This window comes from Mya arenaria, chromosome 5 (assembly GCF_026914265.1).
Source record: "Mya arenaria isolate MELC-2E11 chromosome 5, ASM2691426v1".
In the NCBI taxonomy this organism is placed as follows: domain Eukaryota; kingdom Metazoa; phylum Mollusca; class Bivalvia; order Myida; family Myidae; genus Mya; species Mya arenaria.
The window spans coordinates 20,233,445-20,460,782 of NC_069126.1; the positions used below are offsets into that span (position 1 = coordinate 20,233,445).

Genomic DNA, 227,338 nt, shown 5'->3' on the forward strand with positions numbered 1-227,338 from the left:
CGATAGTGTCTGAAAACACATGCATGTCTGTACAGCGTCGATGGTGTCTGAACTGGCCCACAAGCTTGTATGTACAGCGTCGATGGTGTCTGAACTGACCCACACGCATGTCTGGACAGCGTCGATTGTGTCTGAACTGACCCTCTAGCATGTATGTACAGCGTCGATAGTGTCTGAACTGACACAGACGGATTTCGCACCACAACTCTGCTGGTGTGTATTGTTTGAAAAAGCTACAAAAGCAAAAATAAGACTTTAGATAATCGAACACAATTAAAAACATGTACATTCAAGTATTGAGTTTCATTCAATACGTTTGCAGATTTGACTATCGCTAACCAAACGCTACAACTGGTACTCAGGCTGACCCGAAATGGAGACAAAATCACCAGCATCTTACTAAGAACCGCAACATCAACGGATCGAAATGGCAAGAAGCATAACTTTATGGCGGGAAAAAACACCAACACATAAACTTAACATCATACGTACAATTGACGCCTCCCATCGTTATTCTCGCCAGTGACCTGGCTGCACCCGACGGTATAGGTGTAGCAAAGTTAAACTCGGCGGTATTGCTGTAACCTATTTGCAATCGACAGTGCTGGTGACGTCAAACATTCTGGTGCTCTTACATTGGTAACCTGAACTAGAAAGACTTGAAAATGTGGGTGTTAAAAAATGATGGAATGTTTCTTATTTTAAATACTACTTTATGTAATGTTTTACAAATGAATTTGGACTGACAGTATCAGGTTTACAATATTTCATTGCAGTTGAATGGCTATTTTATGCTATCCAAGGCAAATCTGCTTGTATATTCCGCTTCAACTGATTAAAATCAATAACGGCTGACTGCTGATTTACTGAAATAAATGTATTGGAAATTTTGAGAAATACTTCCTTTTAATTGGACCATATATAGTGCTGACAGCTTGTATATGTTAATTATCATCTGTGGTGCCTTTGTGACTTGCCGTTTTACCCAAAACTTACGGAAGCATGTTTTAACTTAAAAATTAGGGTATTTAAACAGGTAACTGAAAATAATATGGATGTAAAGTACTATGCTAATATTTGTTGCTACTTGGTTTTTGCATTAATTCTTTACAAAATAGGCGTTGGCAACTTTCTATAAACGTAAATATAACACGCCATGGAGTAAGCCCACACTTGACCGTCTTAATAATTTAAGTAAGCGTTTGAAGCACCATTTTAATAAAATCCTTGATGTTTGCAGTTTAATGAACTGCTCTAATACTTGACATTGCAACCTGACACGATCAGAGAAAATAATCGGAAACAAGATCAAAAAGAATTTAAAAGAATAACTACATTGCTCATATCATTGGAACAAATTCTGATACAATGTGAAATCGTTAACTTCTGCCTGAGACTCTATTTGATTAATAACATAAGCTAATTGAAACGGTCCATTGGCTCGAATTCCTCGTTAGCTCGTACTCGCTTAACTCGAATTTCTCGTTGGCTCGAACTTGATATAGAGGACCAATTTTTTATACTGAAGGTTAACAATCCCGGTTGGCTCGAATCTCCGACGCTCGAAGTATTTTCGCCCGTCCGAGCCAACAGGTTTCGACTGTATATCGAAGTTGAATGTATCCTTAGACTAAGTGATAGATACTGAAATATATATATATATCGAGGTAATTGTATTCATATATCCATTGATTTGGCTAGCCCGATAAGAGAAATTTGAAGATCTTCCTTTTCCAAATATTAGTATTTAAGACTTCGATTACTTTATACGTTATTTGTGGGGGGGGGGGGGGGGGGGGGGTAAGGAAAACACGCTATATAATGTGTAAAATCCAGCTCTTGATACCACATAGACTTGAAAGTATGATACAGATCCCAACAGCTGCCATTGGCTTACTTTAAATAATTGCCTGGGTCCTCAGCTAGGTAAAATCAGGTCTTGATCCTGATAGTGAAATAGATAAAACATTTTATGGCCTGCTTATCACGTCATGGGACACAATACAACTATTAATCATGATTTGTCGACGATATTTCAATATTCTATGAAATCTGAAAATCCACTAGAATTATATAATTGACAACCCTATTATATAAGTATATATGTCATAGTATTTAACTTGATATTTGAACAGCGAGTAATACCTGAACAGTACTGGACCTCTTTAATTGTGGGGGCAAATTGAAATAATCAAACGCATATTTTTTTAATATATTCTTGCTTAATTTAGCTAGCCCTAGAGCTTTGTTATTGTTTAACGAGCTGCCAGATTTTTCATATTTCTTGTAGGCTAATGGAATACAGATTTTATCATCGATAAAAATATTTACACCCGGTTGATCAGACTGGTTATTTGCTAATTTTAAATCTTAATAATTTACGCTTAATATTAATTAAAGAAATTGAACAAGTTCTCAATGCTTGTAAAAATATTCAATATTTGAGAAAGTTATTGCTAACCGAGTTTGAACGTCCAATGTAAGCCACGCTCATTACTTATTAAACTAAACCCAGGTCACCGGGTCACCAGGTAATATTGTATGGCATGAGACAAATAACACTTCTGCCGATGGGTGAAGATGTTATCTGTATTCTATGTGCATCCTAATTTTAAAATAACAAGGGTTAAGATGTAATCTATAATGTGTATATCTACTAATTTAAAGTTAGAGAAAGGTGCAAGTAACTTTCAACCGATTGCAAACACTGATAACATTTTTAAGATACGTGCCGTGTCCGTGTCTATATCGATGGTATAATCCCTCTGCTTTCCCTTTGCGTATCGAATACTCCTATTCAGCTCTAAGTGATGCATGCGTACCTAAACTATCTAAACCGAAAAATGTACAGTTAAGTGTTTGCGTACCGCGTATTATCCTTTTAAGGCAAACTTTCCTAAAACCGCATTGATTAACGCGTACAAAACACAGAGGCTTGGTTCTAAGTTCGAAATAAAAACGTACTATTGAATTTTAAAAAATTGCAGTGAACAATGTTTACCTTTATAGCCAAAACTACTTCTAGCTCAGACGTGTTCAAGTTAAAGCCAAAACCGTAAGCTCAAAAGTGTTCAAGCTAAAGCCAAAACCGTAAGCTCAAAAGTGTTCAAGTTAAAGCCGAAAGCCCTAGGCCAGCGGCGTTCCACTTGAAACAAAAATCACAACATCAATGGCATTCAAATTAAAACCAAATCGTTAGTTTAGTGGTGTTCTAGTTATAGCCAAAATTCGCCAAAGGCTTAACTACTATCCCAGAGGAAATCAAGTGTAAGCCAAAACCGCTATCCCAGATGCGTTCAAGGAAAAACGAAAACCGCTACTGCAGATGCGTTCAAGGAAAAACGAAAACCGCTACTGCAGATGCGTTCAAGGTAAAACGAAAACCGCTACTGCAGATGCTTTCAAAGAAAAACGAAAACCGCTACTGCAGATGCTTTCAAGGAAAAACGAAAACCGCTACTGCAGATGCGTTCAAGGTAAAACGAAAACCGCTGCTGCAGATGCTTTCAAGGAAAAACGAAAACCGCTACTGCAGATGCGTTCAAGGTATGCTTTCAAGGAAAAACGAAAACCGCTACTGCAGATGCGTTCAAGGTAAAACGAAAACCGCTACTGCAGATGCGTTCAAGGTAAAACGAAAACCGCTACTGTAGATGCTTTCAAGGAAAAACGAAAACCGCTACTGCAGATGCGTTCAAGGTAAAACGAAAACCGCTACTGCAGATGCGTTCAAGGTAAAACGAAAACCGCTACTGCAGATGCTTTCAAGGAAAAACGAAAACCGCTACTGCAGATGCTTTCAGTGAAAAACGAAAACCGCTACTGCAGATGCTTTCAATCTAAAACCTAGACCGTTAGCTCAGAGGTGTTTAAGTTAAGGTAAAAATTAAAACAAAACCGCTAGATCAGAGGCGTTTAAGTTATAACCAAAACGCTAGCTTAAAAGTTATGGCACGTTCTGAAAGAAATAGCATTATTGTACAAATTCATTTCGTTTGGCAATTCATTACAACAGATAAATTTGTTTTGAAAAGACTAGAAACTTTCTGGTGGACACTAAAGCGCACGAAAAATTACTTAAGTCGCTCAGCGTCGCTACTGCTGACCTGATACCTCTCGTTACTGGTTGTCGCAACTCTGATACAAATAAGTTACGACCATGTCTGTGAATGGTCCTGTATCTTTTAAATTTACTTCGACCTTCAATTATTTCTTAAGCCTACTGGGCGTTTCTTATCACAGTTGATCTAACACTTGTTGTATAAGCATTGCCCATACAATGGAAATGCTCTTACAGGTATCAAAACAAATAAAACATTACTTTCAAAGGCCTCTTATTCACAACTGAATACCCATATTCAAGTTCAATGTATAGGATTATTGACGGTACGCTTAGACTACGGTCCAATTATTGCTTTAATTTCAACCTTCCCTGGAGAAGGCTTGGCCAAAACTGGCACTGGCCATGAGAAAATGTTCTCCTTATATAGGCAGCTAAATTTAGAACCAATCGGTCCAATGCCGATCCGAGAAGCTCAAATTGTAGACCAAATATTTGGACAATGGTGACCTATGTAACCGGCTTCTGTGGTCTGTCGGCGGGTATGGTGAATGAAGGGTGTAACAAGGATCAGCCATCTGGATGGAAGCGTGAACTTTAGGTGAGAATTGGCCACAATCCTACCGTCTATATCACGCTTGGTATAGATATTAAGATATAGTAAATTCAACCAGCCAAGATACTTCAACGAATTGTCTCTAGCCCAGTTTGCTGACAGCGTCCGATTCGGTGTCGTTTTCTCCCTTCATGTTTTCTCCTTTCTGTAATGATAGTTATGGTAATGTAATGGTAATATAATGGTAGTGTGTAATGGTAATGCAATTTTAATGTAATGGTAATGTAATGGTAGTGTGTAATGGTAATGTAATGGTAATGCAATTGTAATGTAATGGTAATATGATGGTAATATATTGGTAGTGTGTAATGGTAATGCAATTGTAATGTAATGGTAATATGATGGTAATGTAATGGTAGTCAGTTAAAAGAAAACAAACGCGAATCTTGTTTTGTTTCTTTGCTGTTATGATATAACGTGATATGTTGTTAGCTCTACAGTCCTCTGAGTTGATACGTGTGTTCGTTGTGCGTATAACTGTCCCACTTTTACTAGGGCAATACTAGATTAAAAAGATGAAAATGAAACAAAACTGATCTTTTTATTAAACTACTTAAAAGTGTTTAAACTTTACACATTAGTGTTATTTCTTTCTTAAGAATCATTGAATAACACTTCCGAGCTGTTGGTTGTAGGTTGATAATGAAATAATTAAGTTCATAACTTCATGTAACGTTCTCTTCTACCGACAGTTCAAGTTCTTTCAATTGAATGCCGAGCATCATTTGTTTTTCGTGTGGGAATATATAATCATATCGTGATTCATTACGCCATTCCTTGAAAATTGTATTTTAGAAAATAATGATTACGCTTTCAACTCACTCTTCGAGTATGCACATGTATGTACACAATTATCAAGATACCTATCAGCTTTGCTATTATGTGGATACTTACTTCAATTCTATCAATCGCTAAAATGACAATTCAGCCGCTTTACTACTCTTTACTATTACCTACCACAAGTATGTAATTATAATAGCAAACTTTAGGCCGATTAGCAAATATTAGCATTCCTACCTCGGTGAGCGGAATAAATGCTTGTCAAGGATTCGGCACACCAATGAAAGCAATCCAATTGCCCGAGTTCTTCACTCAAAAGAATGTTCCTTTCCCATTGAATACCATACGCAAGCCAAAGTGATTATTACGCATGGTTTTATTATGTCACAACAACGCCATGTTAAATAGCGGCAAGTGATAAAACGCAAATAATTCAAAAGTCAAATATATCTCTCTTTGCATGTCTTCATTTTGCGTGTTGTAACTACAGTTTAAGTTCATTCGATGGTATCAAAGCTGATTATATGGTGCAGCCTTTATTGGAGAATGGAAGCATTTATTTATACTTATCTTTTAATCAAAGAACATATTATAAAAACGACAAGAAACGTTTCTTATCGCAAATACATCGTTATATTTTTATATAAATTACCCAATGGCTCCGCCTGTTCGCCAGGCATTTTTCATTGATTTTTTCCATTTGATCATTATCATTTTTCATATTTTATGGTTTTGTTGATTGGCTTTTTTTGTAGCGAAATGTCCAGTTTTGACACTAGAGATTATTAAAAAAATATATAATCTGTATGAATAATATAGAGGATAATTCTTGTTTCAGTTTAAAGATGCACTCTTACTCCAAAAAATGGAATTACCACAATTAATTCAATTGTTTTAATATACCAAAAAGGATGAATAAATGTCAAAACAAAGGTTGTTATGAGGCATACCGAGTTTAATTTGAAAGGAAGGTGCAGAAAACACGATATTTCTACCATATGAAACGATAATAGAACAGAGTAAATCTTTAAGCATTCACCAATCATTTAATATTTTTGCGTTTTCAGCTAGTAAATACACGATCATAATCTTGTTTTAAGTAACTAATATTTTCCAAAAATGCATTGTTTAGTAAGTAGTTTAAGGTTTATCACTCAAAATTGAGGTTTGTTATATATGTGTTTGTATTGATTTTGAATAAGAATGTCACATTAAGATAGCAATATACTTTACCGAGCACCAAAAGGTTATAGTACACGAGTGGCGTAGCAACAAGTGATAGTTCACTTTGGGTGTTCAGAGTTGCAATATATGTTGCGATCTAATGCACTGAAACCAACAGTATTGTTTTAATATTTGCCTTAAACTGATATAAAATGACAATTTATCGTTGTTTTCTTTAGAAAAGCGCACCAAAGACAAAGTGCAGGAGAATGTAACGTCATTTCAGAAATGACGTAGTTGAAATTGTGTCCCAGTCATGTGCGCACCGACGTTTGATTTGGAATTAAAAGCGGTCTAAAAAAATTAAAACAGTACAAATTCGCAATGATATTTCACTGTTTGAAACAGTGAAATAAAAAAATGGTCACTGATATATATATATATATATATATATATATATATATATATATATATATATATATATATATAAATCACCGGAAACACTAGCGAATTCAGGTAAAATCATCCTAGTTTACATTTTATTTCAATATAGGAGAAGAAAAGAGCACCATTTCGGACTAGAAATTGTTAAATATTTCCCAATTTTTTCAACACTTTATACCAAAAAAAAAGGAGGGAGGAGCGCAAGTCAATAGGATACGCCCTTAAGTAACGCCCCCTCTAAAGTCGAATCCAGGAACCGCCCCTGGGAAAGCATATAATAAATGTTATTTTTTCTCTGATACTAAGTCATATTAATTATATTTTAGCTAAGGGAAATAAACCTAACAAACACCAGTTTTTTGAAAATCATGGGTAACTTATCCTGAATGATATCTTATTACAGCCAATCAAATACGTCGATAGTATCACGTGTTTGGAAATTACACTCTGAAACTCCTACTTTCCGTTTCTATTTGGTATTTCCATATTAAATGTTAACTTTCGAGTTAAAACTTACTCTACAGAAAATTAAAAATGATATGCTGCATTATTTGTGAAAAGATTTCTGCGTTATAAAGCGTGGTGAAGCGATTTGGGTAAGATATCTATTTTCTGAAATCAATAATAATTGAGAAATGATTTACTGTCTTTTTCAAAATGTATAACATTAATACTTAAGAAATAAAGCTGTGGTTGAAAAAAGTACATTAAAGTATTGATAATAATTTAAATAATACAACAATGGGTTTGTTTGTATGTAGGCATGTGTAATAGTTTTACTTCCTGGTTTAAAATAATTATGAGCCTATTCAACATTTTAATGAAAGTGTTGTATTTTATCTTGGTTTATTCAGTCGAAACCGAAAGTTGAACCGCCGGTGTAATGGAAAATAAATGACTACTTCATTAATGATTACTTCATTGAATAATTTGAATAAATCATTATATTTCCTTTAATATTAAACTTACAGCACGTTTAACATGATGAGATGGAGGGGGACGGTAGATTTGCACCATTTTCTCGCTTAGGCGGCGTAGGGAGCGGGGATAGGTTTGGGGGCGTCGGGGGTTTTGACGGGCTGCGTGAAATCCGGTCAGAGCCAGCGTTTAGTACGCAAAGCAGCGGTAATGTTCCACAAAGCAGCTTGCCATACTTAGGCGGAATAGATGCAATTTTGCAGCGCTACCAAAATGGTGGCACTGGTGGGGGCGGTGAGGGTACAGGCAGTAGTGGGGGTGGCGGAAGTACCAGTTTAGTCTCCTCCGGTTCAAGTTATGGAGGCGGATATGGTCAAGGCGACGAGTACGATGCAGAAAGTCAGGAAGACAGTTACTCCTATGTGGACGAGACAGGTGCTAACGTCGGTGCTTCCGTTTCTCGATCAGTTCGCACGCCGTTTGGCACCTCGCGTAGCAGCGCTTCGATGCATATGTCATTAGGTCCGACAGGAATGACGATGCAAACACGGGTGGAATCATCACATGGTGGGGGACGACGCAGTATGATGATGATGTCATCATCTTCGGGCGGCTTTCAGTCAGCTGGGTTAGGTTTTGTTGGTCAGTCTTCTCCATTTCATCGCTCTTTCAGTGGCAGTATGCTGTACAGAAGTATGCCAATATTCAGTCTCATGCAGGGTGGTTCCGGTTTTCTCGGATCGGGTTTTCCTGGCGGTTGCATATGTGGTCATGACCATTCAAACGATCCATTTGACGAGTTATATGGAGGTTATGATGACTTTGGTAATCAAGGTCAAACATCCAATGAAGGGCCCATTATTACCGAGCTACCTGATGACCATGAAGATGTCAAGTTTGGACTTCCCAGTATTGATTACAGTAGTTTTAATAGTCAGAGTGAGCTTCTTGAGAAGAGTGAAAAGACAGAGGCAAAGAACAAGAACTCAAGCATGAAACGGAGCAAAAATCCACCAAAGAATAAGAATGTTGTCACAAGGAGATCTAACAGCATGGAGTGTATGTCTTCAATAGATAACAGCTCTATACAACAAGTACATGAAGAACAAAGAGTAGAAATGGAGACAGAGTATGTAGAACAGACATGCAATTCTTCAACATTAAGTGAACCAGCAGATTTTGATTTCACACCACAAGAGGCGCTGGAAGATTTTCAAGAAGTGCAAAACAGAAGTTCATCACCAGAGGAGCAGACGCCGAATGTATGTGGCCATATTGGTACAGAAGGTACAGGGGCCATGGAAGATGGAATAACGGACAGAATCGAAGCTGATAGCAATGAAAGACACCCTGACGAATTAGACGGTCGTTTTAGTGATGAACTTGGGCTGCAGAGTTTACGGCTACTGTCTCCCAATGAATCGAGCATTGATGAAACACACTATGGCGAAGGAGAAGGTATCAAGCAGGAAACATGCATGGAGGAAGAAAACGAAGATAATACATCGGAGGTGCAGAGTGATTTGCAGAGAAGTACACAGAGTTCAGATTCTCGAGACGAGACAGCTCTTTCCACTGAGAAAACGAATGATAATGACACAGAAGCTTTGTTGAGAAAGTATGCAGATAGCAGAGCTTTAACTGTTGAAAATCCAATTGCAGAATCTTCTCTCCGCCCGGAAAACTACAGTGAGAAATTAGGCGTTGGGGTGTCAGTGAGAAAAAATGAAAACAATTTAGATACAAATTATTCTACGGGTAGTACACAAAACAACTCGGGAGTTGGGTCCGATGACAAAGACTACGTCAAGTTTAAAGAAGGCAGCACAAAAGACGGACAATGTATATCACCAGAATTACTACTTCAGGAAGATCCACTCATTGAAGTCGATGGTGACAGTGACGTTGCACAGGGAGGCGATTATAAAACTGACGATAAAACAAACGATCAGATTGAAAGGTGTGATGAACAGTTTGATCCACCTGAAGTCAGTTCGCAAATTACTGTTGGCGGTAATTCGCCTATCATGTCTACAATTAAGACACAACATGATGATGATGATGATGATGATGATGATGATGATGATGATGATGAAGATCAAACACCACCTGAAGTCAGTACACAAATTACATTGGTTGGTGATTCGTCAACACAGCCGACTATTGAGACGCACCTGATTCCCATTGGTAGCCAGGTTTTAACCGAAGATAGAGATACGACTGACACTGATTTAGAAATGTTTGAACAAATCGCAAGACCAAATAGTCAGGTCAATGGGCTCAGTAATTGTGGTGATAAGACTATTCAGCCTGCACTCGAAATGCAAAACGTGATAAAAGTTAGTAATGAGTTCAGTTGGAACTTTTTTGACTCGAATGAAAACAATGAAAACAGCATGAAACATGAGAATTGCACTGGAGGTTTAGACAATATCGTTATCCAGTCTTCTGTTACTGCAAACACACCTTTCGACTGTGGGAACATTGATAATAACGACAAATGTTTCAACGGAAAAGGCGAAGGTCAACCAGAAAACAAACATAATGACGTGAGGAAGTTTTCTGATCAGAACACCAAATTATTTGAAGCTGCTGGACACATTATTTCGGCAGTTACCGATCTTGTTCAATCAGCTGATAAAATGGAGGACAGTCATCCTGAAGTAGATCAAAAGAGCGCTTTACACGACGATGTTTTTGCAACTTCCGTTGAATACTCTTTAGATAATGGCATGGTCAACAAAAGAGAATTTAGTTCAAAACCGAAATCTACCATTGAAGATATCCACACTGGAGACCCTGAACGTGAACCTCCTCAAGTTTATGATAAGGAATTAGGTTTTGCAGACCAATGGACGAAAATGGGCAAAGGATCACCACACGATCACACCTGTGCTAAATGTTTACTTCGTGGGAGATGCAACCACAAACAGATTGAACATTTTTCCTACACATGTTCTACGCATGGTCAACACTGCTACTTCCAGTGTAATGACTGCCATGAAACATTTTCACAAGACGATGCCCGTAAAATCGAAGGTACGAATTTGCAACTTGTAAAAGTTAAAAGATGAACTACATTGGAAATTTTAAAATATAATATTGTTTAGGTATTTTATTTGTGTTTACATCAATAGTCTGATATACCTGATACTTGATTGTAAGTTTCGAAATTAAAAATAAATATATCTATCAACTATTATTTTGATTGCAGAGCGAAATCAACGACGGCGAATTAACAAAAACGCCTCTGTACGTTTAAAGCCTGCTTCGAGTTTACACCGAGGTATGTGCATGAAACGTTCATTGGTTTCTTTCGTTGGCAATGATCGAAGCGTCCAGCCTACATAATAATAAAGCTTACAGAATAAACAAGAGGTATCTTAAAAAAAGATGCTCGGCCGTGGTAAACTAGCGAGATGACTAGTGTCCGAACGGTTTGAATGTTCGATATGTAATTGAAGTTGTTTTTGGTTTAAATGTTGTTGGGAAATACCTGAGTCAATGCAGCGTTTTGAAAGGATTATCCTAACCATGCATACGAGTATTGCAATGTTTGACTAAACACGTGTACCATTTCAATACAGAAATGTTTTCACCTACACGCCATGTGAAGTTTTATTAGATTTTTTGTAGGGCGTTATTACATATGACCAACAGGAACTGAGTTCTTGATAACTTTTGTTTTGACCTTGGATGTAATAAGCCTGTTTGCTTGTGGCTTGCAACTAAACGCTCTTATAAAATATAAAAATATCAACTTTTATCAAGTATTATTATAAAATCAATATTTAACAAACTAATATTACATAATGAAACATAAAAAACCTCTTCAAACTACTTTCATTTCACTATCTTTTAAAAAGTTCCATCTTAATCAATATGGTCAGCAGTATCCCTTTATTTCTATATCGTCAGCTAATTGGTCAGCACTTTAGCATGACCCGAAATGACATTTTTGTAAAGTAGGCCCCAACGGAAGGAAGAAAAACAAAGCAGGACCGTTTAACACCCAAAACAGTGTGTATTCTATTCTTAGCCTTTAACTCGTCGTATTTATCGTGTCAAGATGATCTGTTCGTTCGCGGAAAAATGAAATCCTTCAACTTTTGAACAATCAGATCTAAAGAGCTCGTTTCCGATATATTTTTTTATTTTATTTGACTGATTTAATATTACACTTGAGATTTTTAGTATAAGTTTATACTGACAAATGGAAATCTTAATTTTATTCAGTTCATTTCTCTGAATTTTACAGCGAGTCAGGGTGATTTCAGAAAACAAAAACAAAAATCCAAATAATGATTGATTAACAACAAATTTAGCATACCATTAAGATACGATTTTCAGTAAATATACTAAAAATAATTATTAGTGTAATGCACCAGTCAATTGTAACCACGCCCCCCCCCCCCGGTCCGTGGGGGATAGCCGGGGAAATGGGCCGTGTTTTTACCTTTCAGGTGGCCCCGCAGTGCCGGGTGACCGCGGTGGTTTTGTCTTCGCGCAAAATATAGCGGGGAATGGGCCTTACCTTGGGTCCCTTGGGTGCGGGGGCATATGGCGGGGATTTTACCATCAGTTCGTCCCGGGGATGGCTGGACCGAAAGTCAAAGTCCCCGCTATACCCCGGACCTGGGGGGCCGTGGTTACAATTGTAACCACGCCCACCCCACCCCCCAGGTCCGGGGTATACCGGGGATAGCCGGGGAAAAGGGCCGTGTTTTTACTTTCCAGGTGCCCCCGCAGGGCCGGGTGACCGCGGTGGTTTTGTCATAGCGCCAAATTTAGCGGAGATTGGGCCTTATATACAGTCTCTGGAGTGCGGGGGCATTTGGCCGGGGTTTAACCATCAGTTTGTGCCCGCAGGGCGGGGATTTTACCCGGGGTTGGCTGGACCGAAAGTCTAAGTCCCGGCTATTCCCCGGACCTGGGGGCCGTGGTTACAATTGACTGGTGCATAAGGAGTTCGTATTTCTGTGTGAATTTTATATATTGTGAATGCCATCTTAAACTCGTTACTGTCGTTTACAGGTGTTTATCATGCGAATGCTCCAGTTCGTCTTGAAGACTTGGCGCCGTCGGCGGGATTGGTTGTTAAGGAGGTGAATCCCGACGGAAACTGCCTTTTCACCTCCGTTGTAGACCAGCTGCGTGTCCGAGGAATGTTCGGCCACACCCCGCGGTCTCTCCGCACCGCCGCGGTCGAATACCTGCGTCAAAACCCGACACAGGTCTGAATGATTCTGACTTTGAAAAATAATTAAATGATTAAACGTATTTAAAATTACGTTCGTTAATTAACGTTAAAACCGACGAGCTTGATGTTCAACATTTGTTTTATTGAATAACTTAACCAGAACTCGACCCAGGTCTGAATTGGAAAGATCACTAAATTGACGAAATGTGTTTAAAACCATTTTCGTAAATAGCAAAAAAAAATACCAACAGGCTTTTATATTATTTCAATTCGGGGATAAATGTGGCGGATCCAGAAATGAATTAGTTTGTGTGTGCAATGTCCCGGGCGTACATTCAGAAATACCTCTTTTTGCCCGCTAATGGAAATAGTATAGTGTTTGGATTATGTGGTTTCCGGTGGACATTTTTTTTTGAGAATATCACTCTCAAACACTCTCATGTACGCTCAGTCTGTACAAGACATGTACTTTACGAAACACTAGTAACTGGTCTTCTGTGAAAATGTAGGGATACGTTTACCCGCTAGTGGGTAGTACCATCTTCATATTTGAACGTTGACGTTACAATGTAACAATTCTACTTTTTTGCAGAAGGATGGGACGCACCTGCGAGAGTTTGTTGAACAACAGGACTGGGATCGGTACCTAAACAGCATGAGTTATGACGGTCACTGGGGAGATCATATTGTCATCATGTATGTCTGAGTTAGGTTTGGATATTGATTACAAACTCTTTAGTTCACCTGAGCACAGACTGAGCTTTTCCCATCGCCCACCTTCCCCGTCCGTCGTCTGTCAACAATTATTTCAAACGACATCTCCTAGACCACCTGACAAATTGATATCAAGTTACACTGAAATTGTCATAAGATAATCGAAATATGCCCTTTCAAAGTTGTGTAAAGAGATGAATTCCATGCAGAACTCTGGTTACCATCGTAACCGAAAGGAAAAAAAATATTTTCTTGAAAGAAACATGAGGCATAGAGCTAAGCTATTTGGTGTGTAACATTATATAGTGGTCCTCTACCAAGTCCATTCAAATTATGCCGCTTTGGTCACTAGTTTCCTATAGACTTATATAAGAAAAACTTTTAAAATCTTCTTGCCTGGTTCCGCTAGGCCCAGACCCTTTATAATTTGTATGCAGCCTCATGCAGTGGTCATTTACCATGTTTGTTCAAATTATGCCCCTGTTGACAAAACTGGCCACTCATCCGTATCCACAAGTTTTCTAAAGACATAAATAGGGAAATCCCGAAGTCTTTGAAAATGTTCTTGTGTGAAAACCGCTTGATATTGTATTTATCATCATCGCGTGGTCCTCTTTGACGTTTGTCTGAATCCGCTAGGCCGAGACTATGTAACATCATAGAGTTCTCCAACAAGTGCGTTCAGAATATGCCCCTGGGGACAAAACTGGCAACGCACTGGGGCTTACCAGTTTCCTATAGACTTATAGAGGAAAGTCTTTGAATATTTGAAACCACATGGTCAAGACCATTGTGTTATGTAGCATCATTTGATGGCCGTCTACCAAGTTTGTTCAAATTATGCCCCCTGGAGCCAAAGCTGGCCCCACCCCTTTTGGCCTACTGTCATTTTCTGACGCTACAGCAATAAAATTTGGACCATGTGCACCCTTTTGAAAACAAAAACCAATGTAGTACCTGGATGACATTGCCTGTGACCTTTTGAACTACTTTCTTATTTTTGAAGATACATCAAAGAAATTTAGACCATGTGTGCAATTTTGCAAACACATGTCAGTGTTGTCCTCGGATGACCTATACTGTGACCTCCTTACCTACGTTTTTAGTTTTCAAGCTACAGAAATAAAATTTGGACCAGGTGTACAGTTTAGAAATCAAATATTAATGTTGTGTTTGGATGACCTTAACCATTACAACATTTGATGATAAAGCAATAAACTATTTCATGCTCGCAGAAAAAGTGAAAAACTTTAAGTCAGGTGAGCGATTTAGGGCTTACATGAACCTCTTGTTTTGCACACTGTTACAACATATTTTATCGAATATGAGAAACTAAAAAAAAGACAATAATAGCCAATAGGATTGCCAAATGATCAACTGTCAAATAATAGAATTACGAAGCAAAGTCGTGATAAGCCTTTTACATGTCTGTAATGGTTTTTCATTAAAGTGACTCGCTCATGTGTTTGGACCAACAATTAGTTTTCCCGGTTATGCATCTGAAATCACTTATTTTATCATTATTTTACTCTATGATATCGAAATTGCAGAAAAGAAATACAGTTATAGCATAAAAAGTATTTTGGTTTAAGTGGGGTTCAACCCACGACGCTAAATCAAGAAAAACAAGAAAACAGCCAGCTAGTTCCTACGGCCACCGGGACTTTAACAAAACTGGTGGATATGTTGACCTGTTAAGGATACATTGATAACATCTCATGATAATGTCAATCATCCAATAACGCAACACCACCGCCGTAATTAATTTTCAATCGCTTTATAAACGCTAATGAAAATTGTTGTCTTCAAAAACGATATTTGAGCAAATATCAACATTTGCTGAAAAGTTCCAGCTTTTGGTATTTTTTGTTTTAACACTCCTTATGATTTTCCACACTTTATTTCGTAATTAAAAAAGTGCATATTACAAACCATGAGCGATTCACTTTAAAACTGAGTGACATAAACTTTTTAATGTCAATAAACTGGCTTCGCCATTGCCATTTACGATAAGTGAACGTCTACGAGTAACCAAGATCATACTACAAAGGGACATCAGAAGACGTTTGATATATTTCTTACAGGGCACTGTCAAACTTGCTCCAAATGCGAATCGTGATCTATAGAGTATCTAATCAGCAGCTGACGTCAACTGAAGTTTGTCCTTCAAACACAGCAAAGTCTTCCAAAAACAACGGGAGTCAGTCGGAGGATGATGATAACCCAGGCGAGTCACCGCCACAGGAGGATGTTGTGCCTGAAGTCGTGATAGGACATATCTCGGAGTCTCACTATGTTAGTCTACGACAGCTGGCCTGGAAAGACACTTTGATGAAAGGTTGGTAGTTTGTGTATGCTTTTATTTTTTGTTAAAATTGCATTTGTAAAAGTCGTGCAATTATCACAAAACTACCTAACTCGAAATTGACATGAGTTTCCAAAACTTATTATCGTTCATAACCTTTTTATCTGTGTTAGTTTTTCCCACGTGATTCTCAGATTATAATATTACTAGATTTTAGTAGAATTTTAATTTGAATATTTCAGCACTATCAACCAAAGGTGACACGTGTCTGTCGAGTCCAGGAAGGACACATCTAAGAGGTGAGATAAAAAAAAAACACCATTAAAGAACAATTCCATCATGCAACTAATGTTCATACATTTGAATGGAGTACCCTAATTGGAATCCGTAATTGCTTGGATAATATTCATAACATTGTATAAGTACAAAATCAAGTCAAATCGCTTTAACAAAAAATATTAACGATTAAATTTTACTAATTACAGATTCCAATTATGGTGCTAAAGCATTGCTTGGGGATTCAAGGAGTCACATGGAAGTTTTGTACTCGCCAAATGAGGTCAATTTCCTTCTGAATTTCATTCGCAAAGGTCAGTTTATTGACTATGAGAAGAATGAAGTATACAATGAACCTGCAAAAGGAGCACTTATAAACTTCATGGACGTGTGGAACATTGACACGCCGATGGATTGTTACTGGATACTTAGTAGCAGAAGTCAGCCAAGTGCAATAGTTGAAAGGCGCTTGACGCTTACATTTCCCCATGATACAATAGTAAGCCTTTCACCAAACGATCACAATCTATCTCCGAAAGACTTGATGGCAAAACCAGTACAAGATCTTCCTGGGTGTGTCCATCTTTGTCCGGTATCAGAAGACTTGTGGAAACCATTGCTGACTGTCAAAGAGAATGAGGTCGTTATCAAGCATACACCTTTGGTTTACGATGAAACGAGAAAAGAATCTGCATCCAATTTGACTGGTTTTATGTGCCATTGGCCGAATGATTCAGAAGAGTGGATACACCGTAAACGACCGAGCAGCTGGCCGAATGAAAATTTGATCAACATTGTTGTGAATAAAGGATGCCATATTCAACCAGTGCGCCATCAATATGACGACGAAACTGTCTGGGAGTATTCTTTTCAACTTGCCGATGATTTCTTATATGGGACGTGCTTAAAAAGGACGCAAAGATTCTTATACTTCGTTGTCAAAGAGTTGTTTCAGTTTGCATTTGAAGGTGGCAATTTACTTACTGGTGTACATTTCAAGACACTCATGTTTCGTCTCTTTGAACAAACGACCGACAAAATGTTGCGAAGAAGCCCTGCCCGTTGCGTGCTGACACTTATTGACATGCTCGAATCTTTCTTATCTAGGAAGCGATTCCCAGATTACTATCTGCCAGAAAGAAATCTTCTTAATAGTGCCGATGAAGATAGTATTAGATGGCATATTCAACGGCTGTATTTTGTCAAACGTCACTTGTTTCAATTCATGTATTTCATGATTGAAACTCAGAACCTCGAAGACGAAGAAACGTTCCTGTCAGCTGCCGATGATCTCACTTACATAGCCATTGAAAAACCTCACGAAATCACCACCGCATACGGCTACGCTGAATCGCTGATTCCAATCTGTGCAAAAGGTATTGAGAGACATATTCGAACTTGCAGTTTTCGGAAAGCATTTCTTCAGGTTCATGATTGGTGTGAGGAGTTTCGCGAAAACTTTGGTGACACACGTGTCAATGAGGATGAGCTCATAACACAGACTGTATACAGATGCACGAGTGACGATACCAGGTGGCTGTTTGTATTCTACATTGACTGTATGGAAGGAAATAATATGCGGTGGCTAACTTGGTTGGAAACACAAAATGAATCCATACCGTTGAATAACATATTAGGTGCTGACAAAGGTTTGTTTGATTCTCTGCGCGGTGTTCAATTACAAAAGGTAAAATGTCCAATCCGCTTGCTGACTGGGCATAAACTTGTGACATTTATCGATAAGTTAGCAGAACTTGTAGATAAGCATTTGGACAATCCTGAATTGGCCATAGATATACTATGGTGTTTCCTGGAGAAAAATGCTCACGACATACTGCTTCGGATTTCTGCTGAGTCTCAGAACTATGAATACCCTGCAATCGAAACTCGGAAGATTTACAGTATGTTGACATACGTGTACTCATTGTTACGGCAAACAAACCAGATGGGTGACTTTCGTGGTATGATGGGCCTTATGGAAGAAACATGTAACCACATGGCCATGCCTTATTCCTTCAACTTCCTAGCTAAAATCTGGGAGTCCTACGAAGAATATGACAAGGCCAATGATGCAAAAATGAAAGCGAACGTTATTCAGAAGGATTTTGCCCCAAGAACTACACGTTTGTAAAACGTGAGTTCAGTCTTACATCCATACAGTTTCAATATCCTTATTGGCCTATTTTTATTGCATTGTATTCATCATATTAATCATAAATTTTAATCCAATTTGCTTTTAATATTAGCCATATCAAAATGTTTTGAAACAACATTGTGTAGATGATTGTTGCAATGGTTCTTTTTTAAATTATATTTCTTTCCTTCTTTAGAATTTATACAGAAATCAATAAATGTCGCAACTTGCATGGTAAATAAGTATTTGAACACAAAATTATTTCAATTAAATCTGAATTCGTGTAGAATATTTATTTTTCATTAAATGAAAGAAAGTTCAAATATGCTTTTAACCTCAAAAAAGCTCATAGCGACGAAAACACGACTCCAAATTTTATGAACAGTATTCAGAATCGTTTTTAAAACTGAATAAAAGCATGTCAACATTTGATAATATGTATATATATAATATATATATATATATATATCCGAAACACCTTTTTTAAGCAAGAAAACCCTTTAATGAAACAGGTACATAAAGTCGTCATTGCTGCGATTTGAATGCCCGGGTACCAGTATTATTATTATTATTAGTAGTAGTAGTAGTAGTAGTAGTAGTAGTAGTAGTAGTAGTAGTAGTAACTTGCGTAAATCTTAATTGTTGTTGACACATTTTCAGATTGCTTATACCGTATTATATCATGTATAGGACGCTAGCATAGATAGGACGCAGGCAAGAAAATAGTTGAGAAAACGGGTAAAAACCCTTAATATTAAAGATAGGACGCAGCGGAAAAATGTCAAAATCGGAGCCGAAAAATTGAGGTTGGTAAAGAATTTATAACATATATTGAAGTAAAAGACAACCAAAAAATTGTATATAAAGCATATTTCGATAACTGTCTTGTGTATTTCGATAATTATCGTCGTAATTTAGCATACACAACAATGATATATGTCTTGATATTTTGAGAACATTCACGCATATTATAAGAATTATACAAATGCCGTAATAGTCCCGACTGACAGTCAACCGTTGCAACCGTTGCAACCGTTGCAATAGTCCCGACATGCCTTCTTAATGACAGTCAACCGTTGCAACCGTTGCAATCGCAACAAAACTGTGTATTGTCAAAACTATTGATTGTTTTGATAAGGCTTGTCGCTGCACGGATTAAAGCATGTTGGCATAATTAATGCATGTCGGTAATTAGCCTTGCCAGCGGAAGGCACATCGGGTTAAGTGCGAACAAACAACCATACGGAATTACCATCGCAATAGTTTGTTCTATTGATGTTTTTCTAATGACAGACAGCGGGTGTTTTTCACACATTCGCACATTTGAAAAGATTTGATAGTGACAATAATGCTACTTTGCATTATGCACATTCCTTTATTAATTTTTTAAAACAGTAACATACAACCCAAATGTTTTGTAAAATATCGAAACATTAAAATCATGAACACAATTAATTGATATTTACCTCGTTTCCCGATTTTCCGTTGCCGTTATAACTCAATCCAGTTAAAGTGCTGACTCACATCGAGTTTTTGTGAGTAGCGTCCCTTTTATAAAAAAGCAAACACTCATGTTTGTTTTCAATTTATTTCTCAATAAATCATTTTAAAGTAAACATTCAATATATTTCTGCGTGTGTTAACTTGCGTGATTTTACCTATGTCAGTTGTTCTCTTCGGTAACGCAGTACAGATACTTACTATTACCGCGTTCTTCCCCGGTCCGATATTTTCGACCTGAAATGGACTTGGAAAAAAACAGATGAAATTCTAATAGCATAGAAAGGACGCAGGCAATTTTTAAGACGAGGATTGGGGGTAAAAAAGTGCGTCCTATGCATGATATAATACGGTACTTACATTTTTTATATATTTCAGATTCAATGGGATCTATTGATGTGCCGTATTTACATTTGTCCTTTACGTCAAAGTTCTGTCTCAGAAGCCGGATGATTTACCAGTTGCCACCATCAGCAGTTGTGCCAAAAGAAAATCAAAATTTGTCTGATAATAAATATTCTATAGAGGGATATTTTATGGACGATTCTGTTGACGTATTGAATATAAACATCTTCGGAGATGGAAATAAACTGGTTTCTGAAAAAAGTAGGGATGTAATGGAGAAATCAAAATCGTTCGTTTTCTGTGTACCGAGCGATACTTGTGTGGCTGATGAAAATCGAACAGCTACGGCTACTAACTACAAGCATTTCCTTTATGCTAGCAATACACAAGTGACAGGCCGCGATATTTGTATGAAACTCCGAACAAATGGAACAAATGTTTGGAGGTCCGCGACAGATGACAAAGGTTATTTGAAACATTTGAACCTCGTGAATTTAGGAAATAACTCATTAGTTGCATTTTGTTGTGAATGGCCTTTGGCTGCCCGGGAATGGTTAGACAGAAAGAGAACATTCGGCTGGCCTAGCGATAGTGTCGTTAGAGAGATTGAGGTCTCTGGCGTCAGAGCAATACCTTATCAAACTGGAGGGGATAAAGACGAGCACACTGATTGGTCATATCTGTTCAAACCAGCAGAAGAAATAGTCTGTAAAAAGGCCTTAACGTCGGCACAAATTGAATGTTTTAAGATCACCAAACTGCTGCTTGATGGAATTGATTGTAGCCAGTGCGTGACTTTCGATGCACTAAAACACAACTTCCTGTATATGTGTGAAGAAACATCTATAGTTACGTGGAAAAGAAGTCCAGCAAATTGCATCATGGCCTTTATTGAACGAATTCTGAAATGTGTCAAACAACGTCATTTTCCTAACTACTTCGCAAGAGCTATTAATTTATTAGAAAAAGAGATGACCTCGGACATGGTTGTGTTTCTTACTAAACGACTAACATCTGCAAGAAAACATCCATTTGTATGCTTATATTTCTCTTTCCACCGGTCTCCGTTTAGCATACTGAATAGGCCATTGTTTAATGCCTTCGATAGAGTGATTGAAAACGCCACGATATTTGCGCACTCTCGAGATGAAAACGGTGCTCTTGAAAACTGCTTTATTCCATCTGCAGCCGAAGGGATATGTGACTTGATCCTGGGACATGACTATCGCCTGGCTTATCAGCAGTGCCTAGATGCAGCTCAAGCCCTTCTTGAAATTTGCAAACGCTCTGAAATATCAGTCGAATATTTCTTAGAACGGGTGATCGCATATTTACCTTCTGAACTATTTCAGTGGATGTTCGCAGTTTACGTCGACATGATGAGAAACTCACATTTCCTTGACATTGTCAATTCAGGCAAACGAACAGTCTTCATAGATGAAGTCTTTGGACAGAAACTTGAAGAAGAGCTTTGTGATATGTTCCACATTGAAGCAGACATCACAATTCCGGGGTCATTAGTAACTGGTGATAGAGTAACAACAGTTACTGTTGAATTCGAAAAGGTGTTAGAATGCGCAGAGGTGTCTTCTTTTGTAATAAGTGATGCTCTTTTTCATGTTGTGACTTTCTTAGATAGGATTACAAAAGAAGATATGAGAAAGCCCTACACACACCCAGAGGTCATTGCAATACGCGCCACTGAGTTCAAACTTTTAGGAAATATGTGTAAAATACAAATGCTGAGGGGTAAAGAGGGTGCGGCCGTAAAGGCCATTAAAGAACTTAGAATGAAAACACTAGAAGAATTCGATACTCTAGTTGCAACAGGACAATTTGATAAGGCAAAAGCATTGTTTCTGAATTTAAAATCGTTATAAACGTTTTAACAGATAAAGTTGCGCGGACACATATTCATGTACACGTATACATACATATATCAAGGAGAAAGCTTATTCCTGTGTAGATTTGTTCGTATCCGACATTATTATTCAAAACTATACATTTTTGATTATCACTGGTTAAATTATCAAGCATGGGTATGCATGAGCTTGATTTCTGTAGATTTTTGATGAGGTAAAAGTATTTCACTTTATTTTGAATTGAATAAATGTGTTTGAATTGATTGATCGTGGGACGACTCATGATGTTTGACTCGTGAGATGACTGCTAAAAATGTAAATATATATTAGTACACGTATTTTGTTAATCAGATTGTGTATGTATCATTGTGTCTATTTTGACACATTATTTGTGTATCTTGTCTTAAAGTCTTTTGTTTTTGAAATCAATTTTCATACGATTTTTTTTATACTTGTTGCAATAGTTGTGTTGCTTGTTTGCGTTCTGGCCTGATTTCATTTACATGCAAGTCTAATTATGTACGAGTATTTCGTCTGAAGAATAAAGAACACATTGATTTAAAATGAATAGAAACTTATTTTTGAATAAAAGGAAATGAGCGTTAGAATTGTTGATGTTGGTAAAATTTAAAAAAAAATACAATAGTATGAACTGATTCGTAGACAACCACGAGTATTTGATGTGTTTGTTTTTAAGTTGACTCTTACCCTTCTGATAAATGGATTACAGATCACACAGTCTGCTAGATGGTGCATGTGTGTTGTCCCTACAAAGGTCGTAATGTGAACGCAATGGTTATCGGTGGCGCTTGCATGGCGTTCGTATGGCCTTCTTTAAGATGACACTGCATGTGTGTTGTCCCTATAATACATGTGCAGTAATTGCGTTGTCGTTTAGTGGAAGTGCAAAAAAAGGATTGTACGCAAACGACTTATAAACACAACTACATCTTTCATGAGATCACAGGGGAAAACAGCTTTCACGGCATGCATCGAGTTGTCACGGCGCGCGCACTGTATGCATCGAGTTGTCACGGCGCGCGCCCTGCATTTGCACTGCGCTGACGGCGTGTTGTTTCGCACTTCCTTTAAAAACTATATCTCTAATTCTCCATTCCTTCTTGCTCATCCTTTAAAATATACCATTCTAACAAATTAATGGGTTTTTTCTACTCTAGATGTCATTCATCCCAGGTCTCGCGTTATTTTGGGTATAAAATTATTCCTTTGGCGAATACCTCACCCACCGGTGGGGGTAAAACTCCCCCTTGGATTCATTTTTTTTATTAAGTCACACTTGTGATCCTGATGTGCCGGGGCCAGGATATAATGCAGCCATTATAAGGCGCGGGCAGACCTTTATAAACTCACACTTGTGATCCTGATGTGCCGGGGTCAGGATATAATGCAGCCATTATAAGGCGCGGGCAGACCTTTATAAACTCACACTTGTGATCCTGATGTGCCGGGGCCAGGATATAATGCAGCCATTGTAAGGCGCGGGCAGACCTTTATAAACTCACACTTGTGATCCTGATGTGCCGGGGCCAGGATATAATGCAGCCATTGTAAGGCGCGGGCAGACCTTTATAAACTCACACTTGTGATCCTGATGTGCCGGGGTCAGGATATAATGCAGCCATTATAAGGCGCGGGCAGACCTTTATAAACTCACACTTGTGATCCTGATGTGCCGGGGTCAGGATATAATGCAGCCATTATAAGGCGCGGGCAGACCTTTATAAACTCACACTTGTGATCCTGATGTGCCGGGGCCAGGATATAATGCAGCCATTATAAGGCGCGGGCAGACCTTTATAAACTCACACTTGTGATCCTGATGTGCCGGGGTCAGGATATAATGCAGCCATTATAAGGCGCGGGCAGACCTTTATAAACTCACACTTGTGATCCTGATGTGCCGGGGCCAGGATATAATGCAGCCATTGTAAGGCGCGGGCAGACCTTTATAAACTCACACTTGTGATCCTGATGTGCCGGGGCCAGGATATAATGCAGCCATTGTAAGGCGCGGGCAGACCTTTATAAACTCACACTTGTGATCCTGATGTGCCGGGGTCAGGATATAATGCAGCCATTATAAGGCGCGGGCAGACCTTTATAAACTCACACTTGTGATCCTGATGTGCCGGGGTCAGGATATAATGCAGCCATTATAAGGCGCGGGCAGACCTTTATAAACTCACACTTGTGATCCTGATGTGCCGGGGCCAGGATATAATGCAGCCATTATAAGGCGCGGGCAGACCTTTATAAACTCACACTTGTGATCCTGATGTGCCGGGGCCAGGATATAATGCAGCCATTATAAGGCGCGGGCAGACCTTTATAAACTCACACTTGTGATCCTGATGTGCCGGGGCCAGGATATAATGCAGCCATTATAAGGCGCGGGCAGACCTTTATAAACTCACACTTGTGATCTTGATGTGCCGGGACCAGGATATAATGCAGCCATTGTAAGGCGCGGGCAGACCTTTATAAACTCACACTTGTGATCCTGATGTGCCGGGGCCAGGATATAATGCAGCCATTATAAGGCGCGGGCAGACCTTTATAAACTCACACTTGTGATCCTGATGTGCCGGGGCCAGGATATAATGCAGCCATTGTAAGGCGCGGGCAGACCTTTATAAACTCACACTTGTGATCCTGATGTGCCGGGGCCAGGATATAATGCAGCCATTGTAAGGCGCGGGCAGACCTTTATAAACTCACACTTGTGATCCTGATGTGCCGGGGCCAGGATATAATGCAGCCATTATAAGGCGCGGGCAGACCTTTATAAACTCACACTTGTGATCCTGATGTGCCGGGGTCAGGATATAATGCAGCCATTATAAGGCGCAGGCAGACCTTTATAAACTCACACTTGTGATCCTGATGTGCCGGGCCAGGATATAATGCAGCCATTATAAGGCGCGGGCAGACCTTTATAAACTCACACTTGTGATCCTGATGTGCCGGGGCCAGGATATAATGCAGCCATTGTAAGGCGCGGGCAGACCTTTATAAACTCACACTTGTGATCCTGATGTGCCGGGGCCAGGATATAATGCAGCCATTATAAGGCGCGGGCAGACCTTTATAAACTCACACTTGTGATCCTGATGTGCCGGGGCCAGGATATAATGCAGCCATTATAAAGCGCGGGCAGACCTTTACAAACTCACACTTGTGAACCTGATGTGCCGGGGTCAGGATATAATGCAGCCATTATAAGGCGCGGGCAGACCTTTACAAACTCACACTTGTGAACCTGATGTGCCGGGGTCAGGATATAATGCAGCCATTATAAGGCGCGGGCAGACCTTTACAAACTCACACTTGTGAACCTGATGTGCCGGGGTCAGGATATAATGCAGCCATTATAAGGCGCGGACAGACCTTTATAAACTCACACTTGTGAACCTGATGTGCCGGGGTCAGGATATAATGCAGACATTATAAGGCGCGGGCAGACCTTTATAAACTCACACTTGTGATCCTGATGTGCCGGGGTCAGGATATAATGCAGCCATTATAAGGCGCGGGCAGACCTTTATAAACTCACACTTGTGATCCTGATGTGCCGGGGTCAGGATATAATGCAGCCATTATAAGGCGCGGGCAGACCTTTATAAACTCACACTTGTGATCCTGATGTGCCGGGGTCAGGATATAATGCAGCCATTATAAGGCGCGGGCAGACCTTTATAAACTCACACTTGTGATCCTGATGTGCCGGGGTCAGGATATAATGCAGCCATTATAAGGCGCGGGCAGACCTTTATAAACTCAACAACAAAACAACGCAATTCTTCCATTTGCTCTCGAACAGTTGAGACCATGCCCGCCAAAAAAGTGGAAAGGTGAAGATGGCAAATTGAGATCCACAGCGTCTGCATCATCCGGGACCTGCTGGACCTGCATATAGGCTAGTAATAGCCCCGCTTTTGTTGGACATCAGTCATGATGAAATGAATGTTTATTTGCACATGTTATTCGTTGGGTTGATTCATTGTCATACAAACAGCGATTGATGCGGTATGAGCGCTTTGAGGCTCAATGACCGCCGTGACGGCTCCATCAATATTTGTAAGAGCGCAGTAAGAACAATAAAACTCGAAAGCTTCGTGGTTTACTTTACACATATGTTTCTCATAAATGAAAGATAGTTTAGACAATTAAGGAAATCAGAAATACTGACAATTTACTTTTATGCCGCTCAAATTATACATTTCATTGTACCTGTGTGATAACAAAATGTAGACTATTTCAACCCTCCATATGTATTAAGCGTTAATGTAAGCGTACATAATATATGTATATATTCCGTTAGTCTTAAAATAGGAAATATCATTACAAGTTATCAGTATCAGTGAATAATATTCACGATATTATGCGATTTTTTTTTATAAATTTGTCTCCTTTTTGTGCATTAATTTTTTAATTCGACGCATCTACATAATTATACCACGGGCCTATAAACCAATCAGTGGACACAATTTTACGGGGAAAAACCAACTCAGTTGATATGAGTGACATATTATTTTTTTTAATTTAGATACAAGATCTAATATCATAACGGACCTTTAGGTTTTTAGGTCCCTGATATCATATTACTAAAGGTCACAAATTATATATTATACGTATAGATAAAAAATATTCTTTCTAAATGACGCAAATCAAAGTATAAACTTGTGAAAATGACTATGATCATTTCTAACTCTTTTTTCCTTGTTAGAACAGTTTCACATTTCATTTAATCATGGACATTTGTGAAATTTGATGTTAATTTTGGCAAAAAGCATGAATTTGCTGGTATTGCCAAAATTACTACACTGAGGAAAACATTAACGTAGTTGCATCAATACTAATATTTCGTTAAACTTGTATAAAACAGGTGATTCTTAATGGAGAAAGGAAGAAAAACAGCAAATTCCGTGAAGTTTTGACATCTGATATAAAATTTGTTGACTTTCGTAAGGAAATGAATACACGTCTTTTTCCCATAAATTTGATTGCTGTAAAAAAATCCGATGTTATTTAGAATGTTTGTTTTTTTATTTAAGTTTCGACATTAAATTATTTTGTACTTGAATCAAACATTTCATTAAATTAAAAATAATGAGCTGTATTAATGTTATACTTGCTTTTTTATTGCCCTTACTAAGAAGTCCCGTGACACTGTATGCGCAGCCTTGTCTGTATCGGCGTGATGTCAATTGCATGCCTCCAGCTGGTATTACCCATTGCTCTCATCTTGGGCGATCATTTTCCTGCCTTGAGTGGCCATTGTTCCAACATGGGGTGGACGTTGCTCTCACCTGGGTTGGTCATTGCTCCTACCTTCGGTGGTTATTGCTCCCACATAGTGTTGACGTTGCTCTCATCCTTATTGGGGTGGTCATTGCTCCCAACTTGGGGTGGTCATTGTTCCAACCTGGGATGGTCATTGCTCCCAACTTGAAGTGGTCATTGCTCCCAACTTGAGGTGGTTATTTCTCCCAACTTGAGGTGGTCATTGCTCCCGTCTGGGGTGGTCATTGTTCCCACTTTTGGCCGTAATTGCCCCAACCTCGGGTGGCCATTGCTCCCAACTTGAGGTGGTCATTGCTCCCGTCTGGGGTGGCCATTGTACCCACTTTTGGCCGTAATTGCCCCAACCTCGGGTGGCCATTGCTCCCACCTCTGGTTTTCATTGCTCCCGTATGGTGTGGTCATTGCTCCAACATGGGGTGGCCTACCCTTACTACTACCGCTACCGCTGGTGATACTGCTTCTGCTTCTGCTTCTAATGCTGCTGCTAATGCTGTTTCTTCTGCTGCTGCTCTTGCTGTTGCTAATTACTTGTATAATTATATTTATAGATAACCAGTTATTATGTTACCTACTAAGTGGAATTTGCAAATCATAAATAGATAAGCAGTTCCTGCAATAGGCCAGAAATGCATCTAGTTCACTTATGATTTAAACATCTGAACGCGCTACAATGGTCTAGTTATTCTAAAAGGTAAGTCAAATGTTAAGTATTCATTTACAAAAACAAAACCATTGATCATGTGTAGCTCAACAGGACACATACGGTTTCACTGTTAAAGGAGCGATTAACTCTGTTCTTTCTGCCACTTATATCTTGGTTTGTTGATTTTGACATTTCAAGCTAAATTTCATAATGGAACTCGCACAGTGTTATAATTATATTTCTATTTGACTTTTAATTCAAACTTTAATTGATATGCATTGCATATTTTAGGCATACAGTGTTTACAAACACAATTAATTAAATGTATAAATAACATGATATGATAAACAAGCGAATATGCATACATGTATACATGTATCACTCGAGAACGGTAAGAAACAAAAACTTTCTACAGAAAAATTTTACACAACAACACATATGTTTACACAAAAGAATGAAGTGTAGACAGGTTTTAAGCAAAACTGCACTATTTTATTATACATTATTGGCCTAGGTGTCCAATGAAGTATTTGTTTTTGCTCGAACACGTCACGCTGTATCATGGGCAGATAAAACCTGACATTTCTGCTCACTAATGGTGTAATGTAGCCCTTTGGCCATTATCGCGAAAATAAATTTAATATTTTAGTTAAGTTATTTTTTATTTATTCCATAATACTTCTAACATAGATAAAATTGTGTTGTTCATAATTTGCTAAAATATAAGCGATTTTCAATTGCATAAAATACCCTGTAACTATTGGCAACTGTTAAACGTCGGCCATCTTGAATTTTAGTAAACATGGAGGAACTTAAACTATTTTGAAAAATAAATTCTTTTAAATTGCATCAAACGAAATAAAAATGGCAACGCAGACACAGACATTGCGCAAAGCTCCTGTTCAAATGTCCAGGACCCATGATTACCTGTATGGTGAGTAGTCGAACATCAAAATAAGGAAACAAATTACAAAATCATAAATGTCATAATGATGATAATAAGATCATGAGATTTTGTAATTCTTTTAGACTTAATAAGCAAAAACCAAATTAATTAAAGAAATCTTAACATTTATAAATATATAGTAAGCATGCGAAAAAATCTATGCAGGGCTGGAACAAACAATCACAATTACAGGGCTACATCATGTAGTTATGTACAGAACTTGAAAGATGTGGCCGCGTGTGGTAGCTGGCTATTACTATTGCACACCAACACTCATAGTTATCACTGCAGTTATGAATCTGTTAAATATTTAGCAATATATAACAACTATGACTTATACATTGAAAATTTTGTGTGTTATTTAGTTATCACCCAAAGAAAGATAAGCTCTGTTGCCAAATTTATTCACAATTCACAACAGCAGTGATTCATTATGAAATCTGCTTGAGTGCATATCCCTTGTGACTCACATATTTCAATACAATGGGACCTGACCAAAATATAAGAGTCTCAAGCATTACTTTGTGCACAGATTACTTAAAAAAGTATGCATCCACAAGATACACATATTTAGGATTAATGGGTCCTCTGGAAAAACAATTATCATACTAGGACTTGGCATGCGCAGCAAAATGAATCACTGTAACTTGTTAACCTTCAAATCAATACCATTATTAAATTCATTTATTTCTTTTTCAGATAATCACCATGTCCTTGCCAGTGAACGTGATCATGCCAGAGCTACGTTTAAGGCTCACACGGGGGCTGATCGTGTTGTATGTAGCATTATGTGTTGTAAAAACTAATTTTTTACACAATGTAACAAAGTATTGCAAATATTTTATATTTCTAAGATTCTTTCATCGAAACAAGTATCAAAATTACAAAAAAAGAAGTTATATTTAAACAAATTTACTTTAGTATGAAATTTAGAAAAGATTAACAAATGTGCTGGTTGATCTATCTATTACATGCAATTGATTTGAGACTGAAAAAAAATAAGCGTATATGTAATCTTAAAAATGTTCCTCTTTCAGAAACGTGTCCCTGTGTACAATACAATGTTCAGCGAGCTTCGACACCATCCAAGGTTTCAGATGAGGCTTGATGTCACTGATCCAGTCCCTAAGTTCATCTCAAGACAGTGGCGAGGATATGCAGACCAACACAGGGAGCAATTGATTAGATACACAACGTAAGTGATTAATTACAGAACACTAAATTATTTAGAAGTTGAATTACCTTATCAAGTACATGTAGTAACAATATGAAAACGGTAAAAAAGTAGTATAATTAGGTAGTTTCTGAACTTTCATGCTTTTTTGTGTTGGTATGTCATAGGTTAAATATTGAACAATCAGTTTTGATAATCCAACGCTGTGAGTACATAAAAATGAACTATTACTATTCAAAAAACAGTAATCATTCTCAATCAGTCATTGAAATTACCTGGTAGACTGTGGGTGAACAAGCCCGAATTCAGACACTACTGCTTGGAATCAACATTCTTAACAAGCCCTGCTATATAAAATCGAGAAGCCTGGAAATCATTTTACCAGTGCATGGCTTGCAGGCTTGTGCTAATTTCGACCACTGTTAGCAGAGGTGTGAGGTTAATTAAAGAGAAAATCTGATACGTTAATAAATTACTAAATAACAATTGAAATCCTCTCTCTAGGTTCAACTATGACCCCAGTGTACAAGTTCCAGCAAAAGAATATTCTACCGCCCATGTCAGGGGCTCAGACAGGTTCAAGTACTTCAGAAGGTAAGTGAACTGTTTGACATAACAAACCAGTAGAACTTGCATAATGTGTTATGACTTTTACATCATTCGCAAAGTGGCCATGAATGCTTTGGATGTGATTGGGAATTAGGGCTTAATAAATCTTAACAAAAACACATCTATGTGTATGTATTTCTCGCTTTGCTTTCTCTCTCATTACATTTAATGATATTCAATTTTGGTAGACAAAACCTTCGCAAAAGACAAAAAAATTCTAAATGTATGTAAATATTGAATGTGTTTTACCAACACTTTCAGGCCTATTATCCCTTTCCTGCAGCAGGTTCCACCAGAGGTGCTTCTCGCCACAGCAAGGTAAAATTAAAATACAGTACTGGGATGTATGCATATATATACTTTGTTGTAGAAGACAAGAAGTCAAAATAACGCAAATTAGGTCTTTCCCTTACGCAGAAATACCTGGAACTGCCATTTTGAACTTACTATGCATTCAAGAGACTCTCCAAAATGAGTCTTTGAGTGTTGACCATATAGTGGGACCCAGAGACACGGATTTTATAACCATGAGGGTCACTGGATGTAAATTTTGCTTTCAACAATGTTTAGTCATTTATACATTGTTGCAAATCAACCTTGAGTTATGTGAAATTTCTGTGTGACATACATGTAATTGATGACTCATTTATGTTGTACAGAATATTTTATGATGAACAGGACATACAGGTAATGTTTATTATTAATTTGGTCAGACTCAAATAATCTTCCCCTTCCTACAGACACGACCCTCTTGCGGGGCCTGATATGCAGGTTGAGCGACCCCCGACGCCCCTCACACGTACCATAGAGATCCAGACTGATTATCGTGACTCTGAGGCCCAGACAGATCCATATACTCCTGAGTATGTTGTCCGGCCTGGATCTGCCCCAGAGCTTCTCACTTTGGCTACGTTGTCACATGGTGAGTGAAATCTTGGCCTTGATAATATTATAAATCATAATGATAAGAAGTGTTTTAAGCTTGTTTGTTTGGCCAACTAAGAAATATGGAAAAGTATTGGTTTCCACTTGCAATGCAATTATTTACTGTTGTGAACGTTTCTTTTTTTAAATGGAGTATTGTTATGGTACTACAAGTATCCGTATAATTTCTTCTGTCTCTTAACACGTTCTTTTAAAGATTTTACAAATAAGCAGGTTTTAAACCAAAATCTATGAAAAAAAATCCAAAGCAGCTAAATCTTTTTTACCTAAACTTTAGGTAAAAAAGGTTTAGCTGCTTTGAATTTTTTTTTATAGATTTTGTTTTAATAAATCAGAAATATAATGAAACATTTGATGTGAGAGTTTTCCTCTGTGACAATTGTACTATTTTTATGATGCATTGTTCAAAACTAACAATTTTACCTTGCATGTTTATAGGTCGGGGTTTGCCGGCGGGACGTGCCGAGGTTGAGATGATAGAGAGGGCCCGAGCCAAGCGGGCGTGGGAGGCAACTTTACCTCCATTGAATGACGTCTCCCAGCTGGAGAAACGTAAACGCATGATGGATGAGATGGAGCGGAAGGAATGGGCTCTACGAGAACAGGAGATTGAAAAGTGAGTAAAGGTCAAGGATAGAGATACTTATTGAAATAAAACCAGTCATAATTATTTTGTGTGCATCATACAGGTATATGTGATTGTTAATATTACATTGTTGGACTTTACCTAATTTGCCATATAAACCAAAGTTTTAAACAATTGGTCATTCTCTTTTTTGATCTCCTATTTAATATGAAATCCTACTCACAAATCAATATATGTATATCTGCATTTCAGACTCCAGGAGACCCGACTTGAAGTCCTCAAGCAGTTATTAAAACAGCGTGAGGAGAACCACCAGGAACTCAATATTAAACGTCTTGATAAACTGTGGTAATTTGGTATTTTTTTGCCTACAACATATTCAATTTTCATCTCTTACTTAGTCATTCCTTTTCCAATCTTTACAAAACTTGGCAATAATGCTTATTGGCATTTTCCCTCAACTGAGATTAATTACCAGTCAGATTGCCATTGTCGCTCTAAAGTTATTGCCCTTAAATTGTTCAAATGATGGGTGCTCCCAACAGGTAACAAATGGGTCTAATCATTTATGAATGATAATTTTTTTTTTCAAACATCAATTTCAAAAAGAAAAGGAAAACCTTGAATTTAAATTTTAAAATTCACAATATAATGTTAGTAAACATCATCATCGAAGTTTTTGTAGCAGAAAACAATATTTAATCACGAACATATGATTGTGGGTTTTAGAGTAAACTTAAATTCATTATAAAATTTTAATAACCAAAATATGAACAGTTAAATTATTAATATGTGAGTGTAAGTATTGGATAAAATAGAATTAAATAATGTGTATGTTTTGCAGGTCTAAGAAACAGAAAGAAAAGGAATCAAGGATCAAGAAAATCAGGAATGAACATATTAAAAGTAAGTCCATACCTCAGCTAACGTAACTTCTTGTTTGTAATGCTGAATAGGTCTCAGATGTGTTTTCTAGTGTTTCATAATGCCGTGACATTTTAAACAATGAGATAGCAAATAAGGATTTTCTGAGACTTTATAAAAATACCATTGTTAGGATATTTCAACAGATTTGTTATAAAAAAGAAATTGTGACCTTTAATAAGTTGCTGTCAAAGCATAAATGCTGATTCCTTGGTAATTTAAAGAGTTTTTTTTCTTAATTGAAGTCCTTAATGTGTCATTCTCTGAATTCATTTTTAATATTAGAGTATACTCTGTCTGGCTTTATGTAAACTGTTCTTCTTTACTTCAGCTATTCGTAAGCTTACTGACAAACGCCGTAAAGTCGAGGGCAAACTTGAGCGACGTGAGGTTATCAATGACTATGCCACGTATGGCTCCCAGACATACGCTCCACTCACCCGCGTCGGCATCTTCATTGACCGAGGCTCAGAACAATACACTGTCAAGTCCCGACACTTAAACACTTACCAGGGTCTACTAGAACTAGAGGCATCACTTCCAGATTTTGTAACCCAGCCCCGTATCAAGGGACCCAAGCCCAAAACAGTTACCAAGTCGGGCTTCGTCAAGAGAAAATACAGGCAGGAGATTGAACTTATGGATATGCATGAGGTATGGGCTGTAGATGATCTTAACAAAAATATCATTTATTTCTTCCTTAGCCTACCCGCAGTTTATTTCCCTCAGTGGCTTGCCTGGTGGGTCTGTGTATTCCAAATGTTAATTGGCCATCCTTATAAGGACAATGAGCTAAAATAATTAGGTGACTAACATGTGTTTAACTGATATCAATGATATTGGTGTACTATTACGCATCTGGAATATCTTATGAAGTGCATTTTTATCTGGTTGAAGTAAACAGTCGGGCAAGAGTCAGTCAGGGTGGAAATAAAAAAATCATTGTTGTCAAAAGCAAAAAAAAATATCAGAAAATCAGCTGAAAACATTTCCTCAAAACCAGAATTATAAGCTCTGTCAGTTGCATGAAGACAGAAATATGTATAAATATATAACAATTAGCTATTGTCTATACTGACTAAAAGAAATGGTGTCAGTGTTTTTTAAATGGACTCTAACAATCATAATCTTTTGAATTACGGTGTGTGACCTTTCAGAGATAATGGTAAATTGTATCAATTTGAAATGCGATACAATAAAAACTGCCTATTTTTTTCTGAGAAATGATTATCCCTAGAGTATTGCAACACCTGCTCTGTATAATTCATATATGACTCATTATTTTTGACTTCATATAAATGACATGTCTTTGGAAGAAAATTATTCTTATTTTATATAATATGTGATCATAATAGTTACTAGTATGTGATCATAATAGTTACTAGTATGTGATCATAATAGTTACTAGAAGAAAAAGTTACTGATGGATCTTTGTATCAGAGTGGTTTTAAGTTTTTTTTATATATATAAAAAATACAGGTATTCTTTTTGTATAATTTTATTTTATATAATTATCAGATAATAAAGCCTGAATTCAAGTCGGGTGAATTGGATGTAACACATTTTTGTGAGGTGGATTTATTTTCATTCCTTGTTGGTTTCTTAAGAAAATAAGAAAATGAAAGGTTAAGTTTTACTACCTTTTTTGTTTGGGGATGTTTCTTTTTATCTTATATATTAATCTTTGCAATGAAAATGCCTAATAATACTGTTACACCAAAGCATAAAAAGAGTTGGACCAAAGCAGAATGATACTCTTACACTAAAGCTCAATACTGTTACAAATGGTTTACTTATTCTACTCATCCATTTGAATTAGACCATCAAGGAGGCTAAACTGAAGGGAGAGGAAGAGCCCAAGCCGCTGCGATTCCTCCAGAAGATCGAGAAACCCATTCCACGCCCGCCTACACCTACAGTTGAGGTGCCGTCGCAGGAGGAGGAGGATCGAGAGTTGGCCGTGATCTTCCTTCAGCAGGTCATCAGAGGAAGAGCCATACAGAACATGGTAAGTGCAGATAGGTCGGGCCCAGTGATTGTGATTTAATAGTTGGTAGGTATTTTCTGTCATATCATGATGTGCAGAATGGGGGATGTGCAGATTTTGGGTGTGCAGATCTGGTTTGTCCAGATCCAGGGTTAGCTGATTGGGGATGTGGGGATAGTGGGATGTGCAGTTCAGGGGTAGGTTGTCCAGATCCGGGTGTGCTGATTAGGGATGTGCAGATCGGGGGATGTGCAGATTTGGAATGTGCAGAATGAGGGATGTGCAGACAGGGGATGTGCAGATTGGGGTATTTGCAGATTGAGGGATGTGCATGATTGATAGATATTTGAGTAATTGGTACATTTATTAGATATTAGAAATGTTGTTGCTGTAGGCTCTGTGATTGAAGATTTATCATTGTAGAAGAAAATTGATTTGTATTTTGAAGAAAAACCTTAACTGTATATGTGTAGGCCTTCTTTCATGTTAATGATCTCTGATTGATGTGACAGTCTTGACCAAAGACTCTTGACATTCTCATGCACATTTTGGCATTCTTGTTTCAGATGTATGAGGGTAAAGAGAAGCGTATGGAGCTGATCCGGGAGTTGCGCAGCACCCACGCTCTACAGGACGCCGAACAGACCTACAAGAAACAGGAGAAACAAGCCACCCTTGCGTTACAGCGACAGAGACGACTTCATGAACACCAGGTACCCTCTACCTTGTCTTTTTCAAAGGCTTGTAGCCATGGGGTCATCGTTGTCATGGTAGTTAGAGTCATGTAAACACTATTATGTTGGCCATAACTTAAAAACCATTCAAGTTATCAATGTCAGCATTAAATTTGGTACATGTGTCCACCTGTCCTATCCCTATGGCTTCGGGCTTGATGGGGCACAGCCCAATAAGCATGGTAAGAGCCTTGGCGATATATTTTTAATTTGAAACAGTTATATCTTAAATATTTATCTCTATTGTACTTCTCCTCAGGAATCACTGGTTGATGAGGCCTTGGCTGGCGTGGAGGGTAAGAGTCTCGGAGATATGTTTGACTTCCTCAGCAAGGAGCTGGTACGTCTACAGGAGGAGCGCCGTATCCATGCATTTTCAATGCTTGCCGAGCGGCAGAGAAGGATACGGGAAGCAGAAGAGAGTGGTCGGAGACAGGTGGAGGAACGGAGACGGAGAGAGGAGGATGAGGTTTTCAAACAGGTAGGTGACAGGTCATAGATTTATAAATCTGAACAAAATTTGGTGTGTAATCAAAACAAAACCTTACAGTCTATTGAACACATCAGGCACAATATTTTTGTTAAAAAGGAAAATCTGAAAAAAAGTATAAACTGCATGAAGCAAGAGTTTATGTAAGAATAAATTATGTGTAATATCATTGATTAATTTTTACTAAAGGTAATATTTGCAGGGTATTTTTGCATTTTTTTTTTTTTCAAATTACTTTTTGATGTACTTGAGAAAATTGTAACTGAATGACTCCTTGTAGGTACTTTATGCATAGTAGTTTTAAGAGGGAAAAATAATAAACACCACAGTTACAAAATTTCAGATGAAAAAAGTCAAATGAAAATACAAGAAATGCAAACTTAGGTACTATTATCCAGATGTTAAATGTTGTGTACAAGGAACTCTTCACAGTGTGATAGGATTACTAGTATTTACTTTTTGTGAACACCATTTATAAATTGTTTCTGTCCTTATTTCATGAAATACATGTGAAGTGAATGTCGGTAAAAATTTTGGCATTTTCTTTATGCAGGTTATCCGAGTTCACCAGGACACTGTAGACTCGTATTTGACATCAATTGTTATCGGCTCGATAGACGACACAGCTGATGCCCAAGCTAGAATGGAGGTTTCCGAGTATGCAGAGAAAATCAATGATATCGCTTACGATCTGGAGGACAAGTAAGTGGTTATTAAGTTACTATTGGAAATAGCCAATGAGCACGCAGACAAAGTCTGATGGTTTAATAAGTACTTCATGATTATAAAACATGACTGAAGTAACTACTTGTACTTATAGAAAAACTACAGTCTTGCTGACAGTCATCAAATTTTTAAATGTTTTAGGAAAATACATGTCTAAAGGTTTTATACATGTAGATACCAGTCCAGAATAAAAGTATTATTGCCAAATTGAAGATATAAGCCTTTGTTATTTGAAATGAACATAAGCTATAACAGAATAGGATAGGATATATCCAACCAACACTGATTTATTCTGTTAACTATACCATCTTACTATATACAAATCAACGTTTTATCTTGCAACACCTGTGTACTATAATGTTGTTTGTTGTTTTCAAGACGAACCCAACTACAGTCAGAGGAGATTGTTGCTGACCTCGTCCACTGTTTCCTTATTCCTGAAGTCCAGAAACAGACCGTCAGAGAAAAAAGTATGTGCTCATTGTTGACTTAATCTACACCATTTATACTAATTAATGTTAACTTGATTGTTAAGACAGCCAGAAGCCGGTATGAAACCTTGCCCCAATTTCCCGAAACATCTCAAGTCCCTTAAAACAGGACTAAGCTATGCTTACTATTTTTGGTTTGGTATAATTTGTGTAAAATTTACTTTCTTAAGAGTTTTTGGACCAAAAATGGAAATTATGTTTATGGTAATCACGATGAATTAACTTTTGCTTTGTAAAATCAAGAGTAAAGAAAAACTTCGGGTAAATGAAAAAAGCCACTTAAACAAAAAACGCTTAAGAACTCACGATTTATTACGGCCTGCTTGAGTCCATTTCTTTGGTAGAAACCTTACATATTGTTATAGCCAGGCCCATGACTCTTGCTTGTTGAATCATATGCCTCATGATCAGCTCATCAAAAGCGTGAAACTTTTCATCTGTTCACAGTGTTCTTACTAAGTGCTTATCACTGTTTGATAGAAAAAACTTAAGTAAAGATATTAAATGAAAAAATGTAGACATTCGGTAGAGGATGCTACGTAGAAATTGTCTTCTCAATATCTCTTTGCCAAGTCCTAGGAAATAAGAGACTGACCCAGATATTAAAATCTTAACAGACACCTTCATACTCGATGACTTTTGTTTAAATGATTCTCTAATCTCAATGTTTGTTTTACAGTTCGTCAGGACCAGAGGAGGTACCTTGTGGCTGCGCATAATGAAATTCATAAAGACAGTGAGCAGGTCATATCCATGTACCCCCGCCAACCCAAAACTGTGACCCCACCCTCCAGTTCCACCCCCACACCGCCCAAGTGAAGAACTCAAAGTGGAATATAAACTATATTTTGTGATAAATGGATATTAAGTGTCTTGAGAGGGAAAACATCTTTTATATTGGAATAAAAATAGGAATACATGTATATATTCATATCCTGTTTTAGTGTATGTCTGTGATTTCTAAATGCCTCACTGAAGTGGACAAGAGTTGGTTGAACTAATTTGAGCTACATCTGCCCTTATTTGTACATGTTGTACAATCTTTACAAAGTTTACAAAATGCCAGACCAGTGATAGGAATATTTTCCTTGTTATTGAACAATCTGGTATGATTTATTGGCTGTGTGATTGTGTTTGTTTGAATGGGTTAACTTGTTTGTATGGATGTGCTTATTGGGTATTTATAGAAATGCATAAATTTTGTACAACATCAGGCATTAAAATGACCAAATTATTCTTAATTCAGGTCTCCTGCGTAACTCATTCAAATTATTTGTTTCATAGAAAACCCGTTAAGGATAAAATATTGACACTTTGACATGTTCTACCAACTGTGATATTCAGAATAGTTGTTTTATTATTGATGTACATGTGCATTTCCATTTACTTTTTCCAATTCTTAGAATGCGAACTAAGTTTCTCTGCAAAACTAGTATTTAAGTGTATACACTTCAAAACTGCAATAGTTTATCAGTTTATGACTTATGTGACTAAAGCTTTCTTAATTCTCTGAGAAAGATTTTTAAGTATTGGTTCAATTTGGTTTCATTGAAGCTTCCTAAATCTATTGTAACACTTTAAGATTCATTTATAAAACATATGTGATAATCATGGTAATTTATTCACTATTTGCTTTGTGTTAGATTCTATACTATTGTTTTCAAATACCATTATGAAAAATAAAAAATGAATTTATTACAATCTGTGTGTCATTATACTTTTTCTAGAACAAATAAGTCAGTGATTCACAAGTCAAAACAATTTTCCCCAACTGTGTGGAAAATGTATCTTGAACCTTAATTTGGACATACTAAAAGGTTTTTTTTTTATATTATTTACGTAAACTCCACTTGTTTTTGAGTGACAAAATGGAAGATACTGCTACAAGTTTAATGGAACTGACATCACCTGTTGAAGGTGTAAAAACCTTAACATTCATGACATTTGGTGAATAATATGTTTTGTGATCAAGTTGTAAAACTTTCAAATGCTGGCATGTACAGAATTGAAGCTGATATTGGATTGTGATCACCTTTGATAAATATCTACGTGTCAAACATAATATTAAATATTCAATCCAATTTCATTTTATCATCCTTCCAGCTCTTTGTAGAGTAATGGAGCATACATAAGACCTAAGTGACTATCTGACCTGTGATCACTTTGTTTGACCTTGACCTTGATGGAACATAGTCATAGATGTAGGTGATAATTATATACACTTTGCCTGGCAGCTGGATGTGTAGAACACTGGTGCCAAGTAATGAGGATCCTTCCATGCAGCCCAGACTTATAGGCAGATTAAACCGAAGCTTTAGCACACATTCTGTGACAGTTGGATGAGGCTAATGTTTGTTCATAGTGGTGGTCAAAGAATGGAGGAGAAACTGGCAGAGCGTCTACAGCATAATAATATACTCTCCTTCCATGGAAAATACTTATTACTTAGCTTGCTATGCAAAATATTGCATTGCGGTCTAGAAAAATAAATTACATAGCAATTCATTTGAAGAATGAAAATGATCAATTTTCAAGGATTGTTTGAACTAGACTTTTTTAAATTGTTGGATCATAACTTGACCTCGTAATTCAAATGTTTATCCTATTAATTGACCATGATCTTGACCTACTTAAAAGAAAATTTAGTTGTATTTTCTTTTAAGTGGCCATGACTGACTCACTTACTTCAAATATAAACCCAAGCAGTAAGATTCAACGAACCTTGTAGCACAACCAATGCTTTGATATCACCAGTATAACTCATATACACAGACGTTGCTGCAGCATGCCATCCACAAGCTTGACAAATCAATGATGATGTATTTTTCATATCACTACATTAGTGTACAAGAATTTAAACACAGGAGACTGCATATTTGTAAGTTTATTCAAGACTGGGTATGATAATGCAAAGACAGAAATCCTATTGCATAGAATTCCACATCTACAAATCAGTACAATTATTAAAGCATGTACCAATTTTCCAATTATTGCATTTATAACAACAGCATGCAAGTCAGTAAACAATTTCAAAATAGCTTAACCACTAAAGAAATGAGCGCAACAAATTTAAAAACAAACTATACAGTAGAAATAAATCTGTACTCGATTTTTACGTCCCACAAGCTATTTAAGAATAACGCTATAAAAATGTATGTATAAAAGTTAAAGCATGTTGACCATTTCTTTCAAAATTATGTTGCCTGTTTTTCTTTCAGAAATAGTTCTTTCTATTTTACTCCTGGTATACAACTTTATAAAATGTAAGTCAAGAGCAAAATAACTTTGTTATACAACATTGTGTTTCATTTGAACACAAAGAAGCTCAAATAAGTCTCTTCAGCACATGCATATTCACTTGTAAATTTATGCACTACACATTATACATGATTATTGTCAACCTCCACTCTTTAATACAAGACAGAAACTGTTGGTTATAAAATAAAACATTTACAACAAAAACAGATGTAGAATAGGGTAAGTTACTTGTCTTGACTTTTACCGTACCTTACAATCCTTGATAAACATACCTAATTATTTTATATACATGTAGTATATATGCACTGTGCTGTTTGTGGAGTTTTATTCTGTTGTTCCATGTTTCTTGTTTGTGATTTTATGTTTTTGTGTTCTATGTCTTTGGCATTTACCCAGTGCCATTAAGACAGGGTTTATGTTTAAAGTTTTGGCTATTGAGCTTGTTTCTGTAGTTTTACACATAAATATTGAATTGGATATTAACGACTGGTTGTTGCAGATATCAATGTAACTGACATATATTTTTTTTGTCAATCACCCGAGAAAATATAATGAAGTTAAAGAGCACATTATTTATTCAATATTAAGCAGTAATATGCAAACACAACACCAAAAACGTTATCATAATTAAAATCCCACATAACATATCAACTTTATCTTTTATAACAGTCAAAATGTATGTCAGAGATCATGACATGATAGATCTAACTGCAAGTATTATTTATAGTATAAATAAGGCACCAATTGGCAGTTATATTCTATATATTTAAATGCTGCTGAAAACATTTCTTTGGTTGCATTGAAATATCTTTCTTCAGAACAATATTGAGATTTTCTCACATTGTTAATTTCATAACTGTATGCAATCTTGTAGTCAAATATTTAATATGTATACATAAGTCAATATTTCAGTCAAATAGTTCATTTGTATACATATGTCAATATTTCAGTCAAATAGTTCATTTGTGTACATATGTCAATATTTCAGTCAAATAGTTCATTTGTATACATAAGTTAATATTTCAGTCAAATAGTTCATTTGTATAATACATAAGTCAATATTTCAGTCAAATAGTTCATTTGTATACATATGTTAATATTTCAGTCAAATAGTTCATTTGTGTACATATGTTAATATTTCAGTCAAATAGTTCATTTGTGTACATATGTCAATATTTCAGTCAAATAGTTCATTTGTATACGTAAGTTAATATTTCAGTTAAATAGTTCATTTGTGTACATAAGTTAATATTTCAGTCAAATAGTTCATTTGTATACATATGTTAATATTTCAGTTAAATAGTTCATTTGTATACACAAGTTAATATTTCAGTCAAATAGTTCATTTGTATAATACATAAGTTAATATTTCAGTCAAATAGTTCATTTGTGTACATAAGTTAATATTTCAGTCAAATAGTTCATTTGTGTACATATGTTAATATTTCAGTCAAATAGTTCATCCGTGTACATATGTTAATATTTCAGTCAAATAGTTCATCCGTGTACATATGTTAATATTTCAGTCAAATAGTTCATTTGTGTACATATGTCAATATTTCAGTCAAATAGTTCATTTGTATACATATGTCAATATTTCAGTCAAATAGTTCATTTGTGTACATAAGTCAATATTTCAGTCAAATAGTTCATTTGTGTACATAAGTTAATATTTCAGTCAAATAGTTCATTTGTATAATACATAAGTCAATATTTCAGTCAAATAGTTCATTTGTATACATATGTCAATATTTCAGTCAAATAGTTCATTTGTGTACATAAGTTAATTTCAGTCAAATAGTTCATTTGTATAATACATAAGTTAATATTTCAGTCAAATAGTTCATTTGTATACATAAGTTAATATTTCAGTCAAATAGTTCATTTGTATACATATGTCAATATTTCAGTCAAATAGTTCATTTGTGTACATAAGTCAATATTTCAGTCAAATAGTTCATTTGTGTACATAAGTCAATATTTCAGTCAAATAGTTCATTTGTATACATATGTCAATATTTCAGTCAAATAGTTCATTTGTGTACATATGTTAATATTTCAGTCAAAAAGTTCATTTGTATACATATGTTAATATTTCAGTCAAAAAGTTCATTTGTATACATAAGTTAATATTTCAGTCAAATTGTTCATTTGTATAATACATAAATTAATATTTCAGTTTAATAGTTCATTTGTATACATAAGTTAATTTTTCAGTCAAATAGTTCATTTGTATAATACATAAGTCAATATTTCAGTCAAATAGTTCATTTGTATACACAAGTCAATATTTCAGTCAAATAGTTCATTTGTGTACATATGTCAATATTTCAGTCAAATAGTTCATTTGTATACATAAGTTAATATTTCAGTCAAATAGTTCATTTGTATAATACATAAGTCAATATTTCAGTCAAATAGTTCATTTGTGTACATAAGTCAATATTTCAGTCAAATAGTTAATTTGTATACATATGTTAATATTTCAGTCAAATAGTTCATTTGTATAAGACATAAGTCAATATTTCAGTCAAATAGTTCATTTGTGTACATAAGTTAATATTTCAGTCAAATAGTTCATTTGTATAATACATAAGTCAATATTCCGGCCAATAGTTCATTTTTGTACATAAGTCAATATTTCAGTCAAATAGTTCATTTGTGTACATAAGTCAATATTTCAGTCAAATAGTTCATTTGTATACATAAGTCAATATTTCAGTCAAATAGTTCATTTGTATACATAAGTCAATATTTCAGTCAAATAGTTCATTTGTATACATATGTCAATATTTCAGTCAAATAGTTCATTTGTGTACATATGTCAATATTTCAGTCAAATAGTTCATTTGTATACATATGTTAATACTTCAGTCAAATAGTTCATCTGTGTACATATGTCAATATTTCACTAACATTGAAGATGTTTTTAGTGCGCACCACTTTATTATCTAGTTTGGTAAATAAAATTATCTTCGCTGGGTTTTCTTGTCAATTCAAATGTTCATTTTCATAATTATTTTTTGAGGTCAGATAGCAATTCTATCAAGTGTGTATCAAAAAGGCATATTTCCATGAGTGGCGCACCAACTAGTGAATACAGTATATCAACATTCAATGTTCATGAGATGTAATATAATCAATATCTCAATGAAACAAACAATTATTCCATTTATAGAATGATAGAACTCATTTGAAATTACCAGAAATAGTATTTAATTGGAAAACAGCGCTATTGTTAATATCCGACCATTTCAGAAATCATGTCCATACACAATGAATTTTGTCCGCACTGCTGCTGATTTGCATAGCTATCAAATTTTCAAAACAGAGACTGATTTCTAAATGTTATTTTGCTGTTTTAAGACAGTGGGATAACAATTTTATCACATTGATTAAGTGCAATATACCATCAGAAAGCATATGGTAAAGTGTTTTAAAGTAGCACATTTATGTTGGTCCTAAGCTAGACCTACAAAACCATCATTAGTATATTGTTCGGCTTTCTGTGAAATACCACAACCTTTATTAAACAGGAAAATACCTCCCATAAATTACCCAATGTTTATCACACATAGACCTCACAACCCCTCGTGAACAATATTTTCCAACCTTTTCATCTCCATCCCCTCCAACCCTGCCCGCACACCAACTACTTTAACCCCCATCCCATTCCCAGAGAACTGGGTCATGTTAGACCATCGTTTTCATTTGAGTCATTGTCTGTGTTGTGGCTGTTATTGTTTGTATCACTTGGTTCCTTCATATCAGGTGACAAGGGGTCATCATCACTAATGTTCAGTTTTATCGACCCCTTCATGTCATGCATATTCATCCCTGGTATTGAGACTAGCTGGCCATCTGCAGTGAATACTGAAATAAAGAATAAATAAGATGAAATCATTTCTTGAATGCTTTTCAACAAATTTTTATCAAAGAACCATGCAACCATGATATCTTAAGTTCATAATTGCAGTTACCTGGTTCTTTGATATTTTCTTAATTTATTATCAATGATATGAAAAAAAGCAAGGAAAATAAACGAAAATTTTGGTTTCAAAATCAAAAATTTCTTCAGGGAGATCCCCCTCCCCCTGGCAGAATGCCGCTACCCCCTCCCCCTCCATCCCAAGTTGCAACTTATAGGCTCAAATGCATTAAATGCGAGGATACAACCCTGCTTTTTCAAATCCTGGCTACAGCACTTACTTAAGAGTGCAACAAAGCGACATAAATAAACAGATAATGGCTACAGACTTTGTTTACCATCGGCTTCATATGTTCAGACAGAATTAATTGGAACCCATGACTTTGTTCTCTCTAAGCAACCAAGAACATTAAAACTATCATTGAAAATGATGATCAATTTGCGCGAATCATACGAAAGTGAAAGAAGGCCTCACAGGGAAGAGCTTATGTGACATTAACATCTGTATAATATCTGCATATATAGGAGTATGTGTATGTTCTGGTATTTACAAAACCAACAGGCCAGTTGATTGATAAGTCGACATTTGTATTAGTTATAAGTCTTACAACATGTAAAGTTTACTTAGCAGACACCCAAAACAGCTTTTGTTTCCAATTCAGAATTTTGTTATGCTCTCCAACGAAAAAGCATAGAGTATAACAATGTCCAGGTAAATTGAAGCCAGTGTCAAGTCACCTTGACTAACTTTCAAAACAGAACTTACAAGGCCCAGAAGGAATGACAAGCGTCTGTATAGAAGACCCTGCTCCAGCCAAGCTTGGCGAGGTCACAGTACTGGGGGGAGGGGTCATGGTCGAGGTCGCAGCCCCTGATGACCCCTGGTTTGATCCGAATGGCCAGAACCGCTGTGGTGGTTTTGTCTGAGGTTTAGGCTTTTTCGTTTTGGACTGTTCAGGGTTTCCAGCATCTAACATGGGCTGAAGTATTCGCCGACGAGCATTGATAAACCTGTTACAAGAACAATAGATGGATTTCTATGGTTATTTGTTCAGAAATAGATAAACAATAAATTTTAATGGTTCATACAAATCGACATAATCCTGAATTGTAATTCACAATGCTACATTGGCAGGGTTGCAATGCTGAGAGTTATATATTTTGCATTTTATGAAAACATAGAAGCAAAAGACAATAGCATTGCAGCAAGATAGTACTACTTTTGGTTCATTGAAAATCTTGAACATATTTCTTGTTTCCTAACAGCTTGCTCAGACATATGCTTTCAAGCAAAAAGGTGACTTACCAGTTATTGACCTGTAGCAGGGTGAGGTTTGTTTGTGTGGCAATCTGCCTCTTCTCATCCTCAGTTGGGTATGGGTGCTGAAAAGGACATGTACATATTAAACAAGATGGCCCAAGTTCAACCCCAACATGTATGTTCTAAGTCAAACAAGGGTCATAACTCATTAATAAAGACAGAGTCATGAACCTTGGTGTACATGGGCGTATTAGAGTCATAAACCTTGCTGTACATGGGCGTATTAGTCATGAAACTTGCTGTACATTGGCGTATTAGAGTCATGAAACTTGCTGTACATGGGCGTATTAGAGTCATGAAACTTGCTGTACATAGGCATATTAGTCATGAAACTTGCTGTACATGGGCGTATTAGAGTCATGAAACTTGCTGTACATGGGCGTATTAGAGTCATGAAACTTGCTGTACATGGGCGTATTAGAGTCATGAAACTTGCTGTACATTGGCGTATTAGTCATGAAACTTGCTGTACATGGGCGTATTAGTCATGAAACTTGCTGTACATGGGCGTATTAGAGTCATGAACCTTGCTATACATGGGCGTATTAGAGTCATGAACCTTGCTGTACATGGGCGTATTAGAGTCATGAACCTTGCTGTACATGGGTGTATTAGAGTCATGAAACTTGCTGTACATGGGCATATTAGAGTCATGAACCTTGCTGTACATGGGCATATTAGAGTCATGAACCTTGCTGTACATGGGTGTATTAGAGTCATGAAACTTGCTGTACATGGGCGTATTAGAGTCATGAACCTTGCTGTTCATGAGAGTATTATCCAATGACAATGCCATTGACAGTGCATGGTTAGTGAAGTTAGGACTTCATGAGTATCTGCACATTAACCAAAAGTTTCCACCCAGAGATATTCCCAATTGAAAAAATATTCTATGTTACCACTTATTATTTGTAACATTTATCTGGTCTGATAATTAATGTAACTGATTAATTCTTGATGGGTTTGCCAACATCCGTGACCAACAGTTGTGATCAGCCATATTCGGTCTGCATGGAAATGAATGATTTCACTTAAAAAATCATACAATATGCATGTATGATATCATTATTGAGGCAGAACATCAGGGAAAAGCACCTCTGATTATTTCCGAGCAGATAATTCAATTATGGTAATTCATTTTGATTTAATTATTGATAATGATAATGTAGTTGGACCAATCACAAGCATCATCATTTTTATCAAAGATATTCTGAAGATGTTGGTTTTATCTGAAGTAAATGCAACTGGATGATATAGTTCATCTAAGCACGCCCAACAGGAACAATTTACATTACAGGATACCGTAATCATCATAACAGTAAGTTCTGTTTTGGTTTCTATATAATAACATAACCTTTTTTTTTGGAGTACCAGTTAGTGTTTGCAAAGCAGCACTTTCAAGTATAATTAGAAAGGAGTTTCCTGTATATAAGGAAGAACTCGGTGCTTGTTTTACCGACCTGTTAAAATTAGCTTACATTTTTGTATCAATTACATAAATGTCCTTACCACCCATGCTAAATATAATAGTATCCAAATCAACTTACAACAATATGTTGGAAGAGCCATGACTTCATGACCTGTGTGGCTGATTTAGGCAGTACTCCCCGCTTTGACTTCTTACTTTTACTTGTATCCTCATCATCAGAGTCAAAACTGCCTGCCATTGAGTTCAAAGGCATGTTGAGAGGTCCTGATCCTGTTATAGTAAAAAGCATGCATTTAACAAATTAAAATATATTATAATGTGTCCTATTTGGAAGGCCATGAGAAGGTACCCCTGGTGGGGATCAAACCCACAACCTGTTGGGTGAGAGGCGGGTACCTATACCACTTAACCACTCTCACCTCTTTACAGTTATTTGTAGGTGTTTTATCAAGATATGTAATCATATAGTAATGTAAATTACACAACATGAAATTTACTATAAACATGACTAAAAACGTAACTAGAATTGTTGTTTATGAAGCACTGAATTCAAGAACTGATGTCTGCTCTCCAGGAAAAAAATTCTGGAGAGTAAAACAGGATATGCCCCCCAAAAAGTTGGTTTAAGAAATTAAAGAAGTACCTGTATAATAACAATAATGATAAAGCAGCATGACTCAGTATCCATTCATCAAAAAAGGGACAGTTCAAGACTGAATCAATCCTTTTGGGAAAGAGGTAACTTGCAGGATGAGCCAGATGTTTACAGATTTGATCTTGGGCAGTGGTACTTAAAAGTATGTAATCTACAATGTACTTGAAATGTAGGCGTCTATAATCTAACAAGGAAACAAATTCAAAACTAGTTAAAATGTCCATCAATGCTTGCCTTCTTTCAGACACTTCTGCTCATTTCTAAAAATTAATAATAAGCATATATCATAAAAAAAATTATGAAGTTTTTATGACAACTTACTAACCTGCAGAGCTGGGTACAGAAACTGAAGATAAAGTTGATGTCGGGACTCCTATTTGTGAGAGAGGCGTACTGCCGTGGATCAGCTGTGGACTAAGTGTAGACATGGTCTGTTGAATCTGGAATAAAAAATCCTGCCATGAAACTGCTATTAAACTATGATACTTGTGTAACAGACTGCACAAATTGCTATGTGCTCCTGTCGGGGTTCGAACCCACGACCTCTCGCTCTGTAGGCGGACACTCTACCGCGTCGCTATAAAAGCTAGCTCTATAGCGAGACAGTATAAGTGCCACTATATACATATCGTATACCCGGTTACACATTCCCCCTCCATTTTGAAATTCGTCCTCGAATTTCGGAGACAAAGGTCAATTCGCAATGACCTTGAGGCACATCGTATAACACGGGTCCCTCGTTGGGCGCCAAATGTAACCGGGGGTATAATATATGCCTCAAGGTCATTGCGAATTGACCTTTGTCCCCTTGTTGGGCGCCAAATGTAACAGACTGCACAAATTGCTATGTGCTCCTGTCGGGGTTCGAACCCACGACCTCTCACTCTGTAGGCGGACACTCTACCGCGCCCTATAAAAGCTAGCTCTATAGCGAGACAGTATAAGTGCCGCTATATACATATCGTATACCCGGTTACACTTGATCAGTGCAGTATGTGATTAAGTTGACAAGAGGCACATCAGTGCCTGTGCTCCACTGGCCAAAAGGTTCAAGCTAAGACCACCTAACGAACATTTTCGTCAAGTTTCATAGAAATACAATCATCAATTTTTGAGGAGAAGTTATTTAAAAAAAATTTTTACTTTAATAGCTCTGGCTGCCATGTTGTGCAGTGGACCGAAATGATTTGGGCAATTTGAGTAAAGGAGCACCAAACAAACATTTCTGTCAAGTTTTATCGAAAAAAGGTCATCGGTTTCGACGACAAGTCGTATAAAGTTTTTTTTATTTTTTAGCTCTGGCAGCCATGGTGTGCAGTAGACTGGAACCATTTAACAAATTTTGGTTAATGACCATCCAAGGAACATTTCTGTCAAGTTTCATCAAAATCTGATCATCGGTTTCTGAGGAGAAGTGGTGTAAAGGTTTTTCCTATTTTTAGCTCTGGCTGCCATGTTGTGCAGCGGAACGGAACCATTTGGGCCATTTTGTCAAAGATTTTGTTGAGATGACCCTTGTTATTAAGTCTCATAAAGATTATGTCAAAATTGTGACACAGGCAATTTGTGGACTGACGATTGACTAACATGTAATCTTGTCTTGTCTTGCTAAGTTTTTCCTTTAAACTATAAATATCGACCCAAAATAATGCTTAAAAGTTAAACAATTAATAAACATTTAATCTGAATAGATTATGAAGCAAATATCTAACCTGAACAAGAACTGACGAGATAGAATCGACTTGGTGTTTCACTTACACTTTTCGGCCATTTAAGTTACTAAAAATAGCTGTTTCATAAACTTTCAGAATGTCACTTAAATGAAAATTAATGTTCAGTCTATATATACTTTCCTATGTATAAATGTAAGGTTTTTAAATTGATCTTTTTGTGAGAACTTTATGCTTATATGTTTACTCATAAATTATTATTGTTTAAAAATTATTTAAAGATGCTATACGTGAAAAATTAAGACATTATTTTTTTTTTCTATTAAAGGGAGGTAATTCAGTAGTAAAATGTAATCAAAGCTATTAAAGCATGGCATTTCTTTTCTAACCATGTTGATATTATTACAGTCTATTCAAGCAAGATGCCTTTTGTTTTTACATAGTACCCATAGGTTCTGAAAAACAAGGAGCACTATTCCCAACAGAAGGATGTCACTCCCTATCACTGCATGAGCATCATAATAAAGAAATGTTTACTCAAACTGCAAGCTGCTCAATTGAAATAGGTATTTACCTCAAGCATACAGTTTTATAATGTGGCAAAATAGTCGGACTACTAGATTGTCATTCGGACTAGTAAAATATGCCATTATGCTAGTCCAACTGGCTAGTAGGTTAAAATGTTTTTCGTGAAGACTGCGGACGAGAAGTCCTTAAAGGTTTTTCTATTTTTAACTCTCGCAGCCATGTTGTGCAGCGGACCGGAACCATTTGGGCAATTTTGGTTAAAGGGCATCCCGATGAACATTTATGTAAAGTTTCATCAAAATCTGATAATCGGTTTCTGAGAAGATGTAGTTTAACGTTTTTTTCTATTCTTAGCTCTGGTGCCCATGTTGTGCAGCAGACCAGAACTGTTTGGGCTATTTTGGTTAAGGACTACTCAAGTAACATTTCTGTCAAGTTTCATTGCAATACGATCATCGGTTTCTGAGGAGAAGTCGTTTAAAGGTTTTTCTATTTTTACCTCTGGGGGCCATCTTGTGCAGTGGACCGAAACCATTGAAGCAAATTTGATAAAGGACCATCCAAGGAACATTTCTGTTAAGTTTCATCAAAATCTGATAATCGGTTTCTGAGAAGATGTTCTTTAAAGGTTTTTCTATTTTTTTGCCCTGGCAGCCATGTTGTGTAGCGGACCGGAACCATTTGAGCAATTTTGGTTAAGGACCACCCAAGGAACAATTCTGTCAAGTTTCATCAAAATCTGCCTATCCGTTTCAGAGGAGATGTCGTTTAAAGATTTTGCTATTTTTAGCTGTGGCGGCCATATTGTGCAATGGACCAGAACCATTTGAGCAATTTTAATAAAGGACCACCCAAGGAACATTACTGTCAAGTTTCATCAAAATCTGCCGAACCGTTTCAGAGGAGATGTCGTTTAAAGATTTTGCTATTTTTAGCTCTGGCGGCCATATTGTGCAATGGACCGGAACCCTTTGAGCAATTTTGGTAAAGGACCACCAAAGGAACATTCCTGTGAAGCTTTGTCAAAATCCGCTTATCAGTTTCAGAGGAGATGTCGTTTAAAGTAAAAGTTTACGCACGCACGCACGCACGCACTCACGACGGACAATCTGTGACGACATAAGCTCCATGGCCTTCGGCCAGTGGAGCTAACAAAAAACACAAATGGCAAATTCATTTAGCTATAGAAGACTGTCTAGACAGTTTCTTGTTTTTATTATTTTGCAGTATATTCGTTTGAATTGCAACTGAGTCAGTTTTAAAAACTGACAAAAGTTGAGGAATTAAAACCATATCCACTTGTTACCATTTGAAACCAAACTACAGATTCAAGATTTTTGAAGTCACTGAGAAGATCCTTCGCTGAACAGCCCCCAGAACTGTTCAATTTTAATAATTTTGCATCTGGAAATGTCACTGAATTAACTATTTTTCTTAAAATATAACAACTACATCAAGTTCCCACCTGTACTGGCTGAGCCACTAGCCCTTGCGGTGTCTGAACCATCTGATATATCGTTCCTCCCGACATTATCTGTCCAGGCCCCAGGGTGGGCATGGTAGCTACTGTTGGCTGCTGAAGTATAAGCCCACTCCCTGTGGGAGTCGACACGAGGGTCTGAACAGTCCCTAGTCCTTCTTCTGTCGGGGGTTCGTCAAACATTGATTGGTCATAATCAGACTCAGTTCTTAAAAGGTTTTCGCTTTGAAGCTTGCCCTTGAGACAATTGGTATACCTCTGACAGAAGTCTTTACAGAGTTCATTCACTTTTTCTAACTCTAGCAGGTGAATTCGTAATACTTGGATAGCCTTGATTATCTGAAATGGACAAAATGAATAGCTTTAAGTTGACTAAATTTATACCATTAAGCTTATAAGCTCACAAATAAAACACTTTCACTCAAATTCCTGACCTGATCAAATATGTAATATACCCAATGCATGGCATTATTAATTACAAAAATACTCCATTGTTGCCCTACAGTAATGCAAGAACATTGACTTATTGCTTGAAATTCTATTTTTTAACTAAAATATATGGAGCTATACCAGGTTATCCAGCTCCCCATTTTCTTCAAGCAGTGGGGTGTTTTCCTTCTCTTGGTGCATGAGGAAGACCTGCATGTCCTCGGAAATAGACTGTGGGCTCGCAACATCGCAAGAAGCTGAGGCCTGCTCACACTTCTCAAACAACATTGCCATCAGTGGGAATAGTGGGTGCCTGGCAAAAGTGGTGTTAATTAAGTATTTAATTTAACATTTGTGTGCATTCAATTTAACTCAAAATATCAATTAACTTAAATTAATTAATTATTTGAATATTTCTTGTAACACGCATATATATTATTCTTAATTTTACATAGAGACATTTGTATAAAGCAGAATTCAAAAAGTCTATGTTCTCTTTACCATTGCCTTTGTTTAAGAATATTTTTACCCAATTCAAAAGATATGACAATTAGCAATCCAAAATGAAAACATTTTAACCCAAGTGATTCATTAACTTCAAGGCAACCAGCTTACTTATAGATGGCCTGTTTTTCCCTGTCCATGTTGGCGTCTGTACTTGGAGACTGAATGGCCTGGAGGCCGGAAGGTGTGTACAGCGGCTGAACCAAGACTGACGCATCACTGAAATTATAGTTGCTTACTGTTAGGGTAACACTTATTTTTATGTAAATTACTTCCATATATGTTTCTTTTTGTCTTGTCATAGAAGAAGGAAGTAGCATTAGATCTCAGCATTGGTGAAGTATTCCACCTTGATAATATCCCACAGTCATAACCATTGGAATATTGGTTCTGTACTAGGGATGGGCGAGACTTCCCCTTTTAATTATTAATCTAAATTGGAACAATATTTTCCTTGTATGGTTGGAGTTAAACTTGGTAATTCTTAACATTTTTCGGCTGATTAGACACTGTTTTGAACTTCTTTAATCTTTATGATTAAATAATCGAAGACCGATTAATGTACAACAATAGCTTTTTAGGTATCGGGACACCATCCTGGGTATGCTTACCTTAACTTATAAACTGTTAGTCACTTAGTGTTATTCATGTTTGTAAAGTAGCAATTCATAACATGATGTACATAATAACTTAAATACAACTAAATTGATAATCCGGACAAAAAAATACCTGAAAACCATGGTTCCATCTTGGTTTGGTGTTGCCAAGGCAACAGAAGAAGCGACCAGATTGATCACTTGTTGACCATCTGCGGAAAAAGCCTGACCAGTAGGTATCACATGAGTGACCGTGGACATCTCGTTTCTCACATTATCTGCCCTACATAAAGCATGTCACCAACATCCACCATGGAAATGTTTTCTCTGTCTGAAATTTATGAAGTAAATGTAATTTTAGAACAGAACAGGACAGACCATTAATTTACCAGAAGATTATAGACCTATGCGACCAAATATCATAAAAAAATGGTGACAAGTACAAAACATGCAGTGAGTTTTTTCTGCTCCTTTTTCCATTCCTATCCTAAAACCGGATGTTTTTCCCATACCAAGCAAATAAAAAAATCCCTTTAAACTGACTTTTAAACATTAACCAAATGCAGCAATATAGTGCCATTCATGAATATGTTGATAGGTTTGTTGAATAAAATTGAAAACAGTATATAAATAATGAATGATGAAAGTATTTTCCCCTTTTGCCAAAACAATTCTATAATAAAATGTTTTAAATGTTCAAAAAGGTATTCTATTTATATATTTTTAATTCAGACTATCAATATTATTTTTATAATTTGCAAATACGACAAGTACCTGCTACCCAGTATTCATACAGGCTTAAAACGCGCATTATTTTAAGTTCTAGATGCAAATGTTTATACTTAATAACCAGACTCAATCTGCGATTTCAATTAGATTATTCTTTCTTTAAAACAGTACTGGTACACTCGACAACGAGTACTGTAAGATATTTCTTATTGAAAACACTTTCAACAATTCATGCTGGCAGTACAGTAGAATCAAAGCCATAAAATGATGTTTGGCGTTCTTTACTTTCTCTTTCGGTTACGCCGGATGGACAGTGTCTCGGCACGCGCCGATCGAAGCGAATCATTTAACACTTTATATCTAGGTCAATTAATCGAAAACCCTACTAAAGAACACCAATCAGTGCCGAAAACTAACGGCTAATCAAAAATTATATCAATGAAATTGATAACCATCAATCAGTTTCACTGACAATATGATCAGATATCAATTTATTACCGTACAATAAAGCCAAGCTTGTAATTGGTAGCTTACCTCGTTCGACGACACTGTCACTCTTCGTCAAAATGGCGGGCGTCAGATCATCGATACTGCCCACATACCATGTGATCAATGACGTCAAGGGCGCACAAGGGGGGGGGACTATTTGATAATTAAACAAGGAAGGCCTATGGTGTTAAAAAACCTATATTTCTTGAATTATTAAAATGATTATATTTGAATCGAAATATGTATACTTTATAAAAGATAAGATGCATTTTTCGTTCAACAATTAAATGCAATACCCCTCTGTATACCTCTTCTCCGTTAGTAACAAGTGTCATGTGACCTAGCAATCAACATACCGACAACAAAGCGGCCGTATGTCAAAACGCTTCCAAGACTCATTATCGATCATATCCCCCGCCCTAAAGTGCAACTGACACACGATATGACAGTGAGTTATAGGTGGTCATTACCAAATAAACAAAGGTGGAATATGATCGAAATATTCGCTAGGGAACATGTGCGCGGGTATATTTCTACACACAATGATTGTACATGCACATCCCTGGTATCGACTATACATTATGTCTGCGCAACATTAAAAAAACTCGAATAATTTAACATTCCGACAGGGAGACTCACAGATACGGAGTTATTGATGAAAATTATACACGATCATACATGTATAAATACAAATTTAATACATGCATATCCATTCGTACTGTTAAATGCTTAAATTCCCAATAAAAACACCTCTATAGCACAGAATAAAATATAATAGCTATACTGCACCTGTTTTGTGGGCTGGGGTGGGAGGCGTGTTGTATATTTTTTAATGCAAACATTTAAAAAATCTTCTGTAACTTTAAGATGCTAATTAATATGATCAAAAGTCTTTCTGTAGTTTCACAGCAATGAAGTTCTACCAAAATAACGTGGAATGGGAATTAAATTGACGCTGAGTCAACGTTGACGAAATGACGTTGGCCCGAGTTTAATTTCCGACGTTGGACCATTATGTTATTTTCCGATGTTGGCCGATTGTTTTACAGCCAACACCAACACAGCTCCAACAAAGGTGGATCCAATAAGTTTTTATTGGTCCCTGATCCAACGATATAACCGACATCTATGCACGCTACAGTATCTGGGAATGTCAATTTGATGCACTTAAGAATTGTCAAAGGTGAAACCTTAAAAAATTGCTAGAATCACATGTATGCGTTTTTGCTTCGATCATTTAAGTCAATTGTGTTATTTAAATATAAAAATACATGAAAATACGTACGTACGTTTCTTTTTTCATCTATCTAGACGTTATGCGTTCAAGTTTTAAATATATTTGCGCTCTCACCGAACTATCAGAGGCGGACAAAGGGTCGTTGGACATATTATACCGGCCCAAAACCGACCACCCCGAAACGGATGAAAATTGGTTCTAATTGTGAAATTATGGGGCAGGGGGGCCTCACTGATTTTGTTTCATGCGTAGTGGAAAAAAATAATAAAGTGTCGCACTTAATCGTATCTTAATGAAAGGACCAATGTGTGAGTTTTATAAGTCGAGAGCGGTGGTGCTAAGCATACCATCAAAACCTCTGATTAATAAGAATGGGTGTGGTGCATGGCTAAGGACCCTGGTAAGCGGAGGGGTTCTAAGCGGTGGACACGATAAAATTGTTGACTGCTACCTTGTTGTTTTTTTGCACGAAAGTGAATCCCGACGTGACGTCTGAGGTAAGCAAGGTTTCTGATTGGCTGAAGGAGTAGCAGGTGACCGACATATTTTTGGGTGAGAAAACAGAAACCTCCGACAACTTTTGGGTAAATACGAGTTCATTTCATACTTTCGACATAATTAAATGCCAAATTTTATGTATCCATGGGTTGTTTTCCCGAATTATCCATAAACTTCCACGATATATTGTCAAAATGTGTATCTACGAACTTATTTCTTAGCGTGACCCAGAAATGGCCGAGCTTGTTCATTTTTGTTCTCACTGAGTAATACAATGTCAATGATTTCGACATGATATGCGCCTTAAGTTTTCTTCTACAAATTATCATAACAGCTTTATTGGATAACAAGTTCTTTTAGTCGGTATGGACATGTATTTTCAGGTTTTTGGGGCACAGCAGAGGCGAGAAAGGTGATAGAACGGTTAAAAACAAAGGAATTTGAGAACGAGGCTGTTACAGCCAAATCAAAACAAGAAGCCTAAACTTGTCATGTTAATATTTCCATTGTGTATTGACACAAATAAAGACAGCAATGAGGGAAGAAATAGCTGCCGCCGTAGTTTTCGTAACTCGTCTTATAAAATTAAACGATAGCATTCCTAAAGAAAAGTTGGAGGAATTTTCAACAGAACTCTCCTCCACATTGGTTGAGAAGTTTAAGAATCACTGGTATGATGAGCAACCAAGTAAAGGCCAAGGATATAGATGCATTCGGATAAATCCTTTAGAGCCCACCGATCCAGCAATTCTTAAAGCTGCAAGCCAATGTGGATTGCAATACAATGATCTCAACCTACCACAAGAACTGAGTCTGACGCTCTGGGTGGACCCCAAAGAAGTTTGCTGCAGGTATAATGATCTACACAAATATTTGCCACAGTTTAGACCAGATCTGATGCTGGTGCTATATAGTATTGTTAGGTAAAGCAAGTTGTTCTCAAGATCGGCATATTTGTTTTACTGTATGGGGAATGGGGGTTCACCAAAAAGGGTGAGGTATTGTCATAGCTGTTGTGTCACTGTCTTTACCGTCTCCGTGGCCTAGTGGTTAAGCGTCCGCCTACGGAGCGGGAGGTCGTGGGTTCGATCCCTGGCCGCGTCATACCAAAAGACGTTAAAAATTGGTACAAGTAGCTCCCTTGCCTGGCGCTTGGCATTTAAAGGGTAGTGCTTGGAAAAGTGGTGTACTCAGTACTGGTTTAACCCAGGAAAGTTGTACCCCGTGTATCAGTGCTTTACACCGAGCACGTAAAAGAACCAAGGGGTCTCTTCGAAAAAGAGCTAGGGTATCGCACCCGGACTTCCTTGTATCCCACCACTGTCTCTTCAGCGTGCTGTCCCTTCAGCAAAAACAAAGGACCCCGTTGGAAATAAGTGCTTGCACTTTCACGGGTTATCCTTGACCGCAAGGTCTGAAGAAATACATACATACATACATGCACTGCTGTGTTAAAACTTGAATCTTGGCCAAAAGATTTAAGCTATCACTCTCTGGAAAAGTTTCCTTTTCAAAAATAATATTCTGTATCAAATCTCTATGTATAAGCAAAATGTATGCAAAGTCTTTTTCTATTTAAGGTTTGGGGAAAGTCATGGCTCATTTTGCCAGCTTGCTGTTCAGAAGGAGGACGGAAACATGGAGAATCAAGCACACACCATCAACATCGAAGATCTGGTCAAGCAACAACAGCAGCGATTCAACATGAATCTAAACATAACTACCACTCGTACAAGCGCTAATAAGCTGAAAGCTCTCGCCATGAAAAATGCCTTCAACCAGCAAGCTAACGGTTACCACTACTACAGCAAGTACCACCACAATGCGATGAATAACAACCAGCACCAAAATGGCCATACTCCTCGACCATTCCATAAAACTCACCATCATAATCATCAAAGTCATTATCACAAAAATGCTCCTCATCACAGCTCATCTGTAAATAGTCATGAGAGGAAGGGTTCTGGAGATTTTAATGGGGTTAGTGGCAATGTCAATGGGGCAGCACAGGGTAAGGATCGCTACCGCTGGGTGCGAAACAGCAAGCCCATGCCAGCTCAACAGACGGAGAGTATGAGGCTTAGCCCCAATTGACCAACTTTTGTATTATTTAATCAAAAGCCATTGGGTGATATTAGGGATCTTTGTCTAAATCTGCTATAAAGTATGTGCCTTTGTCAGATTGTGCTAGGTTTTGTATCTAACAAAGGCACTGATTGGGAAAGAACTACTTGTATTACTTTATAGCAATTTTGACATGGAAACCATTTTTAGTCCGACAATTGTTAACGACTTCTGCCATGTATTTCTGGACTTGAGATTTTATTTTTTTTCATAATATCATATTATCTTAAATAATGAAAACACATAGTCATTTGGATGGATTTTACGTGTTGAAATTGACTTATTATGCCAAATCATGATTTGGAAATCATAGTCTATATTTATTGTTTATATAAACTGAGGCATTATGATTAATCATGTTTAATTATTTATTAAATCATTGTACCATCAGTATGATACTCTTTACTGAAATTGAGAGTTTGTAATCATTTCTTTGGTTTGATCTCAGTCATAAACAGCCAGGCATATCAGACTTTATGATGTACTACCATGCAGTCTCGTTTTAGAATTTTCAAAATGTGGTTTCAGTGGATGTTCATTACAATATTTATACTAATTTTATTATTGTAAAATATTATTAAATAATCATTTACAAGAAATTTTTAACTCTTGCTTTCTTGAGAAGTTTCTGAACAAGATTTATTTCATCACAGACGTTTAAACAGTATTATCGTGTTATTAATTGTTGGCTTATACTAGAATATTCTATAAAAAAGACAAATGTGTAAGTAGCTTCACAGAATAAGGGTAAATGCTTAATCGAAGACGTTATTTTTATAAGGTTTCGATATAAAACAACTGACTTACAATGTGCAAAGTGTATATTATAATACATGGAGGTCCTGTGAAAATTTATGTGGCTGATTCAGTGTAGTTACATCGTTGTTACAATAATGAAATTTCCATCAGCAAAATGATTGTGATAAAGCATTTTATTTGCCTAGTTTTATACAAAATTGTACATATGTTATTACAATATTCACTCGTAAACATGTATAGATTGTGAACATGAATACCAGCAATGTGTTTTTCAGAGCTCTAGATAAGGTAGAACGCCATGGAATAGCTTAATCCCACAGTTTTGTTTTTAAAGAGTAATAGTATGCCACAACCTGGTATTTTTGTTTCAAGAGTTTGCATTGTTTTTGAAAGCCATTTATATTAGGGATGCAAACGAATGGCAAAAGTGATATTCGAATATTCGGTAATTCTTTCGATCGAATATTCGAATATTCGAACACCAAAATGAACCTTTAAGAATTGTAGTAAACTATTATTATTCACTAAAGTAATAGTGGGGACCCTGTTACCCTTCCTGGTCGTATTCGGTACACGCGGCGAAGTTTGAACATTTCAATCAATATCTTAAGATGCTATCTTTTGGTCCCACATATTCAGTACTCTGCATCTTGTTACTTTCTGTTTCTTGGTGCATTAAAGCTAAATTGGGTTTAGGGATTTGACACCTACGCAATGATTTTCCCTGACAAAAGATTGTTAGAGTTCTTTTAAGGCAAGTTAACACTGCCTTGTATATTGCTATGCTTTACTCCATCAGTTATTGCGTCAACATGCACTATGGTCTAGTGGAGATACTATTAAGTCCATGCTTTTAAATACACAAAGGTTTGAATTTAATGCGATGTTTTTTTAGTGTGTTTTTACCAGCTTCCACACTTTATCTAGAGCTTTGGTTGTATAAATGTCCAAATTGAACAATGTTGATAGTTGATCTCGAAACATCTTATGATAACATACATTACCATTGTTGTCTCCGAGTGGAACGATAAATTATATTCAGGTGATAATTAATGTGCAATTTTCAGAACAATTCATCACAGATAACAGCGTTCAGGTAAAATATATGAGTATGTACCATACTAAGTACTTGTTTTCCACGGTATTGGTCTTGTTTTAGGTGTGTACACCTTGGTGTATATATGCTTTCCAACTAACAGTGACTTGTAACATCAGTAAAAGGACTGTCCTTATTTGTTTAAGAACTAAAAAGTTGAAATCTTGAAGACTCATAATTAAGTTGGTAAACCTAAAAAATGTTGGTGCTTTTCCTTTCATTTTGATGTTATGTTATACTTGATGAATTGAGTTTCAAACAAGAATAATGTTTAGAGAATATTTATTTCATATTGTAAAATTTGGCTTATTATTTCCAATTAATTTATATTAAATTATCGTAGTTATTACCTAGGACTATTACATGTTGTGATTTTATATTTATTTGATATGTTGAACATCTGGAGAAGTCTTTATTGCATGTTATTACTGTGTGTTTTCATTGTTATTCATTATCTATACATTTGTTCCCTTTTAGCCTTGTCTTGTCATAGATATTAAGTAAAATTCATCTTAAGAACAACATCTTATAAAATAGGGCCTAAAATATATCTGAGTTTAGGGCAATGATCTTCTGAATGCTAGTACAGGTAGGGACAGAGTTATTAAGTCTAGTCAAAACAGCAAAGCAAGGTGTAAATACTTACCATGGAAATCTGGTATATTGTGTATTCAATAATTAATACTTCATGTTTTTTAATACGAAACAAAACAAATGGTCAACAACAGCTGAAAGTCCGATTATTTGTTTTATCTCGAGACGAAATAAAAATCTAGGGTTGAAGGGTTTTGCCAGGTCAGGTCCTTAACATGGGTTGAAGGGTTTTGCCAGGTCAGGTCCTTAACATGGGTTGAAGGGTTTTGCCAGGTCAGGTCCTTAACATGGGTTGGAGGTTTTGCCAGGCCCAGTGTTAGTTTTCATTGTCCTTAAGTACTTGACAATATGAAATTGTATGCCATCCTGTTCAATTGTATGAAATTAACATTTTTTAACAGCATTTTTTTAAAAATCTTTTCAACAGATGAAATGTTTTCAAAAGTTGTTTCTGCTTCTTACAAGACAGGCTTAGGGAAGTTTTGTCAGATCTGTGGTGCTGGAATAAGAATGGTCATGTTGTTTTGCTAATTCAAAAATATTGAAATTTAGAGAAATCTTTTTCTTAATTATTAAAATTTGTTTTGTTTTTTTATGAAGTACAAATTAAGCAACAAGCCATTAGTCAAGTTTTGAATCTTATGGTTGTCTGTGAACACTCTGTGAACTAGCTGGTGTCAGGCATGGTGAGGAATATGTTAACACATGCTTCAAGATACACTTTCCACTGAAATGACCCTATAGCCATGACTTTCAGGTAATCTCAATATATTTATCGCCAACCATTATACAGGTTAATTTATGATAGCAAATTCAATGCAGTTGTGCCAATTTTTATTTTGGTTTTGTATGTAAATCCTGCAGCTATATTGTACCATCGACAGCAAACTTAAGCATATAATTTCAGTTATAGTAATATTTTATTTTGTTTGATTTTAATGACATCTTTTTATTGGCATATTATGGTTATCATTTTTAAATCCAATGTTTTATTTCAATAGTTATATTTGTTTGCTCGGTATTAGTGTTTGAGGGTGCATTTTCATTTTTACTTTATTATGAAAATTGTATAACCATGATGCACTTGTTTCAACTTACAAACATTTTGTCAGTGCTAGACCCTCCCACCCCTGAAAGTTGTTCTTGTGATATGTATAGCTTACTGTTGACTTTTAATTGATGTGTTCTTTTACAACAACTATGTCATGTTCTATTTATCATGTGAAAGGACATACAATCTAACAATGTGTCCATGTCTGTACTCAGTTTAAATCACTTCTTAATTCAACAGCTGTATAATGTCGATCTTTGGAACAAAAAGATTATGTTGAACAGGTAACTTATGTAGGCCATGAGATAAAGAAAGAATGATTTAGAAAACTCCCGATTTTGGACAAGTGTGTGAAGTTGTTTGATGTATGTGAACATTTTTCACATTGTTATATTGTATGTCTGTATGATACTCAGCATTTCATCAAAGTTGTTATCAGGGCAAATGTTTGTGGCTCACACCAACAGATCTGAACAAATAAATATTTTATAGCATACTATGTCTTTGTCTTGATTTATTCATGTGGTGAAGCTACTAGGTACCTGGTACCACAAGTCTGTCCCAGGATACTGAGTCTTGAAGAAATAAGTTAAGAAGTTAATAAATTATAGAAAATATACTGTTGTGTAAATTGGACACTATAAGTATAAGATGTTGAAAATAAGTATAATGGTATGTTATTGCCTGAAAATATACTTTGTGTTGTAACTCATTAGATTTTCATTAAATTTTGACTGTTCCAGTAAAGCAGTGAATGTTAATTCAATAATCGTGTGGTAATGTGATACAAATAATACAAGACACAATATCATATTATTGGGACCAAAACTACATTGGCCAATTTGAGGTCTTCACTTCTGATCAGGTTCAAAAATTAATGATTTAATATAAAAGTTCACCATACCGGGCCCCCATTTCTCAAACTTCTTAAGGGTCATATCCCGAGCCAAATTACTAAATATTGATTATCATTAAGATTTTCGCAGTCTAGTCTTTGAATTCTAAAAAATGAGATTATTACACAATCACAAAAAGTGTGCTAGCCTAAGCTTGAAAGCTGTTACAAGGGGCTTAGGACAGGTTCTCATTAAATTGTGGCTATTCCCTAGTAACAGTAACCTTCTCCTGAACAGGATGAAATACTTTTTAATACTCACACATCAACATGCCAGATCAACATGCTTAGTGCACGTAGCCATGCAAAGGTTTTCACTCCGAAATTAAGGTCAGACAGATTGTGTTGTGTGATACCCAGCATGTTACCAGTCTTGCAGGTTATTCTGTTCATATATTTTAATAATTGTTATCCAGATGTCACTGTCTAGACTATTAACCTACTGCAGCCTGCCAGACATACCAGTTATCAGTTTCACGCTGCTATCAACCATTACCAGTTCAAATGCTTACTTTCATAAGAATTTAAAAATTACAGAAGGATTCAGGCAGAAATCCAACAGCTTGACCCTTACTAGTGAAAAGCAGTTATTTCCCTTTGACTGTCAAGTTTTATAACCTACACTGGCGATCAACTTATAATATAAGAAGTATTTGCCTGAACACAATGCACATTGAATGTAACACTTTGCCAAGAGCAAATGGTCTAAACCATAATAGATCTTGAGTCAGTGTTCTGGGTAGAAGAAATCCAGTGTTCTTTAGAAAAGGCACAAAAATAAGCCCCTAGTGGAACTAAAACCCACAAATTTTTATTGAGAAGCAACATTGTTGCCCCTTTGAACAACCAGCATTAAAAATACTATTTAATTACAATAATACCATGATTTATAAATTCTACAATTTGAGTTTCTGTTTCGCATAAACCACCCACACTCGATATCAAATTGACATCATATAATGACAAGTGGAATCTGATCAAAAAGGTATTCTTTTTGATTATACAACATGTATCGACATGTTGTGTGAATTTCTGTATTTCAAAAGCAGAACACAAGGGCTGCAATGAACACTGCATCACATAGCAATAATTATCAAACTATTGGGGAATAACAAGAACATCCATATATATTTTTCTTTAAGTTTATTTTTTATTCCAAGCAATTCTACAACTTTGCAAAACAAGATGTAACCACAAAGTATCTCAATCCAGATTTATCCATTTTTGCAATAAAAAAAGTAAAAACATTTTTACTTACTTAAAGTATATCTTACTTTTTATAATCCTATACATCATTTTCATTGGAAATCATTCATTACTATTTTTAATGAAACGCCTGCATTATAGAATATTTCAGGATTGCACAAACATTTTCTTTTGACAGATAATCCATCCATCTTCCATAAATTGCATTAGAAAGATAACTATGCATGATTAAGAGTTGAAGACGTACCAAAAAACCACTGACAATGCCCTTTGACAAAAGTGTCAAAATGGCTCATAAACTTTCATACAAGGAGTTAACTTCTGTCCAACTAGTATACAATTATAGGGTGTTCAAATGAGTTCAACAATAATATCACTAACAATATACAAGACACAGGATCTGAATTGTATTTTTTTTAAACCAGATATCAAGTTATCTGTAACAGAAAAGTTAAGATAAAACTAATCTTTAAAACGAGAAACACTCTAAAAATAATACAAAACAAACAACAGAAAATGATATAAGAATGTGACAGTTGAAATCTAAAGCAAGAAATAATACCAAAACTATACAAGCACAACAAATTAGCACAATAATGGAATAAACTTTGAGAAAAGTTCTTAAAACAATTCTCAACTAAATTTTAAAATAAACGAAACTCAACAATTAATTGGCAAGTAAAATCAAATACACAAACTGTATTGTACAGAAGCTGTCGCATTCAACTTTTTCTCAACTAGCACACGGATGATCACAATAGAAAAATACATGACAAATATAAAAATTATGAAGAATGTAAAAGCTAGATAAAAATGGACAAAAAACAAAACAAAAAATGAGTAACTGCCTGAACAGTTATACACATGTGATGACAAAATGCTGAAATGACCAACAATAAAACATGATAAAATGTAAGCATAATTATACAGCATTGTTAGTATTTATATCTAAGAATATATCAAACAACAGTTCAGTTAGACTGGCAATACTTCATGACCTAATCTTTCGAAACTGGCGTTTAACCTTACATTCATCGTAGCGAAATATAAAACCACAACAGAATAGGCATACATAGAATTAACTAACAATCTACATGAAGTTTTAAAGCTAGGACATTTCAACATATATAAGTCCCTGCTTAGACCACAAAAACAAAAAAGACAATATACAACGTATCTTTTATAGAAAATATTGCTGAATGATTGTTTAATCATACTTTGTTCCAAACATGATACAAAATTCAATATAGTGCGCAGTCAGAAATTTATTTACAGTAAAATGTTTCAGTATATTGTATCGCACAAATCCTCAATACTATGGATATTTGATTATATACATGTTGCCCTATATGTTTCTTCCCACTTAGGCCCCCGAAACAACCATTAACAAACGTTCTCTCCATAAAACACTATCATACTTCGTTTTTCAAATTCATAACTTGACTTCTAATTAAAACATCAGAAGAGTTAATATCATGAAATATATGTACAGTTATTTGGAGATCAATGTAATACCCAGAACTTCACTTGTGTGTTTATATGTTCAACAATTCAAGCAAAAAAAATCCTTAAAGATACAATAATCATCATATTTTCAAAAAATAAATTTAATATTGATCAATAGACATAAAATGTGCCTATTTACTTCTTGAAAGAAATTGCATGAATTTTGCAAAATCTTGGTAACTCCCTATTACTTGAGATTCTAGAAATGTAGCACTTTAGACACCACCATATTACAGTACTAAACTAACTATGCACATATGAATTCAAGCAATTTCTTTCACACAACTTTTTCCATTTAAAATTATGTATTTTTTAAAATGAAACATTATTAAACGTAACTGGCAAAAAAATTCATAAATAATTTTGAACCAACACCACAAGCCAGCAGTGTGTTTTCAGTCATAATTTTGTATTTACAATCCTTAAAATAAATGATTTCACATTTTGCATTGTCATCAGCATTACAGGAATTTTTCACTGAATTTCTATTAAACCTCTCACATCATTTACAGATAATGTACAGCACTTGTGCCTAGGTATCTTTACATGTATTTAAATGCATAGAACGCAAGATCATTGACACACGCATATGACTGATGTTATAGACATATGTTTGAAATAACAGATGATTCAATGCACTCATTGACTGTGAAAATCATTAACTAATTCATAAATTAATCCAATCATTAATTGTGAAAATCATTAACTAATTCATAAATTAATCCAATCATTGACTGTGAAAATCATTAACTAATTCATAAATTAATCCAATCATTAATTGTGAAAATCATTAACTAATTCATAAATTAATCCAATCATTGACTGTGAAAGTGAAAATCCTTAACTGTTTCCCAATACAATCATTGACTTTCTAAGACATAGTCATTGACTTTCACAGTACCTTGCAAATCATAAATGATCCATGTATATACAGGGAAACAGCTCTTACCATTTTCCTAAAGCACTTGATAACATATTTTAAACAAACCTCACTTTTAAATTGCTTCAAGTATTAAAAACAACAATAATTTATGTACAGCTCTTTTTAAAATGATAAGAGCTGTTTCGGTACCTTCAATTTCAATAAGTGTATATTACATTAACTATGCAAAAATGCAACAATGTACAAGTACGTTTAATAGAACTAACAAACAAAGTGAACATGTCATCTGTCATTCGTTTCTCTGTAAATACACAGTTGTTCAGCTCGCCTTGCTCCCCTGTAAGTTCTACCACTTGCAAATTTCTTCTGCAAACAATTCTTTCACTCTGAGTTTACAACTCTTCACATCTCTGTGAACAACAAGTTCTTTTGCAAGTTTTTGTGCACAAACTCAGCACATGTCCTAACCAGCTGAATCCTGATAGTTGGGTCTGATCTGCGACAGTTTGTTATAAAGTTTACCATACACCCCACTATGATGAGGAGTTTTGGTAGATTCCTTTCAAATCGTACTCTCGCAATGTTCGACAGTGTACTGATCTTCGTGGTCAACTTCTTCGATGTTGATCACTTCAAACTTATCGACTTCATGTTGTCGTTCCCACCTCCAGACTCGTGGGATAAAGAAGCCCAGAAGCCCGGCGGACAACATAACTCCACCCACCACCATGAATGCCTGTTGAGTGTTCAGCACACCTTGAAAAAACAAGGAGGGATAAGATGTAATCAAATTATTCAAAATAGCAATAACACAATGAAAACTAAAGGAACAACATGACATGAAACATTAGTGCATGACATGAAACATTAGTGCATGACATGAAACATTAGTGCATGACATGAAACATTAGTGCATGACATGATTTAAAGTGTCTATCATAATTTTACACAAGCTACAGCAAAGGCAAAGACGTCCATCCACATACTGATGATATCCACGCAAGGTCATTGCACAAGAATCAGAATGGATATAAATTTTGTTATATGTTCAGGAAAAATACCTCTATGTCCTATTTTTAAGATTGTTTTTGACAAGTAGAATATCAACTTTTACACTATTGTTATTAACAGTACATATACTGTGTTTCCTTTTTCTTCAGAAAAACATGTAAGTAAAATGTATTTAAGAAAATTTCAATGGCACTTACCAGCTAGACCATGTCCTGCCAACACTGCAAAGCCTTGGAAGAACAGAAGAAGACCAAATGCCGATGCCAGTTGTTGCTTGCCGTACAGTTCAACTGCGATTACCGACCTCAATGTGAAAAACCCAGCTGAAAATAGAGAACAAAAGCGTGTGAATTAACAGTATTCCACCACCACTGACATTTTAAAGATATTAAAGTAAGTCAGAAGTGAGTATATTTGGAAACTGGTGTGCAAATTGTGTCGTGTCAGGGCTATATATCGTCGGAAAGATGCACTAGCAATTCAGTGATCCAGGTGAAGGTGACCTAAATATCTTTTAAGATTTTTACAAACATTATAACAACCAAGCTTACAGCATCATTTACTAGTAAACCAAATCTCTGAATAATGCTTATCTCAAGGATAAGTCTTACCGAGACTTCACCCTGCCATGCTCATAGACAAGTTTTTCGCTATTTTTCCCCTATTTTCCATGATTTGTCCCTTATTATCCTATAAGGCTAAATATGACTACATACAATGCTCGAACTCATTTGTATCTGCATGTTGTAACTGATCTTTTTTTTGAAGATGTGCGTTCAAACCTTACTTTTTACGCTCATGTCTCAGTCAATGTGATTGCCGGACTGATTTTGAGGAAATCTTTTAAAAAGCTTACAATGAAAACAACCAACCAAATTTCCATTTCGTCATTAATTGCTTTCCTTAAGTGGACTATCAAGCAGTTTGTGCTATCGGTAGTATGAGACATTAACGCCAAATGCTAGGAAAAAATATTTTTAGTTTTGCTGAACTTGCATAAGCCGAATTGATGGTTTAAGAAAGCAAATATAAACATGATCTATCACTTACAAATGACCGACTTCACAAGAACTTCATCACAATCTGTCTGTAACAAAACTACATGAAAAATACTTCATAATTATGTGATAAAAAAAAATCTTACAAATCATTTATCAACCCAGATCTGGTTCAAGCATTAACCAAATTCCAAGTGAAGTTTACAAAAACCTAATAGTCTGATCTTGAATAATGTGTGTTGGCCACATGCTGAGGTTTTTGACAGAATTCTCACTTCACTTCCCGCTCACTTTAGATGATCTCATTCTACAGAAATATGACAGCTTATACAATAGTGATTGACATGGCAGAAAACCCTTAAAAACTTAGTTCACAGCCCAGCTCTGATTGGTTCAAACTATCGTTTAACATATCTATAATAAGCCCCTTAAAATAAAGATAACTAGTATTGTGTCAATAGGACACAGATGCTCTCATATGCCTTATTTGTCACAAAAGCAAGGGCCATTATTTTGTCATTCTCCATAAATGTGCATCAACATTGAGTTAATCAACTTCATACTATCAAATAACTTCATGAAAGATCTCATGAGTGTATGACTTATAACTTTGAAGTTACCCCCGTATAATCAACACAAGTTAAGCAAGTCCAAAAATGCCAATTTTTGCTAATTCAAGGACCAAATCTATGAACTTAACGAAACCTCAGCTGCACAACTTCGTCGAACAACATTCCCCAAGGATTATGACTCTAGGTGAAATAAATAGTACTTCTGAGCAAGTGCAAAAATGCCAATTATATATATAGCCATACCTATCAGATACTGACTGACCTATCAGCAATCAGTATCCACTACAATATTATAAGTTACAGGGTTAGTAGGTAACCAGATATTGGATATACGGGGCAAAGGACATATAGGGAGAGAGCAAAGCTCGAACTTGAATATGGTTTCCTGCGCCCTGCATATCCCATATTGAGTCACCTACAAACCCTCTATACCAGTATATAAATCACGTCGACATCCTGTTTACATGTTTAAATGTTTCATTTATTCATCAGGATCGGAAAATAGATGCCATATTGGTACGATATAAATTTGGTGACCTAATATGGAAAAATATGGGGTCACCGCGTCACCAGTCCTGGACCAATGGCGTTGCGTCATTTATGTTGGAGGCATGATATAGTTGTATACATATACATGCCTATTTTAACATCAATAAAATGATCATCCAACACTTGGCTTCAACATATAATTACACAACTTTTGGCAAGAATGAGAAATGTTTAACTCTGTTTTCACTGTAGGTGGTGTTTAACCTAAATAATATGATAGGGAATGGTCTTATATGCATGACGTCAGCAACATTGGCAGATGCAAAAAAAACAGCTTGCTTAGTATGATGATTATTTATGTCATACGTACAACAGTTGGTATTTTTAATAAAAGTCTGCTGATGCAAATCCAAAATTAGATCACAATTACAATTTTGCAGGCACAATTAAATTCAGACAATAAGTTATATAATAAAGGGTAAATTTAGAAACACATCCAGAACATCATAGGACACAATATTATTGTCATATCTGAATTAGTCAGAGAGATGTTTATTTTTGCTTCACTCAACACCATAAAATCTGGTGCAGCTCTTCGGCTGATTGAATTAGTACTGAACAAATTAAATAACAACTATCTTAGTGCATGTCGGGCATGTCTCTGTACTTGCCAGTGCACCACTACCGGTAAATAACCCATTTAATAGAAACAATTTTCGACTTAGTCTGTTGTTTCTGACTAAAACTTTCTAAATGATTAAATCAGAAGCCGTCTGGGGATATCATTTGTGGAGACATGAGCTTAAACACTATAGACTGTTAGAATACAGTATCACACAATAGGCTCTCAGTCATAGTAGAATTTATAGGATGAACCTTTAGGAAGAAAAAATCTGAACTCCAGAGGGAATTTCTTCAGATTTCCTTTAATTTAGTTAATATATCTACAGGATTATACTGTTTTCCTAAAGTGAAATATAGAATAATATAACCTTTACATACATACAATACAATCAGATGTGTCGCTTAAACAGTACAATACACACATTTGACATATCAATTAGTTATGGTGCTTAACTCCACAATGTACACAGGTAACACGCAGAATGCACTTGGCAGTAACTGTAGATGGCTGCAATTGTGCAGGGTAATAATACATTTTCACAAATTTGCAAATCATACATGTTGTAAAAAAAAAATCATTTTCGCAAAATAAATATATGAAAACTACACCGAGTATGCATTATTGGTATTAAGATTTTCATACCTCATCTAACAGTGTTACTAAAACTTAATGTTGATAAAATGGTCGAAACAAAAGAAAAGTATGCTTTTTTTCTCCTTTTTTTTTTAAATGACCCCTTAATCTCAAGAAAACTACAGTTACTTGCATGATATAATTGTTATCATACAGACAAAACCTGATCTCCGTCTGTTATGATTATGCAAGCTTAACCAGCTATGGGAAATATGATCTTTGTTTGCAATTAAAATAGACTTTCAAACTTGAGTTTATTGACCTAGGTGAAATCTGGGGCAGATCAAAATCATGCATGTTTGTCAGTACCGTTGTTATAAAGCAAAAAAGGGGCATAACTGAACACCTACTGATGATTCATATGGTCTCAGGCAACATGAACTGGTGTAACCAGTTTCATTTGAACATCTTCAAATTCATCTTATACATTTTAAGTAATGGGCAACATTACAAAAAGTTTTGCAGGCCAAAAAACAACAACACCAAGGCTATGATTTATTTTAGGAAAACACTGATATTAAAATATAAAGTTAAAAAGTTAATTTCATGATTATTTTTCTAAGCTGAAGTAAAATTACACTGTGTGTTCGTTTCTTCTCACATAAATCATAATTTGCAGTAACTGGACGCGACATCAATTAGTTGGTTCAGTATAATATCATTCTCCTGATGTTCTGCATTTTATATCACTATGAGCTTGTTGCACCAACAGACAGACAATGTACATTGATTCTACAAGATGACTAAACATAAAAGCTGAGGCACTGTCCTCCACAGAACAGGCATAGGCACCGTGTAAATAATATGCCCTGATTAACACGCTTGTAGCTTATTGTTATTTCAAAACCACGATTTATATAAATGCATTAAATAGGACTTAAATTATAAACTACATTTCCAGCAAATGAAATCACTTATTATTAGCCTTCAATAAGGACCACGCTTAAATTTTGAGAATTTGAATTTGAACACATATATATACTTTGTGAAAACTTAATGGCTCCACGCTTCTTTTAATATCATTTAGATGCCACATAAAATGTTCTTACTATTGTATAATAAAAGAAATTTATAATAACATTATATGTACTTATATATATATATATATATATATATATATATATATATATATATTTACAGGGTATTTATTATTAATTTAAATGAACATAAAACAGGTCTGTTATATATATATGCAGGAATTAAGATTGTTTTTATTGATTCATAAGCTATAACTCACAACTTTAAAATTATATAACTGACATAAATAATCTGAAATAATGTCAATATATTCTACAACATTACTGACAATCATACCTGTAAAGATGCCGAAAAATCCAGCATAGAATCCTAACCAGCTGTCGTTGTGGAAGTAGGGCGTGAAAAGGGACAGGATGCCTGCGCATGTGACCATCACATTGTTCATATGAACGCTGTTGATGACTGGCCGGTCTGCCAGCCAGCCAAGAATTGGTCGACTGATCATACTGGCAACCCACAATATTGAGATCAGGAATTTGGATTTCTCCGGCGTCATGTTTAGTTCCTGTCCGCGCTCTGGCAGGTGGTAGAGGGGAATGATATAACCTGAAAACAGTCAATAATGGTGTGAGAAGACATGAATATTAAATCTATTATCATCTGTAGTAGAGTCTGTAAAGCTAAGGTAATTAAAACAGGTCCGATATATTCAGTTCATGCAATCTGCATGATGATTTGAATTAGCAAGCCAATAACACCTTCAAAATTAGTGATTTTGTTTTTGTACATGTTTCTTAGCGTCACAGTATCAAATTTGTCTTGCAGTGAATGCACATTGCCACATTTATCAGACTGTTTTTCTGTTGAAAAACTATTCTACACAACAAAGTCACAAGTTAAGTATCAGTCAGCGTTATATGAAACTAAAACTTGATCCATATGAAATCCATGCTGATTATTGCACGAAGTTCTTAGTCATCAAAATCTACAAGCACTATTTCTAATATGCAAACAACCTAACCACTAACAACAAGCGGTTTCAAAAGTTCAATGCCATTGGAGGCTATAATAAATCTCCTTACTTCCCTCAAAGTTTCTATTTAATTTCAAGGATCTGACCAATATGTTCAAACAGTAACAGGGTCACTGGCCAAGTGATCACAATGTCAAAGACCTTCGAACATGTGACATAATAATGATACTCATTTTGTTCAGCTTATCCGACCAAATGGTGCCACCAAATGGTGCCAAATACTTGATAGAAATAAAATCACAGATCCATGATATAATGAACCATGCTTCTCTATATAGATTAGAATTTGGCCTTGACATCACTGATGTACATACAGTTTTAAAACTGTTTTCATTTCAGAAATGGTTTTAAAAGGCAGATCTAATTGTATATATATATTTCTTTTCCCCAAAAGCATAAATCCCAAATTAATATTGCTTACGGTAACTATCTATATACAACCAAAACGTTGAAATGCAAATTTAAAGTGATTATTGCAATTTAATCTGATTGTATAAGTCCCAAGGGAACAATTTGTGGTGAAAACATCAAGCGCAGCTTATTCAACGTTCTTTGGTTAGTAAGATAATTGCTATGAAGTAATACCATAAATATAAATTATTAATTATTTTCTGAAAATTGTCAACAAGAATAACAACATAACTATTGAATAAAAAGTGTTAGTGTAAGTTTACTTGATGTATTAAATACTTGTACTGTATAAAAGTCAACGACAGGTTGCACACAAGTCAATGGTCTGTGAACAGAATCATGTCACCTTTTTTTTTCAATACTTTTTCAACTTTTTCATAAGATAACAGAATCATGTCACCTTTTTTTTCAATACTTTTTCATAAGATCATATGAAGAATGGTTGAATTTATGTGAAATGAAATAGTCCATGATCAGGGATCAATATATCAAGTTAAATAGAAGTATTTATTCATCCTCAGGTTTATGGTGTAAGGACTTACAAAAACTTTGTTTATGTATTAGAAAAAACGAAGGGTTGCCTTAAGACATTGAAACACATTTGTTTTATCATCAAAGATCTGACCAAATGGCTGCCATTAGTATTTGAAACAAACATTGAACGTTTTCAGTGCTTTTGCCATAAAGTTAAAATCTATACAAAATACCACAATCTTGGTCAAATATAGCGTTGGAAAGTTTTGGTGGTGAAAAGCTCTCCATTCTGTAAGTGTTCATCAGAAACAACGAGTGTCAAGTAAAATAAATATCATCTCCACTTTAGCAGGAAGATTCTCCTAAAATCCAACCACAGTTACACCTTTTATAAATATTATAATATATCAGAGAACAATTCAGTCCAAACGATTAATCAGCAGTTGAAACTTTTATAGTCTGCATTCATTTCACAAAAATGCTTAAAATAATGATCAATCTGTTTTGCATGAAAAAGGAGCGGTTCAGTACCGGCATTCAGACCAAACATGTCGTTTAGGTATTGTTCAATCTTTCTCTGTGGTTTATAAACTGCGCCTATACAACACATTTGTCACTTAAGTATGGAACAGTATTTTTTTTCAATTTATAACCTGCCAAAAGACCAGGGCCAATGTAGACAGCAGATTCATGTCTGCGATTAGAACTGGGCCAGTCTAATGTCTGAGATTAGAACTGGACCAGTCTTATGTCTGAGATTAGAACTGGGCCAGTCTCATGTCTGAGATTAGAACTAGGCCAGTCTCATGTCTGAGATCAGATATGGGCCAGTCTCATGTCTGAGATCAGATCTTGGCCAGTCTCATATCTGAGATTGGATCTGGGCCAGTCTCATGTCTGAGATCAGATCTGGGCCGGTCTCATGTCTGAGATCAGATCTGGGCCAGTCTCATGTCCAAGATCAGATCTTGGCCAGTCTAATGTCTGAGATTGGATCTGGGCCAGTCTCATGTCTGAGATTAGAACTGGACCAGTCTTATGTCTGAGATTAGAACTGGGCCAGTCTCATGTCTGAGATTAGAACTAGGCCAGTCTCATGTCTGAGATCAGATATGGGCCAGTCTCATGTCTGAGATCAGATCTTGGCCAGTCTCATATCTGAGATTGGATCTGGGCCAGTCTCATGTCTGATATCAGATTTGGGCCAGTCTTATGTCTGAGATCAGATCTGGGCCAGTCTAATGTCCGAGATTGGATCTGGGCCAGTCTCATGTCTGAGATCAGATCTGGGCTAGTCTCATGTCTGAGATCAGATCTGGGCCAGTCTTATGTCTTTGAGATCAGATCTGGGCCAGCCTCATGCATGTCTGAGATCAGATCATCGAGGCCAGTCTCATACATGTCAGAGATCAGATCTGGGCCAGGTTCATGCTTGTCTGAGATCAGATCTGGGCCTGTCTCATACATGACTGAGATCAGATCTGGGCCAGTCTCATACATGTCTGAGATCAGATCTGTGCCAGTCTCATGTCTGAGATTAGATTCTAGACTCAAAATTGCAAATACTCATTGTCTTGTAACTTTCCTTCTAGCAAACTGTTCAGCAAAGTTTGCTAGCAGGAAAGTTACAAGACAATGAGTATTACTATTCTGAACATGTTTCTTATATATATATTTCTTTTATTGTGTAAAAGAAATGAGATAAATGAGATGATAAAGGTGACTTTCTGTCAGTTAACAAAATTGCTTTTGTGAGACTGAGTCTAGACTCAGATTTGAGACTTTTCATAATCCTGGGCTCCCGAGTTGGTCTTGGATGTCATGGAACCAGAAATAGGACAGTGTCCTAGTCTTAATTGGTTGGTATGGATTGCAGCCAATATAATTAGCCAAGTTCTGCACAAGTGTGAAGAAACAAATGCATTTGCATTACATTTGGAATGTCAACAGCAGCATTCAAGTTACAATGAGTTGAAAAGCTTGGTCTGTTTTTCTCCCAAATCCATTAATAATGGCTGGTAGGCTTGTGAAAACCACAATCTGGCAAACTGTTATCATGGTTATTGGAATGTCATAATATAATGGCCTTGATAAAACCCAAGTATTACATCACTATTGGTTACTGATGTTTCTGTGCAAACATCAAACATATGTAAGTTTCATCATGATGAAAACAAGTAGCCATCAACCATAACATTCAAGTGATCCTTCAGAAAATCATGATATAACCAAAGTATGAAAAAAATATTTTGGTTTGAGATTGTTCTAGAAAATAACGACAAGTGCACAACTGTCAATGCCCTAAGTGCACCTCTGTCAATGCCCTAAGCTGCAATATACTGGTAAGCAGTGCAGGCCTTTTAAGTTTTAACCATTCTTTGCCGTAACCAGTACACAGCTACATTGTACTTCCCCAAGGGACAGACCCTGTTTCCCCCCCCCCCCCAAAAAAATAGCCTAATAAATTCTCTATTTTCAAAAAAAAATATTATATTATGAGAATTTCATGATTCATTAAACAATGTTTCTGAGTGACTTTTTTTACTGCTTTATTGATATTTACTCCATTTTTCCCCAAACATTTTAAAAAGGGCTAGGGTGTATTATCCATAACTGGTATAAAGGCACTAGTTAGCTAGTATAGTTTAGTTAACTACATTTGTATTTCAAGAACTCCCATCAAGTCCCATAATCCCTGACAAATAAGGAATTACACCTAATGTGAAGTGTATGAAATAATGGTAGACTTCCAAACATAACATTTGACTTAATATATGACTTACCAAACATTGTTAGAAAGCTGGACAGCAGAAGAAGCCAAAACGAGTGAGACCTTAAAAGCTGCAGATCCAGGTGCTTGCACAAACAGCGTAAGAGCTTGCAGTTTGTAACTTCTTCCTCGTAAATTGTACTCATTTCCAATGAGTGAACACTTGTCTGCGGAATCGTCATTACACTCCCACCTTGCATTGGGATGTAGATACTGTTCTTACCAGATGAGTTTGACACAGTCCTGACACGCCTGTTATTATACATGAGATTTCGCACGCTGCCCATGGGGGAGGCTGTGTTACTTAAAGGCACACTCTCTACACTAGGTTTCCTTGAGGCTGAAGTTCCTGGAGTATCCAACGTGTGTAGCGGACTGTTAGTATTGGCAGCACTATTTTCCTCTGGCGGCGGTAGTTTCACAATTAATGGAGCATTTTTATCCCACGGATCATTTGGATCGTCAGACGGCACAACTTCAAAGTTTTGTTGAAGATTATTGTTTAATAATTTTGGTGAATTTTCAAGGCTTCCACATCCACTATCTCTTTTGGGGGTTGGAGGGGTGGAAGGGAGTTTTGGTGCTATTGATTTAGTGGAAGTCCTTGGGGACGATCGTTGCCGATAAATCGGATCCGTCACCACCACTTTCGGTACGACTAAAGAATTTTTCGATCTATTTAAACTCCTAGAGCTAAATCCGAAGGTCTCTTTCAATCTGTTGATATACGAATTACTTTTATTCCTAAGGTCTATTTTATCAATCTTAATTAACCTATTATCTCTAGTGATTATACAGTTGTCCAAAGACCCATTTGAGATCGTTCGCTGGCGTTCCTTCTCAGCGATAAGGGCCTTCATTATTGCACCCCGTTGGATAACCCCCCTTTTCATTCCTTTCTTTTTCGCGTGTGTAAGGTTGCGGAATAAAGCCCCACCCACACAACAGTGGAGGCTGATTGCGGAAACTATTACGAGAGCATTCCGCCAGTCATATTCAGCCAACAAATGCCCGACCATAGATTGGAACACAAAATATCCAACACCCGCTCCCATTAACGCCAGTCCAGTGGCAAATGCCCGCTTGTGCTCAAACCAGACCGCAACGTGGATAACGGCAGGAAGGTTCACAAGGCCAAGGCCGATACCTGAAAGTCAGATAATAATAATTTAAACAAAGTAATGATTAGATGGAGCAAAGATATGATTTAATAAAGAATGGTAATGAATGATGGTTTAAGACTGTGCAAATGCATAATGCGAATGGCCTAAATATTGTGCTTTCTTGTAAGAGGTGAAATTTTGCTCTCTAGCAGCTAAGTTCCTAGCAGTAGATCTAAAAACAGATTTTAAATACATCAGTGTTGTTTTTTTCTTCTTCAATTTTTCAAAGTCAAGATGAGATTCTGAACAGGTATTCTTGCAAACCAAATGAATGTCGGATACAATATCATCTTCATCTGAAGGCGTCAGTGTTTTGCAAGGTTTCAGGCTGCTACTAGTAATATGTCAGATGATTATCTCCAGTTGACAATCACTGGTGGTGGGAACAGATAATCATACAAAATAGAACTGGAGTCATCAAGTACAGTACATATATTCATACACTGCGTAAAATGCAAACTGCAAGATGCAAACCGGTTTTAGCTTCTGTCAAGAATAAATGTCACAGAACATTTAAGATAACATTTTTTTTATCCTATGAATTAGGCATTATCCCTGTTCACAAAGGGAGCAAAAATAATTTTAGCTTCCATCAGGAGTTAATGCCCTGGAACTTTCATGATGAACATTATGAAATATAAACCTATGATAGGACTTGGGTGTTACCCTCAACTACAGAGCTTTATGACTTGCAGTCTTGTTTGTCTTACATCGAGGACACAACTGTTGTAAATAATATTTTGAGGGAAGAAAGCAAACGATTCCAAGTGACATTTAGAGAAGGAGTGCTTGGTGTGTTTTCCCTTTGATTTATCAAATTGCAGACATTATGGCTCAGGGAGTGTGTGTGTGTTAGTGACAATTAAGCATGTGTGACTACCAACAGAGCAGAAAAAAAAACATAGCGATGAAACATGTGTGACTGAATTTGGCTTCCATGCCAATAGGGATTTGAATAGTTCTACATGGAATAAACAGCGCCTAAGCCTACATAAACATTATATTTCAGTCCAATCTTGAAAAAAGTCCTATTTTCAGCTCAGTAAAGAGCAGTTACAGTAATGTTACAACAAGTTAAGATCATTTTGTTTTTGTTAGAAAAAAAGGGGAATGTTAACCATAACATTTTTAATCATAATATAAAACAAAGAAAGGCTTTACAAAGCACAGGGGCAAGGTGCATTATTGCCTTTTTGTAATTGATATGGGTGATGGTGAGCTACAGGGTGTGGCATAATCACTGTAACTACACACCCTGCCCCTGTGTTATGAACCACAAGGTATTTACTTTTCAGCTAAGGTGTCATCAGTCAATATTTCAGGTTATACAATGATAGACTTATACCTGTCATCAATTATATATTTAACCAAGAGCACCTACTAAATAAACGAACCAGAACAAAGAAAAAAAACACGCTAAAAGTTCACAGTTGTGTTAAGTTAATGTGTACCTTGAACCTTGTGGTCTGCCTAAAACACATCTAAACAAATATTTGCAAAACAGCGTAAATATTTGCAAAACAAATTTGACGGGTAAATCTCTTCCAAGTGATTTCAGCTGATTGAATAACCATATCAGCTCAAAAACATTTTGCTGTTTGCAATCAGAAGTGATAGAAAAACAAAAGTAACGTTAACTTGTGCCAACACTTTATTTTTTGCTCTCAGTTAATCATTGTATAGTAATGGGAAATGCTACATACATAATTATATCATTTTGCAATTCGACTATTGGATGAGCAAGCTAAAATTAGTTCACTAGTGCTTAGCTTCAAATTGGTTAACAAGCCCTGCTTAATAAAATAGTTAGAATTTGAGCACGTCCGAAAATCATTTTACCAGAACAGGCCCCAATTTCTCGAAACTTCTTAAGTCCCTTATAACATGATTAAGCTAAACCCACTATTTTTGTTTTTCTATAATTTGCGTTATATTTACTTCTTTAAGATATTTTAGACTTTAAATAGGAATTATCTTTATGATAATTACAATTAACCATTTTTCATCCATCAAAATCAAATGTAAGTATTTTGGCTAATTGAAATAAGCTACTTAAGCCTGTTTATCTTAAGAAGTTTTGAGAAATTGGGGCCAGAGCTGGTGGGTAGTGCGCTAATTGCAACTACTGTGTGTACAGGACTATCATATTCATAAAACTAGAACTGTAAGCCATAGGCTAACGAATACCCCCCACCCCTCCATGTCTAGGTTGTTTGCCCTGGAGTTAGGCCGGACAAAGCTAATTTTGCCTACAAGGGGAGATAACTCCAGTCAGGGTCATGTGACCTGTACCAAATTCACAGAGGCGAAAGTTTACAACATGGCCATTAATTTCTGAAAGTTTGATAAAGATTTGTTGAATAATAACAAAGATGAATCCCGGACAGGGCTTATTTTGCCTACTTTAACACATCAAGGGGAGATAACTCCAGTCAGGGTCATGTGACCTGTACCAAATTCACAGAGGCGAAAGTTTACAACATGGCCATTAATTTCTGAAAGTTTGATAAAGATTTGTTGAATAATAACAAAGATGAATCCCGGACAGGGCTTATTTTGCCTACTTTAACACATCAAGGGGAGATAACTCTGGTCAGGGTCATGTGACCCGTACCAATTTCACAGAGGCGCAAGTTTACATCATGGCCATTAATATCTGAAAGTTTGAAAAAGATTTGTTCAATAACGACAAAGATGAATCCCGGACAAAAAAAAAAGGCCTACTTTAACACATCAAGGGGAGATAACTCTGGTCAGGGTCATGTGACCCGTACCAATTTCACAGAGGCGCAAGTTTACATCATGGCCATTAATATCTGAAAGTTTGAAAAAGATTTGTTCAATAACGACAAAGATGAATCCCGGACAAAAAAAAACGGACGGACAGATGGACAGACGGACAGACGGACAGACAGACAGACAGACGGACAGACGGACAACCCGATTCCAGTATACCCCCCCCAAACTTTGTTTTGGGGGGTATAAATATCTTGAATGGTTTACAGGAGGGACATTTTTTTTTTTAACAAACAAGGACAAGGACCAAGGTGTATGACAATAATGTATGAAATGAGGGGTACAAAAAGCTATTTAGATACCGTGTCATATTTTGGCCAGAGAAGCTAAAGAGACAAATTATTTCAAAAATAAAGCAACTAACCTGCAAGAACGCCATAAGTGAGAGGGAGTATGCCCACCTCAGGCATCTGAGTACTGACTAGGAGAGCTATAAATGTAATCACACTCCCGGTTATCGTCACCTTTTGACAGTCGAAACGGCGCACAAGCACACTTGCAAGGGGACCTGGAGAAAACATACAGAGCAATCAATAAGCATTTTAAATATAGTTTACTTTTATATATCTTTTACAATTTTTCTCTTCATTATATTGTTTATGTATTTATAAAAGGTCTTCAAGTCATCAAATGTCTCGCTTGCATCAGGTTAATAGGGACTTCTGATGAAGGCTTCTGTGTTAACCTGTACATAGAAAGAGAGCCTCAGGGACATGCAAAGCACATAGTCTTCCTCAGTTGGTGAAGGCTCATAACTCCACAGTTACTAACAGAGTGACAGGCCTTGAAACTCATATGCATACTTTTTGGTAACAAATTTAATGTCAGAGATTTCATGTAAGAATCTTGAATGATTTTTGCTGATGACTAGAGCTTAGCACAAACACATTATCAAGAATGCATTTCCTACCTGCGATTAATGAGAAGGCCTCCATTAGAACCTGTATATTTGAAAGACTGCTGGATGATGATGGCACATCATAATATTCCGCTACCCGGGGCTCCAGAACCCCAAAACTGGATTGTACCCCCACCACAAACAAGCTACAGATGATCGCCCCGACAACGACCATCCAACCCCATCCTCCGTCCGGGGCCTCCCCAGGCTTTCGAGGGGTTTTAATCTCTTCTTCTTCATAGTAGTCCTCTTTTTCATCAAAATCGAAGAATTTTGCTTGGGTCATTTTGAGTGGTATTCTCTGCATAGACTATGACATAATCCTGGAAATAAAATAAGTAGACAATCTTTAGTACAGACTCTTCTGGTATGAACATTTTACACACAAAATACTTAACACTTCAGATACTGTGCTTTTTGAACCATGCTCAATTTTGTTTTATTTTTTTGTTTATGACGAAGGTTTCTACATAATATGTTGAAACCTTTGCGTCATAAACAAATAAATAAAGCTATAGTAAACCTGCAGTTTAAACATAAATATAGTAAACGTGCAATTTGAACGTTAAGGTTATCAACACTTAATCAATATTTATGTCTTACTTATACAATATTAAACTATTTCAGAAAGTTGTAAACATTCCCTAGGATTCAACGCATAAAACAGCTCTAATACAGCTCTAATACTATTGTTGTTTTTTATTTGATAAAATGATAATTACAACATTTAAACAAGAATTGAAATTTAAAGGGCTATTTTTTTTAGATTTTTAGAGGCCATACTTAATACTTTCACTGGTTTATAAGTAAGTATTATTACCAAATACCAAACTAATTTGCATCAGTTTAAAGCATATGATGTAAGTTTGGTTTAAGCCTGTGACTGATGTAAACTTGGTTTAAGCCTATGACTGATGTACATGTAAGTTTGGTTTTATCCTATGACTGATGTAAGTTTGGTTTAATCCTATGACTGATGTAAGTTTGGTTTAAGCCTTTGACTGAAGTAAGTTTGGTTTTATCCTATGACTGATGTAAGTTTGGTTTAAGCATATGACTGAAGTAAGTTTGGTTTTATCCTGGGCCTAAAAAAAAAATACATTTGGTTCGGGTTACCCGACCCTACCTACGGAATAGGCGCCAACCCTACCGTTTTTATAGTCAATTTGAAAAAAAAAATGAAAAATGAAAAAAAAAAAAAAAAAAAAAAAAAAAAATCTCGTTTTTTTTTAAATTGCTTTTTAATATTAAGTTTAAACCTTAAATGCTTATACAGAAGATAGCTTTAACACCATTCTCCAATGATGAAAATTATTTTCTTATATAAAACCAAATAAAAAAAAATAAATAAAAAAAAATAAAAAGCCTACCTACCCTACCTATTTTTTTTAAGGATGTAACCCTAACCAAACAAATTTTTTTTTAGACCCTATGACTGGTGTGTTTGGTTTAAGCCTATGACTGATGTAAGTTTGGTTTAATCCTATGACTGATGTAAGTTTGGTTTAAGCCTTTGACTGAAGTAAGTTTGGTTTAATCCTATGACTGATGTAAGTTTGGTTTTATCCTATGACTGATGTAAGTTTGGTTTAATCCTATGACTGATGTAAGTTTGGTTTAAGCCTTTGACTGAAGTAAGTTTGGTTTAATCCTATGACTGATGTAAGTTTGGTTTAAGCATTTGACTGAAGTAAGTTTGGTTTTATCCTATGACTGATGTAAGTTTGGTTTTATCCTATGACTGATGTAAGTTTGGTTTAATCCTATGACTGATGTAAGTTTGGTTTAAGCCTTTGACTGAAGTAAGTTTGGTTTTATCCTATGACTGATGTAAGTTTGGTTTTATCCTATGACTGATGTAAGTTTGGTTTTATCCTATGACTGATGTAAGTTAGGTTTAATCCTATGACTGATGTAAGTTTGGTTTAATCCTATGACTGATGTAAGTTAGGTTTAATCCTATGACTGATGTAAGTTAGGTTTAATCCTATGACTGATGTAAGTTTGGTTTAATCCTATGACTGATGTAAGTTTGGTTTTATCCTATGACTGATGTAAGTTTGGTTTTATCCTATGACTGATGTAAGTTAGGTTTTATCCTATGACTGATGTAAGTTAGGTTTAATCCTATGACTGATGTAAGTTTGGTTTTATCCTATGACTGATGTAAGTTTGGTTTTATCCTATGACTGGTGTGTTTGGTTTAAGCCTATGACTGAAGTAAGTTTGGTTTAATCCTATGACTGATGTAAGTTTGGTTTTATCCTATGACTGAAGTAAGTTTGGTTTAAGCCTTTGACTGAGGTAAGTTTGGTTTAAGCCTATGACTGAAGTAAGTTTGGTTTAAGCCTATGACTGAAGTAAGTTTGGTTTAAGCCTATGACTGAAGCAAGTTTGGTTTTATCCTATGACTGATGTAAGTTTGGTTTAAGCCTTTGACTGAGGTAAGTTTGGTTTAAGCCTATGACTGAAGTAAGTTTGGTTTAAGCCTATGACTGAAGTAAGTTTGGTTTAAGCCTATGACTGAAGCAAGTTTGGTTTTATCCTATGACTGATGTAAGTTTGGTTTAAGCCTATGACTGAAGCAAGTTTGGTTTAAGCCTATGACTGAAGCAAGTTTGGTTTAAGCCTATGACTGAAGCAAGTTTGGTTTAATCCTATGACTGAAGTAAGTTTGGTTTAATCCTATGACTGATGTAAGTTTGGTTTTATCCTATGACTGATGTAAGTTTGGTTTAAGCCTTTGACTGAGGTAAGTTTGGTTTAAGCCTATGACTGAAGTAAGTTTGGTTTAAGCCTATGACTGAAGTAAGTTTGGTTTAAGCCTATGACTGAAGTAAGTTTGGTTTAAGCCTATGACTGAAGTAAGTTTGGTTTAAGCCTATGACTGAAGCAAGTTTGGTTTTATCCTATGACTGATGTAAGTTTGGTTTAAGCCTTTGACTGAGGTAAGTTTGGTTTAAGCCTATGACTGAAGTAAGTTTGGTTTAAGCCTATGACTGAAGTAAGTTTGGTTTAAGCCTATGACTGAAGCAAGTTTGGTTTTATCCTATGACTGATGTAAGTTTGGTTTAAGCCTATGACTGAAGCAAGTTTGGTTTAAGCCTATGACTGAAGTAAGTTTGGTTTAAGCCTATGACTGAAGCAAGTTTGGTTTAATCCTATGACTGAAGTAAGTTTGGTTTAATCCTATGACTGATGTAAGTTTGGTTTTATCCTATGACTGATGTAAGTTTGGTTTAAGCCTTTGACTGAGGTAAGTTTGGTTTAAGCCTATGACTGAAGTAAGTTTGGTTTAAGCCTATGACTGAAGTAAGTTTGGTTTAAGCCTATGACTGAAGTAAGTTTGGTTTAAGCCTATGACTGAAGCAAGTTTGGTTTTATCCTATGACTGATGTAAGTTTGGTTTTATCCTATGACTGATGTAAGTTTGGTTTAAGCCTTTGACTGAGGTAAGTTTGGTTTAAGCCTATGACTGAAGTAAGTTTGGTTTAAGCCTATGACTGAAGTAAGTTAGGTTTAATCCTATGACTGATGTAAGTTAGGTTTAATCCTATGACTGATGTAAGTTTGGTTTAATCCTATGACTGATGTAAGTTTGGTTTTATCCTATGATTGATGTAAGTTTGGTTTTATCCTATGACTGATGTAAGTTAGGTTTTATCCTATGACTGATGTAAGTTAGGTTTAATCCTATGACTGATGTAAGTTTGGTTTTATCCTATGACTGATGTAAGTTTGGTTTAATCCTATGACTGATGTAAGTTAGGTTTAATCCTATGACTGATGTAAGTTTGGTTCAAGCCTTTGACTGAAGTAAGTTTGGTTTTATCCTAGTATGACTGAAGTAAGTTTGGTTTAAGCCTTTGACTGAGGTAAGTTTGGTTTAAGCCTATGACTGAAGTAAGTTTGGTTTAAGCCTATGACTGATGTAAGTTTGGTTTTATCCTATGACTGAAGTAAGTTTGGTTTAAGCCTATTACTGATGTTAGTTTGGTTTAATCCTATTACTGATGTAAGTTTGGTTAAAGCCTTTGACTGAAGTAAGTTTGGTTTTAGCCTAAGACTGATGTAAGTTTGGTTTAAGCCTTTGACTGAAATAAGTTTGGTTTTATCCTATGAATGAAGTAAGTTTGGTTTTATCCTATGACTGATGCAAGTTTGGTTTAAGCCTTTGACTGAAGTAAGTTTGGTTTTATCCTATGACTGATGTAAGTTTGGTTTTAGCCTTTGATTGAAGTAAGTTTGGTTTTATCCTATGACTGAAGTAAGTTTGGTTTAAGCCTATGACTGAGGTAAGTTTGGTTTAAGCCTATGACTGATGTAAGTTTGGTTTTATCCTTTGACTGATGTAAGTTTGGTTTTATCCTATGACTGGTGTGTTTGGTTTAACCCTATGACTGATGTAAGTTTGGTTTAAGCCTATGCTGAAGCCTTTGCTGAAGTTAGTTTGGTTTAAGCCTATACTGGTTTAAGTTAGGTTTAAGCCTAAGAGTGATGTAAGTTTGGTTTAAGCCTATGACTGATGTTAAAAGTGTGGTTTAAGCCTATGACTGATGTAAGTTAGGTTTTAGCCTAAGAGTGATGTAAGTTTGGTTTAATCCTATGACTAATATTTAAAGTTTGGTTTAAGCCTATGACTGATGTGAGTTTGGTTTAAGCCCATGACCGATATAAGTTTGGTTTTATCCTATGACTGATGCTAAAAGGTTGGTTTAAGTCTATGACTGATGCAAGTTTAGTTTAAAGTCTATGGTGTTGCAAACAAATGAAGCAAAAATATCATAAATGAAAAGACTTTCATGCATTTTTGTCTAAAATAGAACACAAAAAAGAAACTGTGAACTGGATTCAACTTCTTCTAACATAAGGCCTAAAAGGTCAAAATGTTGTGTCGGTTATCTATGTCATTTACCTTGTCTTTTTACCTGTACTTGTTCATTTTCAAAATCCTCAAATTATGTGATGTAAAGTTTTTTTGATAATTGAACTCGGAAATCATTGATTTTCATCACATTCAGAGATCAGTATGAAATATTATCTGTCATGATTTATTGCAATAGATATTTTCACCCCAAGGATTAATATTTTTGGGGTCGTTCAAAGGGAAAATAAACTGATATTAAATCATTTCCTAATTCGCAGGAGACTAGACAGCTTTTTCTTTAACTGTAAAATTTCCCAATTTCAGCATTTTCACGGCGCAAAATTTCCCAAAATGTCTAGGGTCTTTTTCCCAAAAATGGGCAGAAAAAGCCCTGCAAGCGAGGTAATGAAATCTTTTAAGATATAATGAATTTAAACCATGATTAAAGGACTGAGAGTCTGTACATCACGTAATGTATTTAGAAAGGAAGGAAGACAAGAGAAAATTAAGAAAATTACAAGAAAATTTAGAAAAATAACATGAGCTGTTCAGAATGGTCAATCCTCGAATCACTTTAGTTGCTGTTAACCGTTTTGTTTATTTTCAGATGCTTTTATATGTCCTTATTTCTAGCAGTTATAAAAACCAAATGTTTAAGTATTTTATGAAAGTTTTCATACACAAAGGTCAAAGTCGCCATTACTTAATTTATTTCAAGCTTTACCCTAAAGTGAACAGGATGAGATCCCAACTAAAAACAATGGCTATATTATATAAAGGCTGTGCTGACTGGCTATATTATATAAAGGCTGTGCTGACTGGCTATATTATATAAAGGCTGTGCTGACTGGCTATATTATATAAAGGCTGTGCTGACTGGCTATATTATATAAAGGCTATGCTGAGTGGTTATATTATATAAAGGCTATGCTGAGTGGCTATATTATATAAAGGCTCCGCTGAGTGGCTATATTATATAAAGGCTGTGCGGACTGGCTATATTATATAACGGCTGTGCTGACTGGCTTATTAGTTGACTAGTTTAGAAAGAAGTTCTTAATTAATCTCTAAATAGAAATTATTTCAAAATCGCCAGAACGTTTCAGGATTCGAAAATGTGTGTAAATGTAATTACCGGTACTAATTGATAAGTCGGGTGAAAACTTGCATCAGGAATAGCCTCCCAGTTGTAATATATAATATATATTGAAATAATGTATTCAGTACCAGTCAAATTGCGCGCAATTGTATGTGCACAACCTGGCGAGTAAAACAATACAGCTTTACAGTTTGTGAACCTGCAATATATTTCTTAAACCTTTAATACAGCACAGCGTTATTCACTGCTGTCTAAGCTAAATATACTTCACCGACATAAATAATTAACTTATATTCCAAAGTATGTGATGGAAAAACCTTCCTAAATGAAAGAATGAGGTGGATGAGCAAAAACTGGCGGTATAAAATTGCATAATATCCCAGATTGACAAGTTTGATAATATTTACAATTCAAGAGATCCATCAATGTATTCATCTTGAGGCATGTGACCTCATTTTCACCATTCTTGAATGTGAGAGTATGAAACTTTGTTGTAAAATATCATATTTAACATCACAGCACACTACTAAAAAAGTAACCCATTGGCAAAAAAATTGTAGAAGACATACCCATCACAATTGGTTTGGAGGGGCTGGACAGCGGATGTCTCATAATATACTGAATATGTCATATCCACAAAACAAGCCAAGAGTGTCAATATGAGCTAGTATGAGGCCAAAAATAATAATAAAAAATAATAAAAATAAAAAATACAATTTTCACCGTCTCAGCTGAGTTTACCCATTTATAAATAGCACATAATGTTCCCAGTTTATAGTGTGTATATTTAGCATGTTAAAGTCAAGTGATTACTACAGAAATGTATACCAACGCTATTTTTAAATTAACAGGATTATCGTGGTAGAAAAACCAAGTAAATTTTCAATTGGAAAAATCCGCAAAAACGGCGAAAAATACATGTGTCATAAGCTATGTGATTCATCACAGTAATCAGGTGTCTAATCACTTCAATTAAAACAGTGTATATATACATAGTTTTCACTGTTATATGCACAAGTGCCATTATCATAAATTCATAATAATGGTACACTTCTTGAAATGACATTATTTCATTAAACTTATTTTAAAATCAAAGTACTGAATCCATTTATTCATCAACAAATAAAAGAAATATGGACAAAAAAAATAAATCTAAGGGTCTCAAATAAGTCAGTGAATGTGAAATTGCAACGCCCATGACAACGTCCTAGTTCCAACACTGCTTTTTATGACTGTACCAGTTAACCACCAGAGCTCACTATTTCGCCGCTTGATATTTCCTACCACACTATCTTGTAGTAAACAGGCAATGCTGTCAACAATAATAATGTTTATCATACTTGGTACTAACGTAAAAGTACATTAAATGTGCCAAAAATACAGGTTATGACACACACACACCCCACCTCCCCAAATGACTCTGATCTCTAAAGTTCAAATCCTTATGCTTGGTGCAAGATAAGGGTTGTAGCATTGTGAAGGCCAGTCCTGAGGGGGTGGGCAGTCCGGGGCCCATTCTTAATTAGAAAATGCAGTTTAGTTTGTTTTCTCTCAATTATATAGGACTAAAAAATTACATGTTTCGGAGAAAAATGGGTGTAGGTCTGGAAACATTTATATAAGTGCTTTACTAAGTGAAGCTACATGAGTTGTATGATGTCAGATAATGGGAGTAGTCTCAAAAAGATGCTAGGAAATGATATCTTCATGAACAGATGTAAAACAATAACAATACCAAATGCGCGATACATCAAAAGGATAACTGTACTCGTTGTCAAGTATGAGTGACACTTAAGATGCTAACATCAAAGCAAACTTAAACAACTTAACACTTGCTGCACTTTTAGGACCCATTTCGTTCACATTCCAGTAAATCAAGCTGACTTAGTCTGACTTTGTTATTAAATAACTGTTGACACATGAAACTTCATGGTATATGAGTTGTTGTGCCTGTGTCAAGGTACACATATCGCAGTGCAAATGTCACAGTGCACATATAACGAAAAATGTGTCACTGTGCACGTGTCGTGGCATATGTGTTGGAGTGCCTGAGTCACCCACATGTGTCACAGAACACATATATGTACACATATATGTATACATAGGTATACATGTCGCGGTGCATGTGTCAGGGTACACATCATCATGTTGTGTGTATAAAAATGACCAAAATAGTATATTAAAAATGTTGGGAGTGAAGTGAATACTTACATTTCATAGAAAAATATCCAGTTACAACAGAAAGTGAAAGTATCCTTTAAATTTTTCCTGAGACTGTGAAATTATCCTTTCTAAATTTTATCACTCATTACAATGATATAATGATACACCTCTTTACACTGCTAATCACCTAAAAGACATTGTGACTGGCTTAAATACCACATTGAAAAGCCAACAAGAGCCAAAAGAATGGACAAAAATAAAATACGAAACAGCTTTAGCATTATTAAACAGTTTTATGTAATATTAACCTTAAACAATACCAAACTTCAAAAACTGTTTAAATATAGCATGTTCCTTATAAAAGGGCATTATTTGACTTCTTCAACAGTGAGACAACAACAAAGCTTGAAATATCTCGGAAGTTCTAAAAGAGAAGTGAACTTTCCAAACAAAAATGAAAAGTTAAGATAAGGATTCAAAATGAATATATTTCTCAATTCAAATCTTTCAAAAGTGAATACGGTAACACAAGCTGTGTATAATATATGCCTAAGCCAAACATTAAAGAAAATTATTCCAAATTAGATTTGACTTAGGTACAACTTATAATGTAATCAGAGCTCATGAATAATTTGAGTTGATTACAACCAAATACTAACATGCTTTTGGGCCACAAAAAATTAAGGCAGAGTACTTATATGATAAGCTTGAATTTCATTAAGCTGAAACAGAATTAATTATCATGTAAATTGAGGCCTAATATTAATTTAATCAGTATACATTTATAAACTATATTATTTATGAACCATTTTAATTGTTATCTTTATATCTTCTTATATGAATGCTTGACCTTTAATATCTTTAGTTCAACCCTACACCTAATATTGATATTGACCTTAGCTCTGCTCAACCATCTTCCTTGACCCATAAGGTACATACAATATCTGAAAACTAAGTCAATATATGCCACGGGCAACACATGTACAATGATTATACATGTACTTTGATATTGTAACAAATACAACTTTATCTTAAGCTTCAGAATATCAGAAAAAGAAAGAGCTTATTAAGATTCATGGAAAATATTTACTTACTGTCTCCTTAGCTCTCATTTTCAGCCCAAATTTCACATGTTTATTGCACAAGTGTTCAACATTTACTGCTAAGCTGGCAAATATGTACATGAGGTATGTTGATAGCAGTAGCTTCCCTTGCTTGACCTAATATTCTATTAATAGAAAGCACCTGTCCTATTTACCACATGCTGTAAACATGATGACCTTGTTCTGGATGTGTTTCGGAGCATACATTACATTTCAGCTAATCCAGATACAGTACAACATTGTTAGATGTTTCTTTTAAGAAGTTAAAGAAAGAGTAATATGCATTCAATTAAAAGCAAAAACATCCATATTTTGACCGTGATTTTGATTAGAATTTTCCTACCCCCAGAATAAGTTGCCAAATAAAAACAAAAAATAAACAAAGGTAAATTTCCAGTGGGGATAGTAAGTTTACAGGCATTTACCAGTATTATTGCAAAATAGACATTGTTGTAATTGTACAAACATCATGTATATAAAAAGTGTTCATTGGTCACTCACCAACATGACTAGCAGAAGAAATCATATCAAACTATGGTATTGAACTTACAAAACCATATTGGGGCAAAAATGAAGACTTATTAATCAAATGATAATATTTTTCATGGAATGTTAAACCATTCCTGGTAGTCTGTGAGATATAGTATTATGTACTGACTTTGATAATTAAATATGTTGTCAAAACGGTAAAAAACCCTCTTATTGTTGTAAAAATTAGATAATACTAATCACCCACAAGCCATCAATAAGTACCAAGCTTATTCATTAAGAATTACAGATCAACAACTAAAATACAAAATGACATAAAAGTTGGTTTTCTGCTGAACATATTGTTAGAGTCGGGTGGAAAATATTTTGTAACCTGGTAATGATTAAAAAGGGCTTGCTTGTAACCTCTCTAGCTCTATCAGCCTTTCTTAAAAATTAGGATTTTATATCTTATATAAACATGTTCTAACTATTACTGTTTTGTTGATATTTTCATTCTCTTTTTTTTCTTTCTAAATTTTCCAAACTTCTGATTGGGAACTTAAATTGGAAAATTTGACATAAAAACAACAACAACAATTTGCCATTGGAAACATGACCGAATTCTGGGTATAAAAATCGCCAAAAACTAAAAACCTATTCCGTGCACTTGTTCTTTAGCATATTGTCTTGGGCTTTGAAACATAAAATACTAATTATCATATTGTTGACAGAAACATCACTTTCTGCATATTGAGGTTTTGGAACAAACACATACTTTGGGTGCTAGGATGATACACTGCACTTGTAGTCTCCTAAAAATGAGTTACGAAAGGGTGCTGCACCCTGTCATTTTTTTAAAAGCACCCTTTTGCCATTCAAGACCAAAATGTGTACCCTTCTAGCTTTATGATATTATGCTTAAGATAATCAAATATTTCTTTTCTTTGTTTCAACTTCTATAACACATACAAACTTTACATAATTGGCAGTTGGAAACCTTATATTACTTCAAATAAAGATAATTTGTAACATTGTCTGTCAAATTCATAATGTTGAAGTTTTTCACAGCCCAGATACAATGTGCCACTTTCTCACTTAGGCCTCCAAAATATACCTGTGTTTCCAGTAACCCGGCCAACTCTTTTTTCTCGTCGAACCTTATCTTTTTTTAAGGCATAATGGTAAAATTTCAAAAAATAAATACATTGTTGTTTATTGTTTCTGTGTCTCTAGTCCCTGGACCTTTGCAATGCCGAAAATAAACAGTCATTCTTGGTCTGTATTACAAAGGCCCTTTGTTAACAGGAAGAACAAAAGGCCTGAGATCTGTTCTCAAAAGCACTGAACTTCATATCCGAGTATGGCGAACATTCCACCTAGTCCCTTCCCCTGCTCTGCGAAAATATGTGAGGTTCATGTCCTCTTAGAGGCTATGATGTCAATGATTTCAGACATTCAACAATCTTGTTTTTGCAGTCCTTTCTTGTGAATTATGAAATGCTTAGATATAAGATAGTTGATTCGATGCAACAGGGTGTGTGTGTGTGGGGGAGGGGGGGGGGGGGGGGGGGGGGGGTAGGCCTTAAAACCATCAACCTCTTCCGCAGTATGTAAAAACCTAGCTAAAACCATAGTTGTATTACTTCTTTACTTCATTCACATTGAGATATTACTTGCTTGCAAACGGAAAATTGGAAATAAGCCATCATCATTTTTGACCATCAACCTTTGCAAAACTAGGCTATCTGACAAAGAAGTTAAATATACAACAAAGAACAAATAATCCCCATATATGGGTCTAAGGAATTCAATATGATTTCCATGATCAGCAAATGCTTGCGTGCTTTGAAATGACGTGAGATGGAATGTACCTTAAAAACCGATACAATTTCTGACCTCCAACTTAGTGCTAATAAGTTCATCATTAAAAAGCACATATTAAATTCTGCAAGCAATTCTTGAGAATGTTGTAAGACTTCAGACACGTCTTTTTGCCAGAACAAGTGCTATACCTTCCAAGCACTTCTGACATACAGCTACATTTGTTACATTGTTATGCAACTGAGGGCATTTTTCCATTCTTAAGGGATGGGTGCCACCAAGGGACAATTTTTGCAGATTTTTTTTCATTTAACCTAATAATTCCAGAATATATAATTTTTATTATGACTTTCATTCATTTTTGAAATGGGAGCTCAACATGATTAAAAGCACAACTGAACCAAAACTGAGAAGGGAATCTTTAGCTTTTTGGAGAGGTGAGGGAGGGAATTTAATTTTGAGGAGGAGAAAGACAGCCTTACTTCGGCCACAAATATCTTATAAAAAAGTAATGAAAATTAGACATGACTATTGATACTTCATAGTGAACAAGATGAAATTACATAATGCTCAAAAATAACTGAATTGTCCTTTTTAATGCAAAAACAAAGTGAAATGTTCTGTGGTAACTATGCTAAATATCATATTACAATGCATGCACACATGTATTTCCTGCAACACTACAATTATTAACCTGGCACGTCAGGAAGATGCATTGCAGCTTTGCAAGTTCTTGAGAGAAATAGGTTAATGACAGATACTTTATAATAACAGCAGTAATGAGGGTAATTGATTGACTCTGACAGACAAGGTGAAGCACATACACTGAACAAAGTACATGGTTTTAAAGGAAGGGCTTACTGCAACATATAATGCAAATAATAGGAGTCAGTGTTTTCTTTTCTTTCTAATACTTTGATATAAACGTTTCTTTTGGAGATGCTAGTTGTTTCCCAAATCACATTTTTTTATGATTCAATATGACTACAGTATTATTAAGCTGTTAATATTATAAAGAACTGACAACTTCCTATGTCTCCATATTTTAACATTTTAATGGTTACAATGATTTTGCTGCCTTAACATATTAAGCAATTGTACATTGTCATACTGCATTTTTTTTTAACAAGTTTAACTTACAAAATGTCATGAGCTTGCTTTCCAAATCACAAATTTTCTATGTTTCAATATGTTTATTTCTTATTAAGCTATTAATATTATAAAGAATGGACAATTTCCAATATCTGAATAATTTGACATTTTAATGATGACAATGATTTTCCGGTTTTAAACATGTTAACAAATTGAATATTGTCATACTGCTTTTTTTGAATAAGTTTAACATACAAAATTTCATTAGCCAAGAAGATTTATTTAAACATTTTCGACAATTTTGAAACGAAGTCATAAATCAATATCCTTATGTTTGTTTGTACATTTGTACAATGTTCTACCAGAATTTGTCCTGTTGGGGGGGGGACAAATAATAGGCAGGAATCTAACTTCATGACTTTAAATGTAATTTTAAAACTGACATGCACCCAAGCCAGGGATAAAATGCGAAATGACATTAAGCGATTGCTTCACAAGATTTCTAGAAACCCACTGATTAAAACGACAAACATTAGTTTTTGTACTTAATACAATTTTCTTAACTAACTCATCTTTTCTTTTACTTATAAGACAATATTGGTTCATATGTCATCAAAATAATTCAGCCCTTGATAATACAGTATTCAATAAATTACTATTAAAGTATCCTTTTCATTCAGTGAGTGCTCTCATCCCTCTACTTAGTCCAAATAATTGTACGTAGACGGATTTTTTTTAGATTTTTGATATGGCAAATCCTTCATGTACAAATTGTTTAGTATCAAAAGTGGGTAGTTGTTCCAATCAGGATTCCGGGTTAAAGCATATAGCGTCTATAAAATATCATAAAAACAAGAAATATTACGCGATAATGTTATTTTATATTAGTTCCATACGCAAAAAATAAATATCCAACTTCTTATTATGAGTTTGACGGCTTTTCTTCATTTCATTCTGTCAAAACATAACGATATATACATGAAGGGCACCTGCAAGGCTTCAGGGCACAGTTTTAAATCGCTCGGAACATTTCGGCCATGGCCGAATTGTTACGATTGTATAACGAGGTCTATCTCGAAGCTTTGTCGGAGGAGGCTGAGTTATTACGATTGTATCGAGTTGTTCCCCTTCGCATAATTGTTGTTTGTGTCAGTCAACTTTCGTTTTATTGGAAAGGTAACCAACTTGTTTTTATGGATTAAATGCTTGTTTAGTGCAAAATAACATTTCACTTACATGGTAAAATATGAATATTACTCTTTATGATCAATTTCAACAATAAAATACTTCACTTAAAACAATTTCAATATTTTTAAAACACCCCCGTTTTTTGCACATTCCCGTTTAGACGTTATGGATTGGAAGAATCCCGTATAACACCTCTATTATTTTAGACTACCCACTCCTCTGATGTAATTAAAATAAGGTTATGGAGCGAGTTACATGAACAAAATGTTCAAATATGATATTGTTTAAGGAATGAATCGCGGCGTTCTTTGACCAACCCAATTGCGTTCATATCCCTGATAATGACATCAACCCCGCGATTCATTCCTTATATTTACACCCATAGTTCATTATTTCATTCAAGAATTGTTAAAAAATAATTTATTTCATTTAAGAAAACCTTTCAGTAATCCGTTCTTACCCATTCGGTAAATAGAACGACCCGACTATAACCGGAAACATTTTTTTCAAATGACGTCACAATAACACGGGAAAAGATCAACCACTTGAAATCACTTTAAAACGTAAAATTGAAACACTTCTGGTACCAATTTATTAAAATATAATAAACTAACGCTTTTAAAAATGTTGATCTATATTTTACGGGACCTGCAGACACAATACAACCAATAACAAGATCAATAGCTTTCATGTATATTGTTATGCAATGAATTGCCAAAAGGCAGTTCATTTAAGAAATGGAAGTTGAGGTGTAAATATATAGTCATGAAACATTAGTAAGTTGAATAACTTAATGTCATTAGGTCAAACATGTCAATATCCTAGGATGACATCAGCTGTCACCATAGTGTCTAGTGTCAGCAGTCTGATGTCACGATTTTTTTATTTTTAATGCACCATCAAATTGCTATTCGTTTAACGTGACAGATTAAAAACAATAAACTTTTAGTACGAAAATAAATAAACCATAGCTACGACCATTTTATATAGGCATTGTAAAGCCTTACTCAACCGTTGTTTGAACTAGAAAACGGACAGAAATCAGAAGCGTTCTTTGTCAAACTATTTTCGAAAGTATCCAATTTTTACGTTCATAATGATCCAAAAATATCATTGAATATCCCATGGCATAGGAATACAACATTACCTTTTTTATTCCGAGAATTTCAAGCATAAAGTCCTAAAATTAAAACGTTTTCTTGTCTAACATTCGACCGACGATCATTTTCAACGTTCCTAGCCGCAAACAGCTGATTCAACGTCCTTGACATTCTTGATTATTGAGGGAGTGAGCTGTACCTAGCCTTTTGATTGGTGAAAAGTAGATGATGTCACCGGAAAATTCATACATTACCCTAGGTTTGTGTTGCCGTGCCGCTTCTGTAACAAAGGCGTCCCAAAGATATTTGCCTTTTTCTGCAAAAGTAGCATTTGTCAACAAAACTTTCTCAGTGAAGTATATGCTAAATCATTTAAAGAGTCTATTGCAATGAATATTACAACGAACAAATCAATAAATATGGAGAAAATGAGCTGAAAACGTGCTAAGTAGGTCGCTTGTTGATACTAAAAATAGAACTTCCAAACGAAGGGAGCGCACTCTATTGAAAATTGATTTGTCGTATATTCCGTTTTTAACTATTTCCCGTACCACACCGTACGCGTAAAATCAAAACAAATCAAACCATAGTTTAGTTATAGGTCCGTGACAATGTTGATTTTTTTTGCCCGGAAATATAATTGAAATATAAAATGGCAAAGTAAATAAATGAAAAATACGGAACCATTTTCTTGGCAACAGGATACAAAAGGTTTTAAAGATAAGATAAGACAGATAAGTTTTATTTTGAGTCGGCAAGATACAAACAATACAACATAAGCTCATGTACTTTGTAAGTAAAAATATAAAACACATTTGAGTATATCAAAATTAAACCTTAAAGATACAATAAAGAAGATCAAGTAACATGAAATATGGAATTGGGCGTCCAGTTTACAACATTCAAAATGGTTTAAGGTGAACATCTTCTGATGTAACAACATGTATGCCAAGTTTCACATTCTCTTGCGTTTCTTGTGACGTTTTGACTGGATGATTAGTTGAAGTTACATGGACCTGGTATCCTTAGCCATGCTACTAGTTGTCGTTTCTATGAAATATACCCGAGCGTAAATGGGGACGACTTTTGCAGACAATTTTGTGTGTTTCACGATGCATGGTGTTCATTGCATTAGCATCAGTTAAAAAACATTGTAAGAACAAAAACAACAACATCAAAATTAAGACACAAAACTCAACAACACAATATCTTACAACATGGTTATGGTCCTTTATCATTCACTGCTATTGTTAGTCGGATTTGCATGTGTCACGCTTATGTTATCAAGTTGAACTTTCTAAGATGTGGATCACGTAAGGAGAACTAAATCATTGCAAGCATGACTGAAACGTGACACAATTTGTAAATTTAATACGTAAAATGAATATCGCTGAATGTTATCGTGCTTACAAATCGGAATAAAAGAAAAAGTGGGAACCATCACTTATATTTCTCGCTTACAGGTGCTATGTTTATTTTTTGTTTGCGTTTTCTTTGATTTTTGCGCAAATTCCGTAAGAAGTCAATAAGTACTTGATTGTCTCCAGTCTGAGCCCATGGGCACACTTGGTTGTTCTGTCATTGATGTCAGTAGCCAAATTTACGAAAAACAAGAGATAGAAACATATTTACTCGCTTTAAGTCATATCTTAATGGAAATTAGTGGCAATCCAAGCAGGTGGCCAAGATTTATAAGCTTAATGAATAATTTGTAACGCGACTTATATTCATTTCTTTGTAAAGAGGCTCAGCTCAATTCAGTGTAAAACATCGTGAAATGAAACGATGATACTTAAATATCTGAACTCCAGCTAATAAAGATCTAAACTAAAATCGTTCGTCGCCTAGCTAAGACCTTGCATGAGAGCCATACACAACTTTTTCGAGTTTTGCCCCTTACAAGTTCACCGCACTGAACTCTCAGGAGTAGTTACCCTTATTGAGGTTTATTTGGTGCTTACACTTATTGCTGAAGTTCGTGTTCCAAACTTTCTTCAGATTATTTGTGACCTTTTGCAAGAGAAAACTTCTGGTGAGAATTCAGAGCAAAGTATAATACTGAGTTGGTTGACTAGATGTATACATGCGTATATAAAATACTAATAGTACGACGGTCCTACATATGTTTACAAGTCTGAGTTATTTAAAACAAACGTCGATGCCGCTGAAGATGCCGACGAATTTTTATGAACGAGAAACAGTTCTATGAACAAGAAAAGAACCAACTGGGTTCGAGATTCCGTGAAGAAAAAAAACGCCACAATATTGTTTAAACTGGTAAGAACTAGTTTAGAGGTCATGAATGAGCTTTAAGCGCTGGTTTCCGAATTTGCAATCAATTAGATTAATTTCCTTTATGAAGCAAAATAATTCATTTTTCAAACACTAAACACGTTCACGAAAGGTATTTCTATCTATGCAAACATACCTAAATGTTCCTTATGTTTGGAACGCATCAGTATTAAAGAAAATCGGATATGACATTCGACTCCATTCGATGTGACGTAGTGCTGCAGCTGCCCTGCGTCTAATTATAGACCAAAACAGCTGATCGAGCTGATCGCATGTGATATATTTTGGCTTCCATTGTATCAAACTACAGAAAGGAATTGGTCTTAATATTGCATGATCACAGGTGAGAATCCTTTATATGTTGATAAACAGCTGTACTTTTACATCTATTCGTTAGATTTTGAAATGTTTAAATGTTTTAAAAATGTTTTATGATTATATTTTCTCCTTAACATGACCTACTTTTATAAAAATGCTTAAGCTGTCGAGTACTTCACGCGCACGTGGTTTCTTGTACTTGAAGAAAATGCATCAATACAAAACGTATTTGAAAAGGCAAATCTTGATTTGTGGGGATAATTCACATGCATGATTTAATTGTCAAAATAGATATTGAGTACTTGATTTGCAAAGATTCTTAGATAGTGCAGATCTATATTGATTTGTATAGAAATAGTAGCACAAACTCAATTGCGCTTGTCAGAATCCTTTATGGTATTGTACAAGTATCACCTTTGCATTGCATTGTCATTTATATGCACTAAACCGTTTCCGATAAAGCCAATATCGATCTATATTGCCTAGCATCTAGGAGTGGGACTGATGCCTTTCAGTGTTATTGGACCCAGCTGCAATATATTGCCCAGTAGTGAATTTAAAAGAGACCTAGCTAGTTTTGTCTGGATCGCAAGTCCTGACAAGACTACTAATAAGCCATCATTTTCAATTAAGATATCTACTGGCTGGGCATATCTGATGTACCCAAGATAACACTGCCTCCAAACTTGAAGGTGTATCTTTTGGTCAAAGGTTAATTGAACATCTGTTTTATCTCGAAATATGGAGTGTTTGGTACTTACGAGTCCTCTGTTTTAGGGGGTATGACCTTATAGCGTCTCGCGACTCGAGTACGGGCAAAGTCCTCTTACATGACTCTGCACTGAATGAGTATAACAAGTGGTTGGGTTCAGACTCTTACAATACATTTGAACAAAACAATCGTCCACTAGAAATGTTCGATGGTGAAGATAGGAATGTATAAAGTTCAACTACGGTGATGACATTTCAATACCGGAAACAACCACTGGATACTATATTATGGTAATTGTGTCGTGGTTTTATATTGTTATTAATTGCCTTCAAGGGCTTTACTATATACACGCGACGCTGAATCAATTAGGTGGGAGTCATACTCATGATCAAGTAATATCGATATTTGTGAACGCCTAAGGAAGTGAATAATTAGAAGAAATTGATAACAAGCTTGAATAATTTGTAACTGATATATTTTCCTTGATCCCTCACTATTCATTGTATTTTATTTATGTTATTAAAATATGTAGTATGTCTTTCATAGCTTTCGAATTCGTACTTCTCATGATAACGAAGAACTAGACGTTTCATCGTTGACGTCATTTCTGTTACGGCATTTGTGTATTGCACCTTTGACGCTACGTCTAGAACAAAACACTTACATTCACCAGATGGTGGAATTACCAATATGTTTAATTCGTAATAATTATATACCGTCAGTAGTTCCTTTACATAAAGTTTGAAAACTTGTGACCATTCAATTGACTCTTTGAATATTGAAGTGATATGTATTCACTATTATGTGAACTTAAGCAGGGGGTGATATAGTAGAGAGTTTATCTTGGACCGGCTACAGATACCGGACATTAACCTTGCTCTCCGGCCAACAAAGTCCAACTCGGACGCACTTAGATAATAGTATGCCAATGCAGTAATGACAGCAAACAGCAAAGTCAATGGTTGTATTTTTTTAATGTTTTGACGATATTACTAAGCCGTCTTTAATGGAATTTGATAGAGCTTTTATATGACTTCACAAACCGTGAAATGACCTATCGGTGTTATACACTGATGAACTCCAGTTCTGAAACAGACAATGCTTAAATTGACCTTACTATTAACATTTTCCTGGTAAGATATGAAAACAACATGTATATGTTCTTATTGAAATACATTTCATAACGGACTCTAATGGAAAATTGGGTCGTTCGAAACATCGGATCGCTCGAGGTTTTAGCTCTGGCCCGGCGTCCTCGAGCGATCGCACTTTTACTGTAGTTTATTTAGTTCAATATATGATTCACAGAATACGAATTAAAAACCTTGAACTCTTTGGCCGGGTCAGGCATTCGAGTGATTCTCTGCTCATGTAAACATGGTTACATCTAGGTTACGATCAACTCCTCACCCCCATTCATACTTCTACAATTTGTAAAACAGATCATAACATTATTTGAGTGACCGATATATTCATCAGCTATGATAATAACATGTTGTTTTTCCTCATGAGTACATTCTCTTTACCGACATTCAAAGAGAATATCACATATGTGACCCCGTAAAGCAGGTCAAATGCAACACGAGTTATTTACGTTTTTCACCATTAACCGTATTTCTGGGACGCGTTACGAAGCATCACAACAGTTTACGTAACATGATATACCATTATGAAAGAGCAAAAGTAATATGACAGTATCATATCAGAAGATTATAATTTTCATAGAAATAATACGTTCAAGAATACTCCCGTCAATATATCAGCTACACATGCTACAGTTGATATAAGGTATAGTATACAGTAATACAGGATTTGATTGAGTACTTTCGAATTGTGGTGAAGATGATTGTTCGCTTGCTTGTTGATTCATGTTTAGAACAGCTGGTTAAATCGGTTATCTCAAGGTCATGTGACCGTAATACCCCGACATGGCACCGATACCGTTTATACGGCGGTAATATATCATCAAGAAGACGATTAGTGTTCACAGTAGAAGATAGTTACTGCATGATGGCCGAGAGAACGCCTCGAGTTTGGTTCGAACAATGCAGCTATCTCAAGTCGTTTTATGTTGATTAACTAGTCTTTCTGGTCGTATTGACTACAAACTCATCACTTTATTTTGGATGCGTATGCGTCTATTAACGCACTGATACATATAAATAAATACACGATGACACGATATCACCATGGTCTTGTGTATATTGTTTAAATATTTAAAAACAAAAACTTATATGGCTAATAATGTGTAGGTGGCAAAAATAATTAAAAAAATAATAATTGCTTAACGCCTAGATGGATGCAAGTTTCATTTCCACCGTCGCTGTTACATGTGGAACAGTTATGATGTAGTTACTAACTATGTCTTAAAGATGTTAATACGATTAAACACTGATTCATTAGAGCAACTTCTGATGCGCAGAATCTCGACATAAATGCAATCATACAGCATTTTCTTACACTGGGTGAATGAATTCCTCGCCTATGAGAAAAACCTACAAGTAAATCAAGATCATTGCACCTACAAAATAGCTCTGTAGAGACAACAGTTTCTTATACAAGCTGGGTTCAAGGTCATTTTTCGAACAGGATTGGCTCTTGTGTTTTTTAAACCTGGGAAGTTCGTAGTAAATTGGGTCGGTTTTCTTTCCACCATATCGGATTAAAATCGTTTTTAGTCAGTTGTATGATATATACAGCAAATCGGTATATTTCATGTCAATGAGCTTTTGGCATGCCTTCATTGCAATGCGTTCACAATGTGTCATTTATTTTTATTTATTTTTTTTTAAATTGGCAGACACCTCGAAACATGCTTTATTTTCCAATTATGGTAGAATGCAGGGCGGGATAGGACGCTTATAACTTATTGTTCCTTTGTTTTGTCACGCACCTCTTTAGGCAATGCCGGCATGGTATCAAGTCGCACGTAAGCTAAATCTAAAGTTCAAGTTGTGTATTAAAGCTGCCCTATCAAAGATGGACCGTTTTGGCAAAGTTTTATTTTTTGTCTTTGAATTAGCCAAATTTTGCGTTAATGTCGGAACACTAGTGATATAAAACTGCTTATAAAAGATCAGTTCTGCAGTTTTAATATTTCGCTCTAAAATTGATGTTTTATGACTAAAAGCGTTACTAACGCTTTAAGCAAAATGAAAATTTTGGCAGTTCTCCAAACAATTGAGATCTGTTATATTGTGTGTTATTCTTTCAGATTTGAAAACACTGATGCCCAAATCAACTGAATCAGGGACAAAAAAAATGAAAAAGTTGTCAAATCGGTCAATCTGTGAGAGTGCAGCTTTAAACCAAATATCTGAATCTGTGAGCATGCAACGAGCCGTACACGTTTAGAATCCAGGATCTATAGATCTCTGTTTACAACACAACAACCTAAAATGATTCATAAATTGTTTCCATCTATGCCAATGTCATTTCGATATCAATTTTCTTTTATATTTAATTTGAGCCAACTTGACCATATACCAACCAACAGGTCACACCGACAATTAATACATAATTATGTCGCAATAAAAACATGTACTTATTTGTCGGTCGGTGGCATGCTATTACACTATTACGCAGAAAATCATAATTATTTATGCATAACAAAATGACATATGGTCACTCCAGCGCAAAATCTATACATTTCACAGACTTGTCTTTAGAGAACTACTGTAATATATCAAAGCTTTAATAATTATTACTGTTTAGCTTAATTGGACATTGCAGGGCATGTATAATGCAGTGATAGACTTGAGTTGCGGTGAATGTTAATTGAAATTAAAATCTTACCATGCATTGTATATTCTCCTTTCAGTGCGTCCAACGACTATATGTAATAAATGTAGATGGACTCGACCGTAATTTATCACCGTATCATTTCAGGGCAACAAGCTAGTGGTCAAGGTCAGCGCATTATGGTGAGCTAGGAATTTCACGAAGGTGAGTGCTCGAGTCTCCCCGCCTCTCGTCGCAACTTGGAGGCACCCTCCCGTTCGACCGCGGATTTTCACGCTTCCGGTGACACAGACATAGCGGCGACAACAGCTTCCAGTGCAGGGGATTATGACGTGGTAGTCGTTGTGGGGACTATATTTTGTCGTACTAATTTTTAACTTTCTGAGGAGTTATTTTGTGTGGGGTCCATTGTGATGGTTAAAAATTAATGACGATTCCATTCACTTTTCAAAGTAATTACAATTGGATCTGAATTGGATTTTCTTCTGACTTAAGATAAGTTTTTATCGAACAACTTCTACAAACAAATATGGTTGAGGGCTCTTTGGACGTAAAGGAAGTTACGATTTCAGAAATGAGGGACGAAATTAACGCGAAGGTCATGAATGGCAATGGGCGGAGGAAAGAGTCCATTGCTAGCAACGATTCATTAGAGAGCGTCGGCAACTATATCCCGACCCCGCCGGACGGTGGGTGGGGTTGGGTTGTGGTTTTCGCCTCCCTGTGCTGCAACATTATCGTGGACGGTATCGCCTATTCGTTTGGTATCTTCCTGCCGGAGTTTGTGGAGTACTTCGGCGAATCACGGAGCAAAGTGTCCCTGATAGGATCGCTGCTTTGTGGCACCTATCTGTGTGCAGGTGAGTTGACCAGAATCCCTACATTAGTTATCTATAGATGGCCCTATATTTGTTAGGACCTATCCTCGTACACCATAAGCCTACATGTTTCTATCTGCCCTGTGGCACCTACCTGCTGCCATCTGTCCTGTGACATATACCTGTTGTCCCCTGCTCTGTGCACTCCTACGCACAGGGTACAGACGGTTGAAAATTCAGCTGTCTATGAGCTTATCAAATAATGCTCACACTGAGCCAATTTCTGACCAATGTGCGCAAGAGTGAGTGTAGCTTTTTTGATGGCATGATGTGTTTTTAATTGTACCAGCGTTTGAAATGTAATTAACGAAGTCCTGTCTGATACAAAATGCTCCTACAGGGATTTACAGGGACAGACAAATACAGGCACCATTGATATATGGGTGTTCCAAATCAATATAGTTCAAAGGCTTTTAATTGTTTACATTAACCTAAAATAGGTTCGGTAAAGAGAACTGACACGAAAACGAGGATGTTAAATAAGAAGTGTAAATGTATCTGAATTGAAAGCGAAACTGTAAGTGATAATGAAACCATTCAAATGGCATCCCAATTCATGGAAGAACGCAGAGGACGAACCATCCCATTGCTATACATTTAGTCGATAGACGATTGTTTTCGTTTATCTCCGAAATAGACCTACATTATACCATACTAAAAACTTTATTGTCTAATGGGCTTTGTTCTTGAATTAGAAACATAATTCTCATACTAAATGCAGTGTCCGCCAGTTTGTTTAAGCCTAGGTACAATTTTCCTGTGCACAATGTTTCAGAATATCGTTGTATTAAAAAAAGTTTACAACATTAAGACAACATTATCTTTGATCTTAGGTTCAAAAGTGCCCCCTGGACTTATTAACATATTTTTGCGTACCGTTATACGGGAGTATTTTTTTAATATATAATATGTAGTGTATTAATATAACAAAGGTTTTTTCAGGGGTTATGAAATAACATGCACCAATCACCACGTGAAGACTACTATTTCGGATACTTGTTTGCATATTGAACGACGATTATTCAAGTTAAAGGTTACTCTTTCGCTCATGGCTTTATAATTATTTAACCTTCTAACTGTTTAAAATGTTGTGACTAATATATATATCACGTTGAGACGAATCAAACCGCATGATTTATCTGAGTTGGTTCAAGGGGAATGGTGCATCAAACATCATTTTGCCATTTCTTCAGTCAGCCCCACTCTAATTTGCCATGTCAACCATCAGTCAGCCTCACTCTAATTTGCCATGGCAACCATCAGTCAGCCCCACTCTAATTTGCCATGCCAACCATCAGTCAGCCCCACTCTAATTTGCCATGACAACCATCAGTCAGCCCCACTCTAATTTGCCATGACAACCATCAGTCAGCCTCACTCTAATTTGCTATGTCAACCATCAGTCAGCCCCACTCTAATTTCCTATGATAGCCATCAGTCAGCCTCACTCTAATTTGCCATGACAACCAACAGTCAGCCCCACTCTAATTTGCCATGACAACCATCAGTCAGCCCCACTCTAATTTGCCATGACAACCATCAGTCAGCCCTACTCTAATTTGCCATGACAACCATCAGTTAGTCTCACTCTGATTTGCCACGACATCCATCAGTCAGCCTTACTTTACTTCGCCATGACAACCACCAGTCAACCCCCACTCTAATCTGCCATGACAACCATCTGTCAGCCGAACTCTAATTTTCCATATAAACCATCAGTCAGCCCACTCTAATTTGCAATGACAACCATCAGTCAGCCCCACTCTAATTTCCCATGACATCCATCAGTCAGCCAAACTCTAATTTGCCATGACAACAATCAGTCAGCCTCACTCTGATTTACCATGACAACCATCACTCAGCCTCACTTGAATTTGCCATTACAACCATCAGTCAGCCAAATTCTATTTTTCCAAGACAACCCTCAGTCAGTCGATCTCTAGTTTGCCATGACAACCATCAGTAAGCCGAACTTTAATTTGCCATGACAGACATCAGTCAGCAGTCAGTCTTAACCTAATTTACGGCGACAGCCATGCGTTAGCCCCATTTTAATCTGCCATGACAATCATCAGTCAGTCCGTTCCAATATGCCACGCCAACCGTCAGTCAGCGCCACTCTAATATGAAATCAGTCAGTCCCATTCTTATTCAACACGACAACCATGCGTTAGTCCCAATTGAATATGCCATGACAACCATGCGTTAATTCGCTATGACAACCACGGTCAGTTATCACAACCACGGTCAATTATCACCGCTTTAAACCGCTATGACAACCACGGTCAGTTATCACCACTATAATTTGCCATGACAACCACGGTCAGTTATCACCACTCCAATTCGCAATGACAACTACGGTCAGTTATCACCACTCTAATTCGTCATGACAACTACGGTCAGTTATCACCTCTCTAATTCGCCATGACAACTACGGTCAGTTATCACCACTCTAATTCGCCATGACAACTACGGTCAGTTATCACCACTCTAATTCGCCATGACAACTACGGTCAGTTATCACCACTCTAATTTGCAATGACAACTACGGTCATTTATCACCACTCTAATTCGCAATGTCATCCACTGTCAGTTATTACCAATCTAAATCGCCATGGCAATCACGGTCAGTTATCACCGCTCTAATTCGCCATGACAACCACGGTCAGTTATCACCGCTTTAATTCGCCATGACAACCACGGTCAGTTATCACCGCTTTAATACACCATGACAACCACGGTCAGTTATCACCTCTCTAATTCGCCATGACAACCACGGTCAGTTATCACCGCTCTAATTCGCCATGATAACCACGGTCAGTTATCACCGCTCTATTTCGCCATGACAACCACGGTCAGTTATCATCAATTTAATTCGCCATGACAACTACGGCCAGTTATCACCGATCTTATTCGCCATGACAACCAACTGTCAGTCAGTCCAACTCTAATTCGTATTAATTGCAACCACAAGTCACTTTGTGCTGCTGTGTTAAAATTGAATGTTTTCTACAGTGTAGTGCTACATTTGCATTTTCTTTTTGAAAGAGTTTAATTCGTTCAATCTATGATTCACAGACCGGGGATTGTTTGCTATTGTAAACATCATGTTGCAAACTAGGATACGATCAGCTCCTCCCATTGTTCAAGCCATTTGTATAACTGATCAATGCATTATATGAGTGCCGGAAATATTTATATGGTATGATAATAACATGTTTTTTGTTCCTCATGAAAGTACCTACTCTTGAATGTCACACACGTGACTTCGCAAAGCAGGCCAAATGCCTTTTCAGTTATTTACGTTTATAACCATTGATCGTTTTTTTGAGATGGCTTACGAAAAAGCAGAACAGTTAATGCAACATCATATACCATAATGAAAGAACACAATATTAAAGTACCAGTTAAGAAGTTTATAATTTTCGTAGAAAAATAGCTTAAGTTTGAAAATTATAAAAAAAGTACTATCAATATATAAGCTACGTTGATACTAGCTTTTCAATAAGACAGATTCGATTGAGAACTCTCGAATTGTCATGTAGATGACAGCAATCACGGTCATCCCCAATCTCATTCGCCATAACAACCACTACCCATACCCACTTTAATTCAACAAGACAACCACTAGTCAATGCCACTCTAATTTGCCATGTCAGTGATTAGTCAGTCCCACTCAAATTCGCCACGACAACCATCAGTCAGCTACACTGTCTAATTTGTAATTCCAACCATCAGTCAGCCCCACTCCAATTTGCCATGTCAGTCATTAGTCAGTTCCACTCCAATTTGCCATGCCACCAATCAGTGAGCCCCACTCTAATTTACCATGACAACAATTAGTCAGCCCCACTCTAATTTGCCATGACAAACATCAGCCAGCCCCACTCTTATTTGCCATGTCAGCCATCAGTCAGCCTCACTCTAATTTGCCATGATAACCAGCAGTCAGCCCAACTCTAATATACCATGACAAGCAGCAGTCAGCCCCACTCTAATTTACCATGACAGCCATCAGTCAGACCCACTCTAATTTGCAATGACAACCATCAGTCAGCCCCACTCTAATTTGCCATGACAACCATCAGTCAGCCCCACTCTAATTTGCCATGACAACCATCAGTCAGCCCCACTCTAATTTGCAATGACAACCATCAGTCAGCCCCACTCTAATTTGCCATATAAACCATAAGTCAGCCCCACTCTAATTTGCCATGACAACCATCAGTCAGCCCCACTCTAATTTGCCATGACAACCATCAGTCAGCCCCAGTCTAATTTGCCATTACAACCAGCAGTCAGCCACACTCTAATTTGCCATGACAATCAGCAGTCAGTCCCACTCTAATTTGCAATGACAACCCTCGGTCAGCCCCACTCTAATATGCCATGACAACCATTAGTCAACCCCACTCTAATTTGCCATGACAACCAGCAGTCAGCCCCACTCTAATTTGCCATGACAACCAGCAGTCAGCCCCACTCTAATTTGCCATGACAACCAGCAGTCAGCCCCACTCTAATTTGCCATGACAACCAGCAGTCAGCCCCAGTCTAATTTGCCATAACAACCAGCAGTCAGCCACACTCTAATTTGCCATGACAACCAGCAGTCAGCCCCACTCTAATTTGCCATGGGAACCAACAGTCAGCCCCACCCTAATTTGCCACGGGAACCATCAGTCAGCCCCACCCTAATTTGCCATGGGAACCATCAGTCAGCCCCACTCTAATTTGCCATGGGAACCATCAGCCAGCCCCACCCTAATTTGCCATGGGAACCATCAGTCAGCCCTACCCTAATTTGCCATGGGAACCATCAGTCAGCCACACTCTAATTTGCGATGACAACCATCAGTCAGCCCCACCCTAATTTGCCATGACAACCATCAGTCAGCCTTACTCTAATTTGCCATAACAACCATCGGTCAACCTCACTCTAATTTGCGATGACAACCATCAATCAGTCAGCCCCACCCTAATTTGCCATGGCAACCATCAGTCAGCCCAACTCCAATTGGCGATGACAACCATCAATCAGTCAGCCCCACCCTAATTTGCCATGGGAACCATCAGCCAGCCCCACTCTAATTTGCGATGACAACCATCAGTCAGTCAGCCCCACCCTAATTTGCCATGGGAACCATCAGTCAACCCCACTCTTATTTGCCATGACAACCATCAGTCAGTCCCACTCTAATTTGCCATGGCAACCATCAATCAGCCCCAGTCTAATTTGCTCTCGCAAAAATCTGTCAGTCTCACTCTAAAAAACAACATGAAAACCATTCTTATGAGCAATGACATACATCGGCCACCCAGCCCCACTCTTATAAGCAATGAAAAGCATCGCGCAATCAGCCCCACTCTAATAAGCAATGACAAGCATCGCGCAGTCAGCCCCACTCTAATAAGCAATGACAAGCATTGCGCAATCAGCCCCACTCTAATAAGCAATGACAATCATCGCGCAACCAGCCCCACTCTTATAAGCAATGACAAGCATCGCGCAATCAGCCCCACTCTAATAAGCAATGACAAGCATCGCGCAGTCAGCCCCACTCTAATTAGCAATGACAAGCATTGCGCAATCAGCCCCACTCTAATAAGCAATGACAAGCATCGCGCAGTCAGCCCCACTCTAATAAGCAATGACAAGCATCGCGCAATCAGCCCCACTCTAATAAGCAATGACAAGCATCGCGCAGTCAGCCCCACTCTAATAAGCAATGACAATCATCGCGCAATCAGCCCCACTCTAATAACTTAATAAGCAATGACAATCATCGCGCAACCAGCTCCACTCTAATAAGCAATGACAAGCATCGCGCAATCAGCCCCACTCTAATAAGCAATGACAAGCATCGCGCAGTCAGCCCCACTCTAATAAGCAATGAAAAGCATCGCGCAGTCAGCCCCACTCTAATAAGCATTGAAAAGCATCGCGCAATCAGCCCCACTCTAATAAGCAATAACAAGCATCGCGCAGTCAGTCCCACTCTAATAAGCAATGAAAAGCATCGCGCAGTCAGCCCCACTCTAATAAGCAATGAAAAGCATCGCTTAATCAGCCCCACTCTAATAAGCAATGAAAACCACCGGCCACCCAGCCCCACTCTAATAAGCAATGACAACCACCGGCCACCCAGCCCCACTCTAATAAGCAATGACAACCACCGGCCACCCAGCCCCACTCTAATAAGCAATGAAAAGCATCGCGCAGTCAGCCCCACTCTAATAAGCAATGAAAAGCATCGCGTAATCAGCCTCACTCTAATAAGCAATGACAAGCATCGCGTAATCAGCCCCACTCTAATAAGCAATGAAAACCATCGCTCAGTCAGCCCCACTCTAATAAGCAATGACAACCACCGGCCACCCAGCCCCACTCTAATAAGCAATGACAAGCATCGCGTAATCAGCCCCACTCTAATAAACAATGACAAGCATCGCGTAATCAGCCCCACTCTAATAAGCAATGACAAGCATCGCGCAATCAGCCCCTTTCTAATAAGCAATGACAAGCATTGCGCAATCAGCCCCACTCTAATAAACAATGACAAGCATCGCGCAATCAGCCTAACTCTTATAACAATGACAACCATCGGCCAGTCAGTCCCACTCTAATAACAATGACAACCATCGGCCACCCAGCCCCACTCTTATAACAATGACAACCATCGGCCGTCCCACTCTGAATTGCAGAAAACTATCGCTCAGTCAGCCCCATTCTGAATTGCAGAAAACCATCGCTTTGTCAGCCCTACTCTGTATTGCAGAAAACCATCGCTTAGTCAGCCCCACTCTGAATTGCAGAAAACCATCGCTCAGTCAGCCCCACTTTAATAAGCAATGAAAACCATCGCTCAGTCAGCCCCACTTTAATAAGCAATGAAAACCATCGCTCAGTCAGCCCCACTTTAATAATTAATCACAACCATCGGCCAATCAGCCCCACTCTAATAATTAATGACAACCATCGGCTAGTCAGCCCCACTTTAATAACAAAGACAAACATCGGCTAGTCAGCCCAACTCTAGTAAGCAATGACAACCATCGGCCAGTCAGTCCCACTCTGAATCGCAGAAAACCATCGCTCAGTCAGCCCCACTCTAATAAGCAATGAAAACCATCGGCCGGTCAGCCCAACTCTAATAATTAATGACAACCATCGGCCGGTCAGCCCAACTCTAATAAGTAATAAGCAATGAAAACAATAGGTCATTTGGCACACTCTAATAACAATGACAACCATCGGCCAGTCAGCACCACTCTAATAAGCAATGAAAACCATCGCTCAGTCGGCACACTCTTATAAGCAATGACAACCACCGGCCATCCAGTCCTACTCTAATAAGCAATGACAACCATCGCTCAGTCGGCACACTCTTATAAGCAATGACAACCACCGGCCATCCAGTCCTACTCTAAAAAGCAATGACAACCATCGCTCAGTCGGCACACTCTAATAAGCGATGACAACCATCGCTCAGTCGGCACACTCTAATAAGCGATGACAACCATCGCTCAGTCGGCACACTCTAATAAGCGATGAAAACCATCGCTCAGTCGGCACACTCTTATAAGCAATGACAACCACCGGCCATCCAGTCCTACTCTAATAAGCAATGAAAACCATCGCTCAGTCGACCCCACTCTAATAGGCAATGACAACCATCGGCCACCCAGCCCCACTCTAATAAGCAATGACAACCATCGGCCAGTCGACCCCACTGTAATAAGCAATGAAAACCATCGCTCAGTCGACCCCACTCTAATAAGCAATAAAAACCACCGGCCACCCAGCCCCACTCTAATAAGCAATGACAACCATCGGCCAGTCGACCCCACTCTAATAAGCAATGAAAACCATCGCTCAGTCGACCCCACTCTAATGAGCAATGACAACCATCGGCCACCCAGCCCCACTCTAATAAGCAATGACAACCATCGGCCAGTCGACCCCACTCTAATAAGCAATGACAACCATCGCTCAGTCGACCCCACTCTAATAAGCAATAAAAACCACCGGCCACCCAGCCCCACTCTAATAAGCAATGACAACCATCGGCCAGTCGACCCCACTCTAATAAGCAATGAAAACCATCGCTCAGTCGACCCCACTCTAATAAGCAATGACAACCATCGGCCACCCAGCCCCACTCTAATAAGCAATGACAACCATCGGCCAGTCGACCCCACTCTAATAAGCAATGACAACCACCGGCCACCCAGCCCCACTCTAATAAGCAATGACAACCATCGGCAACCCAGCCCCACTCTAATAAGCAATGACAACCATCGGCCAGTCGACCCCGCTCTTAATAAGCAATAAAAACCACCGGCCACCCAACCCTACTCTAATAAGCAATGACAACCATCGGCCAATCGACCCCACTCTAATAAGCAATGACAACCACCGGCCACCCAGCCCCACTCTAATAAGCAATGACAACCATCGGCCAGTCGACCCCACTCTAATAAGCAATGACAACCATCGGCAACCCAGCCCCACTCTAATAAGCAATGACAACCATCGGCCAGTCGACCCCACTCTAATAAGCAATAAAAACCACCGGCCACCCAACCCCACTCTAATAAGCAATGACAACCATCGGCCAGTCGACCCCACTCTAATAAGCAATGACAACCACCGGCCACCCAGCCCCACTCTAATAAGCAATGACAACCATCGGCCAGTCGACCCCACTCTAATAAGCAATGACAACCATCGGCCAGTCGACCCCACTCTAATAAGCAATAAAAACCATCGGCCACCCAACCCCACTCTAATAAGCAACGACAACCATCGGCCAGTCGACCCCACTCTAATAAGCAATGACAACCATCGGCCAGTCGACCCGACTCTAATAAGCAATGAAAACCACCGGCCACCAGGTCCCACTCTAATAAACAATGTCAACCATCATTTTTTCTGCCAATACCGCCTAACGCAATTAAATTCTTTGTCCGTTGCAGGTCCGATCGTGTCTGGTCTGACGAACAAGTTCGGGTGTCGACCGGTTGCTATGACAGGCAGCCTCATAGCAACGATAGCGTTCGTGTGCGCGCGATTCTCGCCCAACCTCGATGTCCTCATTGTAACATACGGCGTCCTTGGAGGTAAGCCGAAATGCACGTTATTGTTCAACACAAAGGCACAGCATGGACAGGGTCAGAATGTTGTACCTAGTATACAAGATTGGCCTACACAAAAGTGAAGAAAACAATCATGAAAATTGTGTATCCTCCACTTTTGGTAGTTGAATAAATTAGAAGTTGTGTTTGCTTTAATGAAATAATTGAAGAGTTATGGCAAAGTAAGTTGTGCTGTCTAGTCAAATAGGTATCCATTTCATCGACTTGTCCTTATTTAGAGACAATATGTCATATCTGGTATCTTGTAATGTTATCTGTTTGTCAATTTAAGAAGTTGTAGTTTGATAAAAGAGTACTCCCTTTGGTAACACAAATCTTACAGGCGTATCATGTAGCTACAATAACAAACACAACTTGGATGTATTTATAGCATTACTGTGTCAGTGTGGCGCCGAAATACTAAGTCTTTTTCATAATTTAATATAACAATACAATATATGCAAGTAATATGTATTAGTTTCGCTGTTTGATATATAAGTTAAGGGGTATTGCGATGGTGGGCAAAGTCTTAAGTGTAATCAAGTAGACGTATACTTTGTCAAGTGTGAGAATTTGACCGCATTTGAGCTTTAATTGTTACGTCGTATTTTCTCGTAACAACGTGTTTTGATAATGAATATCCAAGATTCGACCGAATTTTGGTGGCATGATGATAATGATGATGATGATGATGGTGATGATGGTGGTGGTGGTGGTGGTTATGATGACGATGATCCCTTTCATGGCTTTCTTTTTTCGATTAATGAGAACATTATTTTTTAACAAAGTGTGGTGGTGGTGGTGATGGTTATGATGATGATGATGATGATATGATGATGATGATGATGATGATGATGATGATGATGATGATGATGATGATGATCCCTTTCATGGCTTTCTCTTTTCGATTCATGAGAACATAATTTATGAACCAAGTTTTGGTAATGAAATACCAAAGTTGGTAGGACGTCGCTACCAATATACGGCCTAACAGAAACTGTATATATTTACGCTACTTCAAATGTAGTAATTTTCACTTCGATTTATTCGATAAATATATGTTGTAAAAATCATTTATTGTGACTGAAACGTTCAAAACTAATTGATATATTCTAAGAAAAATTCACATGGAATATCAAAAGATGAACATTTAAGATATACCATCTATATATGGTTCCTTTTATTAGGTCCCTTGTATGTCCCTTTCATCGGCTTAGTTTATATCTCTTAAATCTCTACATTTAAATATAAAGGTTTGGTAAATACGTACATGTACACAAAAACAACCCGTGTCTCCAGACTGGAACCCGCTACATTGAGAACACATGCGCCTTTATTGATACACATCGTTAAATGCAATAGAACTGTCTGTTCTTTTGTTGTTGTTGTTTTGTGTGTGTCTTTTACTTTAAAGTTTTATGACCTCTTTGTTTCAGGTTTCGGGTTTGGCATGATTTACTTACCGTCGATAGTAAGCGTTGGTTATTACTTCGAAAAAAAGCGGGCAATTGCTACGGGGATTGCAGTGTGTGGGTCCGGAGTGGGCACATTTATATTCGCGCCATTGACGCGATATCTCCTGGACAACTATGACTGGAAAAACGCTATTTTGATAATCGCTGGTATTGTATTCAATGGCTGTGTGTTTGGGGCCCTAATGAGGCCCCTTGAGCCCGTAAAGAAAATTAAGGACCCTGAAATTCCACGAAAAAAGAATATGCTTGATAGGTTAAAAGAGGAAGCTAAGAAAAAGCGGAAACGAGGCTTTACTTCCGAGTCTTCCGGAATAGGACAGACTGATACAACTGAATTTTTAGACAAATTAAATCAAACTAAACTTAGGAGAGAACAAATTTTACAAGAAAATGAGTCTGACATTGCTTCTTTGCCAAGTACGTACTTTGAAAAAGATGGTAGGCATTTTCAACGACAAGACAGCCGCACTAGTAGTGCGACTCGTCCTCATATTCAAAAGTTATCATTCTCAGAAAGAGGCGACATATCTAGTCACGCTGGATCTCCAACTAGGACTCCGCGGATCACAATTGATCAGGCGGAGTTTGGATCGGGATCTTTCCGGGTGGGCTCCGAGTCTGCTTCTCCGTCAAATCCGTCATCTCCGGTTCGCTCATCAAAATCTCCAACCTTCGAAAATGCTGGCAGAAAGAGAATATCAACCGCTAGCAACGACAGTGCTAAAGGACATGAAACCATCGGCTTTCCAAACGGCGTGCACGCTCATGAAGTGCAGCCTCTAATTAAACTCGGAGGTGGCGGCGGCGGCCACAAGCCAAATGTTGCTAAGGAGCTCATGGCTCGCTCGGGACATATCATCCATGGCGGTCATCCGGCCGGAAGTCATACTCTTCTGAGTAACTCAATGCGCAGTATCACGACTAAGGACTACGCGCGCCCGATGTACAAGAAGGATATCTTTTACAGCGGTAGCATCGCCAACATCAACGAGTTCCGGTCGCAGCCAACCATGGCGAGCTACATCACGAGTATCACGAGCATCCCAGGGGATCTGGGAGAGGTGGACCAACGTGGGGAGACGGCGTGCCACCGCGCATGCGCGTGCCTCCCTAAACCCCTCGTAGACGTCATGTCCGAGATGCTAGATATGTCCCTTCTGAAGAACGCAGGCTTTATGTTCATCTGTCTTGGAAACATCTTTGCTATGATCGGGTTCTACGTGCCTTATGTGTTCATCGTGGAGCGGGCCATGCTGCTGGGAGTCGACAAGACACGTGCTTCATTCCTGCTCTCAGCAATAGGTTCGTCACTAGTCCAAATCATTAAATACGTCTGGGCCCTAGTCCAAATAATGGTACGTTGACGGATATTTTTTTACGATTTTTGATACGGCAAATCCTTTATAAATCCTTTAGAGATTAGAAGAATACCGTATAACACGTCTATTATTTTAGACTAGTCTGGGCCCCAGTAAAGACCATCTTAGATTTCCAGGTGTTACCCCGTTATGGGCGTAAGCTACGTTCCTATAAAAATGTCGTTAAATTACTTATTGCATAAAGTCTGCCCGTATCACAACACTCTTTAGCAGTGTAAGGTTTACATCTACGATGTCTCACAATAAAAATTGACGCAGGGTTTCTTTTAAGATTGTTTTTATCCTTCTGTGGGATTCAAATAATTGTACATCAGGAGTTTTAATTTCGATTTTAGATTGGGAAGAATCTTTCCCAGCCCCTAAAGTAGACTCTGTTTATTTAGGCTAGTATGCTGAATGTTCTGAATTGCCAAGTGTCTTAGCAATAATGTATAGTTGTGCAATTCTCTGTCGTACAGTGCACGTAACTTTATCATACATGAAATGATTTTTAAAAAAGAATTACGTCAAATTAAGGATAAAACAGAATAATTTACCTTTCAATGGTATTAACTTATAAATCAAGTACAGACCATTTTCTATAGAACAAAATACTAATAATTACGATGGTTACAAATATATATGTACATTAGCATGTCCATATTTTGATTGAGTCATCGCGCATTTATTGCCAAATATAGAACTCGATATATCCGATAGTAATTTCCATGGCTGATATCAGATATGAGTCATATTGCATGTTTAATGGTTGCACCGAACAAACAATATCACATTGGGGAAATACCTCGTAGTTTACCAAACCAGGAAGAATAATCAAATCATAAATTTTGACTAACTGTAACAAGAAAACCCCACACCAAAAAAAAACACACAATAGGCCACCAACGTGCAATCTTGATAAGATCTTTATTACGTATTGTTAATATCTATTACAAGCATCGCTCTCGGTCTATGATATTTAAACAAGGAGTAATAGCAATTTAACCAAGACTTAATACCTCCCCATGCTCACATTCGGTCAATATGTTTTTATCAAACCTAAACATTGAACCGGGCTTAGTGTAAGATTATTCTTGCACATGTTTTTGGAATCCGGCTATATCTGGAATTCTATGAATAATTAAAACTCTGCTGTGACTAAGCCTGCGCCACACTCAGTGACACTCAATGTGGTTTTACGTCTGTATTCTTTGTCTTTTTAAGTCAGGCTTAAAACTTAAAGTTGTATCCTATATAGCAAGGATATCTCAGAATTAACTTCACATATTCAACAAGTGTAGCTTCAGATAACTCAGATGTTGAAGTATTGAACAACGTGTCTTACGGACATACATGTACTGTCAGTTCTCAAGGGATTTCAACAATAAGTTTCTTCGGGCATACATTCCCTCCTTGCCGCACGTACATTGAAGCAAGTTAAGATCTCTACATAATGGACAAACTCGCCCTTTAACGCGAATACTTTATATAACATTCTCTTCTCCAAGTAGGGAGCAGAGTGGGCCGTACCATTCAGATGATTTACAGGTGACTGATCCTTCAAGACTACTAGGGGCCGTTTGTACTTAAACAAGATTGTCAACAGTGCAGTACTGTACAGGATTCTTTATGAAAAGGTCACACGTACTGGAGGCTGTTTCTTCAAGAAACCTATGAACGATTTCCTTCTAAAGGGGAGACTTTCAATAGTGCAATACTACTGCTGAAACTCTCCTAGGAACGATATCGCTCTTAGGACTCTTGATGGATCGGTCCCCAGCTACTGAAACTCTCCTAGGAACGATATCGCTCTTAGGACTCTTGATGGATCGGTCCCCAGCTGCTGAAACTCTCCTAGGAACGATATCGCTCTTAGGACTCTTGATGGATCGGTCCCCAGCTGTTGAAACTCTCTCCTAGGAACGATATCGCTCCTAGGACTCTTGATGGATCGGTCCCCAGCTGTTGAAACTCTCTCCTAGGAACGATATCGCTCCTAGGACTCTTGATGGATCGGTCCCCAGCTGTTGAAACTCTCTCCTAGGAACGATATCGCTCCTAGAACTCTTGATGGATCGGCCCCCAGCTGTTGAAACTCTCTCCTAGCTTAGGATCGTGTTTATGAAACGAGCCCAGTGTATGTTCCAAGGTCTAATGCAGTTGCCCGATTGCCACTTTAATATTTACGATCCGTTTTTATTTTTTAAGGTATTACGCCATTACCCGATTGCCACTTTAAAGTGCTTATCTTTATTACCCTTTGTTTTTAAGGTATAACGAACACGGTGGGGCGGATCATCTCGGGAAGCCTGGCGGATCTCCCCTCTGTGAACAGTCTCTTGTTAAACAACGTCTCCATGCTGGTAGCGGGGGTCACCATCATGCTGACGCCATTCTGCAATTCCTTCGCATCTCTCATGGTTGCGGCTCTGATGTTCGGTCTCATGACGTGTATGTATTTTACTTATACTTTTTACCAGTATAACTTAACTTGACTGTAAAGAGTGTCAGGTGATCTGAGCCACGCGCTAGTCCGCCTTCTGTGCAGAAACCTGACTACTAGTATCCAATATGGGGAACAATAAGAAGGGTTCCCTGGTCGGGCTCGAACCCACGACCTCTAGGTGGCCGTCTATACCACTAGACCACCTCACCTTTAGCAGAACGTGTACTCAGTGCATTTAGTACGTATACTCGATGTATTTGATACGTACAGTCAGCCTTTTTGGTTGACGTCTGTTTATTTACCCTCTAGCCGGTATGACGTCGGAACATCAACTGTTTATTCTGGCGGGTTTGATGCATTGCATATCACAAGAGACGGCTTGTACTGAACCGTCTACTTTTTCTCGTAACTGATACGTGTACAACACCATGTACATACCTTTGATAAACTGTAAAGAGTCTCCATCAGTCTTAATGTCATAAATGCGTGGCAATGTTTCCTGTACAAACAGTATGATTGCCGTACACTGGGTGCATCAATACGAATGCCAACTGCGATGATTTACTGTTTGATAAGTAGATCAGAAAATACACTGTAGTAAACAAAATCCAGGATGTACTTTTGATCTTAAGGTATGAGAAAGTTATAATGTACGCCATGACCTGGGTGTGTATACGTGTATGTGCAGCCGGAAAAGAGCATCTTAGGCCATATAGTGTATCGCCAATGTAAACCATTGCCCTGCTGTCGATGCTGTGTATAGAAGTGTATGGTATGATGCTCAAATCAGTAGTGCAAAATGGCTTGCACAGAATTTATCTAAGTGGTGTGAAAAGGAAAACAATTTTAGGTGGAGTCCTTTTGTATAATTGGTCTTTGCTGTTGATGGATCGGCGGAACAAAACATTCGATCAAGGTTGCCCTAACAAGCAGGTGCACTGTTCAGCCCCACCGGTCGTGATTAAAACATAAATTTACAAGTACTGTGTGGACTTATTTCAAGGTCTGGAGGGATGAACGTGTTCAAAGTCTCTTAGGAGAAAGGCGTTGTCTGGAAACAGATGCATTTCTGTTTTCTAGGCCTTGTTGTTGAAAACTAATCTGTTGTTAGTTCATTCATTAATGTTTATTGCAAAGATATAGCTTTCCTCGTGTGTTCGTGATTCTAGTCATCGGGAATTAATTGGCATTATATGTTGTTGTACTTATTGTAACTGTGACTGATCACTTGCACGTGGTTATGTAAGCAGTGCAATCCTACAAAGCTCTTAAACCGCCACAACCTTGCAGTTTTTCAACCGCTAAGCCGGCGTCTCTATTTCCATTCCTTCATTTTGCTCAAGGCAGGAGACGTTGTTATTCACTTGATTACAATAAACTACTTTTAACTGACCCTAGAACATAACCCGTTCTAATTGTTTTAAAAACTTTTATCATTTGTAATGCTATACATGTATATCAAATAATGCTTCGGTGTATGTAATGATTGTTATAAATTTTCAATAGTTTCAGAACAAGTAAATACTTGTACCTTTATTTCAAACTCAGAAGACATATATGGTATATAAGGTAAGCAGAAACGGAAGCAAAATACACCAAGATGATATTGGAAAACGCAGATGACATGTACTGTGTATAAGTCTCAAGTCAGCACTTTATGAATGTTATTTTAATATTAATTGAAGACCTCTTCATTGATACACATTCACTGTTTCCCGGCGACATTGATGCCATGCACCAAGTTTCTTTTGTATTTTTTTTACTTTATTTCAAGTTTTATGTTGTTGATTCAATTTCAGCTGCTTATATATCTCTGACTTCCATTATCATATGTGATCTGCTGGGACTCGAAAAACTGACGAACGCCTTTGGCCTTCTCACGCTCGCCAGGGGCGTGTCCTCGGCACTGGGACCGCCCATTGCAGGTAAGCTATTCCCCACGAGGAATTCTTGTCGCGCCCAGTGGGCGTGGTCTGCTTTGTCACGTGACGCTGTGGTACGCCCACGTAGAATGCTAGTTTTCATTATAATCTGCTTGACATGTTATGAGAAATCTGTTTTGGGTATAGCACAAATTAGGGACTTTTGAAAATATATTCTAAGAATTCAAAAGAGGAACTGAATATTGTAAACGGTAGTATTTCTTCCATTTTCATTACCGAAACAGGTTTATCAGCATGTCACTTTTCTTCTTATCTTCAGAGGTCAAGGGTCATGGACACGGAACTCACACATCAACTAACTTATATCTAGCTTATGGGCACACTGACAACCTGCAGTATACTTTGATGCTTTTTCATGAATTTCAGCGGCGTTTATATCACTTACTTCGATTATTCTCTGCGAGCTCTTAGGACTGGGTAAACTGACCAATGCTTTCGGCCTGCTTTCGATGGGGCGTGGCATTGCAGGCATTATCGGCCCGCCCATGGCAGGTAATTGGTCCCTTAGTGTCAAATCAAGAACTGGGGTTCAGCGTAAACAAGACACATATAATACAACATATACAAGATATACTTATACGCTTAATCATTAAGTTATATGATCGCATTCACCAATTTGCTTTTTAAGAAAATCATTTCAAGACGCTAGAAAGTCATTAAAAAAAGTCTACATATTGTAGCCTAATTACGGTCGATTTTGTGGATTCATTTTAACCCGTTCATACATACTGGTTTAAGATATGTCCTCGTATGCAGAAATTAACAAAAATACATATACTCTTCATAGTGTAGACGATGAAAGAGAGTTGCTCATTCACATACATGTATATCCACTCATGCATTATATTCTGGAGTATCGCTTTATAGTTGAATGCGATTTAATGAGCCATGAACATACTTAACAATACCATAGTTATACGCTTCTTAAACGGATAAGCATGTGCACTCATACATATCATTATTTATATGCTATTCCTTAACAGTTTTTATAAACACAAACATTACATAAACATGAAAATTCTGCTTTCAAAAATGGAAAAAAACAACAGCTCAACATAAAAGAAAATAATCACATAGCCTTGCACATGGCGTTCAATGCACAGGTGATAGTCACATAGCCTTACACATAGCGTTACACATGTCGTTCAATGCACAGGTGATAGTCACATAGCCTTACACATAGCGTTACACATGTCGTTCAATGCACAGGTTATATTCACATAGCCTTACACATAGCGTTACACATGTCGTTCAATGCACAGGTGATAGTCACATGGCCTTACACATGGCGTTCAATGCACAGGTGATAGTCACATGGCCTTACACATAGCGTTACACATGTCGTTCAATGCACAGGTGATAGTCACATGGCCTTACACATGGCGTTCAATGCACAGGTGATAGTCACATGGCCTTACACATAGCGTTACACATGGCGTTCAATGCACAGGTGATAGTCACATGGCCTTACACATAGCGTTACACATGTCGTTCAATGCACAGGTGATAGTCACATGGCCTTGCACATGTCGTTCAATGCACAGGTGATAGTCACATGGCCTTACACATAGCGTTACACATGTCGTTCAATGCACAGGTGATAGTCACATAGCCTTACACATAGCGTTACACATGGCGTTCAATGCACAGGTGATAGTCACATAGCCTTACACATAGCGTTACACATGTCGTTCAATGCACAGGTGATAGTCACATAGCCTTACACATAGCGTTACACATGTCGTTCAATGCACAGGTGATAGTCACATGGCCTTGCACATGGCGTTCAATGCACATGTGATAGTCACATGGCCTTACACATAGCGTTACACATGTCGTTCAATGCACAGGTGATAGTCACATGGCCTTGCACATGGCGTTCAATGCACAGGTGATAGTCACATGGCCTTACACATAGCGTTACACATGTCGTTCAATGCACAGGTGATAGTCACATGGCCTTGCACATAACGTTCAATGCACAGGTGATAGTCACATGGCCTTACACATAGCGTTACACATGTCGTTCAATGCACAGGTGATAGTCACATGGCCTTGCACATGGCGTTCAATGCACAGGTGATAGTCACATGGTCTTACACATAGCGTTACACATGTCGTTCAATGCACAGGTGATAGTCACATGGCCTTACACATAGCGTTACACATGTCGTTCAATGCACAGGTGATAGTCACATTGCCTTGCACATGGCGTTCAATGCACATGTGATAGTCACATGGCCTTACACATAGCGTTACACATGTCGTTCAATGCACAGGTGATAGTCACATTGCCTTGCACATGGCGTTCAATGCACAGATGATAGTCACATGGCCTTTCACATAGCGTTACACATGTCGTTCAATGCACAGGTGATAGTCACATTGCCTTGCGCATGGCGTTCAATGCAAAGGTGATAGTCACATAGTCTTGCACATGGCGTTCAATGCACAGGTGATAGTCACATTGCCTTGCACATGGCGTTCAATGCACATGTGATAGTCACATGGCCTTGCACATGGCGTTCAATGCACAGGTGATAGTCACAAAGTCTTACACATGGTGTTTAATGCACAGGTGATAGTCACAAATTGTCTTGCACATGGCGTTCAATGCACAGGTGATAGTCACATGGCCTTGCACATGGCGTTCAATGCACAGGTGATAGTCCCATTGCCTTTCACACGGCGTTCAATACACAGGTGATAGTCACATAGCCTTGCACACGGCGTTCAATACACTGGTGATAGTCACATAGCCTTGCACACGGCGTTCAATACACTGGTGATAGTCACATTGCCTTGCACATTGCGTTCAATGCACAGGTGATAATCACATAGCCTTGCATATAGCGTTCAATGCACAGGTGATAGTCACATAGCCTTGCACATGGCGTTTAATGCACAGGTGATCGTCACAAAGTCTTGCACATGGCGTTCAGTGCACAGGTGATAGTCACATAGTCTTGCACATAGCGTTCAATGCACAGGTGATCGTCACAAAGTCTTGCACATGGCGTTCAATGCACAGGTGATAGTCCCATAGTCTTGCACATGGCGTTCAATGCACAGGTGATAGTCCCATAGTCTTGCACATAGCGTTCAATGCACAGGTGATAGTCCCATAGTCTTGCACATGGCGTTCAATGCACAGGTGATAGTCCCATAGTCTTGCACATAGCGTTCAATGCACAGGTGATAGTCTCATAGTCTTGCACATGGCGTTCAATGCACAGGTGATCGTCACAAAGTCTTGCACATAGCGTTCAATTTAAGGTGATAGTCCCATAGTCTTGCACAATGCGTTCAATGCACAGGTGATAGTCACATGGCCTTACACATAGCGTTACACATGGCGTTCAATGCACAGGTGATAGTCAAGTGATAGTCACATAGTGTTGCACATGGCGTTCAATGCACAGATGATAGTCACATGGCTTGCACATGGCGTTCAATGTACAGGTGATAGTTCCATATTCTTGCACATGGCGTTCAATGCACAGGTGATAGTCACATGGCCTTGCAAATGGCGTTCAATGCACAGGTGATAGTCACAAAGTCTTGCACATGGCGTTCAATGCACAGGTGATAGTCACAAAGTCTTGCACATGGCGTTCAATGCACAGGTGATAGTCACAAAGTCTTGCACATGGCGTTCAATGTACAGGTGATAGTTCCATATTCTTGCACATGGCGTTCAATGCACAAGTGATAGTCCCATGGCCTTGCAAATGGCGTTCAATGCACAGGTGATAGTCAAATAGTCTTACACATGGCGTTCAATGCACAGGTGATAGTCACAAAGTCTTGCACATGGCGTTCAATGCACAGGTGATAGTCACAAAGTCTTGCACATGGCGTTCAATGCACAGGTGATAATCACATAGCCTTGCACATGGCGTTCAATGCACAGGTGATAGTCAAGTGATAGTCACATAGTGTTGCACATGGCGTTCAATGCACAAGTGATAGTCACATAGCCTTGCACATGGCGTTCAATGCACAGGTGATAGTCATATAGTCTTGCATATGGCGTTCAATGCACAGGTGATAGTCACATAGCCTTGCACATGGCGTTCAATGCACAGGTGATAGTCACATAGTCTTGCACATGGCGTTCAATGCACAGGTGATAGTCACATGGCCTTGCACATGGCGTTCAATGCACAGGTGAAAGTCACATAAAGTTGCACATGGAGTTCAATGCACAGGTTATAGTCCCATAGTCTTGCACATGGCGTTCAATGCACAGGTGATAGACCCATAGTCTTGCACATGATAGCTACATAGTCTTACACATGGCGTTCAATGCACATGTGATAATCACATAGTCTTACACATGGCGTTCAATGCACAGGTGGTAGTCACATAGTCTTACACATGGTGTTCAATGCACAGGTGATAGTCAAGTGATAGTCACATAGCCTTGCACATGGTGTTCAATGCACAGGTGATAGTCAAGTGATAGACACATAGCCTTGCACATGGTGTTCAATGCACAGGTGATAGTCACATGGCCTTGCACATGGCATCCAATGGGAGCGCACTCTGAGAATGTGGACTTTTCAATGTTCATGATTTTGACACACGAATGCGGGTCAAAAAGGGTCAAAAAGGCCCACTTCCAAAAGGATCATCTAGTACCAAATAGGGGACCCAATTTGAAATGTTATATTTTGGTGGTATATGATATATATAAATGTGTAGTCATCGGAGTGAGTTGCTTATAAAACATGAATTGTTGTTTTAAACGTTGGCCGAGTGACACAACGTTTCAAATTACCTATGTTGCTCAATAGTTTGAATCAAGTATCATTTTCAGTCGTGGCCTTGTTTGACCAGGACTTTCTGGAACATGACCTTTTTGACCCTGTGAAAGTGATCTCGCATTCAATTCCACCTCTTTTCCCAGACAACTCATGTTTTTTTTCTACTGCTTTTATTAATATCAATGACTCTGCTTTTCCCGGACAACATAATAGTTTTTATAAAGGTTTAAATTCGGACATGTTCATTTATAATAGCTGAAATGAGACGGAGGTTGGATGTTGGGATCGTGTAAGTCATCGTCATTATCGTGCGTCATCCCCGTTCAACATTTGCTTGTGAACACTCAAAAAGATAATTTCTGATTAGGTTGTTGAACCTGGACACACACAGGCCAATTAAGAGTATATGTCATATCAGTGAAAAAAATAGGTCAGTAGGTCATATGATAGAACAATCGTGTGATCACAACTGAAGTTTTGCATTTGATCGCAATGAGACTTCTTTGGAAATACTATATTGTTTTAATACAATATTGGCCAGGATTGATTAAAATACATAGTACAAATACAACTACGCTACTAGGTTGAATTATTGAACAAATGGATGAAATTATCAAACCTTAAAATTCATCGTGTCCATAAAGTCTAGTTCGTCGTATATCGTGTCAGAAACTCGGTCACTAGGTCAAATATTTGAAATATCGTGAGAACTCGATAAAAGTATTATTTTTCATGTAGACTTATCATAGAAAGCTATAACTCATAGGATAACTTGAATTTTGCCCTTGGCTGAATACTAGCCGGTTGCGCGAATGTTAATTCTTGTTAAAAATATTTTGTTCAGAATGAAGTATTTCTAACGAAAATAGGCAAAATGTGTGATTTCCGGATATCTAGGCCATGATGATTGCATGCTAAAACTGACTGATTTTACTGAACATTAGATTATATATGGCTTGTTATATGTGTTTGATAAAGATGTTTGTCATCTTAACCAGTGATCACAGAAAATAAAGAAAATAAACATGTAATGGTGAGTTCACTCCAGCGAGAATATAACTACAGTTCAAAATTTATCTTAAGGTAGTCTAGCTGTGACTGGGAATTGCAGTCACTTATAACGTCCTTTATAATGTCCTTTTGGCATTTAAATATTCGTTAAGTCGTGATGGCACCGGGGCGGGGTCAAACCAAAAAGGGCGCCTGCAGACCTTTACAAACACTAAAACAACACCATTAAGATGCTTGAACCATCATGTCGCTTTTGAAATGCTGCTGCTTGTTACACACCATTTCAATTAACATGTACTTGGAACTATAATTGCAAATTCAAGGTCAGTCCAGTGAAATATTTTTCTCTTGCATTAGTTTGAAACATGACAGTCGAGGGTTGAACGCGAAAAGGTTCTATCTTTTTCTTTATTTAATGTCACTTAGAACCTTTTCGCATTCACCCCTCGATTATTGTGTAAGTCTCACTTCTACTTTCGAGTAATGGAAATGGTGATACTTTCAATACATTTTCAGAGGGTTCTAAATGTCATTAATCCTGAAATCAGGACTTCAGATTGTTTTTGTCTTTGCCCCGGTTGTTTTCAGAATTAACCATTATCAACTGTAAGAACCCATGTTTCTTATTTTCACCCAGACTGAAATTTAAATAATAAACATATTGTCATTGGCAGTGTATCTGGTATTTACTCGTGGGTCGCCTTTTTTCTTGCCCTTGTTCTTATAAACCTCAAAGTCACAATGACACGAACACACACTTCATTTAGAAAGTGAACCATTAAACATTTGAAGTGTACAATGCTTTCATCTCAGCGAGAAAAGTACATGTAATTTTGTGTTAAAGCTGCACTCTCACAGATTGAACGTTTTTACAGCTCTTTTTTTTGGTCTTGCAACGAGCCATTTTTTGCGAAAATGCATGGAAACCATTGATATAAGACTGCTGACAAAACATCAGGTCGCAGATTTTCATATTTAAGTTCAAAAATTGATATTTTATGCATTTTTAGCTCTACTGGCCAAAGGCCAGAAGAGCTTATGCGATGGTAATGTGTACGTAGTATGTGCATCTGTGCGTCCGTGCGGTCGTGCGTCCGTGCGTTCGTGCGTTTGTAAACAATTGCTTGTGAACACGATACAGTCTTCAGTTTTGATTGTATCTCGATGAAACGTGTACAGTATCTAGATATCCATTAGAGCTGGGTTCCTTTCGAAAACTAGCCAGATCCGCCCATGCATGCCTATATTATGGCCCTTGATAGTATAAAAAAATGCTATTGTGTATTGGTTGTGAACACGATACAGTCTTCAGTTTTTATTAGAGCTCGGTTCCTTTCGAAAACCAGCAAGATCCGCCCATGAATGCCTAGATTATGGGCCATGAAATGCTTTCTATTTTTAGCCAGGTCTGCATGAGCGAATTCTATTTTTAGCCAAGTTTACATGTACATGTAAATTCAAGTCTAGAGTTAAGGGAGACAATTTGCAAGTCTAGGATTTTGAGAGACAATTTGCTTTTTGCTTCTGCAGCTGATTTTGTGAATTACTCTGCCTTGTTCTTGTTGAAAGCCCAAGTGCCATTTTTTAGCTTTAAGTTCTGTAGTTTGCGCATTCATCTTAACAAAATTGGTTGTGAATTTTTAAGTTATGCACCTGGTGTCATTACTGGCCACACCCAGGGTTCACAGGTTTGGTAAACATAAATCTGGAAAGGTTTGAAAATCTTTTTGTGTGTTCGTGCATCCATCTCAGCACAATTGATTGTGAATGTTTGTTCAAATTGATCAATGTTGTCCTAGGATGCCCTTGACTTTGACCTTTTGACCAACTTTTTTTAACTTTTAAAACTACAGAAAATTTTACTATGAGTACAGTTTTGAAAGCATTTTTTTTTGTCAGATGACTTTTACTTGGCACATATTAAAATAGTTCAGGCAACTAATCTGCTTACAATACTTTCTGGGCTCAGATGTTGAACGTGCTACGTTTTCAGGTAACCCAAACACAAAACATAAACTATATGTCTGTTGCCATTTACCCATACATACATTCTCTGGATTGATATGACCACAAAAGCCATGCCAGTAGAGCATAGGCCCTTTTGGGCCTCTTGTTCTTTAACCGTTAGTTATGCTATTAGCCATCAAACATAAATTTTCGAACGTAAATATTAAAATCTGCGCTCTGATCTTTTGTCAGCAGTCTGATATCACTGGTTTTCAGATATTTACGCAGAAATTGGCTCATTCCACGACATAAAATAAAAAAAAAACTGTCAAAGCGGTAAATCTGTGAGAGTGCAGCTTTCAGAGCAAAGCAGTATTTGGAAAGTATTTTGTAATTGTAATATGTGCATTAACATATAAATGTTAGTGTTATTGTAAGCTTATTGCATAATCGGACCATTAACTAACTAACTAACTAACTAACTGATTAATTAACAAACTGATTTTCGTTTCGAAGACTTGACCGTTTTAAGCAGTCAGTTTATGAATTGGTCGTACTGCCCATAAACTTAACAACTACTATGAACAACCGTTGCAAGTTTGTAATGACTTTTCTTACACCTCAGATAAGTAGATCCAATAATTTAACCATGCTAGAAATTCTTATCTTGCCCACGGGCGAAGATGAAATGCCCGTAATGAACTCCTTTTTAATGGTAACCACATTGTGATTACCTCCCTTGATGAAAATTATCGTCTGTAGCATCATGGAAACCTTGTCTTGTGGCAATAATTAGAACGCTAAGGCAATAATTAGAACGCTAATTATTTATTTCTCGCTTCAAATGTCAACATAAAACAGCTTGCACGCACCTTTCAAGAAATAATGCTTTACTCTCCTTAGAACTATTTAAAGACCGATTTGACTATTAACATAATCAGAATCACTGCGCGCATATCCATGACAACCACGACTTGGTAAACCTCGTTTCCGAAAAACACCCTACGCTCGGGTCGGAATGAACTTATCTTACACTCTCGGCCATGGAAGATACTTATAATTTCCCTTTGTAGGTGCCGTGTTCACGGCGACCGGAAACTACGACGCCTCATTCTTCCTGGGTGGCGGCCTCTTCCTCTGTGGTACGATGTTCCACTTCGTCCTCTTCTTGCCATGCTTTAAAGTAAGTACTCACTTCAGGTAGCATCTAAGAGGATGAAAACATTCCAGTTATCATGGGGAATTATCTCAATCTGTACGATGTAATGACATGTGACGTAAAATTAAAGTAAAGCAAGACTGGCTTCTTACTTAATGGCATATATTTTTTCTGGAGACATGATATGTTTCTTTTTTTGCATGTTTAACTTGTAAGCTCTTTTATCAGCTGTATGGACACCTGTATATTTTAGGTTCTAGGCTATGATTGCTATTTATCCTTGTAAATCACCTATATTAAATTCACAAGGGCAGGTTATATCACACGCCTTTAGCCCCGCTTTATCCGTCCGGACTAAATATTGACCATGCATTTTGGGATTCTCAAACAACTTGCCATGAAGGTTCATCAAAATGAGCTGGCTAGTTGCGCACAAGACTCTGGTCAAAGGTCAAGGGTATAGAGGTCAAAGGTTACATTTAAAGCTCTGGATTGTATCGTGACAATGCATTGTTGGATTTTCAAAAAAAAAGACTTGTCATGAAAGTATGCCATGATACAGTGACGTCAAGGTCACGTTTAGAGGTCAAACGTTAAAATTGTCGGGCTGTATCTTGACTATGCCCTATATGATTTTCAAAAACATTGCCGTGAAGGTTTTCCATGATGAGGCGGCGTGTCATGCAAACTACTGCCATGGTCTGTATTTCAAAGGGCAAGGTCATGGCTTAGAGATCAAAGGTTGAAATGATCCTAGTCGGGCTGTATCTTGACCATGCTTGATAGCATTTTCAAAAAACAACAATACTTTTTTCACATTTAGAGGTTAAGTGTCAAAATGAGTATTGTTGATATGACTGGTCTGGACTGAACCTTATCTTTACTATGCATAATAGGATTTTTAAAGCATACTTGCCTTAGAGGTTCACCATGCAGAGGCAATGTGTCGCAGGGTTTTACGTATTGTTTAACTCCAGGTTAATCTGTATCGCAATTGCATGGCAGAGCATTGTGCCTGTGTCATAGGCTCTTCCAACGGGCTGGACATGCCGCCAAATGGCGTCTGTTATTACAAGAGCATGCGTTTGCCAAAACTTTATATAACGTTGCGACAATCGTGTCAAGTCAATAGTAGCCGTCTTGGCGTCGGATAAGGTCACAATTGTAACTAATACTTTGAGAAATCTAGTGGCAGGTCTAATTCAGCCAAATAAGATACTGATGAGTTATTATGAATTCACGCTTACCAAAAGGCAAAACGTCTGTGTGTGTTTTTAACTTGCTGTGATTGGTGTTTGGAACAGACACTTGATATTGGTCATGTTATAATTATCCTGAATAATAACCATAACCATGTTTGTCTTAAAACATTGTTTGAATGTTCTAAAACATAAATTTCAAAGAAAAATGCATGTGTTTGAGGTTTGTTTGCAGAAAGATGACGATGAAGATATTACCGTCACCTACAAGAGTGACCCCGAGAGTGCCGCCATGCCACCAAGACAAGAACCGGAACGGCCCGAGCGCGTGGAGCTGTAGGCGGCCATGTCACGTGTTAACCACGTGCTAACTGCTGTAACACTTGGTATTTGCTGTGCTATGTGCGGGTCAGCGTTTCACGTGGACATCTTTAGAAGATGATGTTATGCCTTTTCATCTCTGTCAGAAAAATGTTTTGATCAACTTCATGCACTTTTAAAGGCACATCGAAATTCAGCTAGGCATGTTTCACTGTTCTTATATTGTACGATTTGAAAATATGGATCGTAACGGTACGGATATTCAGGCTGTTATCGGGCTGACGGATTGTCTGCTAGCATCGAAAGCCTTCCCAAAACGGGGCTTTTATATTTTTGATAAAACCTGTTTAGTCGTAATTTTAGAAACAATAAGTACAGTGATATTGATAAAGGTGACATGTTTTATGTATTGTTTTTGATGAGACGACGGTGAACTCTGTAATAAAGTCACAATTTTGCTCATAATATATAAATGTTCACCATTTAGTGATATATTAATATCTTACTTGCACATACTATATGCTTGAAGCATTCTCGTTCTTATTTTGCTCATTTCTACTTATTTTAGTAGCATTATATGCTAAATTTTATTAATTTATCACAATTTTATATGTGCTTTTGATGTTGTGTACATGTCGAGTATATTAAATTCTTAAATACGTAATAGATTGTGTTTTAGACTATATTTTAACTATGAGTATACGCCATGCTATGAAATAATGTTTTAATGTATACCATAGGATAAAATGTTAACATGTGTTTATCTTATAGTAATTATTTAATCGGATGAATGCTTTTAATCGTGTATGAAGTTATGCAGATGGTGCCGAAGTGTTCATTATAAAATTCATCTTAAATGTGGGCGTCTGTATCGTGTTCTTAAATAACTTCAGTTGTCTTATCCATGTATGCATGGTAGCAGCCAATGGTGTGCAATGTAGACACGTTTTCCACACAGTGGGTCGCTTGTTCAGAACATTTTTAAATTTGACGTCACCGTTGTTTACTTTAAAACCAATAATGCGCTGGCAGTTTTGTAGATACACTTGTTATCTGCTGTATTTCTTACAACATTTTGAGACAACTGTTTCTGCTGTACTTGTTTACATATTATATATAACCACATAATCAAATATTTCATGTTTAACAGTTTACAAGAATATCGTTAATCACGTTGTTAACTTTTACTGGCAAAGTTCTGAACAAAATGTCCGTCATCTTGAGTTATCCGAGTTAAAGCATTTGGCTTACTGTGACCAACCAGGTGTTTGAAACACGTGTCAAGTCTCATTCTGCACTTTCACTTACTTTGCAGAAATATAGATTTAAAATGGATTTTATTTGCAATACAAAAGCTGTATATACGGACATGTTAATATGTAAAATATGCACGTTTTCAAACGGAAATGTTTATACGTAAACATACAGATACTTTTTTATGTTTTGCGACTTTAGTTCAAAAACGGTGTAGATAACCGCACCCTTCCAATAATTCTGTCATTTTTAATATTTTTAAAGTGTTTAAGTCTTTTTTGTTTAGATTTTACACACATTTATATGATATATCTCTTTTTTATCACAATATTTTATTTCCGAAAAGATTACCTCACATACAGTTACATTTTCTAACAGCTGTTAATTGTTGTTTTCTTATCATGTATTTTCCAAATCTTTACATTCGAAGCATTCCATAAACAAATGGTTCGCAAGGAAGGGCTTTGTTCAGAATTGCTGTCATTTCGTCTTAATTTTTCATTGTATTAAAGCAACTTCTCTCAGACAAAATCTTACAACCTCGCCGTCATCTTTGACAGCCTAGATCTCAAACAATAAGAAATACAATACACCGTACTTGTGTTTGTATTTCGGGCGTTATCGTAGTAGATTTGATTACAAAGTTGCAGTAGCCTTATAAAGTAACATTTAATGCTGAAGCTGCGATGTGTAATTGGTAATAACTTAATAAGGGATCGCCATTATGTTTGTACTTACGTGGGCAAGTGATTGTTTTGGTCATATCAGAGTACTTTACTAAACCATATATAAGACTTTTTATGCGTGAATATACTTTTTGTGTTCAGTAGTGTATTGTGTCTTTAATAATCGACACATTTTCAGATATGTTTCGCAAGTTATTATATAGTTTCACTTAATTTTCAGATATGTATCGTACATTATCATATAGTTTCACTCACTTATTTGTTTTACGATATTATACTGTTTTGAGTGTATTAAAAAAGATTAAAAAATACAATTTGTGATATATGTGTGTGAACATTCTGTCTCATTGGTTATTTTACAAATAAATATTTTTGTTATTGTTGATGACTTAAATGTTCATATTATCGTATAATGCTTATGGATGTGAATGTTGGGGTGTTTGCTATTGATACTGAACGACTGAACTGGTTCAGCCAAAATGAAAGCGATATGCGTTGTTTGAGAAGAGGTGTGTGTGTCCATGTTGTATCTTCCAAATCATGTGATCAAAATATTGTTACATATGCTTGTATATCCCCATGTTTACAATAACTGTTATGTTAAAGAATTCCACTTTATTGTTTGTTTATTTTTGTATTCAGATCCCCCTATACTTCAAGCAGATGTTAACAAACCATAATGTAAGAATGCAATAAAAAGTATGAACATTCAATACTGTATTGTTCATTTGCACCAACACCCAGTATGTCATGATCTGCCGTGTAATGGTCGATGATTTTTTTTCGATATTACAATTGTTATAATTAAAAGGTTTCAAATACTTTATTCACAAACCTCACATTTTCAGAATAATAAACAGAAATCTATGGGGACCTATATTCATTTTCTTTGACGTGCTTTATAAGTAGCCGTGCAACCCGTGTTTAAAAAAGTTCGGAGAAATCCAATTTTATTTCACCATATCTGTAGATCCTTTGAAAGAACAGAAAAGAACAGAACAGAAATTTATTTAACTTAAGCATATATAGCTCATCGTTATGAGCACCAAAACAAATGCTTGCAACAGACAGTGATTACATGTGCTATAAATGAGAAATAACTACACAACAATTTGGAAAAAACATGGTTTTGGTTTCCCTGTAGACAACAACATATTTATCACACCAAATGTCATGTATATATGTAATAAAATGCCTCCGATCAGGTTCAAATGTGAAAAGAATTATTGGAAGTTCTTTTGACTGAAAACAATAAGACGTGCTGGATAATACATACAATCAGGGGTTCTAGAGTTTATAGAGGCTTTTCTTAATTCTTTTAGCTTGATTTTGACTAAAGTTGAAAGCTTATATAATGTCGAGTCTGTTTCCTGGGTAGAAACCAGTACTGGTGTCCATTTTGAGAATCTATTAGAAGGTAATCCTGTGAGGATGGAACCCACAACCTCATGGGTGAGAGGCGGACACTCACCATAGATCACTCTCGCCCTTGGAAGGATAGAACCCACAACCTCATGTGTGAGAGGCGGACACTCACCATAGATCACTCTCGCCCTTGGAAGGATAGAACCCACAACCTCATGGGTGAGAGGCGGACACTCACCATAGATCTCTCTCACCCTTGGAAGGATGATACCCACAACATCATGGGTGAGAGGTGGACACCTATACCATAGATCACTCTCACCCTTGGAAGGATGATACCCACAACATCATGGGTGAGAGGTGGACACATATACCATAGATCACTCTCACCCTTGGAAGGATGATACCCACAACATCATGGGTGAGAGGCGGACACCTATACCATAGATCACTCTCACCCTTGGAAGGATGATACCCACAACATCATGGGTGAGAGGCGGACACCTATACCATAGATCACTCTCACCCTTGGAAGGATGATACCCACAACATCATGGGTGAGAGGTGGACACCTATACCATAGATCACTATCACCCTTGGAAGGATAATACCCACAACATCATGGGTGAGAGGTGGACACATATACCATAGATCACTCTCACCCTTGGAAGGATGATACCCACAACATCATGGGTGAGAGGCGGACACCTATACCATAGATCACTCTCCCCCTTGGAAGGATGATACCCACAACATCATGGGTGAGAGGCGGACACCTATACCATAGATCACTCTCACCCTTGGAAGGATGATACCCACAACATCATGGGTGAGAGGTGGACACATATACCATAGATCACTCTCACCCTTGGAAGGATGGAACCCACAACATCATGGGTGAGAGGCGGACACCTATACCATAGATCACTCTCACCCTTGGAAGGATGATACCCACAACATCATGGGTGAGAGGTGGACACATATACCATAGATCACTCTCCCCCCTTGGAAGGATGATACCCACAACATCATGGGTGAGAGGCGGACACCTATACCATAGATCACTCTCCCCCCTTGGAAGGATGATACCCACAACATCATGGGTGAGAGGCGGACACCTATACCATAGATCACTCTCACCCTTGGAAGGATGATACCCACAACATCATGGGTGAGAGGTGGACACCTATACCATAGATCACTCTCACCCTTGGAAGGATGATACCCACAACATCATGGGTGAGAGGTGGACACCTATACCATAGATCACTCTCACCCTTGGAAGGATAATACCCACAACATCATGGGTGAGAGGTGGACACATATACCATAGATCACTCTCACCCTTGGAAGGATGATACCCACAACATCATGGGTGAGAGGCGGACACCTATACCATAGATCACTCTCACCCTTGGAAGGATGATACCCACAACATCATGGGTGAGAGGCGGACACCTATACCATAGATCACTCTCACCCTTGGAAGGATGATACCCACAACATCATGGGTGAGAGGCGGACACCTATACCATAGATCACTCTCACCCTTGGATGGATTGAACCCCCTTAACTATAAAACATGGAGCAATTATATCCTGAATATCTACCGGATAGAAGAAGTCGCTTCTAATAACTGTATAGATAGGTGATGATGTTTCTTGAAGCTAAAGATGAATTTAAAGTCTTAAAATCGAATGTAGGAAACACAAGTTTATTTTTAACTAAGAAGGATAAGTTCATTTTTTAATAAATAAATTACTTAACAAATTGTCTCCCTTGTAACATGACACGTTAACTGGAGATCGGGGAGTACATCCCAGCAGGCGTGTTGGACGTCTGAATAATAGACTCCCGTCGCGACCAAATAAATCCGACGTTTAACCGACGTCTATTCTTTGTATAAAGCTGATATCAGAAAACGACCATATTACGACGATTATTTCAGAAAAAAAGCCGATGTTGAAATACCAAACAGTGTAGCCGACGTTGAAATATGACGTTTTGGGTTATACTCACAACTCTTAAAAAGCTGCACTCTCTGATAAAAGATTGCCGACAAAAGATCAGATCGAAGATTTTCATATTTCCGTTCGAAAATGAATGTTTTATGGCTTAAACCGTTACTAACGGTTTAAGACGAATGCATAAAACATTAATGTTTGAACTTAAATGTAAAAATCTGCAATCTAATTTTTGTCAGCAGTCTTATATAACTGGTTTCCATGGATTTTCGCAAAAATTGGCTCGTTCCAAGACAAAAAATAAAACAATTGTCTAAACTTTCAATATGTGAGAGTGCAGCTTTAAGGCAGCTTCGTATGTAGTAGGTTAATTTTTGCTCCATTTTTGTATTCAAGTCACGAACATGAACTTTTCGAATGCGAGGAAAAATTTAATTACGCATGAACGAAGCCCTAACAGATCGAAAATGACATACACCTGAAATAATAACTAAATAACACCTGCATGCATGTAGTAACCATGTTATATTTTTCATTAATGATGCATGTGTTCGTGCATACGAATTGGGCATTGAATTAATTAAACAGTCTTCACACCTTTTCCTGTTTTCTTATTCATTGAAATTGGCTATTTCTAAAAATGTGCATGACTGCAGTGTCAAGTAACAATCTAAACGCTATACGAAACATAATCCTGAATTCCTGGAGTGCAACCAATTGCAGTCCTCAATAAACTTCTGTAACATGTTCGCTATACCTCCTTCCTTTATACTAATGGGCATGCGCAGTAGCGATAACTCTAACTATTTTTCTCGAATATATCGGGTTGGTATCGAGTACACGAGTTCAGTCTGTTACATTATTTTAAAGAATATTTTGCCCATCTTCGCTATTCTTGGATGTGCGTGGTCCGCCGTCCGTCGTCAATAATTGGTTAGTTTACACACAAGAGAACACGCTTTTAGACCAATGTTTCTTAAAAATGGTCAGAAAGATCATGTTGATGAAATCTGGATCAGTTTCGAAGATGTGTCATTTCGTCACCAAAACAAGAGCACTTGGTCAAACCTTATGAAAAAGCAACCGATCATTTTGAAATTAAATATTGGCTCATATCGAATATAGGCCATCTCGCATCCAGAGGTAGGTAGCCAAGTCAACTCTGTAACAATTGTGTTTTTACAGTCTGACGCCACAATTTTATTACACACTGTGAACTATTTTATCCAAAAAAAAAAGATCGTATCCGGAATGTAAGAAATTAATGCGAACAAATGTAATCGGATGAGCGATATGGGGTCATCATGGCCCACTTGTTTCATTTCCATACGACCCCAGTTAAAATGAATAATTAATGAAACAAAACAAATGTGTGCTTCTTTACATAACTTAAACAACGAAATGATAATAAATGTAATGATTATGAGCTACGTAACGTAGCCATGCCATCTCCCGTCAGCAGATCATGACGCTGTGGCTGCTAATGCGACGCCTACAATGCCTTACACGACGAATGTTTGGTCAGAAATGGTTTAAGACACATGTTCTGGCATTAAACGATACCATTTTAAGTCAGAGGGAACGCTTTTCAATGACCCCTCTCAATGGATTTTCTAGTCTTATATAAATATCGTAGATACAACTGTTATTGAAACTGTGAAGAACATCGAACAGGCGGGCAAGGACTTACATACACAACGTATGTAGCTGAGTGCTTAGAAAGAAAATAGAAACAGGCAGGTTTTCAATCTGGATATATTTGGGGACAACTTTTGAACATGTGACCGGATGTACCAGGTCCAGCTAAAAGGGGCTGGGTTAGAGAAGATTCAAAATGGAAAACTTGTTTTTCTTCACTTTCCTATGAAGCTATCTCTTGCCATTAACTTCTTAAAGCTGCACTCTCACAGATTGAACGTTTAACAACTCTTTTTTTGTCTTGGAACGAGCCAATTTTGGCGAAAATCCATTAAAACGAGTTAAATAAGACTGCTGACCAAAAATTAGATCGCAGATTTTTATATTCAAGTTCAAAAAATGATGTTTTATGCATTTTTCTTAAAACGGTTTAGGCCACAAAACATTAATTTTCGAACGGAAATATGGAAATATCTGTAAGAGTGCAGCTTTAAATGCGGATGTTATACAGAAATGGGTTGCCATGGAATATATAAATGTTTCAAAGCTGAAATAGTATGCACTGATCTTCGTCAGTGTGGTGGCATTTGGAACATGACCTGACGGTTGGGCCATACTTTCAGTCATTAACTATCCGCATCTGTAGATAGTATCGAAACATAAGTGCATAGCGCATACAGAATTTATGAATTCCCTCAATGTTAATGTATAAGTTGGAAGATTAAAATATGTAATCCCGTAATTAATTCTTAGGAACTGTTATCAAGTACAGTGTAGACAACATAATTGTTAACAGATTCCCTGAATCAATTTTTGGTTCTGATTATATCATATTACTGCAACACATGATAGAATTATGCCATATTATCACCAATAAGATCGGATTTTTTTTTGATCGTTTCTATGGAAATAATATCTATAAAATACGTTTCTTATGCTATGTTTTCCTTTTTTCTGCATCAATATGCTAAATACCATTAAGGATATAAAACAATTTCGGTCAATGTATGTTCAAAATCTAGTCTCATTTTAAATACTTGACACTTAATGAAAAGTTCATTAAACTTCGGTGGCCATTTTGAAAAATGACCGCCAGTCAGCCATTTTGAAAGTTACAAAATGGGTCTAGGGCTTAAAATGTTTCTAAGGCCTTTCTTTTGCATGTGTGCCAATTTTGATGCTTTTCCCATTTTCTTGGTAGGGGAAAAATATATTTTTTCAGGAGGGGAATGGGGCCGAATTTCAGCCCAAAAGGGGAAAAAAACACTGATAGGGCAAAAGTGGATGACGTGAATGACTTTGTGAAGTCCTGTGTTCCTTTTCGAAGCAGAATTCCGAAGATAAATCCGTATATTAAAGGACGTAACATTATGTACTTGGTTCGGGACGAGAATGGAAGGATAAGTTGGTGTCATGGAATTTATCATTTTATAGGACAGCGTGTGTCTTTGATGTTCTCGACGTGACTTACGTGGTTCATACCTAAACTCCTTGTAAAGCTTATCAGTATGAACAAGTTTTGAGCCCCAGTGATGATTCCGAGTGATTCTTACGGAAGTTTTTCGAGTACATTTTCATCTCGAAGGGTGAGATTTCCCCAGACAACATCGCCATATTCCAGAGTCGGCTTAATAAACGTCTTAATAATGTCAAGGGACTTCCTGTCTAGGTCTGAGAGCATGTACTATATTCAACGTCTGCTCTGAAATAACTAATATGTGGTTTTGTCAGATAGGATGAACTTGAGAGGCGGTATTGTAATATGGTTGGGCTAGTTTAAGGTTGACATGATGATAGAACCATGCGATGGCTGAGAGAGTAGTTGCTGTTAAGACACTGAGTGCTGGGGGAGGCGTGCTGCGGTCTTCGAAGACTTTGCTCTGTGGGGTCTGTCACAGATGGCCCTCTGCTTCAATAGTTTGTATACTCTATCATTGTGATGGTCAGCGAATTATATGCATGTGTTCTGTAATGTCGTAAAACAGGTTGGAGAAGGACAGTGTTTTCATATAAGTCGCTTTTTATACTGATAGAACTAGTGAGACTCGCAAATGGCCTCGATGTGCAGTCAATTAGGATTGTGGTGGCCACGAACCCTACACTGGACAGTATGACACTTGCGGTCAGCCGCTGCAACTTCCCGTAATCCCTAACGACTTCCAGGCGCCGCCTCCGATTTGGCTACCTGATAAAGTCGAGGTGTCAACTAATAAATTAGACCAGTGACCTGCAAATAAGACGACTTATCAGCTGGCGATGTGAGTTTGCACATCATCTGTTTATGATGTGAATGGTATTGTGTAAATCATCAGTACTAAGATTAGTTTCATTTACTATTTTGTAAGATTGTAGGACTATAAAAACAGCAACGGTAAGGGTTTTACCATCACTTCTTTAAGAGTCAAAGCATGAAATATTTCTTATGATATATGTACTTGGATAGAGAAAATATATTGAATGGGTAAGTTATAGCACTATTGTTATGGTCCATTTTTGTAAACAAATAAACTACCGCAGTGGGTAAACGTAATATGAGGCCACATTAAGAGTGTAGGAACGTATATGAATATCTTATTGAAATGTAACATGCATGCGACGGATGTCATGAAGTGATTTACAGAAGAACTAACATAGAAACTAGTAAGAGGACTCATTGCGAATGCACGGACGGAGTTTAAACCGTGATCCCGTCCTTAGAGCACTGACCACTCGTGGATAAAAGTATAACATTTACTACTAGTATAGTCTAATACTATGCAAAGTTATTAACAGACATGCGGATTTTTATATAAGTGTAGTTAAAAGTAGTTGTGACGGAATGTTTTTAAATATATAACAAGTAAGAAAGTGGTTTTCCAACACATCATACAGTTTATTGAAAATAGATATATATACAGCTGACTATGGTTTCGATAGGAAATTAAAATAATGACCTAATCCTAGATGCATGTATGTATGTGATAAAGCAGAATAGAAAAAAAAAACATATTACATTTATCAAGATTTATACAGACTTTGTTATTTAAGCGTGTTTTAAAATGATTGGTTTTATAGCTGTTTTTGAATTGTGTTTCTATCGAAGGTCAAAATCGCCATAGACGGGAAATGGCAAAACTGAAAGCAGAAACATCGGACACGAAAACTGTCAGTAATGGGAAGGCGTCAGCGGCGCGTGATGTCGAGACCGGAAGCGGAAATGGGAGCTGCAGCAGCGGCCTAGCGCCCATTCCACCTGATGGAGGATGGGGGTGGGTGGTTACCATGGCGTCATTCATGGTTGGCGTCATTGTGGACGGAATATGCTTTACGTTCGGTTTCTTCTTTGCGGATTTCCAGGCGTATTTCGGTTCCAACCGGAGCACCACAGCCTCCATCAATTCTGTCCAGACGGGGACATACCTGACTGTAGGTGAGAAACAACTCTTACAATACCGTGTGATAACGTCCTACTACGTTAAGGTTTAAGTGTATGACGCGAGTTGGGTCAAAATATATCTTGAATAGTTGAAAAGGTTCAATGATCGTAGCATGAATATAAATACAAAATGGCAGTATTTACAATTTAGGTTATGTCACGAAGTTTGGCTTGAGGTCACCAAGCCGGACAAGCTGGTACTCCGATTTCCCCTCTATACAAGACGGTAGACCACACTCTCGCGTAACATCGTGCCAACGAGCGTGAACAATAGAATGCTGCAATGTTCCACAATCGTTGTAAAATAAATAAGTTATGACTAAAATACTTTTATCGTGACGTCTAGTACACAAAGAAGCTTTTTGGTACAGTTGAAAAAAACAAGGAATAAGGAAGTTTATTGTAGAGCTGTATGGTATTGTTAACACGTTATAATAATGTTGACGACCCATATATGACAATGTCAACTATAGAGTCCGTTTCAGAACTACCGAGTGTCGCACTGAAATTCGAAAGGAGGAGACAAGAGAAAGAGACCCAGCTGGGGTTTGAACCCAGGATCTCATTTTTAAGAGAGGAGTACTCCTTTACCACTTGACCACCGTATTTTTACCCGGGAAACCTTTTCGTCGGATACCTTTAACGTGAAGTTTTAACTGAATGTGTACCTATAGGCTGAGCCCCACCATCATTGTATAATTGCATTTAATTCTTAGTATTAATATTCGGTTGTTTTTTTTCCAGGGCCGCTGGTCGGCGCGCTCGTGAATAAGTTCGGGTGTCGTTCGGTGGCGATGGTTGGCGGGGTCGTGACGTCAGTGTCGTTTTTCTTGTGCACGTTCTCCCCGAACGTAGAAACTATGATCGTCCTGTACGGATTATGTGGAGGTAACTTTTGTTTTTTTCTGTTGTACCTTTAAATAATTGTTCTGTCCCAACGTGCAAAGCATTCATGGATATATAGAAACACGAAAGACTAGAAGCAATTTGCTACTCGCGATGTAAATAACAGTTAGATTTTATTTGGAGAAACTCTAACCAACAGTGTAACATCAAAATTAATAGTATTATGTGAAAGATGCTATTATAAAGCTAAGACCTTCTACGTGAAATGTTAGTGTAATGTTAAAGTATCTTATGTTAAAATATTGATTATCATGTCTGAGATTTCAAACCTATTATGTTATCGTTGTATATATGTTTAATTGAATGTATTATATCTATCATGTAATGAGGAGCACTTTGCGTTCAAGTTACTTAATAAATAAGTTGAATCTTGAATCTTGAAATCTATAATGTAATTGTGGCCTTTGCCAGAATGAGACTTTAAACCGGATTGATCATTCAACATCACATTGATTTTATCTCAGGTATAGGGTTCGGTCTGATGTACCTCCCGGCCATCGTCATGGTGGGCTACTACTTCGACAAGCGGCGAGCCCTCGCCACCGGGATCGCCGTCTGCGGCAGTGGCATAGGAAGCTTTGTGTTCGCACCGCTCAGCGAGTACCTGTTGAGCCAGTACAGTTGGAAAGGCGCCATGTGGATTATATCCGCCATATCCCTCAATGGATTCGTGTGTGCCGCCCTTTACCGGCCGCTGTCGTACACAGAAGAGGACGAGGGAGTTAGAAGCGCAGCTGAGGCTCCAGAAGACGAGCTTGGAGTGGAGGTCGACTCCCGAGTGCCGCTTTTTAAGCCAACACTGAATATTGTGAAAAATATAACACCTATATATAGATGTAAATCACTGGAAGCTTGCAACCAAAAACCTGGTGACAAAACGGCGGAAATTGCGCGTCTTGGGCATAGCATGTTCCTTGATGCGGAACCTCGCTCCCGGAAGCACGCTAAAGGTCGCCACGTCCTGAAACCGCTAGAGCGGAAGGACATCTTTTACAGCGGCAGCATCCAGCATCTTCCGGAATATGTCAAAGCCGGAAATGAGGAAAAGTTTGTAAGAAGTATGTTACATTTGAACGAACATGAAACTGACGCTGTAAAAGATACAAAGACATGTGCATTTGACTGTCAAAAAGTGTTTGCAGAAATGTTTGACTTTTCTCTTCTGAAAAGTCCAACATTCGTCATCTATCTCTTCTCGTGCTTTCTCTGTATGATTGGTAAGTTCCTGGACAAAAAATGTTGTAAATTTCTTATTGTTATTTAAATATTCTTATTTTATTATACTTTCAAATGATACTACATGTAATACTACAACTGTGAGGTCATCGGAGATCCGGTCATCCAACATTCCCCCACACTGTCGAACGCAACAACAACAACAACAACAACAACAAAAAGAATAACAACAACAAAATAACCGTGACAAAACAAAACAGACAGCAACAACAACAAAAACACTAATATACACTTCATAGCGAGGATGAGACAAATATTCGGTGTTATCTTATGACATTCATGTACTTATCTGATGATAAATATTGTGGACTGTACTGGTTGATATTCAATTAAGGAAGAGTGTTTATCAGCGTTTATGACACACTGTTTACTTGGGGATCTCTCAGATTACAAAACACTGCAACCGGTTTTTACAGCACAGCTTACTTGACAACGTCTTCAAATTTTACTTCTTTCTGTTCGTACTGAACAGAATTCACCGGTCAACAACACATTTCGAACACCCTATAAATGGTTCATTGTCCTTCATTGCGGAGATGGTAGCCACATTTGTTTTAAATTTCCGAAGTCTGTTCGCCTTTAAAGTCATTGTCCGCATGCTTTATCGCATTTGTATAGCAACACACATATCTACAGAAGAGTTTTTGTTTCCTTTCAGGTTTCTTTACCCCATTCATCTACCTTCCAGATATCACGTCCAAATACGGCATGTCCTCCTCACAGGTGCGTACAACTGAAGTGGGTATATGTGTTACACGGTGAGACTGTTGCGTATAGTGTAACTACTTGTATCAATGGTAAACAGTCATCACAAGTTATTACAAGATGTCCATAGCAACTGATTAATTTTGCCGAAAATCGTGAGTAACTCAATTGAGAATGAAATTAATTTAAGGTTGTTTTGACTAAACAAATGAGATTATAAGTATCTTCCATGGCCGAGAGTGCAAGATAGGTTCATTCCGACCCGAGCGTAGGGTGTTTAGCGGAAACGAGGTTTACCGAGTTTCCGCATAACACCGTGCGCGAGGGTCGGGATGAACCTATCTTACACGAGCGGCTATGGTAGATGCTTTTTCTCCCACCTCAGTTAAACATTAAGTAAAAAAGTATTTTCTTTGCTGGAACGCTTGTGTTTAGTGAAAATAATTGCGTATGGATATGCGATAGCACGTGGTTGTCATGGATATGCGCGCAGTGATCTAGTTAATGTTAATAGTCAAATCGGTCTTTTTAAATAGTTCTAAGGAGAATGAGGCATTATTTCTTGAATGGTGCGTGAAAAGTGTTTTATGGTGACAATTGAAGCGAGAAATAATTAATTAGCGTTCTAAATATTACCATAAGACAAGATTTCCTTGATGCTACAGACGACAGTCTTCAACAAGGGAGGTAATTACAATATGTTGACCATGAAAAAAGAGTTCCATCCGGGCATTTTATCTTCGCCCGTGGTCAAGATAAGAATATCTAGCATGGTTAAATTATTGGATCTACTTATCTGAGGTGGGAGAAAAGAATATCTAGCATGGTTAAATTATTGGATCTACTTATCTGAGGTGGGAGAAAAATCCTGTTTGGTTTGGTGCAAATCAAATAAATGACTAAATTTCAACAATTCTGTGAGAAAGTTCCGCTGAAGTGTTGCCTAAAAATCTGCAGCTAATTGTATAAATCTTTTGTTTACCCAAAGTTAGCCAAGGCGCGTTTTGATTGGCCAATAGTTATCCAAGCATTACAACCATCCAATTCGCTTAAATTTACATTTGGCCAAAGCTAGGCTGTGGACAACTTAACCAAGAATTGTTCAAGCTGCCACAGCAGCCACTTGTATTAAACTTACATAAATTGTCTACATGTTATCTTTTGGATAGTTGACATATTGATATGCTTAGATTGGTCAGTAGTTATTATTGATTAAATGTTGACCAATTGGTTTATACAATTGGTTGCTGCAAATGTTTAGAATGTCCAGCCATTCAAAAACATAACATTGCTTAACATACAACGATCATATATTTTGTTCAAAACCATAGAAAAAATCATTGTTTCGATTGAACACCGCAGTCTTCTGAAATTAATACAAAGGCAAATACCTTCAATAGTAAGTAAGGTACGTGTAGATATAGTTCTTTAAAATCGTTAAAAAATAACTTCCATTTCAGTCCGCATGGATAATCTCAACGATCGGAATAGTGAACACAGTGGCCCGGATCTTAGTCGGCTATGTATCCGACAAGTCTTGGGCCGACGCTATTCTGATCAACACAGTTGCCTTGGTGATCGCGGGCGTCACCTCAATGTTTGTGCCGTTCTACCGAATTTACGCCGTCCTCATTGTGTATGCGATATTGTTTGGGTTTAGCATAGGTGAGTTTTGTTTTCTGCGTATTTCTTATGTAACAAATGGCCACTTGTTGACTGTCGATCTGTACAGAAACCAGGGTCAGGCACAATCATCGTGTGGGAACGGACACCGGATATAGCTCAAAAAGTGATAAGTACACATACAATTATGCAATTATGCAGAGGTAAGATCTTGCTGTGTTAACGCTTAGACCAAATAAAAAAATAGGTGCGTTTCAGGTAACGCTGCCCAAAAAAATAGGGTAGGTAGGTCGGAATATTTTTATTTTATTTTTTTATTTTTTGTTGTTAATATATTGATTTCAGTAACTGTTGACTCAGAGAGTAACAAAAATAAAAGTCATCAATTTTCAGGTTTATCAGCAGTTTTTAAACATGTTCCATGCTTCAAAGGAAACATTCTTTATTTGTCTGGTTAAATACTTTGACAATGATGGTTGGATTTCAACTTAGTTATGGTACACCACTCTGCTCTTATTTAAGACTTCCAGGAACGGTTTTACTTTTCTTTATGCACCCTTTTGCTTTCAATCACCCTCTGTAGAATGCTAACCTCCCTGTAACATAATTACATGAAGAGTGGGACAGCAAATTTACCATATAAGCCATTAGCCAAGGAAACCTAAATGCTGTCAAGAGGACCTGGGGGTTCAGGTTTGAAGAACAAGTAACATGCAGGTTTTATTGCCAAAATTGCACACTTAAGTCTGACATATCTATCCGAAAGTCAGTATCTGACACATTTGTATCTGACAAGAAAATCTAGTTCAAGAATTGAAATATACCTGCCACACAAGCACACTTTAAGAGTTCAGTCAATCTAAAAATTCAGACATCCATTATTATTTTCAAAAATAATTTATTTTAGGTACCTAATTTTCGGACACCCAAAGGACATTGATTGTAACTTTTACAGTTACTAAGTCTCACAGACCAAAAATATTGATCTTTATCGTTACAATGCCTGGCTAGATTACCTAACCGTATACACCACTGTGACAAGTTAGTTAGTTACTACCCATCCTAAACGATTTATTGCCTGTTGAAATGGATGTGTGATGAATTTAATGGAGGATTAAAGAAACAACAAGGGCAATCAAGAGATTAAGAAAACACAGACATGACATGTTTGTAAAACGAACCGCCAATAAACATTGAAACTTGTACCACACTTTTAATATAGACTTTATGAAGCAATAAAAAAGTCAACACATTCAATGATACAGGTAACTATTTAATGTGATGAATTAAAGTTAGAAATGCAATACTTAAGTTACAATCAAAAACACCACCCAGACACATCAATCCTGCATAACAATAGACATGCTTTTCATGAGATCCTCGTGGGTAAAACTGAGAGTTATGTGACGTCACACAATGTGACTGTTTGATCTGAAGCCGATAAAATGTGTTTATTCATTTCAATGCATGTATAAAATGGTGTTGAATGAGATTTTAATTAACTTGATGAAGGAGTTACACTTATAGGCGTAATAACCATTGATAACTACGGATAAATTAATAAGTGGTAAAATGCAGACATGAAGAAAAAAGGCAGGTTTACCATACATGTTTATAAAATGTAAAAATGGTTATTTTCTATGAATTCGGAGAGCGAAAAATTAATTATTTTAAGGTGTCCGAACTCTAAGGTGAAGTACGGTAAATACATACTGAAATCCAACTCTAATATTGTCAACTTTATGTACATACATTTCGTAACAAATGCTTTTCGTACCCAAATCACATTTTTTTTTCAGGGAAAAATAGGTTAGGGTCGGCGGGGAAAAATAGGGTCGGTCGGGTAACCTGAAACAGAGCTATTTTTTATTTGGCCTTATCTACCGTATCCACAAATGAAACAAGTGTTTTAACTAATAGCTGAATGCTAAATTTTGTCTATGGTAAACTTTAAAGTGCTTACGATTTAGCAGACCTTGAAGAATGTTTCTTCAAATTTGTTCCTAAATAAATCAGATTACCGGCGTATTTAAAATATAAGATATTTACAGATTGAACGTTGATGCTTGTGAAAAACACATCATGGTAAACTAATCTGTATGAATGGAACAGTTTTAAGTGCATACAGATACAAAAAACAGCAACCTTTTTTGCTCTCATCCCTCGATATGGACAACATCGAACAACTTCCCTCGAGCTCGCGTATAGGTAAATGGCCGTAATCATTATCACAGTCTCGTTATTCTTATTACATCGTTACTATCCTCAGTCCACTTAATAGCTATCCCCTGTGCAGTTATTTATTTGCTTCATCTATCCCCAGTACACCGCCAGGGGATCAAAAGGTATGAATATCTCCGTAACAACAAAACATACCGTACTGATATCTGACACATTACTAGATAATGTGATTACAATGAAATCGCTCGATTCAGTTTTTATTCTTATTTTCAATTTGTTGATTTATGTTTGAAATCGTACCACGTAAATGAACATTTGTGAGCGATTATGCAACTTTCGGCGATAATTGGGTTATTATACAAAAGAGGAGACACATTTCCATCATAGTCGTATATTGCACAGGGTCAAGTTATTTGAAACTCTTCGATTTTGATAAACATATCACCATAAAATACAAAAAAAATGATAGAAAACTTTTCATGTGTCAAAATCAAACGCTTATCGATCACTTTTTGAGCTATATCCGGTGTCCGTTCCACACAATGACAATGCAGTAACTCAAAGCTATTTAAGCATATTCTCAATCTCAACTCATTTTACCACAACATCAAAAGTTCTGGTATATTTTCCTGTTTTAAAAAGCACATTCTCTCAAGGAATAACATAACATAACATAACATGACATAACATATCATAAAATAACAAAACACTTGACTTAACATGACATATAACATGACATGGCATAACATGACACATAACATAACATAACATAACGTAACATAACATAACATAACATAACATAACACAACACATGACTTAACATAACATATAACATGACATGACACATAACATAACATAACAAAACATTACACGACATAACATATAACATAACATATAACATTACATAAAATATAACCTAATATAACATAACATAACACATAACATAACATAAAATGTTATAAAGTACAATTCTTTATATTTTAGCAAAAGATCTCTGCTCAAGAATACTCGTATGTCGCATTTTCACAAGGGGTATTTATCAACATATAAATCTGAAAATAGCTTCTTTGAAAAGAATAAAAGCAATGAATTTTTATATAAGTAAGTAAAATGAGTTGAAATTAAGATTGAGATTTGAAGTATTTTTGCGATAATGGGGCAAACACGCAATTCACTATAAAGGTTCAAGGATTCAGATATTCTCTTGTTTAATGGATCGTTGATTTAAATGTTTTTGTAGAAAGAACTATTGATTAATGTATCTCGAACAGACATACACTCTAGTAAAGCTATATATGCTCTTGGCACAATATAGGTTCATACAAAATGAACAGTTTTTAATTTTAATATTAGCGATATTCTGGTGAATTTGTAGCCACGTAGCCATTAATTCAAAAACATGAATAGAGGCTATTGATTCATGGTTTCCGGTAGTGTGTTGAAATATAACGGTGGATAATATCTCGATCAACTCACCGTTTGAAACAGTTAGTTTATCGATAAATGATTTCACGGTTTTCTCAGATTGTACCTATTTATTGAGAAAATAATAACATAAACGCATTCAATGCCGGGAAGAAAATACTGTGACGTTATTTAAATGTGAAATTTCGCGCAATTAGCCATGTCGTGTATTGTTCAATTGTTGGAATGAAGAGTGTCGTAGTTTTTGGGTCAGAAATACAAAAACAGAATCTTTTAAAACTTGTTTGCAAATACATCCAGAGATTGTCAATATTATAATGCACTTTAGGAATAGTTCATACTGCAGATACACATGTATATATGATAAAGACTGTCACATTATCAATGTTCATTTACCCTTCACAATAACTTAGAACACGCTATCAACCGTGTTTTTACTTTACTATTTCACACCAACATTTACAAATAAACTGATTGCGAAAACTTGAAGAAAGATAGCATTAGTTTCTTTGTGGCTGGTTGCAAAATGCTATGTAGTCGAGTCCTGGGGGCCATGATTACGAACAGTCCAAAGTTTGATCAAGTTCATACTCAAGTGGCAAAAGTGCATATCTCCATTGAGTCTTTCCTTCTAGTTGAATATTTATGATGAATGTTATAACTATTTAGAGCGGACATTTATTTCTGTAAAACGAATGGAAAAAAGACGATTCTTTGTAATTCAATAAAAGTGCTTTTGCTCAACTCAGAACGTATATTCCAACAGGTGAAAACGTAAATGGTCTTTTTTCTTCAATGCTACTTAGAACCATGTTCATCCCTTGATGTTGTATATTTTTAACGAACTTGCAAGTTTATTGGCACTTCTTCCACTGGTTCACTTCGGTCTGTGCGCTTACTGCCGCGCACCAGTTAACTCAAAAACTCCTAGCGTCTTCGTCCAAACATAATTCGGGAGGTTTATTGTTGCGTTGATATCAAAGCATTAGTGAAATAATACGGAACATTGTCTTACAACAGTTTGATTGTTTAAGTGAAGTACTTTCAACCACATTTCAAAAACCTGACTGACAATTTTTGTTTGTTCTGGTTGGCATAGGATGTTCTTTTACAGCAAGTTACAATGTTTACAATTTCTATATAAAATTGCTTTTGGCCATATTCTAGCCATTCTCATCTTTAGTATTTGATTTAGAACAGACAAGGTTAACAACCCAGCCTTTCCTTCTATTCCAGCGGCGTTCGTTTCGCTGCGGTCCATTATAATCGTGGAACTATTGGGCATCGACAAGTTAACCAGCTCGTTCGGGCTTGTGGTCCTTGCCCAGGGGCTCTCAACGTTCGTGGGCTCCCCTATAGCTGGTATGTATACGTATTGGTACCCAGGGAAGTTGCGCAGTAGTTCAAAAATATTCTATCATATTAATAACGAAGAAATTCATTTCTGAAAAGTGTATTTCCGTCGAAAAAAGGAAACAGTTTTGAAAAAAATGAAGACTGTAACTAATTTGTATATTTAAATATTGAGTTCATATAATAAACCTGTCATGCCATTTTACGAAATTCTTTGTTGGTGATATAACGGCAGATAACATGTCAATGTCAGTGAAGGAGTTTTTACGTTATGTGAATTGTGATATTAAGGAGATAACGTAGGTATAGGTAACGGCCAGGTGTCCTCGGATGCCCTATATCCAGGACGATAACTTATGATAAGAGGTCATAATGTAATGAATTATTTGATAAGTTCTTGTTTTGAACGGGTGTCGACAGGAACAGGGTCATTGACTATTTTCAGGTGCGCTATACGATGCGACAGGCGATTACAAGGCATCATTTTATCTATCAGGGACGGTAATCGCTATTTCAGGACTGATTTGTCTCCCTTTGCGACGTTTAAAGCGCTGGGAAGTGGAACGGGATAAAAAACGGGAAGAGGAGCTTGTTCAATTAAAACACGGGACGGAAACGGAGTTGCTTAAAATGTCAAACGGAACAGGAAACAAACAACTGCCTTTTAAAGGTGGTGAAAAACCGTTCCAAAACTAATAAAAAAGCTTTTTCAAAATGTGGCTTACTTTAAGTAAGTCATGTAACGACACCCAAATTGAACGTTTCTTGTCGTCGGATATAAGTGATTTGATTGTCTCCATTGATCTATCTATAATGCATAGATGACACGAGTGGGAAAATGTCTTCAGATTCTTACATTCCCTTTACTTATAGTGTTATACTCAATAGGCGAGTGTAGTGAAGTATTGGACCGATCGTTCAGAACTTTGTTTAAAGTGCCAATCGTATTTAAATCAGTTCATACAATGATAAACCTTTAACTACTTACTAAATGATGCATTTGTGGAAAATATTACTGATAACAAGATTGTTACCATGTATTTAATAGCTGAAAACGCAAAAATATTAAGTGATTGGTGAGTGCTTATAGTTTTAAAGTGATCAACTGTCCTCTCTAATGCTCTAGTAACAGTGTCTCAAATATTGTTAGGAATACTGAAGCTCACAAGCGTATCCATTAAACGTTCAGGCCAATAAAGATTTAAACATCAGCAACAATGACGTTAACAACGTTGTTAACTTTAACAATGATCTGAACGATAGGTTCATTGTCATATTTTGGGGCCCAAGAGAAAATGTTCATATTCACACAAGACGAAGAACCGTAGAAATAAAGTATGTTGAATGATAATTTAATGGAGAAAAATATATTTGAGGACCGGTGTGTCTCGTGCAGAAATGGGAAATGTGTTCTGTGATAAAATTGTGCAAAATGTATTAATACTAAGTATACTGTTTTCGTTTTGTTATAAACTTGTACTACGATTGTTTTATACAAAAAAATCCATATTTTAACGTTTGTTCTAAACATATACAATAACTTTGATTTTTATTTTAAATTGATGTGTATATACTAAATATATATACTTAATAAATAATGAATGAAACCACCTTTTTTGTTTCCAAACATATTAAAGCTGCACTCTCACAGATTGACAGTTGTGACATTTTTTTTTTTTGTCTCAGAATCAGCTGATGTTGGCATCAGTGTCTTCAACTTAGTCATATAAGATAACTCACAATAGAACAGATCTCAATTGTTCGAAAAACAGTCGAAAATTCCAATTTTCTTAAAGCGTTAGTAATGCTTTTAGCCATAAAACATCAACTTTCGACCATAAATATGAAAAACTGCCATTTTATCTTTAGTCAGCCTTCTTCTATCACTGGATTTCACACATTCACGCAAGTATTGGCTCATTCCAAGACAAAAAGAAAAAAGTTGTCAAAATGGTCAATCTGTGAGTGTGCAGCTTTAAAGGCATGATATGTTAACGTAAGCATGCAGTTATTCTAGTATGTGATCTTGAGTAGCACTTTAAAGACCACACTGGACTGGAAATGGTGAATGACTGTCAATTCCTGACTCTCACATGAAACATGGCATGTATAAAATAATATGTAGCATGTAATATATCAAGAAATATGTATAACATATATCATTGTATACCAATAACATTTACAATTCAAATTTTGACAACAAACACATCTATAGATCTATATCATAATAAATTTAATCATGTTGCTTCATATATACACAAGACATCTGACTGTTCCCACAATAGGTAATACAAAGTCACACTAGTAAATAAGACATACCAAAACTCAGAATTTTTAACTTTCAATACATAACAGGACAACACTCTAGTCTTGTATTTAGATTAATTAACAGTATGAGATTGAAAGAATTGATTCTTACAAGGAACTTGTTATAAGTTGTGTGTGATAACTTAAGTTATGTTTTCTTTTGACAAATAGCTGTAGTACTTTAACGAAGGTAGTTTCAATTAACAAAGGTACATAAACAAAGATACTTTCATTAAACAAAGGCATTTTCACTTAATGGAGGTACTAACACTTAACAAGGGTACTTTCACCTAGCTAGGTATTCTTATTAAACTCAGGAAACTATTTTAACACCTATTGACAATGCATGTTTTTTTTTAAGTTACTTCCACTTTCTACATATATCCTTATAACATTATCGAACAAAGAGTGAATGAAATATGTTTCTTATGCTAATGGTCGTGGTATTTACATTTACAGTGAACCAACTAAGTCACAGTGAACCAACTAAGTCACCACATAATACATTCTTCCAATGAAAGTTGTCCAAGTTTGATGAAACTTCTCTCACTTCAGTAGAGACCACCTAATCTGTTCTTTTGCGGATTCAATTACCTAAAAATAAAACAAAGTTAATTGAAACAAACATTTAAAATAGGAAATGGAATTAAGATTTCAATAAATCTATGGTTAAATACTTATTTCGTGTCTGTATTAAGACGTTTGTATATGTCAAATACCCATGAACGTGACCATCTGCTTTATCTGTAGTATTACTGTGTAGTGGTAGTAGTAGCAGTAGTACTACATTTAGCTGTAGTAGTGGTCAATTAAGGAGTCAATTATGCTAAAAAAATTCTTGGATCAAATTTTCAAACAACTGACAGATAGTTTTCAAAGAAATGAATTTACAAGCCACACTGTAATTATCATATGTTATTTTGCATGTATTAAGTCCATGTATATAAATTGAGTCCATGTTTTGATGTATGATGGGTGATTATTTTTTAAACAACATTAATAAACACAAGGAAATTCAAGCCTGATTTAGTTTCATAAGTTATTAATATTACTTGTAACAAATTAGAGCCTTTCCAATTAGGTTAAGCGGAGTATGTGTGTGGTTACAAGCTTTATTTATTATGTTCAAAATATTTTTCTTTATAAACTAGTAAGATATTAACATTTCATTATAATCATGTACTTTTTCGAATATGTCAATAATTACAAATAACTTCAAACTGATCTTGAACCACTTGTTAATGATACCATAAGGTCATAGAGTCTAGACATTACTATATAAATAAAAACAACCACACAATCAATATATACTGCGCTCTCAGCCAATTGAAATTTATTCCTGCTTGAGACATTCAAGATCTTTCTACAACAAAGCGTGCACATTTGTTCATGTTCCGCATGTACTATTGGTCTATACAGTACCAATGATATGCAAATATAACACACTTTATTTCTGTTGGCAGAAAACCAACAATGTCAAGTCGGCCAATGTCACAATCATTGAACAGAGAAAGATTGGTCTTAAACTTTGAATGTAACAGTTTGAAAGTTGATGGCTATACATGATAGTGATTTCGAACAAGCCCCCACCCCACCCCCTTAAAAATAAAAAAAATACCTCACCAATGATCCCGGAGTGTGTTCTTGACCTTTGACCTACAGACATAGGTCTTAAACGCGACATATCATCTTCTCATGTGGAATATTTGTGCCAAATTGAAAAATATAAGATATTTTTACCAATGAAGCTTGAGCATGACCTTGACATTGACCTATAAGTGTGGGTGTTGTTCATGACAAACTGTCTCTTCAAGGTGAACTTTGGTGCCAAGTTATTTTAAAATTCCCAAATGCATAGCCAAGTTGGAGCCCAGACTACCAAAGTACAAAGAATTTTGACCAATAAACCTCAAGTGTGACCCTGATCTATAGAAATGGGTCTTGTATGTGACAAACTGTCTTCTCATGGTGAACACTTCTACCAAATTATATTGAAATCTGCCAACACATGGCCAAGTCAAAACTGGACGATCACATGCACTCATACACACACACACACACACACACACACACACACACACACACACAGACGCATACACACAAAAACGCTATCGTGGCGACTATGGCAAAAACATAACTTGGAATTTGTAGCAAGAGTACATCTATATAAACAAATAAAACCGGCCACTAGATGCTTATGTTTCATTTCAATAAGCAGCTAAAGCTGTTAGTTATATATATAAGGTTATTTAGAGATTATAAGCTCCTATATTTGTAAAATATATGTACACAAGTATGCCATCTTTGATAAATTTAATGTTTATTATTTATTTAATGTTTATTATTTTTATTTTTTTACATCATTTTATGTTTCTCTGACATATTATTGAATTTGTATTTTTTACTATATTATATGTCATATAAATTATACATGTACATGCATCTCTTTTCGAATCAAATGGAATGAAAGAGAAAATAAGACAAATTTGAACCTTAAGAAGATACTGACAGAAGAACTGGATCAAGGGCTAGTTTTGTCCAGTAAGAAGCCTATAGTATAGGAACCATTTCCCCTAAACAAACAAATGCCCATATTCACCAACACAAAGTCAGGGTTTCAAACTTGGGACTCAAAAGTAAAACTAATTTTTCATTGTAAAATACCATAGTTAAAATGTACTTATAAAGCATTGATGGCAAAAATCACCATATCTTACAAATTACAAATAACAGAATTTACAATTTCCTATATTCACATTTTTATAGGAATGACATTAACAAGACAAGAGTGACGTGGAGTGAAAGCCCAGTCTATTTTTGTGTGTATTTTTTTAGTTGAACAAGAGGCATAACTCAATAATTGTTAATGTCAGAGTTATGCACTGTGCTTTACATGTGCATCTCTGGTAACAGGAATGAAGTTCCATTTGAATATACGCCACTTCACACCACATATTTGCCATTTACGTTTTGACAATATCTTATAACATTTTATCGTAAAAAACCCCAAGACATTAATAAACCTACATTTTTGAGTGAAAGTGTGAAAATGCAGAATTCAAACTTGAGTGAATATGGGCCCAGGAAAACTAGGGAGGGACACTGATTTTAACAAAAGAACCATGAAGGAATTATTTTCCCTCAGTTCTCACCAGGTTTACTGTACAGTTTAAAGCTATGGCCTAAAAAACAACACATTTGGTTGGGGTTACTCGACCCTACTGAAGAAGGCACCGACCCTACCGTTTTAATAGTGAGTTGGTGAAATGCTTTTTTGCTGTTGTTTTTTTTATTAATAAATTAATTTGTAGTTAAAAACCTTAAAAGCTTTATGCAGAAGGTAACTTTTACACCATTCTCCAGTGATAACAATAACATAAAGCCTCATCAAAAATAAATAAAAAGTCTACCTAACCAACCTGTTTTTAAAAAGGATGTAACCCTAACCAAATCATTTTAGGTATATTGTTGAGCATGCAAGGCAGAATGTGGAAAGGCAGGAAAGATACCATTTCCCCATTTTAAGATTCCCTATAAACTTACCTCTAAACCAGACTTGAGTTTCTTTATTAAAAATGATGTCAAAATTTGAGTACAAACTTTAAGATTTACTGATGCAAATGATATATCAGATACTGCATTGACATGAATTTCACTATTTTCATTATTTTAATGAAATACTACTTAACTGGTCTTCTAAAGCCTTGTATAACTAGTGCATTAAACTACATGACAGAAATGCAAAGACAGAGAAGAGGTTTTAAAGAAGGAATGTTTGTAACAGAACACCATAGTTCAGCCTACCTGTGAAACCGTTTTCTCTCCCATTGGTATATCATCTGATCGCACTGCAACTTTCGACACAATACTTGAACTGTCACAGTCTAGGATGATTCTGTAAATAATAAAACACTCATCATAATATGGAAAAATATTGTTTAACTTCTTTAAAATCGAGCTTGGTGTTCATGAAAGTAAATACAATAACTCAATTTTAACAAAGTTTAACAAAGCCTTAAAGCCATTAGAGCAGAATCGTGTAAATTCAAGTCTCAAGTTATTTAACTTTCAATAGTGTCTCTAAGGCTTTGTGGCAGAATATAGCATTTTATGTCACAAGTTTAAAACATATTGAGCCACAGAGCTCCAATCTGAACCATTAGTGAATATCCGACATACATGTACCGATAGTGAATATCCGGCATACATGTACCGCCAATAGTGAATATCAGGCATACATGTGCCGATAGTGAATATCCGGCATACATGTGCCGATAGTGAATATCCGGCTTACATGTACCGATAGTGAATATCCGGCATACATGTACCGATAGTGAATATACGGCATACATGTACCGATAGTGAATATCCGGCATACATTTACTGATAGTGAATATCCGGCATACATGTACCGATAGTGAATATCCGGCATACATGTACCGAAAGTGAATATCCGGCATACATGTACCGATAGTGAATATCCGGCATACATGTACCGAAAGTGAATATCCAGCATACATTTACCAATACCAGCAAACATGTGCCAATACCAGCAAACATGTGCCAATACCAGCAAACATGTGCCAATACCAGCAAACATGTGCCAATACCAGCAATACATGTGCCAATACCAGCAAACATGTGCCAATACCAGCAATACATGAACCAGCACTGGCAGTACTGAATACATTCTATAAGAACAATTCATTAACAAGATCACCACAACAAAATGCCGACACTTGTCTCTTTTTCTCTAACAGTAAAGTAAATTATGACAAATATTGTATCCAGACTCATACTTCTATAAATGTTTGCAAGTCCCTTAACTCTGGAATTTTGGTACACGAGTGGGAATTGCCAAAAGTGATTATATGTGTATAGTTTCATGCAGTTTCTACGTTATGGCATTAAAGTTTTTTAACCACAATGACAACAATGATGCTACCATTGACAACACCAAGGCTTTTACTATTGTGAAAACCTTTTTCTTTGAAAAAAAGGTAAGCTCAAAATAAACATCATACCCTCCATCACATATCTCATCCATGGCGAGGAAAATGGAGTCGAGGTTTTCTAATAACGCTCTCTTCTCCACATTCCGTCGTAGTATCTGGCTGACAGCCTCATAAAAACCGTTTAGAACACTTGCTAGTATCAACTGAAACCAACAAAAGATTTAAATAAGTCGGTTGAATAAATAAGCAAGAATAATAATAATACCTTTATGATCTAATGCCTAACTGCACCTAATTTATAAGTGTCAGGGAATTCTCTAAGCATAACTGATTTTTTCAGCATTAATTATTTAAATAGGCTCATATTTACTATAGTACCCAATTTTTAATCAAACAAATCTTTATTTAATATTTTTTTCCTCTCCAGATAAACCAAGCAATGGCATTGGGTAACCAGCTAATATCTCTTACCTCATTTTCATTTGCACTGCCCACAACATAGAAGAACAGGTCTACGTTACTTCTGTATACACACGTCATACCCTCAAACATGATAATCTCAGCTGGAAATGAACATGTCATATACGTAATATAATATGAAACTGTATTTCAAACAGGACAACAAATACATTGTTCCATCACATAAAAGAACATTGATGTTCTTTGTTTTGGAATAACATCAGTTCTGTAATGTCACTCTGGTGTGTAATGTCACTCTGGTGTGTTACACAATCGTAAAATAATTTGTTTATCAGTTTTAGTCAGGTCTTAAAAAGGTCAGGTGGCTGCCGATAATTTCAAAAGTTTTAGGTTTCAAAAGCCAGATGCATAAAGTTTACATATATTTATCGTATGATAAGCTTTTAAACAAATCAAAGGAAAAATTGGATTATCTAAAGCATTTAGTTCTTAAGAGGCAGACCAGAGCAAATGCTTCTCTACATGAGGGCAGACGGTTGCTACCAAAAAAGGTCTATAACTCTTTAGCTAAAAACCTAATTTATTTATCTTTAGGACCTAGAAAGTAGAAAATGTAGCTTTGCTGAAAAATCAGTTATTTTCGGGCTGTATTATTTTAGTCTTGCATTGTAGTTGATGTTTATTTATTACACCAAAGCCAGACATTCCACTCATTTTCAGCTACCTAGGCATCAAGCCCTGTCAATTTAGGAAAAAGGATCAATAAATACCATTGAAATCATAACAAATATATAAACTGATATTACTGGTACTATTAATGAGTCAACTATATGTACATGTACCTACCATTTGCTCTGTGGGTTTTATTGAATAAATTCTTTTCAAATGTTTTCTGTTCCTTTGCTGATGGGAACTGTTCATCATAGTACTGCAAGAAAAAACAAAGTTTGCAAAAGATTGCAACAACTGAACAACTAAAAAATAATTGATTAAACTATCATACATACAAAATGCTTTTTGCTTGATCACAAGTCTTGCAGAGGTCGGAGTTAGCACAAGACTGTCAACCAAGCCATAGAGCTTGTTACAATGTCCATGGCAAATGGCAAGGCAAGCATTTGGGCTTGTTGTTCAACTTCCTAATTTCAACAATCACCCAAAACATTCCTTCATTATGAAATATATAACCTCTGGTTTAACTTATATGGATTAAATAGTCATCGGAATAAGACTGTTGGATAAAATTTGGCTGAATTTTGCATTATTATGGGGTTCGAAAATGTGTAAAAATCCCTGCTATAAAAATTCAGGTTTTTAAACAATCTAGCAAATAGTTTTTCTGGGAATGGCTTGTGCTAATATTTTTACGCTTCTCAAAGGCTCAATGAAATACAGTCGTGTTGTGTTAAGTATTTTCTTACCTTTGCCATAAGTCTGTTTCCATCATTATCAAGTATCATTATGGCTTTTACAGAGTACAAAGAGGGCTCCTGAAATGGAAAGATCATTTTTATGCAAGATTCACATAAAACATACTGTTGCAGTAGCAGGTGGTTAAAAGGTGACTAGAAAATGAAAACAGACAGTCACAGTCAAATACCCTCTGCAGGCAGTACTTTTGACACCACTGATTTTTTCAATTTTTTTTTTAACAGTGACTTGTGAGTTTGTGCTGAGGCTAAGGAAACAGTCTACGACGAAAATGCTTCAAAATGCGAATTATCATAAATGCTTGCCAGACATTGTTCTGTCAAAATGACGTAGTAGACTGTTTTTCTCGACAAGGATATTGGTGTAAACGTGTACATAATGGGCCACTGCATCTATGAGCCAGGTTTTTTGTTTATAGCTTACAAAGAAGTTCTAATTTTCAATGAGAATTGGTCTTAGTTCACATTTTCGCCGGGTTAACTTGTTTCATATTACAATATAGGGTACTATTGAATTTTGTCAAATCTTTTTTTATGTTTAAGGCAATGTATTATATTAATGATATACATGTTCAAGTGTGTGTAAAATATAATGATGGCTAGATTTATTATGACTTTATTGAGCCTTTGTCATCAAGCAACTGTGTCGGTGACAAGTCAAAAAGGATTTACGGAGGTTTCGGTAAATCCCCAGTTCGGTAAATTGATTTTATAGTGTAAAAGGCGCGGAGGTTTCGGTAAAATTACAAAAGTTTGTTTTACAGTTTGTAAAGAGGGAATAATTATAATTGAATGTGGAAATGGATGACATTCCCCCGCCTACGGACCCAGGCGATAAATAAATAAATATATAATAACAAACAAAACAAATTGTATTCTATTTTTTTTTAGAAAATAGTGAAACAGTGTGTTGGATCATCAATGGACATTCAAATTGGATAAAAGTATCAATGTATTTCTTGTATTGCAGGTACAATGTAATGTTTTACGTTTTTTAGTATTTCTAAGTATAATTTATTTATATATCTAAATGTGTTTTATAAAACAGTTATAAATGAATATTTTAGGATGGTACCGACAACTTTAAACATGAGAGCTTGACACCCCAACCACATCATCAAAGACTGATGAGTAAATAGTGGGAATTGTAATTGTATCATGTATAACTTCAATGGGTTATCCTGTGTTATATATTTGTCACATTGAATTAAATCTTTATTAACTCACATATGTATCCAAAGCATTCTAATGATGTTGTGCTTTAGCATAGATATCATCACTAATACTTTGTTAATCAGTCTGTGTTATAACTTTATGAGATATTTGGTATGTTACTATGACATATATATATGCACAAATAAATCTATCTTTCATTACCAGAAATAAATGAATAAAATCTACATGTAATTAGGTTTTGTTTCATTTTTCTTTGCATATTGCATGTTTCATTGTCATTCTAAATAAATATGTGTACATGTATATAATCTGTTTGTGTACATGTATTTAATCTGTTTGTTTCATATGTATTGACATGTTCTTTTTGTTTTCATTTCATAATGCTTATTATAATCTGTCAAACATGGACAACATGAAATAAAATTTTGCATTTCTAGATCTATTTCATTTTTCATTAAACGCTGCGTTTTTAATTTCATAATTCATCCCACCAGTAACTGAATTAAACAAAAAAACTATCATTATTAAACATTAAAATCAAAATAAATTATCAATAATTGAAATTCCAATCCTGCAAATGTGATGAATGTTTGTAATTTACTGAGTAGATGCTGTCAATTATTACATGTAATTACCGTGTTTGTTCACACTTTGCCATAATATCCCATTATTATGCCGATATCTTTGTTCAGTGTATATAATAATCCTTTTTACCGAAACAACTGGTTGAATCAAAACGATATAATCAGGTTACTGAACTGAGGATTTACCGAAAGTACCGGTTACCTAGAAAAGAGATGTAGAAGTCTTTCAGTGCTATTTTTCGCGAGCATGGTGTAAACATTTCTTCACAAAACAATGGATTATATGAAGGGAATTCACAAATTGTTGTACCATCATTAATATAAATGGTGTCTTGATTAGAAGATCCTGTTATGATGTAATTATTCGTGGATGAATTATGAACAATGACGCTTAGTACCACCATTAAAGAAAACCGGAAAGGAGTAGTGCGTCCGGTGTGGGGGTCCAACCCACGACCGCCCGAACACTAACACGGAGCTCTTACCAACTGAGCCCGTAATCACACACACTACATTACATTATGATTAGAAACCGTACCAAATTTTGAGAATCCATGATAACTGGATGTAAACACTTTTGACGTGGACACTGTCAATAGACGCTTGATTAGAGATGGGACAAGCTCCTGTGAGAAATCCTTTTATCGAATAAAATCACCGTAGCCGTCGTTATCATCATCATCATCATCATCATCATCATCATCATCATCACCACCACCCTCATCATCATCATCATCATCATCATTATCATCATCACCAACACTAGCATCACCCCTACAACCAAATCTAATCAAATAAAGATCTAGGATGTGAATGTTACTTAGAGGCGCAATTAGGGACGTGTCTTTTCGTGTTTGAAAATAGTTAACTCTGGTTTGCATTGCTCATTATATATGCAGTTATATTGTGATGCTAGTACAGAATAAATGTGTGTAAAGCTCATGAATTCTAAAGCTATTACAGTGTTCGAGAAATCAAAGTTTTAATCCCAATTATATACAGTTCAGGTAACCTCCTGGCTGTGATATAACAAAATAAGTAAAAATGCCTTCCACGCCTTGTTTTGTGAAAAAAGATTAGACTTACCTGTAACGACACTAAGGGGGTGATAACGTTTTCAACATGGATGGAAACGCATTTTAGTAAGTAACTTTAAACTCTGTATCACGAGGCTATATTCAGGTGTCCTGTTTTAGAAGACATATATAGTTCAAAGTCTTAGTTGGAATTTTCCCTTTAAATGTCTTTACAGGACCATTTAATTGAAAGTGCATGTTATTTATATATTATTCATTGGAGCAGGAATTGGATGCTTACCATCAGGGACTGCTTGAAAGTGGTAAGTACTCTTCTCTTAGTGTTGAATAACTACGGAAAGAAAATTTTCATTAATTTCCCACTTCTTTTGCAAACAATTTCATCCATTCTAAACTCTCTATCACCAGAAATAATCTTCCCGGGGTCAATCAAGAACTCAAAAGACTTGCTGGAAAGTGATATAGAGCTCCGAAAACAGCGTAAATCAGAGAATCCTGAAAATAGAAAGAGATTCCTCGATCTAATACATTTATTCAGGAAATCCATCAAAATAACCCAACAATGCTATCTTGAAGACATTTATCAATATTGCTTCCAATGATCCAACATCCAAACCTAACATGAAAACACTATTTACGCTTCTCAAGCATTTCAAACAAGATTCAGCCTTTGTTGCTCTCTTACGGAAACAAAATTTCGTCCACCAAGACGATACAGCAAAAGCAACTGTCCTAAATGAGCAATTCCAGTCAGTTATTAGCCCAAAGTCTCCCAATAGTCTCAGGTTCCTTTGTAAAATGAAACTCCAAGACACCGCTAACACAGACAAACCCAAAAATGCAATGCCAGACATAACAATCACAGCCAAGCGGATTGAAGAACTTCTCTCAAACTTAGATCCTCACACTGGATCAGGCCCTGATCAGATGAAGCCTATCATCCTGAAAATTCTTTCGGCTTCACTTTCACCCATGCTGAAACATCTCTTTCAGAAGTCCCTTGACTCTGGATCTCTACCCCAAATTTTGAAGGATGAAATGTGGCTCCAGTCTACAAAAAGGGGGAACGTTCAGACCCCGCTCAAGGTCCATTTCTGTTACGATTATAACGTGCAAAATACTAGAACATATAGTCGCATCCTGTATTTCAAAAAACACCTTTTTAAGCTCAGTGCCTTTTATGAACTCCAACATGGCTTCAGGGAAAAGCGCTCGTGTGGATCCTAACTCCGTATGCTGTTGATGATGTTGTCACATCCCTCCATAATAAAAAGCAAATCTTATTAATTTTGCTTGAGTACAGTAAAGCTTTCGACAAAGTCAGTCACGAGAAACTTGACTTCAAACTACATAGCTATGGCATCAGAGGCCCTGCTCTCAAATAAATCGAAGAGTTTCTTGACAACCGACGTCAGACTGTTGTTGTCAACGGGTCCTCAACAGAACACATACCTGTCTCGTCTGGAGTCCCACAGGGATCTGTACTGTGGCCACTAGCTCCTCTTTCTAGTCTACATTAATGACCAATCCAAAGTCAGACTATTTGCCGACGATGCTGCCATCTAATTAACTCTTTCAACATCTACCCAATCAGAAATTCTCCAGAAAGATCTTGATATACTTGTACTTGAACATTGGAGCCATGAATGGGACATGGAATTTAATCCATCTAAATGTCAAGTCGTTCACATAAAAAGAGTCCACAACCCAATTCCAACACAGTAAACTCTTCACCATTGCTTACTAGAATCAGTATGTTCAGCAAAATATCTTGGTGTTTACCTGTCCTAAGATCTATCGTGGGGGCACACACACAAGTCGCATCTCTAAGAAGGCAAACAGCACATTCGGTTTCCTGAGAAGAAACATTAAGGTACACTCTGAACCACTGACATTTTCTGCCAAAGTTCTTGTCGGCCTTCAGCTTGAATATTGCTCCACAGTTTGTTGTCCTTTCACTGATACCCGCATATAACAACTAGAATGTGTCACAGGCATGATGCAGTCTCTACAGTGACATAGGCTTGATGATAGAAGAATAGATAACAGGCTCTCTTTTATTTACAACATAACACATAGCCTAATAGCCATCCCCATCTCTGGCTACCTTATTCCACTGACAAGACCATCGCGTCATTATCACAGCTTCTCTTACAGATAAGTATCTTCCACCACAGACTACTACAAATTCTCCTCCACCCTAAGACGGCTGTCTTCCATTGGAACAACCTCCCACCCAACCTAATGGCCTGCCATACCGTGGAGCAGTTCAATCAGGCTGTCTGTCAGATTGCACATGTCTCGTCATAGGAAGCTATCAAACTTCTTTTAACTTTTTAACCTAATCTGTTCCTCGTATTTGTAACTTTGATTTTATAAGTTATGTTTCTTTCACAACCTTTACTAAAATTCCTGCAGCTTGACGCGCAAATGTCTAGGTCCCTAGTAGGAGTTTGAAATTAATGGAAGAAAGATAGACGTGTAGAGATTTAAATATTTTTTTTTTTAAATCTCTAAATATCTATCTATCGCTCTCTCTCTATATACAATCAATCGTGCTTGGGTGAAGGCCGATTAATTTGGACGTTTTGACAGAGAATGAATCACCCTACAGTTACGTCCCTTATAAGTAAAATTGCCATGTTTGTTAAACTTAATGGTATTTTTTAATACAATCTATTCCCATTGCAAGCAGTTAATCTAATGTGAGTTCCGCTTCCTAAATATTGTTATCATCTGATGTAAAGTTAAAGGGTTTAAAATTGTCTCAAATTGGCTGAATGCTATCTAACTCGCCACAAATCGTTGACGTACTGTAGTCGTTCAAGCCATCGTGAAGGAGCATAGACAAATTTTGTGCAATTAAGACATCTGTTTCTCCTAAATGCTATGGAAGTAATTATGGGTACTTTGAAGTAATTATGGGTACTTTTTGGCAATATGCCTTTTCGATAGTGCTGTATAGTTTGAGAAGAAGTCATGTACCACCAATATTTGAAAGTTGTTTCAAGGATATCTGTTTTCCCATCAAATACTTTAAAAACTCAGTTTTCATTTTGACGAATTCATTTCAGTTAAAGTGTAGTTACAACGCCAAATTTGTTTCAGCTCTGACCATTTGGGGGGGGGGGGGGTGTACATTTGGTAGAGTTCTTATGGAATCCATGTGTTCAAGATATCTGCCAAAATTGGATTAACTACAGGGATACATAACAGAAAATAATAGTGTCAGGTCATTTGTTAGTTTATAAAATAAGTCATAGCATTTATATATTGTTAAAAATTCATGAACAAGGTTTTTTTTTTAATTTTTTTTTTTTTAAACAAACTACTGTAACGTGCCACGGCTAACTTTCAAATTGTATATATAAGATTTTCCTCTTTGGCTAGTTTGCCAAATAATTTGCACTAATGATTATTTAAAATGATTGGATAGTGAAAACAATTATCGTTCAATCAATGATAAATCAACAAAGATTGGAATGTTTACAGTTTTCATAGACGCACATATCAAATTATCTTACTTTTTCGATATCCCTAGCTTTCTACTTAAAAACTGTTCTAATAGTATTATGTCAATGTACGGTAAGGACTTTTGAGTTTACTTTCATTACTTCTATCGTTAAGGAGGCGCTTTTCTATTTCATACTCTTGGGTTTACAGTTTATACCATACTTATATCAATATTAATATAGATAGTTCGATATAAACCCCTAGGGAATTAGCATGTATATTTGCCGCTAGGACAAAAAGTGTTTAATCCCTATTAGAGATAACACATATATTACACCTTGTCTTATCAAGTTGTTTCTCTCGCAGAAGCCAGCACAAGAATGAACAAAACCCGCTAGTTTGCTGTATTTATACTCACGATATCACGTGACCACATTGGACGGTTCTAACCAGTTGGAATAGTCCATTTTCAACGTTAAGTCTTTTTCGCAGGGATTTCGCCTTATATTTTCAGCAAACAACATTATTGCTATAAATCGCTGTTTGTTTCATGATTATAATTATTTAACCATCTTATTTCAATTTACAATCATGTTGTATCATTTACTGTTGTTTGTATTGAGAAATTCACTCTCTAAACTAATTTCATACCCCATATTAAAAGTTAAGCAAAGTGCATATCAAATACATTAGTATTCCAAATACTATATATATAATTATATGTTTTTGACTAATTACTATTTCCTTTTGTTCTTTTAAAGAATACTTGCTACAGAAATATATTACTTTTATAACAATTGATAATAACAAATAACTAATAAAACCGAAACTGAAAGTGTATACATGTAATAGCAAAATCCTATGTCTTACAGTAAAAGCAGCAGACAACAGTTTAACAACGTATCGCTCGGCCCAATTTCGCTACACTACCTTTCAATTGAAGGCAAAAAAAATATCCGTTGTGTTTAAAAGTGGAATAAATGACACCCTGTCTCTTTTCTCCATCTTGTTTCTATTGTTGTAGTTGACTTGTTTCCTTAGCACTTTTAATACAAAAAGTTGAAAAACAGTGATCCTGATAAAATTGCTTAATACTAGTTAGTAGTGGTCATTGGCTGCAGCTATTCCAACATCTGATCAGCTTTCTTGTGCTATTTCATTTCTGTGAGGAATTGTGCAATTTATAATTATAATTATATATATCAGTTGCAGATAGGATATGCATTCATGGAAGTCTGAAAAACTTTTCCATTTATAAAAATAGAGCCTCTTTTCCATAAATTTACAAGTGTAACATCTCTTTAGTTTGAGAACTCAAAAACATCTGGAGCATCATAGTAGGAGTATGTAGCTTCATTATTAAAGTGACACTCTTATTCGAAATCAATACATTCACATTTACCAAAAAAATAATCTTTTGATACTTACTTAGTAATTCATTTATGAAAAATATTAATTTAATACTGATGTAGATTGTAACTGTGTATTTAATAGCTAAAAATACAAAAAAATAATTGGTGAGTGCTAAAATTAAAACAATTGTATTAATTGTGGAAAATCTTACTTGGGAGTACTTTACTTTAAGCAATTCCACCATGGCAACTGACAACATGTTTTCTATTTCAGAGTTACCAATGGATTAATTGACAACCCTATCAAAAAAGATATGGATGAGGTGTGTAATGAAATTAAGGTAGAGTCAGAAGATGGGGAAAGCTTCTTCATAACCTTGAACACAGATGAAATCAAAATTGAACCCAATCAAGGAAGAAGTGAATTTGTCCTTGAAGAAGACAATGTCCTAATGCTTGATCCCAGTAGTGGGCTGACCATCAAGGCTAATGGACCTCAAAATTTCTGTGATGAATATGCAACCGATATAAAATTTGAGGTGGAAACTGAAAAAAGGCAAGTAGAAGTTGAACAAAATGTGAACAAACCCTCCGGCCACAGTTTAGACAGAAGCCAATCTATGGATATAGAGTCAGGCGATGAGGATGAGGAAGATGCTGGAGCATTGGGCAATGTCTTGCAGTTTGCTAATCAGCATTGCTCTGGTGTGGCGGAAATGACTGATGATGATTTGAACAAGATGAGTGCAGAAGAACTGCAGGATTTGATGGCTGATGTAGATTATCAGATGTCTATGATTGATTCTGTGAGCAAGAGTTTTGAAACTATGATTCAAAGCTGTGAGAATGATGAAAAAGAACTAACTATATTACATACTACCACTAGTTGTAAGCTACAGGTTGATGGAGATGCACAGCAATTTCCAGAGAAAACTGCTGGTATCAGCACAGGAAAGGCAGCAAGTAATGTTGATCTTTCAAATCAAAATAAAACACCATGCTTTTGCTTTGTCTGTGGAGTTAACAGATATAAAAGCAATGAACATCTATGTCCTCTCTGTTTCACTAAAGAAAAGTATGATATCATGGATTACAGACTGATTTCAGAGTTTTATTCAAGTTATGGTTTTGAATCGGGACAGTCATATTTTAATTCTACAGTTAGTCCTCCCTCTGGGCAACATGATATCTTAGAGCTGTTTCTCTATGTATTTATGAAATTTTGCAACCAAAAGAATTTGAAGAAAATCCACTGTTGTTTTTGTGGAGACGATCTAACGAATATTTCGGAAATAGTGACTCATATAGTAAAATTTCATGCCAATCTCACATCACACTTATGTAGTCCTGAAATATTCAAGCCCACCAACCCAGCTCATCTATGTGTGCTGTGCTCATCAATGTATTCCATGAAAATTGAAATCATCTGCCACTACCGTTATGAACATCATGTCACCGATAAAAAACAGATAACTCTCTTCTCAGACATTGCGAACAAGTACGAACTTACTGAAAGATCTTACAAATGCTTACCCTGTACAACAGAAGGCAAAATAACTTTGTCAAAATCAAAGGAATTGCATACATTTCACTTGCGCAAGGCTCATCTTCAGATTGAAAGAACAACTAGGGTTTTGAACGGTAGACAAAAAAGTGTGCCTCAAATGGTTTCACAAAACAATGTTCCATATATAAATCAAACTCCATCCACTGCAGGTACTAGTTATTCAAGCATAGTGCCACCAAATGCTGGTTGTTTACCGGGCATAACTGGTAAGCCGAGGAATAACGGCTGTAAAACGAAACTTGTCTGTGAAATCTGTTACCTCAGATTTGAAAAGTTGAAAGATCTTCAAAAACATATTCATGTGGCGCACAGCAGATTGATACTGTTTTGAAATTCAATGAAAGTACTGGTACATGTATCTGTTTCTGTATTAATTCAATTTTAGGCTTAAAGGGTAAAGATTCGATCAGACTATTAATTGATGAAGTTAAGACTGAATTTTACGTGTTTTCAAAATCAATGTTTGTTATACTATATAATATATAATTGGAACATGTATATTTTCTTATTCTGTTAAATATCTGTTTCCATCCAATGTTAGTTGATGTGCATAATACATGTGCATTTGGAGCTAAAAGGTTAAGTTTATTATAAAATGAATGAGTTACTTGTATGTACATATATGTTGTGGAACCCTTTATGTGAACAATTAGAATATTTATAGTTTTATATTTGTATATGCACCAGTATATACATGTTAAAATGTAGGATGCTTATGGATGTGTGTCACTAAGATTGAATTATGTTAAAAACAAAATAACCAAAGCATTTTTAAATTGCAGTGAAAGTTAAGTCAAGTTTAAAAGTAATTTTTTAGCTCATCTTTTTTAAAAAGAAAAGTCTAATTGTCATAGCCCTGGCATCATTGCATCCATGTTGGCGTGCATTAACTTTAACCTTGGTCATAAGTTGAGATCAATAATGCCAATTTATCCACATGTTGCCAGAGACTGGACATGGATGTATTGCATGGCCGAAGAGGTACCTTTAATAAAAAAGAAATGCAAAAACTTTAACCTTTACACTCCTCAAAGAAACATTTAAATTATTAAAAAAACTGGTAAGATAAAATGCACACATGTTTAGCAAGGTCAATAACTGATTTTAATAATTGTCCCTTTTTCAAAAAGAAAACTGATGAGATTTGTTAAATTGAATAATAATTAAATGCTGAATGTTTAACAGTTATTTTAGTTAGAATTTTGTTTTATATTTCGTATCTTATATATGTGAGTGTCCAGTTCAAATGTACAATTAACTAAAGTAAGATACTGTGTCCAGTTATGTGAAGGAGGTACGAAACTTGTAAGTGAGGTTAACATACACTCAACTGCCTGAAATTGATCTTTACTTGTACCAAAACACTACCTTTGGTCGGCAATTTTTGTTGGCATGCCTTTATGAAATTTAATCTGTTTTTTTGTTGTCTGTTCAAAAAGTACCTTTTTTGCCCCAAGAAGTCTGATTTTTATTTAAGTATGCATTTCCAACTTAAATATTGTGTCTTGAGATTGTTTAGCATATGATTGTTGTTGAAGTGTCTATAGATTTGTTGAAATTTGCAAAGTACCGGTAAATGAATTTAAGGTACTGTGTACTACACATGTAGCTGGATTTTGCTCAAGAATTTTTTTGTACCGCGACTCAAATCCAGACAAGTAACAATGATTCATGGTTGAAATTTCATGCAAGTATTACATTTATTGAGGGATTAATATGGCATTATTTGATGTAGTTATGAATGAAAAGTTTGCTTACTTTCTGTTTTTTGAGTTTCTGGCTGTCTCTTTTTGACTTGATCATCTGATGTTCAAACCGATGTTCAATCTTATAGTCGAATGCATAAATATTGAGAAACCAAGTTTATTTTATTATTATTTTGATAAAAATGGTATACTTTTAGTATGAACACTGTATATGAAACATTTTCAGGAAATTACTTCAATTTGTGAAACTTATAACTACCCTTTTACGAAATAGATTGGTGAGTGTGTCACTACCTGCCCATTTTGAATCCTGAATACGGGTGTAGCTGTACTATTGGACCAGAATCTGGAATACCGCTTTATTGGTGGGCCAATCCCGCTTTATTGTCCAATTAAAGACCACTTACATAAATGTGTAAAAAGTTAAGGCTGTTTAGGGAAAAATTAAAACACTTAGTTAAAAACATATTTCCAGGCATGTTTGCATTCTTTCATTTAGGACAAGCAAAAACTAATATTAACAACATAATTATACCTTTAAACAAGAGCTGTCACAGAGACAGCACGCTCGACTATTCCCGCCGCTTTTCAGTGTAAGGATTGAAAAGTTTTGGCGATACATGCATGGATCACTGTTAGATTAGATTTCAATGCAATACATGATGTGCTGAAATATTAACATAAATGTGGTTACATGTAAAATTTTAACCAGAATTTTTAAGTCTAATAATAAAGGGCCATTATTTGCAAAATACAGTTATCTAACTTCGTTATTCAATTAGGTTGGGTGGTTGAATACCATTGTTTAAAGTCTCAATGCAATACATCAAGTAGTTGCTGAGATATTATCCTATGTGTGCTAACATGCAAGACCTGAACCAGAATTTCTAAGTCGGATAATAAAGGGGCAAAAATTATATAATATGAAAGATAGAGTTATCTTACTTGATTAAATAAGAAGGTTAAATGGTTGGAAGCCTTTGTGTATAGTTTCAATGCAATACATGATGTATTCGCTGTGGTATTGACTTAAAAGTGGTTAAATGCAAAACCTTAACCAGAATTTCTATGTCGAATAAAAAAGGGGCCATTTTTTGAATTTAATGCAAACTAGAGTTATCTTACTTGGTTATTTAAGTAGATTGGATGGTTGAGTACCATTGTATAAAGTCTCAATGGAATACATCAAGTAGTTGCTGAGATATCATTCTATGTGTGCTTACATGCAAAACTTTAACCAGTATTTCTAAGTCAAATAATAAAGGCCCATAATTAGCATTATATTCAAAAAAGTGTTATCTTACTTCATTAATTCAGTAGGTTAGATAGTTGGGAATACATGTCTTAAGTTTCATGCAATACATGATATATTTGCCTAGAGATTGACTTAAAGGGACCGTACACCAGATTGGCATCAAAAAACGTTTTTTTCTGTAACTAATCTCAGGACAATTATCTAATAGAATGTGCTACGCTTTAAAATCATAATTGTAAAAAAAAGTACCAAAATGTGAAAAAAAATTGTGTTGGAGACCGGGTTCGAACCTGTGTCGCAAAAATTGCAGTCCAGCGTCGTATCCACTGAGCCACGACGGCTTACTCTGCTTGGGTGACATAATAAAGCTATAAACCTACCTCGGTAATATCACGTGATAACACCGACTAGCCAAACGTGCATAAGGAATAAATTTTACCTGGTAGACATGCCCAGTAATCTTTTTTAATGGAAAAATACGAAATAACTGCCAAACTTCAATAAATTGTAAACTATGTGGTACTTCAGTTAGTAAGTTTCAATGCATTGTACATATCGTGCCAAGTTGATGTCCGTTTTGGACAAAAAAAAAAAATTCCGCTAATTTATCATACGGAGTACAGCCCCTTTAAATGTGGATTTCATGCAAAACCTTTACCACAAATTTTAAGTTAAATAATAAAGGGCAATTATTTTGCATTAAATGCAAAATAGAGTTATCTAACTTGGTTAATTAAGAAGGTTGGATGGTTAAGTACCATTGTATAAAGTCTCAATGCAATACCTCAAGTAGTTGCTGAGATATTAACCTATGTGTGCACGCAAAACCTTAACCAAGGTGTGACGCCGAAGCCGACTCTTGGGTGAGCAGTATAGCTCTCCTTATTCTTCGAATAGTCAAGCTAAAAATATTGGTGTTTGCTTTTTTGTTTGGGCTTACAATCAAGGATTTTCCCAATTTTCTGGTGAATGCACCCAATTTTTTTATTGAGTATATTTCACTCAGACTATTTTTCCACCAAGGACTAGTGTAGCATATACTTGGTGTTAATCTTTTTGTGTCAGACAATGACAATATAGGATTTTTCAAACTTTTTGCTCATTAATTTTATGTATATCAATTCTAACAGATGCACCGGCAAACACTAAATGAGTGTGCCTGCTCTATTTACTTTAAATCGCCAAAATAGAAGTCTAACATATGCAAGGTAGTGATTTTCCTATCAGGGTCTTTTGTGGGTTTATGTACAAACATTTCCTAGGCCCAGGCACTTTCGTTTATCTTGCAAAATATCAGTTAGTTGTTTGAGGTATACACAATACAGTACAGTACTGTATGTCATGGTCTTCATAACCATATTATACTGAAACACCAAGAGGATGGTTCCTCATGCTAATGAAGTGTGTACAAATCGAGAAATTGGGAAAAAGCCCAGACTTTGTTAGTGACCATAATGCTATAAAATTACTCAGGTGATTTACCTGTGAGAAAATATGCCCATAAACATGGTTACGGATTTATATCATGATTGTAAAAAAAATACTTTTAAAAGTTTTTGTCAGCACGTGACATAAACCTACTAATTATTATATAAACATTAATGGAATTAATTTACACAACAGTCAAGCTTGACCACTTGGGCATGGTCCCAAAATTAACTCACTATCATTATTTGATAATAAATACCAGTGCTCTGCTTAATTTATTGTTTGCACAATAATGAACGTGATTAAATAAATTCACAAATTATGTTAATTCTAACTCAAGTTATATAGCAACAAATATTTTCTCAAAGTAAGAACGGTTAATCTAAAATCAATTCAAATATCAATTCGATGGCCATTTATAAAGCATCCATAATATGTTTAAGCCATATTTCAGAGAGCTACGCTTATAACTTTTTAATTATTATTATAAGAATATCATTAATTTCATATGCACTGTTAAAATATGGCATAGAATGTAAACAGGTTAGCATAAATCTATACAAGCATATGCATGTAAAGATGGACGGGTATCACATTAACTTTATAAGCACTTAACAGAATGGTTTAATAAATGGTTTATCAGAAAAGATTCTGTAGTCGATAGTTAGTTGCAGAACTGTTGTCTGCTACCTGGGCAGACTGAATATGACCTTGACCTTGTGACACTGACATCATTCCAGAGCTTGTTGCCATGGCAACAGACAATGGCGGATTACTGCTCTCCTGCAGTCTTCTCAAACTTTCTATAGCTCCTTGCTCGACTGAATGCTGGTCAGAAACTTGTTCAAAGTTCACCATGTTCCTTGCCATGAATGGATGCCCTACCCCATGACATGTGAGGGAATTATGAGGTCCTAAACTGAAGTTATCTGGTAAATTCAAGGACTGAAGATGGCCCACATTTAAATCAGAATGCTGCATTCCACTGTGCACAGTATGAATACTTTGGTCCAAACTATTTAGTGACTGACCATAGTTATGGTCAGTAATATTCATAGGATGGGCTCTTTGACCTTGTGACTTTCCATCAATTCCATAATGGTCAAGTGGCAGTAAATTGTTTGATTTTTCAAACAAAACCAGTGGGTTGATTGGAGGCACAAGGGGAATATTTTTTTCCTCTTCTCTCACATCCTGGCTATGAAGGCGAAGATTTTCTGTGGCAGCTCGTGTAAGGGCATTCAGAGATGCCTTATTTTCTTCAATAATGTTTGAGACTACTTGGTTTACATTGTAACAAGGAACCGATGATGATTTTGATGTGAATGAGACGTTATCTTCAGAATGAAGAGGAAGATTTGGATCGGCTGGGGATGCCGCTTTAGCAATAAGCTCCGCCACTTTCTGGGAAAATTGACCATCTTTTACATCTGAATGTACCTGCCTAGCTAGCTCTTTACTTATGTTATGGATGGCCAGCATATGGGTGTAATACTTCCCAGGGACTTTGAATTTCTGCTTGCAAAGTATACACTCATATTGGATTTTTTCCACATGGGAATCAATATGCTCCTTAAATTCGTCATTGTTTTCAAAGGTGATTTGACATGTTGGACAATGCAGCATGGTTTCCTTGGAGTGGATCAAGCGATGGCGGTCAAGTGTGTCTTTTCTGGTAAACTTTGTTCCACAGTCGTCACATTTTAAACTCCCTGCATCATCAGAGTGGTTTTTCTCATGTCGTCTAAGGCCTTTCAGGTACTTGAATGACTTCCCACAGTATCTAGAATTTGAGCATATTTAAAATTGAAACACAAACAATGGAGATAGTACTACATAGTACAAGTACTACAAGTAGTTTGACCAATGTACTTTAACATGACTAGATATATTCATGTTTTAGATTAAACAAAATTATTTTAGCTTGATTGAGATAACAGCTCTGTGCTGAATCCCTCTCGAGTCTGTTTCCTTGGCAGAAACTAGAACAGTGTCCTTCTTAAGCCATGAAAAAGTACCACTGATGGGGATCAGACCCAGAACCTTTTGGGTGAGGGATGGACACCTTACCCACTAGACCATTCTCACCCTTAAAGCTGCACTCTCACAGATTGAACGTTTTGACAACTTTTTTTATTTTTTGTCTTGGAACAAGCCAATTTTTGTGAAAATGCATGGAAACCAGTTATATAAGACTGCTGACAAAAATTAGATCATAGATTTTTATAATTAAGTTAAAAAATTGATGTTTTATGCATTTTTCTTAAACCGTTAGTAACAGTTTAAGCCATAAAACATAATTTTTTGAACGAAAATATGAAAATCTGCGATCTGATCTTTTGTCAGCAATCTTTTATCATTGGTTTGCAGATGAAAACGCAAAAAAATTCTCTTTCCAAGACAAAAAATAAAAAAAGTTGTAAAAACGGTATATCTGTGAGAGTGCAGCTTTAAATATTTTCTTGTTTGTCAATACAAAAGAACACCTGCATAAATATTGTTATTAAAGGAACAAAACACTTGTTCATGTTGTTTCGCTGCGATAAAAAGCTAAAACTAATCAGGCAGTGGAAAAAGGTTTTGCAAGTACTGTGTATTGTAGAAATCTTTAGAAATTTCTTTTTTAGGCATTTGAAGCACCGTGTTTTATACCTGCAAGTGTGGTGTTTCTCAGATGAGTGGCTGAGCACATGTTCATCTAACTGTGATCTCTTTGCATAACTACCCCCACATATCTCACAATGAAATGGCTTAACCTGCAAACAATCATGTAGATGTGTAAACAGTTACTAGAATTTATAGAGTAAATATATCAGCTTGAAAACAAATACTGGAATTTATAGAGTAGTTATTCTATTTTGTAGAATTTATTAAGTATTTCAACTTGTAACCAATTAATAGAATTTATAGACCGAGAAGACATTTTGGCTAAAAAAGGATAACAAGAATTTATGAAGTAGAAACCACAGCATGCAAATTTCCAAAGAAGCTTCGGTATTCTTCATGGAATTTGCATGCATGCCAATATGCATTCATACAATATAAACACGCATGAAAATATGATCAATCCCTAGATGAATTTTGGTGCCAATCTATGAGTCCCTTTCTTTAACCTCCAATGCTTAAGTATCACACCCTATCGCCTCACCTGCAGGTGGACACAGCGAGTATGTGTGGCCAGGTTGGCACTGTGGTTAAACTCAGCCCCACAGATAGAACACAGGTATGGCTTCTTTCCTGAAAGAGAATCACCAAACCTTCACTATGCAATCTCAAACTGAATTAAAAAATAATGTTCTTGTTGGCTTTCTTCAATAGCCATCTTTAAAAAGGGAATTATTTGAAGTATACAAAAATATAGTAATAGGATGCTCTTAAAGAGCTTACGGTATGTTGGTGGCACTTCAAAATGTGCTCAAATAAAGTTATGTTATTTATGATAATAAGCAAACACTAAACAGAAGCTGACAGATACTTACTTGAACAGAAACTCAACAACTCAACTTTATATCATCTGATTTTCTATGGCGTTACTTACATTTTTCAACAAAATGATTTAACTTTGATCAGATATTTCTTATATAGTTACATTTAACAGAACACAAGTTTGAACTTGTATTTTTAAGCAATCTGTTCACATTGCATAAAAATCAAAAACTAATAATATGACCCTTAAAAAGGAAGTGACCCTTTAAGTGTAAAATTTTGATGAATAAAACCAAAAATCCAAGAAACATTTTTTTGTCTTTATACTGACGTTGATCGATGCCTTTCTTTATCAAGAAATGTTAATAATTATACATATATCAACATGTTTGCTTATATACATTTGGACGGTCAAGAAAATGGAAGAAACTACAATTCGACCTCAGCAAAAAAATGATTCCTCCTAGAATGTATCATATATAAATGTTTGTCTTATATTTTATGGTGTTTGTCAGTAATATATATTTACATATGAGTACTTCATTGGTTCAGATACAATAAAATGGGACTGTAGCTGGTTTTGGATCCTTAGGCTGAGAAATATTTAATTCCAACTGTCCCTGACCTGTGTGTATGTGCATATGCATCCTCAGCTTGTACTTCATGGTGAATCCCGCCCCACAGATGTCACACGCATGCTTCTTTTTCTCGTCGTGTATGAGCATGTGTCTTTGGAGCTTGCTGGAGCTGATCAGTCCCTTACCACACTGCTCACACTTGTACGGACGATCTCCTGAAATGGTGGATACAATGGCAGATATTATTGATTATACTTTGTGCTTTAATTATGAACAACTTACTTGGAGTTTATACAGTCATAACATTGGGATTTTTATATATTAATGTTTGAGATTACCACATAAGAGCCCTCTTTACCAAAGCATCGACCTGAATCAAAACGAACACTGTCTGGTAAAAAACAGAATAAGTTAACCGATAGTGAAAAATGATGAAGGTGAGTCCCTGTCCACAGAAATTGCAAATGGATTAACAGTTCATTTGGATGCAAAAATCAATATAGCGCTATCTGCCAGGCAACCAAATTCTAGCCACAGAGCCACAGGGACACAGATGTATGGTTGCATACATTTGGTTGTAAAGCGAAGGAAACCAGCATGGCAAATGCATCCAAGACTTGAACACAACAGTCATTAAGATTTTTGTAGTTGAATCTATCTCATTTAAGTTTTACTCTACAAGATGTATTACAACATTTTTTCCTCTCAAAAGTCTAATCAAGTGAGAGTTGATTGAAGAATGCACTAAAGTTATTAATTCAGCCTTACTGTAAAAATGAGCCACTTCGTTCTAGCAAATAAAGCACATATTTGTGTGAAGTTACCTGAATGAAGTCTCATGTGTACAGCCACCTTGGATCGAGGCATTACATATCCACATAACTCGCAAGTATGAGGGTTATTTCCTTCCTGTTGACCACTCTCTTTTGGCTTCTTTATTTTTGCTCCTTCACACTTTCTTTTTCTAATTTTAGATTTAGTTCCTGGAGTTTCCTCCCTTTTTATTATCACAGATTTTTCATTTTTAACTTCAATATCATCCACTGGACCACTTGGAGCTCTCTTGTCTTTTTGGATGTTTTTAGCTGGGGAATGAGCCCTTGACTTATGCTTTTTGTAATCAACTACTCGGATGAAAGCATCTTTGCATTTATCACAGTTGAATTTAAGCTCATTGCTATGGGTTTTACTTTCGTGCTTCAGAAGTTCTTTCTTATTTCGAAACATTACTTTACATTGGTCACAGATGAATTTGTTCTTGCTAATCAGTCTTTTTGGGGAGTTATGGCTTCCATTTGCAATGGTTTTATTCCCTTTGGTTCTTGCAGTGTTCACATGCACATTTACATCTCTTTTGTTCAATGTGACAGGCTCAATGATTAAAGTACTACAGCTGTCTTCATCACAGGCTTCTAGCACTTGTTTAGAACCATTTAAATGGTCAGGAGCTTTTTTATTGCTTAGACTATTTTGCAGACCTTTCTTTGATATTCTATCTACCTTAACCACATCAGAATAAACGGATTCAAAGCAATCCCCAGAGTTTGCAAATGAATCATCACTTTCAACATCCATATCTACTTGATCAAGAGCAGAATCTTTAACATCATTTGTTTGGCTAGATATGATATCATCATCAGGAAACTCTCTTTTCAAATTTTCAAAGAACATTTCAGTTTGTGTAGAGCTGCAACAACTTTCATACTTTGGAAATGCTGTTTTCAATACATCATCATAATGATAAGACCCTGTAGATCTCAGATGAGACATCAAATGTTTGTGGAGGAAACATAATGTTTTAAACTTTCTTTTGCATGTTCCACACCGAAACAAGAGCTTGGAACCAGAATCACCTTCACATAGACAGGAGACAGAATTCTCTGTGTTTTTGTTTTGTTTTCTATCTCTGCTGATATCTTTATGTGAAAGTTGAGGTTTGTTTGTGGTTTCTCCATTTTTCTGGACTTCTTCCATTTTATACCAGAGTGCAAGCCTAAAAATAGTAATAATTATATAAAGGCTTTAAGCCAGAAGATCTGCCATTTAGCTCCATACCAATATGACACACAAATGTTTTGATAAACTTCAAGCTAGTTGTCTGTAGATTATAAGATATATTAAATATTGCTTCATGTGCAAGCTGCTTTAGTTCAAACACCAAAAGTCTAAGTATTGTGGGAAAATGTCAGACATGTAACAATTTTTTAGAGAAACAAGCAGAAATGGCATTATCTTTGTTCTTTAAAGCTTTTAATGGTATGCTTATAAGAAAACTTTAAAAATATCATTTCATTTTGATCATATAAATTACTTTGTTATGCCCAGAATATTTGAGGACTTTTTTATGATATAATAATGTTTATTAAAAATGTAAATTTTAACATTATTCTTGATGTTAATCGGTTCAAATGACAGGTAAACAAATTTTGAAAATAATACCTAAAATGTGATACAACAGAGTCAGTATAAATTGTTACCCTGTACCCCATCAATATCTACCCACGCCAGACAATATTTTATATATCTGCTGTATTTTGGCTGAATTTTGGTAATATTGATTTCAGAATTGCTTTTTTTTCGAAACAATATATATATATATATCGGTTCTTTTATGGTACCAATACCAGGTAGTGAGGTAGAATGTCGGACGAAGAGAACCACTGCCGAAGTGAACATGGTCTTAGTGAACCATTTAGTCGAATGAAGTGAACCATCTATAGATTATATAGGGAACATATTAATAATGTTTAATATCTTTTAAATTATTTTAGAAATAAAGCATTAAACATTATATTATACAGTTGTATTTGTGTAATTTTATTGAATACATTGTTAATTTTTACCTTTGTTTTTGTGATAATCCAGTGATGATATTATCCAATGTCCTAACATAATATACCATGTATAAAGTTTTTGAATAAAATACATACATTATAAAACACATTTCTTGTTTATGCATATATCTACTAATTTATTAATTTAAAATTGGTTTCTATTTGTTATTAACACTTCAAACTGTGTGTAAAACAAGTGAGCTTGGGTATAATTAAACACAAGTCTTAAGTGGCCTTGATTGCTTATTATAATTATAGAGGTTACTCAGATCAGAGTGACATATGACACAAACATTCTTTAATTACTAGAAGAACGCCTCTTCGATATGTAGGACAAGTATAAGAATAACGAGAGCTATACAATATTGCAACTACTGAGGGAAACTAGCAATCTCATCGGACTTGGGCCGTTCCCATCTTCCGTACAGGACTGTGGCAAGGACGGCGAATGATTTGTATGAACATTATGCGTGCATTTTCATGTTCTAATATATTATGTATAACTTTGCAAACTTTTATGTGTGTATTTGCTTTGTTTTCATTTATTTTTTGTTTCACTTTCATGTACACTATTATTATTTCTTATTTGTTTCATTTTCATGCACTAATAAATTATTTATTACTTTGCAAACTTTTATGTGTGTATTTGTTTTGTTATCATTTATTTTTTGTTTCACTTTCATGTACACTAATATTTTTTCTTGTTTGTTTCAATTTCATGTGCTTTTTTATCCCTTATTTTTCATAGTGCTTCATTTTCGTTTTAGTTTACCTAACAATTATTATTATAAATTTGACTGACAATTTCATGTTTTATGTGTTCATTTATTTATAACACCACCTATTATCTATTGTCCAGTTTGTCACTTCTTTCATAGGTGTCATTCACACTTCTTTAATAGGTGTAATTCGCACCCTATTAAAGAAGTGTCCCACTATACAATGTATAAGTGGTTCACTTGGGTAACCAAATGGTTTACTTAGGCAGAAGGAGGGGGAGACCCCTAGTCCATATAAAAAGCCGCTTCAGAGCCTTTGACAATTTTTGTTTGGGCGATGGGAACAAAATGAATGTCCAAATGTTAAAAAAAATCCCTAAACGCGCATTATTGTGCCTAGATTAGAAGATTAATTATTGGTCCCAGGTATTTTTTTTGTACATGGATTCGTTTAATAACGACTCCCTATCAACAACACAAAACTATAATATATTTCATTATAAAATTGGATATTATACCTTCTAACTGCTATTTAAACTTTACAAATGTAAACTGTCAGAACTTGTTGCGAACCACTGGACATGGCAAAATTTTAAATAAGGGATGCAACTCTAGCAGTTATAATCTTTCCATTTCAACACGGTATAAAATATGTCGAATAGTTTTTGATAATATACACGCTACGGACAATCTTATTATTATACCACACAATGCCCTCTCCCTTGATTTCCAGTATTGCCTCTATCCAAAACAGCTACTTTCTCTTGAACACTTATTTTGAAAGTTGTTCTATTTATGTTTCGAATACAATTTCATGAAATGTTCAATTCTATTTCGCTTTTTGAAAATGTATAAGTTTTTCTTACGTTTAAAATCTTGGAGTATGATGTTGTTTGGTTTTATTTACAGTTACTTATAAAAAACTGTTTCCATTTTGTCACAAGTTACCACACTAATATTTTCTTTTAAAGTTTGAAAATGTTACCCTAAATGAAACCAATCTTATACAAGGGACTGCGATTTTATACTGTACCATTATGACAAACCATCCACCATCCATAAGTAGTATGGAACTAAGAAATTCAATATTTTTTTATATTCTGATAATGACTATCATATAGAATTAGTATTTGGCGAATTTATACTGTATATGCAAGCAATATATTTTCGGCGGAGTTGAATAGAGGCAGCAGGTATTCCAGGTGAAGTTTTATACAGACTCGTGATCATAAAGTCAGAATCAATACTAATACTGCATCTCGGTTGACCTCTGTAGGCACCAAGTCTTACCCATTCTAAGCATTGCACATATAATTAACTAGGGTTTAGCTTATAAATTGACCACCCAGTCCTTTTTTGTTCAAACAAAAGTAGTCAGTTATTCAAATGCATTTGTACAACATGCTCGTGATCGGCAGGTTCTTTTTGACTATCCAATTGCTTAAATATTGAAGTATATATAATAACGCTATACCATGCCGCATGTTTTGTAGTAAATAAACAATACTGTTAATTTAAATATTTTTATTAAACCCCCTACAACATAAATAATTCGATAATAGGACATGTGCATTGAGTTTTAACATATAAGATCGTATGAATACAAGCAGTCAAACACATCCATTAATTTGTATTATATTAACATACATGTAGTGTACATGTAATAAAACAAAACATGAATGTTCGAGATGGTGCACAATTATATTGATCACATTTACAATATTCAATACATAAGCCATGATTATCACAAAATATTTAAATCGTATAACGATCATTCATGCTGGATCTGAATTTGCATAATTTCTGGTGTATCGTATTTTGTTGGAACAGTTAATCGTAGTTTCATATCACCGTCGACAGTAGCCCGCGCTTTAGAACAGTCCGAGTCCTCGGGCAAAGCCACCCGTCTATGGATTTCAGTTCTCGAGTAAACGCCGCCATCGTTGGTTTCATTCACAGCGTCAATGTATAGCGTATTTTCTTTACATTGGACTTGAATATTTTCAATGGGAATGTCCGATATGTTTAGTTCGAACTCGAACGGTTTAGCTCTTGCGACACAAGTTACCGTTTCTGCCAATCGTGTTGCAACAAACGGCTTTGTTGGGTCAGTATTAGAATCTTCATTGTCGACTTCATGTATTTGCGTTTGTTCCAGACCAGGTGTCTCAGTATGTTCCTCTTCAACCGTAATATCGTGATGTATTGTTTCATCTGTTGTTTCATAATCCTTGCTGTCATTTTCTCTCCTTTCTTCATTCTTTTCCGGATTTTCCTCAACGTAGTAAGTCGGTTGCTCTTCTGGTGCAGCAGGTGTTAGTGGTGTGTTTTCGGAGTCGTCATTTCGCTTATATTCTGCATTTCCACAAGAGCAGAGCACAGCCACTGGGCTAGATTTCATCTCAATGTCTTTCCCTTCCTCACACTCTTGTTTCGAAATTTCTTTCGGCGATGTTTTAATGTCAGTGCTTAAGTTCGTCTTTGATATCTCCTCTTTAAGTTGCAGGCATTTCAACTCCTGAGATTTGTTTGTAGTAGCATTTCTAAGGGGAGCTTTCAATGCGAGGCGACCATCGCTCCGCAAGAAACATTTCAGTTTACGACTGTCCACACCTCTGGGAAGCATAACACGCCTGGTCATCTCCGAAATTCCGTTCGGATTTCGCCTTGTCTTGCAGGCTTGGACCCGCACCTCGTCGTTTTCCACGCTGACGTTGATGTTGTCGGGATCATAACCCGAGAGATCGAGCGTGCGAACCCATTTCGCTTGTGTAGTATTTCGCCGGGTGGCTTTTGTTGGACACGCGTATGGATTGCAATTATGGCGAAGAAAGTGCATTTTTCGAAGTGGAAAACCGTTGACCCGGTTTATGTCGAAAATGCTGGGACACATGTCCCGTCTGGTGTTGAATATGTCCCACGGCATCGGGGCGAATATACTTGACGGAACAGTTTCTCGGTGTTGTTGAAAACAATCGCACGGACGCTATTGAAGTCACTTGACAATATCAATATATTCGCTGTGGGTAAGTCTCTTCTCTTTCTTCCTCTTTTAGCCTTTACGGTTTAAAAAATATATACTCTCGTGTAAAATATCTCTCTTTATATAGTGCAGATGATTGTTCCAGATGAAAGCATCGCGAATCAAGTACAACTTTCTTGGTCGTTCGAGAGTATTCTCTTTCGCTTAAAATAGCACAAACGGTGGCTATTTTTAGATCGGGAAATACCGGAAGCAGTCATGTCAATAAACAACCAACATGGCGTCGACTCCAAATCCTGAAACAAGATCACCTCTTACATTACTAAAAGGCTTGCCCAAAGAACACGAAAAAGCTATAAAACAAGCATTTTACAATACAGCAGCAAATGTTTTCTTATTACTCGCTTGTGCAGCAGCGATCGCTGTTTATTTTATCCTAGAAGCATTCTTGAAACCTTTACTTTGGGCTGTTTTATGTGGGTCCTTTTTGTACCCATTCAAAAGCACTCTGACAAAAACATTAAGAAACTGGTTAAATAATCTTCACCAGTCTGAAACCCCATTTCTTGTTGGGGTTGTGATAACGCCGATTAAATGTGCTGATAATGCAATAGACACTGTATGCAATGCCATATTTTCAAGAAAAAAGCTTGTTGTTGGCATTTGCTTAAGTATAACAGCTGCCTATGTGCTGTGGCATTTCGGCCCATTATGGGGAATCTTTTTCTTCATAAAAGGAATCCTAATAGGCATTTACGATGTCCTAGAATATTTCGGAAGCTTCTGGGTAAAGACATAATTACAGTTTATTTATGAGTTGATGTCTAAGAAAGGGACAAAGGGAGCATGTATATATAAAAATATTTAAGTTGCAGTTAGGAGTGAAAAAGTATTGCCGGGGCGATACTATTTCCTGGTCCCGGTCTCATCTGGTCCCGGTCTCATCCGGTCTCTGTTTTCAAATTTTAAAGTAGCTATCGGGTGTGATCGAGAATGTGTGAATGATCACCGGTGTAAAAGGATTACAAAAGATAACAGTTGATTAACATGCTAAGAAAACAAACATTATATTTAAGATGATAATTATTTCACCATTTATTTCATACGTTATATCAATAAAACAAATAATGAATTAAGGCTAAGATAAAAACATCAAATATACACATGTATGTACTTAAATAAATGTCATGTTTTGTTTTTTCAATATATTAAATTCAGTTATATTGGTGATAGTGTTACAAATAGAAACAATGCACGAATACATGTAAATCAAATTTGTGACTTGACTCAGTACTTCAGGCATTCAAACATTTTTTGTTGTTTAACTAATGATTTTGGTGCGAGAGATGCACTGCCATGAACAGTTCTCTTATGTATTTCTGCCAACTGATTGTCTATTAATATTTTCCGCATTTTATGTTGAATCTTTTTCTGCATTTTCTGTTTTCGCGAGTATCTAAACTATCGACGAATTCCGGGATTTTCATTTTCTTTAGGAAACGGATATTTTGTTTTTATTTTCTTGATAGCTGACTAGATGTTTCCTCATTTCACTTACCGGTACAACGAAATTGACATTTGTATTAACACAGTCATTCTTAACAAAATTCTACAGCATTCGCAATTGCAAAGACACCACATACATGTCCATTTGGTTGTTGAGCTCGCGGAACTTTAAACATTAGCTGAGATTTGTTACTTTTATAAATTTTAGTTAGTTGTATTTGAATATTGTTCTTGAGTAATTTTATGTTTTCACATAAACTGGCAAAAAAATAACTGCTATCAGTGTCTCTTTTCGTCTGCATGCTAGTTGTCCAGTGATTTGTGCCATCAAATGGAGTTTAAACTAAAGTTGGCAGTTGTCTGGAGAATTTTTATTTGTACTCCATAATTTTAATTGTTCAACATAAAATAACGTTGAAGTTGTATCCTGCAGACCATTCATTTGGGGAAATTGTTTTCTCAATATGGCAGACACAGCGTTCATGTGTCATTGGCCCCAATAACTAGGAAAAAGGTCTGAAAAAAATATGTTGAATAGTTTAAATAAATAACACAAAAATAATGAGAAAATATATTCACAATTAAATAACGCGTTTCTGTATTAACTACATCATTTAACCCTTAAGTTATTTCCAGGTCATTCATGTCGGAAAATAGCTCATTGAGCTAATGTTACTTGTTAAGATTTACCGGACTTTAAAAAAGATTCTTGTATCTTGTAAGTCATATTTCATTTGTAAAATAGCCTCCCCAAAAGTTCAGTAGTTAATTTATTATTATTGTATTTATTATATTTTGTCAAGGGATGCTTCATACCAGGTTTATGACAATACACATTCCATGTCATACCATGAAAGGTGTCAATGCATTATACAACGCGTGTCAGATATTAGCGCATGTCCCTCGTTAATGACATGATAAACAGATTAGCCAGCTTTATTACAAACTGCACGCTCCTGTTCGGCTCATACATTTAGTAATGTCTATACCTTTATTTTCTCAAATTCATGTTCACCATAAAAATATTGTTGTATATACATAAAGGCAATGTTATAGAATAATTGTTATGCAAATGCTGTAATAAAGTTTAGACATAATACGTTAATAACATAATCAAATTTGAAAATAAATAATATATTAGGCATTAGATTTCCTATACAGTCAAAGATTTATTGCAAAGTTCTAGTTGACAATTAAAATATATTCTGCCCAAGTTGTGTTATAATGAGGAAGGTATTCGATTTTTTCAATGTTATCGAATATCACAAAAAATATATACGAGAAATGGAGACGTAATTTAATGTGTTCCTTACTTAACTCACTGAACTCATTTCTTTTATTATATCAAGAATCACATTAAAGTTAAAGTTGACTAAACATAATTTTAGTTACTTCATACTCTAGCCGTCCTCAATATGTTATTAAACAAAATACATGAGCTTTTTTACAGCCATCGCATCTTCCTCTACAGCTTTAACAAATTGAATAAATAGTTTACACATATAACAAATAAAGACATAATGTTTATATATTTTATAACATTTTGTTACATAAAAAGCATATTAGATTGCCAAATTAGTTTAACAAACATCGGTAATACAATGCGTTGCCTGGGGCCATAAGTTATGTTCTGGGAATTATGAGACCGGATGAGACCGGAATTTATGAAGAGAGACCGGGAAATAGTATCGCCCGTATTGCCCCATTAATGTACACTTCTAGATGAGAAATGTTTGATAATGATTCACAGAGACCGGGAAATAGTATCGCCCGTATTGCCCCATAAATGTACACTTCTAGATGAGAAATGTGTGATAATGATTCACAGAATGTAACCTAAACATGCCATATTTCTGAAGACCATTCCAGGGTATTTCTTTTGTTCTGAATTCCAGGGGATTTAGACATTAAACCAGGGGATTTTGATTAACATATTGCTAGCATGCAAGCATCTTTTTTTGTAGTTCCAGAAGTCTTTTATTCATGCTTCGATAGAAATCATCATATATTTTATGAGACACTGTAACGTTATAATGCATATACTGTTTACTGTTATTCACTTGCAGAACAAAATATGTCTTAGATAAATACATATTAGAGACAATTTAATTGGCTTTCCTTCATCCATTAAGTTGATTAAACAATTCTAGACAATTTAATTGGCTTTCCTTCATCCATTAAGTTAATTAAACAATTCTAAACTATCAGAAATGATGACTTTCTGACTAATAGAGAATGGAATAAATATTGTAAATAGCAGTAATTTCTGCCATTTCCCAAATATTCATATTTGTTTGCCTTTGATAATTAATGCAAATGTTTTGATCACTTTTTGATAATTCATCAGGCTGTGCAAAAATGCCATGTACAAAGTTACAGTTGTACCATATTTTTTTTTTATTTTTTTATTTTTAATAATTACATTTAAGTACACAATTTGTTTTGATGAATTTGCAGTTTTTAAACTGTTTACATTATTCCATCACAGAAGTTTAATGTTAAACCTAATGCAAATGAATGTTCTGATTGAAGATATGGACGATATTTGGAGCATACTTGGTAGCTATAGTGTTCTTCTGGCGGGAACAGACCAAGGATATCCTACGGTACATGTCCATACCAATGTGGATCATTGTCATCTTTCATCTGGCAGCTACAGCAGGTATTTTATGTTATTAACATGTACTCTATCATCATCTATAAACCAGATTTATAGGTCCGTGATATGTTTAAACTGTTTTTAAAGTATTCAATATGGTATTTCCAATGTGGGCTGTGATCAATAAAAATTATATAGGGATTTTATAAGATTTTAAAAATTATTTGCCATATCATAGTATAGATGTGATGATTGACCATAACACATTTAAAACATCAAATGAAAGCTTTTATTAAAATCAGGTATCACAATGGGTAAGCCATGTAGACAAGTTTTGAATTGAACTGTTTTTAGATTTCGAAATTCTTTTTGTCAGGATATTACCTGACTCTTGTTTATTTTTTTATGCATGTAGTAACATTTGCCTTCAGCGTTTGTAACGAGCAAACATGATGTTTATATTGAATAACCAGCCAGGGTTTATAACATCTTTCTTTAACAATCAGAATGTGTACTAAATTTAGAATCTAATAAATAACTATTTTAAACATAAACATTAGTATTGGTCACATTTTTTTTCAGGTTAACGCCTTATGAACACAGGAGGGCAAGATTGCAAATTTCCCAGGATCCACCAGCGTGCTTCTGAAATTTGCTTGCGTGCCCTTGTGCTTTCATACAGCATGAATGCATGGGAGTTTTACATGCTTTTGGGGGTCATATTTTCAATAGTATGTTGACAGTAATTAAGACAACCTTGTAAGTAAAATTGACATGTTCAACATTCCAGGAGTGCTACGTGTGCCCCTGTTTTTCCTGATGGCAGTTGGCGTCGTTGTTGGTTTGATGGCAGAGAAAAACGAGATCAAACGACAAGAGGAACATGGACCTGGTAAAGTGTAGTTGTTGTACTGCTATTTCTATTCTCTTTTCTTTTCAGCAATTACTTCTAATTATAAAATGTTTTAAACAGCATGTTAATTAAACTATATGTAAGTTGAAATGATACCCAGCCTAGTTCTGCACTTAATATACCCCCACAAATGAAGTTTGAGGGGGTATATAGGAGTGAGCTTGTCGGTCGGTCGGTCTGTCTGTCTGTCGGTCGGTCGGTCGGTCTGTCGGTTTTCATGGTTTCCAGACGATAACTCATGAAAGGCTAGACAGATTTGAAAAATTTTTGGTACACAGGTGTAACATCAGAAGATACAGGTCAAGTTCGATATTGGGGCTGGTGGGGCCAAGGTCAAGGTCACTGTTACTAAAAATAGGAAAACGGTTTCCGGACGATAACTCATGAAAGGCTTGACAGATTTGAAAATTTTTTGGTACACAGGTGTAACATCAGAAGATACAGGTCAAGTTAGATATTGGGGGTGGTGGGGCCAAGGTCAAGGTCACTGTTACTAAAAGTAGAAAAACGGTTTCTGGACGATAACTCATGAAAGGCTTGACAGATTTGAAAATTTTTTGGTACACAGGTGTAACATCAGAAGATACAGGTCAAGTACGATATTGGGGCTGGTGGGGCTAAGGTCAAGGTCACTGTTACTAAAAATAGAAAAACGGTTTCTGGACGATAACTCATGAAAGGCTAAATGGATTTGAACAATTTTTGGTACACAGGTGTAACATCAGAAGATACAGATCAAGTTCGATATTGGGGCTGGTGGGGTCAAGGTCACTGTTACTAAAAATAGAAAAATGGTTTCCGGATGATAACTCATGAAAGGCTTGACAGATTTGAATATTTTTTGGTACACGGTCAAGGTCACTGTTACTAAAAATAGAAAAATGGTTTCTGCTTCATAACTTTAATTGGGCATGAGATATTGTGATGAAACTTGCTGTATAGGCAGCCTCTGTGAAGACAATGCTTGTGATTGAAAATGGGGCCAGTGGAGTAAAGGTTTTTGTGCACTGTTACGAAAATAGAAAAAACGGTTTCCAGACAAACAATACATGCATGATAAAAGAAGATGCAGTGTGCAGTAACCTTGGAGTTATGGCCTCTTTTCAAAGGAATAGTTTGCCATTTCTGTGTCCAGGCGGCATTTGGGGGTATTCGTCACTCCTGTGACAGCTCTAGTTCATTTTTAATAAAGGTTCATAATGCTTTAGGCCCCTTCAAATTCTCCAAAAAATTAAAGCGTTTGTAGTGTTTGAAGCAAATGTAAAGATAAAAACTATACAGTCGAAACTCGTTATGTCGTCTTTGTCGGGACCTAGGGAAAAAAATCGAGATAACGTACATTCGACACATCCGAATTAAAAAAAATATCACCAGTCCCAACACATTTGAGTTTGGTTTTTGTCCTACTCTCACTTCTGCCATTGAACGGTCTTGTCGTGAAAACAATATGTATTATTGAAAAATAAAATTAAATAAAAATGAATTATTTGTGTCAAATTTACTGGATAAAACAAGTAAGTTATGCCGGTTTGTTTCCGACATGCAGTGTAAAGAAATTTATTGTCACATAACTTTCAATGATGTCGAATTTTCCGAGGATGTCATTGGCATCCGTGTGCGTTTCAATGAATAGCTTTGGCAAAACATGTCCTTTGATCAAAAACCTAAACAAACGACTTTAATTATTCACACTTTCCAAGCAATCTCCAATTATGTTATTTTGATATGCACGGTAATTTAGCGACATGCCGCGAACCGTCATTAATATTTTCGCACCTACAACTCGATCTACAGTTCGACATAAAAAAACAAGGAAAATGTGTGAAATTCGACCATAGGGACTGAAATAGGAGGTCGACATAGCGAAAAAATCAAGACTCAAGCATATTTATTTTATATTGAATAAGAAGGAATAAATTTGGGACCAGAGCACAAAGTCAACACAACCAGAAAGTCGAGATATCCAACGTCGACATAGCGAGTTTGGACTGTAATTCAAATAATGCAAATATGATCAATATTCTTTTCATTTTTTACCTCACAATTAAGAAATACCCTGTGAAAAGGGGGTAGAGAGAGTGGCATGTTCATATTTTGCTTTGTTTCACATACAAAGTTTCGAGTTTAATATCATTTATGGTAAGATTTGTGGCCACATTCATTTTTTCCATCAGATTCATAAAAAAGGCTAAAAAGGGCAAAGGTGATGTTTTTCCTTTATTTTTTTACCTCAGGTATTTGCATTTTTTGTTATTAAATAGAACATATTAAATTATGTATATATTGACCTTGTATAAGGCTCATTACATGGATTTCAAACACAAATAATGATTTCCTGTGTTTTGTGAATTTGCCTATCCCTTTGTTCATTGGCAATATTTTTCCATTCCAAGATCCAAACAGAAAGTCAGTGTTTGAGTCAGCCCTGAAGGTACTGATGGGGGAAACTCCAGCGGAGGACCCACAAGACCTTGCCAGCCAATCAGAAGACTCTGCTGAAAAGAGGCAAACACCAGAAATTGAGACTTTTGGTAATATTAAATTTTGTTATTCCCTCGTACGTTGGCTTTTTAAAATTCACTCAATTGTAGATAACAGTGGTAAGGTTTGACATCCATGAGATTTATGCTCTTATCTCAAAGATTAGGCTTAGCGATCAATGTCATACAATATACATTCATATGTTGTTCATTAGAAATGGAAATTAAATTAAACTTCCCAAAATTATTGAGCACAATAATTGGCGTGTGTGTCGCACATAAAACCCATGCTTTCATTTTAATGGTCAAAGTTATACAAAATGGATTTAATAGCAACAGTTTGTGTCTCAGCTGTAACTTTTGAACAATAAATGGGAATGAAATTAAACTTTAAACCAAACTTCAATCAAAGTGCTTTGATCTCAAAGCTCAAGGTCACACAAAGAGGTCAATGCTGTATCATATGGTTTCATAGCAATGCTTTGTGTCTCAGCAATAATGATATGGACTTAATATCAATGTATCATTATACAACACCGGTATGGTGTGTTGTGCTATCATCTCAAAGGTGAAGGTCACACTTTTAAGCCATGTTGGACATTATAGTTTTAATAGAAGTACTCAACTTATTTATTATGAACGAAAAATTCACAAATTGTCAAGCTCCATGGAAGATGTGTTACATATGACATCTGTGCTCTTATCTCAAAGGTCAAGGTCAAATTTGGAGGTCAAAATTTTAGAGTATGTTATTGTTTAGCAATACTTGGTTTCTCAGCTTTCAACATTCTTTCTACTTGCAAATGGGAATTAAATTAAGCTTCATAGATTTTCCGAGCTCTATTTGAAGACATTTGTTAAGATAAATTGGATTTAAATCATTGTTTTTATTCCACATGTTTTGTTCTCAACTTCTAATGGCTATTTTCCAACAGGCCCAATTTGGGGTATTTCTTTTGTTTCTGTGACAGCTGTTGTTTATATGATTATATTACACTCAACTTTGGAAGAAAACATTTGTCCTTAGAAAGCATAGGCTTTAAATGACTGCAGTATCTTTAGAATACATCTACAAGTACTTTGCTTTTATGGAAGAATCTAGTCATAACTATCAGGAACATTGCTTGATGATACAAACAGACCAACTCCCATTTTTGTGTGGACAATTGTGGTTTGTTGAATAAATATACAAGTAAAACCAGTATTTAAAATTATTATATAATAGTTGTTTGAGTTTATCAATGACCTCACAGGAACACCATCTCCATCATCCACAGAAGAAATCCAACCCAAGCCGGAAATCTGCAAACCAAGGAGCCTTAATGTCCAACCAGACATTCTACGTAGACCACGTCAAAAACACAGCAACCTTGCAAGCACACCCACTGAACCTGCCACACCTAAGAAATCCCTGAGTGACCAGTGCTTTGTAGGGTTATTCTGGGCCCTCGTACTGACCAGAGTATGGTTACATGTCTGGGTTGTTGCTTTCCTTCTGCCCATACCAGTTGCCATATGGGCTGTCAAGAAATTGAGTGAGTTGGTTATTGAATTGCACATTGAAGAATACTGTTCACAAAATACCTCAGATATACAGCTCATTACAACCCATTTTTACTACCAGTTACAAAGCTGTTGCAGGTTTCTTTGTGTTGGTACAGTTTTTTAAGAGACAAAGAATCAACATTGAAAATTAAATGTACCTTTTATTTTGTTGAAAGAATAGTCTCAATAGGTGATTGATGTAAAAGCCTTTATTAAAATATTTTGAAGTGCATGTAACTAAAGGTTAATAAAATATTTTAATATGATATTGATTCATTGATAGCCTTTTCTAGACTTGTACATAATTCTACATACATTGTAATTTATACACTAATACACTTTTAAATATAATTATTCAATTTACAACCAATTGTTTTCTTTCATATCTACAGGTCTTAAACTTGGTAGCGCTGAGGGGCCTCTAGGAGACAAGGTGAAGATAGTTCGCAGGGGCCTGGCGGAGTGGATTAGGGACCGCAAGGATGTAGTTATGCCCCAGTGGCTCAGAGGTGTTGCTCGTATTGTCATGAAAGGTGATCAGAAGGTAATCTTCAGACTTTGTATCTTAAATCCAAATAATCCTGATGTAACAAGAAATTGAGATCACAGATAACCAGTTTCCAACCATCACTTATACAATGTTTGAGGCCCTCATAGTTTATTTATTCAGCTATCTATTTTGAACTTTACACGCTATACACTAATATTATTGAAAAGTGAACATGCTTTATATCCTTTACATTGTGAAATGGTTTACACTTATATATTTCTTATAAGATCCATCCTATGTGCTATTACCTTTAATATGTCTTATAGTTTGATTTGTTTAAATGTTTTTATATGTTACAAGAAACTATGTAGTTTACATGTCAGAATAAAAAAAACTGTTCTGTTTTGTTCTATTAATTAATGAATTGACAGTGTTCTTATTGCCAATGGCTTTCAATTTTTTTTTACACTACCTGAACTTTAAAAAAAAATTTTTGACAAAGATGTTTGTCAGCCTTTAAAAACATGTATGTTTGTGTAACCTGCATAACCTTTGACTATTTTATAAATCAAACTGTTACTTTTTGTACGGTCTCATAAGCAACGAATAATTTGAATTAAATGAAAAGAAGTGTTCAGTATCCACAATTTTGCTTATTTAAATACATATGTACCACACCTCAAAGTTTGAGATTTATTTTATCAGATTTGATTTGTAAAGTGTCTATGGAATCTGACATACTGTTTCCAAATACTTATAATCCTAGAATCATCTCTGGACCAATATCCTATTCCCTCTTCTTCTCCTGGTATGAAGTAAACTGAGGAATTTCTTCTCCCTTAATTACCTGTAGTCATCTTTCAGTGAATGTCTTACTGTTTCAGATAATCATGATCCTGGAGTCCTCCCTCGACAAAACCACCAGCATCCTGTTCATCCTCCTTCTCCTGGTCGGCAGTACGCTGTTTGGTATCTTCTTTGCTATCCAGGTATGCATCTTGATCTTATTTCATTGTATAATAGATGTGCTGTTTAGTTATGCTCAAATTTGTTTTCAAACATATATTTTATAGTTTAATTGTACATTTCAAATACATTACACAATCAGAAATGGGTTGTAAACTTGTCAGGAGAAGTGACATTTCATTTAGAAAGTTATTAAAGAATGAAATTCGATTTTGAATGTTTTCGATTTGCACACACAATTAATTGAAACCAGTTATGCACATTAATTACTGTGTATAGCTAAATATTTGATTTTAATATCTTTTTTTATTCCACATGATTTGTACTCATGTTGCAAAATAAGAATCTAGCAAATATTTATCAACTTATTCTTAATCTTATGCTATATAATGGCTTTCCAATTTTTATCCCAGTGAAATTGCCCAAACTAAAAAAATGTAAAAAACAGAACCCGCAAAATAAAACAACTAAACTACTAAACTTTGTTGTGTGTTTTTCTTAGAAGGTCAACTTATTGTTGTCATAGCCTTGGGTGTCATGGTCATGGGGGTGCATTTTTTTTAACCTTTGACATAACCCAAAAACTTTCTTAATATTCAAATGAAACTTGGTGCACATGCTGTCAGAGAAAATAAGGACATGTTTGGCAAGGTGCATAACTCTGGCAAAAATAATTGTTGAGTTTTGCCCCTTTTTATGCCTCCGAAGGTGGGCATATTAAAATCGCACCGTCCGTCCGTCCGTCCGTCCGTCCGTCCGTCCGTCCGTCCGTCCGTCCGGCTCTATAACTTTCCCTTGTTCAAATTAAAATCAATGGTGGTTTTGTTGTTCACAGGTTCAGCAGGAGAGTATGTACCTGGTGAAGACAACCAGTAACCTGCTGAACAACACGCTGCATCCGGAAATGGCCAGGTACAAGTTCTCATTCAGCTCCACATTTCTAGAACAATCTGAAGTCCTGTATAATATGATCAAGCTAAGCGCACTATAATAGTCTGGCTATAAATTGTGTAATATTCTTATTTTATAAAGCTTAGATGTGTTTGTCTTAAGATAATTATAGTAAACACTTATTTTTTTTAGTGAAACAAAGATTATATATTTAATTTGGCTAAATGAAATAAGATATTTAAGCCTGAAATGCTTAAACTTTTTCGAGAATTGGGACCTGATAGAAGACTGCAGGCTGACATCTCTGGCCAATACCTTATCTTAAAGGCAAAATTACATTAATATATACTCTCTCTTTATAAAGAAATTGTGCATCAGTACATGGTACTGTATTCATTTAAGTGTCAAGCCCAAATTGTTACTCTACTATTTAGCTAATTTAGAGAACTAACAAGCTTGGCAATGTAAAATTCAAGATGGAAGCCCAGCATAAATTTGACTGATGTTGTGTAACTGTGTTCGTGCACAGTGTGCAGGCAATGCAAACGTTGGACCACTGCAGGGGTTCTGGGCTCAACGCAAGGCCCGGCAAACATTTGACAGATGCAGGCGCACTAGGCACTTGCTCAATGTGCAAGCCCCCCAAAAAATTAGAACAATGGAGGGATACTGGGCTTGTGCTCAGTGAGTTTGCAAGCCGAGAAAACATTAAACCAATGCACTTTAAGTATTTATATCATGCCTTTGATACATTTCATTTGAAGAATCTTTGCAAATCATTTAAGATTCCAAGTTATTATAAGAATGATTACCCAGTATATAATTGAACTTTGTAATCAAGTTTTAAACTCCCCTCCCAGTTGGCTGCCTAACAATGAGGATGTACAACAGGCAATGGACTCGATGGTTGGGAATGCCTACCTGTACGGACGCAACTACATCGCAGCTAAGGTAGGATATCGCAATGATTGATGTGATGAAAGAGATACTGTAATACAAAAAATGTTATATATTAATAAAAGCTTCAGCTTAAGCTTTGATACTTAACACACAATATTTAACTTTGAGACAAAAAATTATTTTACTTTTGTTATAATTTTTAAAGTATTGTTAAAGTTTAACTTTGATGCTAAATACTCAAGTCAACGCTTTTTTTTAAACACTAAAAATAATGTTTCCCATGGTGAAAAAAACATTGTTCTTTATTGATAAACATTGGATGTATTTATAAAATTCGAATAAAGAACATGGCTTTCCTTAATGCTGCTTTCAACAAGATTTTCCTTATGTTGCCTTCTTTAAGATCTTCCTAACATTGCTTTCCACAAAATCTTCCTAATGCTGCTATTTACAGGTTCGAGATATGGTTAACGGCCCAGCAGACAACAACACTCACATTGAGACACAAGTTCTCGACATGTGGGACAGACTCTATGAAAGCTGGCTTGCCAGGGTAGGGCATTGCATGATGCTTCTTATCTTTCTAGACTTATAGGGCTGGTCTATATATGAGCATATGACAAAAGAAAATGTGATCCCTTTTTGTGAAGACAATTTTCTTAGTATTTTGCCTTGAAGAATATTTGATTCATTTTACCTGTTAAAAGCTTGATTTTGATATTTGAAAGTTAAATAGCATTTACCCTATGGACAAATGGTCACATGAACTACTTATTTTTTATTGCTTCACCCTTGTTAAATAGATATTTGGGTCCATGTTTTTAATATTAGATACACAGTCATGTGCTTTTTAAAATAAATTTAATGTAAAGCATTTTCACATGTGATACAACAATAATAGTATTAATCACAGACTTATTTGTTGCATGCTCAGTGATAGAAATGTTACTTCCTACTTATAAATATGTGCATTATTAATTATTATTATTAATAAGATAATATGATATATTGCGGTTAAGTTATATTAAAGGGACTAGACACCAGAACCCAATTTCTCGAAACATCTTAAGTCCCTTATAACAGGATTAAGCTTAGCTCACTATTTTTGTTTTGTGCAATATTTACATTGTAAATGTTTATTGGACTTCAAAAGGTAATTATCCTCATGATCCCCACCAAAAGCTATGTTTAATTAGTAAAATCATGATTAAGTAAGACATTTGGCATAATGAAATAAGGTACGGGAGCTTGCTATGCATGTGAAGTTTCGAGAAACTGGGGCCTGATGATAAATTTGCAAGAAAAAATGAAAATTTGTCAAGAACTTACATATAATGATATTCTTATGTACAATGCTTTGAATATTACTTACTGATGTATCACAACACATGTAACACATGTAACTATCACAGTTTTTACGGGTTTTTTTTTTTTCAATTTTAATTTTACAGGGTTTGTGTACCATGTAAATACCAATTTATATGAAAATAACATTGTATTTGCCAATTTTGGCACCATCTGGTGTCTAATCCCTTAAAGCTGTTCTATGTTGTTATATTTTTGCAAAGAAATTTACTGTTATTGTATGAATGTCACTATATTTCATTTCAGTTATTTATGGATGTAGATTCACAACTTGTATTGTGCCTGTTTTCAATTTTTGTTTTGCAAGATTTATATGTGTTGTTTTCACATTTAAATGTATATATGTATACATACAGTGCATACACATCTTTAAAGTTTCTATTTAATTTCAATTCTAAAATATTTTCTTAAAGTTTGTTACCAATGGATCAGATATTTTGGTACAGTATTGCGTATTTTATTGTGGCTAATAATTTGATGACTTTTTCTTGCCATTAACCTGTCACACGTTTTCATATCCTCTGTGAGATATCTTATAATTCTATTTCCATTTAGCATTCTCTAGTTGTGCACGTAGATGTTAGAAAGATTTGTTTTTATTTCAACATCAATTTAATCCGTCTATATTGTGTACAGATACAATTTGCACTGAGTGAAACGAGACATTAGAGGAGGCACATGTTGGGTGGCACGACTTAGGACGTCTACCCCCCTCTAAATCTGAACAATATATTTCATTTGTGGTTTGGTAGGGTAGGGGTACCTCCATGGATATTTTGTTACTTTCATAGAAGAATGAGGCAAATCTATTAATTTAGGGTGAGAATGGTCTATTGGTCTAGATGTCCGCCTCTCATCCAAGGGTAGCTATCCCACTAGATGACAAAGGAAAGGTTCATTTGGCCTCTTATATAGAAAACCGTTACTGACTTGAGAGTGATCTAGGTGGTACACCAGTACTGATTTGTACCTGGGAGGAACACTTGAAAATTATCTAGCTTGTAGAACAGTAGGTACTGGATCAATTATTCACAGATTTGGTTTCATTGATTTCAGACCCACTCTGTCCAGGTACTTTGCTTCTTTTTCACCAAAAGCACAATATATAAACATATATATATATACACACAAGATCCTAATAGGTTATAGTATTAGCTTACTCTGAAAAATAAATCAGTCATAATTGAGTGTTATCTAAAGCATTGAACTGTAAAATATATAAAATAAAAAGAAAGCAGCTTTTGCACCTTTTGGTTTGTTAAAACATATTGACTGATGTAAGAACTGATGGGAGTTTATCATAGATTTTCTCCAATGATTATTTCACAAAAGTGCCTTAATCCTAACTAAGATTATTCTCAACATTTACTTGTAATTAGTTTACCCTGACTTCTACATAAAACTGATTTTTTGTGTTGTGATGTGATTCTATTGGATGTGAAATTGTCTGCAAGAAAGAATGCAGTATTAATTTAATTAAAAAAATTGTAAAAAAAAGAAATTGTGTGTTTGAGAAAATATTGAATTTAATACTAGAAGTAAGTTATGAGAAACAGTTTTAAAGATTAATTTAGATGTCAAAATTAAAGGGAAAATCTGGAAGAAAGTCTATGTAACTACCAGTACACCAAAAATAATTTTATATTTTGCACAGGCCTTCCCAACTGATTTAGCTTTGTTTTTGCCAGGGGTAAGACTTTTAGTTCTTTCCTTATAAAGGATATGGTTTAAATGTCTAAAAGGTGAGAGTGTGGGCTAAGATAAATTTTGTCATGTCTTTTGGAAAGAACAAACAAATGATAAACCTGGGAAATTTGCATGCAATATTTTTAGCTGGAAGAAAAACCACTGAGATGTTGTCAAAGCCTTTGTATCGGCTGTGGTGTCATGCAAACTTTTTAACGCTGTGGTGTCATGCAAACTTTTTAACGCTGTGGTGTCATGCAAACTTTTTAACGCTGTGGTGTCATGCAAAATTTTTAAAGGTAAAATAACCTTGGTCATAGCTCATAAACCTATGAAGATATTCACATGAAACTTGGTACACATGTAACATGCCGACATTTCCGGTAAATAGAAAGTTAGAGTCGACGTGTAAGGTGCAAGAGACAATAAGCACATGATTATGTGACATGTATTGCAAAGCTCATGACTCTGGCTTAAATAAATGTTGAGTTATGCCCCTTTACCATCTGGAAAAACAAACAGGCGAGTGTTTTCATTCACTCTGCGAGGCTCAATTTTTAATGTTATCACAAAAGTGTATTCAAAAGAAGGGAAAGTATGTTTTTTATATTATGAAAGGCTAAATAGTGATAGAAGAAAGCATTGATAGAAGAAGTTTTTTTTTATACTACAGTACTTGTAACTTACATTAAACTGAAATTCTACAAGATTGTTTGCTACTTAAGTACTTCATATTTATACAGTGCAAAATTGTATTATTGAATATATCCTTTTTTCCAATATAATATATGTTCTAGAACAGTTAACCTTTGTACAGTAAAATTTGTTATTCTCTTGATGTATTTTTTATCGCAAAACATTTACTTACAGTGCAAATATTTTTTTTTTAAAAGTGATGTTATTGTTTCAATCAGTTTGCTTCACAGTATAACTTACATTTTTATAAGACAGTGTATTTATTTAAAAAATTATAGTCATCCAGTTTCTTCAGCTAGTCATGATGGAACCAACTTTGAAATCAACTTACAAAATAAAACCCCCATAACTTACAGAATTCCACCAGTACAAGTCTGACGAAGCCCGGTCAACAGATGAACTTTGACATTACTAATCTGTCATCCATCTGGAGTGTTGTAACGCAGGGTGATGGATTCAACTTTGGGGATATTATTACCTTCACAAAGGAGAATATTGGCACTTTTGTTTCGGTAAGTTTTATGTTTATAAATATTTATGATCAGCACATGTAGTAGTTAATGGCTTCTGGTGCCAATTCATCACAAGTAACCACTTACTGTACACTTCCAGCTTGTTCTCAGCCTGCGCACCATCAATCATCAGTCGACTCATAATCGTTGGCAAGATTTTTGGTAACACATCAATATATCGCCTCATCCTCCTCTACGATTTTGGTTATTTTCAAGATTCCTAGTTTGTTGTCGCCCTCCGCCTTTTATACTATCTGTCATCTGAAACAGTTCTGCATTGTCATTCTGAAATTAAAAACATGTATGTGTGTCATGTATGAAAAAAAATCTGTATAATCAATAGTGGAGTCCATAAATTACTTTGTACTTGTGAAAAGAACATATAGCAGTAGTTATGGGCTTGACTTCCGGTCTAAATATAAATTGCATTTATGATTTTATATGATATCATTATCATATTTAAGTACAATTTCAGTAAAAAAAAATTTATTTATGAGGTCACATCCATGCCTTTATTACGATCAATTTAAACACCATTGTATATTATATATTGCCTGTCATTTCATTGTTATTGTGTTGTATTTGAAGGTCCTTGAGTCCATCTGGCTGGTGTTGAAGGGCAACATGAATCTTGTGTTCACTGTTCTAACCTCGACCCTGTCACTCGTGTTCGGAGGTGGAACCGCTCTTCTCAACTTTGTGCTATCATCTGTAAGTAATGCTTAGCCAATACAATTATAAATATTTGGTTATTAATTAGGGTTTTAGCTGAAGAGTTATTGAAGGGTGCTGCACCCTGTCTTTGTAAGGTACCAGTAGCGCACTGACTGGTAGGGGCCAGCCAGGAAACCATACTGCTTTTATAGAATTCAATTTTTAAGACAATTAGATATTTCTTTGTTTTGATTAAAACTTAATAATAATAATTATGTTCTGGTTCTTCACAGCCTTTTTCCCTCATCAACTTGTTCCGTTTCTGCAGCTACCAGTCTTTTCTAAAACCTGGTTAAACCACTATAAATGGTTCCAATTTTAATGTATCTTCATCATTACAGACAGTAGCAAAATAGAAATAAAAATGATACATTTTGTTTTCATTGTTGCATTTCATAAGGATGTTTATCTTTTTGAGTATTTATGTAAAAACTACAGAAACAAGGTTTTGCTGTTTCTTATATTGACTCTCGCGAAGATGTGCTGAAACTTTGCAGTTGTCCATGAGGCTTCTCTGCCCAGGTCATGGTTGCTGTATGTACAAGAACAATACATGTTGACCTTCATGGACATGAAACAGAAGTACAGCATGCCTAGTTATTGACAACACTTTCTATTCCAGGTGATATTTCTGACCACGCTGTTCTACCTCCTGGCGTCCAGTGGTGACCAGTATAAGCCGGTGGAATGGTTCTCGGGAATGAGTCCAACAATGGGAGGAAACACTTTCGGCCAGGCAGTGCAGGATGCTGTTGGGTAGGTAGCTGATAGTAAGGATATTTGATAGTAAGGATATTTGAATAAAAAGTCTCTTTGTAGGATCATTTTGGCCAAGTGCAAGGCACATCAAAGTTGTGGTGTTTTCATCTTTTGGATCAAAAAGTATTATTTCATGCTATTTGGTAGCTTATTAAAAAAGTAATGGTTGATAATGTGAAAATAGACTCTCTGTTTGTAAAAATAAGTTTATCAAAATATTATTTCACTGTCTTTCTCATTTTAGCTCTTTTCACTGACAAATGTAGAATGATTGTAATTGCACACGGTCATGGGAAGAAATATCAATAAGTCATTTATTGTACAACATCATTTAGCTAAAATTTGGCTTAATTTGCCAATTAAAATTGCTTTTTTTATTACCATATACTATAAAAACAAACATTTTAAGATTGCAATAAAGTTCACCTTAGGAAGGTAACAATTTAAGGAAATAAAGTAAATATTTCACTAGTCGAGTTGTGGCAATGGCACTTTTGGTGCTCACTAGGTGAAATATATTGCTATCTTACACCAAAACAAACAAATATCCCCAGTGTCTTAGGTTCCATAGAATGTTTTACATGTACACATGTGAAAGTTCACCAATGAGTACATACTAGACTTTTTTGCTACATAGAGGAAAAAGATATACTTGAAAATAAATCCTTTGCCTCTTCGAAAGTGTAGATTTTGAAAATTCGTCTAAAATATGGATATATCACTAATACTTATAATTTACTTACTAAATACTGATTATTTACTAATTTTATAATCAATGCCATGCCAAATTTGTTTTATATGTACATTTTAGAGGTGTATTTATGGCGTCCCTGAAGATGGCAGTGTTCTACGGCCTGTACACCTGGCTTACCCACTCCCTGTTTGGGGTCAACATCGTCTTTATACCTTCTGGTGAGGATTGGAACACATTTGTTTTTTAACATGTTTAATATATATGAGTGTTCAGATGGCAATGTTCTTTAGCCTGTACATTTTCCCATGCCCTGTTTGTGGTACACACTTGTTTTTGTCCGAAAAGGTTTGCAACATTGTCATTTAGGTGTAGGTGTAGTTTAGGGCTTGCTGTTTCTTGCTCTTGAATAAGTCAAGACAAAATAGTACAAACGTTTCATGACAATAAATGTACCTTAATTGTAGTTTTATTCTTATACAATAACTTGTTATCCTTAACTTTGCTTATAGTATGTATATGTTTTAAGTTGTTCAGTGTTGTTGTTGCCTTCCGCCATATTGTCCATGATAAGAACTGAACACGTCTGAGTGCATTAATGAACTTCAGGAGAACAATTGCCAAAATTAACTAAATGCAAATAACTGAAAGAATGGAGAATTACATCTTGCTGGTTGAATTGATGATGGATTATGACAAAGTACAATCGATTGATGCCAATTTCAGGCCAAACCAATCAATTTTTCGATAATAATCCATCATCAGAACATCACTATTAAATTATTGATAGTTAAGTTTGTTAACTGAGACTGACATATAAAATGGGCATCTGCTCGATAGTGATTGTCTGAATACCTTACACTTGCTTTATTTTATATTTAGCTTTGGCAGCTATTTTTGGAGCCGTACCTTTCGTTGGAACTTACCTGGCAGCAATACCAGCAGTCCTAGAACTATGGCTGGTACAAGACCGGTTTGTACTGGCCATTGTGCTTCTGGTCATTCACTTCCTGCCAAGCTATGTTGTGGACACGGCAATATACAGTGAGATTAAAGGGTAAGGCCCAGTGCTTTGAACATGTATACCGGGTACATTGTGCTTTTTCAGATGATAAAATTTCAACTGTAAAATGCTAATACAAATATCTTTAAAAACATAATTTATTAATTGGTTGTGAAAAATGGCATGGAAGACAACCATTGTGCATTCATGTTACAGTTAAATCTATATAGAAAGTTTGGCATTTATTATGTTGTTTAGACAAACAATTGCTATTGTTGGGGTACAGTATTGACAAGGATTGCCATATTTGTGCCATTCTTCTGTGATGTCCGAGTTGTTTGGTCTTTTGGTTTATGGTTTAATGTTTGATATGTTTTATTTCAGTGGTCACCCATACATGACTGGCCTAGCCATTGCTGGAGGCATGTACTGGCTGGGGCTGGAAGGGGCCATATTTGGGCCCATAATCCTTTGCTGTCTGATTGTTTTAGTCAATGTTTACAGTACCATGATCCGACCAGAATCACCGGGGATTTTACAAAGGTAAGGAATGATCTTGTCAAGTATTGTATCAGAATTGTGCAACTCATAACTTGCTTAATTGATTTAGTGCCTGAATAGCAACATGTTTTTACTATGTTAAGAGCTATTGAGACACTATATTTGTATATTTTACAGGAATTGATCGAATGTTATACATCAAATAATTGATTTTGATATAATTGAAAACATATTTACTCCTTAATTCACATCCTTTATGCATTGGTTAAAAACAAGACTTGGTTTATATTGTCAATTTCCATTTTCACATAATTAACCCTGCACTTATTTTGTTTCATTTCAGGTCCCATAGTGTTCTGTAGACGTTGTTATCTTCTAAAGATTACCTTGTTATTTATAACGATTAAGTTGAAATTAGTGCAATAATTGAAGAATCTCACAAACGTTCGTCTGCAGAGGAGATCTGTTTATAAATAATGAAGTGCTACGTCATGGAAAGTGCCAGCAGTGCTTGAAGATAAACTGTTTGATATGTATCCAGGGGTTAAACAAATATAAGTAAATAGAACCTTATTGTTAATACTCCCCGACTGCTAAGATATTAAAATAATATACTGGCACTATTTAACAATACTTCCAGCATAAACTTTGTGTTTTCTTATTATATGAGTAGTATAATTGCTTACTGTATTACAATGCATGAAGTTGGGAATGAAAGAGAATATGTTATTCATTTACTAGTAAGGGACCTTTTTTTTTTGCCTGGAAATGGAGGTTTTTCTTGAATAACTAAAGAAATATTAAGTACTTTCAAATGAAATTTCACAGGGAGAAAGATAGGCCCCTGACCTCAAAATCATCATGATGAGATTTATAATGTATGCTTTTTGTAAGTACGAATTCATGTGTCAAACATACTCAGTAAAATCAACTGAAATGATAGTGTACTGTACTAATAATGTTGCCCACTTAAGGAAATTATAATCATTAAAACAATCTGAAAAGTATGTTTCTGATTGACAACAAAATAAGTTATTTCTATCTACTTTTTGTTTTGATTAAACAAGTATTTTGGTAAATCTTTTCCATTTTGTTGAGTGGTAATCCCTGGCTGGAAAAAATATATTTGTGCAACCTGGTTCAACTCTGACAGTATGGTGGATAAAATGCTCATTTTCAGGGAAAAATAATAGTTTTCAAGTTTGAAGTTTAGTTTGAACACAGTGTATCCTTTGAATGAATCGCAAAACATGGATAGTACAGGTATGGCAAATAATTTGTTTTGGTGAAAAAGTTTTCCCTGAAAAGTATATAATTGTGAAAAATGCAGAAATAAATGTTTGTTATTTGGCTAGATATATATGTAATACCTCATGGCAATAGGAATGTTTATATGTATATGTAAAGCTTTTTATAACTATGGATAGTTACGTAGTTGTTCCATGTATTATATTTTACCATAAAAAACTGTAAATGTAGCAGAAACGTTAATATTTTTATTGATGTTGAAGTTTTTTTAACAGGAAACTAAAAAACATATACCTAAAGTTCTCAAAGGTTTCTTAAATTATTTTCGCATCAACAAAACATTGTTAACCATTCTAACCTCAGCTCTCTGAAAAGAAATATTGCGATTAGCATAAGCTTAGTTAATCAATATTACTCCTGAAGTGTAGCCGAGAGTGTTTGTTATGGTATTATTGTATCAGTATACTAGTGTGTCAAGCAAAGTTAAGGGTAAAGTTCTTACCACTGTTTTCTCTCATCCATGATATTATATTTTAAAAGGACTGAAAGAAAAGTTAAAGTTCATTTAATATGTTGAACATTCATGAAAGTATAAACAGATATTTTGCAATACCATTTATTCAAAACATGAATGGGATTATGAAATTGTTCATATACATGTATTGCAATTAACTGAACAACCAATACAATACAAATGAATACATGTATAATTATAATTATATGGATACATGTACATATACCACCTTGCTATTTATACTTAAATTAGTAACCTTTATTGCTTTGGATTTTGGAATGTTCTTTAATTATATGTGTAACTAATCAATGTTCTATAATTATATGTGTAACTAATCAATGTTCTATAATTATATGTGTAACTTATCAATGTTATATAATTATATGTGTAACTAATCAATGTTCTATCATTATATGTGTAACTAATCAATGTTATATAATTATATGTGTAACTTATTAATGTTATATAATTATGTGTGTAACACATTAATGTTCTATAATTATGTCCTAGTACATATAGGTGTATCAGTTACTGTTATCAAACTAACTATATCATAATATGTAATTGTATTAAAATTTACATTACCGATTCTTAGGTATTGACAGGCATGTATCGATGATACTTTTTTATTGCCTTTAAAAAAATGTGAAAAAAAGCAAAAATCACGCTTATCTTGCCAGCTTTTCAACGCTATCATAACTTTCATTAAATCTCGTGGCGACGACTTGTAATCCTTGCATCAGAACATTCGTCCTGTCATGTACATATAACGATTTATTTTCAGATTTTGTTATATCAAAGACCGTGACAGCGTAAGGTAGTGTTCTTCGATTGTTTGCTTAAGAATGGACTTAGATATCATCATATTGAAAAAGTGAAATATTTGCATTTAAATTAAAATTAATTGAAACCTAAAACCACTCTTTGGATTTAACGTGAATATTAAGATACTTAACGATCATAAACTTTGCCAACCCATTCAATATAATGACGATAATAATCACGAAAATGTTCCCTACAGTACTTTGCAATGGTTAAGATCACTGTCATGGATTTTCAAACTAAATCAATTTTAAAAATAAAACAAAAAACCTTATAATTCCAAATCAAAAATTACAATACCGAAATTTTAAAAAATATTGATTTTTTTAAATATGTACTTTGTACTGCTTAATAGTATATGTATATGTACAGAACAAAAAAATTATTGAAATAATATAAAAAAAAAAAAAAATAATAATAATAATAAAAATAATACTACAAATAACAATAATAATACAAATAATACAAATAATAATAATAATAATAATAATAATAATAATAATAATAATAATAATAATAATAATGCACCAGTCAATTGAAACCACGACCCCCAGGTCCGGGGAATAGTGGGGACTTTGACTTTCGGTCCAGCCAACTCCGGCTAAAATCTCTGCCCTGCAGGGACGAACAAATGGTAAAATCCCTGCCAAATGCCCCGTACCCCAGGGACCCTAGGTAAGGCCAATTCCCCGCTATACTTAAAGCGAAGACAAAACCACCGCATTCAACGGCACTGCGGGGCCACCTGAAAGGTAAAAACACGGCCCGTTTTCCCGGCTATCCCCGGTATACCCCCGGACCTGGGGGGGGGGGGGGGGGCGCATGGTTACAATTGACTGGTGAATAATAATAATAATAATAATAATAATAATAATAATAATAATATAATAATAATAATAATAATAATAATAATAATAATAATAATAATAATAATAATAGTAATAATAAATAAATAAATAAATAAATAAATAAATAAATAAATAAATAAATAAATAAATAAATAAATAAATAATGATAATTATAATACATAATAAGTGTAAATGCCAGTGGTTTGGAATGCTAGTGCCTGTATGGCCTTTTTCGGCCTTTAAATATGCACTCTTTCTCCCACAAAAAGTTTTTACAATTAATACACAGTAAATATTTCACCAATCATTTACCAATTTTGCGTTGTTTGATGTTTATTTAGTTCACAAGTGTAACTTTCTTTCCGTATATGGTGTTGGAAATCATGAAATACACAATGTACCAGGAATTAGTGTTAGTTCGCTTGCAATTTGGTTGTTTGAATATATAGCAGATTTATTAAGTGATATCCGACCTTTAAGGGTCAACTCGGGCGTAACCAAAAACTACCAAATAAATATTGTTTCATCATTCTCGCCCCCCCCCCCCTTCAGCAGTAGATTAGTAACATTTAAAACCAGTTTCCAGGGTTTAAATATGGAAATTTGTGGATTTTGAAAAATCCGGTAAATACTTTGAAAGGGCTTTGGGGTGTCAATGGAGTTTCGAACGTTCTAGCATGTTAAATAGTTCCTATAATTTAGAGATTTTCATTTAAATTTTCACCATTGAATAGCTTAATTATGTTAAGACAGACCAGTAAAAGTGAGATCGAGAGGGCAAAACAAATTGTCGCAGAAACACGTCCAAAATTGTCCAAAATCTTGTATTTTTGGAATTAACCTTTGAATCAACGTTGCTTTACTTGCACACGTAAGTTATATTTAAACGTAAGTAAAGGTTTATCTTAAAGGGCAAATTACATCCCATTCGGAAGTGACTGGTCAGTGTTACATGCTATTTGTTTTTGTTTAACACATAACCACTGACCATCGTCTGTATTCCTTCACTGAACGTGGTGACATAGTGGTTACGATCAACCGATTTTATTCTTTCAAATAAGAGAACTTTTTTTCTTACGTTATTTAATTTTAAGTGTAAATGTTGTACTCTCTGCCCATATATTGTGTTGTCGTGACAAAACTCTACACATAAGATTTTATTACGCGTGCAAATTGGTCAAGTATAAAGGAATTTTATTTAGTGGTCTCTGACCTTTGACACTGACTTATCACACGGACATGAATAGGTTTTGTTACGTATGCACAGTCTAGCATATTTACAGTGCAAAATCTGGCAAAAAACAACGGAATTCGCTTATACATATACGAATACTCTAAACGATAATATGATATGTTGAAAGTGATATCTAAGTACGAGATGATAATGCAAACATTCTTCAAACGTTATCGATATCAACGTGCTTGCACATCTGATATAAAAATATGGAACAAAAGCAGTATCATTTGACCTAGGTAAATTGTAGGTAAATAAAAAAGTTGTAAAAACGGTAAATCTGTGAGAGTGCAGCTTTAACAAATATCAACAAGTAATGTTGTCCAGTTTTTGTCTGAAAGGGCACACAGACATAATTCGCCTTACAAGAAATGTTTACTTATGAACACGTTAATACCGATTGATCCATGAACAAATCGTACTCTGAAAATATTGAAACCAACTTCAGAATGATTTTGATCTCGTGACAGTTTATTATTCAATGGAATAACACCGATCAAATTAAATATTAAAGCGGGAGTCGAAGGACATAGACGAGGAAGTCGTTGAACAAACATTTAATTTGAAGTGGTTAAAGGTAATTATTAATCTTTCATGGCATTGGTCATAATATGGACCACTAAGGAACCTAAAGATTGTTAATATTACATAAAATATATGGTTTAATGTGACTAAGTCGCATAACCATTCATTTTGTGTAATAACATACTATCAGTCTTTAAATTAATAGTAGTCTACACCATTTTGTAAAAACTATCCAATAACTGGGCCAGTCATCATTGGTATCTACCGCTTCACCTGATTAAAATCAATAACGACAGCGTGCTGATTTAGAGAAATAAATGTATTTAAAATCTTAAGAAATAAATACTGCATTCTCATTAGACAAAACATAATGTTGACCAACAAATGTTCATTTTAATTGGCGTAGTATAGGACATTCTTATCGTCAATTTATGGGTTGTTCATTTTAAATTCTCATCCATATAATTCGCCGTTGGTAATGGACGACATGCTGTAACCAGTTGGTAATGGACATGCTGTAACCAGTTGGTAATGGACATGCTGTAACCAGTTAGTAATGGACGACATGCTGTAACCAGTTGGTAATGGACGACATGCTGTAACCAGTTGGTAAAGGACATGCTGTGACCAGTTGGTAATGGACGACATGCTGTAACCAGTTGGTAATGGACGACATGCTGTAACCAGTTGGTAATGGACGACATGCTGTAACCTGTTGATATTGGACATGCTGTAACCGGTTGGTAATAGAACCAGTTGGTAATGGACATGCTGTAACCAGTTGGTAATGGACATGCTGTAACCAGTTGGTAACGGACATGCTGTAACCAGTTGGTAATAGACATGCTGTAACGGACATGCTGTAACCAGTTGGTAACGGACATGCTGTAACCAGTTGGTAATAGACATGCTGTAACGGACATGCTGTAACCAGTTGGTAACGGACATGCTGTAACCAGTTGGTAACGGACATGCTGTAACCAGTTGGTAATAGACATGCTGTAACGGACATGCTGTAACCAGTTGGTAATGGACATGCTGTAACCAGTTGGTAATGGACATGCTGTAACCAGTTGGTAATGGACGACATGCTGTAACCTGTTGATATTGGACATGCTGTAACCAGTTGGTAATAGACATGCTGTAACCAGTTGGTAATAGACATGCTGTAACCAGTTGGTAATGGACATGCTGTAACCAGTTGGTAATGGACATGCTGTAACCAGTTGGTAATGGACATGCTGTAACCAGTTGGTAATGGACATGCTGTAACCAGTTGGTAATGGACGACATGCTGTAACCTGTTGATATTGGACATGCTGTAACCAGTTGGTAATAGACATGCTGTAACCAGTTGGTAATAGACATGCTGTAACCAGTTGGTAATGGACATGCTGTAACCAGTTGGTAATGGACATGCTGTAACCAGTTGGTAATGGACGACATGCTGTAACCAGTTGGTAATGGACGACATGCTGTAACCAGTTGGTAATGGACGACATGCTGTAACCTGTTGATATTGGACATGCTGTAACCGGTTGGTAATAGACATGCTGTAACCAGTTGGTAATGGACATGCTGTAACCAGTTGGTAATGGACATGCTGTAACCAGTTGGTAACGGACATGCTGTAACCAGTTGGTAATGGACATGCTGTAACGGACATGCTGTAACCAGTTGGTAATGGACATGCTGTAACCAGTTGGTAATGGACATGCTGTAACCAGTTGGTAATGGACGACATGCTGTAACCAGTTGGTAATGGACGACATGCTGTAACCTGTTGATATTGGACATGCTGTAACCGGTTGGTAATAGACATGCTGTAACCAGTTGGTAACGGACATGCTGTAACGGACATGCTGTAACCAGTTGGTAATAGACATGCTGTAACGGACATGCTGTAACCAGTTGGTAACGGACATGCTGTAACCAGTTGGTAATAGACATGCTGTAACGGACATGCTGTAACCAGTTGGTAACGGACATGCTGTAACCAGTTGGTAATAGACATGCTGTAACGGACATGCTGTAACCAGTTGGTAACGGACATGCTGTAACCAGTTGGTAATGGACATGCTGTAACCAGTTGGTAATAGACATGCTGTAACGGACATGCTGTAACCAGTTGGTAATGGACATGCTGTAACCAGTTGGTAATGGACATGCTGTAACCAGTTGGTAATGGACGACATGCTGTAACCAGTTGGTAATGGACATGCTGTAACCAGTTGGTAATAGACATGCTGTAACTAGTTGTTATTGGACATGCTGTAACCAGACCAGAGCTTAAAATAAATGTTCTCCTGCTTTAAGCAGAACAAGGGTATTGGTTGAAAGATGATAAAAATGTAAAAGAACCAGTGAATGTAATTGACCAAATTATTTATACACTGATATTTACACCTCAACTTTCATTCCTTAAATGAACTGCCTTCCGACAATTGCGGTTATCATCCGATGAACGCAACTTCTTCGGATATGTTCGGATCGTGAGTAATCGCGTAACAATTTACATGTACATCTATATTGAAAATTATTTATCGTGTTATTGTTTGTATTGTGTCAGCATGCCCGAAAAAAATAGATCAACATGTAAGAAAGAGTAAATTTGTGATTTGTAAAGTGTACTGAAGTCATTATAGTTTTAATTTTAAGTTTAAAAGTTATTTGAAGTGATTGATTTTCCCCGCGTTATTGTGACGTCATTTGAAAATTTGATTCCGGTTACGGTCGGGTCGTTCTATTTACAGAACGGGTGAGAAAGAATAACTGTAAGTTTTTTGAATGAAATGAAGTATTTTTTTAACAATTTTTGAATGAAATAATGAACTATTGGTGTAAATATAAGTAATGAATACCGTAATTGATGTCACTATCGGAGATATGAACGCAGTAGGGCTGGTTATAGGACAGTGGACTCAACACACATTAACCAGTCCAATTGCGTTGCCTCGATAGAAGTGGATGCTTAAGGTGTCGTGGCAGATTCAGTTATTGTTGCGGCTTGAGAAGTTCTTGTTGCCTCGATAGAAGTGGATGCTTAAGGTGTCGTGGCAGCCTCAGTTATTGTTGCGGCTTGAGAACTTCTAGTTGCCTCGATAGAAGTGGATGCTTAAGGTGTCGTGGCAGCTTTAGTTAGTGTTGCGACTTGCGAAGGTCTAGTTGCATCGATAGAAGTGGATGCTTAAGGTGTCGTGGCAGCTTTAGTTATTGTTGCGGCTTGAGAAGGTCTAGTTGCCTCGATAGAAGTGGATGCTTAAGGTGTCGTGGCAGATTCAGTTATTGTTGCGGCTTGAGAAGTTCTAGTTGCCTCGATAGAAGTGGATGCTTAAGGTGTCGTGGCAGCCTCAGTTATTGTTGCGGCTTGAGAAGGTCTAGTTGCCTCGATAGAAGTGGATGCTTAAGGTGTCGTGGCAGCCTCAGTTATTGTTGCGGCTTGAGAAGGTCTAGTTGCCTCGATAGAAGTGGATGCTTAAGGTGTCGTGGCAGCTTTAGTTATTGTTGCGGCTTGAGAAGGTCTAGTTGCCTCGATAGAAGTGGATGCTTAAGGTGTCGTGGCAGCCTCAGTTATTGTTGCAGTTAAAAGAAGGTCTAGTTGCCTCGATAGAAGTGGATGCTTAAGGTGTCGTGGCAGCCTCAGTTATTGTTGCGGCTTGAGAATGTATAGTTGCCTCGATAGAAGTGGATGCCTCAGTAGTCGTGGCAGCCTCAGTTATTGTTGCAGTTAAAAGAAGGTCTAGTTCTCTCGATAGAAGTGGATGCTTAAGGTGTCGTGGCATCCTCAGTTATTGTTGCGGCTTGAGAAGGTCTAGTTGCCTCGATAGAAGTGGATGCTTAAGGTGTCGTGGCAGATTCAGTTATTGTTGCGGCTTGAGAAGTTCTAGTTGCCTCCATAGAAGTGGATGCTTAAGGTGTCGTGGCAGCCTCAGTTATTGTTGCGGCTTGAGAAGTTCTATTTGCCTCGATAGAAGTGGATGCTTAAGGTGTCGTGGCAGCCTCAGTTATTGTTGCGGCTTGAGAAGGTCTAGTTGCCTCGATAGAAGTGGATGCTTAAGGTGTCGTGGCAGATTCAGTTATTGTTGCGGCTTGAGAAGTTCTAGTTGCCTCCATAGAAGTGGATGCTTAAGGTGTCGTGGCAGCCTCAGTTATTGTTGCGGCTTGAGAAGTTCTAGTTGCCTCGATAGAAGTGGATGCTTAAGGTGTCGTGGCAGCCTTAGTTATTGTTGCGGCTTGAGAAGGTCTAATTGCCTCGATAGAAGTGGATGCTTAAGGTGTCGTGGCAGATTCAGTTATTGTTGCGGCTTGAGAAGTTCTTGTTGCCTCGATAGAAGTGGATGCTTAAGGTGTCGTGGCAGCTTCAGTTATTGTTGCGGCTTGAGAAGTTCTATTTGCCTCGATAGAAGTGGATGCTTAAGGTGTCGTGGCAGCCTCAGTTATTGTTGCGGCTTGAGAAGGTCTAGTTGCCTCTATAGAAGTGGATGCTTCAGGAGTTGTGGCAGCCTCAGTTATTGTTGCGGCTTGAGAATGTATAGTTGCCTCGATAAAAGTGGATGCTTCAGGAGTCGTGGCAGATTCAGTTATTGTTGCGGCTTGCGAAGGTCTAGTTGCCTCGATAAAGTGAATGCTTAAGGTGTCGTGGCAGCCTCAGTTATTGTTGCGGCTTGCGAAGGTCTAGTTGCCTCGATAAAGTGAATGCTTAAGGTGTCGTGGCAGCCTCAGTTATTGTTGCGGCTTGCGAAGGTCTAGTTGCCTCGATAAAGTGAATGCTTCAGTAGTCGTGGCAGCCTCAGTTATTGTTGCAGTTAAAAGAAGGTCTAGTTCTCTCGATAGAAGTGGATGCTTAAGGTGTCGTGGCATCCTCAGTTATTGTTGCGGTTTGAGAAAATCTTGTTGCCTCGATAGAAGTGGATGCTTAAGGTGTCATGGCAGCCTCAGTTATTGTTGCGGCTTGAGAAGTTCTTGTTGCCTCGATAGAAGTGGATGCTTAAGGTGTCGTGGCAGCCTCAGTTATTGTTGCGGCTTGAGAAGTTCTAGTTGCCTCGATAGAAGTGGATGCTTCAGGAGTTGTGGCAGCCTCAGTTATTGTTGCGGCTTGAGAAGTTCTTGTTGCCTCGATAGAAGTGGATGCTTTAGGTGTCTAGGCATCCTCAGTTAATGTTGCGGCTTGAGAAGTTCTTGTTGCCTCGATAGAAAAGGATGCCTCAGTAGTCGTGGCAGCCTCAGTTATTGTTGTGGCTTGAGAATTTGGATTCTTTTGTTGCGAGTGATGAGGTATCCATATTTATCCATCCAGACTCATCAATTCTTTTTTAGATTCCGCCATTTTCGGAAACCTTACTTTCATGATTATTTCTTTTGTTGGCCGTTTTCCATTTAAGCAATCTTTATGGCATTTAATTGCGTGTTTATTTTTTTCCAAACTTGTATCATGTTGCTTCATCTAAAGTCGTACCGAAGGCAACAGTTATCCCTTATGCATAAAGTGACTCGCTCATGGTGAGTACAATGCACCTTTTTAATACGAAAAAGTATGGCCAATCATTAGTAGTGTTAAAAGTAACATACTGACAGCTCGAAACATACAGCAAATGTTGATATCTGCTTTATTATCGGATAAAAGGCCACATTTTTCAATCGCGTAACTAACGGCATGAACGATTGACAATATCACGTGATGTTACCAATGTATTCTTAAGAGGTCAAAATATCCATCTTCTGTACTCTTAATCACCTAATTGATTAAGCGTCGTTTTTTTCTTGACTTTATCTGCGTGGGTTCTCACCCCGCTATAACATTATTTATGCTTCATGTTTTCAGATGCAGTACCGGAAAAAACTATACTTTGCACGCAAAACATGTGCGAGTTCCTTTAAGATCTTCAGAACAAACACATCCTTAAATAAACAATTTATAAATTAATAAATGAGAAGTACAGCCATAAAAATGTATCATAAATTACGAGATATTAACAAAACATTTTCGGGAGAACTCTATAAATAATAAATAACCCCTGTGACTGCAAATTCTATAGTTCTGATTTTTAACATTGCCAAAAGTCGTTCTTCTCATAACGTAGGCTGCATTGCATCTCAAAACGAATAATATAAATTTGTAAAGATGCTCCATTGGCATGTTAATCTATGCATTTGATATCAAATACCGGGTAGCGCATACAAATGCATTGATATTGTATTGAGCTATATATTAAACTCAAGTATCCATTAATTACTCCATTAAACAACCAAACGACATGTGAAGTGCAGTGATAAACAAATATTTTGCTTTATTGTGTGTGTGTATATATATATATATATATATATATATATATATATATATATATATATATATATATATATATATTTTACCATGAACATGTTATCAAAGCTGCTTAATCTAGTTGATATGGAATAATGTTTTTCGAATCCAGCATCAAACTTATGCGTATGCCCCCCCCCCCCCCCCCCCCCCCCCCCATTTGGACATATGCTAATGGGTAATATGACATATGTTAAATAAAATGTTACATAATATGAGAGCATAGATAGAAAACACTGCTGCGGTCTAACGTTAAACAACACTAATGATGGCTGAGACATTTTTTTGATACGAAATCTATTTTTTTTTTACGTTGAATTCTCTCTTTACCTCATAGTAAAGAACTCATTTATTTTTGTTTCACGCCTTTCCATGGTGCTTATCATTTCTGTGAAGTATGTGTAATGCGTATTTCGATGAAGAAAGTATTTAATTGCACTTATTTATTTCTTCCCGAAATAGTGTAATGCGACTTAACATCCTTACTAAAATTACTTGCGACATTCAGCATTTTAAACGTAAATGAACGATACAAAGGTTAACTTTGTCGCACTTGGGCTCCCGAATATTACACAGACATTATTCTTATGCGTTCACCCTGCTCTTGGCTTTACAATATAAGTCATTTTTGGAGATATTGATAAGTGCGTTATCCATATATCTGATGGGCTGATATTCCTGATTTTTTGTTTTAGCCTACACTCTTGATATGTTTTATAATTATGATTTTCAGACTTATTGGTGGGGCTTATGCACCTGTCAATTGTTACCACGCCCCCACCCCCTTCAGGTCCAGGGAATAGCGGGAACTTCCAGTCCAGCCGATCCCAAGTAAAATCCCCGCCCTGGGACAGGGGACAGACTGATGAAAAAAATCCCCGCCAAATGCCCCGCGCACACAGCAATCCTGTAATTGGAAACTTTGAAACTGACTTCTTTCAAATTGGGAGAGAATCAGGATGATGCGCCATCTTTTTAAAATATCTCGCGGGATCTCGTTAAACTACGGGAAAAGCTTGGCTTAAAAGCGGACAAATCCCGTTAAAAGAACGGATAAATCCCGGCACAAAGCCGCGTTCGCCGTTATTTTCGGCGCGAAAACAATACCATCGCATTCAATCGGCCCATTTGCCCCGCTATGCCCGGTATACTCCCGGACCTGGGGGCCGTGGTTACTACTGACTTATGCATTACCCTTAGGTGGCTGTATTTGTAGTCTCATAATGATTATTTATATGATCGCCTACACTTTATGGGTATATCCTGCCTTCATACATACAAATACTATGGACCCCTCGTAGCAACCCTATAATCAATACTGAACATAACGATTGCGGTATGTTTGTGGTTATTCTTTTGAATTAACTTTTGATTTTCTCAATGTGATAAGGCTTTTTTATAGAGCATGCGTAGTTGATCATAATCAGCTCCGGATAATTAGTCATACTCATTTTCGGAAATTCGCCTTCAACTTCCTGATCATGATTTTCAAAAACGTACTTGATTTCCAGTTAAACGCACCCTTGATTAAAGTAGCTCGCGGGCCATCTTTCGTCCACACAGCATAAACGCACGAATCATGTGACATCAGTAGCGGATCCAGGATTTGACGTTTGAGGGGGTGTAACTTAGGGGCGAAATCTTTGATTTGTGCCTTTCCCTCCGATGCGCAATTTATATGGTATAAAGTGTTGGTAGGGGTTTAGGAATATCCCCCACCCCCACCCTGAAAGTCCCTGAAACAGTTTCTTATCCAAAATGCTGCATTTTAAGCGTATTTATTTATTGTTGTTCTTCCATATTGAACAAAGAGTAAACTTGGTCGGTTTTAGGGAAGGGGGCGCCTGATGCCCCCCGCACCCCGATCGGCTTAGTTGATATCTTTATAGAATAGACTCGGTATAAGAAGGTAAACCAGTGTTTTCAATACACATTGTGCAATCCATGTCCAGATACCAAACGATTTTTAGTAGGTTGTCAAAATTTTCACTCAGACTAGAAGGTTTTATAATGAAGTACACTGAAACAAGACCAGCACCATACCGCAGTTGTCTGCGTCACAAGGATGGCAACTTAACTGACATTCAAAGAGACACATGAAGTGCTGAATTGATTGTTTAGTGAGTATCAGCCAGATATGTTGAAACAAAACGTTCTATAAGTATATGCAGTATCAGCAGGGATGAATATGTTTTGAATTGATAAAGGAAGTGTTTTTGCATCAAAAGTTAAGTACCGCACGTTCTTGCTTACGAACTGTTTAAAAATATTTATCAGTTTTGTAGTACTTTAATTAAAGGGGATAGACACCAGATAGTCCTTAAATCGGCAAATACATTTTTTTTCGACACGACAAGTCTAGAATTGTCAATACGAGCTAGTATGAGGCCGATAATACATCATTCTGCATGATTTAAAAATATGTTAAATACCACATTATGTTTCCTAGTTTATAGTGTGTATATTTAGCATGTGTGAAAGTCACGTGATTAGTACAGATGCATACGTATACCGACGCTATTTTCAGGTTGACTGGAAATTACATGGTAGACAATCCCAGTAAATTTCGGTTCGGAAAAATACGCAAAATCTACGAAAGATACATGTATCGTTAGCGATTATAAACATCAGTAAGTAAAATGCAATACGGTGTACACAGCGATATCAACTTTATGTCTCTTTTTTGACAATTTTATTTGTTGGTTGCAACTATATCATCTGGTGTCTAGCCCCTTTAAAAGATGACTGAAAAAGGGGCAAAAACGGAACTGGATATCTGCGTTTAAAAACAACAACTTTAAATAGTGTATATATACAAAAAAGTGTTTACCATCTCTGGCTTACATATGTCTGATATATCGTTCTCAATCACGGTTCCTGCTTTGGGAGATAAGTGTCAAAAGAAATCACTGCAGGGGACTAAAATTGAAGTGGAGGAACACATACCACACAAAGCCCATGATAACGGTATATATGGGGTTTTTTTTATAAAAAGTTGTAAAATCACATGTAAACGTGATTAAGAAGTTTTACCGTTCCTAGGTGATGACCACGAAGCTCCGAGCGTGGATTGAAACCGGGATCCTCTGATACGCTAACAACGTGGGCACCACACACGTGCCTATAAGTCAAAACACATAAACAAACTACTACAAACTAGAATAAGTATTATGAAGTATTGCATTATCTTCTCTGTACTATGTTGACCAGTCCAAAGCATCAGTCCAATACGGAATAATTAATATATCACTGGTCTTATTTTAGTTGAATGACTGCACATTATCAACATCACAAGTGTTTAGGGCTGGGACCTACGTCAGGTTTTGTCAACTACCCGTAACATTGGATCCGACGACTTACTTGTTACAAAATGCAAGCAAAGGGAGATATAGTATCGAAAATCGTTTGATATCAGTCAACACAGTTTACGCGAAAGTGTTCATGCATCAAGGCCTTTCAAGACAAGTGCGAGTACTTGTGTATGGGTTGGCTTTATTTCTTGAGTTAAAACTACCATCTATGCGAGACTAACCGCCACTGTTCATACACTGCAATGCGCCTAGTCCTTGCGAGTACTTACTCAGACCTTATCATTGGTGAATTATCTCACCCATAATATAACAATTACAATAGTAGATTTTACGAAGGGATAGGCGGGTCGTCTTCGTCATCTTAATCAGACTTGGAAAAAATATTTTCGATCGGTTCTTGTAGAGTTGGAGTTTAACTTGGTAATTGTTAATACTTTGGTAGAAAAAGGAAATAAAACGTGTTTGTGATAGGGGTTTCACATTCTACCCAAGCTGGATTCATTTTCGAACTCACAATGTGTTTTAACTTAATGAAAAAACAAGATTTTGATTTATTGTGAAGTTTGATTATTTTTTTGTGAACGATTTCATAGAACTGGAACTACTTTGTGGTTTTCAAAAAAGAGCGGACGTTTATGCCGTGCTGTATATTGGGATTGTATTTACATATGGATGTACAATAAATATCCAACATGGGAATTAAAGCTACAAGGTGAGATAATTGGAAATATTACTTCAAATTATCGTTATTTAGATACGTATATGGCAATAATTAGGAGGTGGCTAAATATCTGCTATTCAGGCATTTCGAGTTTTTCTGACATTGTTAAAATTCAGTTCGTCATAGTTATTTCGCTAGATCTTTGGTAAGAGTGACCCCTTTGATAAATCTGAAGAAAAACATATTTTAAGTTCGATGTCACTATTTTATTATAGGTCATGTGACACCAAAGAAGGAGTTTATTCCCATCAAACTACTGTGTACAATACCAGTGACTTAGCACGAAACTTTATAATTAATCATAACCTTATAAATGGAACACATTTTATTAAAACAATTTCATTTTTGGTTGCGTATTGGCTTAACATCAGTTTAAAGCAAGCATGATTATGAAACAGAGAAGATCTTAAGATGCACCGATTTTAACTTGAGTAAATGTATTTGATATCCTTTATAACAAAAGCTTTAGTTACATTTTTATTCGGCATAATCAAGATTAGATGCACTCGACATTCTTTCCTTTCTTTCCCGTGTTAAACTTCAACAGTTCACTAGTACCTGTAAAGGCATTTGAAGGGAGCGCCGGTTTTTAAGAAAATTGGAGACGCATTGGCACTAATTGGTTGTTGTATAAATTGCAATGATAACAAAAAAATGTAATATGAGAACAGCGGACCTATCAATGCCTTGATAAATAAAGAAATCGATTAGCCAATTTTAAGGCTACTATATTGAAAATAGTCTCAGTCGAGGGACTCTATGAACACGAGGGCCAATTATAGGACATTCAATACAATTTTAAGTTGTATGTTAATATTACTATCGAGGGGATGGCTTATAATCGCCGCTTTGTCAGTCGCTCCGTTTGTCAGTCCCTCCGTTTGTCAGTCCGTCACACTATTGCCCGTTAATAACTTACAAACTACTCAGGAAATTTCTATTAAACTTAAAACATAGAAATAGGGCAACTCGCTCAAGAATCATAATCCTATATTCTGAATTATCTCCCCTTTCACTTGTACACTTTGCTGCTGGTCCGGACCATTACTTAAAAGGAATTGAAGTTATTTAAAAAAATGATGTATAGAAAGATAACAAAAGGCGGAAGTTTAGTGAGAAAGGGCGCTAATCCAACCTCTATATTTACAGGATTATCTCCCCTGTATCATATCTTTATACTTTTTTTTTTGCCCGAAACATAACTCAAAAAGTAGCTAAGGTATTGTCTTCAATTTGAAACACATATAGGGCTGAGGAGAAGAGTATGTATATGAACCATAACTAATTGGTACTTTATAATTATAGTCTGTTATGTTTTGTCCCACGTCTTTGAGCTATTTACTTCAAACTTTATATACAGATTCATATTATTTAGTAGAAGATAATGCGTGGGATTCATAACACCACAACCAATTCCTTCGACAAATGTTTAACTAGTTTGAAAAAAAAACGACAACGACGAAACTTGAAAATATGTTCCCATCCTATTAACTGTCTCTAAATTATAAAATTATGCATTTCTGAAATGTAATTTCAATTTTCAAAAGGCGGGCATTAATTTTCGAAAGAAGGCTTCTAATTTTCGTCGAGGACAGAACTTACAATGAAATTTTTGGCCAGGATGGCTGTATGATTTGTAGTAATAACTATTCACTTCTGTACAAAAGTGTTAATGATAATTTAAAATCAGTTAACTTGAACATTGCTGTGTTGCCATTTAAGGTCAATTACGAACGCAATCGTATACAGACAATTATATCCATATTTTAGAGATATCAAAATTATGCAAATATACCTTTTGCAAATCATTTGAAGAGAGACATGAGTCAATGAATTACCAGAGTTGTATGGTTTCGATCATGATCAATATGTCAAGCGCTGGAAAAATCAATAGTTTTTTTGCTTTGTAAAACTGTCTTTGAAACAATTATTTTAAGGCCGATTTGCTTGCAAAGTATAATATTTGAATGGAACAATCTGATGCGGATACTATGAAATTTTTGTTACTGTTCAGGTAGTTTTATAATGAATTTTGAGTTGAACTGAAATTAGATACAACAGCCCGCCTGGTAGATAATATCAATAGACTGTAATTACTTTCTTAACAAAATAATGGTTATTAAATGGAAGGGTTTGCACATACTGAATATTTCTCTTCTTATACAATAAAATGATTTGATATCAACAGGTTCAAACGAAAATGAAACATTCAATCAAATTCAGTCCTAACAGACAATTGACAATGAGATTAAATGTGGGACACAATTTGCAGTTTTGGTTACCATCACATGTCAATCATATTCAATTAAAGATATACAATGCACGTATAAATATGCATAGGCCATTTCACGTTTTGTTATATGAAATACACACATTTATTCATCGAGTTCTAGAAGTGTGTTAGTAAATGAGAACTTGGCAAGCTTTATAAAATATTTCCAGGACGAGTTGAATGAAAGTGTTTATAATATGCTTTCATGAGGTTAATAGAGATTTATCAGTGAAATAAAATTGATATGTCACTGTAACAAACAGTGAAAATACCAAATTGCAGAAGGCTGTGACACGATTTCAACGACGTCACGTGCGCATACAAACTGGCTACGTGGCTACGCCATTCGTGAAATATATCCATTGGTGCTCACTCGGTGAAATGTATGACGATCTCACGCTGAAAGGATCACTTATCCTCTATGTAGTATATGATGACAAATGTCAGAATCCTTTTATAACATGCTTTTTTCCGGTTGCAAAAAGCAAACAGACATACCCTTATTGCACCACCGTTGCCGATGAGCCGACTAAGCAATAGCAATTCACGCGCTACTGTATTACAGAGATGTACCCGAAATCATTTATGCTAATATATCCGATCGTTTTAATTCCGAATATGAAGAGAACGAATGTAGAAATTACACCATAAACTCACACTTTGAAAGAAAATTCCTTTCTTTAAATTGTGATGTCATATCCGGTAAGATGATGTCATAATTTGTTATATATTCATGACGTCATTTCAAGACGCATACACACGACATATAGTAAAACATTTCTATACAAACGACGTATTGTTAAGCTTTTCTATACACACGATGTATAATAAAGCATCTATATATACACTACGTATTTGAGAGCATCTTTTTACACACGACGTATTGTAATGCACTCATAGAAACACGACGTATTGTAAAGCACCCATATACACACGACGTATTGTAAAGCACCTCATAAAAACGACGTATTGTAAAGCATCTCATACACACGACGTATTGTAAAGCGCCTCTTTACACACGACGTATTGTAAAGCATTTCTATACACACGACGTATTGTAAAGCACCTCTATACACACGACGTATTGTAAAGCACCTCTATACACACGACGTTTTGTAAAGCACCTCATACAAACGACGTATTGTAAAGCACCTCATACACACGTCGTATTGAAAAACACCTCTATACACACGACGTATTGTAAAGCATCTCTATATACACTACGTATTTGAGAGCATCTTTTTACACACGACGTATTATAAAGCACCTCTATACACACGACGTATTGTAAAGCACCTCTATACACACGACGTATTATAAAGCACCTCTATACACTCGACGTATTGTAAAGCACCTCTATACACACGACGTATTATAAAGCACCTCTATACACTCGACGTATTGTAAAGCACCTCTATACACACGACGTATTGTAAAGCATCTCTATACACACGACGTATTGTAAAGCACCTCTATACACACGACGTATTGTAAAGCACCTCTATACACACGACGTATTGTAAAGCACCTCTATACACACGACATATTGTAAAGCATCTCTATATACACTACGTATTTGAGAGCATCTTTTTACACACGACGTATTATAAAGCACTCATAGAAACACGACGTATTATAAAGCACCCATATACACACGACGTGTTGTAAAGCACCTCTATACACACGACGTATTGTAAAGCATCTCTATACACACGACGTATTGTAAAGCACCTCTATACACACGACGTATTGTAAAGCACCTCTATACACACGACGTATTGTAAAGCATCTCTATATACACTACGTATTTGAGAGCATCTTTTTACACACGACGTATTATAAAGCACTCCTAGAAACACGACGTATTATAAAGCACCCATATACACACGACGTGCTGTAAAGCACCTCTATACACACGACGTATTGTAAAGCACCTCTATACACACGACGTATTGTAAAGCATCTCTATATACACTACGTATTTGAGAGCATCTTTGTACACACGACGTATTATAAAGCACTCCTAGAAACACGACGTATTATAAAGCACCCATATACACACGACGTGTTGTAAAGCACCTCTATACACTCGACGTATTGTAAAGCACCTCTATACACACTACGTATTGTAAAGCATCTCTATATACACTACGTATTTGAGAGCACCCATATACACACGGCGTATTATAAAGCACCTCTATACACACGACGTATTATAAAGCACCTCTATACACACGACGTATTATAAAGCACCTCTATACACACGACGTATTGTAAAGCACCTCTATACACACGACGTAGTGTAAAGAATTTCTATACACACGACGTAGTGTAAAGCATTTCTATACACACGACGTATTATAAAGAACCTCTATACACACGACGTAGTGTAAAGCATTTCTACACACACGACGTAGTGTAAAGCACCTTTATACACACGACGTATTATAAAGCACCTCTATACACATGACGTATTGTAAAGCATTTCGATACATACGACCTAGTGTAAAGCATTTCTATACACACGACGTATTATAAAGAACCTCTATACACACGGCGTATTGTTAAGCATTTCTATACATACGACGTATTGTAAAGCATTTCTAAACACACGACGTATTGTAAAGCATTTCTATACACATGACGTATTGTAAAGCATTTCTATACACATGACGTATTGTAAAGCATTTCTATACACACGACGTATTGTAAAGCATTTCTATATATACGGCGTATTATAAAGAACATCTATACACACGGCGTATTGTTAAGCATTTCTATACACACGACGTATTGTAAAGCATTTCTTTACACACGACGTATTGTAAAGCATTTCTATACACACGACGTATTGTAAAGCATTTCTATACACACGACGTATTGTTAAGCATTTCTATACACACGACGTATTGTAAAGCACCCCTATACACACGACGTATTGTAAAGCATTTCTATACACACGACGTATTGTAAAGCACCCCCATACTCACGACGTATTGTAATACACCTCTATACATACGACATTTTATAAAGCGCCACTATAAACACGAAGTATTATAAGCACCCCTATACATACGGCGTATAAAAAAATGCAGATCTACATCTCATTATTTTAAAGCAACTCTATCGCTGATATAGTTTCAAGTACATTCTATATGTTCATATGATTTTCAAAGGTGTTTTTCTAATAATGAAATGTTAAACATCATGGTCACTTACGCTGATAAGTAATTAACATTTTTTTACGGTTATTGAAATGGGGTGCGAAAAGGCGTTGTGACACAGCCGAATATGATTGTCGACATTGTCATATGAATTAGGTCAATACAATTATTATGACATAACAATTACATAGACACCTTGTACGGACAGCTTTTCATTTTGATTAATAATAATATGCCTGTAAGAGGATAGTTCTGTGTGTAACTCGTTATTGTCATAATTCCATTAAGTAAACATTTACTTCTAGTATTCTTAAAGTACTAATTATCTGAAGGTCTCGGGGCGAAATGTTCAAACTTGTGAAGAAGATATTGAATGAAGATGTAATCGATCAATAGATCCGCGTTTCCGTAAACGTGACTTATGACTTGCCATTATTATGCAATTGTTTAAACGTTCAGAGTTTAAAGCAAGACTTTATTATATTTTAGTGAAAATGATTGTTCAGTTTCAAAAGTGTCTTCTACAATACAGTTTGTGAACCAAAATAAAAAAAGTGTTCTAGCCACTAATTGACTATAATCATAAGAAAAATCTAAGCAAAGACGTAGCCGAATGAACACATTCAAAAGTAACTGAACCCAAAGCCTGGGTTATTGAAAGTATACGCGGAGCGCATGATATGATTGAATAATTCCAAAAGCGAGGATCATGGGAAAAGTCAATATTTTGGTCCATGTTGTGAAAGACAAAGTTTAATATCTAGCGCTTGTATACGAATATAGCTTGGTAAGGCCAAACAAAATAACGGGTATGGTTCCGGGAACAAATATCTTTTTAATTTCAAAATTCTGAATTTTTTTTATTCCAAATAGGTACGAATCATGGGTAATAATTTGAGAGGTACGAAACCGGTGAGTACGAATCTACCGGATGTGTCGCGATTGTTTCGATGAACTGAAAAACAACAATATGGAAGCCTCTATCGCGACTTCATGTCTTCTACCTGTAGTTTCAAAAAGTTTCCATATCATATCCCTAAAGTTGGGCATTTGTAGAGTTGTTTCACAGTAATGATCACCCTACAAGCATCACGTCAACTGTCAGAACATTGGTGTCAACGTCCGTGAATGAGGATAATCCTTGCGAGTTGTTTGTTTTACGTATTGGTTTTTAAATGCCATTTTTAAAGCAGCGTTCAGCTTAAGATGACGATGTAGTTTTGATAAAGTAACCTTGAAATTTATACCGTAGAATAATACTCTTGAGCTAGGATTGAAGTATGCAAAAGAAATTAATAGTATTTTAAATAGGCTAATAGTAGTAGAAGGTGGAATAGATTGACAGGTATTAAACTATTTATACATTTGTCAAGACTGTGTAGCTCCGAAACATTAACGTTGCTGGCGTCTGTTTTATGGCCAATGGTTTGTCACCTAATGAGCCAGAAGAACTCTCAAGCAGTCAAATGCAGACACATGCAATCTAACCCTGAATTATTTCCCGGGTAAACCAGTTCATACTTAAGCATCAGCCATTATTGGTCAGCTGCTTTGAGATTTCATGTGAACCTGCTTATGTGGCAAGCTTTCTTACCTGATCCCAGGGGTCATGTGCACTAAAGGAGCATCATGAATGGCTTGAATATGTAGGAAATTGTGCCAAAGACCAAACCGACCTACCTTCCCTTTTTGTTCAGACATGTCACAGGAATTATACAAATTATTTTATTTGGACTATTTAAGCTATACTATTTTTTTAAATTATACCCAGACCAAGGCAGTTACTAAACATGCACACGTGTGTGTCCCCTTTTAAGTTCCTACTCCTGGCATGAACATATTCAGTCAGACAAACACATGGCCTGGCAGCGGGTACATTTAGTGATTTTTTACAAGTCTTTTTTTCGATCGAAATTCACTAGAACTATTTTATACACCCTTAGCCGAGTACGCCGAT

At 36.2% G+C, this 227,338-nt stretch overlaps 12 protein-coding genes across 36 annotated transcripts; 7 read left to right on the plus strand and 5 right to left on the minus strand.

Annotated features, from left to right (window-relative positions):
- The first annotated feature begins 7,517 nt into the window (after nucleotides 1–7,517).
- LOC128234336 (uncharacterized) lies at nucleotides 7,518–22,882 on the plus strand. 6 transcript variants are annotated; one of them, XR_008260931.1, is made up of 9 exons: nucleotides 7,518–7,660; nucleotides 8,036–11,021; nucleotides 11,197–11,268; nucleotides 13,017–13,216; nucleotides 13,775–13,878; nucleotides 15,981–16,234; nucleotides 16,444–16,500; nucleotides 19,272–19,417; nucleotides 20,490–20,522. XR_008260931.1 is itself a non-coding variant. In XM_052948514.1 (9 exons), the coding sequence occupies exons 2-8, from the start codon at nucleotides 8,054–8,056 to the stop codon at nucleotides 18,606–18,608; spliced, it is 5,577 nt and encodes a 1,858-aa protein (XP_052804474.1). In that variant the 5' UTR covers nucleotides 7,518–7,660; nucleotides 8,036–8,053; the 3' UTR covers nucleotides 18,609–18,611; nucleotides 20,490–20,627. The 6 variants fall into 6 exon arrangements, 5 of the variants coding, with proteins under 5 accessions (XP_052804474.1, XP_052804473.1, XP_052804475.1 ...); XM_052948514.1 differs by lacking the exon at nucleotides 19,272–19,417 and adding an exon at nucleotides 16,687–18,611 and having other exon boundaries at nucleotides 20,490–20,627; XM_052948513.1 differs by lacking the exon at nucleotides 20,490–20,522 and adding an exon at nucleotides 16,687–18,611 and having other exon boundaries at nucleotides 19,302–19,417.
- Nucleotides 22,883–28,993: 6,111 nt separating this feature from the next.
- LOC128233469 (cilia- and flagella-associated protein 91-like) lies at nucleotides 28,994–39,605 on the plus strand. Its single transcript, XM_052947152.1, has 16 exons — nucleotides 28,994–29,220; nucleotides 29,932–30,008; nucleotides 30,270–30,427; nucleotides 30,911–31,000; nucleotides 31,277–31,333; nucleotides 31,756–31,937; nucleotides 32,399–32,576; nucleotides 32,799–32,894; nucleotides 33,391–33,452; nucleotides 33,802–34,124; nucleotides 35,290–35,478; nucleotides 36,024–36,170; nucleotides 36,451–36,672; nucleotides 37,235–37,383; nucleotides 37,786–37,877; nucleotides 38,578–39,605. Exons 1-16 carry the CDS (start codon nucleotides 29,151–29,153, stop codon nucleotides 38,715–38,717), a joined length of 2,232 nt encoding a protein of 743 aa, XP_052803112.1. The 5' UTR covers nucleotides 28,994–29,150; the 3' UTR covers nucleotides 38,718–39,605.
- A 1,162-nt stretch (nucleotides 39,606–40,767) lies between these two features.
- On the minus strand, nucleotides 40,768–55,005 carry LOC128234867 (homeobox protein PKNOX1-like). Its single transcript, XM_052949453.1, has 10 exons — nucleotides 54,960–55,005; nucleotides 53,830–54,027; nucleotides 53,212–53,319; nucleotides 52,738–52,909; nucleotides 52,153–52,506; nucleotides 48,815–48,929; nucleotides 47,953–48,104; nucleotides 46,391–46,467; nucleotides 45,851–46,095; nucleotides 40,768–45,029 (listed from the first exon to the last, which is right to left on the minus strand). The coding sequence occupies exons 2-10, from the start codon at nucleotides 53,955–53,957 to the stop codon at nucleotides 44,845–44,847; spliced, it is 1,536 nt and encodes a 511-aa protein (XP_052805413.1). The 5' UTR covers nucleotides 53,958–54,027; nucleotides 54,960–55,005; the 3' UTR covers nucleotides 40,768–44,844.
- Nucleotides 55,006–56,628: 1,623 nt separating this feature from the next.
- Nucleotides 56,629–62,769, plus strand: LOC128234615 (protein BTG1-like). Its single transcript, XM_052948964.1, has 3 exons — nucleotides 56,629–56,735; nucleotides 57,033–57,500; nucleotides 58,230–62,769. The coding sequence occupies exons 2-3, from the start codon at nucleotides 57,184–57,186 to the stop codon at nucleotides 58,741–58,743; spliced, it is 831 nt and encodes a 276-aa protein (XP_052804924.1). The 5' UTR covers nucleotides 56,629–56,735; nucleotides 57,033–57,183; the 3' UTR covers nucleotides 58,744–62,769.
- Nucleotides 62,770–64,296: 1,527 nt separating this feature from the next.
- On the minus strand, nucleotides 64,297–96,713 carry LOC128234200 (monocarboxylate transporter 5-like). Of its 2 annotated transcripts, none has more exons than XM_052948276.1 (7): nucleotides 96,566–96,713; nucleotides 81,627–81,937; nucleotides 81,081–81,224; nucleotides 76,771–77,904; nucleotides 72,406–72,675; nucleotides 67,972–68,097; nucleotides 64,297–67,519 (listed from the first exon to the last, which is right to left on the minus strand). In XM_052948276.1, the coding sequence occupies exons 2-7, from the start codon at nucleotides 81,919–81,921 to the stop codon at nucleotides 67,326–67,328; spliced, it is 2,163 nt and encodes a 720-aa protein (XP_052804236.1). In that variant the 5' UTR covers nucleotides 81,922–81,937; nucleotides 96,566–96,713; the 3' UTR covers nucleotides 64,297–67,325. The 2 variants fall into 2 exon arrangements, with proteins under 2 accessions (XP_052804236.1, XP_052804238.1); XM_052948278.1 differs by lacking the exon at nucleotides 96,566–96,713 and adding an exon at nucleotides 90,838–90,919.
- A 2,321-nt stretch (nucleotides 96,714–99,034) lies between these two features.
- LOC128234858 (monocarboxylate transporter 13-like) lies at nucleotides 99,035–133,878 on the plus strand. Of its 6 annotated transcripts, none has more exons than XM_052949406.1 (8): nucleotides 99,035–99,153; nucleotides 103,729–104,441; nucleotides 113,439–113,582; nucleotides 115,034–116,374; nucleotides 118,702–118,881; nucleotides 120,676–120,801; nucleotides 129,620–129,729; nucleotides 131,128–133,878. In XM_052949406.1, exons 2-8 carry the CDS (start codon nucleotides 104,111–104,113, stop codon nucleotides 131,242–131,244), a joined length of 2,349 nt encoding a protein of 782 aa, XP_052805366.1. In that variant the 5' UTR covers nucleotides 99,035–99,153; nucleotides 103,729–104,110; the 3' UTR covers nucleotides 131,245–133,878. The 6 variants fall into 6 exon arrangements, with proteins under 6 accessions (XP_052805366.1, XP_052805369.1, XP_052805368.1 ...); XM_052949409.1 differs by having other exon boundaries at nucleotides 131,140–133,878; XM_052949408.1 differs by lacking the exon at nucleotides 120,676–120,801 and adding an exon at nucleotides 121,186–121,311.
- Nucleotides 133,879–140,390: 6,512 nt separating this feature from the next.
- On the plus strand, nucleotides 140,391–152,583 carry LOC128234859 (monocarboxylate transporter 12-like). 5 transcript variants are annotated; one of them, XM_052949414.1, is made up of 8 exons: nucleotides 140,391–140,503; nucleotides 141,215–141,541; nucleotides 142,292–142,435; nucleotides 142,918–143,670; nucleotides 144,348–144,412; nucleotides 145,855–146,059; nucleotides 150,860–150,985; nucleotides 151,422–152,583. In XM_052949414.1, the coding sequence occupies exons 2-8, from the start codon at nucleotides 141,238–141,240 to the stop codon at nucleotides 151,670–151,672; spliced, it is 1,848 nt and encodes a 615-aa protein (XP_052805374.1). In that variant the 5' UTR covers nucleotides 140,391–140,503; nucleotides 141,215–141,237; the 3' UTR covers nucleotides 151,673–152,583. The 5 variants fall into 5 exon arrangements, with proteins under 5 accessions (XP_052805374.1, XP_052805373.1, XP_052805375.1 ...); XM_052949413.1 differs by lacking the exon at nucleotides 140,391–140,503 and adding an exon at nucleotides 140,531–140,593; XM_052949415.1 differs by lacking the exon at nucleotides 140,391–140,503 and adding an exon at nucleotides 140,727–140,853.
- A 605-nt stretch (nucleotides 152,584–153,188) lies between these two features.
- On the minus strand, nucleotides 153,189–162,485 carry LOC128234860 (coatomer subunit zeta-1-like). Of its 3 annotated transcripts, none has more exons than XM_052949418.1 (8): nucleotides 162,387–162,485; nucleotides 160,080–160,148; nucleotides 159,505–159,586; nucleotides 158,710–158,801; nucleotides 158,308–158,441; nucleotides 157,088–157,178; nucleotides 156,827–156,847; nucleotides 153,189–153,877 (listed from the first exon to the last, which is right to left on the minus strand). In XM_052949418.1, the coding sequence occupies exons 1-8, from the start codon at nucleotides 162,402–162,404 to the stop codon at nucleotides 153,830–153,832; spliced, it is 555 nt and encodes a 184-aa protein (XP_052805378.1). In that variant the 5' UTR covers nucleotides 162,405–162,485; the 3' UTR covers nucleotides 153,189–153,829. The 3 variants fall into 3 exon arrangements, with proteins under 3 accessions (XP_052805378.1, XP_052805379.1, XP_052805380.1); XM_052949419.1 differs by lacking the exon at nucleotides 162,387–162,485 and adding an exon at nucleotides 162,159–162,255; XM_052949420.1 differs by lacking the exon at nucleotides 156,827–156,847.
- Nucleotides 162,486–165,514: 3,029 nt separating this feature from the next.
- LOC128233830 (uncharacterized) lies at nucleotides 165,515–171,118 on the plus strand. Of its 2 annotated transcripts, none has more exons than XM_052947686.1 (2): nucleotides 165,515–165,590; nucleotides 167,965–171,118. In XM_052947686.1, the coding sequence occupies exon 2, from the start codon at nucleotides 168,005–168,007 to the stop codon at nucleotides 169,586–169,588; it is 1,584 nt and encodes a 527-aa protein (XP_052803646.1). In that variant the 5' UTR covers nucleotides 165,515–165,590; nucleotides 167,965–168,004; the 3' UTR covers nucleotides 169,589–171,118. The 2 variants fall into 2 exon arrangements, with proteins under 2 accessions (XP_052803646.1, XP_052803648.1); XM_052947688.1 differs by lacking the exon at nucleotides 165,515–165,590 and adding an exon at nucleotides 166,707–166,812.
- Nucleotides 171,119–173,733: 2,615 nt separating this feature from the next.
- Nucleotides 173,734–181,805, minus strand: LOC128233721 (zinc finger protein 471-like). The gene is made up of 6 exons (XM_052947537.1): nucleotides 181,722–181,805; nucleotides 178,475–179,643; nucleotides 177,698–177,865; nucleotides 176,795–176,883; nucleotides 176,299–176,402; nucleotides 173,734–175,429 (listed from the first exon to the last, which is right to left on the minus strand). Exons 2-6 carry the CDS (start codon nucleotides 179,622–179,624, stop codon nucleotides 174,286–174,288), a joined length of 2,655 nt encoding a protein of 884 aa, XP_052803497.1. The 5' UTR covers nucleotides 179,625–179,643; nucleotides 181,722–181,805; the 3' UTR covers nucleotides 173,734–174,285.
- Nucleotides 181,806–182,718: 913 nt separating this feature from the next.
- On the minus strand, nucleotides 182,719–184,270 carry LOC128235227 (uncharacterized). Its single transcript, XM_052950005.1, has one exon. It carries the CDS (start codon nucleotides 184,127–184,129, stop codon nucleotides 182,975–182,977), a length of 1,155 nt encoding a protein of 384 aa, XP_052805965.1. The 5' UTR covers nucleotides 184,130–184,270; the 3' UTR covers nucleotides 182,719–182,974.
- A 187-nt stretch (nucleotides 184,271–184,457) lies between these two features.
- Nucleotides 184,458–206,544, plus strand: LOC128234589 (transmembrane protein 245-like). 7 transcript variants are annotated; one of them, XM_052948888.1, is made up of 19 exons: nucleotides 184,458–184,973; nucleotides 188,225–188,354; nucleotides 189,082–189,183; nucleotides 191,598–191,735; nucleotides 192,938–193,219; nucleotides 193,622–193,773; nucleotides 194,604–194,708; nucleotides 195,521–195,597; nucleotides 196,437–196,527; nucleotides 196,931–197,029; nucleotides 198,255–198,281; nucleotides 198,898–198,912; nucleotides 200,580–200,735; nucleotides 201,324–201,446; nucleotides 202,072–202,205; nucleotides 203,020–203,120; nucleotides 203,782–203,956; nucleotides 204,287–204,445; nucleotides 204,747–206,544. In XM_052948888.1, exons 1-19 carry the CDS (start codon nucleotides 184,464–184,466, stop codon nucleotides 204,763–204,765), a joined length of 2,595 nt encoding a protein of 864 aa, XP_052804848.1. In that variant the 5' UTR covers nucleotides 184,458–184,463; the 3' UTR covers nucleotides 204,766–206,544. The 7 variants fall into 7 exon arrangements, with proteins under 7 accessions (XP_052804848.1, XP_052804853.1, XP_052804850.1 ...); XM_052948893.1 differs by having other exon boundaries at nucleotides 192,965–193,219; XM_052948890.1 differs by having other exon boundaries at nucleotides 192,962–193,219; nucleotides 204,747–206,543.
- Nucleotides 206,545–227,338: the final 20,794 nt, after the last annotated feature.

What these genes read in the sequence shown, in the direction of transcription:
- LOC128234858 (XM_052949406.1), top strand. Translation starts at nt 104,111, where the DNA reads ATGGTTGAGGGCTCTTTGGACGTAAAGGAAGTTACGATTTCAGAAATG. An exon ending in ATTCCTGCTCTCAGCAATAG is followed by an intron (nt 116,375 to 118,701) that starts GTTCGTCACTAG and finishes TTTGTTTTTAAG; the next exon opens with GTATAACGAACACGGTGGGG. An exon ending in ACTGGGACCGCCCATTGCAG is followed by an intron (nt 120,802 to 129,619) that starts GTAAGCTATTCC and finishes TTCCCTTTGTAG; the next exon opens with GTGCCGTGTTCACGGCGACC.
- LOC128235227 (XM_052950005.1), bottom strand. Translation starts at nt 184,129, where the DNA reads ATGCCGTGGGACATATTCAACACCAGACGGGACATGTGTCCCAGCATT.
- LOC128234336 (XM_052948514.1), top strand. Translation starts at nt 8,054, where the DNA reads ATGGAGGGGGACGGTAGATTTGCACCATTTTCTCGCTTAGGCGGCGTA. An exon ending in TGCTTCGAGTTTACACCGAG is followed by an intron (nt 11,269 to 13,016) that starts GTATGTGCATGA and finishes TGTCGTTTACAG; the next exon opens with GTGTTTATCATGCGAATGCT. An exon ending in GGAGATCATATTGTCATCAT is followed by an intron (nt 13,879 to 15,980) that starts GTATGTCTGAGT and finishes TATTTCTTACAG; the next exon opens with GGCACTGTCAAACTTGCTCC.
- LOC128234200 (XM_052948276.1), bottom strand. Translation starts at nt 81,921, where the DNA reads ATGCAGAGAATACCACTCAAAATGACCCAAGCAAAATTCTTCGATTTT. An exon ending in ATTTTTCGGCATCTTTACAG is followed by an intron (nt 68,098 to 72,405) that starts GTATGATTGTCA and finishes CTCTATTTTCAG; the next exon opens with CTGGGTTTTTCACATTGAGG. An exon ending in GGCAGGACATGGTCTAGCTG is followed by an intron (nt 67,520 to 67,971) that starts GTAAGTGCCATT and finishes TGTTTTTTCAAG; the next exon opens with GTGTGCTGAACACTCAACAG.
- LOC128233830 (XM_052947686.1), top strand. Translation starts at nt 168,005, where the DNA reads ATGGATGAGGTGTGTAATGAAATTAAGGTAGAGTCAGAAGATGGGGAA.
- LOC128234867 (XM_052949453.1), bottom strand. Translation starts at nt 53,957, where the DNA reads ATGTCCACGGTCACTCATGTGATACCTACTGGTCAGGCTTTTTCCGCA. An exon ending in GATGGAACCATGGTTTTCAG is followed by an intron (nt 53,320 to 53,829) that starts GTATTTTTTTGT and finishes CTATAATTTCAG; the next exon opens with TGATGCGTCAGTCTTGGTTC. An exon ending in TGTCATTCCTTCTGGGCCTT is followed by an intron (nt 45,030 to 45,850) that starts GTAAGTTCTGTT and finishes TCTTTATTTCAG; the next exon opens with TATTCACTGCAGATGGCCAG.
- LOC128233469 (XM_052947152.1), top strand. Translation starts at nt 29,151, where the DNA reads ATGGCAACGCAGACACAGACATTGCGCAAAGCTCCTGTTCAAATGTCC. An exon ending in AGGATGAGGTTTTCAAACAG is followed by an intron (nt 36,673 to 37,234) that starts GTAGGTGACAGG and finishes TTCTTTATGCAG; the next exon opens with GTTATCCGAGTTCACCAGGA. An exon ending in GCTTACGATCTGGAGGACAA is followed by an intron (nt 37,384 to 37,785) that starts GTAAGTGGTTAT and finishes GTTGTTTTCAAG; the next exon opens with ACGAACCCAACTACAGTCAG.
- LOC128234615 (XM_052948964.1), top strand. Translation starts at nt 57,184, where the DNA reads ATGAGGGAAGAAATAGCTGCCGCCGTAGTTTTCGTAACTCGTCTTATA. An exon ending in CCCAAAGAAGTTTGCTGCAG is followed by an intron (nt 57,501 to 58,229) that starts GTATAATGATCT and finishes TTTCTATTTAAG; the next exon opens with GTTTGGGGAAAGTCATGGCT.
- LOC128233721 (XM_052947537.1), bottom strand. Translation starts at nt 179,624, where the DNA reads ATGGAAGAAGTCCAGAAAAATGGAGAAACCACAAACAAACCTCAACTT. An exon ending in ACACATGAGACTTCATTCAG is followed by an intron (nt 177,866 to 178,474) that starts GTAACTTCACAC and finishes CCACCATTTCAG; the next exon opens with GAGATCGTCCGTACAAGTGT. An exon ending in GAGAAACACCACACTTGCAG is followed by an intron (nt 175,430 to 176,298) that starts GTATAAAACACG and finishes CTCAAATTCTAG; the next exon opens with ATACTGTGGGAAGTCATTCA.
- LOC128234859 (XM_052949413.1), top strand. An exon ending in CCTGTACGGATTATGTGGAG is followed by an intron (nt 142,436 to 142,917) that starts GTAACTTTTGTT and finishes ATTTTATCTCAG; the next exon opens with GTATAGGGTTCGGTCTGATG. An exon ending in ACGGCATGTCCTCCTCACAG is followed by an intron (nt 144,413 to 145,854) that starts GTGCGTACAACT and finishes CTTCCATTTCAG; the next exon opens with TCCGCATGGATAATCTCAAC.
- LOC128234589 (XM_052948888.1), top strand. Translation starts at nt 184,464, where the DNA reads ATGGCGTCGACTCCAAATCCTGAAACAAGATCACCTCTTACATTACTA. An exon ending in TCATCTGGCAGCTACAGCAG is followed by an intron (nt 188,355 to 189,081) that starts GTATTTTATGTT and finishes TCAACATTCCAG; the next exon opens with GAGTGCTACGTGTGCCCCTG. An exon ending in GCAGTGCAGGATGCTGTTGG is followed by an intron (nt 202,206 to 203,019) that starts GTAGGTAGCTGA and finishes TGTACATTTTAG; the next exon opens with AGGTGTATTTATGGCGTCCC.
- LOC128234860 (XM_052949418.1), bottom strand. An exon ending in GCAGTGCAAATGAAAATGAG is followed by an intron (nt 158,442 to 158,709) that starts GTAAGAGATATT and finishes TGTTGGTTTCAG; the next exon opens with TTGATACTAGCAAGTGTTCT. An exon ending in GAGAGAAAACGGTTTCACAG is followed by an intron (nt 156,848 to 157,087) that starts GTAGGCTGAACT and finishes TTTTTAATAAAG; the next exon opens with AAACTCAAGTCTGGTTTAGA.